At 41.8% G+C, this 250,318-nt stretch overlaps 1 protein-coding gene, 2 long non-coding RNA genes and 4 pseudogenes across 19 annotated transcripts, besides 23 other annotated features; 4 read left to right on the top strand and 3 right to left on the bottom strand.

Moving 5' to 3' along the window:
• Positions 6,638-7,138: an enhancer, noted in NCBI's record as "H3K4me1 hESC enhancer chr20:21272495-21272995 (GRCh37/hg19 assembly coordinates)". NCBI's record gives its function as "activates a minimal SCP1, AML or CMV promoter by ChIP-STARR-seq in naive H9 embryonic stem cells {active_cell/tissue: H9 hESC(naive)}" and the evidence as "EXISTENCE:reporter gene assay evidence [ECO:0000049][PMID:30033119]".
• Positions 25,997-26,046: an enhancer, noted in NCBI's record as "active region_17623". NCBI's record gives its function as "activates an Ori minimal core promoter by ATAC-STARR-seq in GM12878 lymphoblastoid cells {active_cell/tissue: GM12878}" and the evidence as "EXISTENCE:reporter gene assay evidence [ECO:0000049][PMID:35858748]".
• Positions 26,107-26,156: an enhancer, noted in NCBI's record as "active region_17622". NCBI's record gives its function as "activates an Ori minimal core promoter by ATAC-STARR-seq in GM12878 lymphoblastoid cells {active_cell/tissue: GM12878}" and the evidence as "EXISTENCE:reporter gene assay evidence [ECO:0000049][PMID:35858748]".
• Positions 26,167-26,216: an enhancer, noted in NCBI's record as "active region_17621". NCBI's record gives its function as "activates an Ori minimal core promoter by ATAC-STARR-seq in GM12878 lymphoblastoid cells {active_cell/tissue: GM12878}" and the evidence as "EXISTENCE:reporter gene assay evidence [ECO:0000049][PMID:35858748]".
• On the bottom strand, positions 32,571-32,932 carry ZNF877P (zinc finger protein 877, pseudogene; annotated as a pseudogene).
• Positions 33,378-33,427: a silencer, noted in NCBI's record as "silent region_12714". NCBI's record gives its function as "represses an Ori minimal core promoter by ATAC-STARR-seq in GM12878 lymphoblastoid cells {active_cell/tissue: GM12878}" and the evidence as "EXISTENCE:reporter gene assay evidence [ECO:0000049][PMID:35858748]".
• Positions 36,072-36,121: an enhancer, noted in NCBI's record as "active region_17620". NCBI's record gives its function as "activates an Ori minimal core promoter by ATAC-STARR-seq in GM12878 lymphoblastoid cells {active_cell/tissue: GM12878}" and the evidence as "EXISTENCE:reporter gene assay evidence [ECO:0000049][PMID:35858748]".
• Positions 52,373-173,020, bottom strand: KIZ (kizuna centrosomal protein). Of its 14 annotated transcripts, none has more exons than NM_001352436.2 (14): positions 172,791-172,913; positions 166,836-166,898; positions 162,443-162,605; positions 157,748-157,791; positions 153,341-153,430; positions 136,488-137,124; positions 135,836-136,145; positions 93,411-93,504; positions 84,295-84,460; positions 83,347-83,412; positions 69,880-69,984; positions 66,165-66,261; positions 54,707-54,750; positions 52,373-52,516 (listed from the first exon to the last, which is right to left on the bottom strand). In NM_001352436.2, the coding sequence occupies exons 5-14, from the start codon at positions 153,401-153,403 to the stop codon at positions 52,419-52,421; spliced, it is 1,680 nt and encodes a 559-aa protein (NP_001339365.1). In that variant the 5' UTR covers positions 153,404-153,430; positions 157,748-157,791; positions 162,443-162,605; positions 166,836-166,898; positions 172,791-172,913; the 3' UTR covers positions 52,373-52,418. The 14 variants fall into 14 exon arrangements, 11 of the variants coding, with proteins under 11 accessions (NP_001339365.1, XP_011527598.1, XP_011527599.1 ...); XM_011529296.4 differs by lacking the exon at positions 157,748-157,791 and adding an exon at positions 52,956-53,070; XM_011529297.4 differs by lacking the exon at positions 157,748-157,791 and adding an exon at positions 52,956-53,070 and having other exon boundaries at positions 93,465-93,504.
• Positions 62,401-64,843: an enhancer, noted in NCBI's record as "VISTA enhancer hs914". NCBI's record gives its function as "enhancer in: forebrain[9/10]" and the evidence as "EXISTENCE:transgenic organism evidence [ECO:0001131][PMID:17130149]".
• Positions 74,353-74,866: an enhancer, noted in NCBI's record as "H3K4me1 hESC enhancer chr20:21204767-21205280 (GRCh37/hg19 assembly coordinates)". NCBI's record gives its function as "activates a minimal SCP1, AML or CMV promoter by ChIP-STARR-seq in naive H9 embryonic stem cells {active_cell/tissue: H9 hESC(naive)}" and the evidence as "EXISTENCE:reporter gene assay evidence [ECO:0000049][PMID:30033119]".
• KIZ-AS1 (KIZ antisense RNA 1) lies at positions 80,706-104,591 on the top strand. The gene is made up of 8 exons (NR_109956.1): positions 80,706-80,848; positions 84,973-85,084; positions 85,403-85,459; positions 96,623-96,681; positions 101,419-101,455; positions 102,904-103,023; positions 103,477-103,557; positions 104,040-104,591. It is a non-coding gene; the product is annotated as a KIZ antisense RNA 1 (long non-coding RNA).
• Positions 107,525-108,498: an enhancer, noted in NCBI's record as "OCT4-NANOG-H3K27ac hESC enhancer chr20:21171137-21172110 (GRCh37/hg19 assembly coordinates)". NCBI's record gives its function as "activates a minimal SCP1, AML or CMV promoter by ChIP-STARR-seq in primed H9 embryonic stem cells {active_cell/tissue: H9 hESC(primed)}" and the evidence as "EXISTENCE:reporter gene assay evidence [ECO:0000049][PMID:30033119]".
• Positions 107,525-109,472: a biological region, named in NCBI's record as "hESC enhancers GRCh37_chr20:21170163-21171136 and GRCh37_chr20:21171137-21172110".
• Positions 108,492-108,786: a silencer, noted in NCBI's record as "tiled region #8283; HepG2 Repressive non-DNase unmatched - State 15:Elon". NCBI's record gives its function as "represses a minimal TATA promoter and a strong SV40 promoter by Sharpr-MPRA in HepG2 cells {active_cell/tissue: HepG2}" and the evidence as "EXISTENCE:reporter gene assay evidence [ECO:0000049][PMID:27701403]".
• Positions 108,499-109,472: an enhancer, noted in NCBI's record as "OCT4-NANOG-H3K27ac-H3K4me1 hESC enhancer chr20:21170163-21171136 (GRCh37/hg19 assembly coordinates)". NCBI's record gives its function as "activates a minimal SCP1, AML or CMV promoter by ChIP-STARR-seq in naive and primed H9 embryonic stem cells {active_cell/tissue: H9 hESC(naive and primed)}" and the evidence as "EXISTENCE:reporter gene assay evidence [ECO:0000049][PMID:30033119]".
• Positions 117,597-118,097: an enhancer, noted in NCBI's record as "H3K27ac hESC enhancer chr20:21161538-21162038 (GRCh37/hg19 assembly coordinates)". NCBI's record gives its function as "activates a minimal SCP1, AML or CMV promoter by ChIP-STARR-seq in naive and primed H9 embryonic stem cells {active_cell/tissue: H9 hESC(naive and primed)}" and the evidence as "EXISTENCE:reporter gene assay evidence [ECO:0000049][PMID:30033119]".
• On the top strand, positions 132,381-132,830 carry RPS15AP1 (ribosomal protein S15a pseudogene 1; annotated as a pseudogene).
• On the top strand, positions 159,921-160,039 carry RNA5SP477 (RNA, 5S ribosomal pseudogene 477; annotated as a pseudogene).
• Positions 162,323-162,532: an enhancer, noted in NCBI's record as "active region_17619". NCBI's record gives its function as "activates an Ori minimal core promoter by ATAC-STARR-seq in GM12878 lymphoblastoid cells {active_cell/tissue: GM12878}" and the evidence as "EXISTENCE:reporter gene assay evidence [ECO:0000049][PMID:35858748]".
• Positions 172,395-172,444: an enhancer, noted in NCBI's record as "active region_17618". NCBI's record gives its function as "activates an Ori minimal core promoter by ATAC-STARR-seq in GM12878 lymphoblastoid cells {active_cell/tissue: GM12878}" and the evidence as "EXISTENCE:reporter gene assay evidence [ECO:0000049][PMID:35858748]".
• Positions 172,605-173,184: a silencer, noted in NCBI's record as "silent region_12713". NCBI's record gives its function as "represses an Ori minimal core promoter by ATAC-STARR-seq in GM12878 lymphoblastoid cells {active_cell/tissue: GM12878}" and the evidence as "EXISTENCE:reporter gene assay evidence [ECO:0000049][PMID:35858748]".
• Positions 173,345-173,444: an enhancer, noted in NCBI's record as "active region_17617". NCBI's record gives its function as "activates an Ori minimal core promoter by ATAC-STARR-seq in GM12878 lymphoblastoid cells {active_cell/tissue: GM12878}" and the evidence as "EXISTENCE:reporter gene assay evidence [ECO:0000049][PMID:35858748]".
• Positions 180,110-181,309: an enhancer, noted in NCBI's record as "P300/CBP strongly-dependent group 1 enhancer chr20:21098327-21099526 (GRCh37/hg19 assembly coordinates)". NCBI's record gives its function as "activates an origin of replication core promoter dependent on BRD2, BRD4, P300/CBP, MED14 and CDK7 cofactors, with strong dependence on P300/CBP, by STARR-seq in HCT116 cells {active_cell/tissue: HCT116}" and the evidence as "EXISTENCE:reporter gene assay evidence [ECO:0000049][PMID:35650434]".
• RPL24P2 (RPL24 pseudogene 2) lies at positions 183,765-184,314 on the bottom strand (annotated as a pseudogene).
• LINC00237 (long intergenic non-protein coding RNA 237) lies at positions 192,637-213,419 on the top strand. 4 transcript variants are annotated; one of them, NR_190205.1, is made up of 4 exons: positions 192,637-192,724; positions 205,143-205,798; positions 210,965-211,051; positions 213,107-213,419. It is a non-coding gene; the product is annotated as a long intergenic non-protein coding RNA 237 (long non-coding RNA). The 4 variants fall into 4 exon arrangements; NR_147212.1 differs by lacking the exon at positions 213,107-213,419 and having other exon boundaries at positions 205,143-205,257; positions 210,965-211,391; NR_190203.1 differs by lacking the exons at positions 210,965-211,051; positions 213,107-213,419 and having other exon boundaries at positions 205,143-206,186.
• Positions 195,764-195,813: an enhancer, noted in NCBI's record as "active region_17616". NCBI's record gives its function as "activates an Ori minimal core promoter by ATAC-STARR-seq in GM12878 lymphoblastoid cells {active_cell/tissue: GM12878}" and the evidence as "EXISTENCE:reporter gene assay evidence [ECO:0000049][PMID:35858748]".
• Positions 197,344-198,213: an enhancer, noted in NCBI's record as "OCT4-NANOG-H3K27ac-H3K4me1 hESC enhancer chr20:21081423-21082292 (GRCh37/hg19 assembly coordinates)". NCBI's record gives its function as "activates a minimal SCP1, AML or CMV promoter by ChIP-STARR-seq in naive H9 embryonic stem cells {active_cell/tissue: H9 hESC(naive)}" and the evidence as "EXISTENCE:reporter gene assay evidence [ECO:0000049][PMID:30033119]".
• Positions 202,413-202,707: an enhancer, noted in NCBI's record as "tiled region #9877; HepG2 Activating DNase matched - State 1:Tss, and K562 Activating DNase unmatched - State 3:PromF". NCBI's record gives its function as "activates a minimal TATA promoter and a strong SV40 promoter by Sharpr-MPRA in HepG2 and K562 cells {active_cell/tissue: HepG2 | K562}" and the evidence as "EXISTENCE:reporter gene assay evidence [ECO:0000049][PMID:27701403]".
• Positions 208,515-209,066: an enhancer, noted in NCBI's record as "OCT4-NANOG-H3K4me1 hESC enhancer chr20:21070570-21071121 (GRCh37/hg19 assembly coordinates)". NCBI's record gives its function as "activates a minimal SCP1, AML or CMV promoter by ChIP-STARR-seq in primed H9 embryonic stem cells {active_cell/tissue: H9 hESC(primed)}" and the evidence as "EXISTENCE:reporter gene assay evidence [ECO:0000049][PMID:30033119]".
• Positions 245,913-246,413: an enhancer, noted in NCBI's record as "H3K4me1 hESC enhancer chr20:21033223-21033723 (GRCh37/hg19 assembly coordinates)". NCBI's record gives its function as "activates a minimal SCP1, AML or CMV promoter by ChIP-STARR-seq in naive H9 embryonic stem cells {active_cell/tissue: H9 hESC(naive)}" and the evidence as "EXISTENCE:reporter gene assay evidence [ECO:0000049][PMID:30033119]".

Genomic DNA, 250,318 nt, shown 5'->3' with positions numbered 1-250,318 from the left:
TTCAGGGAATATGTGTGAGAATGGAAATTAAAGGTGTGGGATAAAGATGGAAGAAACATAAAATTGAATCAGGCTGAATATATTGATAGGGGCCGATTGAGCAAGATTTCTGCATTTAATGTTGCAACTCAGGGAGTTAGTGCTATAACTGATGGGTTGGTTGACTGAAACATGGACCAAAAGGTAGACCACAGTGAGTGAGTGAGAAATGCCAGGCCTACTTGGGTTTAATGTAGAGAAGAGAAAGCTCAGGGCTGGTTTACAGGTGGTTCTGCATGATGTGCAGGCACCACCTGAAAGTGGACACTGCAGCACTACAGCCCCTGAGACTGACCTTCCCTGAGCAAGAATGGATTCTGCCAGCAGATGCACCTCTTCCCTGGGTCTCCAGCCTGCTGGCCTACCCCATCAGATTTTGGACTCATCAAGCCCCCACAATCGTGTGAGCCAATTTCTTCAAATAAAACCTTCTCACATCCTATTGGTCCTGTTTTTCAGGAGAATTCTGACTAATGCATTTTCAAGATGCTTCACCTCTCTAAGCTTCAGTTTCTTCATCTGTAAAATGAGGATCATAGACTTCATAGGTTTTCTGTGAAAATTCAGTGATACCATGCCCAGTGCACAGGCCAAAACTTGCTAAGAACCAGGAAGTGATCACCATTGTATGGCTATCTGTTGTGCTCCACACTGTTTGCTTTGAAGAAGCCTCACAATTTTATTAGCATGTTCCACTTATTTTGGACAATTTAATAATCTAACAGGCCTCATTTTGCCACTCCCCAGCTAGTATTAACTTTCTTTTCTTCCTTCTTTCCTTCCTTCCTTCCTTCCTCTCTCTCTCTTTCTCTTTCTCTCTCTGTTTCTTTCTTTATTTCCTTCTTTCTTTCTTTTTCTTTCTCTCGTGCGTTCATTCTTTTTTCTTTTTCAGACAGGATCTTTCTCTGTAACCCAGGTGGAAGTGTAGTGGCGCAATGCAACCTCCATCTCCCAGACTCAAGCAATCCTCCCACCTCAGCCTCTCAAGTAGCTTGGACTACAGGCATGCCACCACACTGTTACGGTGTTAACTTTCTCATATTGACTCTGTCTTCATTTTCCCTCACTTATATTTCCTGCTCATTCCCACTTTGCTGAGACTCATAGTCTTCCCACCACCTTTTTTACAACTCAAATTCTACTCATTCAAATTATCTCTTCCCCTCTTCTCCATAAAGTCTGTCCCAGCACATGAGCCCAAACTGACTCTTGCCCACTCCCATCTTCCACATCACTCCTGACTCTTTTCGTACATAGTATTGTGTCTTACATTATTTCCTATTTCATTTATGGACATTCTTTTTCCACTAATATTCCAGGATAAGGTAGGCTTTGCTGTAGTAACAAGTAATGCCTGAAACCTCATTAGCTTAGTTTATGTGGTATCAGGCTACTCTCCAGAGCGGTCTTCCATGTGATGACTTGGGCATCCTGCTGTTTTCATCCTGGGATTCTGCCAGCTCAACGTGGCCACCACAGTCACTACCAAAAGGGAAGACAGGGCAGGAGGGCCGCACTGGGTGTTTTTAAGGGTCAGGCTTCGTGGTGACTTATATTCTGCTGGCCCAAACCCAGTTACATGGCCCTAACCCAATTGCAGGAGAGACTGGGAAGGAGTCTGAGTGCTCAAGAACAGGAAAAGGAAATAGGATTGGTGAGCACATAGCTTTGTCTCTGCCACACTCAATAGTTGCAAATCAAACTACTAAATACCGGTGTAAGATCCACAGTCTTCACTACTTACCTTGAGCACCATAAGTAAAATAAGTTATTGCTCTGAAAGAGCCTACCATCAGTAGCAAGGACAAAATACAACCACAAAATATGAACTATTAATAAGTCACAGTTTGATCAATAATAAGTCTCCCTCTGTGGTGTTTGATCAAAATCCCAAATGAATTGCACAGATAATAATTGCTACAGACACTTAGGAAAAAAGTAGAGCTCTTGTCATCTAATGGGATAAAAAAATGACAAGGAGGAAGTATTATGGAATGACACTGAGTCTTGGAATATTAAGATTTGGTTGGAAATGAGGTGTGGAAGGGGACACTGCAGGTTCCTTGGAGGCGAGGACATGTCTTTGTATTTATCTTGTGGTGAGCATCCAGTAGGTTCTCAATAAATATAATACTTTTATTGAATTGAATTCTTAGAGCAGTAGTTCTCAAAGTGTGATTCAGAGACCCCAAGGGCCTCAGAGACTCTCTGAGAGGGTCTGTGAGGTCATAACTATTTTCATAATAGTAGGATGTTATTTACCCTTTTTGTTCTCATTCTTAAGTGTAACAGTGAAATTTTTCAGAGACTCTGTGACATGCAGTATCAGCAAATTGAATCAGAAGCAGATGTGACAATCCAGTTGTCTTCTACCAAACCAGACATTGAAAAGATTTCCAAAAATGTAGAACAATGCCAATATTCTCACTGATCTTTTTGCAAAAATATAGCTATTTTCACAAAAATGTTGCTTATGGTAAGATCTTATGGGTTTCTTATTTTTAAGATAATAAATTTGTATTTTTAAATTTTCCCAGGTTTGATTTCTAACATAGTAAAAGTTAATAGATATAATCCACTTAAACAAAAGCTCCTTGGGATTTTAAGAGTATAAATGAGTCCTGAGACCAAAAATTTGAGAACCTCTGTCTTAGAATGTAAAACTGGAAGTGGAATCTACGAGTTTCTCCTCCTAGAACCCACCCAAAGCTAATTTTTCACATTTCCAGGATTTTGTTATATTCAGATCTTGTCTCAAATGTTCCTTGTTACCTAAAACAGTCTGCAATCATTATCACCAAGTATAATTCACTGGTACAAATGAACATGACATTGGTGAGCAAATGTACAAAACACTTTTGTGTATATCCAGTTCTATCCTCATTGAACTTTAGAATATAGCTCAGAAGTGTACAGAAATGTAATACAGATATATAGACACAAAAATGTGCTTTTTTAGGGCCTCAATAAGTGTACTTTGATAAATGTAGAAAGATTATTTAATTCTGGCTTGGTGCCGTGGCTCATGCCTATAATCCCAGCACTTCAGGAGGCTGAGGTGGGTGGATCACTTGAGCTCAGGAGTTTGAGACCAGGCGAAACCCTGTCTCCACAAAAAATGCAAAAATTGCTGGACATGGTGGCACATGCCTGTAGTCCCAGCTACTTGGAAGGCTGAGGCAGGAGGATAGCTTGAGCCCAGGAGGTCAAGGTTGCAGTGAGCCGAGATTGTGCCACTGCACTCCAGCCTGGGCAACAGAGCAAGACCCTGCCTCAAATTTAAAAAAAAAAAAAGAAAGAAAAGATTATTTAATTCAATTCTAAACTTTCTCAATCTGTGTTAATGCCTTAAGTCACTCAAAAACATTTTTGTGAGTAGTGTATCCAAAAATACGTGAAAAGGAGGTTCTGTGGTCAAATAACTTTGAGAATTCTGGATTAAATCGAGCTAAACAGACTACATTTCTGCAACCATCTTAGAGCCTTTTTGATTGTGCATTTCTAAATTTCTCTAACCATGAAAATCCTTTTTTGCAAACCATACTTGTTATTACATGGATTTAGATGACCAATCCCATGCTCTAAACCATAACCCCAAGCAACCAAAGCCTGCTAGAACATGATTTGCTTGTAAAGCAGGTACAAGATCCTAGATCCATTACTATGGAAGGTGTCCTAGATCCATTACTATGAAAGGTCTTCCTACATTTCATTCTCTAATATGACATTTGAGAAAATTCTGGCAGATTTCTGTTTAAGGCCACAGGTTGTATTGTTCCTTAAAGGAAAAGACAGGGAGTTGACAGGAGCCATATGTTTCAAAGAGCTGAACAGTAATAATTCCCTGGAAGAAGCTGGATGGAAAAGACCTCGTTTAAAGGATAATAAAGTATAAAGCACTCTGAGAAGTGTTGAAGGTAAGACCTCAACCCTACAAGCTGATAAGCAGGCCCAGACTTTTATTTATAGTGACATGAGTGACATTTATCTGCCTTTCACCAGAACATGTAATCCACTTGTCAAGTTGTGTCTTAAACGGAGACCTGATTTCTGGTCAGAGTTGGCAGGCTTCGAATACACAAACGTGACTGCCCTGGCTGAAATTCCTGATTGGAAAAACAAAACAAACAAAAAATTGACGTATAAAATCATGGGATGGGGTAACTATATCAACTCAATTTCAGTTTGCCTCACAGAAGCCTTTGCCTGAAGAGGGTCTTGGCTTTGTGATAGAAAGTATGGTCTGTCAATTAAAGGAGGAGTGGAATGAATTACCAACGGGTTCACAAACCACAATACCTCCCTACTTAGTCCCTAGGTACAATCATAATAGAATTGTAGGTTTATCTTCCTTACCCCAAAATGTTAACCCAGTCCAGTTTTAGTAACTGAAAATTGATGAATCAAGAACATCTACAAAAGCTGCCCAGCTGCTGTAGTTAAGGAACTATGGGGAGATCCAAGGTACAGGACTCTCTTAAGGAACTTGTGTTCTAGATATTAGATAAGGCATAAGCACATTTGAAATTAGCACTAAGCAATTTGAATAGCAGTTCAAGAGAAAAGAGGCCATTTACACATAAATTAAACAGCTATTAAAGAGCTATTTACACATAAATTAAACAGAACTTACTATAAGAGTACAAAAGAGGGAAAGATGAAAAGGTTGCTGTGGGTAGGGACTCAAGCAAGAATTTGCGAAGAAAGTGGGATTTGAACAGGCCTTGATGGAAGAGTGAAATAAGTAAGACCTTCTCTAAAATGATGTATCATTCTTTAACTCCAGGCCATGGTGGACCTACTCCCTCACCTCTCTCTCTCTGTCTCTTTCTCTCTGCCTCCTTCTGTATTTCTTGTCCATAGGCTTCTTTGGCCACTTAATCCATTCTGCCACCCATTGTTCCTAAGCGCAGGGCCTTGTGCCACGGATCTGCACCTCAGCTTCGTACTAAACCATAAACACCCTAGGAAAGTCTCTTCTGTTTCCTCCCCTTGGCCTTGTGTAAAGCTATGCCCAAATATAGTTCTCTTTTTTTTATAACCAGTCAACTTTATTGTGGTATAATTTGCACATATTGAAATGCATCCATTTTAAGTGTACAGTTCAATGAGGTTTGACAAATGTATACATACTCTTGGGCAACCACCACTACAATCACAATATACAACAATTTTTTCACCCCAAAAGGTCTCTTTTGCTTCTTTGTGGTAGAAACTACCTCCCTAGCCCTAGCCTCAGGTGACCGTTGATCTGCTTTTTGTCCCTATACATTAGTTTCATTAGAGTTTCATGTAAATGAAGTCATACTACTTATAGTCTTATATCTGGCTATATTAAGTATAATGTTTTTCAGATTCACCTGTGTTGTGTGAATCAGTAGTTTTTTGGTTTTGGGGTTTTGTTTTGTTTTTGTTGTGTGGTATCTCATTGTATAGATGTAACACAATTTGTTTACCCAGTTACTCACTGATGGTTATGTGGGCTGTTGGATTTTTTGGAATAAAGCTAGTACGAATATTCATGCACAAGTCTTTTTGTGGAAATACATTTTCGTTTCTTTGGAACAAATGGGAATAAAGGATGCATAATAGTGTATATTTGACTTTGTAAAAAACTACCAAACTGTTTTCCAAAGTACTCGTGCCATTTTTCCTAAATATCTGCTTGGTGATTATAGGAGTGGCCTCCATGAGCATTATTGCCATTGTCAAAAACTGTGGAAGCCGCTGGGCACGGTGGCTCACACCTGTAATCCTAGCCCTTTGGGAGGTCGAGGCAGGCGCATCACGAGGTCAGGAGATCAAGACCATCCTGGCTAACACAGTGAAACCCCGTCTCTACTAAAAATACAAAAAATTAGCCGGGCACGGTGGCAGGCGCCCGTAGTCCCAGCTACTTGGGAGGCTGAGGCAGGAGAATGGCGTGAACCCAGTTTGTCCGGAATGGGTGGGTTCTTGGTCTCACTGACTTCAAGACTGAAGCCGCGGACCCTCACGGTGAGTGTTACAGCTCTTAAGGTGGCGCATCTGGAGTTTGTTCCTTCTGATGTTCGGATGTGTTCGGAGTTTCTTCCTTCTGGTGGGCTCGTGGTCTCGCTGGCTTCAGGAGTGAAGCTGCAGACCTTGGCGGTGAGTGTTACAGCTCATAAAAGCACGGTGGACCCAAAGAGTGAGCAGTAGCAAGATTTATTGCAAAGAGCAAAAGAACAACGCTTCCACACTGTGGAAGGGAACCCGAGTGGGTTGCCACTGCTGGCTCGCAGCCTGCTTTTATTCTCTTATCTGGCCCCACCCACGTCCTGCTGATTGGTAGAGCCCAGTGGTCTGTTTTGACAGGGCGCTGATTGGTGCGTTTACAATCCCTGAGATAGACATAAAGGTTCTCCACATCCCCATCAGATCAGTTAGATACAGAGTATAGACACAAAGGTTCTCCAAGGCCCCACCAGAGCAGCTAGATACAGAGTGTCGATTGGTGCATTCACAAACCCTGAGCTAGACACAGGGTGCTGATTGGTGTGTTTACAAACCTTGGGCTAGATACAGAGTGCCGATCGGTGTATTTACAATCCCTGAGCTAGACATAAAAGTTCTCCACCTCCCGCCAGACTCAGGAGCCCAGCTGGCTTCACCCAGTGGATCCCGCACCGGGGCTGCAGGTGGAGCTGCCTGCTAGTCCCCCAGTCCCCCGCCGTGTGCTCGCACTCCTCAGCCCTTGGGTGGTAGATGGGACTGGGTGCCCTGGAGCAGGGGGTGGCACTCGTCGGGGAGGCTCAGGCCGCACAGGAGCCCATGGAGCGGGTGGGAGGCTCAGGCATGGCGGGCTGCAGGTCCCGAGCCCTGCCCCGCGGGAAGGCAGCTAAGGCCCCATGAGAAATAGAGCGCAGCGCCGGTGGGCTGGCACTGCTGGGGGACCCAGTACACCCTCCGCAGCTGCTGGCCCGGGTGCTAAGTCCCTCATTGCCCGGGGCCAGCAGGGCCGGCCGGCTGCTCCGAGTGCGGGGCCCGCCAAGCCCACGCTCACCGGGAACTCCAGATGGCCCGCAAGCGCGCGCAGCCCCGGTTCCCGCTCGCGCCTCTCCCTCCACACCTCCCTGCAAGCTGAGGGAGTGGGCTCCGGCCTTGGCCAGCCCAGAAAGGGGCTCCCACAGTGCAGCGGTGGGCTGAAGGGCTCCTCAAGTGCCGCCAAAGTGGGAGCCCAGGCAGAGGAGGCGCCGAGAGCGAGCCAGGGCTGTGAGGACTGCCAGCACGCTGTCACCCCTCACCAGGAGGCGGAGCTTGCAGTGAGCCGAGATTGCGCCACTGCACTCCAGCCTGGGCGACAGAGCAAGACTCTGTCTCAAAAAAAAAAAAAAAAAGGAGGGATAGCATTAGGAGATATACCTAATGCTAAATGACTAGGTAATGAGTGCAGCACACCAACATGGCACATGTACACATATGTAACAAACCTGCACGTTGAGCACATGTACCCTAAAACTTAAAGTATAATAATAATAAAATTTTTAAAAAAATGTGGAAGCCTCTCTGGTTATCTGTAGGGTGGAATTCACACTCCCGAGTCTAGCATCCTTGGCTCTCCACTGTCTGCCCTTATTTCACTTTCCAGACTTGGCCTTCCACTGACCTGGTAAATGCTTGCTTCACTTGCTCACTCACCATTGAACCACTTGCTTATCCACAACTGAGCCATACATGACAGTGCTTCCAGGGCTGCAAATGGACTTAGGCTGGCCCGGTGCTGCTTTTTGCCTGGCTTTCCATGTGGCCAATGACACACAATGACCAACCAAAAGGTCAGGGTTAGGATCAACAGGATCTAGGTTAGGCATCAGCATGGATGTGTGACTCACTACCTTCTTAAGACAAATTTCACAGACATTATCCATCTTGAAATTTTATTTGTCTCTAAGGAGAGCCATACCAAACATGTTTCTAGGATTTTAGAAATCCCCCTTTTCTTTTTATTTATTTTTATTTTACTTTTTTTTTTTTTGAGACGGAGTCTCGCTCTCTCGCCCAGGCTGGCGTACAGTGTTGTGATCTCAGCTCACTGCAGCCTCCCAGGTTCAGGTGATTCTTCTGCCTCAGCCTCCCAAGTAGCTGGGATTACAGGTGTGCGCTACTACGCCCAGCTAATTTTTGTGTTTTTAGTAGAGATAGGGTTTCACCATGTTGGCCAGGCTGGTCTTGAACTCCTGACCTCAGGTGATCCACCCGCCTTGGCCTCCCAAAGTGCTAGGATTATAGATGTGAGCCACCTCGCCCAGGCAGAAATCTTGTTTTTTGAAAGGAGGGGAGTACAGAGGGCATTCTCTCTTCAAAGATTCATTCAACAAACATTTGGTGAGCATCTACTATAAGCAAAGCTTTGTAGGAGATACAAATGTACTGTCTCTGCAGGATGGCTGAGAGTCACTGCCTTTGAAAAGGGAGGAAACCAGCAGAGGCTCTTAGAGAGCCTGAAGAAACTCAGTGGACTGATGTGATTTTAACTGAAGCACAAACTGGAAAATTGGAATGTATGGTTCATGACAATTACAAAGAGAAAGAAAAAGAAAAATGCAACCCATCCCGTCTCATTATTCATTCATTGCTTAAGCAAACAACTTAAATCATCTATTTGGGTGATGCTGAATTTGAATGAAGTCTGTGCCTGTTAGTAGTATCATCATGGGCAAGATTTGGTTCCATAATGTCTCCTGGGCTCAGCTGTGGTTTCTTCAAGGTAATGCTAGTCATGAAGATTAAAACCAGATAGGAGGGGGGTGAGGGGAGAAGAATTATGCATTTTTTAAATCACCGACGGCCAATTTTGCTTAGTAAGACAATGATATCAATTTGAAGGAGAAAATACATTAGGAATTTAGTATACAACGTGTTTAAGCACCATTTCTCATTTCTTCTATTTTTTAAAAACCTGATTTGCACTGTTCTGTGAATCCCCATACTCTTTTCTGAAATGAGTCTTCCACCTGGACTAGTGTGTTTCTTTGTCCTAACACATGTTACTTAAATAGAATCAGTCAATAAACTTGAATAATAACTAAAACAGGGAATGGGACACTTGTATTATGCAAAAATGAGTCATTATCTGGCTATGGTTGACAATGTGGGAGCTGCTTATAGTGTAGAATTTAGTCCAGCACAATAGAAGAATGCCTTAAATTAATGAGTGCTCTCAGAAATGTAACAAAGGTTCCAGTGAATGGCAGGAACACGTTTCTATCTGTTTATCATGGAATCACTTGCTTAAAGAGAACCAGCTTAGAAATCACTACCTTTTACAGAGAGCACGTTAGCCTATGGTTAGAAAAAAAAAAGGGGATATTATGACACCCAAAGATGAGGAATATTTTTATGTGGCTGATCCTACCACAAAAGGTAAAACAAATGACCTAAAACTCCAAAGAAAATGCATTTTCCTTCTGTCTAGTACAAAGACAACCCTCAAAGTGTGAGCCTGACTTTTAACATCCAATTCAGAGTCAATATTGTTTCTGACATCTCATTCATTTCTACCTAACTGCACTGCCAGGCTAGGAACACTCCTTTCCTAAAAGATGCTGCACTTGACGGAGGAGGCAGCCCTGCTGCAGAAGACCGAGAGCCTGGAGCTCTTGCTAGTGACCCATGTCACATGGCCTGCCTTCTAAGCCTGCTGCTGTATGTCCTTGAACGAGCCTCTCATCTTCTTTAGATCCCACTACCCTCACCCAGAAAATGAGGAGCTAAACCGAGTCACCTCTAAGGAGCCTTCCAGCTCTCATGAGTCAGGATGAGATGCTCTCTCCCTTGTCTCAATGCCTGTGACATTGGTGATCTGCATTTAACGCACTGATAACTGTTATTTATCAATGGTCTGATTGCCACTGGTTTTCAGCTATGTAGGCTCCGCCTCCCTTCCTGGAGTTACTCCATTCATTTAATTACCTTCAACAACTCCTGACTAAGCAGCTGATGTGCATCAGATGTGTTTGTAGGTGCTGGGTGGACAGCACAAAGTGCCTGCTCATATAGATTTTACAGTCTTCTTGGGGTGGCAGGTTGGGGGAGAGAGAGACAGCAAACAGGTGGAAAAGACAATATATCATGCTGTGACGGGTTGTGATAGGTGCTACGAACTAAAATAAAACAGGGCAAAGGGACGGGGAGTGACCATAACTGGGGAGTCGAGTGCAGTTGTGCAATCACAGCTCACAGTAGCCTCAACCTCCTGGGCTCAGGCCATCCTGTAGTCCCAGCTACCGAGTAGCTGGGACTACAGGCTTGTACCACCACGCTCGACTACATTTAAAAAAATTTTTTTTTGTAGAGATGAGGTCTTGTTTTGTTGCCCAGGCCGGTCTCGAACTCCTGGGCTCAAGCAATCTTCCTGCCTTAGCCTCCCAAAGTGCTGGGATTTCAGGTATAAGTCACTGTACCTGGCCCATTTTTCTATTTTTATTTATTTATTTATTTAGAGATGGAGTCTCATGCTGTCACCCAGGCTAGAGTGCAGTGGCACAATCTCAGCTCACTGCCACCTCCACATCCCAGGGTCAAGTGATTCTCCTGCCTCAGCCTCCTGAGTAGCTGGGACTACAGGTTCCCACTACCCTGCCTGGCGAATTTTTGTATTTTTAGTAGAGATGGGGTTTCAACATGTTGGCCAAGCTGGTCTCAAACTCCTGACCTCAAGTGATTCACCTGCTTCAGCCTCCCAAACTGCTGGGATTACAGGCATGACCCACCACACCCAGCCCCATTTTTCTATTTTTTAAATTGGAGTGTAACTGACCTACCATATGATGCACAGTTAAGTGTTCAGTTGACAAGCTGTGACAATTTTACAGACCTGTGGTGGTTTTAAAACATGTCTGAAAATTCTATGACACTGTTCCCATCTTTCCCACTATTCCGATCCCGTTCCTTGATTTTATTTTATTTTTATTTTTTTGAGATGGGGTCTTGCTCTGTCACCCAGGCTGGAGTGCAGTGGCACAATCTTGGCTCACTGCAACCTCTGTCTCCCAGGTTCAAGCAATTCCCCTGCCTCAGTCTCCCGAGTAGCTGGGATTACAGGCGCACACCACCACGCCTGGCTAATTTTTTTGTATTTTTAGTAGAGATTGTGTTTCACCATATTGGTCGGGCTGGTCTTTAACTCCTGACCTCAGGTGATCTCCCCGCCTTGGCTTCCCATAGTGCTGGGATTATGGCATCAGCCACCATACCTGGCCCCATCCCTTGATTTTAGACTGGTCTTGGCAACTTTTGACAATGCATACAATGTACGTGATATGATTTCTGAGACTAGGTTAGACAAGCAAGACAGCTTCCACCTGGCACATGCTTGCCTGTGCTTCCTCTCTCTCTCTCTCTCTCTCTCTCTCTCTCCATCCACCCACCCCCCCACCCCCCCCGCCCACACCACCACCAACCTCATGCTTATCCTCAGAACCCACCCAACTGCACTGTGAGGAAGCCAAGTGGCCCTGGACAGGCCATGTGTAAGTAGGTGTTCTGGCCACAGCTGAGGTCAGCCGACAGCCAACACCAACTACCAAATATGGGAATAAATGAGCCTTTGGATAATCGCAGCTCGTAGCCTTCAAGTTTTCTAGCTGAGGCCCCAGACATCACAGAACACTCTGTCCCCACTGTGCCCTGTCCAAGTTCCTATACTGCAGAAATCCCGAGAGGTAGAAAATAATGGTTTTCTTCAACTAAATTTGGGAGCAATTTGTTACGCAGCAATAGACAACAGAAAAAAATCCGTGTAATTGCCACCCAAAATAAAATGTAGAACATTTTCATTACCCCAGAAAGTTCCCTCAGGTCCCTTCCAGGCAATTTCTCCTCCACCCAGAGACACCGCATTCTTCTCCTACTGGCATTAATTAGTTTTGCTTATTCTAGAGAGGAAAGGCCCTTTGGATGAAATGCTCTTTGATTAGACGCCTGTGGGAAGTAAGGAAGTGATTATGCGTGCCAAGGTCCATGGGATTCAGGCAGAGGAAACAGCCACTGCCAGGGCCTCCAGACAGGAATGTGAATGGTGAAGTTGGGAAACAGTGGAGACTAACGTGGACTGCATGGAGGAAGCAGGAGAGAGGGGCCAGGAGAAGGGGCAAGGGTCAGATTAAGTTGTCTAATTAGCCAGGAGAGGAGAAGCTGTTGATGAGCTCTAAGATTTATGTTTTATTTTTGTAGGTTTTTTTCTTTTCTTGAGATCAGGGTCTTGCTCTGTCGCCCAGGGTGCAGTGGAGTAGTGTGATCAGAGTTCACTGCAGTCTCAAACTCCTGGGCTCAAGTGATCCTCCTGCCTCAGTCTCCAGAGTAGCTGGCATAATAGGTGTACACCACAATGCCTGACTAATTAAAAAAAAAACTGTAGAAATGTGGTCTCACTATGTTGCCTAGGCTGGTCTCAAACTTCCAAGCTCAAACGGTCATCCCGCCTTGGCCTCCCCAAGTGCTGGGATTAGATTACAGGCATGAGCCACCACACCTGGCCAGGGATTTATGATTTTAAAAGGAAGTGTCTAGAAGTTATGTGGGGTAATGGTAGAAGCAGAGAGACCTGTGTGGTGGACTAATGATGACCACAAATTCTTTGCCTCTTTCCATTGAAAGCTGGATACTATTTCTCACTACTTAACTTTGGACAGATTCTGTGACTGCTTTGACTAAAGGAATGTGCAGAAGTGGTTCCCTAGTCTGTGATTTAAGAAATATGCAGTTTCTCTTTCAGTGCCTGGAATGTTCCCACTTAGAACCTAGCCACCATGCTATGAGGAAGCCCAAGCAGTTATGTGGAAAGGTGACACCCAGGTGGAGAAGAATCAAGGTCCCTGGCCAACAGCTATAGCTGAGCTTCCACTGGATAGTCATCCTCAAATCCCAGCCCTGAGAGTGAGGCCATACTCATCCTTCCAGCCATCCTAGTGCACCAAATGACATCACATCAAGCTGTGTAACTACCTGATCAACCCACAGAATCATGGGAAATAATAAATGAAGTGTTGTTGCTTTGAGCCACTAAATTTCAAGTTGTTACACAGAAATAGCGAACTGAAACAACCTGTGAGGAGATTGTTAGTCTGGGTGGGAGATAATGGTGGCTTGGACTAGGTTAGTAGGGGTGGAGGCAGTGAGGAAAAAGATGACAGGATTTGTAACTGTGGAATATGAAAAAAAGAAAAAGGGATGAAACCAACAATTTAGGCCTTGATACTTGGAGGAATGAAGTTGTCATTTACTAAGACGTGAAGAATGACAGAGGCACAGGCTTGGGGGAGAAATCAGGGATTCAAAATGGGACTTGTTAAATCTGATATTTAAATTAAACTTCCAAGTGGAGATGCTGAGTAGGCAGGTGGATCTGTGAATCTGAAATCCATGGGAGGAATCTGGGCTGGACACTTAAATTTGGAAGTCAGTAGCATATAGGTGGATTTAAAGCTACAAATATGGATGCAATTACTTTGGTTTCACGTTAAAAAGGAAGAGAAGAGTTCTGGAGACTGAGCCCCAAGGTACTCCAGTATTGTGAACTCTAAAGGATAAGGAGAGGCGGGGAGCGGTGGCTCACGCCTGTCATCCCAGCACTTTGGGAGGCTGAGGTGGGTGGATCACGAGGTCAAGAGATCCAGACCATCCTGGCTAACATGGTGAAACCCCATCTCTACTAAAAATACAAAAATTAGCTGCACGTGGTGGCGTGCCTGTAGTCCCAGCTACTTGGGAGGCTGAGGCAGGAGAATCACTTGAACCTGGGAGGCGGAGGTTGCAGTGAGCCGAGATCGCACCACTGCACTCCAGCCTAGAGACTCCGTCTCAGAAAAATAATGATTATTGTTATGTTTATTATTATTACAGATGAGAAAATGGAAACACAGCAGGGTCGAGTATCATACCCAAGGTCACTCAGCTGATAAATGTCAGAGCTAGTGTGGAAACCAGAAGGACTTAATTTTTATGCTCATATGCTTTCATTCTTTTGTGATCAGTTTTCCTTCCTAGATTTTAAAAAGATCTTTTTCTTGATAGTGTAAACTTTCATTGTTAGGTACCTAGGTATAGATGTTATTTTAAATTCAGATTCATTTTGATCAGTACGTGGCTCACTCTTTGAGTCTAGAGTCTTAGGTCGGGAGTTCGAGACTAGCCTGACCAACATGGAGAAACCCCGTCTCTACTAAAAATACAAAATGAGCCGGTCATGGTGGCCCATGCCTATAATCCCAGCTGCTCGGGAGGCTGAGGCAGGAGAATTGCTTGAACCTGGGAGGCAGAGGTTACAGTGAGCCGAGATCGTGCCATTGCACTCTAGCCTGGGCAAGAAGACAGAAACTCTATCTCAAAAAAAAAAAAAATGGATAAGGAGAAATCTCAGAGGAGACGAAGAAGGATAGCCTGTGAGATGGGAGGGAAATCAAGAGCGTGTCCTGGAGGCCAAGAGAAGAACATGTTTCAAGAAGAGGGTAGGCTGGGTGTGGTAGCTCATGTCTGTAATCCCAGGACTTTTGGAGGTCGAGGCAGGAGGATCACCTGAGGTCACGAGTTCAAGACCAGCCTGGGCAATATAGGGAGACCCAGTTTCTATTAAAAAAAATTAAAAATAGGCCGGGCATGGTGGCTCACACCTGTAATCCCAGCACTTTGGGAGGCCAAGGCAGGCAGATCACCTGAGGTCAGGAGTTCAAGACCAGCCTGGCCAACATGGTGAAACCCTGTCTCTACTGAAAATACAAAAAAAAAAAAAAAAAAAAAAAAAAAAAAATTAGCTGGGCGCTGTGGCACGTGCCTGTAATCCCAGCTACTTGGGAGGCTGAGGCAGGAGAATCGCTTGAAATCAGGAAACAGGTTGTGGTGAGCTGAGATTGTTCCACTGCTCTCCAGCTCAGGGGCAACAGAACAAGACTCCATCTCAAAAAATAAATACATAAATAAATAAAAATTAAAAAATAAAAATTAGCCAGGCTTCACAAAACAGGGATGCCCTCTCTCACCACTCCTATTCAACATAATATTGGAAGTTCTGGCCAGGGCAATTAGGCAGGGGAAATAAATAAAGGGTATTCAATTAGGAAAAAAGGAAGTCAAATTGTCCCTGTTTGCAGATGACATGATTGTATATTTAGAAAACCCCATCGTCTTAGCCCCAAATCTCCTTAAGCTGATAAGCAACTTCAGCACAGTCTCAGGATACAAAATCAATGTGCAAAAATCACAAGCATTCCTATACACCAATAACAGACAAACAGAGGGCCAAATCATGAGTGAATGCCCACTAACAATTGCTTCAAAGAGAAATACCTAGGAATCCAAATTACAAGGGATGTGAAGGACCTCTTCAAGGAGAACTACAAACCACTGCTCGACGAAATAAAACAGGACACAAACAAATGGAAGAACATTCCATGCTCATGGATAGGAAGAATCAATATCATGAAAATGGCTATACTGCCCAAGGTAATTTATAGATTCAATGCCATCCCCATCAAGCTACCAATGACTTTCTTCACAGAATTGGAAAAAACTACTTTAAAGTTCATATGGAACCAAAAAAGGGCTCGCATTGCCAAGACAATCCTAAGCCAAAAGAACAAAGCTGGAGGCATCATACTGCCTGACTTCGAACTATACTACAAGGCTACAGTAACCAAAACAGCATGGGACTGGTACCAAAACAGAGATATAGACCAATGGAACAGAACAGAGCCCTCAGAAATAATACCACACATCTACAACCATCTGATCTTTGACAAACCTGAGAAAAAGAACAAATGGAGAAAGGATTCCCTATTTAATGGTGATGGGAAAACTGGCTAGCCATATGTAGAAAGCTGAAACTGGATCCCTTCCTTACACCTTATACAAAAATTAATTCAAGATGGATTAAAGACTTAAATATTAGACCAAAAACCATAAAAACCCTAGAAGAAAACCTAGGCAATACCATTCAGGACATTGGCATGGGCAAGGACTTCATGTCTAAAACACCAAAAGTAAAGGCAACAAAAGCCAAAATTGACAAACGGGATCTAATTAAACTAAAGAGCTTCTGCACAGCAAAAGAAACTACCATCAGAGTGAACAGGCAACCTACAGAATGGGAGAAAATTTTTGCAATCTACCCATCTGACAAAGGGCTAATATGCAGAATCTCCAAAGAACTTAAACAAATTTACAGGAAAAAATCAAACAACCCTATCAAAAAGTGAGTGAAGGATATGAACAGACACTTCTCAAAAGAAGACATTTATGCAGCCAACAGACACATGAAAAAATGCTCATCATCACTGGCCATAAGAGAAATGCAAATCAAAACCACAATGAGATACCATCTCACACCAGTTAGAATGGCGATCATTAAAAAGTCAGGAAACAACAGGTGCTGGAGAGGATGTGGAGAAATAGGAACACTTTTACACTGCTGTTGGGACTGTAAACCAGTTCAACCATTGTGGAAGTGAGTGTGGCGATTCCTCAGGGATGTAGAACTAGAAATACCATTTGACCCAGCCATCCCATTACTGGGTATATACCCAAAGGATTATAAATCATGCTGCTATAAAGTCACATGCACACGTATGTTTATTGTGGCACTATTCACAATAGCAAAGACTTGGAACCAACCCAAATGTCCATCAGTGACAGACTGGATTAAGAAAATGTGGCACATATACACCATGGAATAGTACGCAGCCATAAAAAAGGATGAGTTCATGTCCTTTGTAGGGACATGGATGAAGCTGGAAACCATCATTCTCAGCAAACTATCGCAAGGACAGAAAACCAAACACCACATGTTCTCACTCATAGGTGGGAATTGAACAACGAGAACACTTGGACACAGGAAGGGGAACATCACACACCGGGGCCTGTTGTGGGGTGGGGGGAGGGGGGAGGGATAGCATTAGGATATATATACAATGTAAATGATGAGTTAATGGGTGCAGCACACCAACATGGCACATGTATACATATGTAACAAACTTGCATGTTGTGCACATGTACCCTAGAACTTAAAGTATAATTTAAAAAAAAATTAGCCAGGCTTGGTGGTGTGTACCTGTAATCCCAGCTACTCAGGGAGGCTGAGGTGGGAGGATCGCTTGAGCCCAGGAGTTCAAGGCTGCAGTGAGCTTTGATTGCACCACTGCACTCCAGCCTGGGCAACAGAATAAAACTCCATCTCAAAAAAAAAAAAAAAAAAAAGGAGGAATGGTCAGGTCAACATGGTATGTTAATATGGAAATACTCTAGCAATTTTTGAAAACCAAGGTAGATCTATAGATAGTAATTTTGTAATTTGTAGCACCTTTGTAACAAACCATGAAACTTTAAATTCCTAAATGTAAGCATATGTTTGTAAATGCACACCAAAACCTCTCTAAGGATACTTAGCTATTTATCATTTCAATATTGTAGAACAAGAATCTACTCATCTAACATGTGAGCATTTAAAACAAAATTTTGGTAGAGAAACTAGAAGAAAATGAAGCCAAATATTTATAGCGCCTGCTTGGAAAGGTAAGACTTTTGTGTTCATTTTCCCCTGTGTTTTTATTTTTCCACTGAGTACATTTTCAGAATGATTATCTATATGGGAGAAAAGACAGTGGTGAAATAACAATGGGTCAAGAAACAAGACCACCAAAAAAAAAAAAAAAAGATGTGCCCATTAAAGGAGATGAAATTGCGCAGTGAGAGTTCCTGAGCATGTTTTAGACTCTTCTCCTCATTAAGTATAAATCTTTCCCAGAGAGTTTGTATATGGCAGCAGGAGTGCAAAAGGATCTAGGGGGCCTCTGAAATCATTGTTCTTTGTGGACCCAGAATTGGAACAGTAGCCTAACATGGCCAGGTGGTAGGAACATCTCTATGGGACCAGTTGTCTTGATCCAGAGAGAAAACAGGTTCCACAGACAACAAACTGTGTAGTTAGGACCAGCCTTGCTTCAGTGCAAAGCTGTTGGCCACAGGGAGGACTGATCAACACCATCTCATTGTGGGTGGATGGAGTTGCACCTCCGCCCACGGCCAGGCTGCTAAGGTTTCCCTTCCTTCTCCCTCTGCTTCTACTCCTGCCTGTCTGCTCAGCAGGCAGGGTTGCTATGCAAGCCAGCGAACTGCCTGCCCCTGCACAGGGATGACATGCTCTGTCCCTCTCTGTTCCCTTCTTGTAATGCTGATCTTCTGAGATCAGGAGAAGTAAAGCCATGTCCTCCCTTGAGTGAGGGCTGCCCACTTTTTCACTAGCACTAGTTTGAGGTCCAGGCCTCCACATTCCCATCTCTAGTTTCCTCATCCTCTGGATTCTAATGGTCCTGGTTACACATTAGTTGACCAATGGCCTTGGACTCTGGTATCACTCAAAGGTGAGAGTGCAAGACTATGGGTGTGTCTGGACAGTGTAAACAGAAAGTGAGATCTGAGCATTAACACCCATTTGTTAAGACCTGGTTTCCAATCTAAGCCAAAGATCTTGGATGGGACCAAAAGAAAGAAATCCTGAATTAAAACAGAGCTTACACTCAAGGCTAGAAAGATTCAAGGTGGAAGGAGCACAAACAGTGCCCTGGGGGAAGGCAAAGAAATTGCTTTGCCGTCTGAATAAAATAGTTTGCGCATTGATTTTATCTGGGAGTGAGGAGATACTGACGGTGACCTCTGAGCACAAGAGGGTTAGTGGTGTCCCACATCAGGAAAAAAGAAAACCTGTGCTTTGAAAAACTTGTTTATTTTGAAATAATTTCAGTCTCTCAGAAAAATTGCAAGAATGGTGCACAGAATGCCCATACACTCTTTATTCAGTTTGATGACGTGTTAACACTTTGCCACATTTGTTTTGTCATTCTCTCTCTCACACACACACACACATACACATATTTTCTGAACCATTTGAGTAAAGTTAGTGCTATAGTTCAGATGTTTTTCCTCCAAACTTCATGTTAAAATTTGATCCCCAGGGTTGGAGGTGGGACTAAACAGGAGGGGTTTGGGTCATGCACGAGGGAGAATCCCTCATGAATAGATTAACGTCCTGGGAGCAGGGTGAGTGAGTCCTCACTGTTAGTTTCCACAAGCACTGATTGCTAAAAAGAGCTGGTCTCTGCCCTTCTCACTCTCTCTTGCTTCCTCTCCCGCCAGGTGATCTCTACACAGCCAGCTCCCCTTTGCCTTCTGCCATGAGTGGAAGAAGCTTGAGATTCTCCCAGAAGCTCAGCAGATGCTGATGCCATGCTTCTTCTACAGCCAGCAGAACAGAGTCAAATAAACCTTTTTTCTTTATAAATGACCCAGCCTTGGTCAGGTGCAGTAGCTCACACCTGTAATCCTAGCACTTTGGTAGGCTGACGTGGGTGATTGCTTGAGCTCAGGAGTTTGAGACCAGCCTGGGCAACATGGTAAGACTCTGTCGCTACTATAAATACAAAAAAAAAAAAAAATCAGCCCGGTGTGGTGGCACACACCTGTAGTCCCAGCTACTCAGGAGACTGAGGTGGGAGGATCACTTGAGCCCAGGAGGCAGAGGTTGCAGTGAGCCAAAATTGCACCATCCTGGGTGACAGAGTGAGACCCCATCTCAAAAAAAATTACCTGGCCTCAAATATTCCTTTATAGCAACTCTAAACAGACTAAGACAGATGGATCATGTTCCCCATTATCCCTGAGTATCTGACAGCATTTTCTAAGAACAAACAAATTCACTTACAAAACCTCTGCTCAGTTATCAAAATCAGGAAAACTACTGATACATTGTTATTACTAAACAGTCCATGTTCAATTTTTGTCCTTTGTCCCCTAATAATGTCCTTTACAGCAATGTTTCCAGTCTGGGACCTCAGGGTCACACATTTACACTGAGCTGTTGGGACTCTTTACCCTCCCTCCATCTGGGACTGTTCCTTCTTCCTTATTTGCATTTCTTGACCTTAATGTTTTTTAAAAGTGCAGAACAGTTCTTTTGTAGGCTGTTCCTCAATGTCAGCTTGTCTGATATTTCCTCATGATTCATTTTAGATCATGCATTTTGGGGAGGAACAGCACAGGAGTACACTGATCTCTATACAGTGCGTTGAAGATCGATATGTCCCATTGCTGGTGGCACCAACATTGATCTCTTGGGTAAGGTGGTGACCACCAGGTTTCTCCACTGGAAGGTATTATTTTTCTGTTCGTAATTAATAAGTAATCTGAGAGTGAATATTTTGAGAATATGTAAATGCCCTGTTCTTAATCATATGTTCATGCACTACTTTTAACATCCATTGATGATTCCTGTGTGACTCAATATCATGATGGCTGCAAAATGGTGATGTTTCTTTTCTCATTCTTTCTTCTTTCTTTCTTTCTCTCTCTTCCTTCCTTCCTCCCTCCCTCTCTCTCTCTTTCTTTCTTTCTTTCTTTCTTTCTTTCTTTCTTTCTTTCTTTCTTTCTCTCTCTCTTTCTTTCTTTCCTTTTCTTTCTCTTCCTTTCTTTCCTTTTCTTTGTCTTTCTTTTTTTTTTTTTGAGACAGAGTCTCGCTCTGTCACCCAGGCTGGAGTGCAGTGGCAAGATCTCAGCTCACTGCAACCTCCGCCTCCCAGGTTCAAGCGAGTCTCCTGCCTCAGTCTCCCAAGTAGCTGGGATTACAGGTGTGCACCACCACACCTGGCTAATTTTTGTATTTTTCAGTAGAGACGGGATTTTGCTATGTTGGCCAGACTGATCTCGAACTCCTGGCCTGAAGTGATCTGCCTGACTTGGCCTTCCAAAGTGCTGGGATTATAGGCATGAGCCACTAAACCCAGCCCCAAATGGTGATGTTTCTAACTTCATCATTCCATCTACATTTATTACTTAAATAGGAGAGAAAGGAAAGCTTTGTTTTGTTTTGTTTTGTTTTGTTTTTCTGAGACGGAATCTTGCTCTGTCGCCCAGGCTGGACTGCAGTGGTCCTATCTTGGCTCACCACAACCTCAGCCTCCCGAGTTCAAGTGATTATCCTGCCTTAACCTCCCATGTAGCTGGGATTACAGGTGTGTGCCACCACGCCTGGCTAATTTTTGTATTTTTAGTAGAGACGGGGCTTCACCATATTGGCCAGGCTGGTCTCGAACTCCTGACCTCAAGTGATCCACCTGCCTTGGCTTCCCAAAGTGCTGGAATTACAGGTTTGAGGCACTGCACCTGGCCAGAAGGGAAAGCTCTTCATAGGAGAATGCCAACTAATAATGTATAACTGCTATATACAAATACACACAAATATACATATATTCATAATATACTAAAATAACACACATGTATACCTATTCATAATATACAGATTTATAATATATTAAAATATGAATTTAGTATACCATAATATACTAAAATACATTATGTTATGTAGTATAATACTATACACACATATATAAAATACTGAAAATGTATATTTATATTTACCATTTATATATAGATTACATTATACTATGTAGTATAATGCAGTATGTTAATGTATACTACTATGCACACATAAATAATATACACAATATACTAGTAATGTATATGTATGTATACTTTATATATATTTGTTATTAGTTGCCATATACACACACACACACACACACACACACACACACACACAAAGAGTGTATGTGTGTATAATCAGGGACAGATGGATTCTTCTTTTATTTATGGGTTGTAATCCTTTGCTGTCATTGTTTATTTTGATTTTTTTTTAATTTTTTTTTTTTTTAATAGAGACAGGGTCTTGCTCTGCCATCCAGGCTGGAGTGCAGTGGCACAGTCATAGCTCACTGCAGCCTCCAACTCCTGGGCTCAAAAGATCTTCCCACGTCAGCCTCCTGAGTAGCTGGGACTATAGGCATGCACCACCATGCCCAGCTAATTAAAAAAATTTTTCTTTTGTAGAGATGGGGTCTATGTAGCCCAGGCTGTCTCAAAGTCCTGGCCTTAAGGGATCCTCCCACCTCAGCCTCTCAAAGTACTGGGATTATAGGCATGACCCACTGAGCCCGGCCTTATTTTGGCTTATGTTAATGTTCATATTGTCTCAAATGTGGTAAGTGGAAGCCCCTTCAGATTAGCTCCTGCATCCTTTCAATGTTTCCAACCTTTTTAGAATTTGCCCTTTTCTTATGGCACCATAAGATGTTCCAGGCTCATCTTGAACTTTCCCTGTGCCAGCTCTGGAATCAGCCATTTCTCCAAGTTGCCCTAGAAGTCTACATGTTCAGAAATGAACTTAGTCCCTGTCTAAAGCTCTCAAAAGTGTGCTGGCTGCTCTGGTGGGATATCCACTAAGCTCCCCAAATTACATTTTATCTCATTTAATTTTATCTTAATTATTTGTAATATGACACATTGTAAAATGATTGTTTTTTAAAAGAGAAACTTTTTTCTTTTTCTTTTTTTCTTTTTTTTTTTTTTTTTTGAGGTAGAGTCTCGCTCTGTCACCCAGGCTAGAGTGCAATAGCTCAATCTTGGCTCACTGCAACCTGAGTCTCCTGTGTTCAAGCGATTCTCCTGCCTCAGCCTCAAGAGTAGCTGGGATTACAGGCATCTACCACCATGTCCAGCTAATTTTTTGTTTTTTGTACTTTTAGTAGAGAAGGTATTTCACCATATTGGTCAGGCTGGTCACGAACTCCCGACCTCAGGTGGTCCACCTGCCTCGGCCTCCCAAAGTGCTAGGATTACAGGTGTGAGCCACCATGCCTGGCCTAGAAGGTAAACTTTTGATTTACTCTATATGTTTAAACATCTTGTGAAAGTTAGAATAAAATTTAGTTTCCTACTTTTTGTTTTTGTGCAAAATTAGGAATTGCAGCCATGTTATGGGGTGACTAAGCTTTTGTGAACTGATCTAAACATTCCATTAGCCATCACGTAGAACCCTGATTGCGTGAGATGAGTTCTGAGCATGAAACAACCAATTTATAAATGGACTTTGGGAGATGGGATATTTATAAGATGGGTTCACAGGTAGTTAAACTAGACAGTGAAGTTTAAATTCTCCTTCATTCCTAAAATTCTTTTTTTTTTTTTTTTTGGAAACATAGTCTTGCTCTGTTTTGCAGTGGTGTGATATTGGCTCACTGCAGCCTCTGCCTCCCAGGTTCAAGTGATTCTCCTGCCTCACCTTCCCAAGCAGCTGGGATTACAGGCATGCGCCACCACTCTCGGCTAGTTTTTGTATTTTTAGTAGAGATGGGTTTTCACCATGTTGGCCAGGCTGGTCCTGACCTCAAGTGATCTGCCTGCTTTGGCTTCTCAAACTGCTGGGATTATAGGTGCGAGCCACCACGCCCGGCCATAAAATTCTTTTTTTTTTTTTTTTTTTTTTGAGACGGAGTCTCGCTCTGTCATCCAGGCTGGAGTGCAGTGGCGCCATCTCAGCTCACTGCAAGCTCCGCCTCCCAGGTTTACTTACGCCATTCTCCTGCCTCAGCCTCCGGAGTAGTGGGGACTACAGGCGCCCGCCACCACACCCGGGTAATTTTTTGTATTTTTAGTAGAGACAGGGTTTCACCGTGTTAGCCAGGATGGTCTCAATCTCCTGACCTCATGATCTGCCCGCCTCGGCCTCCCAAAGTGCTGGGATTACAGGCGTGAGCCACCGCGCCCAGCCTATAAAATTATTTTGCTTCCATTCATCTATGATTACCTTTGACCAGAAACCAATTCAAAGCTCAACTACTGCGGTTGGTGGCAAGTGTTATTTTAGCATACAACTCAGCACTTGTATTCCTTTCCACGTTCCACCAGGAGTCAATTCAGAAAACACCTGTGAAATGAACTCTGGAGAGAAAAGAGTCCCATGGTTTGAGATCATAGTTTGCTCACAGTGTGAGGATGTCCTCAGAAAACAAGGAGACAGAGGGTAATTACTCGATACCGCAGAGATCTAAGCCAGTGGTTGTCAAAGTGTGGTCCCTGGTCAAGCATTAGTATTTCCTGGGAACTTGTAGGAAATATTCATATTCTCAGGCCCCAAACCTGACTTCTGGATTGGAATCTCTGGGGTGGGTCCCAGGGATCCAGGTTTTAATATGCTCTCCAGGAGATCCCAATGTCACTCAAGTTTGGGAACTGCTGCTCAAAAAATTGTGGCAGAGTCAGGGCTGCACCCTCTAACAAGCCAGCCGGCGTCCCAGCATGCAGCCAGCCAGGGATCTGGAAAGGGAAGCATCTTCTACCATGGGGACTGGGACTGTTCCTGCTTCAGGTCTTGGCCACTCCCAGGTTTGCCCAGAGCCAAGTGTTCAGGTGACCCAGGACCTGCAGGAGAAATCACCAAGAAGAGGTTATGTGCACAGAAAATTCACACTGGATGGGGCAAGCCAAGATGAGTGACTATCTGCTGTCTCCAGTGGTTCCCCATGCTACACCTGATTCTGTTTTCAGAGCCATCTTCTTGGGATATTGGTTCTTCGCCTGATTATGTCTCATCTGACAGGTGAGGAGGCAGGGAATTCAAAGCAAACAACTATGCAAAGCCCCACAGAACATCCTTTTGGGGAGAGGGTCAAGGGCTCAGGGATGGTGGGTGGGGGCAAAGAGGGAGGAGCTTCTCCTGGACCCCCACCCCACAGTGGGAATGTGGCCACCTCAGAACTTATGTTTATAACCACTAAGTTGGCCATGATCCCAAACTGCAGCTATAATAATATTTGATATCTATTTTGAAATCTCAGAACAAAGCTTTGGCTGCCCTAGAAAAGGGACTGGCTGTGTTCAGCAGATGGAGGCTGAGTTAGCATGGAGGGGTCAGGAGTGGTCACAGACAAGCCTTGTGATCAAGCTATGCAAATAGGCACCCATGTGCTATTCTGGACTCAGGGCCAACATCATTTCCCATTTTCTGAAAAGAGAGCCTTGGAATGACTTTCACCTTAGCCTCTTTAGGAAATTAAAGCCTGGAGCTGTGACGAATGCCTTTCTGACCAGGGCAGCACAGGCAGCGTAAAGATCTACGCGCTTCTTATTTAATGATGAGCTCAGGCCAAGATCAGCCTTCAAGGGGAAACCACTGCGTCTCCTTTCTGCTCACTCCAGAGCAGGGCTTGAGAGTCCTACTGGGCTGAGAGGCTCTTCAAGGATCTCAAGTTTACCCAGCAGAGATGATATTGACCTTCCGTTTTTAATCAATGGTTCGTCCCCTGAGGCCACACAGAAGATGGAGACTGCAATCTGTCCTTTCGCCTTCTTTTTTCTAAGTCCTTTCCCAGGTCTGACAATGCTGTTTCCTTGGGAAAAAATAGGTAAACATTTACATCAGACTCCCAAGGTCCTAGTTATAGCCAGTGGGGTCCCACAGCCTTCTGTTTTCTTATGGTCTCCTGGGGGAGAGCATGGAGGAGGGGAGCCATCTAAACCAAGGGTCATAGTTCCTTTCCCTCCTTAGAGGACTGGCAGAATGGGGACTCACAACATAAAAGGATTGAGATCACCGTCAACCTTTGCATATCTTTGTGAACAGTTTAACGTTTATTACAGTAAAATAATGACTTTCACACCATGTAAAGGCAGTATAAACTCACCAGTAACCTTCAGCATCCTCCCCTGCGATGTCAATAAGAAGCTTGTGAATTTACTCAGCTTGGGAGCAGATAATGCCCAAACCAAGGAGAATTAGTGTGTGTATGCCCGGTTCTTCATGCAAACAAAAAATTGATTTCAATGCCATGACTAGCGTTTCTAGACTCACATATCCTGGACTCCTCTGGGTTTCTGGAAATGTCCTACTGCCTCTTCCACCAACAGGGGCAGGAAAGGCCTGTGTTGAGTTACTATCCCTCTCTCCTGATACTGCGCTGCAAAAACTGTTTTACTTTCCTCTTCCCTTCTCCCACTCCAGGTCTCACTCCTTCTAAGCAACACCCTGCAGAGTGATGCATCTCTACCCAGAAAAGGTCCACTGAAGGAACCAGACGTTTCCACAGGAGAAAGGCACAGCATGGAATTACTATACAGAGAAATACATGAGCCATCAAGAAATAAAGTGAGAATGTGGATGAGGCCCATGAAGAAGCCAATATGCCAAACAGTGAGCACACCAGGTGTGTATGTGTGACCAGAAATGAAAACAGTTTCTGTGAAAGCACATTTTAAAATAGACAAGAACAGTTAGAATAGTGTTCGCCACAAGTAAATGACTTTTACTGAAACTTATAACCTGAGAAATAGGTAGAACAGGTGTTGTTCCCAGTTCAGAAAGGAGCAAAGAGTTGCCCAGGTAATAATCACACCATGAGACAAGGTCTGGCTCTGTCACCCCGGCTGGAGTACAGTGGCACTATCACAGCCACTGCAGCCTCAACCTCCTTGGCCCAAGCAATCCTCCCACTTCAGCCTCCTGAGTAGCTGGGATTACAGGCATATGATACCATGCCTGGCTAATTTTTGTATTTTTAGTAGAGATGAGGTTTCACTATGTTGGCCATGCTGGTCTGAAACTCCTGGGCTCAAGCAGTCCTCCCACTTCTGCCTCCTAAAGTGCTGAAATTACAGGTATGAGTCACTACTCCCAGCTGACTTCTAGTGAGGATCTTTTTTCTTTAGTGAAATAAATGCCTTTCAGGAATTCTTCACATTCATGAAAGCCAAATGCAATGAGGAAGCCTTAAGTAGCTCCTTGAGTTAAAAAAAATATGCTAGAATAGAAGATGTTTGTACAAACTGGGAAATGTGAATGGACTATATATTGGATGGCATTCTTGAGTTAGTGTCAATGGTCTTCATGCGATGATAGTGTTGTGACTAGGGAGGGGCCATCCTTGTTCTTTGGAGATGCTGGCTGGGGGACTTAGGCCATAAGGAAAGAAGTGACCACAGAGGAAAGGAGGGTGAAGGCATCAGGGGACCTAGCTGGTCTGCTCAGGACTCCACTCAGCCAGATGGAAAACGCAGTTCTGAATATCTATTGCTGTGTAATAGAGCAGCCCAGAACATGGAGCATAAAAAACAACAATTGCTTCTTTGCTCCAAGTCTGCGCTTCGGGCAGGTGCTCCTCTCTGGTCCTGTGGCATCACCTCTGGTGCTCCAGTGCTGGGGGCTGAAAGGAGTCACTTGCTGTTGCCTGGGTTCCTGGGTTCTCTCCACATGTCCTCTCCATGTGGTGAGCTTGGGCTTCCTCACAGCATGGTTGTCTCGGAGTAGTTGGCCTTCTTACGTGACAGCTGGCTTCCCCTAAAGTGCAAAAATAGAAGCTGCCAGAACTTCACAGGGCTTAGGCCTAGAACCAGTGCTATGTCACTTCTGCCACAGTCACAGAGCCAAGCCAGCTTCAAAGGAATTAGATACAAGGAGAGGCTTATGGGGGTTGGGGGTCACTAAACAGACAGCTTACCACACACAGGGATAAGGAGCTATGGTTAGTGGAAATTTACCGTAGGCCAACATCCACAGGAACAGGGTACTTGATAAGACCGTGTCTCAAAATTATTTGCTCATTGGCCACATCAAGGCACCTCAGTTGAATGCAGTGATCAAACCGTTCAATGAAAAATGGGGAAAACAAGAGTTTCCTTATTACAGGACTACTCCAAGAATTTAAGAAGCTCGCACACGTTGGGGGTATAATAAAGAAAGGACTCCCTATTCAATAAATAATGCTGGGATAACTGGCTGGCCACATGCAGAAGATGGAAACTGGATTCCTTCCTTACACCATAAACAAAAATCAACCCAAGATGGATTAAAGAGTTAAATGTAAAACCTAAATCTATAAACACTCTGGAAGATATCCTAGAAAATATCATTGTGAACATAGGCCCCGGCAAAAGTTTCCTGATGAAAATGCCAAAAGCAATTGCAACAAAAACAAAAATTGACAACTGGGACTTAATTAAACTAAAGAGCGTCTGCGCAGCCAAAAGAACTATCAACAGAGTAAACAGACAACCTACAGAATGGGAGACAGTATTTGCAAACTATGCATCCAACAAAAGCCTATTATCCATCATCTACAGGGAACTTATTAACAATCAGAAAACAAAGAACCCCATCAAAAACTGGGCAAAGGACATGAACGCTTTTCAAAAGAAGACGTACATGCAGACAACGAGCATACGAAAAAATGCTCTACACCACTAATCATTAGAGAAATTCAAATCAAAACCACAATGTGATACCATCTCACACCAGTCAAAATGACGATTATTAGAAAGTCAAAAAATGGAGAGGTTGTGGAGAAAAGGGAACACTTAGACACTGCTGGTGGAAATGTAAGTTAGTTCAGCCATGTGGAAAGCAGTGTGGCAATTTCTCAAAGAACTTAGAACTGCCATTCGACCCAGCAATCCCATTATTGGATATATACCCAAAGGAATATAAATCATTCTACCATAAAGACACATGAACACGTATGTTCATCGCAGCACTATTCACAATAGCAAAGAACGAGATCATGTCCTTTGAAGCAACATGGATGGAGCTGGAAGCCATTATCCCAAAAAAACAAATGCAGGAACAGAAAACCAAATACTGCACGTTCTCACTTATAAGTGGGAGCTAAATGTTGAGTACACATGGTAACAAAGAAGGGAACAACAGATACTAGGGCCTACGTGATGGTGGAGGGTGGGAGGAGGGAGAGGATTGAAAAACTACCTATTGGGTACTACGCTTATTACCTCGGTGACAAAATAATCTGTACGCCAAACCCCCAGGACATGCAATTTACCCATGTATTTTAATTCTAAAATAAAATATTTTAATTCTAAATTCTAAAATAAAATATCTTAATTCTAAAACAAAAGTTAAAAAAGTAAAGCACTTGCCAAACCTATCTGACTGCAGTGCACACTTTTTAAAAAAGACTATCATTTGAGACTTTAGGATTATAAAGACTCCAGTTTGGATTCTTATCCTCCAAGACATGGAGGATGAGTTTCTCATTAGATCATAGTCCTGGGTTTTCTACTGTCTGTCCTCAGTTTCAGCACGTTCCTGCTCACTGATTCTCATGATGTATGTTGATGGTCTCTCTTCTCTCTCATCCTCCCAAGGGGATTTGCTGAGGTTCAATGTTATTACAAGGTGAGAATGTGAACCTCAGGAGCCTAATATGAGCTCCCTTGGTATGAGAAAATTCTCACTGCTCACAGGTAAAAATAATATCCTGGTCACACACTTCCCTTGGCACACCCATGCCCAGAATGACTGAACCCCCAATTGTGCACGAGCTGAACTCTTGCTGGACCTTCGAGACTCAGCCCAAAGCTTACTTCCTTATCTAAGCCTAACAGGAACCACTCATAGGCAGTCTATCCGATCCAAGTGCGTTTCCATGGAATAGTAAAAACAATGCTGTCAGCTAATAACTGTTGGGTACTTACTATGTATATGACACTGTGTTGAGTACTGCGATTTGAATGTAGATTTGTCCAACTCCTGAACCAGACTGTTTAACCATTGCATGGTCTGGCCTCTCCTGAGCTGTTCCCGTCAATATTTAGCACATAGCATTGTGTGACAAAGACTGCCAGTTTTCCACCAAAATTCACATTGCTCTTCTTCCTGAGAATATGGCTGCCCAGGTGGTGAATGTTTCCTGACCTACCCCATGGCTAGGTGTGGCCAAGTAGCCAAGCATTCACCCATGGAACTGGAGAAATTCCCATGGCCCTCCTTAAAAGGACATCTCTTTCCTAGGACTTCCACACTCTCTCCCTTCTCCAGTGCCTGGAACTTGCTTGGCCATGCAGACCAGGATGGTCCCCTGGGGTTGGTGGAGGGATGAAATGGAATGAAATGGAAGGGCTTCAGAACGTGCGGAGCAGAGCCACCTGCCAAGCTGGAGGCTGTTAACGAATGAGAGCAAAATGAACTTCCCTGTTCTCTGAGCCACTGTATTTTGGGGCCTGTTTGTCACAGCAGCTGAGACATTGCCCTAAACAATTCACCTTGAGATGATCTGGTTTTTCCCTACAAGACAATGAAGTCCTTGAAGTCAGGGATCATGCCAAACTCATTTCTCCATGTATCCAGCCTGGCATGGTGGCTGGATCACAGCAAGTATTCCCCAGTGATGCTCCTGTTGAATGTGTGAATAAATAAAGTGCTACTTCTTATGTTGCTGCAAAAATCCCAATGAGAAATGTGTGTGCATTGAGACTAGATGCAGGTATATCTGAACAGAGAGAAAGACTGGTCCTCGGTGAGAATTGGGACCAGGAGGCAAGACTGACAGCATTCCCAGGGGACTGGAGGGAGAGATGCATCCGATTTCGGTTGATTTCATACAGTGGCAATGAGTGTGCTCGCAAATGCCAGGAAGGCTTGGCCAGTGGCACCCTGTGTACACCATTTCATGAACTACTGTGGTGATTAAACCGCAGGGTGCTCCAGAGAGGCTTTCTAGCTTTTTTCCCTGGCACATCCCCTCGCTTGAGTAATGCCCGGCTTTAACTTTAGGAAGGCAGAAGATGGCAGTCGGGCTGTCTGTCAGTGTCATCATGTGTCATCATCTTTGGGCTGCCAGTGGGACAGCTGGGGAAGAGCAGGATCAAGTTGACTGGCAGAGGGTTTTACATCTAATGAGTTTGTGTGTAGTAATAGTGTAATAAATAAGGCTCTGGAGGAACTCAGCTATCACTCGCATTCCAAAAGTGAGATATGGCCTTCCCAGAAGCTCACGGAACCATCTGTCACCAAATATTAGTCTGTGTCAGTGGCTGGACTGGCCTGAGGACATGGAAGATGTCAGTAGAAGGAGGCAATTGACAACACCATGTCATTCAAAAAGATTTAAAGGGAGCCGCCTTAAGGAGCTGGAGATTTCCAGGTGATTTTTGAAATACACATATGAAACTACCACCAAAAGCAGTTAGACTTGAAATCTCGGCTGCTGAATGCTAAAGAGTCTTTCCTTAGGAGGAGTTCAGTTTCTGTCACTTAGGGTGAGTTCTTGAGTCATATCATCCTTATCTGCTTGGATTTGGGGCTGGAATTAATGCGATCTTCTTTAATGTGTTTTTGCCAGTGTGATCCATCAAGATCTGATTGTCGCCGAAGAAGTCCGCTGATGACACAGCCGTTAGTGACAGGAATATCGAGAGTGGACGAATGCTTGAGTATTGGATAAAAGCTGTCAGGATTGGTAGCTGCTTGGTTTCCTTGTTTTTTTGCTGAGGAAAAGGAGGAGGAGGCTTAAAAGCTGTTACAAATAAAGAACTGGGGCCTGAATAAATCTTGTGTTGGTAACACAAGTACATGCTGAGCTATTAAAGCACATGGTAACGGGGAAAGTCAGGAGGACAGAGGGGCATGGTGACCCTTTAAAAAGGAGGCAAAATTAGGAAAAAAATTCCCTGTGCTCACTTGAGCAGCACATATAGCACATTTAGAAAAGCAATTCATCGAAATGAAAAGTTCAAGGATAGCCAAGTCCCAGTGGTAGCAAATGCAGGAGATTTTATGGGCCTTCTCTGTGTAAGGTAAGGTAAACCCACCGAGATTTGCCTTGGTGTGTTTATGCCTGCAGAAAGTGTGCTTCCCCATGTTAATGGAAGACCCTGGATTGGCCTCTGCTGGGGAGTTGAAGGGATGGGTCCCTAAGGACAGAATTCAGTGAGGTAGATTTTAGTGCTTCAAAGTCACAGAATTTACCCCTCATTCTCTGTTGAGAACAATCCTTCTCAAGTGTATTCCAGGACTAGTACTGTAGATTTCTGTGGTGGATATGGTAGAATGGTACTCCACATCCATTCCAGCCCCTTCTGGTATGTCTAGCTATACTGCAGAGCATGGAAAGCAAATCACTACGTTTCCTAGACTCCCTTGCAGCTAGGGTTCTGGTGTGCTCTAGGTAGGTCCTACTAACCAGATGTGCTTGTAAGAGATTTGGAGAGTGGGAAGCAGGCAGAGCCGTGCCACTGCTCCTGGGGCTGCAAGCTTGCTTGTGGCAGTGTCAGTGGAGGACCCAGGGCATTGAATCAGAGCACACAACATCTGTTTTGCCCTGGACAGCTGTGACAGTGATGCTCAATGGCTCACCTCGGGTCACCCTGGCACAGGAAACCCAGTAGTGTGGGCGGGACTGTGGATTTGGTTGTAGCTCTCACACACCAGGGCTTCGGACCTGAACCCTCCACTTCCCCATGTGCATCTCAAGCCTGACTTGAGACTCCGTATTCAGTCTCTCCTTTCACTGGGGCCCACATGGAGTCTTCCTTGTGCTTAGCTTGGTCCCCTCCCCAGGTTGCCTCCCCTCAACCTGGTGCCAAGCCATTCTCCCAGAACCAGCCCAGTGAGGCCTCGCCTCAGCACCCCCTCCAGGCCAATCTTGCCATCTCTCACATGCTTCAGCACTTTATCCTGTCTTGTCACCTGGTGCATTTGGTCACTTGTGTATGTTTACATGTGCGTGTATCTTGTCTCTCCAAAGACCCTGGGGGAGCCTGCCCCAGCCTTGTTCCACAGCTCCTGGCACGGAGCTAGGTTGCTGACAAAGGCTCAGCTTGCTCTTACTTGGATTCAGTGTTGGACCTGAAGCCCTGGGGCATCAACACTAGGATCTGCTCAGGAAAACCAGCTGGTGTTTCCTCCAGGCATGAGTGGTCTGGTGAAAGATGAGGTGGGAGCTCTGGCCAAAGGCCTTCCCACACTGAGCACTGGGTGCAGCGATGGGGTTTCTCCCCACCGTGCGTCCCCTGGGGCACCAGGAGGTCAGAGCTGCGGGTGAAAGCCTTGCCGCATTCAGAGCACTCACAGGGCCTCTTGCCTGTGTGGCTCCTCTGGTGCATCAGGAGGCAAGAGCTGTCTGTGGCTGAGGTCTTGCTGCACTCAGGGCACATGGATGGCTTCACGCTGTGTGCACACCTGGTGCACAGTGAGGCTGGAGTGCTGACTGAAGGCCTTGCTGCATGTGCTGCAGATGAAGGGCTCCTCCCCCGTGTGCACCCCCTGGTGCCACCTTCGGCACATGCATAGAGATTCCTGCTGCGGCGGCCAGGCTGGGGCTGTGGCGGACAACTTCCCCGAGCTCCAGACGGTTCTGGCCTCTCTCCTGGGAGACATTTCTTTTCTTTTGCTGGGGCCTGCCTGGTGTCTTTTCATTTCTCCCCATTTGCTCGCCTGTAGGCTGTTCCAACAGCTCTGCTCCTCTGTTCTCTGCTTCTCGGGCTTCCCCAAATACACAGGCCTCTGGAATCTCACCCTGGAGTCTTCAGAGAATTCTTCTTTCCAATTTGTTTATTCCAGAATCGAATCCTCCTTTTCAACTTTAGTCTCAATATCCAGCCTGGCTGAGGCCTCTCTACTCAGCCTTAGCAGAACGTCTCCAACAGTAGCCCTCAGGGCAGGGAACAGATGGGTCCCAGGCAGCAGGTGGCCTCAGAGGGCTGAAGTCAGAGGAAGCCCAGGCCCTGCTCTCATGGTGGCTTTCTCATCCACAGCTCATGCTGCTGTCACCAGACCAATTCTGAGACTTTCTGCTGTGGCACACCAAGTTCCTGTGGGAAATGCCCACACTGATTTGGTGGGGGAGCTGACCCCTTTAAGTCAACTTCATAGAGGCACAATTTACATGTCATAAAATGCTCTATGTTAAGTGTACAGTTTTGATAAATGCATACACCCATGTGATCACCACCACAATTAAGAACAGTGGTGAGGCCCGGGGCTCCTCCTTCAGGCTCACAGGGCTCTCCCCATTTGTATGCACCTCATTCACATTTGACCCCAAGCGACTGGAGAGAGGAAACCCCGATGTGTTCTATGGGATCAGCGAGTGTCACCTGAGCAAGCCTGGCAGAGCCTGAACCCCATATCCTTAGCGTCTGTTCACTGCTCTGTCCAAAAAGTCTTTAAGCCATTTTATGGCCTATTGTTGTAGAGAATCTCCAAATACAGCTCCATGATAGTTTCTGTTGTATACACATGCAACTCTACCCATTAAGAGGGGAGGTCTCATACCCCTCCCCTTGCTGGTCCCAGTGACTTGCTTGACCTGCAGAATGCAGCGGAAGTGACTTTCAATGCTCGGTCATAAGAAGCATTGCAGCTCTGGTTGGGCCTCTTGGAATTCTTGCTCTTGGAAGACTGAGCTACCACACAGAAAGTCTTGCTGCCTTGAAGCCACCATGCTTTGAGGAAGTCCAAGATGGCCATAAGGGAAGCCAACCGCAGTCAGGAGATAACTTGCCAAGCAAGAACGGAGCAACGGGAATGAGTGGGTGGCATTTCTGTGATGGCAGTGTGCATTCCTCCCCACTAAACCTAATATCCATGCCAAATGAATCTATTTTATACACTGGCTGGGAATATGGAGAAGACACATTACAAATACTTGCTTGTTAGGCTCATCTTTTTTTTTCAGCTCTTAAAGGCAGCGCGGATCCAAAGAGTGAGAAGCAACAAGATTTACCGCGAAGGGCGAAAGAACAAAGCTTCCACAGCATGGAAGGGGACCCAAGTGGGTTGCCCTAGGCTCCTCTTTTTAAAAGCCTATGCTGACTGTTCTTAAGTGTGGTGGTGATCACATGGGTGTATGCATGTATCAAAACTGTACACTTAACATGGAGCATTTTATTACATGTAAATTGTGCCTCTTTGAAGTTGCCTTAAAGTTGTCAGCTATCTCTCTGGAGGCCAAGTCATGCCACAGGTCTTGAAGGTGGTGGGGTGTGTGGTGACGTCTACAAATGTCTTTGATACTTGGCTTCATGGAGCCCAAATATTGTAAATTATCAGAGATCTTTAGGGAAAAAACATCTCTTGAGCTATAAGTGTCTAATGTATTAGGTTGGAGCAAAAGTAATTGTGGTTTTTGCCATTTTTATTGCCAAAAACCACAATTACTTTTACATTAACCTAATAACAAGTTTATATACTGTAGTCCTTGTGTGATTCATTCAATGAATCCTTTGGGAATGAAGTCAATGTATAAGTAAACTTTCTCCCTTAAGAACTGGGGGAAAACTTCATAATGCAGACCCAGCAGAGCTTGGATTTAGAATGGATAACAACTCCTATTTGTCCTATCTTGCTAAAGGTAACAGGCTCTCCTATAACAAATGATGAATGGGGAGGTTTTGTCTATTCCAGCCTTAGTCCCCTGCTTTGTCTGGTTCCTTTTCTTCCTCTAAGGTTGATGCTTCCTTCACTTCAGATATCCAAGAAACCCTAGTCTCTTCTTGGGACCCTGTCTTATTGAAGTTGAGAAAGATATAAAGTTCACTATTATATTTATGCCTTCTTCTTCTCCTTCTCCTCCTCCTTCTCCTCCTTCTCTTCTCCTCCTTCTCCTCCTTTCTCCTCCTCCTCTTCCTCCCCTTCCCCCCTCCAACCTCTCCTCCTCCTCCTCCTTCTTCTTCCTCTTCCTTTTCTTCTTCCTCTTCTTTTTTATTTTTATTTGAGACGGAGTCTTGCTCTATTGTGAAGACTGGAGTGCCATGGTTGCAGCCTTAACTTCCCAGGTCCAAGTGATCCTCCTACCTCAGCCTCCCTAGTAGCTGGGACCACCACACCCATCTAATTTATTTTTGTAGAGACAGGGTCTCACTATTTTGCCCAGGCTGATCTCAAACTCCGGGGCTCAAGTGAACCTCCCACCTCAGCCTCCCAGAGTGTTGGGATTACAGGCGTGAGCCATCGTGCCCAGCCTATTTATACTTCTTGATTCATTGTTTATATTTTAGCTTGTGTTTCAGTCCAGGAGTTTGGCAGCTATTGTTAAGTTTGCCAACTCAACTCACATTCCTGTTTCAATCCCTATAGGATTTGCCTGCCTATGTCATAGAGGTGAGAGTATGTAATATGATCTTTTCTAGACTCCTATGCAGCTATGATGCACACATGTGACCTCGAACCTCCCAATCATATGCACCCCTGTAAGCCCTGAATGTAGAAGCAAACTACAGGACGATCCCTCTGTAGAAGAACTGGGCCTTCCAGCAAGCACAGCAGCAGAGGAGTCAGGTCTTCCCAAGCAGTCAAGGCCAAGTTTGTGACATCACAGTTGGCAGGCAGTGGAGGCAGAAGCATTTTCACTAGAACAGGAACTAGGCACTTTTTTTCTGGTTTCATTGTAGTGACTATATGAACACACAGCCTAGTTGGCTAGTTCTCCTGGAGATTCTGGTGTTGTCAAATATTTTTCAATAAATCCCTTTCTGCCTAATCTAAGCTAGAGTGGACCCTTTTGTCTGCAACTAAGGACTCTGACCATTATAAGTGATGACGGTGACCAGGCAATTGTATTTTAAGTGTTATCTCTTATCATGAACCAAGAACCTTTTTATTCAGTGAAAGAAATTTCAGGCATCTGTGACAAAGGAGTAGAAAAATACAGGGGGTCAGTCTAACAGTTTTCTGCAATAACAATAGACTAGGGCTGGGCAAGGTGGCTCATGCCTGTAATCCCAGCACTTTGGGAGGCTGAGGCAGGTGGATCACTTGAGGTCAGAAGACCAGCCTGGCCAACGTGGTGAAAACTCGTCTCTACTAAAGATACAAAAATTAGCTGGGTGTGGTGGCACACACCTGTAATCCCAGCTACTTGGGAGGCTGAGCCAGGAGAATCGCTTGAACTCAGGAGGCAGAGGTAGTAGTGAGCTGAGATGGTGCCACTGCGCTCCAGCCTGGGTAACAGAGTAAGACTCTGTCTCAAAAAAAAAAAAAAAAAAAAAAAAAGAAAGAAAGAAAGAAAGAAAGAAAAAGAAAAACAAAAAATGACAACAAAAAAATAGGCTAGGTCGACTAGATATAATTTGACTATTTGGGGTGAAAAGTGAAGAATCAATTGGGAATGTATGTGGTCGTCTTTCACTAAAGAGGTAGTGAACCCCCTCCTTCTTTTCCTATGAAGGATGATAGAATTTTAAAAAATCTTTAGAGCAAATGCATACTGATGCACTGTCTCCTTTTTGCTTCAGTTTTTGACATTATCCCAAACTTCTACTTGCTGAAGTGAAATTATAACTGTTTATTCCTACCTAAATTTCAACTATTCTAATTCATTTGATATCATATTTGGATTCAAAATAATTTCTTATTTAAATATATTTTAAGTCTTACATTCTTATGTGTTCAACATTCTTTCATTTATATAAATATTTAAAAATTATCTCAGTCCATTTGACAATAGTTCATTAAATCATCCTCTCATTATAACCATTATTTAATTGAATCTAAAATGCTATTAATGGCCAGGCATGGTGGCTCATGCCTGTAATCCCAGAGCTTTGGGAGGCTGAGGTAGACAGATCACTTGAGGTCAGGAGCTCAAGACTGGCCTGGCCAACATGGTGAAACCTCATCTCTACTAAAAATACAAAAATTAGCCAGGCGTGGTAGCATGTGCCTGTAGTCCCAACTACTAGGGAGGCTGAGGCAGGAGACTTGCTTGAATCTGGGAGGTGGAGGTTGCAGCGAGCTGAGATCACGCCACTGCACTCCAGCCTGGGTGACAGAGTGAGACTCCATCTCAAAAAATAAAAAAAAATAAAATAAAATAAATAAAATAAAATAAAATAAAATGCTATTAATTGTAAGTTTTAATGTTATTTTATGTACCACTAAGAAGGAAAAAAAAAACCTTCCACTTAACCTGTGATATAATGCTTCCTTTTCTCTTAGAATATTTGTTTTATATTTGTTGAAAACACTCTTTTAGGCTTAAACATAGATTTAAAAAATCATTCCACAAAAAACCAAACATCTTGATTTAAAAAATGGGCAAAAGACTTGAATAAACATTTCTCCAAAGAGGCTATACAAATGACCAATAAGCACATGAAAAAATATTCAGTATCATTAACCATTAAGGAAATGTAAATCAAAACCACAATGAAATATCACCTCATGCCCATTAAGATAATAATATGGTTTGGTTGTGTCCCCACCCAAATCTCACCTGGAATTGTAATAATCCCCAGGTGTCAAGGGCAGGGCCAGGTGGAGATAATAGAATCATGGGGGCAGTTTCTTCCATACTGTTCTGGTGGTAGTGAATAAGTCTCACGAGATTTGATGGTTTTATAAATTGGAGTTTCCCTGCACAAGCTCTCTTGCCTGCTGCCATGTAAGACGTGACTTTATTCCCCATTCTCCTTCTGCCATGATTGTGAGGCCTCCTCAGCCATGTGGAACTGTGAGTCCATTAAACCTCTTTCCTTTATCAATTACCCACTCTCTGGTATGTCTTTATTAGCAATGTGAGAACAGACTAATACAGATGGATACTATTTTTTTAAAAAAAAGAAAAAAGTGTTGGTGAGGATATGGAGAAATTGGGATCTGTGCACTGTTGGGGGGAATGTAAAATGGCAGAGCCATAATGAAAAACAGTCTGACAGTTTCTCAAAAATTAAAAATAGATATGATTCATATGATCCTGCAATTCCACTTCTGGGTATATACCCAAAAGAATTGAAACCAGGGTCTCAAAGAGATATTTGTACACCCATATTCATAGCAGCATTATTCACAAGAGCCAAAAGGCAGAAGCAAACCCAGGTGTTTATTCATGGATAAATGGATAAGCAAAATGTGGTACATACATTCAAGTATTTTTCAGCCTTACAAAGGAAAGAAATTCTGACACATGCTACAGTGTAGATGAACCTTGAGAACATGATGCTAAGTGAAATAAGACAGGCACAGAGGAACAGGTATTGTATGATTCCACCTAACTGAGGTACCTAGAGTAGGCAAATTCATAGAGATAGAAAGTTAGGGGGCCGGGTGCAGTGGCTCATGCCTGTAATACCAGCACTTTGGGAGGCTGAGGTGGGCAGATCACACTGAGGTCAGGAGTTCGAGACCAGCCTGGCCAACATGGTGAAACCCCGTCTCTACTGAAAATATTTTTAAAAAAATTAGCCAGGTGTGGTGGTGAGTGCCTGTAATCCCAGCTACTAGCAAGGCTGAGGCAGGAGAATTGCTTGAACTCAGGAGATGAAGGTTGCAGTGAGCTGACACAGTGTCATTGCACTCCAGCCTGGGCGATAGAGTGAGTCTCTATCTCAGAGAAAAAAAAAAAAAAAAAAGGAAAGTTAGAATGTGGTTGCCAGGGACTGGAGGAAGAGGGGAATGGGCAGTTATTGCTTAATGGATGCAGAGGTTTAGTTTTACAAGATGAGAAAGATCTGGAGCTGGATGGTGGTGATGGTTACACAACAGTGTGACTACACTTAATGCCACTGAACTGTACGCTTGGTAATGGTTAAGACGGTACATTTTATGTGTATTTTACCATAATTTTAAAAAATTAAGAAAAAATTTTTCACTCTTATGCATGTATATAAAAGAAAACACAGGCCAACGAAATGAGTTAATGCTTTTCCAAAGCTCCTTCACGTATCAAACTTGCCTCTTCCAAATCACTTTTTGATTCTGAGTGGCAGATGTCACTTTCCCCACGTGATGTCATCCACGGTGCCATGAAGCACACTGGTGATGCAGCATGTCAGAGTTCCCCACTATTGTCCCCAGGACTTCTATCGAAGCAGCTGACACCCATTCTGCAATGACAACAATGCCACGACTGTTGTGTGGCCAACGAGATGCATTCCAATTCCGGAATTGTTAAAATGTGAAACAAAGTGGCCAGAAGCAATGAAATATGGTGATTTCTGTTCTTGACTTTTACTAGCTGGTGGACTTGATGGGCCTAAAATGAGACTGTCAGAATACAAATGCTCTCTCAACATGGAAATCTCATCCCCTGTTTAAAATTCTTCAATGGCTTCCAAATATTGGCCAATAGAATAAAGTTCAAATTCCTTCACATCAGTATAGCACTCTTCATGACCTGTTTCTTTTTTAAAATTATGAACTATTTTAAACCCACAAAAATTCAGAGAAAAACATAACAAATAACATGTGGCCACCACCCATATTTGACAAATATTTGATAAATGTTGATGCTTTGCCATATTTGCCTAGACCATATAGATTTTTTTTTTGCTATGTAAACATAAGTAACATTTACAACACTAGGTTTCAAAAAGTCAGGGTAAATGATAAGTAAACATATTAAAACTGTTCCAAAAAATATACATTGGAAAAAAGTCTAAAAGAAAATAAACCAAAATTACAGGGTGAATAATATATATACCATTTTACATTTTTATAGCAAGCAATCATTGGAAATTTGTTTAAAAATTAGTGGTTATCAATGATATAACTGAAGAATATCTGTCTTATGTCTTTCTACACTCACAAGTACATGAAGTTGAGAGAGTATTTGGGTTTTTGTTGTTGTTGTTGTTGTTTGTTGTTGTTGAGACAGGGTCTCATTCTATTGCCCAGGCCAGAATGTAGTGGCGCAATGTCGCCTCACTGCAACCTCTGCTTCCCAGACTCAAGTGATCCTCGCACCTCATTCTCTGGAGTAGCTGGGACTACAGGCCTGTGCCACCACGCCTGGCTAGTTTTTGTATTTTTTTTTTTTTTTTTTTTTTGTAGAGACTGGGTTTTGGCATGTTTGTCAGGCTGCTCTTGAACTCCTGGGCTCGAGGGATCTGCCTGCGTCAGCTTCCCAAAGTGCTGAGGTTACAGGTATGAGCCACTGTGCCCAACCAAGTTGCTTAAAAAAATAAGCCACTACTGATGCATTGAAGTTCTCTGTGTACCACCCACCCTAATCTTTTTTCTTCCCCAGAGCTAATCACTTTCTTGAAGCGCTCACAAATCCCTTCCATCCATGTTTTTATACTTTTATTCTATATGAGTCCTTTCCTCTCTATCTTTAAGTGACTCATTGAATTACTTTGTTTTTAATTGTACACATTATTTTTTTCTCTTTTCACTTTTACATATGTTTCATTAGCTGTATAAATCCTCTAGCGATGTGTTTCTTATCATTTTCCTGTCCGTGGGCCCAAATGCTTCCAAATTTTTCCTATTTCAAACAATCCACAATTAAATTTTGGACATGTCTTTGTGTACAATGGCCAGAATTCTCTATAGCAGCTTCGGCCAATAGAAATATAATAAAACCACAAATGCAGATCATATATGTAATTTTTAATTTTCTAGTAGCTACATTAGAAAATGCAAAAAGAGGCCAGGTGTGGTGGCTCATGTCTATAATCCCAGTACTTTGGGAGGCCGAGACGGGCGGATCACCTGAAGTCAGGAGTTCAAGACCAGCCTGACCAACATGGAGAAACCCCATTTCTACTAAAAATACAAAATTAGCTGGTGTGGTGGCGCATGCCTGTAATCCCAGCTACTTGGGAGGCTGAGGCAGGAGAATCGCTTGAACCCAGGAGGCGTAGGTCGCAGTGAGCTGAGATGGCGCCATTGCACCCCAGCCTGAGCAACAAGAGTGAAACTCTTTCTCAAAAAAAAAAAAAAAAAGCAAAAAGAAACTGGTAAAAAAAGAAACTGTTGAAATTAATTTTGATGCTATATTTAACCCAATATATCTAATATATCTATTTCAAGATATGAACAATATAAAAATTAATAAAATAGTTTACATTATTTCTTGCAGACCAAGTCTTCAAATCCAGTGTGTGTCTCATAATTTGGACTGGCCATGTTTCAAGTGCTCAAGTTCTATGTGGCTGGTGTTGACTGTGCTGGGAAGCGTGGCTCTAGAGTATACATTTAGAAATGGAGTTGCTGAGTCAGGACATGCCCGTCTATAACTTCACTTGATGTTGCAAACGGGCTTTTCACACTGTGTCAAAGTCCCTCTTCCCTGAAGTCCTTCCCAATTATCAGTGTGATCTGCCTCTCACTCTCTGCCAGTCTGTTGGGTATGGAATGGCACCTTATCCTCTGTCACTTTCACAGTTTATGCTAGTGAGTTCAAGAACCTTTTACATTTACTGATCATCCGGATTTCATTTTCTACTAACTTCTCATTCTGATCCTTTGTGTTTTTCTACTGAGTTGTATTTTTCTCAATATGTATTTCTTTTTTTTTTTTTTTTAAGACAGAGTCTTGCTCTGTCACCCAGGCTGAAGTGCAGTGGTGCAATCTCGGCTCACTGCAAGCTCCGCCTCCTGGGTTCACGCCATTCTCCTGCCTAAGCCTCCCGAGTAGCTGGGACTACAGGTGCCCGCCACCACACCCAGCTAATTTTTTGTATTTTTAGTACAGACGGGGTTTCACCATGTTAGCCAGGGTGGTCTCGATCTCCTGACCTTGTGATCCGCCAGCCTCAGTGTCCCAAAGTGCTGGGATTACAGGCGTGAGTCACGGCCTGGCCCTCAATATATGTTTCTTTATGTATTCCAGATACAGGTCTTTGATGGATATATATCCTAGAAATGTCACCTTCCAGCCAATGATTTGTCTTTTTTTGTTGGTATTTTTGTCATTTAAAAACTTACTTTCTTTTTCTTTCTTTCTTTTTCTTTCTTTTTTCTTTCTCTTTCTTTCTCTCTTCTTTCTTTCTTCTTTCCTTCCTTTCTCTCTTTCTTTCTTTTTTCTTTTCTTTTTTCCCCTCCCTCCCTCCCTCCCTTCCTTCCTTCCTTCCTTCCCTCGTTCCTTCTTTCCTTCATTCTCTCTCTCTCTCTTTTTTTTTGTCACCCAGGATGGCAGACAGTGATCTCACTTCACTGCAGCCTTGACCTCCCAGGCTCAATCGATCCTCCCACCTCAGACTCCCTAGTAGCTGGGACTGCAGGAGCACACCACCATGCCTGACTAATTTTTCTATTTTTGGTAGAGACGGGTTTTCGCCATGTTGCCTAGGCTAGTGTCAAACTCCTGGGCTCAAGCCATCTACCTGCCTCAGCCTCCCGAAGTGCTGGGATTATAGGCATAAGCCACTGTGCTCAGCCACAGAAGTTTTAAATTTTAATGTTGTGATATTCATCAATATTTTTATGAGTTTTTGCTTCTTCTGTCTTGGCTGAGAAATTCTTCCTTGCTTCAAAGTCATAAAGATACTTATTTTTTTCTTTAAAAGTTTTAAAGTTTTCTTTTTCATATTTAGTTCTTTATTCCAGCACGAATTTCTTTCGTGTTAGGGATGAAGTCGAAATTTAATTTTCTATTTTGCCATGTGGCTTGCCAGTTGGTCCAGCCCTGATTGGGAAGGTGGTGATCACCTCACTGATTTCTAATACTACATCGGTCCCACACTCAGTTCTCATGCCTGGGAATATTTCTAGAGCCTGTATTCTGCTCCATGTTTCTATCCCTGAGCCAACACCACATGGCCTAATTACTGCTCTTTATAATAAATCTTGATTTCTGCTATAGCAAGACCCCTTCTCTTTATTCTTCAAAATTGCCTTCAACATTTTGGCCTTTTAAATTCCTTCTGAGTTTTATGACCAGCTTGTTAAGTACCTGGAAGACCTGTTGGGATTTTGACTGAAATCGCATTGGCTTTTGGATCAATTAGGAGGTAACTATGATTCTTTTTTTTTTTTTTTTTGAGATGGAGTCTTGCTCTGTCGCCCAGGCTGGAGTGCAGTGGCGCAATTTCGGCTCACTGCAAGCTCCACCTCCCGGGTTCAAGCGATTCTCCTGCCTCAGCCTCCCGAGTAGCTGGGATTACTTACAGGCAACTACCATTACAAAACCACCCTGTTATTGGTGTATAAGAATGCTTGTGATTTTTGTACATTGATTTCGTATCCTGAGACTTTGCTGAAGTTGCTTATCAGCTTAAGGAGATTTTGGGCGGAGACAATGGGGTTTTCTAGATATATAATCATGTCATCTGCAAACAGGGACAATTTGACTTCCTCTTTTCCTAATTGAATACCCTTTATTTCCTTCTCCTGCCTAATTGCCCTGGCCAGAACTTCCAACACTATGTTGAATAGGAGTGGTGAGAGAGGGCATCCCTGTCTTGTGCTAGTTTTCAAAGGGAATGCTTCCAGTTTCTGCCCATTCAGTATGATATTGGCTGTGGGTTTGTCATAGATAGCTCTTATTATTTTGAGATACGTCCCATCAATACCTAATTTATTGAGAGTTTTTAGCATGAAGGTTGTTGAATTTTGTCAAAGGCCTTTTCTGCATCTATTGAGATAATCAAACAATAGAGCCAAATCATGAGTGAACTCCCATTCACAATTGCTTCAAAGAGAATAAAATACCTAGGAATCCAACTTACAAGGGACGTGAAGGACCTCTTCAAGGAGAACTACAAACCACTGCTCAGTGAAATAAAAGAGGATACAAACAAATGGAAGAACATTCCACGCTCATGGGTAGGAAGAATCAATATCGTGAAAATGGCCATACTGCCCAAGGTAATTTATAGATTCAGTGCCATCCCCATCAAGCTACCAATGACTTTCTTCACAGAATTGGAAAAAACTACTTTAAAGTTCATATGCAACCAAAAAAGACCCCACATCGCCAAGTCAATCCTAAGCCAAAAGAACAAAGCTGGAGGCATCACACTACCTGACTTCAAACTATACTACAAGGCTACAGTAACCAAAACAGCATGGTACTGGTACCAAAACAGAGATATAGATCAATGGAACAGAACAGAGCCCTCAGAAATAACGCCACATATCTACAACTATCTGATCTTTGACAAACCTGAGAAAAATAAGCAATGGAGAAAGGATTCCCTATTTAATAAATGGTGCTGGGAAAACTGGCTAGCCATATGTAGAAAGCTGAAACTGGATCCCTTCCTTACACCTTATGCAAAAATTAATTCAAGATGGATTAAAGACTTACATGTTAGACCTAAAACCATAAAAACCCTAGAAGAAAACCTAGGCAATACCATTCAGGACATAGGCATGGGCAAGGACTTCATGTCTAAAACACCAAAAGCAATGGCAACAAAAGCCAAAATTGACAAATGGGATCTAATTAAACTAAAGAGCTTCTGCACAGCAAAAGAAACTACCATCAGAGTGAACAGGCAACCTACAAAATGGGAGAAAATTTTCGCAACCTACTCATCTGACAAAGGGCTAATATCCAGAATCTACAATGAACTCAAACAAATTTACAAGAAAAAAACAAACAACCCCATCAAAAAGTGGGCAAAGGATATGAACAGACACTTCTCAAAAGAAGACATTTATGCAGCCAAAAAACACATGAAAAAATGCTCACCATCACTGGCCATCAGAGAAATGCAAATCCAGACCACAGTGAGATAGCATCTCACACCAGTTAGAATGGCGATCATTAAAAAGTCAGGAAACAACAGGTGCTGGAGAGGATGTGGAGAAATAGGAACACGTTTACACTGTTGGTGGGACTGTAAACTAGTTCAACGATTGTGGAAGTGAGTGTGGCGATTCCTCAGGGATCTAGAACTAGAAATACCATTTGACCCAGCCATCCCATTACTAGGTATATACCCAAAGGACTATAAATCATGCTGCTATAAAGACACATGCACACGTATGTTTATTGCGGCATTATTCACAATAGCAAAGACTTGGAACCAACCCAAATGTCCATCAATGATAGACTGGATTAAGAAAATGTGGCATATATACACCACGGAATACTATGCAGCCATAAAAAAATGAGTCATGTCCTTTGCAGGGACATGGATGAGGCTGGAAACCATCATTCTCAGCAAACTAACACAGGAACAGAAAACCAAACACCTCATGTTTTCATTCAAAAGTGGCAGTTGAACAATGGGAACACATGGACACAGGGAGGGGAACATCACACAACGGGGCCTGTTGGGGGGTGGGGGACTAGGGGAGGGAGAGCATTAGGAGAAATACCTAATGTAGATGACAGGTTGATGGGTGCAGCAAACCATCATGGCACGTGTATATCTATGTAACAAAACTGCACGTTCTGCACATGTACCCCAGAACCTAAAGTATAATTAAAAAACAAAACAAAATAAAACAAAAATCTCCTTTAATTGGCGGTGGGGGGTGGGGGAGGACTGCAGAATGACCAAATAATAAAGCTGTATCTGAACTTCAGTAGGGAGTTGGTGGGGAGTGGCTACCCCAGATCTAGAGCTGAGTCCTAAACTCTGTGAGTTGTGGTGCTTGGTTTCACCAGTTCACAGGATCCACATGTTAATCAAACTCACAAAAGTTTGATTTATAAATGGGAAGATCGGGTTATTAACTTATGCTGTGATAGTGATAGTGCTTTCACCTGGGAAACAGGACTAGCCATGGGCTCCATGTGTGACCTCCCCATGAAGCCTGATCCTCTGGAAACCCCAAAATACATCAGAGAGGTATTTAGTGAGGGTAACAGAGCAACTTTCCCCTCCTTCCACTTGGCCGTGCCCTCCTAGCACTTGTTCTATTTTTTTTTAAGCTTATTTTTGAAGGTCAACTTTCTTTTTCCCTAAAATGTATTTTAAAAGGGAACTTTATATCACTGCTATCCATTTTATTTTATTTATTTTTATTTTGTCAGGGCCTTATTCTGTTGCTTAGGCTGGAGTGCAGTGTCATGATCATGGCTCACTGCAGCCTCGACCTCCCTGGACTCAGTGATCCTTCCACCTCAGCATCCTACGTAGCTGGAATTACACACACGAGCCACTGTGCCTGGCCACTTCTGTACATTTTAAACCAGAGCCATTTGAGATAAATAGAAAGTAACTAAAAAGAAAAAAGAAAGGTTAAATTGTAGCTGGAAAATTTTGCTTGCTACTAGTGTGGGGTCCTAGGCCTACTCTATTGCTACAAAGTAAGAAAATGGTTAGCAAAGTTTTAAAGACTAGCAGCAAACCTAGGCTTTCTTCTGGACTATCATCAGTGCAGCATGTGATCTGTAGGTAAAAGATGTTAAGATGTAGGACTCTGTATACCCCATCAGCATTGCTGACAAATAGCAAGTTAGTGCCCTGGTTGAAGGCCTGTTTTGTTTTCTTAGTGGGTATCAATCTTTTAAGCCTGGTAACATTGAGATTAAAAATAGAAACGTTTAAGAGAATGAAAAAGCATATGTGCACAGAAAAAGTGTGAAAGGGTATCACCCAAGTGTCAATAACATTTATTGATGGAGGTTAGTTTATGTGGAATAATTTTAGATTTGTTGCAAAGATAATGCAGAGTTCTTATATACCCCTAGCCCAGTTTCAGTTGCCCTTAATATTATCATCTTACATTGCTGTGGCACATTTGTCAAAACTAAGAAACCAACATGGTACATTAATATTAAACTCCAGACTTTACTCACATTTCACCAGATTTTCCGTGAATGTCCTTTTTTTGGTTCGAGGATCCCACCAGGGCCCCACAATGCATTTTAGTTGTCATGTCTCTTTCTCCTCTGGTCTGTGAAAGTTTCTTAGTCTTTCCTTGGTTTTCATGACACTGTCTGTTTTGAGGAGTAATGGCTGGGTGTTTTGTCAAATGTCCCAAGGTTATCTGATATTTTTCATGATTAAGCTGTGGTTAAGATTTTTCAGAAAGAACACTATAGAGGAGAAGTGCCCGTCTCCCGGCAGCATGTCAGGGTTCCAGATATCCACACGAGTCATGACTCATGGGTGTTAACCTTCATCACGTAAGGTGGTGTCAGGCAGGTTTCTCCACTGTACCATTACTATTTCCCCCTTTCCATCTCTATTCTGTGGAAGTGAGTCACTAAGTCCAGCCCACATTAGAAATGGGGGGAGGAGGGAGAATTCAGTTCTACCTCTTGGGTCAGATGGTTGGAGGAACCCAGTTCATTTGCTACTTTCCAGTGGAGATACATACAAATACCCAGGGAAATGCTCCAGATGCTGTGCCTGCTTTCCAGAAACCACAGAGGGCTTCCCCGCAGGCTGTGGTTTCTGGAGGTTTTCCTGTCAACAGACTCCCGTTTATTGACTACCACAGCTCAGTTCTAAAAATGTCCCCCAATCCCTGCCCCAAGGTGTGCAACTTGTTCCTCACCTTCTGCAACTGTAATTGTTACCACTTCATTTAGAAATAGTCTAACCACAGATACTTGAGGTTCTTAACTGGAAAAAGGAAAAAATATGTTCTTTATTCAGAATCAAATTTTCTTTAAAAAAATCTCAAAGGTGTAATGTTTATTCAGTGAGCATTTAGGAAACCTTGCAAGTCTCACCACTCCAAAATTAAATTACACGTGGCCTAATCAGAATATACATAAATAGCTGGGCGTGGTGGCTCATGCCTGTAATTCCAGCATTTTGGGACGCAGAGGCGGGCAGATCACTTGAGGTCAGGAGTTCGAGAATAGCTTGGCCAACATGGTGAAACCCTCTCTACTAAAAATATATAAATTAGGCATGGTGGCGCATGCCTGTGATCCCAGCTACTCGGGAGGCTGAGGCGGGAGAATCACTTGGGAGGTGGAGGTTGCAGTGAGCTGAGACCCTGCCACTGCACTCCAGCCTGGGCCACTGAGTGAGACTCTGTCTCAAAAAAAAAAAAAAAAAAAAAAGAGTATACGTAAATGGAAGAATAGTATATTGGTCAGGATAGACCAGAATTTTCCTGTGGTAACAACCTGCCAATTCCAGTGGTGCAAACATGATTAGCAGGGGAGGTCTGCTCTTCCTAGTCACTGATGCAGCCAGGCTGATGGAGGCTCCACTTGTCCCATGCTGCCATGGCTGCTGATGCAGGAAAGAGGAGAGAATCACACATAGCACTAAAGCTTCTAACCAAAAGTGGCATTGGTTACTTGTGTTCACATTGCATTGGCCAATGCAAGCCACATTTTTCCATTTAACTTCAATCCTTGCCAGGCACGCTTCTCTTTGTCTTCTTAGTGTCTACTGACAAGTTAGTATCTATATTGCTCTTCACTTAGCTGCCATATTTATGTATCACTTTTGACCAAGTTTTCTAAAATGAGAAGTTTTGATGAATAATGTCCTTTTTGACTCTAAAATTCAAAGACCATGTGATCTCTAAAAGCTTTTCCAGTCCTAAAATAGCGTGATTCTAAATCTTTCCATCGTGTGCTTTGAGCCATAAAGTACCCCCTTTATTTATGTGGAGAATTACCATTAGAGTCAACTCCCATTATTTAATAATTGTGGATAGGGAAGAGAGAATATAGAAAAATAACGCTGTAGTATAAAGCTTAAAAGTTTTAAAAACCAAAGAATGAAATATTTTATTAGAACAACTAAGCCAGAACAACATAATGAAGAAAAACAAAAAACAAAACAAAACAAACAACAACAACAAAAAACCAAACAGCCAACATTCCTTGCCTCCCATCAAATGGATAAAAACATGGATTTCAGAGTTGGATTTATTTCCTCATAGTAGATAGCTGTCTTTCTAGAACAGTGATTCCCACAGGAATCACTAAAAATGCAGATTCCTAGTCTCTACATCAGCTTTGAGTTGGTTTCTATGCTGAGCAAGCAAAGTGTCTGGGTTATAATAGGGTGCTCAATAAATAGCAGCTATTTTATTATTAGCAAATTAATAATACCCAAGTTATACCTTTTTAAGAAGAAAGAAAAAGGAAACCCATGGCAGGATTTTTCTTAGTTGCCAAGGGCAATATCAAGACACCTGCTGCAGAAACTCAGGTGTGAAGGCTCAGATGGGGATGGTGATGATGGCAGGGAAGAGATAGGAAAGGCCTTGGTAATTTGAGTGGAAAGAAGGGAGAATAAAGGAGTGAATCAAAGACATCTCCCAAGTTCTTGAGTAGGTAAGTGACAAGCAGGAGGTGATTTAAAAACAAAATACACACAATGCTTTAAAAATCATTTCAATTTCAGAGATTCTGAGGGCTCAAAGGAAGCCAGAGTAGTCACATGACCCACCATGAGTCCCAGGCTCCTGAGTTGCACAATTAACTTCTGACATTGACTAAAGTGACCATTTAAAAGTGAGAAAGTGTTGCACCAAGAGTTGCCTGTAGTCACTACACCCCAAGATGTATGAATTACCAATTTCCTTTTTCTAAACAGTATTGACATGTAATTTACAGAGCATATAATTCACCTATTTAAAGTGTACACTTCAATGGTTTTCAGTGTATCCACAGAATTATACAATCATCAGCACAATGAATTTTAGGACATTTTCATTATCCCTGCCAAAATCCCTCATATCAGTAGTCACTCCTCTCCCGACCCCAGGCCTAGACAACTACTCATTTGTCTATGGATTTTCCTGTCCTAGACACTGCACAGAAATGAATCTGACATTATGTGGTCTTTTGTGAGTGACTTCTTTCACTTAGAATAATGTTTTCAAGGTTCACCCATGTTGTAGCATGGATTAGTACTCCATGCCTTTTTATTGAGGAATGATATTCTACTGTATGGATATTCTGTTTATCCATTTATAAGTGATGGACATTTGGGTTGTTTCTACTCTTTGGCTCTTATGAATAATTCTTCTATAAATATTCCTGTACAAGTTTTTGTGTGGATATGTTTTTGTTTCTCTTGGAGTAGAATCATTAGGTCATAATCCCTCTATGTTTAACCTTTTCAGGAACTACTAGAGTGTTTATCAAAGCTGCTGCACCATTTCACATCCCTGCCAGCGATTTCTCCACCTCCTCACTACTTCTGTTACCTGACTTTTTGATTCCAGTCATGCTAGAGGGCATGAAGGGGTACCTCACTGTGGTTTTGATTTGCATTTCCTTGAAGACCAATGATGCCATGCATCTTATTGGCCATTTGTATATCTTCTTTGGAGAAATATCTATTCAGATCCTTTGCCCATTTTCAAAATCGGGGTTTTTTAAATTATTGAGTCATAAGAGTTATTTATGTATTTCTGGATACAAGTCCATTTTTAGATGTATAATTTGCAAATACTTTCCTCATTCTATAGATTGTCTTTTCACTCTTTTTTTTTTTTTTTGAAATGGGAGTCTCACTCTGTCACCCAGGCTGGAGTGCAGTGGTGCTCTCTTGGCTCACTGCAACCTCCGCCTCCTGGGTTCAAGTGATTCTCCTGCCTCAGACTCCTGAGTTGCTGGGACTACAGGTGCGTGCCACCACGCCTGGCTTTATATATTTTTAGTACAGATGGGGTTTCACCATGTTGGCCAAGCTGGTCTCGAACTCCTGATCTCAAATGATCCACCCACCTTGACCACCCAAAGTGCTGGGATTACAGGCATGAGCCACTGCACCTGGCCTTAACTTTCCTGGTGGTATCTTTTGCAACCACATCTAAGGCTTTGCGGTCATATCTAAGAAACTGTTGCCTAATCCAAGGTGAGAGAAACTTACACCTATGTTTACTTTTTTTTGAGACCAAGTCTCGTTCTTGTCGCCCAGGTTGGAGTGCAATGGTGCAATCTTGACTCACCACAACCTCCGTCTCCTGGGTTCGCCCAGGTTGGAGTGCAATGGTGCAATCTTGGCTCACTACAACCTCCGTCTCCCAGGTTCAACCAATTCTCCTGCCTCAGCCTCTCAAGTAGCTGGAATTACAGGTGCCTGCCACCATGCCTGGCTAATTTTTGTATTTTTAGTAGAGACAGCATTTCACCACGTTGGCCAGGCTGGTCTCAAACTCCTGACCTCAGGCAATCTGCCTGCCTCAGCCTCCCAAAGTGCTGGGATTACAGGCATGAGCCACCATGCCTGGCCACCTATGTTTACTTCTAACACAGTTTTGTAGTTTTAGCTCTTACATTTAGGTTCTTGATCCATTTTGGTTAATTTTTGTATACAGTGTGAGGTAGGGATCCAAGATCATTCTTTGGCCATGTGGCTATCCATTTGTCCCAGCATCATTTGTTGAAATGGCTATTCTTTATCCCATTGAGTAGCAGAAATTGTTACCCTTGTCAAAAATTAATTGACTAAATGTGACAGTGTTTTTGTATTCTCAATTCTAGATACATATGAATCAACAGAGTCAATATTCCATTGATTTCTGTTTATCTAGTACCACAGTATCTCAATTACTGTAGCTTTTCAGTAAGTTTTGAAATAAGGAAATGTGAGAAATCTAACTCTATTTTTTTTTTTTTTTTTTTTTTTTTTGAGAAGGAGTCTTGCTCTGTCACCCAGGATGGAGTGCTGTGGCGTGATCTCGGCTCATTGCAACCTCTGCCTCCCAGGTTCAGGCAATTCTCCTGCCTCAGCCTCCAGAGCAGCTGTGATTATAGGTGCATGCTACCACGCCCAGCTAATTTTTGTATTTTTAGTAGAGATGGGGTTTCACCATGTTGGCCAGGCTGGTCTTGAACTCCTGACCTCAAGTGATCCACCCGCCTCGGCCTCCCAACTGTATTTCTTTTGCAAGATTGTTTTGGCTATTCTGGGCCTCTTGAATTTCCATATGAATTTAAGATCAGCTGGCTAATTTCTAACATAGAAACCACCTTGAATTTTGATGGGCATTGCATTCATCACTTTGCTTCATGATGAACTTAAAAATGAATATGCAAGTTCATATTTATGTCATAAAATTTCACTTGAATAGCAATGTAGTCCTAAGTTTTCCCATAAAACAGTGAGAAAACTTAAAAGAACATATTTATTTTGGACATCACATATTAACACAGGATTTTAGTTTGTTTAAAGACTTTATTTGAAACCAATGTCACAGCACGTTAGTCATAAAAATCATCAGAATCATCGGTGTTATGGTTTCTGGGGCGTAAAGCAGCCTCAATTTCTGAGTTACTGTCATCAGACTCATCCCAGAGGGCTGGAAAATAAAACCAGACAGTTATTTAACATTTTTGCATTCTGGTTAAGAGCTTACAAAACAGCACAGCACGGAAGGACTGGTTAAGCAGAGTGTCAGTCTGCAAAATGCATAACAGGGACACCACATGATGTACCTGACCAGACACACCCAAATGCATGTCATACTGCACAAATTACACATTGCAAAGTGTGTCCTCTGCACTGTTATGGAAAACAATTTGCAGAATACTTCCTTTTCCCTTCTGTTGTGCCCAACTCTTTATTATAGGATAGGGATTTAAGGTCAGGGTTACATGGAAGCAGGGTTCCCTGGGGTGTTGTATCAGCCTGATGCCGCCCCACCTCAGCTGCCCCTCCACTTTCATCTCCCATTCTTCTTTATGAGAGCAGAGAGGAGAAGGGAAAGACGTGGCAGAGGAATAAGCAGAGATGGTTACCCTGAGACAGGACTTTGGTCCACATCATTTACTTGAGAGGTGATCCCAGGAACCATGGGGACAGTGACACAAGGAAGACAGGAAGCCAATGAAGGGTATGATGACGAGTGGGTGCCTGGCAGTGAGTGGACAGGCAAGGCTCAGCCTGCTGGGGCCCCCTGAGAGACTGCAGAACTCTCCCCAGATTGTCCCAGTGAAGAGCAAGGGAGTGGGGTTACTGATCCACCAACTTGCCTCTGTTGGTTGAGGGTTGCTCTCAACCCAGGGCATCAACTCCCTGGTACTTTGGGCTGCCTTGTGAGGGCTGAGCACGCTCCTGCAGCCAGAGAAAGCCCTCAGGCAGAGAGACACAGCTGCTTGGTGCAGGAAGCTGTAGGCGCGTCTGTGAATTGGAGCTGAGGTGCCCTGCAGGTGGTCTGGCAAGGTGTAGTGGAGCGGACCACGTCTACTACATCAACAATCCCTTAACTCTGCTGACACCTGCATGGCACCACCTGCCAGCTCTGTGCTGACTTCTCATACACAACCCCATCTCATCCTCGCACCAGCCTGGCAAGGTAAGTATTAATGTTTCCATTTCACTGTGCAAACAAACGGACGCTGAAGGGGGTTAAGAAATTGGCCACAATCACAATGCCAGTGAGTGGCCAAGCTGGGAGTCCCATCCAAGTCATCTGACTCAAGCCCATACTCTCCATCACAACCCACTGGGTACTTGTCTCCCCCACAGTAGGTAGCTGTCCTTCTAGAAGAGTGATTCACAGTGGGGTGCTTGCTAAAAAGGCAGATTCCTAGGCCTAGGTTCTACAGCAGCTCTGAATCAGTTTCCATACTGGGTTAGCAAAGTGGGACATACTGGGGCTAAATAAACAGCGAATATTTTTGTTATTGTCAGTAAAACTATTAATCAAATTATACCTTTAATTTAAGGTATAAGGGGTTTAAGGAGACAGGAGGTGAGAGAGCCCAAGCTGGGCAGGGGATATGCCACAGTGTTATGGTAGGAGGGCTAGATTTTTCCCGTGAGTTGGGTGTTGAAGGATGAATAGGAGCTCACTGGGCTGAGGAAAAGGAAAAGGAACTCCCTACAGAAGGAACAACATGGGCAAAGGTACAGAGGCATAGGTGTGCTACAGCTGAAAAAAGCTGACTGTGGCTTGACCCAAAGAGGCGACCTTGGGAGGAATAAGCTGGAGAGCAGGGCTGGGGCCTCCCAGGAATGGAGAAAGCTCAGACTCTACCCTGAAGGTACGGGGAGGCATTGGCCGTCCTTACACAGGAAGGTCGGGGGAAGCCAGGGTTTGGAGGCTGGTGGCCAGGTGGAGGAGCTGGGAGTTCCCAGGAGCTGGGAGGAACTGGGTATGAGGAAACCAGTTAGAGTTACTCCAAGAGCCTGTCCGGTCATGAGCAATGGGTGCTTCTGAGGATGAGGAGAGAGGCAAGAAACATTTCATTGGTAAAATACAGGGTGCTGATAATTAATTAGACATGGAGGCCAGGATCCCCTGCAAATTCATACTTGCAAATTACAATGCTCTGCCCCTGTGGTCCATGGCACCCGTGTGGTCCTGTCTGTGAAGAACTGAGCCTCCAGAAGCCCTCAGGTTCCACCCCAGGGACAGCTGCAATGGCAGTCCCTGTGAGCATGCCCGCTTCAGGACTCACATGAGGGTGCAAACAACAAATGCATGTCACAGAGTTTTTTGGTTAAAACAGAAAAAGAAAATCTAGTGTCCGATTATCTCTCTCACCATTAGATTTTAAATTGATCACGGGTTTCTTTTTGTTTTCATGCCTGCAAAATAAAGAAACAGTCTAAGTTCTGAAAAAGAAAAGACAATGAGACTAATATTTTCATAATGAACGCATTAGAGAAGAAGCACTTTGATTCACTGGAGGCCAGAACTTTACACTTACTTCCCAGAGTTTAAAAGTAAAGGGAAAATATCGGGATGCAGCGTGGCCTTGTCGGGAGGGTCGCTACTCAACAGCATTGCTCCCGTCCTGCGTGTGTCCCCTCGGCAGGTCTGCATGGCCCACCCCGCCCTGCTGAGCTGTGCCTGTGTGGGGCCACGTGTTCTTGGGGGAGGATGATCGCATGTTCCCCTGAGGCAGGGGACCGGTTTCCCTCAACAGTCTTCTGGAAGACAGTGATGCATCAAACTTCAGTGCTTTCAGGCAAGCTAAAAATGAAACACTTGCAGTAGGGAATTCAAGATGTTGGTAAGGAAGTTAAAATACTTAGTCAAACCAGTGGCAGCAATACTAACAGTTAAGAAAGGAGTTCAAAACAAACACCTGGTAGAGGGCCCTGCAAGTGTCACATAAATGCTAGTGTTCGTGGCGTCCAGGACCGTCTCGACTGAGGCCAATATGACAAGAAAACTGGCTCCACGGGATATGATTTCTCTGTGTGCCTTTTCAGGAGCTTTTGCAATTTTAATGAATTTAAAAGTCTCCTCAGGGAGTGTCACTCGAATGTTTTATGATGCTGAGATTCTTTCAGAATTGCCTGAATGGTCACAGGAGATGTTGGGAGAGAAACCATTCTTGGTGCATGGCTCGACACTTTGCCCTACCCCACGCACCACCACCGCCCTTCTCACAGCCAGGGCCTTGTTCTTCTGGACACAGGAAACCCTGCAAATATATCTTTTCCTTCCCTTTGGGCCAAGTGTGGTTGACTTTTGGCTTAAAAATCTACGTTTTGCTATAATTTACTTTTTTTTTTCAGAAAAACATGCTCCACTAAGGTATCATTTTCTAGGCTACCTTTCAGTGTTCCCTTTAAATTTAGTGCCTGTTTCTTTAATTGCCATGACTGAGTAGTGCTCACAGCCATTTCTCCATGAAGCATGGAAGACCCCTACGAGCATCTGGAAAGGCCAGCAGCTGACTGACAGTCCTGGAGCTGCCAGGATTGTGGGGACCTGTCAGTGAGGTGAGCCTGCAAGAACCCATTTTACAGAAAGTGACACACACATCACACACACACTAAATGCAACTGCAGGGATGTCTATTATTTCCCCACCTCCCCCTACCTGAGGACACTGGGCTAGGTGCTGCAGGGGAGGGTGGATTATAAAAATGCTAGGAGGGGTGGAAAGAGGCTAATTTGCCAGCCGCGGTCCATACAAGAAGAGCCACAGGGGGAGCAGGAGAGATCTCTGCCAGCTGGGTGGATGGAGAGCACTGTGGCAGGTGATTGGGGGAGCTGCAGGACCACAGAGGAAGCCCGGCACCTCCAAAGGCAGAGGCCTTCACAGGACAGGACTGGGGAACAAGGTGTGGCGGGGTGGGGCAGCAGGGAGCCCCTGACACAGGAGAAAGGACACAGTGGCAGGTGAGCTCAGCTCCTCCCGTCTCAGCAAATGGCACCCCTGACCCACTAGTCTCCCCAAGCCCCTCTCCAGTCTCCACTCCTCTTTCCTTCACATCCAGTCTGGCCCTCGGTCCTGCCAATTCCACCCCCACCCCTCTCGACCCCCCTGCAATACTTCCTGCAGTCCTCACCAGTTCCCTGGGCACTGCCAGTACACTGGTCAACAAAACTATCAGCTCTTGCTTCTCTCTCTGCAACAACCTCCTAACTGGTGACACACACTCATCTTGTCCCCTACTATCCATTTTCCACTAGGCAATGAGAGTGAGCTTTCTGAAATGCAAATCTGGTCGCTCCACTTCCTCGCTTAAAATTCTTCAATGCCTTTCCATTGATTTCTGCACAAAGACCTAAATCCCAAGCAGTGCCTCCAAGGTGGATCCCCCAGGAGTGTCGTGCTGTCCTGCTGGAGCCTTCCCACTTCTGACTCCCTATCTTTACCACTGAGTCCTCGTCAAGTTGCTGTTTCACATCCACTTGTGCAGCCAACTGACGTGCCAGTCCTCCCCCTCTGAACTGCAAGATCCATGCGGGTAGTGACCACACCTGTTTCAGCTCACCTGGGTAAGGCGGTGCACAGCACTTAACAGGTGCTTAATGAGTATGTTCACTTGGAATGAACAAGCGAACTTCACTAAGCATAGGGCCCTGCTTAAAGGCATTTGATCAATATTCAATTATATAATACTTGATTTACATATTTCTATTCAATATTGCACTTCAGAATCAAGTTTCTTTGGCTTCCCTGCTGGCAAAGAAAAAAAAATAAAAACCCAGAAAAGCTGAAGCAGAAAAAAAAAGGAAAAAGTCATGCACAAGGCTGTAAACACAGACACATGAGAACATCTATGCGAGTGTGTGTTAGTCGTCACTTAACTCATCAAAAGCAATCAGCCAGCAATGCTGAGTCCCACCACGGAGGTGACCCACTGAGCATTTCAGGGACCTCACTTCCGCATGTGGCACTCTAGGAAAAAATGATTTCCTGAAGCCATGTCTCTATGAGGCCACTTGAACTTGCTTTTTCTGTTTGTCCTGTGGTTACACAGTGTAGCTTTGAGAACATTTAAGCCACAGGGAGCCAGTAAACATCCCAGTGAAATGTGAATTAATTGTGTAATGCAGGGAGCCAGTAAACATCCTAGTGAAATGTGAATTAATTGTGTAATCGTTCTTAATTGTCTGTGTGATTGGTTTTCTCACAGGAAACATGTTTCAGAGCTAAATGTGCGTGGTGCGTGGCCTACCCACGGAGAAGGGCAGAGCGTACTTTCCAGTGTTTTGTTCTCCACTCTCGTATCTAAGGAGCAATTATTTTTCCTTTTGGGAAAATCTCTGAAAGTAAATGTGACCCTGCAATTCATAGTTGATTTTTTATTATACAGAATTCTTGGGGCCAACATTTTTTTCTCTAGGTCATACCTAATATGTAAAGCTAAGGCAAGGCTGATGGAGAAGCCTGAGAACTTTCTATTGTGTGCTGGATAGAGCCAACTACTTTGGCTACTAGAGTAGATGAAAGAAAAACAAAACTGCATTTCAGAAAGTAAAAGAAATCAAAGAGTTAAGGTTGTAGGCCATGAGATATGGTCACCATGTGGTCTTATGTGCTCAGAATCTAACTGTGTAATGTTTGCTGAGAGTGTAGAAGTAATGTTTCCATCTTGTAAGGCAGACGTTGGCAAAGGTTTTCTGTAAAGAACCAGGGAGTAAATAGTTCAGGCTTTGTGGGCCATATGGTCTGCCGCAACTACTCAACTGTGTTTGTAGCACAAAAACAGCCATGGACAATTTGTAAACTAAAAGATGTGGCTGTATTCCAATTAAACTTCACGTATAGACACGGAAATTTGAATTTCATATACCTTTCAGGTGTCACGAAACATTATTCTTTGAATTTTCTTCCAACCATTTAAAAATGTGAAAACCACTCTTAGCTTGCGGGCCGTATGGACTGAGGCAGTGGCCTGGGCACGGCCCAAGGGCCACCATTGTTGTAAAGAACTGCCTCACATGAGGCCCATGCTGCAAGCCAGAGAGCCTGCCTTTCCCCCGCACCATGGCTCAGGAGCGACTCTTGGAACCCCAGAGGGCAGACTTGGTATTTTTTCCCTAGAAGTTTACAACTGGACTGGAGGTCCTACTTCAAAATAAGCCATTTTCAGGCAAGACACTGCAGATGATTAACTGAGTAAATTAAAATATAACCATGTTCCGCCGGTCTCATTTGAATGGGACAATCGGCTGGGTGTGGTGGCATAAGCCCAGCACTTTGGGAGGCTGAGGCGGGTGATCACCTGAGGTCAGGAGTTCGAGATCAGCCTGGCCAACATGGTGAAACCCTGTCTCTACTAATAATACAAAAATTAGCCAGGCATGGTGCTATGTGCCTGTAATCCCAGCTACTTGGGAGGCTGAGGCAGAAGAATCGCTTGAACCTTGGAGGCAGAGGTTACAGTGAGCTGACATTGCACCACTGCACTCCAGCCTGGGTGACAGAGCGAGACACCGTCTCAAAAAAAAAATAGTTAATTAATTAGTTTTAATTAATTAAAAAGTAATGGGACAATTATCTCTGCAGAATTTCCCAGTAGCTTTGGTCATTTTTTCTCCCAGCTCTACCAGGAATGTCCCATTCCCATTAGGGAGATGCTCACTTGTTACCATTCTGCTGTACTGACTTCATCACATCTCTCCCCTCTGCCTAGCCATTAAGCCATCTTATTTTGGATGCATTTTGGTAACTGCTTATAAATTCCCCTGCTACTGATAAACCAGATTAGGACAATGCTAATCAAAGTCACTTGTGTTCTCAACCTTGTTAAACTTAAAAAGTTAGGGCCAGCCAGGACTTCAACAGAATAGGTTTTATCCGAGAGCAGCCCTGGCACACAGTGAACACTCTATACGTGGAGTCAGGATGACACAGTGCACTATGGAAAACAGTAACAATTACGTGTCAGTTGTTCATTTTATATGAACAAAAGGCTAACGTAGCTAGAATTGGTCTACACAGTCAACATCAATATAAAGTTAGTAAGAATTACTGACAATAGGTTTTGCTTTGTGGAGCCAACAAGTAAAGACAAAAATGAGACACAGAATACCCAAGGCCAAGAAACCCACTATTTAATTAGAACACAGCATTCACAGATTATCAATCCAGAGCCTTCACTGTGCAGTGGTTGAGCCCAGAGAGGTTAAGAGATGTGTCCTAAGACACACAGAGCGAGCCAGCAGTAGAGCAAAAGTGGAACAAAATGCTCCTCCTGGGACACTCCTACAAATGTACACGTTGTAGACACCCGCCCCACAGGGCCTCCTGAGAAGCAGTAAAACAGTAGGGCAGGGAGAACCCTGCCACAGCATGTGCCTGGCTATGTGAGCTGCTTTCAGAAGCTGAGACAGAATCAGCTCTGGGGCCAGAAAGACTCTGCTCACTGCATGATCCTGGGCAAGTTCCCTACCTCTCCAAGCACCAGTTTTCTTGTCTGTAGAATGGGGACAGTAATGCCTTCCTGGAAGTGTTCTGATAAATTTACAGACAATCCTGTGTGACAGCCTGCAGACAGCAGACTTCAGTAAGCAGTGCCACTGCACTGTCAGCACATTTGGATCAACAAAAGCATGTACTCAGTTTGCTGATGTGCAGCCGTGGGTTCTAAGTGGAAGTGATGAGTACTTAGGCACAGGGGTCAAGGAATGGGAGGTTTGGGGACAGATGGAGGGAAGGCAGGCCTGAGATGCGTGAAGTTTCTTCCTCGAGGAACCTGATGAGTGGGTGCCCTTGAAATGGGAAGAGACAGGGAAACTGCCTCAGCCAGGCCTTCCAAGAGCAGGGGCAGAGCAAGGCATCGGACTCTGTGCTGGGGCTGCAGCAGCAAACAAGACAGACTCGCTCGATGCCCTTGAGGTGCCCACGCTCCGGTGAGGAGACTGACACCAGAATAAACACCATGAAATTGGCTGAAAAGGCAACAGTGGGGTTGGCTGAGAACTGATGACAGTGGAACTGTGGGATGACATTCCAGGCCTCCAGCATGTGCCAAGAGCTCTCATCAAGGTCAGGGCCCGAAGCCAGACACCTTTCCATCAGCAGACAAGACAGCAGCCAGGAAAGAACCCCAGTGAGGCTCTCTGCAAGTGTGTTCACCCAGGTCCTGCTTCCTGAAACTGGGGATGCATGAGCAGAGGGCATATTCACAGTCATTACCAGTCTCCCTTTGAAAATGTATGTGTCCACACACACATTCACACACACACACACTCTCTCACACACTCACACCCTCTCACACACACACACACTCTCTCTCTCTCTCTCTCACACCCTTATGCAGATAACTGTACGAAATGCATGATTCCCTGCAGCTCAAGTACATGATGCCATACAGAAGTGAGGGAACTTGTACAAACTGACTTTTATTTAAAAAAAAAAAAAACAAACTAGAGTGAATGGTGGAGCTATATATCCATGCTTACTCACTCAGGAAGCACAATGACTATCCAGCACTGGTGATTAAGAAACCTGCCGCTGGGCATGGTGGCTCGCCTATAATCCCAGCACTTTGGGAGGCCGAGGAGAGTGGATCACCTGAGCTCAGGAGTTCAAGACCAGCCTGGGCAACATGGCGAAACATCATCTCTACCAAAACCACAAAAAATTAGCCAGGCATGGTGGCATGTGCCTGTGGTCTCAGCTACTTGGGAGGCTGAGGTGGGAGGGTTGCTTGAGCCTGGGAGGCAAAGGTTGCAGTGAGCGGAGATCGTGTCACTGTACTCCAGCCTGGGTGACAGAGCGAGACCCTGTCTCTAAATAAATAAATAAATGAAACGAAGCCTGCCCCACTGCGGGAGGGAGGGTACTGGGAAATGGCTTCTAGCCCTGACTACAGATGATAACAGAAATAGCTAGGGGGACCACAGGAAGGGCATGCTGTGCAGCCAGGTCTCCGCTTAGGAAACGTTCAGAAGGTTAAGCCTTGAAAAATCTAGAAGGCCTTAACCAGGTAAAAGAGTGGGGCAAGAGCATTCCAATAAAATCCAGGGACATGAAATAGTGGGTCATACGCGGGCATGACATGCGGTCTGGTTGTTAACTGTTCTTCAGCAGGGGGACAAGGGGAGCTGGCTGGGAAGGGTGTGCAGTGTGCAGACTACCCGTGCTTGACAGAGGTGCAGGCAACAAGGGTCTCCTGAGAGGTGTGTGGCAGCAGAGGTGGGTGTCAGATACTCATTCCTGGCCCAGGGCGGGAGCAGGGGGTGGAATTTGGAGGAAAGAACAGAGGGAAAACCTAATGTTAGTAACACATTGACTCGATTTCATGGTCAATATCTATTTTTTTTTTTTTTTTTTTTTGAGACGGAGTTTTGTTCTGTCACCCAGGCTGGAGTGTAGTGGCACGATCTCGATGCACTGCAACCTCTGCCTCCTGGGTTCAAACGATTCTCCTGCCTCAGCCTCCCGAGTGGCTGGGATTATAGGCGCCTGCCACCATGTCTAGCTAATTTTTGTACTTTTAATAGAGATAGGGTTTTGCCATGTTGGCCATGCTGGTCTCGAACTCCTGACTGCAGGCGGTCCACCCACCTTGGCCTCCCAAAGTACTGGGATTACAGGTGTGAGCCACCGCACCCAGCCATCATTTTTTTTTTTTTTTTTTTAAACAGAGTCTTGCTCCATTGCCCAGATGAGTGCATTGGTGCAATTTCAGCTCACTGCAAGTTCTGCCTCCCAGGTTTATGCGATTCTCCTGCCTCATCCTCCCAAGTAGCTGGGATTACAGGTGCACACCACCACACCTGGCTAATTTTTTTTGTATTTTTAGTAAAGATAGGGATATTCACCATGTTGGCCAGGCTGGTCTTGAACTCCTGACCTCAAGTGATCTGCCTGCCTCGGCCTCCCAAAGTGCTGGGATTACAGGCATGAGCCACTGCGCCTGGCCTGTCATATCATTTTTTTAAAAAAAGAAAAAATAGCCATGGCCCATTAACAAATATACCCAAGTTATTGTGACTCTGAGGCCTCACCAATTGAGTGTGGCAATGAGACTCAGAGGGTCCTGCCAGGAGCACTGTCTATGATGTCCAGGATAAGGAGGAATGGCTCCCGGCAGCAGGAAGTATCCTTCCAGTTCTGGAGTCTTATTAGAAGGCTGAAAATAGCTAATTTATTATAAGACATAGTCTTTAGACTCCAAATTCTAAAATTTGTAATAATTTTTGACTGCTAGTGGAAATCAGTATTACAATTTCTAAAGGAGCAATTTCAGCTTGAACGTTCCTCAAAACAGACATATGTTTCTGAAAAACAGAAGGCAAAAAATAATCCAGAAAGAAAAAAATCCCAATGACTATGCCAACAAATCTCTGTAAACACTAATTTTAGGTTTTAAAGGCCTACCAGTAATTTAACAAAGTCTGAGCGCCCCCTGATGGTTAATCGGGGTTCCTACAGAAGATGCCACTTTCAGCTGCCTGAGGTCAACTTAACTTTTTCTCTTCAAATAATCAAGCGATTGTTCTTATTTGCTTTGTGCAGAAAAAACAACGTATGTAGGCTTGTGATAAGAAACGTGACATATTTAGGAAGCTGCTAATTCAGTGGAATTTAAGAATGGAGATGTGCCAAACCCAAGACAGAGAAGAGTGCTTTTATATAAGAACCTAAAGGACTTTCAGGAAAAACTCATTTTTATTTCACTGGACTATTGGTTCCTTATAATCTTTATGTTATCCTGGGGAAAATGGCACAGTGACCAGGCAAAGACAGAAAATGCCACCGCCATCAGAGCATCAGCTGCAGGCTGGCGCCCTCCACTGGCCGCTCTGGTGGCTGCAAGGCTGGCACAGAATGCCACCCACGGTGGCCCTGCCAGGGTACAGTGGCGGGGTGACTTCTGCTACCTTTCCCCCAGGCAATTATGTTGCAAGCACACACCCTTTCCTTTTGGTAAAACATTATCTGGTCCAACCAGTAAGCTGAAGTTACAAGGCAGGAACCAGTAAGCTAAGGGCAGGCTTTTAAAATATACTCTCCATTGAACAAATGGATCCGGGAGAGTGAAAACCGCTTGCTGGGGAAGGTAAAGCGAGACAATGTTTGCAGAGGAGAGGAAGCTCTGGCATGCACCCCTGAACAAAAGGGAACAAGTGGTCTTTACTTGGAGAACGGCTTCCTATTAGGACTCACTCCTTCGTACATTATGCTTTTCATCCCCACTCAACCACAAAATGATTTTGCTGAAGCAAATACAATGGTAGAAAAAGATTTACACTGAAAGAATCTTTAATAATAAACTGTTGCCAATCTGCCTACTTGCCCGTGATTTATAATACAATAAACATCGGATTCTATTACGGCTCATGCACTGAAGCTGCTGCTCTGAAAAACGGAATATGAAAGCACCCGAACCCCACCACCATCACAATGAAATGAGCATGTATAAATGTGCTAAGAGTATCTCTTTGCATCTTTTATAGCTTGTGTGTATTAATCTGTAACGCTTATTAAGAAAGTCATTGCTATGCAAAGCAGCACCCAATCCCTTTCTCTGGCTTTTCAACAGGAGTGCACTGTTTAGCCAATAGGACGGACCCTCTGGCCCTCATTCTGCATTCATCACAGGCAACATTTGCACAATGTATCTCTCAAAGGCGGCTGAAAAGAAGGCCTTAATACTCATGTAAACAACTGCAAACCAATTACTTAATGAATCAGGCCCACACATAATGAGGTGCAGACAAAGAGCTATAAATGCATTTTTGCGCCCAAGCCGCTGCTTTAAAGTAAAATCCCTCAGCTGTAGTTTGGGCTTAACTAGCACATCATAATTATTGTCTCTAGGACATCAGAGGAAGCCATTTTTTTTTTTTTTTTTTTTTAGGTCCAGTGGGTTTTTTTTTTTTCTTTTTTTGAGGTTGCTCATCAGCTCACTGACAAAATAGAGCAAAGAAGAATTTTAAAAGTGCTACAGCAGCACTGCACTGTTATGTTTATTCTCAAGTACCGGGTTTCGAGACCACTTGTAAAAGCAATAAAGCACAAGGAGTGACTGCAGTAAGTGGGATCCTTAAATGTAAGCCTCTAAGAAATTTCAGTGAATCCAGCACAAACAGCAAAACTGGAGCTCTCCAAAGCCCAGGGTGGCATATGAACAACACCAAGCCCAGCACAAGAACCAAACCGTGACAAACAGCACGCCAAACCCACGCACTCTGGACCCAGACCTTTTCATCACTGGATTATTATCAAGTGCCTAGAACCAAGAGTTCCTTCAAGGCCTTTTTGTGTGGTTTTTTTTTTTGTTTTCTTAAAGGGGATGATGAGATTACTTGTAATTTATTAGGAAATTAATTTCATACGGAAACGATACTAATAACAAAATACCTCTGTCTCAATTTGAAGGAGGAAAATGCTTGATTTTAGTTTAGTAAAATATAGACAAGATGTGAAATTATTAGACTGAGAAATGTTTTACAAAATCCAATTGCTTTCTCAATGTCTTTAAAAATTTCCCAAAGAACCTACGTAAAGACTGTTTAGGAAGAAGTGAGTTTTTTAGTGCCTCTATATATTATTAAGCCAAATGGTAACATTCGGCCCTGAAAATTATCTGTAGAATTTACTGTCTTTTAAACTTTCTTTTAGGAGACCTAGAACTTGAATTTATAATACAATCATAATAACATAATACTTTAACACTCTTCCTGTCCCATTTACCTCCCACTTCCTTCAAAAATATGGACGAAAACTCAGGCATTAAAAATAATAACTTCTGAAAATTAAATGAGTTATTTCTCTAAAACTTAACTTGTCAAGTTTCTAAAACTTATAATTTTAGAAATTCAATCTCATTTTAATATACTCCAGGTTCTAAAAACATTGTATTGTTTATAAAATATGAATAAAAATAGGATTTTTTTCATTTAAAAAATTCAGCATTTCTGGTTCAAATCATTTTCTCTTATGGAACATTATATGTTATACTAGAAATGTAAAGTTCCTGTTCTAAAATTTCATCAGAGACAAGCAGTTAATTCAAATGTAATATAATCATCTGAAGGACACCTTTTTACTGAGCAATGCTGTTCCAAAAGGAAAGTTGCTATGCCATTTTAAACAATATTTAGCTCAAAGCAAAAGAGTAGGGTATTTCATCAGGTGATGGCTTATATTCCCATCTATAAATTCTAAGTGACCTGAAGCTACTGTGATTAGTATTTTATGTTAATGACAAATTCAGCACACAACTCTCTTATCACAGCTCAAAAAACCTACAAGAAGCGAGTGCTACAGTTTGACAAATGTGAAAAGATAAATTTTGTTCTTTATGGAAAATAAGCAAGAAAGTATTAGAAAAGGAAAGAATAACCTAGCCTAAACACTTGGTTAAAAAAAAAGAGGAAAATAAAAATGAATATCCAGCAATTACTAGTTTATATATTAGCCATCACAAAAAGAAGAAACATGCCACTTTATTTCTTTTAAGGCCTGATGTTTTCTCTCTGCCCTTTTTCTGACAACCTCCATTGTGTGGTCTCTAAGCAGTCCTACTGCGAGCAGCTGTAGACGCTAATTTGTGGTTCACTGAGGTGTCAATTGAGTCTTAAACCAAGGAAACAACAGCTGCAAAACAATACTTGGCTCTGGTGCAAATATTTTCAAAGGTAGACTAAAGTTTCAACTGTTATTTTAGATAAACAAAAACCCAAACCATAACCCTCCAAGTCATACAACAAAATAATACGCAGCCAGAGTTTAATTCATTGCGCTGTGACATTTCTCATCTTGTTGCTGCTATTCAGAAAGGCTTTCACAACTTTACCTTGACAAAGGACTTCCTTCACTAGATGAAAAACTAGCTTCCGAAGCAATTTTGTTAGCTGTCTTTGTCTCGAATGCACCGCTGCCAATATTCAAACCTGTGATAAGCGTAAACATGGAGAGTGAGGGTTAGCTGTCATGCAGCCATGGGACAAAATGAATAAAGTGGCCTCACAGTAAGTTTGGTGAAACAAACGCCAACAGAGGAAGATGCTGTTCAAGCCACAGAAGGCAAGGGAGCTTCTGAGGCAGAGAATGAAATGCTGGTAGAATACCGAAAGGGAGTGAGGCACTTTCCTGTGATACCGAAACACAAGCCACAAAAAGTGAAAACTGAAATCATCCAAAGAGTTCAATTTTAAATGACTAAGATGCACATGTAGGCATATGGATCTCTACTGTGTCACAAAGCACTGGATAATTCCCATTGTTATAACACACGGGCAGCAAACCAGGGCTCAGAAATAATTGAGACCCATGGATAACAGTCACCCACCTTATCCACTCTTAAGCCCCTCTGTAAAATCCTCTATTTTCCATCCCACAGAGGAGAAAGAATCTCCACTGAAAATCATCAAGGCCACTCTTTACCAGCCTCTAAAGGTTGAGGAGGAGGATGCACACTCCACCTCTTTCTTTGGAGCCAGAGACTTGGATATTCCCACAATGCCCCCAGTTTGCAGGGCAATCCCTGATCTTTGCCTCTTGGGAGTTCTCAGCCTTGGATGTTTCTGCTACAGGTCTGCTTCTTAACTGGCAGTCAAAATCACAGATACAGCATGCATGGGCATCTTTGCAAAAAGCATTTGCTGAGTTTCTAACCTGTAACCTGCCTGCTTGCATGTACACTCTGCAGCAAAGTGATTATTTTAAAAATGTGTCCACATTCAGCCCAAAGAGGGTGTCCACATGCTTACCAGGAGGAGGTCTTTTCAGACATGAAAACTAAGCCTCAAGGTTTATTTAAGTGGCTTTCCTTCAGGTCCAAAGACTCAGAAGTAAGTGAAACATGCACTGCTTCTTCATTAGTTAGATGTGGGGTGGGCTTCTTGAGTGCAGAGTACACCACCACCTCCCATCCCTGCTACTTCTAACAACACTGTGAAGCTGCCCTACACCCTCCCAGCCCACTTTCTGCTTTTCTTTGGGGCTCAGATAAGTCCTTAGGATCAGAATGAGAGTAAGGGTAAAAGACAAAACACAGCCAAAGGATCTGACTACAATGACAGTGACAGCAAACATAGGCAGGAGCACTTCCATGATTCTACTGCCAGAAAATTTGGAATCTTGCAAAACATGTAGTGTAATTTTGAGTATGGGGCAAGGGAAATGAATTTAGGGGTGCTTGACTACACAACCTAGAGTGTCATTTCACTTATGAATAAATTAATAAAAATGCATTAAGTACAAGGTTATTAATAGTACCATAATCCATAATTTCTGATACACATCGAAGGGACTAGAACTTATATGTCAAATTTACTCATCTTTTTGTTTGTTTGTTTTTTGAGACAGGGTCTGGCCCTGTCACCCAGGCTGGAGTGCAGTGGTGTGATCTCAGCTCACTGCAACCTCTGCCTCCTGGGTTCAAGCCATTCTCCTGCCTCAGCCTCCTGAGTAGCTGAGGCGCCTGTCACCATGTCTGGCTAATTTTTGTATTTTTAGTAGACAGGATTTCACCATGTTGGCCAGGCTGGTCTTAAACTCCTGACCTCAGGTGATCCGCCTCCCTTGGCTTCCCAAAGTGCTGGGATTACAGGTGTGAGCCACAGTGCCCAGCCAAATTTACTCATCTTTTGCATTTGTCCAATTAACTACTGAAAATAACACTTACCAGAAACAGACGTGTGGAGTCACTTGCCAAAGTGTGTGTGTCAGCTATCCAGCTGAAAGGCTCTGAGCACGGTGTTACTCTCCTGGGGCCTCATTTGTAAAATGGGAGTGTTGAATACATTCTTTCTAATATCCCTCTGGATTCAAATTCCATGACTCAAATGTGAAGAAGGTCATGGAAAGCAAACAGTTAAGAGTTTGCAAGTGACGACAACCTCCATCAGGACAGAGGCCCTGTTTTATAACTCAATAAACTACAATGTCTTATGTTTGCTGAGTTCAAATCACCACTAACACCACAATGGCCGGCTCTCCCAGGGGGCTTTTCACTATTAGGCACTGTGCTGGGCACTTAATGTGCATTGGTCACCAAATCCTCAATACCACCAAAATAACTGAATTTTGCCGCAACTGACTTTAACCACTAATATTATCTAGGAATCAGCTCTCCAAACACAGCTAAGTCTGATGTACTGTAAGTATGTCCCTTGAAAATATCTGTCTGAAAAAGACATTTTTTGTTTTCCTTTTTAGATAGGGTCTTGCTCTGTTGCCCAGTGCAGTGGTGTGATCATAGCTTGCTGCAGCCTCAAACTTCTGGGCTCAAGTGATCCTCCCACCTTAGCCTCTTAAATAGCTGGTAGTATAGGAAGATGCTAACACGTGTGGCTAATTTTTAAATTTTTTGTAAAAACAGTGTCTTGCTATATTGCCCAGGCTGGTCTCGCACTCCTGGCCTCAAGCAGCTCTCTCACCTTGGCCTCCCAAAATGCTGGGATTACAGGCATGAGCCACTGTGCCTGGTTGAAGAAGACATCCTTGAGACAACTGGGAAATCTGAATATGGACTGGGAATTACATGCTATTTAGAAATCACTGTTCATTCTGCTAGATGAAATTATGGCATGGTGGCTAAGAAAGTCATTAATGTGGATTTCCTTCTGTATTAATCCATTTACTCTCACAAAGGAAACTGAGGTAACTTATACTCTAAAAACTGGTGTAATGAAAGGAAAACCACTGAAAATAATAGACATACAAATAACAAAGTATAAAAAAATTACAATTAAAACAAAATCTTAAATTGAAGGAACTATAATTAAGCTTAAAATTTAGCTTTCCTCACTGGGCATGGTGGCTCACACCTGTAATCCCAACACTTTGGGAGACCAAGGCAGGTGGATCGCTTGAGTCCAGGAGTTTGAGACCAGCCTGAGCAACATGGCAAAACCCTACCTCTACAAAAAAATACAAAAATTAGCCGAGTGTGGTGGTGCGCACCTGTAGTCCCAGCTACTTGGGAGGCTGAGGAGGGAAGATTGCTTGAGATTGGTAGGTTGAGGCTTCAGTAAGCCATCATGCCATTGCACTCCAGCCTGGGAGACAGAGCAAGACCCTGTCTCACAATAAAATAAAATGAAATAAAATAAAATAAAATAAAATAATAAAATTTAGCATTCCTGGGATTTATAATCCTTTCAGTAAAAGAACTCAAAATCCCCCAACATTCTGGTGAGGGAAAGCAGCCCAGTACAACACTGCCCACTGAATGACTAAGACACTAGTAGCTGTGGGGAAGAGAAGGAATTTGGGTGTGTCTTCTCAGGGTCACTGGTGACAAGTCACTATCATGACATGCTTGGCAGAATCCAGGGCCTGGAAGGGCCATTGCCATGCTGGCCAGCACATGTCTAGGACACAACAAAAGGGCTTTTCCACATGTCCATTTGCTAAGGATAAAAAAGTACTAGCTCATTCTGTCCTGGTGACAGCTCGTTACAGAGCAAACTCCAGAAACCTTCATAAAGAATAACCACCCTTCCCCGAACACAGCCCTGCCTGCCACTCTGGGCCCCTGGACACTGCCATCTGCTCTTACTTACCTGACAAGTGTGACACAGAAGCATCTGTCTTTTGAAACCTGTTTTCAGTTTGATTTGTATTATCCTGAAGGGTGGCCTTCTTCAGCAACTGATAGGCTTCTGTTTCTGTTGATTAAAGAAAAACACAGAAATATTACATTTTTTACTGGCCAGAAAGAAGCTTTTTAAATTCTTCCTATGAGATTAACACTTCTTAAATGCATGCAAATTATTATTTTTTGAACTGTCACTTTTTAGACATTCTGAAAACAAACAAAAAACAATTTAGTTGAACCCGGGTTTCAAGACTCAAAGACAAGCTGTATGAGTTTATTTGAGGCAGCCAAATCACAGTCATTATTTTGAGTGGGTCTGTGGATAGGTTCCCCATCACAGCAAAACAGTTTCACTTCCCTCGGGGCCTTGTAGAGACAGCTACGGGAATGAACCAGAAGAGAAAGCAAGTCTTCCTAGGTGGTCAGGTCACTTAGAAACTCTCTTTGCTCTGGCTCTTGGGCTCTCACACTCAAGTGCAGGGGCTCTGGGACAGGGCTGGGGGAATGGGGAGAGGGTCAGGAAGGGTGGTGACAGCTGGATGAGCTCAGAGTCCCAAAGCTGAGGAAATCTAACCAAGTCTTGCCATGGGGAAGGAGCGAGAACGGGTTTGTAGAGAGCAAAGCCAGGTGTCCACAGGGATCAGTGGCAGCCTGCACCTGCTCATGTTCATAGGATGCTCTTGGCCATGCAGGGCTTCTAATGGCATCTGCTATAAGTGAAATTGGGGAAGACTGTTGGGAAAAACAGTAAACAAAAATACGTAAAGAACCTGAGTGACACAACCTTCCCCATTACTCTAAGTTTCAAGGGCACCCAGATGAAATGCAGGATGAAGAATCAGAGTTTCAGCACAGACATAACAAAACAGCATCCATGTCTGCATCTTCAATGTAACACAAAAGGAGTCCCACTGTCAATGCTAGGGGCTGGCAACAGGTTGGATTCCTGCTTTTGCTGGCTTCATTTAAGAACTTAACCATGAGACCCTATTACTGGATTAAAACTACCATCACACTGAAGAATAAAAATACAACTTACCTTGCCCTACTGAAAATCAGTCAAGATAAAAATGAGTATTTAAAATGAACATTATACTTTGGAATATTAAATAGTATATAATTAAAATATATACAGATCAGGGATTCTTTGCTCTGAATATAATAAATTCTAAGGCAACACTTTTTTAACATTGCTGGATTGTGAAATCAGTTTAGGTCGCTGAAACTAGTATTTTGAAAAATCTGATAAAGAAAACATCAGACACAGTGCATACAGAGGGGAAAGTACTGTTTTGTGTAATGTGTGTATGTGTGGGGGTCGCTGGGACGAAAGTGTTTCCTGATGAGGCTGGTCGCATTGTCCTAGGATGGCTCCAATGGGATGGTGTTGTGATGACCTCCGGCTAATCCTAACATCCATGTTACTTCAAATATACTGTAAGGTAACTGTGAAAGAGGGATAATATTAATAAAATCAAAGACAGAGTGTCTGAATTCTAAAGGTAAGGAGTCAGTGTAAAAGAGGTAAAAATGCCCTGTTTTGTTTTTATTTTATAAAAATCAACCAAAAAGTTTTTCAGCTCTCAAGATACAAGTCCAGATCTTAATGACCACGTTATTTCTACATTCAATTAAACTTATTTCGTCAAGGAAAAGATAGCAAAGATGGAAATTTGAAAAAAAAGGAGCAGCTTCTTGATAAACAAAGCCTCCTGGCCACTGGAAGCTGGAGCGGCATGCTGCAAATTCATTTCTCCATTGTCTGAAGGTAAATCACTTGACTCCAGTGAGACGGCTCTCCTGCTTCTCAGAAACCAGGAAAACGTGTCACTGGCAATCAGAAGGGGATTTCTGTGAGAAATATCAAGCTAGTAGTCCTGAGGTAATTTCAGATTTGGGGGGGATTAAGCATTCTGCCCAAACAGGAGAAGGGCTGATAGTATTACTGGTTTGAAGTTAGCAAGGGAGGAAATTACCAATGTGAAGTGAGATCACTTCTAGCAACAAGGGACCATTTTGATACTCTGGAAAAGATGAGCCCTTTCTATGCTCCACACTTTCCATTCTGGTCCCCCTCCCTTCCTTCCTGAAGAGTGTGGGCTCAGGAGCTTTTGGCTAACCACCCATCCTGAGATGGCTCACTCTCCTGCCCCACGCAACCAGAGCCCACCACTTCCCAATCACCTCACTGGTGTTTCATCCTTAAGCCTCTGTGGCCCTTCTCCAAGGAGAGTCACCGAGGCCCACCTGGGCAGTTTTTATTTGGGATGCAGCTGCCCTGACCTGAGTCCTAAAGGGCTGGCGAGATCAGGCTGAGGACTGCTGGGCACATCACTCACCCCCAATCCCAGTGTGATTCCCTCCAATGGTCTAAAGGCAAAGTGAAGTTTAAAAGGTACAAAGATGAAGTGCATTCACCCAGAGGAATGACACTCACTGAGGCAGGACCACAGACGTCAAAGTTGCGGGAGAGGGCAGAGCGCCTAGCACTGCTGCCGCCCAACTGTGGATCAGATGCATGGGAGATGGAGTCGCTCTCCCTATGCATCACCCCCCTATTTAGTCAGAATTGTTGCACAAACTATTTATGAAAGACTGAGAGATGATCTACACAGGAAAAACAAAATTAATAAGGGTTGGCTAAAACAAATTAGAAGTGATTAAAGAATACATAGTCTGCATAGAACAAGGTTGGAGAAGGGAAGGAAAGTTCAGATATTGCAAACAGACTGGACAGGGTGGGCATTGTGGATCCAGATGCCTCTAGGGCCAACCAAGCAAGTACCTCCAATAAGTGACTATGGCCAGGCAGGAGCAGCAGGAAGGGCCTGCCCTGTAGCAGGCAAGGAGGCACATGACTTGTCTATAGAGCACAGCTGCTCCTTGGCTTCAGCCAATTGCTGCCTGGTGGGAAAGTGGTCCTGGTCTTGCCAGACTTCTGCCTTTTCTTTCTTCTTTTTAAAAATAAAACACTGCACAGACAAAACAGAACATATTTGTAGCCTCCAAACTAGATGGTAGTGAGCAACTTTTTGTGTTCACTGAAAGTGGTACAAGAACACTTAGGGAAAAACTGCAGCCAAAGAATACAAGCTAGATGTTAGGAAAAGCTTTCTTGTTGAAAGGGTTGTTGGAACATGTTACCCAGGGAGGATGCATCAGCTGTATGAAGATTTTTAAGGGGCTGTCTGTATCAAACAGACCAGGTTTCAGACTGGAGGCAAGAGTGTACTTTTTCTAGGAGTTCTCAAACAAATCAGACATCCTCCTGAAACAGCCCAGAAGACTTGGCCAGGATGCTAGTTTCATGAAGCAAGAGTGTAAAGTTATGGACATGAGGTGTGTGGCAATTCAGGCCCAGGATTTTTTTAGAAGGAAGAAAGACAGTGATGAACCAATCAGTTAAAAGCTCCACTTTGTTGCTGCTCTGCAAATTCATAGTTATTAAATGAATGAACAAATAAAGGAGCAAAAGTAATGACTCTAGAAGTTCAAGTTAGTCTGTTACAAACAAGGTAGGGACAAAGTCGATATATTTCCAAGGTGAAAAGAATTTAGTTTTCTCAGCTGCAAGTAAACTGTAAGTCTGAAAATTTGAGGATTGGGTGGTTGCTTTAAAGGTTTCACTTTCTAGCCTGACTTAGAAATCCAGGGAAACACTTCCCCCCATTAGTAAAGTTAAACTCTCAGAAAATACTGAGTAGTGAAAATGTTTAGATAAAACAAGCATTTCTAAAGAATACAATCATTTTCGGTTGGAATGTTCTGATACACACAGAAACAAACACACACGCATGCTCAAGGTTTCGGTTCTGAATCTTTCGTTCAAGCATTGATTATATACTCAAATCTGCGTCAAGATTTAGTTTAAAAAGTAGAAAATATTGTAGTTTAAAATGTAAGGCAAGGCAAGGGGGGCCATCTCATGCAGTCTACAGCTCCAGAAGGTGAAAATCTATCCTTGTCTATTCACTCCTGACTGATGACATGAGATAAATGTATTTTCCCTTACTTTGTTACATAAGCTGCCTGAACCCAATCATCTATCTTTCTGCAAAGTGCTGAAGGATTGCTGAGACTGTTTTTTTTTCTTTTTGATATGCGTTTTGTGTATAGAAAATAGAAACAGCTACAGAAAGAAAGTGAAAACATGCTGAATAAAGAGGTGGGAGAGAGATGATGTTAAGGAGAGGAGAAAGAAAAAGCCTCAACTTCTTATCTTTTTTCTCTTTTATATGCAAATGTACACCTGCTAAAATACTTCTAAATCTACAAATAAAAAGAAAATATCTGATGAACAAGTGCTTTTAACACCCCATTACAAGAGCCAGACAAACACGTGGTTCACCAGTCTCTAAGGGGTGTCTTGGAGGCAGGGAATCTGCCCATTGCTTTTGCAGAAATCCTTAATGAAAAAAAGAAGAGTTGGGCTCAGAAAAAAACAACAAAGGGAGATGCAAACAATACTATCACTACAGCTAAAAAACCGACCTTGAACCAACAGAGAACTGGGTATGTTTGAGTAAGGAAGGATAACTGCTATTTCTATATGAAGTTAAAATGAAATCTGAAAAATATTCTCTGTCCACTGAATTTCTCAGCATTGTTACTTTTCACATATTTCTACACCTAAGTGCTTTTTCAAATTGTACTAGGTGTGTTGCTGACACTGCAAACTTGGTCATTTTTGCAAAATAAAATAAAAATTGTGAGATATATTTCTTAAGTTACTTCAAAAGATAAATATTATCACTGAGAATCCAGAAATCATTTGCCTAGTAATCTGCTTAAATAAAAATAAGGGCCGGGCGGGGTGGCTCAAGCCTGTAATCCCAGCACTTAGGGAGGCTGAGGCGGGCAGATCACCTGAGGTCGGGAGTTCAAGACCAGCCTGACCAAAATGGAGAAACGCTGTTATCTGCACCACTGCATGGTGGCGCGTGCCTGTAGTCCCAGCTACACGGGAGGTTGAGGCAGGAGAACTGCTTGAACCTGGGAGGCGGAGGTTGCGGTGACCCGAGATCGCGCCATTGCACTCCAGCCTGGGCAACAAGAATAAAACTCCATCTCAAAAAAATAAATAAATAAAAAATAAGGAAATAAGGCCGGGTGCAGTGGCTCACGCCTGTAATCCCAGCACTCTGGGAGGCTAAGGTGGGTGGATCACTTGAGGTCAGGAGTTCAAGACCAGCCTGACCAACATGGTGAAACCCCGTCTCTACTATAAATACAAAAATACAAAAATTAGCTGGGCATGGTGGCGGGCGCCTGTAATCCTAGCTACTCAGGAGGCTGAGGCATGAGAATCACTTGAACCTGGGAAGTGGAGACTGCAGTTAGCCGAGATCACATCACTGCACTCCAGCCTGGGTGAGAGAGCAAGACTCCATCTCTGAAAAAAAAAAAAAAAAAAAAGAGAGAGAGAGAAAATAGGATATGGCTGCTTTTGCAATTCTGAAAATACAGAAAAGTCATCAAATATATTTAGGAATTTTTTTTTAAAAAGGCAGGAAGATACACAAGTTTGGGTCCGTAACCAGAATCACTTTTCACATCCAGACTTTCTGCAATAAACTCCACTCCACCTGTAGACCTGGGCCTGCAAATTCCATTGTCAAGGTTGCTCTCTGCACTCTCAGGAAGACGGCTGATGCACGAGAAGAGACCCGCCTAATTCAGATGAGTTGTCTGGGGCTGCTTCAGAAAATAGAAATTTATATCATAGTCTTAACTTCTATGGGGCAACTCAACAATTAAACCTGAAAACAAATTCCAGGCTTGAAACTGACCTTTAACCAACATTCCCAAAACGAGCTGAAACACTTTTGCGTCTTGCCATTTAACACTGTTCAGTCGTGAGAGGTGGATTTTCAACTCTCAACCTCAGGAAACCTTTAACTTTTCAAAACTTGAGTAATCTTCATCAGAAAGCTGTATTTTATTGATTTAAATAGCTTTTTAAAAAACAGTATATTTTAGCCATTTGTACTCAATGATTTATTTAATGAGAGAAATTAGAAATGGCAATCTTATCTTTACCATTATTTATAGTAGGTTCAGGAATAATTACTGTAGAAGATGAACTGGATGCTAAAAATGTAAAATATGAAGAAGTCCTTCCTCATTCCCTGTAGTTGGTTGAATAATGTTGTTCCCCTCAACCCGACAAACTCATGTCCTCCCAGAACCTCAGAACGTGACCTTATTTGGAAATAGGTTCTTTACAGATATATTAGTTAAGGTTCCCTAGATGAAATCATTCTGCATTTACAGTGGCCCCTAAATCCAATTTCTGATGTTCTTCTAAGAAGAAGAGCAGACACAGAGACACAGAAGAGAAGGCCAAGTGAAGACAGAGGCAGAGACAGGGCTTATACTCCCACAAGCCAGGAGCCACTGGCTAGCACCTTCAGAGGCAAGGGCCCTGCTGACGCCTGGATTTCAGACTTCTAGCTCTCAGAACTGTGAGAGAATGCATTTCTGTTGTTTTAAGTTTGTGATACTTTGTTACAACAGCCCTAGGAAAATAATACACTCCAACCCCTCATTTTATTAAAATATTTAAAGCCTGATTTTGTCTCTGAGTCTCCTGTGTAAAATGAGGGTGCTTCAAAACAGGACCTACAAGGGCTCTTTTGAACTGAGACCCCTGCTCCACAGTTCTCAAACCTAAGAAGTTATCTGGATGTGTTATAAAGTACTTATGCCTGGGTGCCACTCCCAGAGGTTCAGAAATAATTGCACAAGGGTGTGGCTGGGGCATGGGTATGTTCTAAAACTCTACATGGGATTCTACCATGAACCGCTGGGGAGAATTTCTCTTGGCATTTATGAGTTCATCTCTCTGAATATAGAAGCATCCAGTCCAGAAGACCCTTCAGAAAAGTACCTTTTATCCTTTAATGACCATGTTAAATAAACAGCACTGCCCTGCAATATAATGAGGACTGTTTTGCTACCGCAAGTAGCAGGCAGCAGGCTCCATGGGTGAAGCCCCAGCAGGCTGACCCCTGGCACAGAGACAGGGCCACGTGGACTTTCAATGGACAATCCAGCAACACACAGTGGTTCCCCTGGTTTTGCACAAGCTGGGGGTTTCCCGTTCCAGGCACAACAGGTAATATGTCTTGACTGAGTCTTGTCAGGAAAATGCTTTGGGATAGGACAGGTGAAGCACATTCTCGGTAAAACCTCAGTACTAGTGGTGTTATGCCACTGTGCTTTGGGAGCCCAAAGTCATCACTACAGTCTTTCCTCCCAGGATAAATCCAGTCACCAGTGACAACCTAGCCACTATATCTTTCCAGCCCTTTTCCAAATTGATGTAAAACTCAAGCAATCATGTTTTGGGAAGCACTGCCTAGAACTCCAAGTGGCACCCTCCAAATCTATACTGACCTCCTGGAAAGACTCTAAATGGATGTCTTAGTATTACCCTGCATATTTCAGCTTGCCAAAGAATATCCACGAGGAATGGCACAGTCAGGCAACCACTTTCAACACAGCTTGACCAAGAGAATTGGTGTCAAAAGAATGAGAGTCTGAATGGACATTCTTAGAGGCTTAATCCTCTTGAGATAAAAGCTGAGAGCCCTTTTCACATGGAGCTTAAGGAGACTAGTTTTGCCAGGATGGGCACGTGGGGTGGGAAAAGTATTGGTGGAGTGCATGACTGAAAGAGATAGTATTCTATCCTGAATCATCAAGCATTTAAGAAAATTCCTTAATATCCCCATTTTTATTCATTTGACAAATTAAGTGCCCACTCTGTGCCAGATACTGTGCTAGGTGCTGTATTTTTATGACATTTAGCATAGCTGCATCATCTGCTAAAGCTAAAACTCACTTAATGCTGAAAGGTAAATTTAGTGTGAATACAAATAAAATTGTCAATGTGGGAAATTTTCACTTTGCGGATGTAAGTAGTTCAAAAGGCAGACTTTCTCTCCCAATCTAGATAAGCATCACTTTCCTCATGGCCTGAGTGTTTCAGGCAAACTGACCTACATAGTAGGTCAGGAAGTGTTTCAGGGAAACCGACCTCCCAGCAGCCCAGCTGGGCTCAGGTTTGCCCCACTTTATAAAAGGCCTGCCTCTCGGGATGAGCTGCATTTGAAAATCCTTGCATGCTGCCCACCTCTCCAGGCCTAACCCAAGAGAAAGGAAAGGCAAGCTTTGTTTATCATTGCTCTCAGAAGCAGCCTTGCAAAGCCCATCTTCTGTTATGATGTACACTGATGTTTAATTGATCCGGACATCCTGATGCAGTTGTCTTTTTGGTAAAATAAAAAAGGCAGGGTAGGCCGGGCGTGGCGGCTCACGCCTGTAATCCCAGCACTTTGGGAGGCCAAGGTGGGTGGGTATCTTTAGGCCAGGATGCGAGTACAGCCTGGCAAACGGGGCAAAACCGTCTCTATTAAGAATACAAAATTAGCCAGGCTTGGTGGAACATGCCTGTAATCCCAGCTACTCAGGAGGCTGTGGCACGAGAATCGCTTGAACCCGGGAGGCAGAGGTTGCACTGAGCCAAGATCGTGCCACCGCACTCCAGCCTGGGTGATGGAGTGAGACTCTGTCTCAAAAATAAATAAATAAATAATAAAAAAACAAAATAAATAAAAGAGGCAGGGCAGTGAAATGGAAGGAGTTCAAGAGCCCAAATCCTAAAGTCTGAGTTCAATTCAAGATCAAACACACCAGCTACATGGCCTTGAGCAGGATACCTTTCTAAGTTTCTGTCTGACCACTTGTAGGGTGAGTACTAATGTTTACCCTATAGGACTGTTGTAAAGGTTAGAGATGAGGGAGGCTTAGTGAGGGCAGGGATACCATCTTTTGTGGTTTCTGGTATCCCAGGATTCAGCCCACGTAAAAATATTAATTTTATTAACTAATATAATTAAGGATTTTATATATAATCATCTATAATGATATATGATATATAATATATAACTAATATATATTGTATCAATACATCTAATTATATACTACTTATTATATACAGAAAACCATACATTTATAGATATAAAAATTCATCTTTGATTTCCACCTGGATTCTTTAGTGAACAACAACTAGACTAATAAAAGGGGTAGATTATATTCACAACAACAGATCATACAGGCTATGGAATACTGACTCTGTGTTTGTGGGTGGGGCATCAGTGTGTGCCCAGGAGGGTTTCTATGTAAATCTAAACACAGAAAACTCGCATGCTCCATAATAACGATTAGCAAAGCAGATGCCTTCAAAGTGATAGCAGACTCTTTAAGGAGGAGCCCCAGCCAAGAAGACCTCCGTTTTGTGGTGATAAGCAAATGAGAAAGGGAAATGAAGAGATGAGAATGCTGGCACACTGGATTCCATTAGCATAGAGGAAGAAGCACAGTCCCTTGGCATTAGAAGGAATGTCAGGGGTCACAGAAGCAATAATTCCTTCCACAATGCTCTTTTAAAGAGCCACAGGGCCAGGCAAGGTGGCTCATGCCTATAATCCCAGAACTCTGGGAGGCCAAAGTGGGCAGACTGCTTGAGGTCGGGAGTTGGAGACCAGCCTGGGCAACATGGTGAAACCCCATCTCTATAACAAATACAAAAATTAGCCAGGCATGGTGGTGCATGCCTGTAGTCCCAGCTACTTGGGAGGCTGAGGAAGGAAGATCACTTGAGCCCAGGAGATAGAGGCTGCAAAAAGCTGTGATCACAACAATGCACTCCAGCCTGGGTGACAGAGCAAGACCCTGACCCTGTTTCAAAAGAAAAAAAAAAAGTCATGGTTCCTGCCATGGTTCAAGCACTCACCCCTGGAAGATACTGAACTTGGTTTTGCTGAAATGAAGAGCTAGAAAGTTGTTTTGTTACTGAGCTACGCTCTATAATTAAGCTCGATAAATATTCTACCTGGTATATGGCAGCTCCTCAAATATTTAAAGAGCTACTGTGCCCTTCTCAGGTTAAACATCCCCAGGACCCCCTCATTCTGATAAAGGTATGACTTCACAGCTTCCCACCCCCAACCTCTTGTGACTTCCCAGATTTCACCTCAGCCACGTCTTCTCTTATACTTCTTCTGAAATGGCTGAAAAGCAAATAAAGACGCACAGAAGGATCCCACACTGAAGAATAGCACTTCTGGGCGCCTAAAATTACTATTGTAACCTTACTGTCAATTCAAGGAACAGCTGTAACAAGCAGCTGTCAGTCATAACATCTGGGTGTAGTTACACTAAGGTAGCCCAAAATCTCATTATAAAGCAATCTCACGCACAAGGGAGCTCCCCACAAAATGAAATCACAGAAAAATGCTGAAGATAATTTTAGCATATTGAGGAAACTGGTGCCCACATTGGACTCACTGCTTTAAAAGTGTTCCACATACATGTGTGTATGTTTCACAAAGTATGTTCCACAGAACATTAATTCTGTTGGCTATTAACAGAAAGAATTCCATTTTCAAATAAATGATAAGTTATCTGAAACTCTAGGCTCACATTTTTAAACAATTCCTTTGCTGAAAGTCTTTTCCAAGTCTTCACTATGCTTCTATGCATTATGCATACTGCAGAGAGAGAGAAGGATCACACAGGGCTGGGCAACAAAATATGTATTAATTGATGTATTTTCTGGGTGGAGCATTGCAAATAACACATTTTGGAAAATGCTGCATTAGCTCATCAATACTTGTGGGGCAGCACACACATCAGGGGAGGTCTGCTGCCTGGTAATCAGGTACCCTGCAACATCATCCATTGTGAGCACATAGGGTTACTAAGGGCACATAGGCACCCCGAGACAGAGATGTCTGGGCCTTGACCAATGAGATCTTCAGGAGTACTTCAGCAGCTGTTTCGGATTTTTCTCTGTGGATGTCCTCATGGGACTAAGTGGAAATTGGAAAAGTATCATCAAACTCTTCTTGAGATTCCTTTTTGATAAGGTAACTATCCTGGATTTGAATCTCAATTGTGTTCTCAAGTGGCAATTTCTTGCAGAAACTAACATAGCAGTACTATTGGGAAGCACTGTCTTGCAGGTATTGCAGCAGTACTGTGCTTGTGTGGGTCTTGGTCCCAAGTGGCCACCACAACTCAAGGAAGGTATGCAGGTCCACCAGAACAGACTGAAAGTGTCCACTCTTCCAGGGGCTCGTCTCACAATGGCACTTTCTGTGATGCTGCATCCTCATTCTCTCTACTTATGTTCTTCTTTGAGTTTGCTTTGTGAGGCTCCTCATAGCTGGTTTGGAAATGCTGGGGACTGTGGGGGCCCACACAGAAGACCAGGAACACTAATAATGTTCACATGAATATTATTATACTTCACAGATAAAATTGAGTGTCTAGTATCTGCTTGGCACTTTCACAAATGATTTCATTTAAACTTTAAGACAATCCTATTGGGCAGTATGTCTGCTTTCCCAATACAGAGGCTCAGAGAGGGTAGAGAAACAGAGCAAGGAGTAAAAGAGCTGACACTGATGGCTGGTTGCAAAGCCCCAGCCCAACTGCTACATTTCCTCAACCTTCAGGGGACAGCCTCTGGAATATTTTCTTTGGAATATTCTAGAAGGAATGCAGCCCACACAAACACAACCAGCATGCACCCACACAAACAGGACACCCCAACAGAACTATTATAAAGAGGCAGACAGACTCTGTCTTAAATTAAACTACATACTTGCTTTACTCTACCAAAAGTGAAATCTCCAAATAGTTATGCCAAAGTCACAAACATTTAATAAAGGGATGATGGTCAAGAACTTAGAGATCAAAGTAGCTGCAATGATGGACAAAGCAACAGTATTAGTAGTGCCAAGGTGCGTGAAGCTCTCAAACATGAATTTCATGGGAGGTCCCTGGGTGGGGATAGTACACTGGCAAGGACAGAACAGTAACACCTTAACAATGTGTATGGCTTTGCTAAGTTTTTAAAAAATTTCCAAAGTACTTTTTTTAATGTCTAATATTCTGGCACAAGGCATTTTTTTTAACTGCCAACTATTGATGGATCAATGGCAGGTTGCTGGAATTACAATTTCTTTTAAAATCTTAATGGCAAACAGCCCAAGTTGCTTCTAGCCATATTGCACTTCTGCATGAGAAGGGATTTGAAACCCTGGTACTTAATTATCCGTTTTCTTATAAAGAAAGTATATGAGAAAATACATTTGCATTAACTTTGGGGAGAGTCAACTACTCCCAGCAAGGGATGATTGTAAAGAATACTGAAAAGAGAAGAATGAATGAACAAGGTCATTTCCTGGTTTCTCCTCAATAATCCTTTGTAATTTTAATTGAAATAAATTCAGAGGCCATTAGATACTTCTGCATCCAAAAGTAAATGCAAGAGAAAAGTATCCAAATGACTTCATGGTTATCTGTAGTTTGGGATCATCTACATTTCTATTAATAAAAATAGCAGGGAGCCATACCAGAGTTTGCAGAAAATGCAGACTAAAAACACAATAAACATATCATTGGTGAAAATGTTTAAAATAAAAAAACTCTGCATTTTAGAGTGAAATATTATCTGAATGCATAATATATACAATAACTGCTCTACCATAAACTGCTTTTTCAAAACCAGAGTTCATCACAGAAACATGAGTTTAAAAAATTAATCATGCCAGGAACTGCACTGCCATAAAAGCAAGCCATTCTTTTCTGCTTATAAACAACAAAACTACCACATATGCAGATGCATGCCTCAGTACCTTGGTGCAATGGTGTATTTACTTGTGTAAATATTTAAAGTCAGACCTTTGAATTTATAATGAAGTAGTACACCACTTCACAAAATAAGGTACTAGTAAATTCAGATGTATGACAAGTAGAACTCTGTACAGAATACTAATTGCTGCTGTTCTTATTCTAAAAAGAAAAAAATAATGATATCGTTCAGATTCCACCTAAACAAGCCTAATACATGTGCAGAAATCTTAATAGGTCTTGATGAAGCCCGATTGGTACAATTTTTAAATTATCAGACAGGCTTTGTAACTGAGGCAAACGCAAGCTTCCTATCTGACATTTTTTTATTATCTGCTTATTTTAATATACATATGCAATTACTACAGGAAAGAAAACAGTAAAATCAGAAACATCTATAGTTTGCTGTGTAATGACCGGGTGTTCCCCAGGGAGATGGACCTTTTTACAGAGACGCAGGTGCTGAAAGGGCACATGATGGAGGATGTTACAGGTGTAAATATATAACATGGTGATGAAGAATTCAATAGACACGGTGATTTTCCACCTTAGTTTATGTTAACATAAGTATATATGTTCTGCTCTTAGGATTAATCTCCTGCTCCAGCATGCAGTAGCTGAATACATGTGCTCTTAGTGGGGTCCACAAACCACTGACCCAAAATGTTCCGCTTATATAATAATGCTAAATCTTGTGTCTGAAACTCTTAGGCAACCATAGCTTTACCTGTGATTGGGATATCTGCAGCCACATTTTCTTTCTTGCTCTTGTCTCCACAGCCACTTGAAACTTCTAAAAATTGAATGCATAATAAAAAAAAAGTATTTCAAAGTTAAGGAATAGATCCTTTGGGTGTTTGTCCTTCCCTTTATGTTCACTTTTTTTTTTTTTGGTTAATGTATTTCTTGTCTGAAACAATACTGTTCCTAAAAGGAAACCTATTCTAAAATTAAGGTATCTCATAGACAAAAATTTAAAAATAAAATTGAATTAAGGTACCACTATGCTGCTTTCACGCAAAATAACTGGGCCTGACATCTATCAAATTTAGGTGGGACATAAAATAAGTGAGTCTCACATCCTGCACATGTACATCAACTCGAGCAATTCCTGAGGAATTCATAGCTGTCTTGGAAAACCATTAAAGCAGTTAAATGGCATGTCTTAGCAGTAATGCTTAAATAATCACAGTTTCTGGGTGCTCAAAATGGGTTATTAAATTTGGGGAGCATAAATTCATTGATTCTTAATCAACTGTTTAGACACTGATAAGGTTCTATTATAATTAAAAGTAATGTTTACAATTATGAGAAAATTCTATTAGGTGATATCAAAAACTTCACAGTACTTTATGGAATCATCTTCATCTTTGAGGGATCAAAATTATCTACTGCCAAGCGATTAGTTTTGTTAAGATTTCGTAACTTCTTCATACTTATTTTATTAGAAATAAATTCACTAGAACTACAGACTTACAGTTAGATTTCCCATTCCTGTTAGACTAAAGGAGAACATATATATTTATTGGAAGGTGGTATAAAACAAATACTATATTATGCATATTAAAATCAGAGGTATTCACTAGTCAGTGATATTCTATAGGTGTACCTTGAGAAAGATGATGATGACCCTGAATGCCTTTTTGCTGTGGACACACACTTTAACAATAGTTACCTTGTTCCCTTGTAGGAACACTGTTGAGCCATACAGCAGGTTTGGCTTCCTTTATTCCACTATTGTCATTCAGAATAGATGGCAAGCTGCAAGATGATTCACTACTGTGAATAGCTGACCTACGGCCACACTCTTCTGTAAGGGCTTTTCTCAATAATGCTGTTGCCTACAGTGTTTCAAAAAAAGCACAAAGAAATAAAAACAAACTGTAGCCACATTCCTCTTGGTCTCAAAGATAGCCTTCAAATATAATTTTAAGTTAAGCTTTACTTAGGATTTAATCTGTTTCCCACATTTAAATGAAATTAAAATGTCAAGAAAAAAAACACCTGGTTATTTTCTACTATAATCTAATTCTTTACAAGTTACCCTCACAATAATACACTTTTTGAGGGCTGAATCTTATGTAATGCAGAAATATTCTTCTGCTTGTTAAGTATGTATATGAAACGTGACCACCTCTGTTAATCTGGGCAGGTTTATCCTCCCTTCGATATATACAAAAGGTAGAGCCTCAGACCTCCTTTCTGAAGGAAAAATTTATTCTTTGATTACATGAATCCTATTTTCTAGGCATGTCAGACAGAATTACTTTCAACTGAGAAAAAGATCCGGAAAGATGTGACCTTGCCATATCCCCACCCTCCTAAAAATGACCCATGAATTTCCCCTAAACAGGAAGATTGCAGAAAAATTTGTGGCTGAAGAGGATGCACTGAGAAGAAAGATAACTGCCCTTATTCTAAATCCCAATCTTCAATCAAGTACTAAGATGGTCTGCACTTTGCCTGTAAGTCGTCTGGGGATCTGGGGAAACTCACCCACCACACTGCCTATCTTTTTTCAAAGGCATTGTCTTACTTAAATGCCTCATGTGTCCTGAGCAAGGAGGAGGACACAGGTTTTTATCAGAGCCAACCTTAGAGGTGGAGAAAAAGGGGCAATTCACAGGACTGGGGTTAGTAGCCAAGTCTTTTGATTTTCAGGTCAGTACTTTCCCCTAAGAAATACAAATATGCTGGTAATAAGAGTTAAACTTTTAGTAGATAACCATTGGTCACATTATCCCGCTGCCAGAGTGTATGTTTCTCTCATTTCCTATTGACAGGTGGCGATTTCCTTAGGTAGCTGGAGAGGAAACCTCGGTGGTGGTGGTGACCCACAGGTAGCTGACAATGACAGTAAATACTGGGTAGTGTTCAACCCAATTGTGGGAAAATGCACATGACAGTTTAAAATTAATATAAAGAGCAGAAGTGGACAAATGTTCACAGGTCATCATTAGCCAAGAGTGAAGTGTTAACAATGTAACTATCCAGTGAACAAGGTGGAAAAAACAACCTTCCTTGTGATTAACATGAAACAAGGTGAAGACACTCCGACAGGGAGAGTCAGAGCATGGAAGGTCCGGTCGGAAGGCCCGGACGGAAGGCCCGGTAAGAAGGCCCGGACAGAAGGTCTGGATGGAAGGTCTGGTCTTGCATGTTTGGCATTTCAGACGCTTCAAGGCAACTGCCTTTAGTCCTGACTTCCCTGCAGAGTTCTTGCCTTCTTCCCTCCCTAGTACTGGCTGACCTGGACCCATGGCCTACCTGAGGAGCTGGAGTAGCTGATTGGGGGATTTAAGGAGTTCTAGTCCCCTTGGCCAAAGAACTTGGTGTCAAGTTAGCCTTGCAGCCAGGACCTTTCTGTGGTGCAGTTCTAGTGACCAGGGGCTTTTCCTCTATTTCTAGAAACTAGTCCCTAGATTTCACTCCACTGTGATAACTCTGTTGGGATGACTTGCTCAGTATTCCCATTTCTGCAGTCTAGGGGTAGGGTCCTGCCCTTGAAGGCCAGGCCAAGGCTGGTTCCCATCACTGCCCCCATCCCAACTGCCTACACAGACCACTGCACTGCACCTGCTTCTGGAATCTACTACAAACACCTTTCTAATGAGTCCTTGTAGGCTTGACAAGAATACTGCCATTGCCAACAGTTCTGCACTGAGCCCTCTTTTCCACGGTGAGGTAAATAATGTGGTGGGCATACTGCACTGCTAGTTCAATTTACTTTGTACACAGACGCTCCTTCAATTTATGAAGGGAGTTACATCCAATAAACCCACAAATTGAAAAAATTGTAAGTCAGAAATGTATTTAACACACCTAACCTACTGAACATCATAGTTAAGCTTTGCCTACCTTAAACTGCTCAGAACACTTACATTAGCTTACAAATGAGTAAAATCATTTAACACTAAGCCTATTTTATAATAAAATGTTGATTTTCACATGTAATTTATTGGATACTGTACTACTTGTAGTATGGTTTCCACTGAATGCCTAACACTTTCACACCACTGTAAAATCAAAAAATTGTAAGTTGAACCATTGTAAGTTGGAAGTCAGGGACTATCTGTATTTTATCCCATTTATCTTCACTACTCAATACTTATCTCCAGGATTTCTGTTACTTTTTTGATAGAAATGTTTATAAAAGAACACATCTTTTAAGATAATTCCACAGATAATTTCTCAAAGATGATAAGCAGGGACGAAGACAAAAGTTAGTCTCAGACAAGGATAGACAAGAACAGGTCACAGATTTCTAGTCAAAAACAACTTCTTTTTGAGACAGAGTCTCTCTCTCTTGCCCAAGCTGGAGTGCAGTGGCGGGATCTTGGCTCATTGTAACCTCCACCTCCCAGGTTCAAGTGATTCTCATGCCTCAGCCTCCCAAGTAGCTGGGATTACAGGCGTGTGTCACCAAACCAGGCTAATTTTTGTATTTTTAGTAGAGACGGGGTTTCACCATGTTGGCCAGGCTGGTCTCGAACTCCTGTCCTCACGTGATCTGCGTTCCTGGGCCTCCCAAAGTGCCGGGATTATAGGCGTGAGCCACTGTGCCTTGCAAAAACAACTTCTGCAGTCAGGAAAACGTCTGTAACACATTCTCAAGATGTACTGTTTGCAGATGTTCCAGAAAAGTGTATTTCTAAGGAAACCTCCAATCTGAAGGAGTTTGCAGTCTGAGACTGATGACACTAACACAGAGAGAAGCTCAGAGAACAGTTAACAGGTTGCTTTATTACATCTCATGCTGGGACTAAATGGGTTCTGCAAATTGGAGCTAATTCTCTGAAAAAAATGCCATTAGACAACAATTTTACCACAGGCTTTCTGATAGTGCTTATGATTGAACTATGCTTGGGTTTCAACTTACCTGTTATTAATAAAGGCTCTCTTTTCGGAGGCCAGAAGAGAAAACTAGAGATTGTTCCATTGGTCTCAGCAGTCTGAAGGCTAAGTCAGTACGAACAAACCACCCCCTCACTTTTCAGCCTCCCCAGGAGCCAGGAGAAAGGACTTGGAAATTAAATGCCAGGGCACAAACTATTTGTGGAATGACTGATGTTGACACCTCCATATTTCAGACATTATGGCAGATAAATCGTTCTATGAGTTACACCTACAGTACTATTCCTTTATTAGCCCAGTTCTACTAGAATTTTCCTCCATGTTCAGTTTAAATATTAATCTTGCTCTATCTAGAACCCCAAGAATCATCTAAGCTGACTCTTAAATTATATCCAAAAACTTACGGTTGTGATATTCAAATGTATAAACAGACAGATGTAAGACATTAATAGAAAAGACATTGTATCCAAAACACCATTAAGAAAATTAAAAGACAAAAATTAAACTGCTAAAAAGATTGCAACAAAATGTCCAAATTTATATTTAAAAAGTTTTTGCAAGTCAATAAGAAATAATATTACTAACCTAATACAAAAATGAGCAAAGAACATGAGCTGGCAAATTATGAAAAAAGAAATACAAATAGCTAATAAATAGGTAGAGAAAAGTTTGACCTCAATTGTAATAAAAAGGTCAAATTAACAAAAAAAATTGGATGTCATTTTCATCTCTCAAATTGCTGCCCCTAAAAAAAAAAAAGCTGATAGTATCTAGTTTCATAAAGAACTCAGAGAAATGTTATTTTCATCCATTACTGGTAACTCTGATGACCCTTCCAGAGTGAGATCTGGCCATGCATAGCAAAAGCCTGAAAGATATACCCACCTTTTGACCTACTAATTCTATATCTAGGAATTCGTTCTAAGAAAATATTACAGATATTTGTAAAATCTGAATTGCACAGATATTCTTTGAAACTTTTTTACTAGAGGAAAAATTAGAAACAAATGTTGAACAACAGGTAAATGACTGAAGTGACAGTGGACAGGGGACCTCTGTAAAGCCATTTGAAATGATGTAAATAGAACATGTAATGGTATGAAAGAGTTCACTTTGCAGCAAATGGGGGTAAAAAAAAAACAAGGTTATGTATTTATGTATACAAATAATGCAACCTATGTTTTTCAATATATTAGTCATTATTATTATTATTAAAGACGGAGTCTCGCTCTGTCACCCAGGCTGGAGTGCAGTGGCGCGATCGAAGCTCACTGCAACCTCTGCCTCCCAGGTTCAAGCAATTCTTGTGCCTCAGCCTCCCAAGTAGCTGGGATTACAGGTGCATGCCATTACACCTGGCTAATTTTTCTATTTTTAGTAAAGACAGGGTTTTACCACATTGGCCAGACTGGTCTTGAACTACTGACCTCAGGTGATCCACCAACCTCGGCCTCTCATATCAATATATTAAATATTTAAAAAAACATACACCATAATGTTAACAGGGTTATATATAAATAGTAGAATAGTAGGAAAATGGCCAGTTTTCTTTTTATCTTACTATTTCAAGATTTTTAATGCTTGTTTTTAAAAGAAAACATATGCTCGCTCTAAAGAAATCCAATTTCTGCTATCAGTGGTACCAATACAGAGAGAAAATGAATGTAAATGCATCTGATAAAATTAAATTCCCTTCTATATGCAAACCAGTGCTACTAACACAGACACAGAAAAGCAAGAGAATTAAAAATAATGGATGTGGACAGCAGATGATATTTTCCCCTAATATGCAGATTTAACTGACTCTTCCTCAAGGTTCAAGAGTATTCCTCTTGGACACTGGAAGTAATTTCTTGGTGTTTAAAGAGAAATGCAAGCATCAACACTTAAGTTCTACGTTAAAGGGAATGAAGGGATTTTACCTGTGTAGCAATTTTTTTTTTAAATGAGAAGATATTCATATGACCCAGCAAATGAGTATTCAGGAGATAAGAACAAGAAAACAGTCCAGCATTTGGGGAAAGCATCTTCCTGGTGAATAAAACTGGTCTGTGTGTATGGTGGGGGCAGGACCCCGATCTACTCTATGAGTGTCACCAGCATATTGCTCTGCTGTGATAAAGTTCTCCAGGGCAGAAACAGGTATCACTTGGGAGAAAAGTAATATTAAGGCATCTTGTATTTTAATGAAGCACCCAACTCATTTTTTTTCCACAAAAAGTAATTACAAATTTTTCCAATTTAAAAGCAGGCAGCTCAATTATGTAATTGCCTAATAGGTTATGTGGGCACTGCAGACCTTATCTGGTCTCCAGGGAACATAATCTGAGTTTCTGCGGCTTTGATGATGTATTTACTCAAGAGAAGGGATTGACTCGGGCTGACAGCACAGGGACTCACAGGGAAACATCATTTACATGCGGCTTTTTAATTAGCCATTTACCCAAGAGATCAAAGTAAATATTTCTGAGCTTCATTAGACTCTTAACCAAGTAGTTTCTAGTAGAGCTTTTTTAAATTTTGAAAATCACTTACTTTGAAGATTTTATCTAAAGAGAAAGATTTAACCCGTAGTATTTACCAAATGTGTAGATGGTTTCAATACACAGAAACAACTCAAAGACACTTGATTTCACTAATCGGAAAAGTATGACATGCAAACCAAAACAGTTCTAGGACTCACAAAAGCATTTTGTCCTTCAGTTCACAAGGCTTGCCCCGCCTGCATCATTTTGGTAATATTCTTTGGGGCTGTGCATTTCTTCAGTCACAACCTAACTGGATGAGAAATTACCTGTTTATTCCATTTTTTTTTTTTTTGAGATGGAGTCTCGCTCTGTCCCCCAGGCTGGAGTGCAGTGGCGCAATCTCGGTCACCGCAAGCTCCGCCTCCTGGGTTCAGGCCATTCTCCTGCCTCAGCCTCCTAAGTAGCTGGGACTACAGGCGCCCGCCAGCACACCCGGCTAATTTTTTGTATTTTTAGTAGAGACGGGGTTTCACCGTGTTAGCCAAGATGGTCTCGATCTCCTGACCTTGTGATCCGCCCACCTCGGCCTCCCAAAGTGCTGGGATTACAGGCGTAAGCCACCGCGTCCAGCCTATTTCCATTTTTAAGGATAGATTTTGTCATTAATCTATTGGTACTTTTTATGATTGTCACTAAAATGAGATCAGAATGATTTAAAAAGGAACAAAGATCTATTAGGGGAAACAGAATATAATTTGATTCATTAGATATTAGCTGGACAGCACCCCCTCCCATTATTGGAAAAATTGAGTAGATTGGTTGTTTGGGACTTGGACCATGTTTTCTAATATAAACAATATCATTTAAAAAAATATTAGATAGCAAAGGACAGTCGATCAACACTTATTTCACCCTTAAAATGCCTGAATGTGATGTACTTGCAGTGAACAAGCATGGGAAATAATGTTGTTACAAGACAGTGCTAACTCAAAGGGACAATAAAACCCAAACAGTATCTTTCTTAAGATCTACGTTCATCGGCTGGGCGTGGTGGCTCATATCTGCAATCCCAGAACTTTGGGAGGCTGATGGGGGCGCGGATCACCCGAGGTCAGGAGTTTGAGATCAGCCTGGCCAACACGGTGAAACCCTGTCTCTACTAAAAATACAAAAAAATCAGCCGGGCATGGTGGCACATGCCTGTAGTCCCAGCTACTTGGGAGGCTGAGGCAGGAGAATTGCTTGAACCCAGGAGGCAGTGAGCCCTGGTGGCAGCGAGCCGAGATTGCACCACTGCACTCCAGCCTGAGCAACAGAACAAGACTCCGTCTCGAAAAAACAAACAAAAAAGATCTACATTCATCAGCAAAGAAGGAATAGATCTAGGTTATCTTTGAAAAGGGGCATGAAATCTGTGAAAGGCATACGGGGGGCTGTATCTATGTTTGTAATAATTTATTTCTTCCCTCTAAGGGAAAGGGGGGAGGGAAGGAAGTTTGAGGAGAAGAGGGAAAAGAGAGAAAGAGCAGAAGAGAGAGAAGGTGGGTGAAGTGGGGGGAGGAAAGAAGGAGAGGGAAGGGAGGGGGGTACGAAGATGGGGGAAAGGAGGAAGATGAGGAGGAGGGGGTCTGAAACAAATATGGTGCAATGGTAACAACATATGTGAATTTGGGTTGTGGGCATGGGATTAGTGGGTCCGTCCTATCACTGAATATATGTATGTTTGAAATGTTATAAAAAAAAAGTCCTGCTACTCTCTTAATTAGAGCAGCAAGGAAAGAGGGGTCTGAGGAGGACTAAAGGTGCTCTGGAAGGCTGGAGGGGCAAAGCCAGAGTCTCTAGATGGCACAGCCACTTGGGCATGTGACTTCAAGACACAGGCAAGGCTTGATTCCAGAAGGTGCAGATATACAATCCTTGAACTATGAGCATGGTAACAATAATTTTAGAAACACCTTAAAAAGAATCAAAGCCAGAAAATCCTGTATTATATATAAAGATGAAAAAACATGCTTTGAAACAAGACACATTCCCAAGATGTTCAACCTAGGAGAAGAAAGGCTGTTTCCCTGAATGTGGCTTTTCTAGGGAATGAGGAAGGAATATGCCAATGGACATGCTCTAAAGTTGGGCTTCCGGTTCCTCCCCTCATGATTTCCTTGGGAACTTGCTCCATCCATTTCCATTTTCTGTTTAGCATCTTCGAATTCTCTCTTGGCACCAGCTCCCAAATCAGGCCCCTCCCTCCTCTTGCCTGAACCAGGGCAGGGCTCCCTCCTTCAATGTCTCAGTCCCAAACCAAACATGAAATTCCCTAAGGCACTGCAGAAATCCTATCACAGCTCTGTTCAAAAAGCTCCAGTGGCTTTTCAAAAGGTACAAAACTAAACACATTCTCCCTGGCCTGGCATCGGATGCTGCACACTATGGCCAGCAACTACTTCTTGTGCTCCTTCTCACCATCCCCAGACTTGAGCCCATGCTTCAGCCTCAGGATGGCTCTGTTGCCTGAACATGTGTTGGGTTTCCCAGTGTGCTCTTTGGCTCATAGCAGCCATTTCTTGTCACCTCTGCCCCCACCCCCAACTCGTACCATCAAAAGCCTATCTTTTAAAGATCACCTCTCATGCCACTGTACTCCCTCCATCATGACCTCCGCCTTCCTTGCTTCTCCAGGAGTCTTGGCTTGGCTCTCTTTCCTGAAAGCCCACATTTTTGACATTTTCTTATTACATGCATCCCATGATGTCACACCCCAGAAGGAGGGGGTCACATTTTATTTGTCTCTTTCCCTCCAACGGATCTGGGCTGATATCTGTGTACAGTAATGGACCGATAGGCATTTGCTGAATTGACATGAATGACTATAAAGTATTTCTAAAGTACGGAGTGGAGACGGAAAACTAGAGTGTTATAAGATGCTTTGAAATTTCTTGGAAAATAAATTCCTACATAAAACATTATGCAAAAGGCCCAAGGTCAGAAAGTTAAAAACCAACCAACCACAAAACCTCACTTACTACTTTTCTTATCGTTATTTTTTTCAAATACATAACATTTCCTCAAATGAATAATCTGCACATCTTGAGACTTTTTTTTTTTTTGAGATGGTGTCACCAGGCTGGAGTGCAGTGGCGTGATCTCGGCTCACTGCAACCTCTGCATCCTGGGTTCAAGCAATTCTCCTGCCTCGGCCTCCCAAGTAGCTGGGACTACAGGTGCGCACCACCACATCCAGCTAATTTTTGTACTTTTAATAGAGACGGGGTTTCATCATGTTGGCCAGAATGGTCTCGATCTCTTGACCGCGTGATCCACCTGCCTCAGCATCCAAAAGTGCTGGGATTACAGGCGTGAGCCACGGCGCCTGGCCAAAACTTTTTTTTTTTTTTTTTAAATAAAAATTACTAACCTTACCCTGTGGTCCACATTTGTGATTGGGAAAACTTCAGACAGTTTAGCTACCTACCTCTTCTTTGACAGAATTATCATGTTCTTTCAAGGTGGCAACATGCTGACCCACCTGTGCCCTCGGTACGTCTGAGTCTGGTGTTTGTCCAGGTCTATAAAACAGAAACAGGACACTCACTATAGATTTGTAATATTATAAGATTCCCACATTTTTAAAGGCCTCAATTACGTTAGTAGAAGATGGTTTATCCAGAAGTCTGGAACTCAACATATTCTGGTCTAAGGGAGTTTTGAGTCCAAGTATCCTTTTTTTTAAACTTTTAAAAACTTTGGTTATTTCATTGCTAAATGAGCATTCTCAACTTTTGCTGCACACAGAACAACCTGGGGAGCTCTGCACAATCTGGGTGCCTGGGGCCACCTCTACAGAGTCCAGGAAAAATGGTCTGGGGTATGGCTTGGCCAGTGGACTTTTTAAACATTTTACTTTAAAATTTTAATCTATTTATTTATTTAGTCTCATTGGATCATGAGACTGGCTTTCATCATGTTGCCCAGGCTGGTCGTAAACTCTGGGGCTTAAATAATCCACCTGCCTCGGCCTCCTGAAGTGCTGAGATTACAGGGGTGAGCCACCACGCCTGGTCTGGTCAGTGGGATTTTTAAGGCTCACAGAGTGATTCTAAAGCACAACAATGGTTTTGAATCACTGCATAGATGGTCAGTCTCCCACATGTAGTGAAGAGAAAAAGATCACATTTTCATCTCAACAGCAGATGTTTTGTTGTTGTTGTTTTGTTACACTCTTACCATGGTCTACTTACAGTTTTTTAAAAATTAAGATATTAGGAAAGAGTTAAAAAATAAGCCTATATTGCTGCTCAGGCTGTGGTATTTATGTACTAAAAGGAACCAAAGTTCATTAAAGAAATGCCCTATTCAGGTCTGGGGCAGGAAACGCACAAGATGAACCTGAAACATCTTGTTGTACCAGAAAGTAAGGAAGCTCTCAAAGTTGTATCAAAAGAACTGAAGGTGGGGAGGGGATATCTTAGGAAGCTCCCACTGTCAAAGATGGGACAATTTAAGCACCTAAAGGATACTGACTGCAATGGACTGAAACACAGGGAATACATGAAAATCCTTGAGTTCATCTAAAAATAAATAAATTAATAAAATTTAAAAAATAAAAATATAAACCTTTGGATTCAGCCTTAAAAGGAAGGAAATCCTGTCACATACTACAACATAGATGAATCTTGCACTTTGGGAGGCCGAGGCGGGCGGATCACGAGGTCAGGAGATCGAGACCATCCCGGCTAAAACGGTGAAACCCCGTCTCTACTAAAAATACAAAAAATTAGCCGGGCGTAGTGGCGGGCGCCTGTAGTCCCAGCTACTTGGGAGGCTGAGGCAGGAGAATGGCGTGAACCTGGGAGGCGGAGCTTGCAGTGAGCCGAGATCCCGCCACTGCACTCCAGCCTGGGCGACAGAGAGAGACTCCGTCTCAAAAAAAAAAAAAAAAAAAAAAAAAAAACATAGATGACTCTTAAGGGGATTGTGCTGCTAAGTGAAATAAGCCAGTCAGAAAAGGACAAATACTGTATGATCCCACTTAAATGAGGTACCTAAAACAGTCAAATTCATAAAGATAGAAGTTGAATGGTGGGTGCTGGGGCCTGGGGGGAAGGGAAAATGGAGAGTTGTTTAATGGGTATAGATTTTCCATTTTGTAAGATGAAAATGTTCCAGAGATCTGTTGTACAACAAAGTAAAGATATTTAACACTACTGAACTGCACAGTTCAAAATGGTTAAGATGGCTAATTTTATGTTTTTTTTTAAACCACAGTAAAGACAAAATAGAAATAAATTTTAAAACCTTTGGAGGCTGGTAGGGCAACAATTCATTATTCTGCAAATTGGTAAATAAAGAAATAGAATAAAGCATTTATCCTGCTTTTGTGGTCAAAAAATACATTTCAGAGTCACCAAGTAGCTGACAAGGAAAAGTTCTTCCAATAAATGCAGAAGAAATGATCAAATTAGAAAAGTCACCATTTTGTAAGTCCAAATTAATGATGTATCTAGGAAATGGTCATAATTTTGTGAAAATTACATAATAGTAAACTTCTGTCCTGAAGTCATCAACCTTTCGACATTTGAACCCACAGATCGGTCTTAGTATCACTAACCATGGGGTAACAAAACATTATGTGCTGCCCGGTTTTAAATATCAGCACCACCCATGACATTTTCTTGCTAAAATAACTGGCCTGGAACTTAATCACATATTTGGATCTAACCACCAGTTTACAGGTAATAAAGAGTAAAGAGGAACTGGTTAAACATACCAACCAAATAGAGCATGTAAATTCTCCAGGGTAAGTGACCCAATTCCTCCAACAAATCAATAGCATAAAAAAAGGAGGGAGGGAATGTCACAAAATTAAAAGAGGTTTCAGAGACATAGCCAATTGTAATATGTGGACCTTATTTGAACTCTGATTCAAACAAAACAAACGCAGAAAAACAATTTTTCAGATAAGCAAGGCAAACTGACAAGGACTAGGTATTAGATAAACTGAAGAATTTTGTTGATTATGTTAAATGATAGTATTTTAAATCCTTATATGTTAGATGTATAAGTATTTGTGAGTGAAATGATATGTTGTCTGTTTTAAACTACTCAAGAAAAAAAGCGTTAGGGAGAGAGATAAAACAAGACTGATGAAATGTGAGCAGTTGGTGGATCTGAGTAGTGGGTATATGAGACTTCGAATGTTTAAAAATGTCAAAGTAAAAAGTTAAATGTATATTAGTGTCTGCAACTTACTTAGAAAAGTATAAAAATAAAGGATTGATGGAAGGATGGATAAACAAATATGAGAGGGCAATAAAATGTCAGGAGTACAATCTGGGCGGTGTGTATATGGATGTCCACCCTATGATTCCTTTTACTTTTCTGTATGTTTGAAAAATTTCATAATAAAATCTCTGGAAAAGAAAGTAAGTCTAGGTACAGTTCAGAACCTTCCTCAATAAATCTTAATTGTTATTACTTGTGCCTGACCTAACCCTATTTTTTTCCAGGACTTGAATAAAGTGAGATGAGTCATTGGAATCCTTTGATTCTAAGGCCTCTGACTAGTTTGATAGAAAGACCTTTCAGCAACTTGCCTTTCTTGGTTGCCACCGTACCGCAATGATGTCATTAAACTACCCAATTCCTTTGTTTTGACCTTTGCATCTATATTTGGTTTCTTAACAGACTGCCCTGCTGGGAAAATGCACTGACCAGTCATCAGCAAATTCTAGCCCATTCAGCAGGTACATTTCTTATAATAAGTAAGTCAACTATGCTTTTGGCTTGAAAGCAAGTTTAATTTGGATGAATTAAATTAGTTAAATAGCTAAGTGAGTGAAATTATCAAAGAACAGTCCCTCTGGTGGCTAATACACAAGATTTTCTGCAGAAGCAAAATGAAGGCAAGACTCTTGTTACTAATACACCACCCAATTGCATCTATCCTTTGGGTCCTAGCATGAAAAACTAGCTAAGGTTTCCTATAATTATTATATTTATTTCCCACAAAAGGATAAAATTGATTAATTGACTTGCCCAAGTCAAACGGAAAATGAGCTGTTGAAGGAGGTACAGCACCTAGGGTTTGTGACTTCTGAACAACTAAGGCAACCCTTAAAGCACAAAAGGAAGCTGACTTGCAGATTTCTTTTGGGATAGATCAGGCAAGAAGTGCAACAGCCATGGCTTCCCTAAATGGAGCTTCGCCCATGGCTCTACAAAAACATACCACATCAGAAAATGTGCAAAGTGGTACAAAGGATTTAAAGGAGATTTTTCTGTTTTGTCTAATTTACGTTGGAAAATTTATAACATTGATGACACATAAAAAAACAAAGTTTAATGTCAGGTAATTCTTTAATTAAAAATGTAATAAAGGAATATAGTTTGAATTGTCTATAATTAATTTCATGTACTTGAAAGGGCTTTCAATCAGAAAGGTGAAATTTAAACAAATGTATCCGTATTTCCTAACTTTAAATGCAGAGTAATAAATACCCTGAATTTAATTCTGAACACAGGCAGACTAAAATAGAGATTTTCATATACTATAATCCAAACAATACAAAGCCGACTCAATTTTTCAGTATGAGCATAAGAACACAATTGGGAAACGTATCTGAAAGTAGCCACTAATATAGAGAATTAGTTGCACCTGGAAAAAAATAAATGGATAGTCTCATTATGTTTCTCATAAAATACTTATTAATCATTTTTATATTAAAATGTTTTCCAGAAGACAATAATGAGCAATTTTTAAATCAATTTCTCTAAATCACATGAATCATATTTTTATAATTCATAGTTGTCAAAAACAATAGCTTGGTCTTCCACATGATAATAGTAAACTTTGCATATGACTTTTTGTTATTTTTTTTTGAGACAGCATCTTGCTGTGTCACCCAGGCTGGAGTGCAGTGGCACAATCACAGCTCACTGCAGCCTTAACATCCTGAACTCAAGCAGTCCTCCTGCCTCAGCCTCCTAACTGACACTATAGGTGTGCGCCACCACACTTTGCTAATTTTTTTGTATTTTTTTGTAGAGATGGGGTTTCGCCATGTTGCCCAGGCTGGTCTCGAACTCCTGAGCTCAAGCAATCCACCTGCCTCAGCCTCCCAAAGTGCTGGTATTACAGGCGTTAGCCACCTGGCCCATATGAAGGTCTTAATCCTTGATATAACATAAATCAATAATGATGACAAGCGTGGTTTGTTCTTTTTTTCTCTTAAGATGCTTTATTTTGTGAGCAGGAATTCAGAAATCTTCACATTATCTTCTAGAGCAGGGGTCCCAATGCCTGGGCCAAGGACTGGTACTGATACGTGGTCTGCTAGGAACTGGGCCACAAAGCAGGAGGTGAGTGGCAGGAGGGCGGAGCATTAGCTCCACCTGAGCTCCGCCTCCTGTCAGATCAGGGGGAGCATTAGATTCTTATAGGAGCATGAACCCTATTGTGAACTGTGCATGCAAGGGAGCTAGGTTGCATGTTCCTTATGAGAATCTAACGCCTGATGATCTGTCATTGTCTCCCATCACTCCCAAACGGGACCATCTAGTTGCAGGAAAACAAGCTCAAGGCTCCCACTAATTTTCCATTATGGTGAATTGTATAATTATTTTATTATACATTAAAATGTAATAATAATAGAAATAAAGTGCACAATAAATGTAATGTACTTGAATCATCCTGAAACCATGCCCCTGCCCACACCTCCCTAAACCCGCTCCATGGAAAAACTGTCTTAAACAAAACTGGTCCCTGGTGCCAAAAAGGTTAGGGACTGCTGCTCTAGAGTATGCTATGGGGGCAGGTGTCTCATTTTACAGATCAAGATTAAAGAGACAGATGTGAGCTGCTGCTACACCAAACAATCCTTTAAGGATTTTGTAACCAGTCAAAGCCTTTCCTGCCTGGATTAGAATTCTATGACACTAGGCCAGTGTGATGGCTCATGCCTGTAATCCCAGCACTTTGGGAGGCAGAGGTGGGCAGATCACTTGAGGCCAGGAGTTCAAGACTAGCCTGGCCAACACGGTAAAACCCCATCTTCTGCCAAAAATACAAAAAATTAGCAGGTTGTGGAAGTGCACACCTGTAGTCCCAGCTACTCAGGAGGCTGAGGCACAAGAATCTCTTGAGCTCAGGAGGCAGAGGTTGCAGTGAGCCAAGATCACTCCACAGCACTCCAGCCTGGGCGACAGAGCAAGATTCTGTCTTAAAAAAAGAAAAAAATAATTCTATGACACCAGAGTTATTAACCATTAAAGAACAAGAATAAATCATTCTCTCCAAACCAGTGTTTCTGCAATGGTTGATCAAACTGGCCAGGTGATGATCACAAAGCAGATAGGTCTATTTCACTTAGATTTGGAGTTCCCAGCAGGGACTTCTGGGTGCTAAGGGGCACAAGAGGAAGCTAGAGCAAGGAGGGCAGCGGGGCAGCCTGGTGACTAAAATCCATTAGGAAGAATCTGTGTTTAAAGACCTGACTGCTGTCTCTCAAAGGTCACAAACACTTGGCACTTTTTTCAAGGCTAGAGAGTGAACCAGTGATAATCAGTGTGTGTTAAACAGCATACCCAGTCACAATGTATACAGCAATTCTAGCTGTAGCAGAACATAATGCTGACAGCAGAGAACATTCTTGACTTCTTTATCTGGCTCTAAAAAATGACTGTGGTAAAGAAACAGTTTTGAAGACTCCAGATATTAATTTTAAAATTTGTGGTGGTCATAAAGAAGGATCATTTCTTATGGAAGACTGATTTACACATAACTGTAGATCAATAGTCATGTAAAACACAACCTTTCATAATGGAAATCAATGCTCTATTATGAATGCTGAGAAACTCTAACAATCGTTAGTCTAGTAGGTGCAGACATCATGGCTTATCACCCATAATCACAGTTGGGCAGCCTAGATTAAGAGAGTCACAAAATGAATCATTTAGTTTAACAACTCAGTTTGCGCAGAGAATTATAAATGCATATATCCTTCCCATGCTATACACCACAACTGTGGTTTATGCCAAATAGTATACAAACAGATATAAAAGGCAGTGAGAAAGAAACGGGAGATTAAAGAGCCTTCTAACACACAATCACCAAATGACCTAGAGAGCGCAGAAGGACTCCTCCCAAACCAGCTTCTTCCACTACGTTGTAAAGGATTATTTTAAGACCGTGGTTTTTATTCTGCAGGATAAAAACTGAAAGAGGGTTTTCTGGCATTGCCCTTTACTGCCTTAGGTTGAAAAGCTACTGACCAGGAAGGTCATTTCCAGCATTTCCCATAGCTTCAAGATTACTAGTACAGACGCAGAAGGTAATGTAAAACAAAGCCACTTAATCCGGTGAAGTTTTCTTGTGACAGGGTCCCTTTAAAGACTATTATCCTGATTTCCATCCACCCTTTGATAGAATCAATGTGTACTAGATTTAAGCAGAATCCTGTAAATATCCTCCCTATTTATATCTTTAACATAAAACAGCCTAAGTGGCACATGACAGGTGAGGAGAACAGCACTATGTTGTAGGCTAAGCAGACCCAAAGCCACTCACTCACTCACTCAGCCAGCCAAACAAGGTCCCTTCAGAGGGGCTTTCACAGACATGCATCTACTGACCACTCCTGAGTAATAATCTATTCTCTGCTAGTAAACAGTGCAGATGTATTTTAATAAGAGGATTGCGGCCTGGCACGCTGGCTCATGCCTGTAATTCCAGCACTTTGGGAGGCCGAGGCAGGCGGATCACGAGGTCAGGAGATCGAGACCATCCTGGCTAACACAGTGAAACCCCGTCTCTACTAAAAATACAAAAAATTAGCTGGGCATGGTGGCAGGCGCCTGTAGCCCCAGCTACTCGAGAGGCTGAGGCAGAAGAATGGCCTGAACCCAGGAGGCGGAGCTTGCAGTGAGCTGAGATCACGCCACTGCACTCCAGCCTGGGCAACAGAGCAAGACTCTGTCTCAAAATAAAATAAAATAAAATAAAAAATTAATAAGAGGATTGCAACTTTGTGATCTTTTTGATTTTGGAGCATTCGGAAACAAGAATGGCCATCCCACCACGACAGCAATGTCAAGCCAGTAAGCCCTGACTTGCTTTTCATAGCTGCCACCCCCAGGTAGGAGTCCTGGGAGCTGGTGAAGGACAGCTGCTCTGTGAGCTTCAAGGTCTTCTTTCAGAATGCCATTGTGATTACAGAGCCTATAAAATAAAAAAGATGCTGCAGGAGATGCTTATTTAAGCACAGATCACCAGCTTCTAGAATCTATGATGGTTCTTCATGGTTTACTGAAATATATCTGTAATATAATCTGGACATTAAAATGCAGCAACTATACTGTCTCTCAACAAAGACATAAAATGGGGCAGTTTGAAAAACTTGTTTGCGTGTATGCGGCAATTTTAAATCCATCAGAGGAAGTAACTTTTAACCCTTTGTTGACTTTAATGATGTTCAAATCCACAGCTGGGCAATCTCGTTCCACATTCCACCTGAATGACAGGTATGCTAGATAATCTTAACAGCAGAAAAGGCTAATTTTATATTGTCAATCATAACAAAGTTAGATCCCCACAACTCGTATGAAATTTACTTAAATTGTCACTGCTAAGAAATTGAAAACTTCTGGCTGAAGTATAGGTTACATCCTCTATTTCTGAATGTAGAAAAATGACTATTAGTTTTCCATTCAGATCCTATTGCAGTCAAATTTTCTTTATTCTTAATCAGAATAGGAAGGCATGGAAAGAGGGATTTATCTTTTATTATCTATATCCAGTCTACTGAGTAAGTGATAAGAGTCTAAAAATTTGGTCACTGTTTTAGGTTAGGTCTGTCGTTGTATCACAGTAGCCTTCAAATAGATTAGTTACCATCTTTTAAAAAATGACTATTTTGAGGGATGCATGATTCTAAAAAGCTATAGGAGAAGACAAAACAGTGTTTCTACTTTAAAGGAGCTGTTCACATTTGTAGTTGGGAATATTCAACACACACCCCAAAAAGAAAATGAAGATTAGTTACAAAGCAACTTATAAAGCAATATGTTAATTTGCAAGGTACTAATTTGTAAATAGCACTACAGTTGGTGAAGTTACTGGACCTAGTTGATGGCTATGTGCCTGATGTGATAAGGATGAAGGAGATGTGGTCCATCTATTGGAGGGTGAGTGACAACTGCAGACTCAGGCTTAGCCCTACTCTGAAGTGTACCTTTATGCTGGGAAGGAATAATAACAGGCACACAAGATTCAAGTGCTATTCCTGACCCTTATCCACACTGTTGGTGCTCCAGCTCCTTGCCAATTCCCAGGCTTCTGTCTAAACTCTAAGCCTGGATTCTCAGTTCTTGTAGGTCAGACCCCGAGTTGGGTCCTTCACTCCTGGGTTCTGCTGCCCCAAAGCTTCCAGACTTCAGGCCTATCTGACTTATAGTACCTATGAATACCTCTTATTGCCTAGGCAAAATCTGGATCCTAATTCTTCCTGGAAGCCTTTATCTTGTCATCACTCAATTTCCAGAATAACAGCTGCCCTTAAGAGGTCCCACCAATGGTGAGCCAATTTCAGAGTAGTAAAAGAGAGCCTGTAATCAACGGTGAGAGGTATAGGGCAGGCCATCAGACAATCAGGAATTATGAAGCGGTAAAGACACAGAGAGATCACTGGAGTCTCAGGGGCTTCACTAAGGAGGAGGAACGTGAGCCAGGCAGGTTTTAGAGAGAAGGGGAGATGACATTTGAAACTAAGGAGAGACACAGGCAAAGGTGATGGGAAATGACAGGGTAAGAGTGGTGTGGGGACCAGCAAGGGAGACAAGTTTGGCTGGGTAGGGGTTGCTGTTGGTCATAGTAGGATAGCAATGGAAAATTAAATTCAATATGAAACTCTGGAAAGAATACAGCAATAAGCTTGTGGATTTCTGAGCCATTGCTGGTTTCTCGAAAGCAGTGTTTTTCAGAGGGTTAGCCTGGCAGCCTTGCAAGGATGGAGTTGGTGAGGAGAGAGACCTGAGGCCCAGAGACCAGTCAGGAGACTGACTTTGTGCTGTAGGTGGCAGAGGAAGAGCAGGTAAGTGGGTGAGGCAAGGGAGGAAGAAACAGTCCTTCATCGCTCACCTGGGGAGCACTCAGCTGACTACAGGGAAGGTAACGGAGACCATGCTGGCTGCTGGTGGGGTGGGGCTGTGGAGAGCTGGGGCCAGTGCCTCCATCAAAAGCTCCCCCTGAGGAGTGTGTGTCCCAGTGAACCTAGATCTTCTCAGTTTTTAAGAGAAGCTGGAAGTTTATAATTGCAAGTTTTGTTTTTATTTAACAGCTCCCAATTTTTAAAATGTGGTGACTAATTCAAAAGGTTGCCTACCCACTGACAGGACAAAGAGAACCTATCTGCAGCCCAAGGTAGGCCTGCAGGCCACCAGCTTATGATCTCCAAGCTTAGATTCCCTTTAGTCCCACTTCCCAAACCAGGATGCAAACCTGGAGCAAGGACCATGGCTTAATGTTTTTGGATATCTTCTAAAAGGTTAGTACTGTGCAGTACTGGAAACTGGCTGACACTCCATGGTGCTGGTGGATGCTGCAGTGGGAGCAGGTTCCCTCCATGGTAAGGTGTATTTTATCTTTGCCATCCTTAGGAATGGTGACAACAGAAGGCAGACTGACTTTTAGTGGTCTCGTTATTGTTTTTAAATTCTTCCATAGAATGCACCTACTTATTACCTGCATCTGCACTCCTCCGACATCCCCTCACTACCACCATGGCATGCATGCCAGTGCTCAGTAATGCTTGATTGTCCTGCCAGGACAAATCCCAGATAACCTTTCTTCTTTGCCGATCTTATCAATATAAGTGTCAGGCTTACTTAGACTAGCTCATCTCATCACCCTCTAGAAGCTTCCCTGACTACCTTACTCATAGGGATCTTTCTTACCCCTGAATTCTTTAGCACAAAAGAGACACCATCTTACCTCTTACCTTGTGCTATTCCATAGTTAAGTCACCTCTGCCGAGTCTTCTCAACAAGAGCAAAAGCCTGGTGAGAATAGCAACTGCACTTCTAAATTTTTTACTTTTATTTCTCATAGCATTCGGCACAATGCTGAGCATACAACTTAATGATACTACATGTCAAATGACAAGCTGAAACTTAAACCCAGATGAAAGAAATTCATATGACACACTTATCTTTACAGTATTTTTTTTTTTTTAATAAAAATGAGATGGGGTCTTGCTTTGTTGCCCAGGCTGGTCTCAAACTCTTGAGCTCAAGCAATCCTCCCACCTTGGCCTCCCAAAGTTCTGCGATTACAGACATGAGCCACCACACCTGGCTGACAGTATTTTTATAATGGTTGTTGTTACACCAGTCCAGGGTTTCCCCCTTGGTACTGGGTGATCAATCAGCTGGCCACAAGCACTATGCACAGAGCTTATGATCTACTCTAACTCAGAACTTTCTCGGACTAAAAGATGAGCTGGTTTATGCTGAGGATTTCTAACAGTGCTCTTCCCAGATAGCAGACTTTAGTTTATAAAATATTCATCAGTTCTTTTGCTCAAAAGAACTCAACTAAAGAATTCAAACGCTGTATGGAATTAAATATTAAAGACTATGTGTTATAGAAACACTGTAACTATTTTAGAACTCAAGACCTCAATTCCTTTTTCTATGTGCGTTCCTGCCAAAATCATTCCAGCTAGAAGGGCACTGGCCTGAGGAACCTGTGTCCAGTCTCTGGCACCAACATGCTAGCCCTACCATCACCTTGTTCTCTGTGAGGTCTGGCAGGTGGAGGAACCTGCTGAATGACAAGTAACTTGTGGACACAAATGGCACTTTAAAGATGCATAGCTTATCTTATCCAACGACAGTTAAAGCACATAATAAATGTAAAAAATTTGGCCAAATTAAAAATAATTGCTTTCTAGCTTCATTTTCAGTCACACAGGATTTAGGAGACAACTCCACTCCAGGCTATTGGGAACACTGAAATTAAGGTACAGGGATTTTTTTTGTTTGTCTAATTTTATTATTATTATACTTTAAGTTTTAGGGTACATGTGCACAACGTGCAGGTTTGTTACATATGTGTACACGTGCCATGCTGGTGTGCTGCACCCATTAACTCGTCATTTAGCATTAGGTATATCTCCTAATGCTATCCCTCCCCCCTCCCCCCACCCCACAACAGTCCCCAGTGTGTGATGTTCCCCTTCCTGGGTCCATGTGTTCTCATTGTTCAATTCCCACCTATGAGTGAGAACATGCGGTGTTTGGTTTTTTGTCCTTGCGATAGTTTGCTGAGAATGATGGTTTCCAGTTTCATCCATGTCCCTACAAAGGACATGAACTCATCATTTTTTATGTCTGCATAGTATTCCATGGTGTATATGTGCCACATTTTCATAATCCAGTCTATCATTGTTGGACATTTAGGTTGGTTCTAAGTCTTTGCTATTGTGAATAGTGCCGCTATAAACATAGGTGTCCATGTGTCTTTATAGCAGCATGACTTACAATCCTTTGGGTATATACCCAGTAATGGGATGGCTGGGTCAAATGGTATTTCTAGATCTAGATCCCAAGGTACAGGGATTTTTAAAGTGAGTAAGAGAGAAAAAGTGCTGGGCTCAGAATTGCAAACTGAGAATTACTTCTTGGCAAAAATGACCCTGTATGAGGGCTACAGAAAATAAACTTTTCCTTAACCCTATCAGATAACTTTTACATATTCCTGCCAGTGTTATCTTTTTGGTGAGTTAAATTTTTGTGTTTCAGTTGCGGCACAATAGGCTTGATTTGCAGATTTTATTTTCTCCAAGGAATAGCAATCTCAAAATGGTGTGATCTCTGATCATAAATAGTAACAAATTTGCCAACATTGGGGCTCAGAAGCTGATATCCCAAAATACAGCATTTTGAAATGCTGGGCTGAAGCAGAGATGCAAGGTCTCTCTGACCTTCCCTCCCCCACCTCCCTCCTGTCTCTCAAAGCACAGGATGCAATTGTTCTCTGAAGTTCCTTTATCTGCCTAAAGTCTGGACCTGCTGGAAGAAGAAAACAATCACCTATGGTCCCTTCTCTGAATTTTTATTAACTCAACTTACACTGCAGAAAGAAGGACTAAGGCTGTCAACACATCTGGACAGATTTCCTCACAAACCACTGTCTACTCTGCAGGCCACACAGACTTTGTCCCAGGCCACTGTATGTTCTTCAAGTCCATTCATTTTCCCCTAAAAATCATTTACTATGCCCCAAATTGCCAGCTTTCCCCATCTCCCCTCCCCTATGAAGAAGGGTAAAAAAGTATCCATACCCCAATGGGTTACTGGATAATCATTCTTCTGCAATTTCCCTGTGCTGTGCATATCAAAACAAATTTTGCAAGTCTTTTCTCCTATTAATCTGCCTTTTGTCAGTTCATTTTTCAGGGAAACTTACACTTACATAATTTACATATTACTTTTTAGAAGTTTTATAAAATGTTGTCACTATATTTTTAGTGAGACTGAAGGTCACAGAGCACTGTAGTTGATCACATCCAGAATAAAATTTTAGGGAAGGAAATTGTATTTCAAAAGAAGCAAGCCAGGCACGGTGGCTCCAGCCTGCAGTCCCAGCTACTCAGAAGGGTGAGGCAGGAGGATCGCTAGAGCCCAGGAGTTGGAGTCTAGCCTGGGCAACATAGTATAACCCAGTCGCTAATAATCAAACAAAATAACACCCTCCCCCGCAAAAAAAAAAAAAAAAAAAAAATCCAGAAATGAACAACAAAATGGTATCATTTGGAGAGGTGGTCCCTAAGTGATGAACATGTAATTCAGAAATACCTTGTATTCAGAAAGGTGGGAAGAGGCAAGGCAGCCAACCTTTGTTTCAAATTCCAATTGTTTTCCAGTGACACAGAAAAACTGGCTAGGAAACTCAACTTCTGTCTTTTCATGGGGTTGGCCCTACCTTCCGTCCTGATCCTGCTCCTTGGAGCCCTGGTTTCCCTTCTTCCAATCCCAGTGTACCCCTCCCCGCCGGCAGAAGCTGGGGTTGGACAGTTCCCAACAAAGAGGGTTTGTGAGTAGAAGAAACTAAAACATTCTCGATAAGGGAGCTCCGGGCTGCTTTACTGCCTTCTCTCACTAAACTCCTTTTACTGTTACACTGGTAGAGTTTGGGGCTGCTTTTTTTTTTTTTCTTTCTTTTAAACAAGCCCTACCTCCTCTCCAAAAAACAAAACAAACTTGTTGGTTAACCTCATATACTAAAAATTCTTCTCAGGTACAAATCAACTAAGGTGTAAGTTCCTTTCTGGATGCTTCCCCCCCTGTTCTCTTTTAGCATGTGTACAAAGATACATTAAAGCAAAATGAACAGGCTTCCTTATTTCAGTTATTTTAATTTTTAAACCATGACGATTTCTTTAGCCTCTGTGAGGATCAATGAGCATCCAGTCACTGCCTCAAAATTTTCCAAAGTTAAAAAACAAAAAATAATTTAGTTGTGGTTGCTTTCTTGGAATACCAAAGCCTTTGCTGTGGCTCACCTCCCCAGGAATGGCTGGCCTGGCTTTCGCCATAGACTCAAAACAACCTTTCCTGGGGAGTTCCCCAAAAGCCCTTCCACCCAGTGCATTCAATTTCTTTAATGTTTCTTAAAAGGGCAATATTTATTTATAAGCAGTTGTGTCTGCTTTCCTTCTGCCTGGCATGTCTATTACATGGAAAACTTGCAGGCTGCAAAGTCTGTTTAAATTATATTTACCATCCTGACTACTCTCAGCAACCAAGACAATTCTTTTTACTCCACGTGCAATAATCACTAAATTCAGTGGCTAACACTATGCATGAGATGGATACCTAGTAACTATTTGTTGAATAAATGAACAAATGCTTTATGAGGGAAAAATGGTGGAAGTGGTGATAAGGTGGTCATTAAAATGTCCCAAGCTTTGTTTTCATTCCAACCAAGCATTCCAAACTCCCTCAATTTTCATCCATTTAATGTAGTTTAATACCCTCTCTTCCTGCCATGCTCCTGACCTGCTAGTTTCCCTCCCTGTCCACCTCCCTCCTCCTCCATCTTACAATTAGAATTCACTCAGGCCTAGGCTGAGCATCTGAAACTGATGTGTAGTTCCAGCTTTACATTATGAAAAGACAATTTCATCTATTGTCTATTGACAGGGCAATTCTAAACATAAAAAGGCTTTGATCTTTAAAAACATATGGTCTGGATAGAAAAAGATTACTTTTAAAACTATCACGTTCTGTTTTTTGTTTTGCATATAATTCCCAAGGAAATTTGCTACTTACAAATAACAACATTTAAAATCCTCCTAAGACCCATGAAAATTTTTACTTGAAACAGATGTAGAAGAATGCATCCAAGTACCAAATACTCAAGGACCACAACTGCTATAAAATATAACTAATGAACCAAAGCAGACTATTGTCTGTCAGTTGGAACCTGAGAGGCTAATTCAATATTTGTGGCATACCGGTTATCCCGAGGCAATTTAGCACCTTCATCAATAAGAGAAATCTCTAGTGACTCTCCCATCCACAGGTACACAAATTCAACTGGGAACCAGAGAGGTCTGTAGAAGCTCTACCCCCATAGTGATGCAAATTAAGATTTAAACAGTGTAACAATTGGCTAGCGCTAATCCTTTTACAGAGGTGTAAATGGCTATTGAGAACTGAATTCCGGGCTGCTAGCTTTTGTTAAGCAGCATTACAGGCAAATTTCACCCAGGAGCAATGCCCAGCCGTCAACTGTGAGGACTACTGATAAAATAGTTTAATAAAGCCAGCGCAATTTGCTTGTTTTGATATCACATTTCTTGGCCATAAATCTAAGCATGTAACTAGAAACTACATCAAGAATTAGTGTCCTGGGAAAATAAACTGGAAGCGACTATCTCAAGCCTGACACCCGATGGCTGGAACAGCTGTATGTGAGGCCACAGTGAAGTTTGTATACAGGGTTTTGTTTGCCACACAAAACAGTTGTAGAAAGGACAAACACATACATAGTTAAACAGTATTTTTCTTTTAAAGGGCTGTCTTACAAAACCTGTGTTTTTGTGGCTACCTCAATCTCCATTGTGCAGCCCCCTGGGTGGTCCCTTCCAGGGGGCCACTTGAAGGGAGCACAATGCCAAAAAGGAGGGAAGGAGGGGACAGCAACACAAAGGCCAGCACAGCGAGGCGACCACGGCAGGCTGTGGACCAGGGGTCAGCAAACAACGCTCCTTCTCTTTACCCAGGAAACAAGGGCTCCTTCTCTTTACCTGGAAACAGTGTGATGAAGCTGACAGCTTGAATTATGGGCTACATTTGGTAGGGCACCATCCGTCTGTACTAAGGTCCTCTTCATTGTAGCACAGGCTGCACAAGCAAAACCCTTGCCTTTTCCCCACTTTGGCCTCTGAATAGACCTCATCATTCTGTTCCATTTTAATTTTCAGAACGAACCCTCTCCCATATGACTTTTTAAAAAAGTTTCTTAATGAAGAGCTGGAAGGCTTGGGAGAATTTTTAATAGGTATTTCCATCCACCCTTAAAGAGAGAACCCATCACGCATTTGTTCCTCCACCCTTAAACCGCCTGAACCAATCACCCATTTTTAATAGCCAAGGATCATTTGTAATGGTGGCAGACATCCTTTATGAAATGAATAGCATTCTCTCTTTGGTAATTCTATGGATCCCAAACTTAACCCCTTTAACCGAATAGGGGTTCTGTTTTTTTCAGGTTGAAAAAATCCTCCTGACTGGACAGGTAAAGATTGGGAAAATTTACTCTTGCTTCCCTGGGTTTCTTCCAAATCAGCAGCCATAGAAGGGTGAAGTCATTAGGGTGCTGGCTGAGTTCTCCAACTGAGATGCATAAACAGCATGCAGGATGGTGGCTCATACCTCTAATCCCAGCACTTTGGGAAGCCAATGTGGGAGGACTGCTTGAACCTAGGAGTTTGAGACCAGCCTGGGCAACATAGCAAGACTCCGTCTCTTAAAATAAAATACAAAACAGGCTGGGCGGGGTGGCTCACACCTGTAATCCCAGCACTTTGGGAGGCCGAGGCAGGTGGATCATGAGGTCAGGAGATCGAGACCATCCTGGCTGACACGGTGAAACCCCGTCTCTACCAAAAAAACACACACACACAAAAATTAGCTGGGCGTGGTGGCAGGCGCCTGTAGTCTCAGCTACTTGGGAGGCTGAGGCAGGAGAATGGCGTGAACCCAGGAGGCAGAGCTTGCAGTGAGCCCAGATCGTGCCACTGCACTCCAGCCTGGGTGACAGGGCAAGACTCCGTCTCAAAAATAAATAAATAAATAAATAAATAAATAAATAAATAAAATAAAATGCAAAACAGATCTCCAGGGCTTATTATGGAGCCAGCTACCTAAAGTGACCGCTTTAAATATCTACTAAAAAAAAAAAATGTGGAGGGTGTAGGGTCAGAAGGGGTGATCCCTTTCCTCCTCATCATAAGGGTCACAGTCAACACCCTTATAACAAACAGGTTAACAGAAGAAAACAAAACAAATTTTATTTGATCATTGTTTTCTGTGACATGGCAGCCTTCAGATTGAAGACCTAAGGATATTGGGAAAACTTTCCATTTTTATGCTGAAGTTCAGTGAAGAACAGACAACCATGTAGAACTGTGCTTGGCCAAGAAGGTAAGTATGATTGAATGCTAACAGACTGAGTGGGGAAACTCTGCCAGGCCTGTCTGTTCATTCTTCTTGGCGTCTCTGTGCAGTGTTCCTTCCTCCCTGGTATGGGGCAGGACCCTTTCTGAAATGGGGAGTCTTACGACTCACAATCAAACAGGGTAGGTTAGAGAATTTCTTTACGGCCAACTCTGCCACAGAAATACAGGAGGGAAATTCGAGTAATATTTTTAGGTTTTATGGCTGGCTTTGGGGAAAATGGGTTCAGGTTTTTATGATTCACTTTGAGGAAAAGGAATTCTAGTTTCTAAAGCTTACCTCTGAGAAAATGAGGCTGAGGTACAGGAGAGTGGGAGAAGATCAGAGAGAAACTTACTTCTGGGGCCTTCCCTTTGGGGTGTCATTTTCTGAGGCCCAACGAGGGTAAATGTCTTATTATCATACAACTTTATGCCTTCCCCAAATTTAATACAATTAGGCTCTGTATTTTCAAAAAGTTTTAAAATACTACAAACATATCATAAAGAATTTACTAGACATTATAATCAGTTCTATCATTAAACTCTAGAGGTTAAATGATGATGATGAAAAGGTATCTGGTGTTGTCAAGGTAGAATTATCTTTGTGAGGATTAACGGCTGACGCAGGACCATAAAACAAAACATCAGACTCTGCTGTGTTGTTCCATGTCTGTCTGTCTGTTTCTATCCATATATACACGTGTGTTTAAGAGAGGAGACGAGGAGGCTCAGACTGGGCTGGTGAGGGTTACACTAGGTGAGCGGATTCAGGGAGAAGGGAAACAAGAAGGCATGATGGCACGGTGGATAGGCTTACTGAATTTCGGCTCAGGCAATGCTGAGACCCTGAAATAAGCTGCCATGTCACTTCTCTAGGATAAGTGAGTCTCCACAGAGGCCAATTTAGTCTGATGAATGGGAATGGGTCTAGTACAGAGTTATCCTCCACTGAGGGGGCACTCAGATGAGTAGGGCAGGTCCCATCCTGGGTTCTGACTTTGCTCGGGGTCTACTTCCATGATAACAGTGAAATGCCTGGCTTATGAATATCATGCCTCCTGCTCCCTGAGCATGGTAGACACCAAATATAGGATGGCTGAAAGGATTGGGCTGGTTTGCTGTTGAACCCTTAGAGGATCAATATAGGTTGAGTATCCTTTATCTGAAATGGTTGGGAATTTGGATTTTGAATTTTTTCAGATTTTGAATTGTGTTTTTTTTTAATTTTTATTTTTTGATTTTGGAATATAAGTATCCCAAATCTGAAATGCTCCAATAAACATTCATCATGTTGGCACTCAAAAAGTTTCAGATTTTGGAGCATTTCGGACTTTGGATTTGGGGATTTGGGATGCTCAACCTGCCCTGTATTAAACTGAAGATGCTGAATCAATTTATTATTCAAGTGCTTGTTTGTCTAAGAAGCTGCTAAGAGGAAGCCAAAGACAAAAAGAAGAAATAAGAAAAATGAAAGTGGACAAGAACAAGTATTATGAATGGATAAATGGATTAAGTGTGGAAGAAGGGAAGGCGGGATGTAAGCAAGAAAACAACAAAAGCTAACTGGCTCTCCTAGGACAGCCTGTTAGATTTGAGTTTGTTTTCTTTACTGTAGTGATTCTCAGATATATTTTAGTAGAATTATTCTACATTTGAGTAAAGTGGTCTTTTCTAAGTTCTTAGGAAAATTACTCTTTATAATTTTGAGAACCTTCCCAAAATTGGTTTACTAAAGCTTTGGCATCTGCTATCTAGTTTGCCTACTAGAAGATAATAAAATGAATGAGAGTACCGAATGAAAAATAATGGAAAGTATGGAAGTAGCTGGGAACCAGATGCAATGACCTCTTTTGTCAGTGTCAGAGTTTAGGGGATGTCAGACAAGTCCCAATTCCGGGTAAGTGGACTTTTCGAAACGGAAGAAACGGATTCCAAGTGTACTCATGATTACAGATGCCAGTCATGCTCCTAAAACAACCATGCCCAGTCCAGTCCATCACATGGACATCATATGTCCATGTGATGTGTGACACAGCTGATCAGTAAGGATAATCAGTCTCATGACCAGAAATTCTTTTAGGGATTTGGCTATCCTGGAAAGCAGTGCTTTTCAACGTTTAAGGTGGCAGAACACCTGAAATTCACAAAAATTTTTGCCATGAAGTATTGATATATTCCATTTATCACATAAATTAGAACATTTTTTACTAGTAAACAATAAATATATGTACACAATATAAAAATCAAACCATTAACACATACGTCCATGATTTAAGAATCTGTCGAGATCAGCAACTTCCATACTTTCCATTATTTTTCATTTGGTACTCTCATTCATTTTATTATCTTCTAGTAGGCAAACTATATAGCAGGTGCCCAAGTTTTAGTAAACCAATTTTGAGACGGTTCTCAAAATTCAAAGATTAATTTTCCTATGAACTTAGAATGTAGAATAATTCCAGCAGGGCATGGTGGCACACGTCTGTAGTCCCAGTTACTCGGGAGGCTGAGGCAGGAGAACTGCTTGAACCTGGGAGGTTGAGGCTGTGGTGAGCCAGGATGGCGTCACTGCACTCCAGCCTGGGCAACAGAGCAAGACTCTGTTTAAAAAAAAAAAAAAAAGTAGGGTTGGGCGTGGTGGCTCACGCTTGTAATCCCAGCACTTTGGGAGGCTAAGGTGGGTGGATCACTTGAGGCCAGGAGTTCGAGACCCTGTTGGGCAACAATGGTAAAACCCTGTCTCTACTAAAAGTACAAAAATTAGCCGGGTGTGGTGGTGGCTGCCTGTAATCCCAGCTACTCGGGAGGCTGAGGCAGGAGAATCGCTTGAACCCAGGAGGCAGAGGTTACAGTGAGCCGCGATCATGCCACTGCATTCCAGCCTGGGTGACAGAGTGAGAATCCGTCTCAAAAAAAAAAAAAAAAAAAAGGTAGAATAATTTTACTAAAATATATCTGAGAATCACTACAGTAAAGAAAACAAATTTGAAACTAGTACTGTTTTCAGATTTAAAAACACATTTCCAGTCCATCAAAATAACAAGCAAATCAAAATGAATTTACACTGACAAAGGAAAACCGTCAGAAAAAAAGTGAGAAAAATAGTTGAAAGCCATAAAAGATAGGGGACTCAGAACTATTCCTCACATCTCTCTTGTAGGTTAAGGTAATATTCTAAAGCTTCCAACCCAAATTCAAAATAGATTCAGTATAAAAGTACAGAAAGCACGTGCACGTGCATACACACACGTACACACAGACACACACACACACAATTATTTTTTTCCTTTCCTTGAGACAGGGTCTTGCTCTGTTGCCTGGGCTGGAATGCAGTGATGCAATCATAGCTCACTGTATTTCCCAACTCCTGGGCTCAAGCAAGCCTCCCACCTCAGTTTCCTGAGTAGCTAGGATTACAGGTGTGTACCATCATGCCTGACTAACTTATTTTTATTTTTATAGAGCCAAGGTCTTGCTATGTTGCTCAGGCTGGTCTCAATCTCCTGGCCTCAAGTAATCCTCCCACCTCGGCCTCCCAAAGTGCTGGGATAAAAGGCATGCCACGACACGAGGCCCCAGGAAACATTAAAGTCTTATTTCCTGCTTAACTTTCAAGTTTTAGGGTGTCTCATTCACCTGGCCTACCTGCAGACACTTTTCCCTCACTGAAGGGAAGCTTTCCCACTCAGTTATCAAGCTTGAAGGTTCTTTGTCAAATCCCACCTTAAAACAAACTTGGTTTTTCCAAAAGTCTGTCACTAGAAGCTCAACTGCTATTCTTCAAAGGTGAGAACTATAAGTTAAAGATAATTAAAGGGAAAGTATGCCACATAGAACTAAAGAAGGAAGAATGAAATGGGCAACAACAGGCAGTAATGAAGTCAGGGGACCGGGCGTGGTGGCTCACGCCTGTAATCCCAGCCCTTTGGGAGGCCGAGCAGGTGGATCGCCTGAGGTCAGGAGTTCGAGACCAGCCTGGCTAACACAGTGAAACCCCGTCTCTACTAAAAATACAAAAAATTAGCTGGGTGTGGTGGTGGGCACCTGTAATCCCAGCTCTACTTGGGAGGCTGAGGCAGGAGAATCACTTGTACCCAGGAGGCAGAGGTTGCAGTGATCTGAGATCGCACCATTGCACTCTAGCCTGGGCAACAACAGCGAGACTCTGACTCAAAAAAAAAAAAAAAAAAGATGTCAGGGATGCAGAGAAGGAAAGTGTTGGGTCTGCCACCTGGCAACCATTAACAGAACCCAGTTTTATTCTGACGAACCACTACTCCCCTATCCTAACCCATACAGCTTGAGTGAAGCATGAGATCCAGGTAAAAGCCAATGGACTCTGCCCTTGCTTCAGTGATTGTGTAGGGGATGGGCATATGATGTGGTCAGAGCCAATGACAGCCTCTGATTCAGCATGCCAGGGAAAAATTCTCCAGCTGCAGGGCCTAAGAACTGAGTTGATCCAGACGGAGTAGATCAGAGGGAAACAGAGAAGTCAGAGCCCACTGGTACCATCTGAGGCTTGGGCAAAGCCAGCCTGAAGACTGTCTACCACTGGGCTGCATTGACATATGCAGTGAATGAGTCCTACTGCATAAAAAGAGAAAATACACTTTAAAAAGGGTTAAAAGGGACAAAAAAAAATCCTGTAATTTACTGTTTCTGTATCAGTTTTATTTTTATTGTAAGCATGCTAATTCTTTGATTATAAAATGTAAAATATTTTGCATGGCCTGAAAAATATTTAGCACATATGTAAAAAGAAATGGTCATTAAAAGCATTCCCATTATGGGAAGATTTCCAAGGCCATCCGTGAAAGCCGTGAAGCTAGCCACACAGCCAAAGGCGCCCTTGCCTCTAAACAGCAAGCACCACAGAGCTGCGGTCCATGGTTTTTAAGCTTTGGAATTCAAGAGATTCTTTTTTTAACTGCTCTACTGAGATATGACTCACATGTCATAAAATTCACTAACTTAAAATGTACACGTCAATGGTTTTTATTAGTATACTCAGAGTTGTGCAACCATCACACAATCGAATTTTAGAACATTTCTGAAAGATGGTCTTAATTTTTTTTCTGATTATGAAAGCAATACCTATTCATCACAAACAACTTGCCTGTTGCATTCCCATTTTAACCCACCAGTCACAGGACAAACACCTTGCTGGGGTAGAGTTGTCTCCAGATTCAGTCCCTTTGGCTGTTCTCTGCATCTACTAACCTTTCTTTGGACCAAATTTAGCAATCGTGCAGTTGCCTACTCAGTGTCCATCTCCCTTCTTCCTTTTCATGGGACCCCAATTTTGTTTAGTAATCAACCTCTCCCTTGTATAACTCATGGGGCAATAACCCCTTGCCTCATTCCAGAGTAGACTGTGATTAATCTAAGCCAGGAGTGACCAAATCCAGCCACAGCCTGCTGTTGTATAGCTCTTGAGCACATATTTAAAGAGATAAAGAGCAGAGAGAGGGAGGGGAGAGGAGAAAAGAAGTCTAAAATATTTACTATTTGGTCTTTTTTTTTTTTTTTTTTTGGTGGGGGGACAGTCTCATTCCGTTGCCCAGGCTGGAGTGCAGTGGCACAATCTCGGCTCACTGCAACCTCTGCCTCCCGGGTTCAAGTGATTCTCATGCCTCAGCCTCCCGAGTAGCTGAGATTACAGATGCACACCAACACGCCCAGCTAATTATTGGTATTTTTAGTAGAGATAGGGTTTCGCCATGTTGCCTAGGTTGGTCTTGAACTCCTGAACTCAGGCAATCCGCCCACCTTGGCTTCCCAAAGTGCTAGGATTACAGGGCTGAGCCACTGCGCCTGGCCTTACTATTTGGTCTTCCATAGAAAAGGCTTCCTTAGTCTAGAACAATTATAATAACCCTTGCCAGTAATTAGCTTAGGAATGGGTCTGTGAACAAATTTTAGTCAACAAGATGCAAGGGGAAGTCTATTGAATACTTTCCTTGCTTCTAACAGAGACTCAAGAAGAGAGTCTCTTTCTGTCTTTGGAAGCTATATAAGGCTGTGGTGTCTAGATGGGGTCCTTGGTATTTATCCACCTTCTGACTCCTCACTGTGTCCTCAGACGGTGGGGGCGAGACAGAGCTCTCTTGTGTCTCTTCTTATAAGTGCATTTAATTCTATCATGACAGCCCTACCTTCCTGACCTCATCTAACCCAAAGTACCTCCCAAAGGTCCCTTCTCCAAATATCACACTGAGGGTTACAGCTTTAACATATGAATTTTAGAGGGACACAAACATTTAGTCCATAATAGCACTGCTGCTGCCACTTTGCTCCTGGCTGTAGGAAGAGGTCAACACTGAGGATGTCAGAGCAGGGAAATGGAAAGGATCTGGGTCTTTGACAACAAAAGTGATGGGCAGTACCAACCAACTCCATGGCCTGCTCTACCTCTGGACTTCCAGAAATGAGACAGAACAAATGCACTTCTTGTTTAAGCATCTGTGTTTCAGACAGTGTTCCTGTTATTGGCAACCAACAGCATCCTGATATATCAAGATAATAGCTGAATGTTCAACAATGCCAGAAAACTAAGTTTTAAAAAAGAACTCAGAAGCCAGGTGCAGTGGCTCACATCTGTAATCCCAGCACTTTGGGAGGCCGAGGAGGGTGGCTCACTTGAGGTCAGAAGTTCAAGACCAGCCTGGGCAACATGGTAAAACCACATCCCTACTAAAAATACAAAAATTAGCCAGGCATGGTGGCGCATGCCTGTGATCCCAGCTACAAGGGAAGCTGAGGCATGAGAAACGCTTGAACCTGGGAGGTGGAGGTTGCAGTGAGCCAAGATCACGCCACTGCACTCTGGTATGGGTGACAGAGTGAGACCCTGTCTAAAAAAAAAAAAAAACTTGGATAGATGGCTTTTCAGTAATTCAAATTTGTGTTTCATTGAAAAGAATTTAAGGAGATATTTTAAAATGACAAATGTGCATCCTGCCCCTAACATGTCTCCTCTTTGTCCTTTTAAAAAATCTGAGTTAACAATAGAACCCTTGCCATTGGTGTGGCTGGGCCAGCATGAGGCAAGACCAGGTGGCTGCTCTTGTGTGCGGACTGGAGAGGTGAGGAAAAGACACTTTGCAGACCCTGACTGCATCCCCTGGGCCTACAGTGGTGCTGTTTGCTGGCATGTGAGCCACTCCTTCAGTTGGAGAAACAATAGTTCCCAGATACGGGCCATGCTTGCTTATCTCCAGGCCTCTGTTCATACTGCAGCCCTCAAAATCTGGAATGATGAATCTCCTTCAACTAGCCAAACCAGTCATCATGGTTATTCCGGTTACCTACTGCTGTATAATAAAATACTACCCAAATTTAGTGGTATAAAACAACAACCAACAACTTTTTATAATCCTCATGGCTTCTGTGGTTCAGTAATCTGGACATGGGTAGGGCTTGTCTGTGCTCCATGATGTCTGGGGCCTCAGCTTGAACATCTGAGGGTGACTTGGAATAAAGGGACTGGAATTATTTGGTGATTCCTAAACTCACATCTGGAGCTTGGGCTAGAACTACTGGGCTCAGCTGGGACTACTGACTGGAGTACCTATACCTGGCCTGTCACTGAGGCTTGAATGCTATTGGGCTCATTTTCTTGGAAACCTGCCTATGTCCTGCTTTCTCCTGCCTTATTTGGGTCTTGAACAACCAGGGCTTGACTCTCAGAGTCTCCTCTCTAACTTCTGAAACCATGGGTAAGCCTGCTCCACCAGAATAAACTACTCTTAGATCTCAAATTCGTATTGAAAGAAGTTGAGTTTTGCTACACCCGTAGTAGGATTTGGCTTGACTGCTGGTTCCCTTCCCAACAGAGGCTGAAGTCGGCTCTATGCTCTCAGTAGCCTTCCTGACTTTTCCTCCCCTTGCACCCGTCCCTCGCCCCACCCCCTACCACTTATTTGGCTCCAAGAGAGTGGGGGTAGGGCACCTTAACACTTACTTGGGAGACTGCCCCAAAATGTCATAATTTACTTAAATATAAAATGGTGAAAAAAATTCTAGGAAAAGAGTTGTCATCGTCATCATCTTTTTAAAAAACTGCCTGAATTTCCTTATTAAAAAAAAAAAAAAAGGAGCAAAGAGCAAACCAAAAACTCACAGATTTTTGAGTTTGAAAATGAGGAGAAATACATAGCAATATAATACTGGTGGGAGACTTCAGTATTCCATTTTCAATAATAAATAGAACAACCAGACAAAATCAACAAAGAAACAACAAACTTGAATAACAGTACTGGTCAAATGGACCTAACAAACATATACAGAACACTCCACCCAAACGCAATAGCATTCTTCTCAAGTGCTGGCAAAACATTCTCTAGAACAGATCACGTGTTAGCTTACAAAACAAGTCTTACAAATTTAAAAAGACTGAATCATACCAAGTATTTTCTCTGATGAAATGGAATGAAATCAGAAATCAATAGCAGAAGCAAAATTGTAAAATTCACAAACATGTGGAAATTAAACAACACACTAACAACTAATGGATCACAAAATAAATCAACAGGGACATTAGAAAACATCTGAGACAAATGAAAACAAAAATACAACATACCGAAACTTAGAAGATGCAGCAAGACCAGTATAAGAGAGAAGTTTATAGCAGTAAAAACTTACATTTAAAAAGAAGAAAAGCTTAAATCAACAACCTAACTTCACACCTTAAGTAGAAAAACAGAACAAACCAAGCACAAAGTTAGTAGATAGAAGGAAATAATAATGATCAGAGATAAATGAAAAAGAGAATACAAAAAATAGGAAAAAAAATCAATAAAACTAAGACTTTTTTGAAAAAATAAACAAAATTGACAAACCGTTAGCTAGACTACTTAAGAAAAAAGAGAGAAAACCCAAATACATAAAATCAGAAATGAAAGAGGAAACACTGCAATTGATATCACAGAGATTAAAAAAGATCACAAGAAACTATATAAACTATTACAAACCAACAAACTGGATAACCTGGAAGAAATAAATAAATTCCTAAAAACATACACATACCAAGACTAATTAATAAAGAAATAGTCTGAACAGACCTAAAACTAGTAAGGAGACTGAATCAGTAATCAAAAACCTCCCATCAAAAAAAAAAAAAAAACAAAAAAACCCCAGGACCAGATAGCTTCACTGGTGAATTCTACCAGACATTTAAAGAATTAATGCCAATACTTCTCAAACTCTTCCAAAAAAACTGAAAAAAAGGGAATACTTCCAAACTTATTTTATTAGGCCCGCATTACCCTGATGCCAAACCCAGGCAAAGATACCACAAAAAAGAAAACTACAGACCAATATGCCTAATGAATATAGACACAAATATTGTCAACAAAATACTAACAAACCAAATTCAGCAGTACATTAAAAGAATCATAAATCATAACTAAGTGAGATGTTTATCCCTGGGATGCAAGAATGAATCAACATATAAAAATCAATGTGATACACCACAGTAACAGAATGAAAGATAAAAATCACATGACCATCTTAATAGACACAGAATAACTGTTTGACAAAATTCAACACCCCTTCCCAATAAAAACCTCTCAATAAACTAGACATAGGATGAAATTACCTCAGCTTAATAAAGGTCACATATATAAAGTTCACAGCTAATATCATACTCAATGGTGAAAGCTGAAAGCTTTTCCTTTGAGATCACGAACAAGACAAGGATGCCCACTCTTGCCACTTCTGTTTAATACAGTACTGAAAGCCCTAGCCAGAATAATTAGGCAAGGAAAAGAAATAAAAGCTATTCAAATCCAAGTAAAATTGTCCCTGTTGCAGATGACATGATATATAGAAAACTCTAAAGATCACATACACACACAGATGCATACTGTTAGAATTAATAAATGAATTCAGTAAAGTTGTAGGATACAAAATCAACATACAAAAATCAGTTGTGTTTCTATACACTAACAACAAACTGTCTGAATATGAAATTAGAAAAATATTTCCATTTACAATAGCACCAATAAGAATAAAATACTTAGAAATAAACTTAATTAAGGAGGTACAAGACTTCCATGCTAAAAACTACAAAACATTGATGACAGAAATTAAAGAAGATACAAGCAAATGGAAAGAATTCCATGTTCATGGATTATAAGATTTAATATTGTTAAAGTGTCCATACTACCAAAGCAATCTCCAGATTCTATGAAATTGCTATCAAAATTTCAATGGCATTTTTTTTCAGAAATAAAAAAACAAGACTAAAATTCATGTGGAATCACAAAAGACCCTGAACAGCCAAGACAATCTTGAGAAAGAAGAAAAAGCTGGAGGCATCACACGTCCTGATTTCAAAATATATTACAAAGCTACCATAATCAAAACAGTATGGTATTGGCATAAAGACAGACATATAGACCAATGGAACATTCAGAATAGAGAGCCCATAAATCAATCCATGCATATGCAGTCAACTGATCTTTGACAAGGGTATCAAGAATATATGATGAGGAAAGGACAGTCTTTTAACATACGGTATTGGGAGAAACTGGAAATCCATATGCAAAAGAATGAAACTGGACTCTCATACCACACAGAAAAATCAACTCAAAATGAATTAAGGATTTAAATATAAGACCTGAAGTTTTAAAACTCCTAGAAGAAAACATAGGGGAAAAGCTTCATAACATTGGCCTTGGCAAAGATTTCATGGATACGACACCAAAAGCACAGGCAACAAAAGCAAAAATAGACAAGTGGGACTACATCAAACTAAAAAGTTTCTGCATAGCAAAGGAAACAACTAACAGAGCAAAAAGGCAATCTACTGAATGAGAGAAAATATTTGCAAAACACATATAAGGGGTTAATTTCCCAAACATGTAAGGAACTCCAACAGTTCAACAGCAAAAAAACTAATAACCTGATTAAAATACGGGCTAAAGACCTGAATAAACATTTCTTCAACGTCTCCATAAAACATATAAATGGCCAAGAGGTATATGAAAAGATGCTCATCACTAATCATCAGGGAAATGCAAATCAAAACCATAGAAAAATTTCAGTTCATACGACTATTCACAAAAAGAACAAAAGATAACAAGCACTGGCAAAGATGTAGAGAAACTGGAACTCTAGTACACTGTTGGTGGGAGTGTAAAATAGAAAACAGTACAGAGATTCCTCAAAAAATTAAAACTAGAATTACCATTTGATCCAATAATCTCACTTTTGGGTATTTATCCAAAATAATTGAAATAAGGATCTCAAAGAAGTATTAGCACTCCAGTGTTCATCACAGCACTATTCGCAATAGCGAAGATCTAGAAACCACCAAAATGTTCATCAATGGATGAATGGACAAAGAAAATACACGTACAATGAAATATTATTCTGCCTTAAAAAGGAAGGAAATTTTGACACACATCTTGACATGGATGAATTCTGAAGACAACATGCTAAGTGAAATAAGCTAGACATAATTTCTCTACCAAGTCCAATCTACTGATAAGCCCACCAAAGGCATTCTTTATTTCTGTTACAGAGTTTAATTCTAGCATTACTTTTTTATTCTTTATTATAATTTCCATCTTTCTGTTTACATTACCTATCCTTTCTTGCACGTTGTCCTCTTTTTCCTTTAGAGCTCTAGAGCCCTAGAGCCCTAGCATATTAATCAGTTATTTTAAATTCCTAGTCTGAAAAATCCAACATCTGCCATATCTGAGTCTGGCTCTGATGCTTGCTCTGTCTATTCAAACTGTATTTTTTTTTTTTTTTTGCCTTTTTTGTGCCTTGTAATGTTTTTTGTTGAAAGCCAGGCATGATGTACTAGGTAAATAGTCCTTTAGGGTGAACAGGTACACAGGCCTTCAAGCTGAGGTTTTATGTTCATCTGGTTAGAAGTTAGGCTGTGTTTATTGTCTGTTGCAGCTGCAAATGTAGGTATCAGAGGCTAAACTTTCCTTGGGTGTCCTTGTTTTTGTCTCCTTCCCTTGTCTTCAGCTTTCCGGATTGATTGATTGATTGATTGACTGATTTGAGACAGAGTCTCACTCTCTCACTGAGGATAGGGTGCAGTGGTGCGATCTTGGCTCACTGCAACCTCTGCCTCCCAGGTTCAGGCAATTCTTGTGCCTCAGCCTCTCAAGTAGCTGGAATTACAGGCACCCGCCACCACACCCAGCTAATTTTTGTATTTTTAGTAGAGACAGGGTTTTGCACTGTTGGCCAGGCTGGTCTTGAACTCCTGACCTCAGGTGATCCACTTGTCTTGGCCTCCCAAAGTGCTGAGATTATAGGCGTGAGCCACCGTGCCCAGCCTCCATTTTTTTTCAGACAGGGTCTCACTCCGTTGCTCAGGCTGGAGTGCAGTGGCACCATCTCAGCTCACAGCAACCTCCACCTCCTGCATTTAAGTGATTCTCCCAACTCAGCCTCCTGAGTAGCTGGGAATACAGGCGTGTGCCACCATGACTGGCTAATTTTTGTATTTTTTGGTAGAGACCAGCTTTCACCATATTGGTCAGGCTGGTCTCAAACTCCTGACCACAAGTGATATGCCTGCCTCAGCCTCCCAAAGTGTTGGGGATTATAGGCATGAGTGAGCCACCATGCCTGGCCTCCTAGAGACTTAACTAAGGTCTGAGACATGTGGTTCATTCAGTTGTATAATTGTTTCCTGCTACTATACAGGATCCCTATTGATGTGGTGGCAAGGTATGGGGGAGGGGAAGCCTTTTATGGTACTTGGATTAGGTTTCAGTCTTCTGGTGACCTGGGCTGTGACCTTCACCAAGTGCTTCTCAGTTCCTATCTAACTCCTGCCTTTGCTCCATGTCACTCATGTTCTTCTGACTGAGGCTAGAATCCCATATGGTGAGATGGCTGGCAAAGGATGGAGACCTGGGTTCATTCCTGTTGGCCAATGGAGACTTCTTTTAATATCTCCTATACACCAAGTGACAATGGCTGTGACTACGATTATTGCCTACTTTGCTGAGGATCAGGTCTCAGGACTATTCCCTTCTTAGTAGGTTTGGATTTTTACAAATTTAGACCAAAATAAGGATAATGAAAGTCTTAGATTTTTCAGAAACTAGGTGAGCTAACAGGAAAAGCAAAGGCAAGATTAGAATGAAGTGACAGGTAGAAAACAAAGGGAATACCCTGACGGCCACATCTACTGCCACTGGGTTATTTTTCCAGAAGTATAATGCATAGCCTTACTTTGGGAACAAAGGACAGAATCTGTGTGGTGGCAAGAAAAGGCTCAGGGGCCACCAGTATTGAGGTGCCAAAGGTCATGTTCAAGAGAAACAGGCAACTGTGCTGATGAAAACAGACAGCTGAGAACAGACATCTGAAGGCATCATCACATCTGAAGGAATGCTGAATTTCTAAATATGCTTCCAGCTCCTTATAAAGTGAATTCAGGGTAAATTCTAAATGAACATAGTTCAAACCTATTATTCCAGGCACATGACTTTCAGCAACAAATTTTTCTCAGATGCAATAACTTATTTCCTACACTTAACTTTGAAGAGGAGCTAAATTAAAATCACTGGATGGGATTCAATCTGTGTGATCACATTTTTATGACCTTGAGAAACCAAGGCTTTCATGTGACTTAGTTTAAAAGGCAGCATTACATTCTGTTTTCAGTCACACTCCAGGAGGAGACAGAACAAAGCAACTTTGCAAGTACTTTGTTCAAGCCTGAATAAAGGCACATAGCACTTCATTGGCCTATTTGAGGTTGGAAAGCACAAAAATCAATATGGACGGAGTAAGAGGTCAAATTGCCACTGCTTAGTTTTCTTTTCTTTTTTCTTTTTCTAATTAAAGAATTTAATTTGCTTTTTGAGCTTCCTATTTAACCTTATAAAATATTATCTTTGATGATACTCCAACTATCCAGGTAGTAAAGATTCACTGGGAGACAGCATAGGGTACCAGTTAACTCTGGTCACAGAGGGCCAGTTTGGAGCACACACAGCTGTTTTATGACTTTCAATATGTTACATAACTCCCTGTGCCTCAGTTTTCTCATCTGTAAAATGATGATGATAATAGGATTAAATGATTATAAATAAAGGTGTTAAAACAGTGCCTGGCACGGAGTCAGTACTAACAACCATTTTGGTTGTGATTTGGGTGGTGGAAAACAGAAATTAAGAGCATGCATTCTGGCATCAGACTGTTAGTTTAGACCCTAGCTGCACCTCTGTGACCTGAGCAGGTTATTTAAGCTTTCTAAACCTCATGTGAAACATTCTACTTGGCACCTGCAGCACAACACCCTCCTGGTTCTCCTCGTTCTTCCCTGCAGCGTCTTCTGAGACTCCTTTGCTGGTTCCTTCTGATCTTCCTGACCCTGAATGTGGAGTCATGCCCTGGGCCACTTTCCTATTTACATTCACTCTCTAGTGTTCTTCTTAGGCCCATGGCTTTAAAATGTATTTATACCCTGATGATTTACAAATGTATTTATCTAGCCCTGACCTCTCTCTGAATTCCAAGTTCATGAAATCCATCTGCCTACTCAGCATCTCCCTGTGAACGTCAAAAAGGCATCTCAAATCTAACATACCCAAAACTTCTGTCTTGATTTTCTTTCCTTCAAGTCTGTGCCTCCTACATGTTCCTTATCTCAATAAATAACTCACTCTGTCCCCAAACCCTTGAGTCATCCTTCTACTCCCTTTCTCTTATAACCCACACCCAATCCATAAAGAATCCAGCTGGTTCTTTCTTTTTTTTTTTTTTTTTTTGAGACGGCATCTCCCTCTGTTGCCCAGGCTGGAGTCCAGTGGCACAATCTTGGCTCACTGCAACCTCCACTTCCCAGGTTCAAGCAATTCTCCTGGCTCAGCCTCCCAAGTAGCTGGGATTACAGGCACCCGCCACCACACCCAGCTAATTTTTATATTTTTAGTAGAGATGGGGTTTCACCATGTTGGCCAGGCTGGTCTTGAACTCCTGACCTCAAGTGATCAACCCATCTTGGCCTCCCAAAGTGTTGGGATTACAGGCATGAGCCACCACACCCAGCCCTCCAGCTGGTTCTTTTATATAAAAATATATCCAGAATCTGACCACTTCTTACCACCCTACTGCTGCCACCACAGTCCAAAGCAACAGCACCTCTCTGCAGGATCTCTGCTATATTATCCAAACAGCACTCCCTGCTGCCACTCTTTCCCCAACTTGATTTTCCATAAGTGGCCAGAGTGATTCTTCATTTCAATTGAAGTTCAACCCAAAGTCCTTCCTTCAGCCTACTGACCCTTCACAACGTGGCACACTGATACTCTCTCACTCCAGCTTCTCCCGTCTCCCCAACACCTGTTCGGATTCAGGTGCACCAGCCACTTTGCTGTTCCAGGAAACACTCAGTATGCCCCCACTGCATGGCCTCTGTACTGTGGTTCCCTTTGCCTAGCATGCTCTTTCTCAAGACATATCCCATCCCTCTCCCATCTCTCTCCCAGAGGAGAGAAGAAGTATAAACTAAGAGACAAACACATAAACCAGTCTAAAAGATGACAAAGAACAGATGAGGTTAAGTGGATAGAGAAGGCATGGGCACAGCTGAATGTGGCTTACCAACTCTCCCACTTCAGGTCCTACTCAACTACCATCTTACCATAGAGACCTTTCCCCACTATCTTATATCTTGTATTAAACTGCACCCATGCCTTCTCTATCTACTTAACCTGCTTATTCTTCATCATAATACTTTTTTTTTTTGAGACAGAGTCTCTCTTTGTCACCCAGGCTGGAGTGCAGTGGCACAATCTCAGCCCACTGCAGTCTCAACCTCCTGGGTTTAAGTGATCCTCCTGCCTCACCCTCCCCAAATAGCTCAAGCGTGCGCCACCACACCTGGCTAATTTTTTTGCATCTTTTGTAGAGACGAGGTTTCACCACGTTGCCCAGGCTGGTCTCGAACTCCTAAGCGCAAACAATCCATTCGCCTCAGCCTCCTAAAGTGCTAGGATTACACGTTAGTCACCGTGCCTGGCCCTTTGTCATAATACTTTTCACACAGATTGTTTACTGGTTTATATTTCCTTCCTCTTCTCCACATGCATGATCATAAGTACCATAAAGCAAGAACAATACCCGGCACAGAGCAGGTGTTCCATATTTAATGTTAAATGAATGTACCCCTTTTCTCGTTATCTATAGACTAATAAAAAACTACCTCAAAACTTAGTAGCTTAAAACAACCACCAAGTCATTACATCTCATGCTTTTGTGGATTAGGAAAGCAGGCAAGGAGTGGCTGGGTGATTCTTCTGTTTCACATATTATCAAGAGAGGGCATTTAGTGATATTTAGCCTCTGGATGGATTTGTCTGGAGAGTCCAAGAAGGCTTCACCTATATGTCCAGCACCTTGGTGGGGACGACTGGAAGGATAAGGCTCAGCAAGGACTATGGACTGGGGCACCTACACATAATTTCTTCAGCACAGCTGCCTAGAATGATCAGACTTTCAATATGGTGGCTTGTGGTTCCCATAGTGAGAGTTCCAGCTAATAGGGTAGACACTGCAAGGCCTTTTATGTATAACTCAACCTCGAAAGTCATATAGCAAAAGGTCGGGCATGGTGGCTCATGCCTGTAATCCCAGCACTTTGGGAGGCCAAGGTGGGTGGATCACCTAAGGACAGGACTCTGAGACTGGCCTGGCCAACATGGTGAAACCCTATCTCTACTAAAAATACAAAATTAGCTGGGTGTGGTGGCACGCGCCTGTAATCCCAGCTACTCAAGAGGGTGAGGTGGCAGGATCACCTGAGCTTGGGGAGGTCGAGGCTGCAGTGGGCCATGATCACACCACTGCATTCCAGCCTGGGCAACAGAGTGTGACCCTGTCACAAACAAACAAACAAAATACATTTAAAAAATAAAATTTAAAACTTCTGCTCTGTAAAAGACACTGTTCAAAGGAAAAGACAAACCATAGATTGGGCGAAAATATCTGCAAGACACACTATCCCCCTGATAAAGGACTGATATCCAAAATGTAGAAAGAGCTATTAAAACTCAACAATAAGAAAACTAACTGAAATAAAAATGGGTGACAGATCTGAACAGACATCTCATCAAAGAAGATACACAGGTGGCAGATAAGCATATGAAAAGATGTTCAACATCATATGTCATTAGAGAACTGCAAATTAAAACAATTGCATACCACTAAACACCTTTTAGAATGGCTAAAATTTTAAAATGACAATACCAAATGCTGACAAGATGTAGAACAAGAACTCTCATTCATTGCTAGTGATAATGCAAAATGGCACAGCCACTTTGGAAGACGATGGTTCAGCAGTTTCTTACAAAGGTAACCATAGACTTACCTATTTAGCCATAGAAAAGAATGAGATCCTGTCATTTACAACAACATAGATGGAACTGGAGGTCATTACGTTAAGTGATTTAAGCCAGGCACAGAAAGACAAACTTTGCATGTTCTCATTTATTTGGGGGAGCTAAAAATTAAAACAATTGAACTCATGGAGACAGAGAGTAGAAAGATAGTTACCAGAGGCTGGGAAGTGTAGTGGAGTTCGGGGGCGGAGAGAAGTGGGGATGGTTAACGGATACAAAAAGATAAGTTAGAAAGAACGAATAAGATCTAGTATTTGATGGCCGGGCGTGGTGGCTCACGCCTGTAATCCCAGCACTTTGGGAGGCTGAGGCGGGCAGATCACGAGGTCAGGAGATCGAGATTATCCTGGCTAACACGGTGAAACCCCATCTCTACTAAAAATACAAAAAATTAGCCAGGCATGGTGGCGTGTGCCTGTAGTCCCAGCTACTCGGGAGGCTGAGGCAGGAGAATGGCGTGAACCCAGGAAGGGGAGCTTGCAGTGAGCTGAGATCGTGCCACTGCACTCCAGCCTGGGCGACAGAGAGAGACTCCGTCTCAAAAAAAAAAAAAAAGATCTAGTATTTGGTATTTGATAGCACAAAAGGATGACTATAGTAAATAATAATTTAATTGTACATTTAAAAATAACCAAAAGAGTATAACTGGATTGTTTATAACACAAAGGATAAATGCTTGAGGAGATGGATATCCCATTTACCATGAAGTGATTATTATACATTGCATGCTTGTATTAAAATATTTCATGTACCCTATAAATAGATACATATACCTACTATGTATCTACAAAAATTTAAAATTTAAAAACTAAATAACCCCATACCAAAAACAGACTTACACATGATCCATCAATGACACTCCTTGGTATTTACCCAAATAAGTTGAAAACATGTCCACACAAAAACCTGCACAGAGATATTTATGGCAGCTTTATTCACAATTGGCAAAACCCAGAAGCCACCAAGATGTTCTTCAGTAGGTGAATGGATAAACTCTGGTACCTCCAGACAATGGAGTATTATTCAGTGCTAAAAATAAATAAGCTATGAAGCCATAAAAAGACATGGAATAACCTTAAATATACATTACTAAGTGAAAAAAGCCAACCTGATAATACTACTTGTTATGTAATTCCCACTACTTGACATTCTGGAAAAGACAAGACACTAAAAAGATCAGTACTTGCAAGGGGTTCAGGTGGGGTTAAAGGAAGAGGGGTGAGTAGATGGAGCACAGGTCATTTTCAAGTAGAGAAACTATTTTTTTGGGTTGGTTCCAAGTCTTTGCTGTTATGAATAGTGCCGCAACAAACATACGTCTGCATGTGTCTTTATAGCAGCATGATTTATAATCCTTTGGGTATATACCCAGTAATGGGATAGCTGGGTCAAATGGTATTTCTAGTTCTAGATCCCTGAGGAATCGCCACACTGACTTCCACAATGGTTGAACTAGTTTACACTCCCATCAATAGTGTAAAAGTGTTCCTATTTCTCCACATCCTCTCCAGCACCTGTTGTTTCCTGACTTTTTAATGATCGCCATTCTAACTGGTGTGAGATGGTATCTCATTGTGGTTTTGATTTGCATTTCTCTGATGGCCAGTGATGATGAACATTTTTTCATGTGTCTTTTGGCTGCATAAATGTCTTCTTTTGAGAAGTGTCTGTTCATATCCTTTGCCCACTTTTTGATGGGGTTTTTTTTTCTTGTAAATTTGTTGGAGTTCATTGTAGATTCTGGATATTAGCCCTTTGTCAGATGAGTAGGTTGCAAAAATTTTCTCCCATGCTGTAGGTTGCCTGTTCACTCTGATGGTTGTTTCTTTTGCTGTGCAGAAGCTCTTTAGTTTAATTAGATCCCATTTGTCAATTTTGGCTTTTGTTGCCATTGCTTTTGGTGTTTTAGACATGAAGTCCTTGCCCATGCCTATGGCCTGAATGGTATTGCCTAGGTTTTCTTCTAGGGTTTTTATGGTTTTAGGTCTAATGTTTAAGTCTTTAATCCATCTTGAATTAATTTTTGTATAAGGTGTAAGGAAGGCATCCAGTTTCAGCTTTCTACCTATGACTAGCCAGTTTTCCCAGCACCATTTATTAAATAGGGGATCCTTTCCCCATTGCTTGTTTTTGTCAGGTTTGTCAAAGATCAGATGGTTGTAGATATGCAGCATCATTTCTGAGGGCTCTTTTCTGTTCCATTGGTCTATATCTCTGTTTTGGTACCAGTACCATGCTGTTTTGGTTACTGTAGCCTTGTAGTATAGTTTGAAGTCAGGTAGCGTGATGCCTCCAGCTTTGTTCTTTTGGCTTAGGATTGACTTGGCGATGCGGGCTCTCTTTTGGTTCTATATGAACTTTAAAGTAGTTTTTTCCAATTCTGTGAAGAAAGTCATTGGTAGCTTGATGGGGATGGCATTGAATCTATAAATTACCCTGGGCAGTATGGCCATTTTCACGATATTGATTCTTCCTACCCATGAGCATGGAATGTTCTTCCATTTGTTTGTATCCTCTTTTATTTCACTGAGCAGTGGTTTGTAGTTCTCCTTGAAGAGGTCCTTCACATCTCTTGTAAGTTGGAACCAATCCAAATGTAACTTGGAACCAACCCAAATGTCCAACAATGACAGACTGGATTAAGAAAATGTGGCACATATACACCATGGAATACTATGCAGCCATAAAAAATGATGAGTTCATGTCCTTTGTAGGGACATGGATGAAACTGCAAACCATCATTCTCAGCAAATTATCGCAAGGACAAAAAACCAAACACCGCATGTTCTCACTCATAGGTGGGAATTGAACAATGAGAACACATGGACACAGGAAGGGGAGCATCACACACCGGGGCCTGTTGTGGGGTAGGGGAGTGGGGAGGGATAGCATTTGGAGATATACCTAATGTTAAATGACGAGTTACTGGGTGAAGCACAACAACATGGCACATGTATACATATGTAACTAACCTGCATGTTGTGCACATGTACCCTAAAACTTAAAGTATAATAATAAAAAAAAGAAACTATTTTTTAATGGTACTTTAAAGGTGGATACATATCATTATGCATTGATATATAAAACAAAGTAGGCCAGGCGCAGTGGCTCACGTCTGTAATCCCAGCACTTTGAAGGCAGGCAAATCTCCTGAGGTTAGGAGTTTGAGAACAGCCTGGCCAACATGGTAAAACCCCATCTCTATTAAAAATACAAAATTAGTTGGATGTGCTGGCACATGCCTGTAATCCCAGCTACTTGGGAGACTGAGGCATGAGACTAGCTTGCACCCGGGAGGTGGAGGTTGCAGTGAGCCGAGATCGTGCCATTGTACTCCAGCCTGGGCGACAAGAGTGAAACTCCATCTCAAAAAAAAAAAAAAAAAAAGCGAAACAAACAAAAAACCCACTAGCATGAGAAACTGCTTGTTGGTTAATGTAGATAGCCACAACCACTTTTAGAGTCCCTAGCAGTCTATAATGTTCCACTACTGCTTACCTGAGTGTGAAAATGCACTTGCTCAGATGGTGAAGGTATAAGGGGAGGGGAAGCACAGGTTACCTTGGCTGCTGAATCACTCACTCAGCTACTTTGTTACCATGTGTTCCCACAAGGAACCCTGAACATGTCCAATTCAGCCTGTTCCCAGTCATTATGGGTAGACACTTCTATCCATGCAATCCTTGCTTCCAATTCTTCAACTGAGTTGTATGAATTTTCTTATTGCTGTATCACAAATTGCCACAAATTTATGATTTCATAGTTCCCATGAGACAGAAGTCTGGATCTGGGTTAGTGGGGTCATCTGCTCAAGGTCTCACCAGGCTGAAATTAAGGTGTCTGCTGGAGATGCAGTCTCATCTAAGGCTCAGGGACTTCTTCCACACTCACTGGTTATTGGCAGAATCAATTTCCTTGTGGCTGTAGGACTGAGGCCCTTAGCCCCTAGAGGCTGCATGCCATTTCCTGTCATGTGGTCTTTCCCACAAGATGACAGTTTGCTTCTTCAGGAAACAAGAGAGTATCTTAGCTGCTTTAAATCTCTCTGGCTTCAGGCTGGGCGTGGTGGCTCACGCCTCTAATCCCAGCACTTTGGGAGGACAAGGTGGGCAAATCACTTGAGGTCAGCAGTTCAAGACCAGCCTGGCCAACATAGTGAAACCGGGTCTCTACTAAAAATACAAAAATTGGCCAGGTGCGGTGGCTCACGCTTGTAATCCCAACACTTTGGGAAGCTGAGGCAGGCAGATCACCTGAGGTAGGGAGTACAAGACCAGCCTGACCAACATGGAGAAACCAAGTCTCTCCAAAAAAAAAAAAAAATACAAAAGCTCTTTCCGCACCGCCACAATGGTGCGCATGAATGTCCTGGCAGATGCTCTCAAGACCATCAACAATGCCGAAAAGAGAGGCAAACGCCAGGTGCTTATTAGGCCGTGCTCCAAAGTCATCGTCCGGTTTCTCATTGTGATGATGAAGCATGGTTACACTGGCGAATTTGAAATCATTGATGACCACAGAGCTGGGAAATTGTTGTGAACCTCACAGGCAGGCTAAACAAGTGTGGAGTGATCAGCTCCAGATTTGACGTGCAACTCAAAGACCTGGAAAAATGGCAGAATAATCTGCTTCCATCCTGCCAGTTGGTTTCATTGTACTGACAACCTCAGCTGGCATCATGGACCATGAAGAAGCAAGACGAAAACACACAGGAGGGAAAATCCTGGAATTCTTTTTCTAGGGATGTAATACATATATTTACAAATAAAATGCCTCATGGACAAAAAAAAAAAAAAAATACAAAATACAAAAATTAGCCAAGCATGGCGGCACATGCCTGTAATCCCAGCTACTCAGGAGGCTGAGGCAGGAGAATTGCTTGAACCCAGGAGGTGGAGGTTGCAGTGAGCCGAGGTTGCGCCATTGCACTCCAGCCTGGGCAACAAGAGCAAAACTCCATCTCAAAACAAAAACAAAAACAAAATTAGCCAGGCCTGATGGCGGGCACCTGTAGTCCCAGCTATTTGTAAGGCTGAGGCAGAATAGCTTGAACCCAGGAGGCAAAGGTTGCAGCGAGCTGAGGTTGTGCCACTGGCTTCAGTAAGGGCCAGTCTCTTTTAAAGTCTCATCTGATTAGGTCAGGTCCACCTTGGATAATTTTCATTTGACTAGCTGAAGGGCAACTGATTTGGGACCTTCATTATATCTGCAAAATCCTTCATCTTTGTCACATGACAGCTTCATCACAGGAGTAAAATCCATCAGACTCCCAGTCCTGCCCACTCTCAAGGCAAGGGAATGGACAACAGGGAGCGGGAATCTCAGGGCCATCTACACTTCTGCCTACCACATGGATGATTAATCCTAATGAACTAATGCTGTCAGGTTAATCCTCCTAAATCAAGCCTCATCACACTGTCCTTCTCCTAAAATAACCTTCAACAGCTCTACAAAGCATAGAGTGAACTCTAAATTCATTAACCTGATATTCCAGGCCTTTCTCAACCTCACCCTAGGTGACATTTTGAACCTTAACTCCAAAAGGCCCTCCTCACCCATGGGGTCCTTTGCTCTGCCCCTCCCATGTCCTCTGTGTTCTCTGCTCCGCATTCCTTCTTGCATTTTCCTCCAGACCCTATTTGCTCTTTCCCTCCTCTTTCTCCTTCAAAGCCTATACAGACTTCAGGATGTTGCGCAGATTTTACATTCTGGATCATATGCTCCTATGTGTCCTCCTTTGTCCCATTTATGCATCTTTGCTAATTAAATTCATTCAAGTGATTTTTCTCCAGGCCCCCAACAGACCCTAAAGTCAATTGAAATATTGAACTGTTTAGGTTATAGTGCTAGCTCTATAAATATGATGCTATGCTATGGTCTCAGACCAATAACCCTCAGAGCAAAGGAGAAGAGCGCCAGTTAAACAATAAATTAAGAAAATGTGGGGCCTCAAATGCAGTGGTGATGTCAGCAAGTTAACTAGCATCATTTAAAACCACCTTCAACCTATTCCTGGAGAATATTTTTACCCAGAAAATCAGTAGGCTCAAATTTGATAATACAGACACAGAAACAACCACTGCTGACTGACATTTTCATTCTGGGGGCATTTTATTAAGAGAAATACTCAAAATTCCCCACATGCCCATATTTTCCAATAAATACTGGAAAACTATATGCCAAAACTCCAAGGAGCTTGACTTTATGCCTCCAAGATCATTAAAAAAAAAAAAGTCATTCGAATGGAGACAGGATGAACATTCTTGACTCTTAGAGAAATGTTTAGTAGGAATTCATACACATACTCAATTTTTTTCACCTCAGAAAAAGACTGAGTCCTGGGTAAGTGTATTAGTCCCCTTGTTAGCCTACCAAAGTACTAACTTGTCCACCATGCCATAAAAATAAGCCCACAAACACAAAACTAGAGATAGATAACATTCTACCTCCAGTAATAAAGTTTCTGATGATGTAATATGTATTACCTGTGCCTCTTTGATGAGAGAAGTATTATTACTAGAAAAATCCATTTGGCTTGCCTCTCCAATAAATCAAATTTCCCAATGACAGGAACCATGTCGGTTCTTCCATCCATAGTGCAAGAACTCTGTACTTGGATATGCTCTTAATAAATATTTCCTGAACATCAGTTTGGATACAATCTATCAATTAAAGCCTATTCATAAACTTTTCACCATAAGTAGACAATGAATGGTAAGAGGCAATATATTAAAAGGTACAATGGTGTTCTAAAGAGAACATATGCCGTACAAAAAGGCCCACTTGGCTTTTCACTGCTGCCAGCTTTGTGGAAATGAAAGGGTGACCAGCATTACGGTGTAACAGAAAATTCTGGGGGTGGGGCAGTGGTGTGACATTCAGGCAGACAGGCTGTGGGGTGTTCTGCCCCAGCAGATCCAGTAGACCTACGTGACACCACTCTGCCCCGGCCTTCGTTTCCTCATTTGTAAAAGGTGAGATCTACCTTAGGTTGTTTACTTAGGTTCCTTCTACCCCTAAAAGAGATTTGATGTTATTAATGCCATTTTTCAGCACAAAATCACTTTTCAACAGTTAACAAGTTTTCTACATAGTAGATACACAAGAACTTTCTACAAAGTTTTCTTCTAGCGTCTCCAATCAGTAGCACAAAAACATATACAAATTTTTATCAGTCGGATAATATAAGTTCTCAAATGTATAATGCTGATGTTCCCATTTAACATTAGAGATTCTAATGTTTCCTATTTAGATTCAAAAAAGGAAATCTGGCTTACATATACAATTAGAAGAACTTATTAACTCATATTTAATCAGATGACAAAAATGATAATATGGCAAGGAATATAAGGATTAAGCAAATTAATTAGACATAAAGTTCTCAGACTCTAATGCTGCATTCCTAGTAAGTTTAACTGTCACCTTCTGTGGTACCAAAACTTCAAAACAGATTTATTTTCTGAAAGCCTGGAGAGTAGGGGGTTGGGGAATGACTTATAAGTTAACCAGGGATTATGTGTATATAATTATAAGCTGCAATCACCATGATTCAATGATATTCAAACTTTTAAAGTTTTTTTGTCAAAGAAAGAAGGAAGGGAGGAAGGAAAGAAAGAAGAAAGAAGGACAGAAAGAAAATTAGGTCTTGCCTACAAGATTACTTATGAGACTTAAGGAATTTACACATTCATGGCTGAGTGCTCGATAATACATTCCCAGTGGAATGGTCTCTAGAAATGTCTACAATTAAAAACAGAACAGTAGAAAAAAAAAATTGAATGGCTTACTCTCTTGTTGGTGCGTTAGTGGAGGATTCCTTTTCTGAATCAGGAGAGCTTAGGGTTTGCAAAATACAATTTTTTTCAGTGGATAGGGCAACTCTTTCTTGCTCAGCATGGATTAATTTTAAGGCCTCTATTCCATCTTCTCCCTCCATCTTGCCACCTGGATTTGGCTGTGGTTCTGGGCTCTCTAAAATCAGATCATCTTCACTTATTGAAATGGTAAGGTCACTGCTGGTGCTCCAACTTTCCTCCTCCTCTTCCTGCATTTTTCTGAAGGGCTTTTGTGACTTTGGTTCCCTGTGAGCAAGATGATCTGCAAGTGGCGACATGAACTGATTACCAATCACTGACTTCAGGAGGAAGCAAGGTAACACACAGCAGAATTACTCATCAGTTAAAAACATGGAGAAGCAACCCACACACAATTCATTACGGAACTTAAAAGCTTAAACACGTTTTCAAATGTTTAAAAAAATCACAGTGGGTTTAAAAATCAGCAAATTCACTCCCATGTACATATTTAAGAGTTCATTAGAATGGAATTTGTTGGCAAAGATACTATTTTATGAAAGAGAGATAATTAGTATATTTTGTCCTTACATAAGATCACTACCACCCAGAAAAATCAGCAACCAAACTCAGCCTCTCATCCCACCTGAAACACCTTCCCAAGGAGAATGCTTCTCTTGAGACCACTTATTTTCAGATTCACAGTATTCTGAAACTGGTATCGGAGAGACTGGCGGGCTGGCTCTTTTTTCCTCAACTTCAATATGTTCCCGTGTCAGTATTTCTCCCTCTGATCCGCTGGAACTGTCACACTTTAAATCAGTGGTTCTGTTCTCTGGACTTAATCTTTCCCGTAACGGGGAATTGAGTTCAGCAGACTTTTTGCCTTCAGATAAATTACTCTTGCCATGACGTGTGTTACTTCCTATCTCCAAGCAATGAGTTTGTTCCTCCTCAGACAATACACTGGCTGTGACTGGCATTTTCTCACCAATCTGAAGAGATGCCTTTCCATCTATGTTGTCAGACTTATTTAAGCACTGTGTGTCATTACTAGTTTGTACTACACAGCTGTCTGTCACATTACTGCTCTGGGCTGTCTGTCGGTGTGAATGTGGGTCAGGAATTGAAAAGTTCTTTGTGGGCTGGGGAGATTTGTGCTCTGTACTGAAATCTCTCATGCTTAAGATGGCTGACATTTGGCGGCCCATAAAGATTGTTGCTGGTTGATACAATCCTCTTGACATGGCTGTTCCTGAGTTAATCCCCTCGTGCACTGCAACCTGCAACACCAAAAGAGATGTGAGTTAAACATACTGTGTATAAACAATTAGGTGGGGTTTTTTTTTTTTTCCAGAAATGAAAGGAGGTCAAACAAAGCATGATTATTGAAATCAGCACCTACCATGTATTATTAAACTCATGGCTTCCTACATAATGAATGAGCAAAAAGCAGTAAAGTCCATAGGATTTAATTTTAATAACAATGATAGTTCACAAAACAAATATAGTAAAGAAAGTAAGCCGGGTGTGGTGGCTCATGCCTGTAATCCCAGCACTTTGGGAGGCCAAGGTGGGCAGATCATCTGAGGTCAGGAGTTCGAGACCAGCCTGGCTGACATGGTGAAACCCCGTCTCTGCTAAAAATACAAAAATTAGCCGGGCACGGTGGCAGGTGCCTGTGATCCTAGCTATTCAGGAAGCTGAGGCAGGAGAATCACTTGAACCCGGGCAGCAGAGGCTGCAGTCAGCCGAGATCATGCCACTGCACTCCAGCCTGGAGACTCCATCTCAAAAAAAAGAAAGTATAGAATATGTTTTTGAAAAAAGAAATACATGCTTTGAAAAGACGTCATCAGGAAAGTGAAAATATAACCCACATAATGGGAGAAAATATTGTAAATTATGTATCTGATAAGGGTCTAGTACCCAAAATACATAAAGAAGTCATATAACTACATAATAAAAAGACAAACAGCCCTTAAAAGTGGGAAAAGGATTTGGATAGACATTTCTCCAAAGAAGATATATGAATGGCCAATAAACACATAAAATGATGCTTAATATCATTATTCATTAGAGAAACATAATTCAAAAGCACAATAAGATATCACTTTACCCACTATGATGGCTGTCTTGGTCTGTTCAGGCTGCTATAACAATACCATAAACAGTGCATAAATAACAGAAATTTGTTTCTGATAGTTCTGGAGGCTGGGAAGTCCAAGATCAAGGCAGGCGCCAGCAGACTCTGGGTCTGGTAAGGAACTGCTTTCTCTCAGACAGCATCTTTCTGCTGTGTGCTCGCAGGGTGGAAGGGGCAGGCAAATTTCCACGGGCCTCTTTTATAAAGAAACTAATCCCACCCATGAAGGCTCTGCCCCCTTGATTTAATCACTTCCCAAAGTCCTCACCCTCAAAAACCATCACCTTGGGGATTAGAATTTCAATATATGAACTTTGGGGGGGACACAAATATTCAGCCCATATCAATGGCTATACTAAGAATGACAGGTGTCTTAATTTAGGATTTTTAAGATGGAGAGTACCCCTCCAATAATTAGGAGAAATATGAGATGGAAATAAAGACATTATCACTTACAGGTTCTGGGGAGTACATGGCACACCTGGAGGCCACACACACAAACATCAGGGAGCGCAGGCAGAGAGAGAGAGAAAAGGGACCCGTGTCCTTACATGGTAGAAGCAGGGGTTGAGGGGAAGGACACATGAGCCAATGTCTTTACTGAGTCGCAGGTGTTATCCAAACAGGTTTCCCACAGGCAGCCTGGGGAGTTTTAACTGGTGAGTTTAAAGCAAGGAGGCATGAGTTCTGGGAGGTTACCCAGTGACTGAGAGGTGGTCACTGTGGCATATGGTCCATGGGGGATGCGAAGGTCAGAAGGGCCTGTCAAGCAGGCTGCATCCAGCTGTCCCATAGGGAAGTGGTCACCAGAGAGCAGCTGTGTAAGGCAGGTTATCTGGACCGACCACACTGAGGAACTGCGAAGGAGGGTGGAACTGCCAACTGTGTCAGGGGTGACTGAGTCCTGCTTCTGGTATGAGAAGGTTCAACTTAGATTTAAAATGGATGCTGAGGCAACATAAAATTATAAGAATTCACTACAACAGGCAATAACGAGTGTAGTCCAGGATGTGGAGAAATTAGAATCATACACTGCTGATGGGAATATAAAACGGTGCACCCACTTTAGAAGAGTTTGGCAGCTCCTGAAAAAGTTAAACAGAGTTACCATCTAACCAGCAATTCCATATCTAGGCAGAAGTACGGAGAGTGTAAACATATGACTACACAAAATCTTGTAAAAGGATGTGCATAGCAACATTATTTATGATAGCCAAAAGTGGAGATAACTCCAATGGCCAACATTAGATGACTAGATAAAATGTAATACATTCATACAAGAGAATAATTTTCAGCCATGAAAAGAGATGAATTACTGATACCTGTTACATCATGGATGAACTTTGAAAATATCATGCTAAATGAGAAGCCAGTCATAAAAGACCATATACTGTAAGATCTCATTTATAGAAAATGTTCAGAATAGGCAAATTTTTAGAGACAGGAAGTAGTTAACTGTTTGCCCCAGGCTGGGGACCGAAGGGCTGGGGTGGGTGGTGGGGAGTAGAAGGAATCGGGGGGAGGTAAACAGTGATTCCCAACAGGTATGGGGTTTCTTTTTCAGGAATGAAAGTATGCTAACATTGATTGTGATTATGGCTGCGCAACTCTGAATATAATAAAAACTATAAAGCTATCACAAAAAAAGAAAATGAACAAATGAATAAAAAATCCTTAGAAAAGAAATTAAGTTATGCAGCTAATCTGAGATTAGGAAGAGTTCCCGGCCCTGAGGCTGAGATGGGAGGATTGCTTGAGCCCAGGAACTTGAGACCAGCCTTGGCAACATAGTGAGACTCCATCTCTACAAAATTAAAAATTAAAAAAAATTTTTTTAATTAAAAAATATTTGGGCACCTGTAATCCCAGCTACTCAGGGGGCTGAGGCAGGAGAATCGCTTGAACCCAGGAGGCAGAGGTTGCAGTGAGCCGAGATCTTGCCACTGCACTCCAGCCTGGGTGACAAGAGCAAAACTCCATAAAAAAAAATAATAATAATAGTAATAATAAATAAATAAATAAATATATGTGTATATATATGTATTTTACTAGCTGGGCATGGTGGCACACACCTGTGGTCCCAGCTACTTAGAGACTGAGGCAGGAGAACTGCTTGGGCCCAGGAAGTCAAAGCTGCAGTGAGCTATGATCGCACCACTGCACTCCAGCCTGGGCTACAGAGTGAGGCCCTGTCTCAAAAAAAAATTAGGAAAAGTACATCTCTCCCATCTCTCCCCACAGAGGGAGGAGAAGCAGGAAGATCCAGGAGGATAGAAAAGTATAGAGGAAAAAGGAAGTTCCACCTCCATGATCCTTTAGTCCTCTAGCTGTTCTCCCCAGAGAAAGCAACTCTAAGTTTCTTGCAGAAAGGACCTGGATACACTAGTAGGTATGTGCGTAAAGGGTGACATACTTTGCATTATATAATTATAGTTTTTATTATATCCAATTTTAACAGCTGCATATTATCCTATTCTATAGATGTACCATAATTTATGTAAACAGTCTGCTATTGAAGGACATTGGTTTGTTTCCCACCATCTTCCACTCCAAATCATGCTGCAGTGATTATCCCTGAGTGTATGTCTCTCTGCACACAGGCAAGTTTATCAGTAGGATACTTTTCTAGAACTGAAATTGCTGGGTCAAGCCTGCCTTACAGAATACTGTCATTTCACCATCCAAAGAGGCCATTATGTCATTTTAAAGAATTTTCCATTATACCATATGGTTTAAACAGCAAAATGATATTAATCAACATTCTGACTCACCAATATGAATAGTATTCATAATATACTGTGTCTTCTATTCCTTTTGTAATAAAAAAGCTGATATATATTACACTGATATAATAACAAAGACAAATTTTAAAACAGGAAAAATTACCTATTACCACTACTGTAATCTAACAACTACTTTCATTTTTCCTGTTATAAAAAAACTAGTTGTGTAAATAGATGGCTCTAAGGGATGGGCTACTATGGAGACTTTAGCAGGGCTAAAAGGGCTGAGGCCTCAGAGTGGCTGTGCAATAGCAGTTACTTGGTGGAGACATGAAGCAAATCAGTGATCAGACTTAGGAGTCTGAGAAGCCTTTAATTTTTCATTTTCAAGACCAGTTTATGAAGTGTTAATGCACCAACACCAGAGCAACGACTAACCCAGCACAGGGAGGACATGGCAGGCCTAAGCACCTTCCTCTTTTGATCCGCTAAAGGCCAAGCCAAAGCACAAAAGAAGGCACATTTCAGATATGAGAAAGACACCTGAGGAGGGCCAAAGGAAGTGCCCCTGAGTTACTGCTCTCAACTAGTAATTCTCAAATGTCTCCAACCCCCTAAGATAGGCAAAACTGAACAACGAATCCAGAGCCAAGAACTGGAGAGAAACAACAGATTGGTAATCTGCATAGTCAGGAAAAGTAGCAGGGAACCATGATGTACTTATAGTAAATGCTTCAGAACTACAGAAAGTGAAAATAAGGCCAATTCAAGAGACAACACTGTTAGCAGAGGTTTATTTCCCAAAAAGAGGAGTATTTACCACTCTCTGTGACAGCAAGTAGTTATTAACTGTTTTGCAATTTTGCCAAGCATTGCCAGACTTCTTGGAATACTGAACTCTGGGTCCTCAACAAACTCTAGTAATATACTAATTAATAAGTACATGGCATGTTAGTGGCCTGTAACAAATTAACAATTATAAAAAAGTGGCCCTTAATTATGTGTAAAAATAAAAGTCTGTGGACGATGCATCATTCATCCAAGGGCCCAAAAAAGGCAACGTGTACTTGAGGATCTGCTTCAACTCAATAGGAAGGTTGTCTTCCCGCACTATTTCTAGTTGTTGCCAGTATTATTTATAGGAACCAGTAACTTTTTATTTTGACATAATTTAAACAATTTTTTTTTTATTTATAGAGATGTGGTCTATGTTGCCCAGGGTGGACTCGAACTCCTGGACTCAAGTGACCCTCCTGCCTCAGTCTCCCAAGTAGCTGGGACTGCAGGTGTGCATCAGCATGCGTGGCTTTACTTTGATATAATTTTACACTTACAGAAACATTGCAAAAATAATACAAAACACTCCCTTAACAGTGTTTAGCCAGATTTACCAAATGTTTACATTTTATCCCATTTATCATTTTCTCTCCCTCTACATATATGTGTTTGTCTCTGTATGTGTGTATACCTAAATATAAGCTATGATTTTTTTCTGAACCATTTGAGGGTAAGTTGGGACACCCTGCCTATCTACCACTAAGCACTTCAGTGAGCATTTCCAAAAGCACAGAGACACGCTCTTTCTTGAGCACAGTTCATGATCAGAATCAGAAAATTTAACATTGATATTATCTTGTTTTCTATTCCACAACCCATAATCCAATTTTGTCAATTGGGCCAATAATAAGCCAGTAACAAAGTCATTTATTATTATTATCACCAAGTATTATATACTATACATAATTGTTTCTGCTATACTTTCATACAACTGGCAGCACACTAGGTTTGTTGACACCAGCATCACCACAAACATGTCAGGAATGCATTACACTACAATGTTAAGTCATTAGGCAACAGGAATTTTTTCAGCTCCATTATAACCCTACGTCTAAGACTGATAACAATGTAATACCATTCTATAAACATTATATTGAATTTTTAAAAATTAAAATTATAACAATCCTGGATTGGGTCCTGGAACAGCAAAAAAAGAAGACATTAATGGAAAAACTGGCAATATCTGAATCAAGTCTAGAGTTCAGTTAACAGTAATGTATCTGTGTTGGTTTCCTAGATTTGCCAAGTGTGGCATGGTAATGTAAGATGGTAACAATGGTGGAAACTAGGTGAGGGATCCAAGGGAACACTTTGTACTATCTCTGCAACTTTTCTGCAAATCTAAAATTATTGTAAAATAAAGATGATTTTTAAAAATTATAACCCCCCAGTACTGAGGAAGGTTAGGTGAAATAGAAGCTGTCACACCGCTGGTGGCTGAATACATGGGCAGAATCCTCGTAGGAAAGAATCTGGCATCAAAAGTCCTAACCATGCTTGTTGCTTTGATTCAGTAATTCTATATGGAAATCCATCATAATAAGGAAATAAAGCTAATAGAAAAAGCAGCTATGTGGACAAACAAGTTCACGTAGAGCATTATTTCAAATCATAAAAAGTTGGAAGCAACTTATATGACTATAAAATAGGGAAAGGTCATGAAGTCATAAAAATGAGGCAAATAAAGACTATGTCATAACAAAAATACTTAGATACGGTAAATTTAAACTTTTGAAAACCATTTTACTGAGATATAATTCACATACCATAAAACTTATCCTTTTAAAAGCATACAATTCAGTGGGTTTTTAGTATATTCGCAGAGTTGTGCGACCATCACCACAATCAATTTTGGAACATTTTTTTCATCACTCCAACAAGAAACCCCATACCTTTTAGCGTAACTCCCCATCCTCCCCAGTCAGTCCCCAGCCCTAGGCAGCCATTAATCTACTTTCTGTTTGTAAAAATCCGCTTATTCTGCACATTTTATGAATATGTAAGTGGAATCGTATAATATGTTGTCTTTTTTGATTGGTTTCTTTCACTTAGCACAATGTTTTCAAGGTTTATCCATTTTGTGGCATTTATCAGTATTTTATTCCTTTTCATGGCTGAATAATATTCTATTTTAAGGATATACTGTAGTTTGTTTATCCATTCATCAGATGAGAACATGTAAATTGTGTCCACTTTTTGGCTACTATGAATAATGCTGCTATAAACTTTTGTCCACTTTTGGTGTCCAATCTTGTACACAGCAAGCTGCTATGCTTGAATGCTATGCTATGAATGAAACTGTTGCCTCGTACGGTAACTATATGTTTAACTTTTTCAGGAACTGCCAAACTGTTTTCCAAAGTGTTTGCACCATTTTACATTCCCACCGGCAATTATATAAACTTTTATAACAAAAAATGAGAAACTTGCAAAAATTAACTGCTGCTCACTATAAGACAATGCTGCATTTGAACTAGCTCCACACTTGCAACGTAAAATACTGGCTCCAGTGAAATGTAAGCTGAGTTTCTGTAGGCTGGCAGGTTTCCCATTTGCTGAGATCAGGCTCTAAGACAGGTGTCTCTTCTTTTTTAAAAGTCTGTCATTTTATTAGCTTAGCAACAGGAAACAGAGTACTCTTTAATCTTAAATTCTGAACACTATTATGTGTCTTCTCAAAGCAGTTTCTGAGCCAGGGAAGCTGAAAACAGAATGCCATGTTTCACATTATTGTTGACACAGGAATAATATTAGGAATTCAAAAGTTTTTGAGAGACAGATGTTATTGCCAAAAGCAGCAGCATGTATCAGTATTTAAGGATCTGACATAATGACCAACTTTTCCACACCTTCCTATTACTTTCTGTAGTTGAGTGCTAGAGATAAATCTATAATCCAAGATTTTAGTTCAGTTTTCTTCTCTTCTTGTCACAGTTATTCATCTGCAGTCTTGAAAAATGTTAGGAGTTGTGGGAAGCAATAGCAAAGCACATGAACATGACTGAAAATATTTATTAGTGAACAGAAGATAACTTTTAAAAATCAGGAATTCATCTTTACTGGGGGAAAGAAGAGGAGTGAGCATAAGAAGAGATCAACAAGTTTAGAACTGTAATGATGTCTTAATCATTATGAACTACAGCATTTAAAGGCAGACCTCAACCACTAGTATACTTTGAAAAAAAAGTTACACTTCATGTTTTGCAAAATGCTAAGGAAATCTTTATTTTTCTTCTTCTTATTATCTTCACAGACAAGGGAATGAGAAGCAGCAAGTTAAATGCAGAACAGAAATGAAGCTGTTAGACCAAATTTTCAGCTTCTCACATGGTACAATTATTGTTTTTAATTTCTATGTAAGCAAGTTCTTAAGTCACATTGAGAAGATTTTTAAAAATCCATTAACAATAATTTACATCCAACAATCCTGAAGTTATATGTTTATTATAAAATTATTATACATATTTTACATGATACACGTATCACACACTGAATTGTGTCCAATTCATATGTTGAAGTCCCAATCCCCACTGTGGCTTAAAGGATAGGGCCTTAAAGGAGGTAATGAAGGTTAAATTATGTCATAATGGTGGGACCTTAATCCAATAGAATTGGTGTCCTTATAAGAGGAAGAGATACCAATGATCTCTCAGTTCATGCACAGAGAGAAAAGGCACATGAGGACACAGTGAGAAGGCCCCTTCTATGACTCAAGGAGAAAGGCCTCACCAGAAAGCGACCCTGTTGGCACCTTGATCTTGGACTTCCAGCCTCCAGAACTTCAAAAAACACATTTCTGTTGTTTAAGCCACCCAGTTTGTGGTATTTTGTTATGGCAGCCCTAGCAAACTAATACAGTATGCCATTGTGATTTTTAAGTCTTCTTCTTACATGTTGCCACCATGACAAATGTAGTCATCACCAAAATCTCACAACTTAGACCATCGAGAGATATCTCTGGCCATGAAATTCAACAGTTATTGGAACTATCTAAATTTAAGATATATCTGTTAAATTAGGCTTTAATGGTGTATTCTGTAAATTATCTTGCACAAAATCAATCTTTACGAATTGTCACCATCAAGTGCTATTACCTCCTATTTCTTCAATTCATAGGTAGTCTCCCTACCCCCACACCAACCTCTTCACTATCTTAAATAAGTGGCAAGAATCCAGGATCAAAGTAAGGCTACCCTAGTGGAGAACAACAATGGTAATGATGGTGGTGACGGTGGCATCAAGAGCAGGGAACATTTATCAAGCATGTACGAGGTGACAAGGAGGAGCTAAGAGATTTATATTATGAAAACAATCATTATTATTAGCCCTACTCTTATGAGACTTAGCCAGGTTGAGCAACTTGTCCATGTTCACAGAGCCAGGATTTAAACTCAGATACCAGGACTCCAATGCAAACCTCTTATGCTACAATATTCAAAACTGAGTCAGTCAAACTCAAATTGCATTACTGAACCACAGCTTTTAAAAACAAACATAAAAATCCCTAATAGTGAATCTGAAGCCTGTGCCTAATTTCTAACTTCAAATAACTCAAAATCTGATCTCACTAAGATAGACCCTGAATAGAACTTGTATATGATAAATAAAACCTAGTCTATGTGGGGTAAATGGAAGAGTAAGAGAAAAGCAGGTATGAGCTTCAAGAGAAATTCGGCATTCCAAAATAGTGACAGCAGGTAACTTTCACAAAATAAACAGAACACCCCAAAACCACTGTTTCACATCCGTAGGCCTAAGCAATTGTCTTGGTCAAAGTAATACAAAGTTAAGTTATGGTTTTCAAGTAACACTTCCTAAGAGGCTTAACAAATACCTAAAACTGTCAAGGTAACAGCCCTTTCTTTTTATAATACAATTCAATATCCCCTGTATATGCTCCACCATCCCCAAATAGGGTAACTCAGGATAAAACTCTCTTAGAGATCTCCATTCACAAAAGAAATATGCAGAACTACATCAGAGGGATAGAAAGGCACCTCCAATTTTCTATAATTCTGAGGGATTTGAGTAAGGACGTAAGCAACTCACACTCCCCCACAATTAAAAGAACAGTCTCAACCACAAGCAGGCTCCTTCTTCCTAAAATGAACTAACCACCTGCTCATCCCTTCTTCATAGGTTTAATTTTTAAAATCGTATAAAAATTATTAAATTATAGAAATGAGACATAAGGCAAAGGGATGTAAAGAACAAGTTACTTATTTTCCCCAGCTCATTGCCTCCCTCTCCCCTCCATGAAGTAACTGAAGCAAACCAGTTAGGATGCCTATTCACACCTTCCTTCAAACCCAGGACAACTAATTCCTTGCTGGTAAGGTTTGGCCACTTGTACAAAGTGAGAGCATGTTGTAAGCAACTCTCCGCAACCTGCTTTGCTCTCTTAATAATATTCCTTGGACGCTGCCCAGATCATGAGGAATGCACTGGATTCTGGGCGCCATATGCAGAATACTTGATCATGAGGGTGCTCTCTCTCCCTAGCTCAGCCTCTCCTCTGCAGCTGCTCATTCAGGCTGCTTCTGTGTTTTTGCTGCTACAAATAATGTTGCAACACGCAGACTATATTTTTGCCGTTTTGAACAAAAGATTTTCTTTCTAGGGCACAGATTACCAAAAGTGGGACTGCTGGCACAAAGCATATGTGTGTATTCATCGTGACTGTTACTACCAGATTCTTTTCCAAGAAAGTTCTAGGCACTAACTTTTTTTTTAAGACTGCATGAAGTATATCTTTTTCTAATAATACAGTATTTCATGGACTATATGAATTTGGAAAGTCTTCTAAAGAACAAGAACTCAATACTCGTTCTCCTATGGAGCTTCTATAAATCCTTTTCTACTATCAAAAGGAGAAAAGAAACAGTGTTTCCCCACAAAAATTTATCTTTTTCTTGTTAAATTGACTTACGTTTCTTTTCCCCTTCTCATCCACTTTTTTTCTCTTCCCCCTCATTCCACTACACGATAGGCACCTCTATCTGTGAATACGATTTTCTCACTTGTTAGAGCCTCTGTCACATAATACACTTGCCACAGAATACTGCCACAGAGAAGAGCAAAGGAAGACAGCTGGCTAGCCAAATGTCCCCACAATGGGTAAGTTATAAAAATACTGTCTTTCCTTCTTGACTATGAGAGAGTAGCTAATACCTTTAAAAAAGGCCCTCTCCCACCATTTTCCTAAGTAAATCCTTTCTTCCAGTAACTGAAAAGCAGACTGATGTATTTATTAAGACTCCAGACCAGTATGCCACTTACTAGCTGTGTGACTAAGAAATTAAGTTACTTATTTGAGCTCCCATTTCTTAATCTGTAAAATGGGTATTAAAATAGTTCTTATTTTGTAAGGTTGCTGTAACCAATGTGTATTTCTATACGCCTATATTATATAAAATCCTTAGAATAGTGCCTGAAAGACCCATGGGGGAGCTGTCCATCAGAGCCACACTCCCCACCAGCTCCTTGGAAGGCACCCCCAAAAGCAGGAGTGGAGAGTCCAAATGTCATCTGCCCTCGAACACCACATGAAATGGGGAGTACCCTTCACTCAGAGAGCAGCCCACCCCTCTTCCTCCTTTCAGGTCAGCAGGTTATCATCACTCACCAGGTGCAGGGTGCTGTGGGGTGGTGTGGCAGGCAAGAAGGGGCTGGGCCCTGCCATGTGGAAGCTTACTGTCAAGTGAGCTGGGAGAGAAGAGCATGTTCTACCCTCTCTTGAAAAAAAGGTCTGCAGATCTGCAGATGTAGTTTTAGGGCCAGGGCTTGAAATACAATTTGTGTAATTCGGGTTAATTTCTAATTGTTTTCTGAATACAAACACATATAAATAAGAAATCAGTTAATATAAAAAGGTCCAGCTGAACACAGAGAGGCTACTTTTTGACTTGTCATGGCTCTGTCTAAATCAAGTACAGCCATAACTTTGAGAATGGCAGAACCGAGGGCCACGTTCCCCGTGAAGGCAACTGCTCAGAGCCCCCGTCTAGGGAGATTTTTGTGTTGTTTATAGTTGAGCAGTGATTCAAGGAGGCTGCTGGTGAAGGTGGCACTGTGGGCTAATAAGGATAAGAAATCGGGCTTATACAGAGAACTCAAAGGAATAACCTCTACCTCCTCCACCCACTGTTATTTCCCTTAGCAGGTGTGAGAGGGCGGGCCCATATCCCTGGGCCCTCATCATTCCAGTACCTGCCCAGTGTCCTCCTCTAAGCACCTGTGCCTCTTGGCCCAAGCGTTTCTCTCAGCTGCTGTGCAGCACCAGAAGAGGAGCCAGGCGTGGCACTCTGGTAGTGACAGACCTGGAGGGGAAAAACCTCCCTTTCCTACTCCTTGAATGGGATATCCCTGAGGCATGCCCTACACAGTCATCCAAGGTTCCCCAATGGGACTGAGCACCAGGTGCTATGAGTGATAACCCACTCAATCACACACTCTTACAGCCCGCTTTCCCTTCCCCATGCCATCTTCCTCTCTTTTCTATCTGTGCTTCCTGGGACCACCTCCCATATAAACTACTTACACTCAAATCCTTGTGTTAGGGTCCTTCCCAGGGGATTCCAACCTAAGTCACTTGCTCTTTCAGTATAGTTTTAGGATTCCTTTCTCCCTTGCTGCAATATTTATTTCAATCAAGTTTCCCCCACACAAGGTATCTGGTCCCTTTACTCCTTGGAGATGAGCCAGGTCCTACAGTGGCTGCCTTGGTCTTATGAATGGTGCTCAGATCCTGGGAACACATCTGGAATGGAAGAACCCTTTCCATCATCTCATACTGGGGTGCTGTCTTCTCTGACGTGTGCCTCTCCTGCAGTGGCACTGCTCCTGGGAGCACCTCGGACACATGCTCAGATCCGTGGCTAAAGCCACTGCAGAGCTCATCCCTGCATACCAGGCACACAGCTGCCTCCTGTGGCCGTGCAGGCTTTCTCCCTTCAAGTTCTTCTTCAGTCGAGTTGTAAGGCATTTCTTCTGCCCAACAAAGCCAACCGAAACGGACGCTTCTTTTATTGCAAACATGGGCAGTTTAGGGGGCGGGTCCTCAGCTTGCCATGGCTCACCTGATTCAGCTCAAATACTACAGCACCAAGGAAGACCATTTCCTCCCTCAAGTCTAGGTAAAAATGCAGTATTTAAAGTTGTTTTTATTTCACCAGGAATTTCTCCAACTTTTGAAGAGCTACCCATACTATCTTTTACCCATACTACCTTAGAGGGCATTGCTGCAAGGTGGTTAACAGCATGGATGCTGAAGTCCAGTGGTCTGGGTTTGAATATTGGTTCTGCCTGGTTGTGTAGTTTTCGGCAAGTTAACTAAATTTTCTGAGCCTTACTATAAAATGGGGACAACAATATCCTCTACTTCCAGGGTTGTTGAGAAGATTAAATGAGTTGATACACATAAAGTGTTAACGCAGCACCTAGCAAAGTAAAAGTGCAGTGATTATTACCCATTGTTACTACCAGTATTAAAAGTGGGAATAACACCTTTATAACCATTCTCCCACCTGATCCTTGCAGGGAGGGTTACCACAGTGGAAGTGAAGCTCCTCAACAAGCCTTCAGCTCTGTGATGAAATTCCCTGGTCCTCCACACCTATCCATCCCTGACAGAGTATGATCAGTTTGCTTCTATTTCTAGTAGAATATATTTCACAGCATAATAGTTCAAAGAAACCTTACAACCCTATCCCCAAATGTATACTGTCATTCAAAAACGCCATCTCAATCTTTCTTGAGGACATACATTTTTATGTGTTTTTATGTATATTCTCTAGTCACCGTTCTTCAACCAGAAGAACATGTCTGGAAACAGAGTTTGCCCCCAAAATAAAAAATAACAATATATATAATAGAGGTGAAGAATTACTATAGTAAAATTTGTGAGGATCTGAGTGGGGCTTGAAATGTGCCTTTTTGGTAAGACACATTTTTTGTAAGCTGACTAAGTAAATTAATAGTGGAAACAAGCATGGCAGATGAACAGACTAACTATTAATCCTTCTAAGCGAATGTATGATTCTAAAGAGCAACTACTGGATGCAAGCAAATAATAGATGTCCTACACCAAAACTGAGCCAGAGTTTTTATATTTAAAAAATGGACACACACCACTTGATGACTTTTCTTGGCATCCAAGTTACTGCCTATGGTTGAAAGCTGTATAGCCACTTAAAAAATACCTTTTTATAATTCAGAATGATCACCAATTTGATAGATCCTCTCCCCTTTGTTAGTGTTTTCCACCTCAATGGCCATCCCCAATACAGGTCCTCCATTCTGTTAATTCCTCCTGTCTGAATGGAGCCTGATTTCCTCAGTTCCACGTACTCCTCCCCAGGCTCATCCTGCACAGCACTGCCAGCCTCATCTTCCCGCAGCTGCACACATGGGATGTGACTGCTCTGCTCACAAGTCCTTCCTTCATCTGCTGCCACACACACACACACACACACACACACACACACAAATTCCAGGAGGAAATCTCAGTTCTTAGCCTGGGACCATAGTTCCAGGTACCAAATCCCACAAGGTAGCTTTCCAAGCTCATTTTCTACCACTGACTGGCATCCTGCACATCCTTCTATGCCAGCTCACACACCACCTCCTCCACCAGGGCTGGGATTACTCAATTCACAGGAAGCAGAATCTTCTTTCTTCTCATTGCTCATGTTTGTCCCACGTGACTGGCACTTTATCACACACTATTCTGTGCCTTAGAAAGAACATTGCTTTCTGAGAAGCACTCTGAAGGTAAGAAAATTGTGGCCTTCATAGAGGGGCCTACTGTTGCTTCTCAAAGAGAACTGATGCTTAACAACTATTTATTGATTCAACCAGTGACTGTACTATGCTTCAGGAAAGGCCCTGGAGGTCAATGACCAAGACCAATTCATATGACTGCCCAAAGAAGAGAAGCTTGGATTTCCACTAAACAATAAGCTATAACTCATATGATAAGGAATGGTTCAGGAATTAGTATAAGGATTAACTAAAACATGATTTTGCTGAAATGTATTTACCTTTTAATTGGTTGAACATCAATGGAAAATTAGAAAATGCAAAATATAAATTTCTCAAAGTGTTACCTAATCGATTCTTATACAGCCAATAGTCAAAGCTTTTAAGGAAATGACACCTTTCCATATAAATGAAAAGACTTCTAATTATTATATGTAACATTTTAAGGGGTTGTCAACTGTATGTCTCTTGCCCTAATTTTAAATATGTCCTAAAAGGAGACTCCACAACTACATGCAAGGTAAAGAATCAGTGGGTAAATAAAGAAAAAAAAAGCTTCCGTTTTCCTGAAGTACCATTGACACTGCCGTGCTAAGAATATGTCTATCAAGAATGGCATAGAAAGAACTAACTGGCTTCTAGATTAAAACACATCAATTATTTCATGACCGAATATCAAATAGAAAAACTGCCTGAATGCTCTAAAATTCTATCACATCATACCACATTTGGCCTACATCGAATGGCATATACGTCATTTATCATTAAAGCCTTTTTATATAGGTCAAGGTTGCTGGGGCTTGGTGTTTTGTATCTTACAGTTTAAAGAATGCTCTAAGTTCTAGGGTTTTTTTTTTAATTTTTTAATCTATGAGGAAGGAAAACGAAAACTTCCTATAAACTCAGATTAATGCCTGCTAATGCACGGAAGAAAGAAAAACTAAAACCTTCCTCCTACTATAAAAACAAAATAGTGTGGCCTCTGTTTCTTTTCTGATAAGAGTCTTAAATACCCAACAGTTAACTGCATAATAACATTTACTGGCAGCCAGGCAGCCTGCTTAGCAGATATATAAAGCAGGTAAAAGGAGAAAAAGTTAATTTCTTGGCTGAATGATTCCATCGGTAGCTATAGGGCAAACCTGAAAGTCTTTTAGTAAAGTAGCAGTTGATTCTTCTATCAATCTGTAGCACACACACTCTTCCAAGGAAAGCATTAAATATGAAAATCATATCCCGTTATCATCTGTTTCCAGCTTTCAGCCCAGTAAGCTTTTCTTAATGAATGCTGCAGCCTAAGGAACAAGCACGCTGTTGGCTTTTCTGAATAATGGAGTGATGCTACCATTTTTGCTTATTACAATATCGACTGGCTGAGGGGGTTTCACACATAGTCACAAGTGACTACTCTTGCCAGCATGCTCCAAGTTATTACAAGATGTTTTTAGACATTTCATCTAAAAGAGCTTTACTGCTTTTAGTGAAGAAAACATCTACGGTCTTGAACAGAATCATTTATATGGAGATAGGCAGGAGGATTAGAAGCCTGCATTATAGCAGATACATAGCAGAATTTATTTAAGTATTCCTTGTCGATCTTTTTGTCTATTGCTTAGATATGCAATCTTTTCTTTCCACGTTTTCTGTGCAAAGGTTAAAATGTACAAAATTATGTATATTCGCACAAATAAAAGAATCAAAATGCCATATTTTGTTTACTTTTCATTTAAAACACTTCTCAAACTAAGAAAAGAGCAGCTACAAGGCATGATTTAGAAAAACAATTTTACCTACTGACAACACTGAGGTTTTCTTTAGAGTCTATCCTTTCTTCACAAAGTAACACCCTTTCAGCAAACTTAATTAAATTAGACATTAAAGCAATATTCTGTAAGCAAAAATCTTTAAATAATCACGTAAGGTTTAATCAAAGGGATCTTCCTAATAAGATGATTTTATTTAAAACAATATCTCAAGATATAAACACTCCAGAATTCCTCTGTTAACAGAAAGGTTACCAATTTAGTTTATTACCTTTTCTCTGTCTTCATCTGTCAGTTCCTCTTTTAGTCCCAGGCTATCTTTTGAGCATAGCATCTTCTTAATTTGAGTCTCATATTCGAGCTAAATATAAAGAAAGTTTGATTTTGTGATAAATATTTTTACAACTAGCACCTGTCTGTATACTGCGGTCTTTACAACATACAGGGAGCATTGAAGTAGAAAGTAAAAGCTGATGTTGCCAAGAAATTCACCTTATCTTAGAAAATGAACAATTTTGCAAATGACACATATCAAAAGTTGAATTTTACAAAATGCTACAATTTTTAAATAAAATAAGATTTGATGGATTTTTACTTTCATCAACTTAGGAAATAAAATCTTTATATATATACACATGTATATGTGTATATATATGTATACAGTTTGATACTTTATCACAAAAATACAATTCCTTTATTATGAAAGTAGCACATTAGACAGTGTTTCCTTTTAGAAGTTTTGCCCCAAACAAACAAAAAAAATCAATCCTACTGATTTCTTATCTATATGATATCTACAAAATATCATGATTCTGATCGTCACAGCAATTGAGCATACTTGCTAGATCATCAACTTAAAACAAATTCCATTTTCTATGAATAAAAATATACTGCAGACATCAATGATCAGAAACCAATTTGCTCTGGCACTAATAACTACATAAAGATGTCTGCATCATCACCACACTATAATTGGTGAAAGTGATTCAATCTTAAAATGGCTTTTTCTTAAAAGCAAGGCATAAAAAAGCACTTTGATTCAGTACGCTAGTAATTAAAGCCTTAAAAAAGTCATGGATTGTGGTCCATCAAAGATAAGTATCAGAACATTTTCTAAATTAGGCAGGTATGCACTGTAATTAGAAACACACCTATGAGATGAAATGAGAAAGCTGTTTCCTTAGTTCTCTGAACATAAAATAGGCCTGAGCTTTGTTTTGACATACGAAAAACAAATGGGCAATAATAACCAAACTGATTTGTTTCCCTCAAAATATTTTGAAAGGTAATATATGCTGTCTCATTTTTAGTAACAGTTAGGTATGGATTTTTTTTTCTCCAGCAGAGTACTATATGATAGATGGCAGTAATTCTCTAAATAGATACCCAATTAAATGAAAATTTTATCAGGCCAGTACAAATGATAAAATAATAAACTAGGAATAGATAAAGCAATAACAAAGATACAATTTACATCTCTCTGTTCCATATCTATTCCTCTGAACTTAGAGATGTTTACATTTTAGCCCCAAGAGCTTTAAACAGGCATCCTTTACAGATTCCAAGGGATAGTATCTCAAAAAGAAATGGGGGATGAATTACAATATAAACATATAATTACAGGTTAAATAAAAATTCTTTTTTCTTGTGACTACAAATGTTTTCTTACGCTCTTTGAGATCAATGAGCATTGTACCTGATTTCCTCATTATAGGATCATTTCAGAGCCATACCTTCCAAAGACAGAGCACTTTCTCATAGAAATATGAGAGTTTTATTCAATTCATTTTGCTGAAGGAAAAAGGAAGTGATAACTGCATAAAGTCTTCCTAAAGAACAGAAAGAAGTATCTTTAAAAGCCCAATTTAGACTGCTCTCAATGCAACTGAAAAAGTCACTCAACTGTAGATACTCTTTAGCTAAATTAATAATGCAAACAGAAATCGCACAATGAAGTCAGAGAGATACAATGATAAATTAATGATACAGAATGTAAGTCTATATCCCCTGGGACCATGGATTTCCATCAAAAAATACTTTGTTCTCTTTTTCTTTTTTATTTTTGCATACAACACCTGGTTATTATCCATGTCCGGAACACTGGAGAGCAGGAGTTTTCCACAGCGCTCTCCAGAGCCTACTCATGCCCCAGTAACATCTCCTGGTCTGGAGCCCCTCTAGGGATAAATAATTCCCTTATCTCCCCTGCCCCAACCCAAGAAATCTGTTTTAATAAACCCAAGAGCACTGAGTTAATCCATCAGGTAACTTGTTCTGTCTGTCACTGTATTGCTTCACAGCACTGGCTTGATGCTGCCCACCTAAATTTAGCAGAACCTTTCCATTTACTTCCTCAGTATGCACATGTAATTTATTTCAGCTGAATTAATGAAATCTGTTAACAACGATTAACAGATTGATGGAGGATTGATGGAGGTTCTGGCAGAAGTTTCAGGTCTCTGGGATTTCTCTCCATGCTCACAAACGTTTTCCATTATGATACTTTCTGCATTCTCACTTCCGTCAATTTCCCCTCCATCACTTTACTGTTTGCCTGAAAGTGCCACCACTATCTTTTTTTGCTACAGATTTCCTTTTTCATTGTTTTTCAGGGTTGCACAGCTAATTCTCAAGTTACAGAATAAGTGAATAATTGAACTGAATCGACGTTTAAAATCTGCTGGCCCTGTCTCCTCACATTAGAGTTGAGGAAATGGGTACAGAGAGTTACATAATGGGCTGATTTGATCCTCAAGTCAGTATGAGAGATGCAACTAAGCTTCACAGTCTTTTGTTTTCTCTTCTCCTATTTTTTTCCAATATCTGTGCTTCCTCTTAGATCGTGAACTTTTACCAAAGATATGGGGGAACGTTCATTTGTTCAACTAATGCATATTAACAGGCAAGACACTTTGGTTGATAAAAAGTGGTATTTGCTACACACTTTGCCCTCCAGGGGCATGAAGGTTGTGCCCTGCTCACAATGTCTGTCACAATCCTCAGCAGAAACCAAATCAGAGTTCAAAAGACTTGTTCTCAAATATTAGCCCCTTATAGGCATACATAACCTAATGACTGAATTTTCAAGGAGAAACACATCTATTTTACTTTATTTATTTATTTATTTATTTATTTGAGACAAGGGCTTGCTCTGTCACCCAGGCTGGAGTGCAGTGGCATGATCACAACTCACTGCCCTTCAACCTCCCAGGCTTAATCTATCCTCCTACCTCAGCCTCGCAAATAGCTGGGACTAGAGCACATGCCACCACATCCAGCTAATTTTTTCTATTTTTTTGTAGAGACAGGTTCTCATCATGTTGTCCAGGCCTGGAGAATCACATCTTTAAATAATGACATTATATATTCAGAATACCTCTGCTATTAAACAGAAATGCTAACTGGGAAGGTATAATAAAGAGTATCATCAATACCACATTAGTTCTCACATAGTAGTAGTTCATGGTCCATAACAGAATGAGACAAAAAATATGGAAGAATTAATTTCAGTCAAGGGGGAAGTCTCAATGCTTACTGAGTGCTTATTATGTGCCATATTATGGGTCAGATACTGAGAGCATTGAAATAATAAGACAAGGAGCTCACAGTGAAGTGGGAAAACAGACATGTAAACAATTATAATACCATGAAGGAAGTGCTTACTGAGATAATTATGACACAGACCTAAGGCAGGGCAGGGGGAAAAAGGCCTTCTAATTGAAGGAGGTATGAGATAATGTGGTGCTTTCAAGGAAATGCAAATTGTCCAGCATGCTTAAAGCACCGCGGGTGCATGTAAGAGTGTGTATGTGTGTATGTGTGAGAGAGAGTGTGTGTGTACGTGTGCGGGAGATAAAGATGTAGAGAGACAGTGGGAAGATATGGGGGTGGAAGAGTTAGAGGATCTGGAGAAGACAGATTTGGGGGCAAGAAGAGGCAAGGAGACAGGAATAGGAGACAGGGGAGAGATAAGAGGGAGAAATGGGGATGGCAGGAGAAGGTGGAGGGGGGAAATTAGGGAGAGATGAGGAGAAAAAATGTGCACGTCTGTGTATTTGTGTGAGAGAGACAAACACAGAGAGAGAGAGAGAGAGAGAGAGAGTGTGTGTGTGTGTGTGTGTGTGTGTTGGGAGGAGTAATAAGGGTGAGGCTGCTCTGTGCAGGCAGAGACCAGCACCTGGGCTTTGTCCTCAAAAGCCTGGGCCAGCATTTCAGGCCAAGGAGAGACCTAACCAGATGAAGACTCTTGTGCCTGCCATGGGGATCCTCCCTGAATGCCCTGACATGTAGACCCCATGCCTGGCAATATTGCCATGAGGTAGGCTAAGGCAGATGCTGGCAACGTTCTACACACATCCCTAGGACCTTTCTGGGCACTCCTAACTTCTGGAATCTGGGGCTCCGTGCCTAAGGCTTCTCAGAACCTGGGAAGGCTGCTCTGGAGAGTGTTTGGTTAATTCCCTACCACCTACAACCTTGCTCAGCAGTCCTCAATCAATGCTGCTTAGGAGCTGCTGGACACATATCCCGAATGTGCAAACCACTTACCAGAAGTTCCCTGTAGGATTTGGCGCCAGGCTGACTATGGTAGCTAGCTTAATAATACACCCAGTGCCCTCCCTGCCTCCCTTCCCCCATTTCCTACTGATATTCCTTATTTCCCAAATCAACCACTTACCGTCAAATCCCTGTTCTCCAGGTCTGCTTCAGGGAGAACCCAACCTGAGACAAGGATAATGGGGACCTGAGTGAAACTGCTTTAAGTTAGGACCAACTGGGGCCCCCTCTACAAAAGCAGCTAATACAGGGAGTAGGGGGGCAGAATGAGGGAGAGGAGGGCAGACTCCTCACAGCATTAATACTAATATTTACATTCTTGGGTTTTTTTAATTTACTTTATTATTATTAATTTTTTTTGGAGAGCCAGGGTCTTGCTCTGTCGCCAGGGCTAGACTGCAGTGTCACCATCATAGCTCACTATAACCTCAACCTCCTGGGCTCAAATGATCCCCCCCCATCTCAGATTCCTGAGCAGCTGAGACTACTGGTGCACACTCCTACAGCTGGCTAATTTTAAATTTAATTTTTAAATTTTATTTTTAAATTTTTTGTACAGATGGGGTCTCACTATGTTGCCCAGGCTGGTCTCGAATTCCTGGCCTCAAGTGATCCTCCCACCTCAGCCTCCTAAAGCACTGGGATTACAGGCATGAACCACCATGCCCAGACCTAATATTTATATTTTTGAACTGTGTTTATTCAGCCCCTTTATCCAACTGACAAGTAGCAGCATAGATATAACACTGTATTTTCAAAACTACATAACACGTCAATATCCTTTAAAAGCCCTGAAAATTATTATAGGCCTCCAAATAAAGTATTATGAGTCATAAAATCAGTTGACAGTGTTTTCAGTATTTAGCTCATTTTAGGAGATTTTAGCATTATATAGTGAACTGGGCCCAGCCCACCTCTACAAAGTGGGAGAAAGTCACTTGGTATCAGTTTGGGCAAAACCCCCACTTCTCTCACACTGCTTCACTTGGTTGCACTTTCTGGAATTCTACCAATTTGAAGTTCATTTGTATTAACTGTAGTCTGTTCAAGGTGCAATACCTGTGGCATTTTGGGGTGTGTGGGCAATGCACTGTGAACACCTTTCTCCCAAGACTTATGTGAGGTCAGTCAAGAAAGGAGGTAAACATCTGATACCTGGATGGCAGCATTAAGAGGAGACAAGTGGTTCTGGCATACCTGGGCCACCTCTGGACTCTGGCCCAAAAGGAAGAAGCAGAAAGAAATGGGAAAACACCAGAGACAAACATCCCCTATGTTGAACCTCAGCTCACTGCACAGCCTGCTGAAGAAGATGGGATCACTGGAGGGGTCGCTGACATTGCTGTCTGGGTTCGTAGGCACACAACAAACATTCATTGGCTTTGGACCTAGGGTGATGGCCAAAGTCCAGTTCTCCATGGAACTCACATCCTTCCTGAGTGTAGTGCCATGATTTGGTCTTTTACGCTACTAGAAGAATTTTTTTAAAGGCATTCCTTATCCAAAATTCAAATAAGGAACACCTACATAATTTTTGAACCATGTTTATTAATAAAGCTTTTCATATTCCTATCTAGTTTGTCATGTTAAAATGGTCCCCCATGTTGATAGTCTTAAGCAGCTCATACAAGGTTTTTTTAATAACATATCCTATTTTATATAATGAATGCTCTCAATATAAAAAATTACAAAAGATGATTCTTCCCTTCAAATTCCTTCCTCTCAAATTTGGTTATAATAAGAAATCAACTATTAAATGAAGCCTCAATATGAAGATAAGCAGAAATGTTCTATTATTTCCTTTATTTTATTGGGAAGACAAAATTCCCTCCTTTGCCCATCACTTTCATTTTCTCCATGAAATCTTTGAAAAGTGGTTTACAACATTGATAATGACAACTTTTTTTGAACTTTAAACATTTTTCATGAATACTAAAAGAAAAAATTGGGAAGCTAAAACTTGCTATTGCTTGAACACATTTAACCATATATCTTGGTTTCTAAATACCCCTCTCCATTAAAAAGAACCACAGCTCCTTGGATAGGAGGTTAATTCCATATCTGAGGGAGAAAAAATGTGAGGTAAACCTGGAATATCTTGTTATGCCCCAGATCAAAGAAGGCTCAGAATTAACGGGGTTATGTCAAAAGGACACAGGAGCCAATCTGGAGAGACTCCAATTGGCCAAATATAAGACGATAAAACAACAAAAAGAATAATTACTGTAATTGATAACATACTAGTAAATAGAAATTCACAAGTCCATCATAACATTAAAAAAAAAAAAAAAAGGTCCTACGGCCATACCACCCTGAACACGCTTGCTCTCATCTGATCTTGAAGGCTAAGCAGGGTTGGGCCGGTTTCATACTTGGATGGGAGACTTCCTGGGAATACCAGGTGCTGTTGTAGGCTTTAAAAAAAAAAAAAAAAAAAAAAAAGAGGTTGAAAGAAAGAAAAGGGGGAAAACATTCTTCGTTATAGAGGAAAGTCAGCTAACAGAAGATACAATAAAACAGAAAATCACCACTTTTCATAACCTCCACTAGAAATAACTGGTTCAGGCAAGGCTCAGATCTATAGGTTCTAAAACCATTAGGTAAAAGGATACTAAGGAACACAATATTCCCATGATGCCAACCCATCACTCTATAGATGAGTTACTAATATGCAAAAGGGGAAAAAAATGTACCTTACAATAGAGACATCTAGAGATCATCATCTTAACCAAGGGGTCAAAGTCAGCCTCACCCAGGGGCCACCTGACATCATGGGCCTCCTGATGGGATGCAGTTGGAAGTATAACCTCAGGTGTAACTATTTAAATTAAAATTAATTAAAATTGACAAAATTAAAAATACAGTCTTCAGTGTCACAAGCCACATTTTAAGTGCTCAACAGCCATATATGAGCAGTAGCTGTATTAGATAGCATCAGCATAGATACAGAACATTGTCATCACTGCAGAAAATTCTACTGGACAGTGCTTGTTTAGACCACATTTCCAGTTCACAGGAAATACAGGGGATGCTGTGCAAGTTAAATGATGCCTTAGATTCAGAATGCGGATCACTCTACAAGCAGATGGACTGCCTTTTTCAAAATAGCCAATGACATGGGGAAAAAAAAGGAGGAATGGTAGGAGACTAAATTAGATTAAAAGAGACAAAAAAGGCACAATAATCAATAACATAGAAAACAATACATGAGCCCTAGTTGGCTCCTAGTCTGGAAAAATAAGTTACTTTTTGGGAGAAGTGGGGAAATCTGAATACGAGCTGAAAATTAAATATTATGTCTGGGTGCAGTGGCTCAAACCCATAATTCCAGCACTCTGGGAGGCCAAGTTAGGATAATTTCTTGAGACTGGGAGTTCGAGACCAGCCTGGGCAACATAGTGAGACCTCATCTCTACAAAAAAATAAAAAATTAGCCAGGCATGGTGGTGCATGCCTATAGTCCCAGCTTGAGGCTGAGGAGGGAGGCTCGCTTGAGCCCAGAAGGTTGAGGCTACCATAAGCCATGATCACGCCATTGCACTTCAGCCTGGATGACATGGTAAGGCCCTGTCTCAAAAAGCAAATTGTGGAATCATTTTTAATCTTCTTAGACGTGATAATGGTATGATTATGTAGGAGACTGTCCCTGCATTTAGGAGATCCACGCTCAAGTGCTTAGGAAAGAAGTGTCATGATGCCTGCAGCAGACTTTCAATGGCTCAGAGAAAAAAAAAAATACACATACAAAGCAAATATAACAAGATATTTACAACTACTGCATCTAAGTGGAGAATTATGAGTGTTCATCATAATAATTATGCTAACTCTTCTGTGTATTTGAAAATTTTACAATAAAAGGCTGAAGAAAAACTGCAGGGCAAAAAAAAAAAAAAAGGTAGGGGGGCTCAGTAGCAGGCTAGCAGGCAGAATACTGAATCCAACTCCTCCTGTGACCAGTGTTAAGATGGGTTACATTGGACAACACCTGACCAGTGCAAATGGTGAGGATAAAGGCCTAGCTCCTGGCCCTCCACACTTGGCATAATTTGTGGAGCAGCAGGAAGCCAAGCAGCAGCAGGCAGCCAAGCACCTGCACTTCAAGGGGAAAAAGGTGCCAGAACCAGAGAGAGCTGCAAGGGCAGTCACTCTGGGTCACACAGACCAGGAGCATAAAGGCAAACTCCTCGGGGACAGTTCTACCCTTACTACTCTCCCAATGCACTGTTTGCCAGAGAAGAGGGGCCCAGACCACAGAAAAAGAACCCTTTCAAGACAGAATCAGTTTCTAGAGAGAACCCCAATGCTGCTCAAATTCAGTCATTCAGCCAACAAATACCATGTGTTACACCGTGCCAGGTACTGGCTAGTGATCTTGCCTGTGTTAGAGATATCCCATTGATTCCTTAACTAAAGAAGAATCTTGGAAAATGCAGTTTCAAGTTCCCTGATAAAATTCAGCCACATGGTAATTCACAGAAAAAGCTGATACTTAATCCTAATTATGAACAACAAAACATTAGTGACTACCACTGATCTGAAACTTAGTACTCATTATTTCTCATTTTAGCAAAAAAAAGATTAAAAACAAAACATAAACCTGGGGTGTGCATCTGTAATCCCAGCTACTCGGGAGGTACACAGCTACATGGGGTGTGCACCTGTAATCCCAGCTACTCAGGAGGCTAAGACAGGAGGACTGCTTGAGCCCAGGTGTTCAAGTCTAGCCTGGGTAACACAGTGAGGTCTCATCTTGAAGAAAAAAAAAAAAACACACAACAACAAATAAAATAAAACACAGTAAAAAACAGGAAGTCACCTTCAGTTTTTGAAGCTTCTCTGTATTTGTGGTGAAGTGTACAACATGAGCTTGGACACGCTCAAATCGCTTTAAATATTCTTGGTTTCGAGTATGAGCCTTCTTTTCAGATTCACATATTTCCTTCAGATAATTCTTTAGTTTTACATATTTCAGCTTAACTCTAGAAAATTAAAAGCAGTTTTAAAACAATGGACTAGACTTGGACGAATCTAAGAAAGGGAATTTTCTTCATCAAAATTGTTAATGAGACAATGTATTCTAAGGTATTTTACCCAAACCACCGAAACCCAAACAACAAAATGTATATACACATTTTTGGAGAGAGAAAGTTAATGCAGCACCACTGAGGTATCATATCGGTTTCCTCTAAGCATAACTCCCCTGAGAAATATATATAAGACCACATTCTAACATTCACACAGTAAAGATTTCTATGGATTTATTTCTCAAAATTAAATGTGATTTCAAGAGTAGTGTCTATGTGGACATGTTCGACGAATGGCTCACTAACATTCTTACATATGACAATTTCAAAAATAACTGCTCATATGGAATTAAATCAAACTACAAATCACAACCCATAAAATTAAGAAATTAAAAAGAAATTTAAAAATGTAAAATACCAAAAGCTCTCATTTAGATAATATAAACATACTTGTTAGAAATTGCTACAATATAATTCACTATTAAAATATTTTATAATATATGGACTATAATTACTCCAACTGTGAAAAAAACTTTCAGACTCTTATCCAAAGTATAATAGCAAAAACATATTCTGCATTCCAATTTTTCTGTACATAAAAAAACATACTGGATAGTTCAAGTTGTGTAGTCGACTTTTCTCATGGCACCAACGCTGTTAATCCTAACTCTTCTTCCCTGTTATACAGCATTTCAATTGTTGGCTCAATAAATTATTCAACATTCTTTCATCAAACAAAAATAAAATTTAAAATGACAAAAATATTCACCCTCAAAACAAAGATTTGCAAAGATGCTGGAGATGTCCAAAGTTGTTTAACAACAGATCTTAAACTTCCAATCCTAGGCCAACAATTTTCAAGAAAGTCTTTATCGTGTTAATAATTCTGCGCTTTGACCATGGTTGGCTGTCTTCATTTTTCTTTCTGAATAAAAACTGAAGGCTGGTCTTATTGCTGCCCATGTCTCTGCATTTTTGACGCAAGTAACTGTAACAGAGGTAGAACCTAACATACTGTCGTTCACACTCAGGCACTCAGTAAAGCTGCTGCTGGTGGTGTCTACCCGGAGTGGGTACAATTGTACTATGCCTTCTCCATCCAAATTCTAGTTCCATTCCAGCTACCACATTAACCTTCAAAGCTGACCACATGAGTGAGTAACTCATCTACCCATGCAATTATCCATATATTCAGCACTCTAAAGATCAAAGTCTTTCAGCTAAGGTCAACAAAGAAAACAATGAAATAAGTAAATACGTGATGAATGCTATGAGGGAAACTAAAAAGGACTTCTACACACCGGGCAACCTGACCTAGCTGAAAAGGCCAGGGAGGCCTTCCCAGTGGAAATAACTTTCAGCTAAGACCTGAAAGATGGGTCGGGCATGGGGGTTCATGGCTGTAATCCCAGCATTTTGGGAGGCCGAGGTGGGTGGATCACCTGAGGTCCGGAGTTCCAGACCAGCCTGGCCAGAATGGTGAAACACCGCCTCTACTAAAAATACAAAAATTAGCCGGGTGTGGTGGTATGTGTCCGTAATCCCAGCTACTCAGGAGGCTGAGGCAGGAGAATTGCTTGAACCCGGGAGGCAGAGGCTGCAGTGAGCCGAGATCACACCACTGCACTCCAGCCTAGGCAACAGAGCAAGACCCTGTCTTGGGGAAAAAAAAAAAAAAAAAAAACCTGAAAGATGAATGAGAGTTAATCAAAATTGATGAAGCCAAAAATGAAAAGATGAGGGGAAAACATTCCAGGTGGGGGAACAGCATGTCAGAAAGCTCGACGGCAAAAAATAGGAAAAAGAATGTTGATAAAATTGTAATAAATAATAATTGGCTCTAGGTCAGACACTGCTTTAAGGGTTTGTATGAATCTTAGTGAGTTCTCACAGCTGTCATTGTTCCCATTTGACAGAAGAAGAAATGGAGGCACCGAATGTTGGAGTAATTGCCCCAAGGTCACCGGCTCAGAGCTGGTGAGGCTCAGATGGAAGTGAAGCACCTAACCACAGAGCCTAGAAGTTTATACCACATTACAAAACATCCCGTCATGCTTAAGAGCCTGACGTTTCAGTCAGTGTCGAATCTTAGGGAGAGGCTGGAGAGAGATGGTGATAATGTAAATTAAAAAGGGTGCAGATAATGGCGTGTCTGGTGGGCTGCTGGATGAGACACCCTTTGTGCCCACCTCACGCCTCCTGGCCCGACCTTTTTTCTACCATCCACAGTCGCCACAGTCGCCACAGCCGCCACAGCCTGCTGCATGTGGTATAACCTGAGAGCGTCTGCCTCTGCCTCTGCCTCAGCTGCACTTGGCATTTCAGGGCTGCCGTTCTGAGTTTGCAGCATGGAAAAGCCTAGATGTGTAAAGGAGTTAACTCCACCTGGGGCTGCCCTTACCAGTGGGGGTCAGAAACCGGTAGGAATACAGCCCCATCTCCTTTCGCAGGATTAGACACTGTGCGGAGCAGAAGGGTAGTCTACACTGCTCCTCTGAAGGCTCCTCTGAAGGTCTGGAGGGACTGAGCCCCAGGTGCTCACTGCAGTGAACAGCTCTTATTTCGGTCAGCCCAGCCCTGCTCTCCAATTTTAGGTGACCACCTTGTCAAATAAATTACCACTTATACACAGACCCTCGTCTCAGACTCTGCCTTCTGGCAGGTACTAGGTGGAGGCAGCCTTGTTTGGATTTTCTTCTACAGGCAATCTAAGCAAGCCTATTTTTAGCAAATCATATCCTCTGTCTTCCAGGAAACAGTAAGAGGCTGGGAGAGAAGCAGCAGCTCAGTGAACTGACGGCTTGGTAAAAGTGCCCATCCTTTTCTCACACTTGCCCCTCCCACCACCAGAAGGCCAGGAGCCTTCCCAAGAACAGACTGCATGAAACGTCTACACACAATCTTCTGCCCTTTAGCCATGGGCTAGAAAAATGGCAGCTGCCAAGGATCCCCTCAGACTTGGGCCCACTCTTGAGGCCACAGCATCCACAATGCTGGCTATTTCTTCCACACACAAAACAACTGATTTCTTGTCTCTTTCAGAGTTACTAGAGTCATACGGCTGTCTACCTCAACTGGAAGCTTTGGAAGTACACTAAATCTTAAAACCAAAGAATAATTTTGAAGACAAGGGAAAGAACTGACCTAATAGGTAATTTGACTTTAAAGGATTCTTGGCCTCTCTCTCTTCTGGATGAGATCTTTTCATTTCTCACTCATAGTGTGACATGGATAAATTACAAACTTAATGCTATCAAAGCCAGAAGTTCTTCATATGAATAATATAAGAGGTAATGCCATACTTTTGGCTTAAGGATAAAGTTCAGTTTTTATAAAATAGAAATTAAAATATTTAAGATCTGCTCTTAATAGTGGAGGAAGAAACCTAAAAAGGATAATGCGTACAATATATTATTCACTGCTTATAATTTTAATAGTCATTCTCATATATCCATGAACAAATGAGATACCAGGTAATCCTGCCTACAGTAGTACCTTGAAAGATCAACTACAGTAATTATGTCTTAATCATCACACAAGCTCAATGTGTTTAAATTGCAACCAAAAAGATAAGGCTATGTCTTATTTTAAGATTTTTAAGCAAAACAGATTCTTGAAATAAAACAAATATGAAATAATGAAAATAACATATTTTGATCTCATACCGATTTTAACCAAATTTGATAGTAATTATATTAAACTGCACTGTTTATTTCAAATTATTACACACTAAAAATAAGAGAATGGTAAGAGTACTCCAACTAGGCTGGGCACAGTGGCTCACTGCTGTAATCCCAGCATTTTGGGAGACAGAAGCGTGGGGATCACTTGAGGTCAGGAGTTCGAGACCAGCCTGGCCAGCATGGTGAAACCCAGTCTCTACTAAAAATAGAAAAATTAGCCAGCATGGTGGCACATACCTGTAATCTCAGGTATCCCAGCTACTTGTGAGGCTAAGGCAGGAGAATTGCTTGAACCTGGGAGGCAGAGGTTACAATGAGCCAAGATCACACCACTGCACTCCAGCCTGAGCGAAAGAGCAAGACTCCATCTCAAAAAAACTAAACAAAACAAAACCAAAAACCCAGTACTCTAACTACAATATTTATGACATAACATTAGGGTTACATTTTTGATTAATATATGGAACCTGGCTTGAAAACTGTTCCCACTGTCGTCTCTTACCTGCATGTATCAGACTGATTATATTCATAAAGTTTCTTTTCCAGGTCCAATCTCTTCTTTTCACTATAATAAAAAACATTTTATAAGTAATTACATGATAAGTAACAGGGAGTTGGATTTAGACCATGCTCTTCTTTGAAATAATGGCTTTGTTGCAAGGTGTTGATTAGAGGTCAAAAAAAGCCCAAATACCAAATCACACCTTTGTGAAAATGCTTCTCTGGTCTAAGAAGCAGAAAATGCCAGACGCATCTAAAACAAAAGGCACAAAAGTATGCAGCAGTCGCCAGGGAAATCTAAAAAACAAAACGAACACCAATAGGAGACAAAAGAATAAAATCCACAAAGTAAATGGGGAAATGCAATAGGAAAAGTCTGAGAAGCAGGTGCCTTCATTTAGCAAGTATTTCCTGAGTGCCTATGATGACCCAGGCACTGTTCTAGGCCTGGAGACTAATATGGCGAACTAGCCAGCCAAGACTCCTGCCCTCAAAGAGTTGACATTCTAGGGAGAAGGACAGACAATAATAAACAAGATAAGTATATAAAATGTAACGTGGCCAGACTTCTCTGAGTCGCTGGCATTTCGGTGATGGGGTCCCATCAGATCTTGTGTACAGATTGAAGACTGGTGGCTTGCTCTGTTTTCAACCAGACAAGCCTGGGCACAGCCAAGTGGATGAGATAGAGAAAGACCTCTGAAAAGTAAACCTGGCCTCACTTACATCTGATGAAGACCAGGCCTTCTAAGACCATCATTTCAAATTTGGAGGGATTTCTTTTTATAACTCTGTAATGGTGTCATTATTTGTCACAGGTTGCTGTTTTCCTGGAGCTACTACCAGTAAAGACTGAACCTGTGCTGTTCAGGTGAGTGCTAGCAGTAAGCTAAGGAGAAAACCTGTCTTACCCCACAACCAGCCTGGGCAAGGACGAGGGGGAACTGGGCAGCAGAGGAAGCAGAGGCAGCCAAAACCAGGGGGCTGGGGGATAAAACTGATGAAGCCATTCAGTCCCAAGAAGAGTGCCTGGGAGGATTAGCCACAGAGGGTTCCATCTGAGCACCACTATTTGTTTCAATCCCACCTAATTGAAGCTAAATTGCTCATCTAAGTTAACATTAAGTAAAGGCCAAAAAAGAAACCACATAATATTCTATCCAAGCAAAGAATCCTAAACAAAAGGCTGTGAAATAAAGATAAGGACTCCAACAGAGGTGATCTCAGGTTGGCTTCCTGAGGGAAAGGGGCTGGCCCCATGCTCCATTTGTGAGCTCTTAATTATCAGTTTCTATATATCTTCAGAATAGTTCTTTTCCTTTAAAAAAAAGATCATCCCAAAAGTCACTGTTAGCTACATTACAGGTTACATAACTTTCTTTCCTTTGCATAATGTTAAATGGAAACTACTATTTAACCAAAATTCATTTAATGGGAATATGGGGTCCAAAATCCAGACACAGAATCTTCACTTGGGGAACACAACCCATGGGTTGCAGTATGCCTATGTTAAAAAGAAAAAAAAAAGATTAAAAGGAAAAAAATTACAAAAACACACATTTTTAACTAATAGCATCACAAATCTTTACCTTCTCACTAGTAAGAGTGAACTTAGAATAGAAGTGAAGGAAACATAGCATAATTGCTTCCACATTAGAAATTTTTATTAGTTACCATTCCCCCCCTAGAGTTTCATGATCAATTGGGTACTTGGTTCATGCAGAATGAATGACTGGATAGTGTGAGCAACTTGTCATTAAATTACAAAGAAAGGAAGACCTCTGAATACATCTATGACCCCATGCCCTGAGGTAGTGCTTCATTTCTGTTGTATTCCTAAGAAAGCACGACTGCAGTCTGGTAATGAGACACCATCAGATAGACTCAGCTTGAGGGTCACCCTCTAGAATGAAAGCTGTACTCTATGAACTTGTCAGGAACATGAAAGACAGGGAAAGACTGAGGAATCGTTCCAGATGTAGGGAGACTGAAGAGACATGCCAGCCAAATGCAACCGCGGTTTGCAGGTGAGCCACTGGACCAGGGGGAAAAAAAAGGGAGCATCGTTAAGATAGCTGGTGAAATCTGATGCAGTCTGCGGACTGGTTTCACCACTAGGAGGGCTGTATGGTGTGATCATGTACAAGAACATCCTTGGCTTTTGGAAACACACATTGAAGATTTTAGGAGTGATGAGGCATCATATATGCACTTCTCAAACAGATCAGAAAAGGCTAATGGTTTTAGATAGACAGATTTAAATAGATACCCAACTGATATCTCAGTGTCAAAAATCTAATAAAATGTTAATAGTTGAGGGATCTGGGTGACAGGAACACTGGAGGTCTTTGTCCTATATTCGCAACTTTTTTGTAAGCTAGAATTTACTTTAAAAAATATATATATATATACACACATTTTTTTTTTTTGAGATGGAGTCTCACTCTGTTGCCCAAGCTGGAGTACAATGGCACAATCTCAGCTCACTGCAACCTCTCCCTCCTGGGTTTAAGGGATTCTGTTTCAGTTTCCCAAGTAGCTAGGATTACAGGCATGCGCCACCACACCCAATTAATTTTTGTATTTTTAGTAGAGACGGGGTTTTGCCATGTTGGCCAGGCTGGTCTCAAACTCCTCACCTCAGGTGATCCACCCGCCTCTGCCTCTCAAAGTGCCGGGATTATAGGTGTGAGCCACCACGCCCAGCCACTTTAAAATAATTTCTAAAATTCACCTATGACTTCTAGTGAAAAAGGACCACAGTCACTTTGGAAATCCACCACCTCCCAAGCAGCAAGTTCTTCTTAGTAATGAATGTAAAATTTATTTGTAAAACATCTTCAGCAGATGCAGACATCTGCTGCTCACACTTCTCTATCATAACACTTCATACCCTGATAATCAAACTCCTCTTGGCTTTCTCTCCCAGGCAAAACGGTGGTAATCTTGTTAACTCTTCTTCACAGGCCTATTTTCTAGCCCCTCATCCACACTGCAGCACCTCAGAATGCTGAGCCCTCCATGTCTTTTTAAAATTTAATACTAAAAACCAGATATTTGCCTCAATGAAAAGCCTTTCCATGGCTTGCAATTCTTACATATTAAATCTCTATTCAGAATCTTTGAAATACCCATCCCTGGGATGCTTACCCATAGTTCATGTTTTCAGTCACCCCTCACTTGGACCTTTCAGTTTTACACAGCTAAGTGGTCCTTATCTTGCTGAGTTTTCTACTTTTAAGCCACTTGTTATTCTGTTTTTGTCTCGATACCACAATTCTATACCATCTTCAGCTTACTCTACTAATATCTCAGTGTCAGTTTCTAGACTATTATGATATCTTACTCTGAATCAATATAGGCACTGAAAAAACCGCGGCTGGCTAATGGGCCCTTTTAAAAGGATGTTTTTGTATAACCGTAAGAGCCAATTCCACTTATAAGTTTCTACCATGCTTGTGGGTGCTATACACACTGTAACAAGTCACTCCATTAGACTCTTTTAGATTCAATTATTGACTTTCACCACAATGCAGAAAAAACACTGTACACACATAGGAAAACATTCAGACGATAAAATTACATCTACGTGTAACTACAGCTAACATGACTTGGGCTGGAAATATGCTGGTTATTTGACCAGCTAACATTGCAATGACCACCTCTAAAAGGGCTGAGAAAGAGGGAGTTTTTTTTTGTCTCCCACTTCCCAGAAGTTTCTGGATTGATAAAGCAGCTGTGACTACCCAGGGTTGCTCCCTATGAAATGACTCAGGAATTTTAGGAGACAGTGGTATCTGTGATCAGTGGGATGCTTTGTGTTTCTTTGTTTAAAAAGGTACAACCAAGGCCGGGTGCAGTGGCTCACACCTGTAATCCCAACACTTTGGAAGGCAGAGGCAGGCAGATCACCTGAGGTCAGGGGTTCGAGATCAGCCTGGCCAACATGGTGAAACCCCATCTCCACTAAAAATACAAAAATTAGCTGGGGTTGGTGGTGGGCGCCTGTAATCCCAGCTACTAGGGAGGCTGAGGCAGGACAATCGCTTGAACCTGGGAGGTGGGGGTTGCAGTGAGCTGAGATCATGCCATTGCACTCCAGCCTGGGTGACAGAGTGAGACTATGTTTCAAACAAATAAACAAACAAACAAAAAGGTACATCCAAACACTCAAATTGGATACAGACAATAATATTCTTTACACATTGCTTTGCAAAACTACAGCTTTCAGCTTTTTTTTCTTTTTTTACTTTAAGGCCCATTATTCTAGCAAAGAGAGAAAGAAAAAAATCTGTGGCCTTACTTTGCATATTAGTCAAGCCCCCTCATTCCTGGTAAAGAACCAAGGTTCAGAGAGGTGGAACAACCTGCTCAAGGTCACACAATTGTTCGTGGACTAGAATCCAGGTTTTGATATTTCTACTGCAGCCTTTTCTGTATCTAGAATTATTTGCCTCTATAACTGTGTCCAGTGTGCATTAATTTGAGTTAGTTATAAATTCTTAAAATGAAAAATGAACACACACAGCAACAGATTTGTACTGACTTAAAAATAAAACAAATCTCGAAATGCAGAACCGTGAACAGGCTATAAAATTTGATTCACATTCCTTATATATTTTCAACAGCCTCACCTTGTTTAATAATTAAATAAGTGTTAATCATAAAGTACATAATTATTATACAGTTATTGTGCCATAAGGACTATAAACAGCCAGGTGTTCCTAGCACAGGAAACAAAAATAACTTACAATTAATAGTTCAAAAAGAATGCCATTTATGAGTGCTGTAAGAATGCCAAGAGTCACAAAAGTTAGGGAATGGGTTGAAACAGGGAAGGCTCTACAGGAAGAGATTTCTTTTTAAAGTCAGAAATTAAGAGGTCACTGATATGGGTGAGCGGTGACATGTCAGAAAGAAAATAGGACGTAGAAAAGGAGTACAAGGTAAAAAAAATGCTAACGACAATTAAGGAAGCCTGTTGTAGATGCTCTATAAATATCTGACAAGAATTAAATCTAGCGTAAGATAAATGTAATTCCTTTTCAAAATCGCTCACTTCTGCCTTTATTTTCCATGTAATTATTGTTATCATTTTAGCACTGTCACGCACACAGCTCTCCTGTTCACTAGAATGATTTTGTAACTTTTAACACTCATTAAATGTTTTGTTTATCAAGAGATCCAAAAATGTATTTCCTTTCTTGTCAACTAATGAGAGTTACAACTCCAATTAACTTAGCAGCTAAATAAGAGGTCCAGCAATTTATCTTTTACGTGGTTATTCATAGTACATTGCGGTATAATTTTCTCTCTATATGCACTCTTAGATCTAGCTGTTTTCAGTGGTTCCCATCTTTCATATCTTAATCAAAGGCATCATGAACCCTCTGGAAGCTGGACTTCTCTAGCTGGAAATTTCATCCCTTCGCTGGAAATCTAGCCAGCCCTCGCTACCCCTAAAAGTCTCCTGAGTTTAAACGGGGGCACATGTTTGACACACACACACACAACCGTCTGCGTTCCAGGACTTGTCATCATTGATGCAGTGCAGCTGTCACGGCGGGATGGCAATTTGAAGAGAGTGGGGAGGGGGCGTGTAAAAGGGGACAAGAGAAACTCACAAGGCTTGATGGAGAGTGACAGGCAGAAGAACTCCCACCTTCACTTCTGGGCAAATTCTGTGACGCGGCCGCATCCTCAAACCGTAGACCAGGCTTTAGCTGCTATTGACGGGGCGGGGGCGGTCTCTCACCTCTCTCCGCTCCCACCCCCAATACAGGGGGTGGCTCTAGTAAACACTGTCCTCCAGGCCCCACTGGGAGCCTGGGGGGCGTTGCGCGCGGGCCTGGGCCCCGGGGAACCTCGGACGGGGGAGCGGGAAGGAAAATGGGGCAGGGCACGCGGAAGACCCCCGGCGCGGGCCGACTCCCCACCCCCGCCCCAGTGCCCTTACCTGTCCCGCAGCCCGTGCTGGAGTTGGCCCAGCCTCTCGTAGTAGTCGGGACTCGACAGGGGCACGGCCGATGCGAGGGTCCGGCTCATGCTGCTGCCGCTGCGCCAGCTCAGCACAGCCTCTGGGTGGCCGTTCGGCCGGGGTTGCCGAAGGAGACCGCCCCACCATGCACCGCGGGTAAACACCGCGCCGGGCCGCCTGCAGGAGGCGGGGCAAGACGCCGTGGGGGCGGGGCGCCGCTGAGGGACGGGGCGGAAGCCGGCTTTGTGGGGGGCGGGACGAAGACCTGCATGGGGCGGGGAAGAGGCGTGGCAGAGGCGGGGCGTCGTGAGGCCGGGGCGGACCACGTCGGAGGGGCGGGCGCTCGGTGCCCTCTCCTCTCTCCCTTGACGCGGTGTCTCCTTTCCCCTCACCTTCCAGGATTCGCACAAGCTACGTTAATGTTACAAGGCGCATTCCCTCCCTTTCTTTCGTCTCTCGCTTGCTTCTTTTCCTCGATCTCCTTTCTTGCCAGGATTTGTTGAGTGCCAGGCACTGTACTAAGCTTGTTCTATTATATCAGCACTCAAAAGCGACACAAAACACCAAGTAAAAAAAGACAAACCCTCAAATGCTAAACAGCCGTGCTCAGCCCCGACAGTGGACCAACCCCTTACTCGAAAATCCGTGCTGAATCTAAGGATTGTTCCAGGTGCCAGTATCGTTGGCGAGAGGGAAAAGTTGATAACTAGTTGCTTGGGAAGCAGACGTTTGTGCAGACAGCTCTAAGGGACAATGCTCCTAATGTCCTGTAGGATCCTCTAGCAGGAGCCCGGGAGCCAGACTGCCTGGGTGTACATTCCCTATCCACGTCCCAGCTGCCAAGCCGTGTGCAAGTCACCCCAGGTTTCCTCATATGTAAAGTGGGAGGCTGTTAACACAGGATTAGTTTAGGATTCGATTGTTAATATGTGTTAGTGTTTATAAGTGGGCCCAGCACATAGAAAGCATCAGGTTTTATTATCATCACCAACGTCGGGAAAAAGCTTCCTGAAGGAAGCCAACCATATTTCAAAACCCACTGGGCAGAAAAATTAAGCCTTAGCCTGCTTCTCTGCCTTCCTTTCCTTTTTTTTTTTTTTTTTTTTGAGACAGAGTCTCACTCTGTTGCCCAGGCTGGAGTGCAGTGGCGTGATCTCGGCTCACTGCAAGCTCTGCCTCCCGGGTTCAAAAGATTCTCGTGCCTCAGCCTCCTGAATAACTGGGATTACAGGTGTGCGCTACCACACCCAGATAATTTTTGTTTTTTTTGGTATTTTTTATATTTTAAGGAGAGACGGGGTTTCACCATGTTGGCCAGGCTGGTCTTGAACTCCCAACCTCAGGTGATCCACCCACCTTGGCCTCCCAAAGTGTTAGGATTACTTGCATGAGCCACCATGCCCGGCCTGTAGAGTTTCTTTAGTCTCTTATTGTTCACTTCTTTTGGTTTCTTTCCTATGCCATTAATTTTACTTACACATACAAGGTGCAAGGTGTGACAAACTAAAATTGTAAGAGAGATGGAACACTCAAAGGCCAACAACACAAAACTATGATTTTACTCAGCCTTCCATTCACATTTGCCAGTTCCAGGGCAAGAGTGTGAATGGAGGCCCTCATACCATCCGCCTAAATATTGAATTATAATTCAAGATAACAAACTTAGGTAAAATACGTGTTCTCCTCTCCACTTTGACCAATATGCCTTCTTAAGAACCTGGACAACCAGGGTGGAATTTAGTTTGCCTGCTTCTCCAGCTCCCCCCAACTCCATTTCCCACCCCAGGCTCAGTCTTGCTTTGTGAGGGGGTCTCATACACTAGCAGGGATGTGTGTGCCCTGCCTCTTCTCCTCCTCTTCTCCAGCCAGCAAGTCCCAACTCTGCCTACATCCCCACCTCAGCCTCCTCTTGGCCGGGCAGTGAGCATGCCAGTGATGGTCACCCTTGCAGGAAAGACCCAGCCAAGAGGCCTTTTAAAGCCTTAGAAAGCAGCTTGGGCCCCTTTGAGCAGGGAAGGTAAGGGTGTTGGGTACTTAGAACGTGTTCTAGAAGAGCATGTGTGTGTATGTGTGTGAGCACCCCAGGTGGGCCTGTCATCTGGCCCTGGGACCTCCTTGCCTTGCGTGGAGCAGCATGGGCAGAGAAGGGCTAGAACAGAACCTCTAATACACAGAAGCCAGGGCAGAGGCCTTCTTGCCCTGGTCCAAGGGTAGCACTGATGTGACTTTTATTTAGTTTTTATTCAGATTATATCCAATTGATTCAGTGGTAATGTGCAAAGGTTTATTTTAATGAGTTTAGTGTAACTAACATTTTACTACAACCCTGGCAAAGAAAAGAAAAGCATTAAATTTTTAGGATATTTTATTTAGGACCATGCCCCCAGGGTTAGTTTTTTTTTTTAAGAAAAAGAATCCCCAAACAATTAATATAACTAATTTTAGCAAGTAGCACAGAGTAAGCAGATGAGGCAGTCATTTAGCACCCAAAATTTTTATTAGGCCATTTTAGGAGAATCTAAAATTAAATGTAATTAAACAGTAAATAGATAATTCAAAATAATTATAATTTACATCCTATGGTTGATTCATTAATGACGTATGACAAATCTAGATGTAGGATCTCCTTTATTAACAATAACACATAGCAAACAAAAGGAATATTTCTAGAGTATTTATGCTAAAATTATGCATTTTAAATGGTGACAGGCTTTCAATAAATTCTGAGTTCTTCACTTTGAATATTTAATTTGCCAGAGCCCTCTATTTTAATATTTTTCTTCAAACTCTTTATTTAGCTGAGCTGATTTCTGTAAGCAGCCCTGCTTTTAGCTCACTGGACCAAGGGTCATCAAGTCTGCCTAGATCAAGGCTTCCTCTAAGTCCTAGAATGTCTTAGCTAGAACTTAGAGGGAGTCTAGCCCCACCCCCTTGTTTTACAGGGGAAAAAGGGTTCAGGGCAGATAAGGGGCTTGGCCAAAGTCACCTAGCTGGAAATCTATGTAATATTAACGAGTCTAGTTCAAAATATGGATCCCTAGTGGTCCCATTAAGCAAACAGCAAGGGAAGCCAGTGTCTCGGCCCAGAAGTCACATGAATCTTTGGGTGAACCAAATGAAATTGTTGTTTTTGTAGCTCAAAAACAAAATTGATTCTGGAAAATATATTGAAATTAGAATTGTACATATATTCTAATATTGGGAAATTCTAATTTCAACATATTTCCATATATATGTATATATACATTACATTTACCAGTTTATTATAAGAATATCACAAAAGATACAGATGAAAAGATTCATAAGGTGAGGTCTGGGGGAAGGGGTGTAGAGGTTCCATGCCCTCCACGGGCACACCACCCTCCAGGAACCTCCTCCACATGTTCAGCCAGCTCAGAAGCTTCCTGAACCCTGTCCCCTTGGGTCTTTTATGGGGACTTTATTGGATAGGCATGATCGACAGTCGTGTAGAAGCGTGATTGGACAAAGGGGACATGATCTAACACTAATTGAGTGGGAAACCCAACAAGTCCTGTTCTGATTCATCTCGGCCTCTCAATGCAGCAGAAATTTTTTTTTTTTTTGAGACGGAATTTCACTCTTGTTGCCCAGGCTGGAGTGCAATAGCATGATCTCAGCTCACCGCAACCACTGCCTCCCTGGTTCAAGCGATTCTACTGCCTCAGCCTCCTGAGTAGCTGGGATTACAGGCATATGCCACCACGCCTGGCTAATTTTGTATTTTTAGTAGAGACAGGGTTTCTCCATGTTGGTCAGGCTGGTCTCGAACTCCCAACCTCAGGTGATCCACCTGCCTTGGCCTCCCAAAGTGCTGGAATTACAGGCGTGAGCCACTGTGTCTGGCCTGCAGTAGCATTTTATATTTTAAAATGTACACACTATGCTGCTTTTAATTAAATCATGTATATTTAGTCAATAACTGCTTGGATATTATATTAATTTGCTAGGGCTGCTGTAAGAAAGCTCCACAAACTAGGTGTCTTAAACAACATGATTTATTGTGTTTCAGGTCTGGAGGCTAGAAATTGAAGATCAAGATATCTGCATGGCTCGTTCTTTCTGAGGGCTGTGGGGAAGAATCTGCCGCATGCCTCTCTCCTGGCTGCTGGTGGTTTGCAGGCTATCTTTGGTGTTCCTTGGCTTCTAGACACATCATCTTGACCTCTGCTTTCATGTTCACATGGTGTTCTACCTGTGTATGTGTCTCCAAATTCTGCCTTTTTATGAAGGCACCAATCATATTGGATTAGACGCCCACCCTTCCCCAGTATGATCTCATCTTAACTAATTACATCTGCATTGACCCTGTTTCCAAAGAAGACTGCATTTTGAGGTACTGAGAGTTAGAACGTCAACATATGTATTGTGCAGGGGACACATTTCAATCCATGATAGATATGAAAGTAGGACAAGATTTCATTTTGCAGTCATTATGCAGACATATCCAATCTGGTAGCCATTAGCCATGGCTATTGGGCAATTGAATATGGCTAGTGCAACTGAGAAATTGAATTTTTAATTTAATTTTTATTTATTTATTTATTTTGAGATGGAGTCTCACTCTGTTGCCAAGGCTGGAGTGCAGTTGTGCAATCTCAGCTCACTGCAACCTCTGCCTCCTGGGTTCAAGCAATTCTCCTGCCTCAGCACCCTCTAACAACTGGGATTACAGGCACACACTACCACACCTGGCTAATTTTTGTATTTTTAGTAGAGACAGGGTTTTGCCATGTTGACCAGGCTGGTCTCGAACTCCTGACCTTAGGTGATCCACCCTCCTCAGCCTCCCAAAGTCCTGGGATTACAGGTGTGAGCCACTGGGCCCAGCCAAATTTAATTTTATTTTAATAATTAAAATTAAAATTTAAGAGGCTACATGTAGCTAGTAGCCACTTTGTTGAACCATGCAGATCTAAAGATGAAGTAGAAAGATGGATAAACATGGAACAGGGAGAGGGAGGACATAAATCACTGGGAAGTGGAAAGATAAGAATAGAAGGTAAGATGCCATCCTTGCTGGGAGGTTGATATGGTTTTGTTCTGTGTCCCCACCCAAATCTTGAATTGTAATACCCCTGTGTCGAGGAAAGGACCTGGTGGGAGGTAATTGCTGTTCTTGTGGTAGTGAGGAAGTTCTTATGAGACCTGGTTGTTTGGTAAGTGTCTGCCAGTTTCCACTGAGAGCTTGCTCTCTCTCTGTCTCTCTCTCTCTGTCTCTCTCTCTCGCCTGCTGCCATGTAAGACATGCCTTGCTTCCCCTTCCGCTATGATTGCAAGTTTCCTGAGGCTTCCCCAGCCATGCAGCAATTAAACATCTTTTGTTTATAAATTACCCAGTCTCAGGTAGTATCTTTATAACAGTGTGAAATGGACTAATATAGAGGTGATGGTCATCAAGAGGAGAGGTGTGATTGTGAATTTATTTTATGTGTCAACTTGGCTAGGCCATGGTGGTCAGTTGCTTTATCAAACACCAGTCTAGACATGACTGTGAAGACTTTTTTTTTAGATGTTGTTAATATTTGAAGCAGTAGGCTTTGAGGAAAGTAGACTGCTCTCCAAAATGTGGATGGGCCTCATCCAGTCAGTTGAAGGCCTTAGGAGAAAAGAATGAAGTCCCTCACAATCTCATGAACCACTTCCTAAAAATAAATCTCTCTCTCTCCATATAAATATATATATATATAAATATATATATATAAATATATATATATATAAATATATATATATAAATATATATATATATAAATATATATATATATAAATATATATATATAAATATATATATATAAATATATATATATATAAATATATATATATAAATATATATATATAAATATATATATATATAAATATATATATATATATACATACACACATATATATACACACACGTGTGTGTGTGTGCGTGTGTGTGTGTCCTACTGGTTCTGTTTCTCTGAAGAACCCTGATGAATACAGGAAGACATGAGGTTACTAACAGCACTTTGCTCAAAGGCATTTGTTTTTTAAATTAAATTAATTTGATTTTAAGACAAAGTCTCAGTCTGTCACCAGGCTGGAGTGCAGTGGCATGATCATGGCTCACTGCAGCCTTGAATTCCTGGGCTCAAGTGATCCTCCTGCCTCAGTCTCCCAAGTAGCTGGGACAACAGGCACATGCCACCATGCCTGGCTAACAAAGACATTTGTAATAGCTAATTTAAAATAATAAGAATTGGGTGCAGATTCCAATAAATAAAATAAAAACATAGATTTCCTCATTTTATTTCATATCATATAAACCAACCATTAATATGTGGGTCCTGGCTGGGCGCGGTGGCTCACCCCTGTAATCCTAGCACTTTGGGAGGTGGAGGCTGGAGGATTACCTGAGCTCAGGATTTAAGACCAGCCTGGACAACATGGTGAAACGCTGTCTGTACGAAAAATACAAAAAATGAACTGGGCGTGGTGGCACATGCCTGTAAGCCCAGCTACTCAGGAGGCTGAGGCAAGAGAATCGCTTGAACCCAGGAGGTGAAGTTTCATGCTGAGATGACGCCACTGCACTCCAGCCTGAGTGACAGAGTAAGACCCTGTCTAAAAAAAAAAAAAAAAAAAAAAAAAAAAAGTGAGTCTCTAAAATACTTGAGTTCTAGAAAAGCTAAATAACAGCCAAAAAATGGAATAATAGAGTAGTTAACTGCCTCTAGCTAGAGACTCACTACTTAAACGAGATGGGCTCACTCTGTCTCACAGCTCTTATATGCCTATGATTTCCACTGAAGTCCTTGAATTGGGCTTCCATGAGGTCTCCAGGATTATCCCTTTGTAGACAAAGAGGAATCCTCAGAGGAGAGAGACTTGAAACACCAAATCTTTGCACTCTTTTCTCCCTGCAGGACTGGCCTGTGGCGTGGTGTACCAGGCAGGAGCAGCTCTGCAGCCCTGCAGCCCTGGGTGCATGAGTGACAGGCTGTGCTGATGTCACATGTGAACAATCTTTGAATGCCAAGATTCTCCTCAAAAATCATTTGGTGAATTTCTTAATTGTTTGCCACTTGGATGCACTTCTCATCAGGGTTCAACAAGTACTCCTAACTACAAGGGTTGGAAACAAAGGGACGCTCTAGGACTGTTCTTACAATTCGCAGGCAGGTTAAAACCAAAGGGTTTGCATAATAAGTACCATTTATTTGATGACTATGTATTTATGTTTACAAGGTGACAGGGCACCTCATGTAGAATGTTCCACTTCTCATTGCCTGCAATTATTCACAGTCTTTGTAAAAATGTTGGCTTCATTCATTGCTGGGGCACACCTCAATGATGACTGCTACACAAAATAACCTCCCTTCACTTAATCATCAAACATTTGCCATTGTGTCCTCAAGAAGCAGTCAGATACAAGAGTTGGGAATTTGGGCTCAGGTGCCTCCTCTGCATAGTATACTATCACTTCTCTTACAACCTGTGTGACCCTGGGCAGATTACTTACCCTTGATGTGCCTCCAATTCCTCATCTGTGAAATGGTGATCGTAAGAGTGCCTTCCTCTCAGGGTCATTGAGAGCCTTAAATGTGGTGATCTGTGTGATGCACTTGGAATCATGCCTGGTAGAATTATCCCTCAACCAACACAAGCTAGCATTGCTTCTTAGGAAGACAAGAAAAATATCCCTTTGGGAGGTGAAGCAAGTCGTCAGAGGTAATGGCCCAAATTCTGCATTTTATGACTTATCTCTGTCTCTCAGAGGCATTTCCTGAGCTTCCTCTCTGTCCTTTTCATCAATTCTACTGGTTCTGCAGTCACCTGCCCACGCAGGGTCAGGTTCTGGTCACCTGAATTCATCACTGATGACTCAGTAGGTGACATTAAGTTGGGAACCTCAACCTGGGATTCCGTTTTACTCCTTTTGTGTCAACCCTGGCAGTTGAGGAGATCTCAGCCCATCAGCCTCAGGGGTAGAAGTCAATGACACGCAGGCAGCACCATGTTGTCTAAAGATCATGTGCTTCAGAATCAGTAGACTTGAGTTCCAGTCCCAGCTCCGCCTCTTAGTGACTGTGTGGCTCTGAGCACATCTCAACATTTTGAATGTCTCATTTTCCTCATTTCTAAAATGAGGGCAATAACATTTTTATTTATCAAGTAATTGCAAGGAGTAAATGAAATAAATATTTAAGACGTCCTTAGCACAGGCCTGGCCCGTAGAAAACACTCAATAAACAAATGGTTCCAACTCTCCCTGAGGACAAGGAAGCATTCTGAATTTCCTAGGACTTCTAAATGTAACCAAAGAGGAATGGAAATGGGTTCATTTTGTTAGAGATTGTACGTGTGTGGTCACATGCATGTGTGTCAGTAAATAGTATCCGATAGCTAATATGATGGAGCTTCACTTTGTGCCTGGCTCTTCACATGTATTGGCCCCGTTTTCCAGATGAGGAATTTGGAGCATGTTGAGGTTAAGCCACTCCACCAAAGCCACATGGCTCGTCAGAGGAGGGGTGGAGTTATAACCCATAAAATGTAGTACCAGAGACCTAATTCTCAACCACTATGTTCTGCTACTTCTCACAATGGCAGGTGTTTGTTGGAGCAGTGAAACTGAGGCACAAGAGGCTGTGTCATATCCAAGGTGGGCCACTGCTGCAGGAGTGGAAGCTGGGGTGGGCCTGTGGAGGTGTTATGCGGGCATTGCTTCTTCCCAGTGGTGGACTTTTTGGGAATGAATTTAAACTGGAATCTTTTTGCAAGTATTTTAATGCCATGTTCTATGACCGCAACTTGATTATAGGCCATCTTCAGGAATAAAGGCTGCCATATATTTCTTCAGCATTCCTCAGCTGAGTTCTGGGACCAGAACCCAGGCCAGAAGACCACCCCAAAGATACTGGATGATGGTCGGGTGTAGCAATAAGAAGCCAACAAGATGTTTTTAAAAATTGAGATATAGTTCACATTTGATGAAATCCATCCTTTGAAAGAGTAAAATTTAGTGATTTTTAGCATATTCACAAAGTTGTACAACCATCAACACTATTAATTCTAGAACATTTCATTGCCCCAAAAAGAAACCCTATACCTCTTAGCAGTCATTCCCCATTCCTCTGTACCCCCAGTCCCTGGCTACCACTAACCTACTTTCTATGTGGGTTTATCTATCCAGGAAATTTCATATAAATAGAATTGTACAATAAGTGGCTTTGTATCTGAAGAAGCCATTATTTTTAATGCAATAAGGTGGTCAATATAGAAGCCAGCTTCCATCATGGCCCCTGTATTAGTTTGTAGGGCTACCATAATAAAGTACCACAAATTGAAAGGTGTAAACCACAGAAATAAATTTTCTCACAGTTCTGGAAGGTAGAAGTCTGCAATCAAGGTGTCAGCAGGGTTGATTTCTTCTGAGGCCTCTCTCTTTTGCTTATAGATGGTCGTCTTCTCCCTGTGTCTACATGATGTCCCTCTGTGTCTGTGTCCCAATCTCCTCTTATAAGAACACAGGTCATATTGGGTTAGGGCTCACCCCGATGACCTCATTTAGCCTTTGACATGATTTGGATCTGTGCCCTCACCCCCCAAATCTCATGTTAAGATGTAATCCCCAATATTGGAGGTGGAGTCTGCTGGGAGATGATTGGATCACAGGGGCAGATCCCTTATGGCTTGGGGCTGGGTGCTGTCTTCACAACAGGAATGAGTTCTCACAAAATGTGGTTGTTTAAAAGTATATGGCACCTCCCTACCCTCTCTCTTGTTCCCATTCTGGCCACATGCCATCCTGCTCCCTCTTTGCCTCCCATGTGATTGTAAGTTTCCTGAGGCCTCCCGAGAAGTTGAGCATATGCTCATGCTTCCTGTACAGCCTACAGAACCATAAGCCAGTTAAACCTCTTTTCCTTAAAATTACCCAGCCATAGGTATTTCTTTGTAGCAATGTAAGAATGGCTAATACAATCTTAATTACCACTGTAGAGAGCCTATCTCCAAACATAGTCACATTCCGAGGTACTGGGAGTTAGGACTTCAACATGAATTTTGAGGGGATACGACTCAGCCCATAATAGTCCTCCAATATTCCTTCCCCTGGAATTCATGCCCTTGTGTAGTCCCCTCCTGCACTGTATCAGGGCCAACCTGTGTGATGTTGTACCAGCCATGTGAGTGCTGATAAGTCGGCAATTAGACTTAGCTGGAGTTAAACCCTCCAGCTCTGTCTAATTTTCAGAGGACTACAGCTCTAGGCAAAATCTGACTGCATCATCACAAGGGATCTCAAGAGAGAACTGAACAGCCAAGCTGCTCTTGAATTCTGACCCTAGAAACCATGAGATAACAAATTATCATATTCTTTTAAGTCATTAAGCTTGGGTATGATTTGGTAGGCAGCATTAGGTAACTGATACAGTTGGGGTGGGATGGTGGTGGTTCAAAAAGTCGATGATTATTGTATACCCACTCTCTTTCAGCCATAGAATCATGTGTGGGAGTCTACTTCTTCAAGCCTCACAAGAGCTCTGCAAAATGTGTGTTATTATCCCTGTTTCATTGAGGCTCGGGGGGTTAAGGAACTTGCTGACTATTTAAATCTAGTCCAGCCTTTCTCCAAGATCTGTGGGTTTTCTACTGTATCATTGGGTCCCTATCATAGGAGACCACCACTCAGGGATGGTGGTGTGTACACAGTTAACTACCTGCTACCACTTAGCAGCAACAAGGGTCACCCAAAATATGTCTCATACTTAACGTTAGAATTCTACTTTGGAAAAGTCACGATTTTGTATTCAATTTTTTCTTCTCTTTTTCTCTCCTATTTTTCTTTCCTTTCTTTCTTCATGGGTGCATGTAGGTGTTAGTGTCTTTAAACCAAAATGACTTATTATATCACATGAATCTGTGGGCCGACTGAGCTCATTTGGATGGCCTGGTTCACATTTTTTTTTAAATCCAATCTATTTAAAAATAGAATCTGCCAGCTTAGCGTTTTCCACCAACTTGGGGAGCTGAAACTTTCACAACCTTCACAGTCTTTTGCTTAGGTGCTGCCTTTGTAGGTGCCTTAGCAGCAGCCATTGCAGTCTTTTTAGATGCTTGCTTAGCCTTTTTTTGCTTCCTTAGCAGCCCTGATAGCTTGTTCTCTTTGAGCCTTTCTAACTTCAGGTTTCTGATCCCTCTTGGCCATTATATCAGCAAGAGATGCACCAGTAATGGCCCTCTGGAATTTGACTGCTCGACGGGTTCTTTTCTTCTGAATTTCTTCTGACTGTCCCTTTTTGTGCTTCGTTCTGTAGAGGACAGTCCAGCTTATCTGCCGAAGATTACTCTTGGAAAGGAATGCCTACTCGCATTTTGAATTAAGAAACCGGAAAACCTTCCCTTCGGTCCTGGCGTAGCGCCTCCTGTGTCCGGAGTAGATCTTGTATCCGCTGAAACTGCACAGCTCGACTTTCATGGTGGCGGCTCCACGGGAGGAGAAAAAAGATGGTAAAGAGAACGGTTCACATATTAAGCACATTCAACCAGGAACTTTGCTGAGGCTGCAATGTCCAGGATGGCTTCACTCTTGTACTGCAGCCTTGGTATAGATGTTGGCTGGGCCTTTCTTTCCACATTATCCCGTGTCAGTCAGTGGTCTTGTTTCTTTCTCTGGTGGCTGGCTTCCAGGACAGCTCTCAAATATTTTTTCATTATTATAATATTTTTGAAACAATACATCATAGGAAATTCAACTGTGAAAAAGACAGCAAAAAATGTCCCTCTCCTTCCTGCCACAAGCCTTCCAGTTTCCTTTTCCGGAGGCAATGAGTTACCAGTATCTTACTTGGCCTTCCTGAGTTATTCTAAGCACATCTTTGTCTATCTGAGCACCTCTACATTTCTGAACCCAGCTCCTATAGCATTTAAAATATGTAAATAGCAGCACTCTTTACACACCGTTCTGCATCTTGTGTTTTTGCTGAACATATCTTGGCGATCCTACTGTATCAGGATATGGAAAGCTATAGATCTGCCTCATCCTTTTAAACAGTTATGTAGAGTTTTGTTTTGTGGATCTTACATGATGCAATTTATCTAGTCCTGTTTTGATGAGACTGTTTTCATTTCATATACTATGATATTGACAGTGATGGCATTTAATATAGTAACTTGTATTTAACTTTTAAAATTGACATAAAATGTCATGGGGTAGGCATCTTTCTAGTACATCACAGCAGCGCCACACTATAGCACTACTAATAAGTCATTTGTCAAATGTGTACATGTGCCTTGCTTATGGAAACACGTGGTCTAGTAAATGCTGCTGACCAGTACCTCTGGGCTTTTAAAAACTTGCATCATTAAGTCATACTTAGAGCTGTGCACCACTACTGTAGGCTCCCTTCCCCCCATGAGATTTTAAAATATCCCATATCACTACTATTTCATTATCTTTAAAAAATTATCCCTTCTTGGCTTCAGTGACCCGCACCTCAGTCGCCACTTCATTTGCTGATTATGTTGCTACTTGAACCCACTCAGAAGAGTAATTCCTAATACCAGCCTTAGGATACAAGCATGGCATGAGGAGCCAGTGCTGGGCTATTAGTGTCCAATTACACACTGCTGGATGCTGTGTTATCATTGTTTCAAGTGCATTACTCCCACATCTGGTAAAACTAAAGAACATAGTCTAGAACCAGAAGACCTGGGTTCTAATTCTAGTTCTGCTACTAACTACCTTGATCATTTGTCAAATGACCTATCTTATTTTTGATTCCCCAAAGCAGATCCCACGACAAGGTTGGAGGGCACAACTAGTTTATTTTGGAGGTTATCCCAGAAAGTGGTTGAGAGACAGGGACCATTAGACAGAGAAAGGAAGGAAGCAGATTTAAGAGGCCTTAATGAGCAGGTTACCACTGAGGACAGCTGTGACTCAATTCAGCTGGGGACCTCTAAGGGACTATGGAAGGATAGAACAGAATCATCTTGACTGAGGGATGAGAAAGTAGGCTTTTGAATCTATCCACTCCCACCACTCATTGATGGAGGGTTGCTCCTTAGATTAACTCCTGCTATGGTCTGAATGTTTGCAATACTCCAAAATTCATATGTTGAAATTGAATACCCAGTGTTTTTTGTTTTTTGTTTTTTTTTTTTTTTTGAGACGGAGTCTTGCTCTGTTGCCCAGGCTGGAGTGCAGTGATGTGATCTCAGCTCACTGCAACCTCTGCCTCCCGGGTTCAAGTGAATCTCCTGCCTCAGCCTCTCGAATAGCTGGGATTACAGGCATGCACCACCACACCCAGCTAATTTCTCTATTTTTAGTAGAGACGGAGTTTCACCATGTTGGCCAGGCTAGTCTTGAACTCCTGACCTCAAGTGATCCACCCGCCTCAGCCTCCCAAAGTGCTGCGATTACAGATGTGAGCTACCACACCTGGTCCCCAGTGTTTTGATATTAAGAAGTGGTGCTTTTGGGAGGCAGAGCCCTCATGAATGGGATTAGTGCTCTTGTAAAAGAGGCCTGAGGGAGGCTGTTTGCCCCTTTTGCCTTTCCACCATGTGAGGATGTAGCAAGAAGATGCCATCAGTGAAGTAGTGAGTCCTTGCCAGACACCCAGTCTGCTGGTACGTCAATCTTGAACTTCCCAGCCTCCAGAATTGCGAGCACTCTACTTTCCTGTTGTTTATAAGTTACCCAGTCTAACATATTTTGTTACAGCAACTTGAACTAAGACAACTCTAGTATTTCCAGTCTTGCTTGCAATCTCCCAAGAAGTCCCAGCACCAGAGAACACCCTCAAACAGAGAGGTGGAGGATGTCCTGGACTGTACAGACACTATGTAACCTGCAGGGTAAGAAAGGAGAAATGAACTCTAACAGCATCAGCTATTTAGAAACAGCATGTGCATTAACTAAAAACATAGTTTTTAGTTCCTTAATGGAGCATATCATGATAGGCCAACAAGTGAGGATGCTTTGAACACTTGGACCTAAAGGGTATTTAGCACTTGGGAGCACAAAAGAAGTTTCCATGGAGAACTTAGAATATTAATCAAAGGACACTGACATATACTGAGTGCTATGATTCAGGCCTTGGCTGGGCTTTCAACATGTAGGTTCTTATTACTCCTAACTATAGCACGGCAAGGTGAGCATTATTATCCTGAGGCTTGGAGAGGTTGCTTCTCCTGTTCAAAGCCTGGCAGAAGACAGAGAAGTAGAGGGCAACCTATGGTCATCTGCATGACAAATGTCCTCTTAGGATAATGGGGAGGAGGGAAACCAGGCTGTGTCATTCTGGTTTCTACTGCCTTGCAGAGAACTAATAAGTGAGTTTAGCAAGGTTGTAGGATAAAAGATCAATATATAAAACTCAATTGTATTTCTATATACCAGCAACAAACAATAGGAAACTGAAAAATTTTAAATACCATTTACAATAGCATCGAAAACCATGAAATATTTAGGGACAAATCTGACAAAAAATGTGACAGAACTGCACACTGAAAACTGCAAATATTGCTAAGAGAAATGAAAGAAGATCTAAATCAATGGAGAGAAATATGAGTGAGGACACTCAATATTGTTATGACGTCAATTCTCTCCAAATTGATTGATAAATTCTACAAATTCCCTATCAAAATCCCAGCAGGTTTTTTTTTTTTAAAGAAATTGACAAGCTGTTTCTAACAGCCAAAACAACTCTATAAAGAAGAATTGTGGAAAGAATGTTGGAGGACTAAGACTGATTTCAAGCCCTATTATAGGACTACTAGAATATACTACCTTGCTTAAAGGGGAACTGTTCAACTTCCTCTCCATGCTCCAGATTTGCACTGAAGAACTCGGTGGATACACTCAGAAGCTGTCAGATGGAGGGCTTCGGGCATGCACAGGAAGTCTCACCCTGAGCCTAAGTCTTGGGCCAGTTGGTTACCTTGTGATATTAGTACTCTGGTGCCTTCAACAACAGACATACTTACTGGCTTTCTGGCCTTTGTTGCTGTAAGATGAGAGCAATGCTCTTTCCAGCTCTCTTTTATCCCCAAGCAGAACCTGAAGTCAGTGGGATGAATTTTAAATAGAAGGTAGAGGGGCCAGGTGCAGTGGCCTGTGCCTATAGTCTCAGCTACCTGGGAGAATTGCAGAGCCCAGGAGTTCAGTGCTGCAGTGTGCTATGATAGTGCCTGTGAACAGCCCCTGCACTTCAGCCTGGCCAACATAGTGAGACCCTGTCTCTTAAAAACAGAACAAACAAAAAAAAATAGAGGGAATGAAATTGTGGTCTAGAAGTGACAATATGAAATGAAGTGAGAGCCTCAGGCCAACTGGATATTGCAAGGTGTGTACAGCAACGAAGATAGCAATAAGTTGGAATTTTCTACCACTTCACACTCTAACACTCCATGGGATTCCTTCTCCAACATTCTTTTCCCTGTTTTAAGTTTCCTTGAATATTTCAGAGCTGAATTTCTCTATAGAAATAAATTTCTAATAAACATGTTGAAATTGTGACATCATTATCTTTGGGCAATAAAAAAAAAACAGAAAGAAAAGAGTTATCGGCTATGGGCAAGGAAAAGAAATACAAAGATTCCCATGACCCCTCAAGTCTCAGAAAATGCACCTGGGCATTCCAAGAGTAGGAAAATAATTGGACCTCATGTTTTTTTCTCTATTATGATATTCAACCTGATTTCTAGAATATTTTGGTGACATCATTGATGAGAAGTGTTACCTCTTGTTCTGTAGAAAGCCCATAGCCAAGGTCATTGCCATTATTTCACAAAAGCGCCAATAAAAACTCTCATCATAAAACCACAGAAATATTTCAGGGTTATTTAAGCAACTTAATAAAGAAGAATAAAACCACTTTTTCCTTAACCTACCGACTATTTAATTAACTTTATAACCTCTTCAGTGCCACAATTTTTATAATTTAGTAATCTGTCCATCTTATCGTATTTAAATCTTTATTCATTTGATTTTCAGCTTGGTGTTAAAATATGCATTGTCAATTTAATGACAGCAGAATAGTCCATCTCATTGATGAGTCTTGGGAATTTGAGAGCAAGAAAGTTCGAAAGAGCTAAAATGTCAATCTAGGACAAGATATTCACTACAGAGATGATGAAACTGAGGTACAGAGAAGCAGAGTGGACAATGTCACTTCCTGTTCTGATTATTCTCATTATCTATTGCTGTGTGATAAACAATGGCTTTTTATTACTTTTATGGTTCTGTGGGTTTACTGGGCTCACCTGGGTGGTTCTTGGCTTGGATCCTTTTCAGCCAGAGTTCTCCAGAGAAAAAGAACCAATTATAGACATAGGTATATATATATATGTATATGTGTGTGTGTGTGTGTGTGTGTGTATACATATACCCTGTATATAGATATACCATATATATATACTTAAAGGAATTGGATCATGTAATTGTAGGGATTGGCAAATCTGAAATCTGTAGCACAGGCTGGCAGGCTGGAGATGCAGGCAGGAGTTGATGCGGCAGTCTTGAGGCAGAATTTCTTCTCCAGGAAACTTCCGTTTTTGCTCTTAAGGCCTTCGACTGATCAGATGAGGCCCATTCACATTACTGAGGATAATTTCTAACACTTAAAGTCAACTGATTTTAGTTGTTACCTACATATATAAAATACCTTCACAGCAAGTTACTGGGTACCATAGCCTAGCCAAGTTGATACATAAACTAACCATCACAGGATCTCTTATGTGTTTTTAAGTCAGATGTGAGAGCTGCAGTCTTCTGAAGCCTCCACTGGGCTGGACATCCAAGATGACTCATTCTCATGGTCATTGCTCACTCCACATTGGTGGCTAATGCTGGCAGTCAGCTGGGAGCTTAGCTAGGGCTGTTGAACGGCACGCTTACCTGATCTGTCTCCAGCATGGTGGCTGGGTTCTAAGAGGGAGTGTCCCAAGAGCCAGCATTCCAATAAACAAGAAATGGAAGCTGCTTGGCCAGTTAACACCCACACTGGAATTAGTACAATGTCATTTTCACTGTTCTATTGGTCAAAACAGTCACAGGGCCCATCCAGATTCAAAGGGTGGAAAACTAAGTCCCACTTCTTGATGGGAGAGTGGCACAGTCAATTGCAAAAGAACACGTGGGCTGGGAGATACAGACACAGCTGTTTTTGGAAAACACAATGGGACTCACCATTTCCATGCACATCGGCCCACCCTCCAACTGCCAGCATCTATGACCCTTTACCTAGGGTCTTTCTTTGGCCAATGTCTTCTTCACCTCCTGTAAGGCAACTCTACAGTGTGGGCAAATAATGCCCACCCCAGAAGTCCTCAACCAATAATAGGATGGTACAATTCCCTTGTCCCTCAAGCAGGCGTCTACACTGCCTCCCAGGGTTTCTCTAGTAGTATTAAGTTCCAGTTGCAATAAAATGGTAACTTGCTTGGTAATTCACTCTGTATTGCTCCCTCCCCTTCCCTGTTTCTTTTCCCTACTTCCCCTACTGTGTTGCTTCCTGAGATCACCTCCTGAAAAATATATTTGCACTCATCTTTGGCTCAGGGCTGACTTCTAGGGGAACCCAACTAAAATAAGAGAGTGACTTGTTCAAGGTCACAGAGCTATAACTAAGGGCTGAACTGACCCCTAGTCAAGAGTGCTTTCCAAATTTGCTACATTCTGACAAAGCTTCAGAGAATTAAAGTGTTCAATCTTATTTAGTGATAGGGAGGGCCTATGAAAAAGAACAAATTAAATGTTTGTGTTAGCTATTATTTGGAGAGAGGACTGGACTAGGAGTCAGGAAATGTGGGTTCTTGCTTTTGCTCTAGTGGTGAACAAGTTCCATAACTTGAGCCTCAGGAGTGGAGATAAATTCTCATCTCGAATTCACACTTTTAGCATTTCAGTGAGCATCAAATGGGTGATCATGCAAAAACAGTACAATGAAGAAAATAGGCAAATGAGTGAAAGGAATTATTTTTTCCCATTTTTGGTGACTCTACTCAATAAAACCTTATGTTTTAATTTTTTTCAAAAGCTTCTCATGTAATCTTGAAGTACACGATTGCCAAGTTCACCAAACCATGTTGTCTGGATAATTCAGGTTATGTTCAAAATCTCCAGTTTTAAAACAAAGTCTTCAGATACAATTTTTTAGCCAATGGCCCACTTTTACCAGAAAAAGCTCCTGGCATTGAAAGCCATCTCTCAGTCCCTGACAACAAATGTCCTTGTCACTGCAGAGCATACGTAGGCATGAACTGCCTGGATAAAGATAGTCAATATATTTTTCACCGTTGGCTTATGAAAAAATATCACATCCATATTATGGCATTTCCCCCTCTGCACTAGCTTCTTTAGGATGTATGAATTTCACCTAGCAGTATGTGTGTGTGTTGAGTTTTGATACCCATCTCTTTGTGTGTTAGTGGACAGAGTAGAAAAATGCAGACAACAGATTAACAGAAGAGAAAATAACTCATGAGCGGTCTTGGACACATTTAATATTATCAATGATATTCTGCGATAAAACATAAGCGGGGGTAGTATTTATGTACTTATTGGCTTACTAAATTGATCACATTTTCTGGTGGAAAAGTTAAATGCAATTTAGCTGCAGAGGATTTGGAACATGCCCCAGTTTGGTATTTGTTTATACTTTATATTTTAAAAAGGGAAAACAACTTGATTTAATCTCTGATTTGTGTAGAAAACTTGGCTTGCCAACTTATTGAAATTCACAGCTCTTGCCCAGAGGAACTGGTCTTCCGCTAAAAACTAGCCTTGGTTTATGCTAAGGTGGCAAAAGACTTAATTTGGGAATTACATTTCTTCCAAAGACTAATTTCAAACTAGGTATATATATTTTTAAGTTGGTTTGCAGATTCACATCTACACCACCTCTTCCAGAGTTGGGGGATGTTTTCCCTCTTGTTTATCGTTTTGCTGGTGTGAATGCTGAGAATTAATTACTCTCCTTTGTAACACTAAGACAACTTTTAATGATCATTTGTTTCTTCTATTGTATGGAATGAAATCATAAGAAGTTTCATTTAATTGGTTTATTCATTTAAAGAGATTCCTTTAATTGAAATAGAGAAAAGGAAAAATAAAACCCTAGAAAATAAAACCAGGTTCTAACCACTCCAGGGCGAAACGCGTAAATCATTTTAAAAATGAATACCCCAAATTAAGAATTTAATTTTTAAAACTCTTTATGTCTCTCTCTCCACATTTGTAGTATGTGAAAGGCAAGAGAGACCCTTTGAATCAGGGAAAAGTTATTCTTTGAAATGACATCGGTGATCTGATTCCCTCTGTATTTCAACCGCATTAACTTCACACCGTCCACACTGGGCAATGAAGATGCTCAGAGTCAGGTCAAATTCACCCTCCTGAAAAACTGCAAATTAAGATGCTGTTGATTACACATCACCGGCTGTCTTAATCATCGTGATCAAAATCCAAATATTAAGGAAAGTGGCCTGGGAGGGTTACGTTTGGGCTTTTGACAGACCCTCAACCAAACTCTGACGCCCAGCCTGCGCGTTTCCACATCTTTTTCCAGGCAAGAGGCTCCACCAGCCCGCGTGGGGCTCGCAGTGTTTCTCTAGAGTGGCTAGACATCCCCCAGCCCCCAAACCCAGACACACCCCGACCCCCGCGAATGGTTCTGGGCTGTCAAAACACGCGGCGGCGTGTTCAGTCCCAATAACTCGCGTGATGATTAATGAGCAGCTTGATAATTTAATATCGCGTGTGATTAAATTATAAGGCGTGGGGGAGGGGAGCTCTGCGCCACCTCGGCAGCCCCGCCGACGCCGACCAGCTAACCGGACTGGGCTGCGCGCGGAGCCCCCTCTTCCCGTGCACAGTGCGGGGCGAGGCTTGGCGAGCGGTGGGTCTGCGCCTTCCCAAGGTCAGTGGGTCTGGAGAGGGGAGGACGGCGGGACTGGGGGTGGCGGAAGGGATGTCTTGCAGAGAGGAGGAGAGGTGTGGGCTCAGGGTAGCTCTGGTCTGAGCCGATGAGCAGGGCGAGTCATCGACTCTTTCCCCGGCAAAGGCGCGTGGAAGGCTGGAAAATGGCCTCAGGCAAGGGAAGATTTGTTTTTAAAAATTCCTCTTTTCTCTGCCACGGGGGCTTAGAGAGTCCCTAGGATTCGGAGACCCCTGGGGGGAAGGGGCGCCCCTCTGAGTCTCTCTCTGGATCCCATCCCCCCGACCCCGCCCCGCGCCTTGACTTTGTGGGGTTTCCCCGCAGGCCGGGCCGAGGTGGCGGTCGGGTTGGGCCACCCCAAGCCCCTTCTTTTCCCCAGCCCGCAGAGCCCGGCCTTGCCTAGTGCTCGGCGGGGTTCAGGCAGGTCCGGGGGAAGAGGGAGTGGATGAAGCCTGCGAGAGCCGGAAGCTGCGGGGAGGCAGAGAGACGCCCGCAAAACTCTAGGCGCAGAGTCTCCGGGGTTTCCAGCCGGATTCCTAGGGGAGGCGCGAAAACCCGATCTAAACTGAGGTTACTGGAGGGACTCCTGGCCGGCACTCTTTTCTCCTGAAGAGGTCGTTTAGGGGGGCTCAGGCGTGGCCACTCCTTCCCCTGGAAGAAGTGTGAGCGCAGGGCCCTCGCCGGGTGAGGGGGCCGGCGGCGCTCACACTGTCCCTGCCGCCGCGGCACAGTCCTGCCCCGGCCCAGGTAGGCGGTTGCTTTTGCTGCTATGCAGAGCCAGGTCTGCTCCGGGGGCTGCAGCCTCAGAGGGGTACCTCGAGAAACCACTTGCGGGACACAGGGAGAGTCGCCTCTTATTCCATGGCTCTGTCGAAGGGCTGAACTTTTAGCCCGAGGAGGGCAGGCCCTCGACAGGTAGGGATGTCCCCAGAAGACCCTAGGAAACAACACCTTGGGGTGGGGGGCGGGGGACGGGGGGGTTGTTCAGACCCAGAGCGGGAGGGTGAAAATTAAAGCGTCCTGACCAGGGCTCCAGAGGGCTCGGCGTCCAGGCTGTGCTGGCTGGATTTTCAGCTGGGAAATGGCATTCGAAAGGGGACCCGGTGGGCTGAACCCAGGCTGCCCGCTTTCCTTCACCCAGAGAGGCCCTGCAGAGCGCCAGAACGGCGCGCCTGGTGTCCGGTGCTTCGGGCTCCAGGTGCAGTGGCCGAACCTTCCTCCTAGACAAAGATGGAAGCTTCCTAGGTTGGGCTCCTTGGATATGCAGCCATGACCATTTCTCTCCCAGCTTCTCCAGATATTTGGAGGTAACACCAAGGAAGGGGAAAATCATGAACAACCAAATGGGCTTGTAAACAGAGGTCACAGTATAGAAAAAATATATGAGTGTGTGTGTACGCGCCTGTGTGTCTGTGTGTCTGTCTGTGTGTGTCCTCTCAAAACACCCAGAGAGAATATGTAAACAAAACCTGCCTAGCTAGAGCAGAAACAAGCCACAAATTGGTTCTAGGAGGCTCAGCCTGAAATGCCCCAAATTAGCAGAGGATGTAGGTTGTGACTGCAATTCCAGGATATTTGGAACACACAAAACCCTTCTTAGGAAAAAAAACAGTAAGTCAGGGGTTGGAGGGTGGGGGGCAGAGGAGAAGTGCTCCGAAGCTGCCCCGCGTCCTGGGCCCCCAGCGGCTGCAGACCTGGTTGCATCTTTCTCCAGGGGCCGCACCTCTCTGTCCTGGCCCAAAGGCCCTGAGAGGAGGCCACTCCCCTCAAGGTGAGTTAGTGGTAACTAAAGAGGATTTATGGACAAGGCTGTTGCTTGCGGCCGCCTCTGCAGCCGGAGTCATTTTAAGGAGAAGCAGCCTCTGATATTACTGCTGACGCTCCACCTCGGGGTACTGACCTGACCAAAGGCCAACGCTCTGGTTCCCGCATGCCGCTTTTGTCCTTGTTATGAAAATCATTCCTTAAATTTGCTCCTCATCTGTGCTGCTCTCAGACACAAACTGACCCCCTTATATCTGGTGCCACCAAAAATAGTGGCTGGGCCCAAGGAGAACAATTTAAAAGCCCAGGACTAACCTGTTTCTCCCAAAGGTACCACACCTAATTACAGCATTAATAGTGTGCGCCTGGTGGACGCATTATATTTCCCAGGAATTACATTTGTTTTCCAGAAGCTGGACTGGGAAGGTCCTAGACAGAAGTGAGTCCTTGGAAGAAAGGACTGAGCGTCTCAGTAATGACATGGAGGTGGGGAGGGGGTGGGATAAGGGACTCCAAACTGGGTTGTATTTCCCAGATTATCGTCAGTCTGCTGCGTGACTGATGCCAGGAGACTAACAATTCCCAAAGTTGCGAAAGGAAAAACAGTTAGTCTTATACCCCCGTCCACAAGATCACTCAAGTCTAATGATTTCGGACACCTGCAAGATGAGTCGATCAGTGACGCGTGGGGTGGCATTGTTCGCTCGACGTGCCAGGACGCCAGCGGTGCTACCTTTTCCTGTCTCCAGAGCGCGAGTTGGCGCACATTGATTTCACCCCTCGCTCTCCGCCCCGCTGCCGAACACCATTTAGGCCAAGATCGGGTATAATGGGAAACACCATCAGCAGACAATTACCCTTTCAGAGGATTCACTTCTCCTCACAGACACTGTTATTTGAGAAATAGGATCATTTGATTTCATATTGCACTAAATAACACCCAGCCGGTTCAAATTGCCAGCTTCTTAAAAACCGCCCATTGGAATAAATTGCATCGGCCTCTTTTGCTTTTCAGGGCAATATGATGGGCACCGGGCAGAACTTGGAAAAATAACTACAAAGCCAGCCCCGAGCCGTGGCTATTGGTAGGGACAGCCCTGCCACCCCGCAGGCAAAGGCATCCAGCCATCTAGTTCCCTGCCACCGCCCCCTCCACCCGCCAACTTTGAGATGGTTCAACCTCTTGACTTTGGAATTAAAATGCACAGCCCCAGCCACCCCAAGGAAGCGCTTAGAGCCACAAGGCGCTTTCGTGTTGAGCAGGGAAAGATGGGCAGGTGTGCGAGACACGCATTTCGGTGTGCCCTGCCACATTGCTTGCAGCGTTGGCGCGTTTGGACAGCGCCTCCGGTTTGGGGCTCTGAGGCCGGGGAGTGCGCCCTCCAGCTTCGCGGGTCTGGGGTTCCCAGGGCCAGACCAGCCGCTACACTCTGCACACCAATGCGCCCTCCAGGCCTGCCGGTCGCGACGTCCTTCTCCGCTCTCAGCACAGGCGCCAAGCCGGGAGTCAGGGCTTCCGGGTCCAGCTGCTGACAGAAGGAGGAGCGAGCTGCACTGGGGCTTCAGCACCGAGTCCAGAGGGAGAGAGAGGCGAGCGGGGTGAGCGGCCACCGGCGAGCTGGGGTTCGCTGCACACCCATCACCACAGACATTTCAAAAAGAATCAAGCCTTTTGAAGTCTGCCAGAGCTGCGGTTTGTTAATTGACACTGTTCAACTGAGTGACAATTGTTCCGCTCAGTGGGGGCCATCCACTCCCTTCCTCTCTCCCCCTCCTTTTTTTTTTTTTTTTTCTTATAAAATAGGAATTAACTCCTTGGTTCTCCGTTCTTCTGTGCCAAGGGGCAGGATTTATTTAAGACGGCAAGGGCTTTGGCGATTCTGTGCGTTGAAGTCTTTCTCACATTTGCGTGAATGTACTTCAGGAAGGCCGTGTTAAATTCTCTCTCTCCAGATCCCAGAGGGTCGCCGCTGCACCCCTGTTCCGGGCATGAGCTGGAAAGGCCCTCTTAGTGGGTCCTGTGACCTGGAGCGAGTTAGTCTGAGACTTTGGGGACAGGGTGGGAGTCTTTCTCCTTCCTTGACACTGGGAGGAGCCAGGGAGCAGGGGGTTGTGGGTATGCGGCTAGAGGGAAGGTTCCAGACACGTCGAGAGTGGGAAACTTAAATTCCCCTCTCTGGTGTAGGCGCAGGCTTTAGCTCCAGGATCTTTTCTGGGTAAGGAGTCGGTGCCCGCTTAAGATGGCATGATAGGTAGCAGGGGGCCTCAGCGTGTCCTCACTCTCCACTTGGCCTTGAAGTGGGGACGCGGAGCCGCGCCGCTCCTCGGCGATTCGCCAGGTCTCTGTTCGCAAACAGCTGAGTTGCGAGGCCCAAGTATACTTAAAGCAAAACCTCGGCCGCGGGCCTTCAGCACTGCCCTCCAGGCCTGGGGAAGATACCGCGATGCCCAACTGGCCACGCCACCAGGTCTGGCCTTGCGTATCCGCCTCCAAGGATCCAAAGCCGGCCTGGGGCTGTCCAATCGAGTCCGTGGAGAGCCCGGAGCTACTCCATCGCCGCCCCTGCCCCAAGGCGGTCGCGCCCTCACCCCTCGCCGCACTCCGCCCCCAACCACCCCCGCGTGCCCCCGCCAGCCTCTGGCCCCTGCACTCAGCTAGGGGGCTGTGTTCCAACTCCCACCTCCATCCCCACGGTGGCGCAGCCGAGGAAACCTTTCTTGACCAAGGCCAAGCCCAAGCCCAAGCCCAATCGTGACAGCTTTTCCAGGAGGCAGGCACTGGGCGGTTAAATTCGAAGGAGCGGGAAAACACGTCTTGCCCGGCTCCAAAGTTAGCTGCCTGAGCAAAAGGAAGGGCGGAGCTACCCGGTGGAACGGCCTAGCCGCTAGCGTGGCTACTCCAACCTGGGGCCCGAGCCCCTGGAGCTGGCGGCCGCGGACTGCGTCCCTGGGGACACTGGAGGGGACTCCAGGGACAGCGTGGGTGGGCCTTTCCCCCGCACGCGCCTCTGTCACTCTCTTTCCGGGCCAGAGCCGGGGCAGCGCTCTAAATTAAGGTCGACCTCCAGCGCTGGGTGAAGTCTTGAGTCCGCCCGGGAGCCCTAGGTGAGGGTGGTCGCGGTTTGGCGGGGGCTAGCGGGTCAGCCCCTATTTCTGCCCCCACCCCGATTGCCTCTCGATGTCGGCCCCCGCGCTCCCTCCCTCGCCGGCGCTCCCTCCCTCGCTCGCGCTCCCTGTACGTCGCCGCGTTTACCAGCGCGTTTTGTTCCCCTGTCGGATTCCCGGCCGAGGGGCTGTAACCGTGTTCTCCTCCGATGGACGCTAATCAAGTAATTTCCCCATCCCAGCCCCATCAAATTGCTCTTTAGCTGTTGAACCGCGGAGTTTTGCTCGCCTTTTCACATGCTAATCACGCCCATTCAGCGGCTCTCGGTGGGGCTGTTTGTCGCGGGATAAATCTCCTTGTTTGCCCGCTGCATGATTAATTGATATTGTTGTCTGGCTTTTGTGGGGACTGCGAGGAGCTGAAAGGCGGCGCGTCGTGGCTGCGCCGGGGCCGCTAGCGACATCATCGGGCTGCCGAGGTCCCGGCGAGGTCGGGCCGGGGCTGATGACATTATGGGCCCGATTTGGTTTTCCTTGTTAGAAACATGATGAAAGACTTGGAAACCTCCTGTCTTACAACCCACCAACTGGGTGCAGAAACCGCCCGGCGTTTAAGCCACAAGCTCAGACAAAGCCCTGGTGTTTGCTCAATTCAGGGGAAAAAGTGGGTGTCACTTCTCCACGCAGGAGACAATTAAATCTTATTTCGGCCCACCCGGGATTTCAACAGAGTTGAACATGAACGCACAGCATAGTGGTTTGGTTTTACAAAGAACAAAAAGAAAAAAAAAATGTTTTTGGGGTTAGCGGTTGTAAAAGCAGGAACCAAAGGTTAAAACTCCTAAAAAATAAGTAAACGGAAGCCAGAGCCTCCCTTGTAGGCAGCGGTGGAGGAAAGTTGCGCAGAGGCGCTTCCACGCCGGGCCCCTAGCGATGCAGTTTGCGGAAACGCCACTCCCTTCGAATCGCCGGCTTCGGTGAAACCCCGGGCTAACGCTGGGCTCGCGCGATTCCCAAGGCCCGCGTCCGTCTACAAGCCAATGTTTTATTTGACATTACTGGTCCCGGCTCGTGGCTGTATTTTGCCGCCGCCCGCAGGTGTACAGTCAAACCAACAGATTCCTCCGCCCCCTGTACCCCTCCCACCCTCTCCGCTGAGCACTGGGGTTTTATCCTCTACGGGCATCCCTAAAAACTTGAAGATTCAATTAAATAATTCCAGCTACGAAGTGCTACTACCGCCTGCTTATTGCAAATATTTCCTTTTTCGAGTTCTTAAAAAAGAAAAAAAAGCGAAGAGAAGAAACTGTCGCTTTCGCTTTCACTGCGGGCGGGGTAATTGATAGGCGCCATCGGAGGTCAGAATTTGCATAAGAATTAAGAGCAGTAAATTAATTTAATATTCCATGCACATCTCCAATTATTCCTGGAGACCTTTGTCTCCGCGGCTGCCAGAGAGGGGATTCAGCTGCTCTTCAGCCAAACAACATCTGTGCGGTTAATAATTTGATAAACAGCTCATACAGATAGTTTCTGAATTATCTGGCAGCCCAATGACTATTCAGTTTGGAAACGTTTTGGCAGTGTCTCCCGGAGTCCTCTGAGAGCCTCAAGCACCCGCCCTGACAAATGTCTTCTTATCTTTTAAACATCAGCAGACGACAACGTGTAAAATAAGTAATTATCATTAAGTAATAACTCTAACCCTTATATATATAAAAAAAGAAGGGCGCCTGGGTCATCAGGGTGTCAGCAGGTCGTCTGTCAGGTACCCCAAGATGAAGAAATATGTTGGGGAGTGGGGCTGGGTGAAGAATGACCTGAAGGGGAAGAGAAGACCTGGGTGCTGGGAGGGGCTGGATGGGGATAGGGAGCTGTGTTTTTAAAGATCATGGATTGAAATTGAGTGACAATTCGCGCATGGAAATATCTGCAAGGAAGGCTCACAGTTGCCACTTGAAAGGAACCAAGGTAGGTGGGCTACAGGGAGACCAACTTTCCACTGTGCTGTTTCTTGAATCTTTCACTTTTCTCCCCACGTGCGCAGGTGTTGTTTATTTCAAATATAAATACATAAAAATAAATTGCGTTTACCAGAAAGCAGGGTAAATTATTTTGGCTGGATATTGTCCTGCCTGGCTCGGGGCTATCCTCCTCCTGACCACTGTCCTTCCTATCTTCACCTTCAGCCAGTGCACTCGCATCCTGAAAGCAACTTCCCAGAAAGCACAGGTTTATCCAAAACCATGGAGAGGGCACACATCCTTTCACAGATTTAGCCAAAGCACTGAGTTGGCCCAAACTGGAAAGGAGGCACTTGTAGAATGAGGCTGCTGTGTTGTTAAAACAGGCCTGAATTTAAACACTTACCCCTTGCTCTTCTTGTCTCTACACTAAAGATTTCATGGCTGCGATTATGTTCTTTTATCTTTCTGTTACCCAGAGCAGAACCTGTTCCTGATAAAAAGCCTAGAAAGGAACCATTTGATCTTGAATGAGACTCGGGATGCTCTAATTCGTGCAACCTGCACATTGCAGCTCTGTTTACTCCAAGCCTGTGTTTACCCTGGAATTGTTCTGCACCCTCTGCAATATAATAGGATGTTCGAGGAGGATCTTTATCTCTCTGTCTATACATTCCCACATGTTTGATGTATACACCTCACCCATTCAATATTCTACTTTCTATTTCCTATACTGCTGACAATCTAAGTACTTGAAGCCACTGAAAACTACCTAGAAGTTCTGAGGAGTGTCAAAGCAGTAACATGCTAGAGCTTTGTCCTGGTACTCTAATGAGCCCAGGTAGCATTGAGCTTTAAATACAGGCAAGCCCTTCAGACTACAGGTTTAAATATACAACTTTACAATGAATACAATGCTTGCCTGGGCTCAATTGAAGAATTACTTTTCCAGAAAAGAAGTCATTGTGTCACAAGAGTATGACAATAGCATTTCTACCGGGCACATTCATTTCTATTTTCAACATTTTCTTCTTGCATTTCATTAGTTTTTTTCCCCATAGAGCTATAGACACTGCTGGGCCATGCAGGCTTTTATACATATAAAAATGATCTCTGCTATTTATGATTGGGGGTCTCTGTCTGCATCCTATTATTAATTTCTGACTTTGATTCAGACTCCTCTAGTCAGCAGAGTGATTTGAAAACATTTCTTTTCTTAAATGGAACATTTTCAATCCTTTGGGGAACCATGCTAATTTTAAACACCAACATATTCAGTTTCTTAATCTGCAGCCACTGGTGTTGCTCATTTTTATATACAGAACCTATCCCCTTTGGCGCTAGTTCATTTATGCTTGATATTTATCTTCTTTACATTTGTTTGACTATTTTTCAAGGCAGTATATGGGCAGGAAATGGCTACTAAACAAGAAGGCAGGGAGCTTGTATTATATTTTTGACTATGTCAGTAAAGCTACAGAACATGGAAATGTTGAGAATTTTTTTTTAAACTAATGAGCCCTCTCCAGAAAAGCCGTCTGGATACCATTAAAGTTGATGAGTTTGGAAGGCTTATCCTGATAAATGCTTGGCTTTTTTGGTGATTAGACACATATTTTCAACACAGTCTACTAACTGAGACTGAGGTTTGCATTTGGAGAGAGGTTTGTTGAGCATAACAGGAAATTGTTGGGGGGAAAAATCCAAAGTACCACTTTACTGTATAGGGTTCAAATCAGAGGTAACTGCTACTCTTGTTCACTTGCACAAAAATATTAGAAATATAATAATGAGTTGTGTCCAATAACTTAAATGAAATAAACCTTGGTAATTTTCAACCTACATGTAAAAAAATATACACCTTATATCTTGGGAAAAGTTAAAGAATGGTTAAGGCAGAATAACGATTTTAAAATTTAGTACAATCTCTATGGAGCATAAAGGATTTTTTTTTTAAATTGACATAAAAGAACAGTGCAGAGCCATTTAACAAATTTTTCCAATAAACAATTCATTTGCTTTCATTGCCCCCTTTTTTTAATGACCATTTGTACATTGGCCAACTTAACCCCAAATCCAGTCAAAAAGTGAATTTGAAAAATTCAGGTTAGCATGTAAAAGTTATGAATAGGATCCGCTTAGATAAACCTGTCACCTTTCATTTTCTTCTATTTTAATGTATAAATGAGCTGTGCTGGGTGGGCTTAACCTTCTAGCATTTCCATCTGTGATACAGAGTTCCAAAAGAAACAGCTTTGTCGGCCTGTGGATAATTGGAAGCTACAGAAGCAAGTTCAGGTTCTTCAGAGATGACTGCAAAATATCTCTGATATCCATAGATTTCAGCTAGCCCCGTGGTTCTTTCCTCTCCCTCTCCTGGCTAGGATTCCAATCCGACAGGTTGAGTGTCACATAGGGGTGCCCTTCCCATCATTGTTGATTTGTGTGGTTTGTATGGTTTCTAAGACATTGTTTTGGTGTTTGTCAGTAAAGTAACAGGTGCATCTAAAAATCTGTACCACGGGGCTACATGGGCTAGCAGTGAGGCTGGCTGGCTCTGTTTGAAAGCATAGGGCCTTATGCTATTTGCTTTGGCCACAAAGTCCAATCTAGCAACCTCATGTAGGCTGAGCCTGAGAGGGCCTCCAACGGCTTATTCTGCTTTGCTGCTTCTGTGATGAGGGGAGATGAACCTTGCAGAATACCAGACTCTTCAGCATGACATTTGAGCCCTGTTGCAGTCTGGCTGGAATCCAAGTGAGGGGAGTAAGGAAAAAAATAGTGTGCAGAAAGGCTTATAGTTCCACTTGTCCACTAACTAGCTATAGGCACTTTGGCAACAAACTAATCTTCCAGGGTCGGAGACTCCTGTCTGCCACTCGTCATCATTTATTCTATTCTCACTGGGCACACGGCTGACCAGCTGAACTACATTTCCCAGCCTCCCTTGCAGCGACACGAGGACCATGTGACTAAACATTCGCCAGTGGCATGCAAGTAGAAGTGATGTGCGTAATTGTCATCTCATACTTGCACCTCCCTGTTCCTTCTTGCTGGCTGGGAATTACACTAATGAGAGTCATGTACTGAGGAAGGCAACGGTTCCCCAATGGCTGGGTCCTGAGATGACTTCCAGGAGCAGAATCTGCCCTCCCATCCTGGACTGCTTATATGGCGATAATAAATTTCTGTTTTGTTTGAAGAACTGCAAATTTTGGTTCATTTTGTTATAGCACCCGTTCAAAGTAATCCCCGTCCTGGCTTTATTTTTCTTAACTGCAAAATGAAAGCATCTTAGTTTGGGTTTCTCCAAAAGCAAGCAATGTATTACCGAAAGGTGATCTCTGGAAACACCAGTAAGGGAATGAAGTTGAGAGACAGAGAAGGGAAGGCAACCATCAAGGTGTATTATAAAGCAGGTTACCATTGTGGGCACCTGGAATTTAATTCTACTGTGAGCTCTGGGAAACGATGTAGCACATACTTGAGCTGGAATATGTATAGACCAATTCCATCAGTCACTGGCTGAGGGCTACTCTGCTGGCATTATTTCCTCAGCACTTCTGGCCTGTTGCATAAGCAGAGTGAGCTTCAGGGGCCAAGAAAAAGTTCCCAGGCAATGAAACACAGGTGCTGGTGGTTGGTCATTGAGCTGGTACACGCTGATGTAGACAGGTAAGGAGCTATCAACACTGACAGCATCTCCTATGGAGGGCATCACATGGACTGCCTTAAAGATCTCCTTCCCACAATAAAGCTATTTGGGCCAGATTTATTGATCTATATTCTTCTAGTTGCTAACCTGAAATGCTTGCTCTAGCCAGGTTGGTTTATCCAATTTAGGGCTCCCTAATACCATATGTGCTCATTCTCATTTTATTTATGCCACCTTCTCATGTGGAAAGCAGCTCATCACGTGTGTACTCCTCTTTATCCTACTGTTTCACTTATCTGTTGCTGCTTAATGAATCACCCCAAAACTTAGTGACTTACAACAACAACAGTTTATTTTTTTTCACAATTCCATTGGTCAGAATTTCTAGCAGGGCTTGTTGGGCACTTTTCTAAGAAAGGTCAGCTGGGCTTATTTATGTGGAAAGTCCAAGACACTCTCTCACCTCCCAGGGCCTGTCTCCACATGACCTCTAATCATTCTGTACCCTAGCATGGGTTTCTCTTCTGCATGGCAGCTGGGCTCCAAGCGGGAGGCAGTGGAAGCTGCTAGTCCTTTTAAGGCCTATGCAACCAGAAGTCCCAGACTGTTACTCCCATCTCATTCTACTGGTCAAAGCAAGCCACAATGTGCAGCCAGATTCAAGGGGAAGGGAAAAAGGCTCCTCCTCTTTTTATTTACTTATTTATTTATTTTTGAGACAGAGTCTCACTCCATCACCCAGGCTGGAGTGCAGTGGCGTGATCTCTGCTCACTGCAACCTCACCTCCTGGGTTCAAGCGATGCTCCTGCCTCAGCCTCCTGAGTAACTGGAATTACAGGCACGCACCACCATGCCCAGCTAATTTTTTGTATTTTTAGTACAGATGGGGTTTTGCCACATTGGCCAGGCTGGTCTCAAACTCCTGACGTCAAGTGATCGGCCCACCTTGGCCTCCCAAAGTGCTGGGAATACAGGTGTAAGCCATTGTGCCCAGACTATTTATTTTTTTAACAGACAGGATCTGGCCATGTGGCCCAGGCTGGCATGCAGTAGTGAGATCATAGCTCACTTCAGCCTCCAATTAGGACTACGGTGTGAGCCGCCACTCTTCCTATTGATGGGAAGAGCTACATGGAATGGGAAAAACTGAGGGTGGTTATATTCGGATACTATCATGCTTACCCACCCCTCTTTCCACTTATTCAAATCTCCAAGACACACTCTTATCCTATTTCATGTAGAAAGTCTTTCCCATCATGCTAGTCCACGGGGGTCTTCCATGCTCACCCCTCAACTCCTAGGGCACTTCTTATTATACACACTTGTTATTTTGTCTTTAATCATTTACTGTCTTGTGACACTTTTTGTTGCCTCTTATTGTTGGCTCTTCAAGGGCAGAAAATGCAAGTTAGAGCTCCAAGAACACTCTGTACAGTTTGAGTACATAGTGGAGTCTCAACACGAGTGTCTGTGCAAAGCTGAAAGAAAGACCCAGAAGGGCTGGGTGGAGAGAGTGACCAGCATATATCTGCCCTTGGGTTAAGATTAGATCAGTAGAACTCATTTCTAGTAGATTTCTCTACAGTCTTCAACTGCTGATTCTGAAAATTAAATAATTCTGAAATCCTCCCAGCATAAGTGAGGCTTAGGTGATGTAAACATCTACTTCAGGAATGGCCAAATTTGTTCTCACTGGAATGTATCACCTGGAAGGCTTCCCCTTCCCAAATACCACACCTCTCCTCCATCCCCATCATGACACACCATTCCTTTGGGTCAAGCATTGCCCTCTTTTATGATACAAGTACTGCCTGTTGGAGATGGAAAGGGAAGGATAGGGTATACATTTGAATCTCTGGTGTCTTAGTGCAAATGAACTGATAAGAGCAAGTGTTTCTCTTTCTCTTACAGAAGAGACTGGGGCAGCATGAATGTGCTGGAAGATTAGAGGCTGCTGATGCTGAAGGAAGGAGAAACGAGGAGGAAGTGTCCCTGTGGACAAGTCATCTCCCTTCATTTAAGCCAGGCCAGTAGTCCGGGAGACATTCTGAATGATGCATTATCCTAGGCACCAGAAAGTATCTAACATTCTCATGGACAGCAGGGAAAAATGAGCACATGAGACAGGGGAAGATTCCAGCACCTGTGAACATGTTTGTGCAGGTTTCCAGTCAGTACATGGATATCCCTCAAGCCTTTGAATCCAGTCTCCTGTGTTGTGATTGGACCGTTTGTCATTAGGTTTCCAGTGGCAGAGTAATGCTGTGGGAGAACTGGCTACGATGGCCGCAGGAGGTGAATTAAGTATTGTTGTGTTTTTAGTAGAACCACTAAAGGAAGATCTGCAGGCAAGTTGGATGAGTATAAGAGCCAAAGATTGACAAGACTTCCTCAGATGCTCCTACTGACCAGTGGGGGCACTTCTACAGCTCCCCGAATATGTTCTCCCTGCAACCCCCACCACTTTTTAATTAAATGGCCAGAACTGCCTTTTTGTATCAAAACTTATTTTAGTCTATCAATCAAAGGCTTCTATAGCCCACCTCATGGCAAAGGATATCAGAGAGGTAAAAGATAATTGTTTTGACATATTTATTATCACAACTAGCGACTCTTTCTGCATTCACATTGGCTGGTATGCAGAAAAGGGTGCTTTACAGGATTCTTGGAAATGTGTAGTGGATGCTGGCTCTAGGGGAGGCAGAATAGAGTGTGGGTTCTGCCATGGGTCACATCCGGGTTTTAATTCTGCCTCTGCCACATGACCTTGAGCACACTGGAAAACCCTATTAGATGTGCAAGAAGGCTTCCCCATCTGTAAAGGTGGGTGACTTAGCAACTTTAGCAATGCTTAAGTCACCCGGTTGTTGTGAGTAATACATAAGTTAATGTATGCTAACTTTCTAGAAAGTTTCCTGGCACAAAGTTGTATTTAATAAATGATTTTTAAAACAAGCTCTTTTTTGGGGGTTAGTTGCCATCTGATCATCTAATCACACCACTGTTCTTGTAGACTGTGTGTATGCATTTTCTATTCAGCATCAGAAAATATACATAGAAGCCTGCAACTCCTAAAGATCGGGAAGAAATCCAGAGGATCTAGGAAGACTGGCCATTCTGTTAATTGAAAAGAATCTTTTGGTGCCAATTTGAGGGATTCATAAAGAAGATGAGCCATTTAAGCCATAACAGAGAGGAATTATCTTTAATCATTGAAATAACAGATGATCTGGTTATAACAATTGGCAGAAGCTCCTGGATGTGGCTCTCCCTTCTACCTAGGGCATTCAACCTCAAAGTGCCTACCGCCTGGGCATTCCCACTGCTGCATCATTACAATTTCTTGTAAATTTGTAAAGAAGCCCCTTTCCTTTTGGATGACTCCTAGTTATTGAAAGTTACCCTTTTTGTCCTTCTCTGAGTTCCAACCACACTGAGACTTGATCGTCAGATACGAATGTTGGTAAACACTCCTTTTTGTTCCATCTTTATCCCTTGATCAAGCTTCTCGTGCAATAGTACCCCCCGAAATAAACCAAGAGTAATCCTTCCAATCACCTCTTTCTCTTCCAAAGGGTATTTATTGGTTGATAATAGTACAGAATAGTACAGAATTAGCAGAGTCCTTGAACACTGGGTGGAGTAAACATCTCCTGATGGACTCTTTAATTGAGTTGAAGCACCCTGACGAGGGGGTCTTAATCAGCCTTTTCCAGTTATTAATAGTGATTTGTCAGAAAGCCAAAACTAAGGGATTTTGGAAAGAACCAAAAGAACTCAGTATCTTTACAAAACTCCTCTCTCAAAATTGGAAAGAGAAAAAAAATACCTGGAAAAAATTAAAGAAAGACAAATACCAAAGAAATCTGGGAAATTGCTGGAAATGAATGTGCATACAGATGTCACTTTTCTGAAGGCAGTTAGATTCTTGAGTTTCAGTTCACTCATCATATTAATATGTGCCCATTGCCAAGGATATATGCTTCCAAGAAAATAAAGGCAAGTTTCTTGGCATCTGTGTCTCTACATCCTGCTGCGGAAAACTCATTAAAGAGCCATTCTTGATGGCAACAGGAAATGTAAATGAAATGGACCCCTTTTTAGTATTTGGTTGAGACGGTCCTAATGTTTGGTGGAGTCGTTAAACCTTCTCCAAGCAATATTCACAAAAATTAATAGAAGTTGTCAATTCTCAGCATCATTAAATTTATGTCAGTAGTCACCATTGGAGGGAAATGGAAGTCACATTTGCATTGCAGAGTGGCGTCAGTAAGAAACTAAGGCTGTGGCTCCACTTTTCAGGGATGGGAGGGTTTGCACAATCTCTTTACTAAGTTTTTAATCAAGTTGCTAGTCCACTCTTTCTTTTATGGAGCCATAGAAGTGTCTGTAATGAAAGATTAAAATGGTCCTGTGCAGTGGTTTGCAGTAGCTATGCCCAAATAAAATATGACGGCTCTCTCGTCGGGCCTATATGTAAGCAGAGGGAGCTGCTAACAAGCTGCATTATGCTCTCTGTTGTGCATACTGATTGCAAATTGTGTGGGTTACCCTGGATGCCATAAAAAAAGGTGTGTGTGTGTGAGTGTGAGTGAGAATTTCTTTCCCCCAAATGATTATGCACCTCATGAATAGCAAGCAATGGAGCATCGATGCTCAGATTTCCTGTAGCAGAGGTAACACACACACACACACACACACACGCACACACACACACGCACATTTACACACTGACAGGCTAATGGCTACTTTCCCAAAGAGTGGTTAGAAAGAAGTAGTAAATGGGACTGTGTTGATGCCAGGAGAAGACCCGGGCAAAGATCAAGATACCCAGCAACATATCGGATAACACATAATTGGCGGGTCACAGCCAAATGAGTGTAGTCATGCATCTCCGGGCAGGCCTTTGCTGGCGATAAAGACACTTGTAAACAATTCAGTCCCAGAACATGGCAATAATATGTTGATCCGGCGTGTAATGAGGTGTTCCTGGAATCAATAAGCAGTCATGGAGAGCAGGGAGCAAGGGCAGCGGCTGTCTTTTTGATGACCTTTCCTCACCACCAAGGACCTCATCTCCCCTGAAGAGGACTTTTCTCATTTTGCAGCAAGCTCCGAGTGTCAGAACTTCCATCCGCAGCCGGCAAATGAACAGCCAGGCCCTGCATGCTAATGAAGTCCAAGCTATTTTGCACCTTTTCATCCGCACATTATGCTCTTGACTCTGGAGAAGGTGGGAATTAGGCCGGACCCCGGTGTCAGACTGCCTGATGGCTCGGCTCCGGAAAACTGGTAATTGAAGCTGATGACTGATGCGAGGGAGGCCTGAATTTGGAAATAAACAGTTTCAAGCACTGCATGTCATTTCTAGAGAAGACTGCTGAGAGAATGGAAATGAGCTTCGTTTCTTGAATCTAATGCAGTTTCTCAGCAGGAAAAACACCGTCTTTTAGACAACAATGCCAGTCATTAAGATTTAAATGTTCTGGCGATAATAGAAGAACTGGCCTTCCTGTTCACAAACAGCACTTATGTAAATGTCTTTCAACACCCAGATCTTCATTTAATCCACGCCCAAGAAGATAACTGTGTCGGAAAGCGGAACCAAATGCAATTCGGAGTCTATAAATATCGTTCATAAGAAGAGAGAGGAAAACAGTAAAATTGTTTGCCAACATATCACATAGCATTGCCTGTCAGCGCAGGAGAAAACAGCAGCTCTCTGCTGAAACAATGGAAAGACATTCAGACGTCTACATAAAAACACACTGAAGCTGCACTTTGACTGATTATTTTTGTATTGCTGTATTTCATTACAAATAATATGCTACCCTTTTAATGTGGAAATGGCATAAATATTTCCTACCTTATATGCGGAACCCATATTTGGACAGTGAATCCTCATGTTTAATGTTGCAGGAGAAGCCCAAATCTAGACGCCTTCGCTTGTAATCTTTTCAAATAAGCTATTTTATCGAGTATTTAATTTTCTCTTAACATCACTAGGTTGTCACAAAACCACAGACTAAACATTGCAAATTGTTTTAGTCCCATCTCCCCAGTCGGCTGAGATTAATTGGACATTGTTTGCTGTATGCAAAAAGAATGACTCATAACCCAAACATAGGCTTTTGCGTTTTAAGAGGCTTTAAAAATCATTTTTACTAGACATCCCTCCAGCCCAATTCTTCCTGTGCAGGTAAAACACCTTCAGGGAGAGAATTACGAGCCCAGCGAAGAGAAGAAAGAGGCCACTGTTATTTATCATGGCAGGCCCGGGGTGATTCATGAATAACCATCGGTTTGCTTTTTTCTCGTTTCCCTTCCCTACCAGAAGTGAGGTTTTGATATTTCAAGCCTTTTTCAATTTAATGGTGACATACAGGATTCTCACAGGCAGTCTCTGGTTTGTTAGAGACATCAAGGATATCAGCACAACTTGAGAGAAACCGAAGGGTGTTATTGTCACTTCAGTTTAAAGGTAGCAAACCTATCTTGCAAAGGATCAACACTGAATTATTTCAACCTTTCAAAAATATAGATAAATAATACATTTCTAATAGCATACTTGTGGATACTAGATACATCAATGAATATTCAGCAATCCTTTGCATGAAATATATGAAACTCAATGAGAAAAAGGTTAAATCTTACACACATGCACACACATACACGGGCACACCTACTCCTCACTGTGACAATGTTGCTCCATTCTGACATTATTCCTGTGTCTCATGGGGTCTCCTATTACTTAATGGCTAAAAAAGAGGAAGAAAATTGGGGTCGCTACAATCTGATAATAATAACCACAGGGTTCTCTGTGCATGGGTTACACATACACTAGGAATGCAGTATTCGTATAGTGATTCCTTCCAGGTTCAGAGCACCGAACATGTTGATTTTTTTTTTGGAAAAGCTTTTATGTATATTTCATCATTGGACTCTCATCACAAGCCCATGGCTCAAAGATCTATTTTATTAACATTGTAAGAAAAGGGAAACAGATAGAAACTGTTATTTTTCTAAGGTCAATAGCAAATACAACAGTGAGGCCAGAATCAGAACTTTCTGTTTGTAATCATTTGACATGTTGTTCTTTTCTATAAATCCACATTTCCCTGTGTAGATACTATCAATAAAGAAAGTTATGCTGTGTTAGGCTATTTCTACTTTTATCTTTCACAAGCACTACCTTTTCTATTGCTGTTATGAGGTTGAAATTATTCCTACTTCCAAGACTTGCAACTCCAATTGTCCTGAGAAAGAATAGCTGGAGCAAGATTTCTCCAGTCTTTATTGGCCACAGATGGTGACTTCTGTAGTAATAGTATAGCGTTTGTGTGGAGAGTGTTACCTGGATGAGAAGGAATGACTCAGCATAGCTTTGGTTCAAATCCTGGCTCCATCACTGTATCAGTAATAACAGAAATGCAGAGTGGGTTTGCTCACGTAACCAGAATTCTAGACGTAGGTAGACTAGGGTGGAGGAGAACAGGCCCCATGATGCTATCAATGTCCCGGGTTCTTTTTATCTTTCTACGCCACCTTTATTCACGGTCCTATAGTGACTGCGGCAGTTTCAGTCATCTCATCTGAAGGAGGAAGGAGGAGGAAGGGAAAGGCAAAAGAACTACTCCTACTTTCAAGGAGCCTTTTGGGAAACAGCTCCACCCTCAACTTGCAGCTGTAATGCATTGGTAACAATGTAATCACATGACCATTTCTACCTACAGGGAAGGCTGGGAGGTATGAATTTGAAGCTGGACACGTTGCTGCTCCCCTTAAAGTTTGGATTATTTTACTAAAGAAGAAGAGAACAGGTACTGTGTAATTAATTGGCAGGAGGAGTTTGCTGCCATAAACACTTGATGTGTGAATCCACGCTAGTTCCCTAGCTTCTAAGCCTCAGTTTACTCATCTGTCACCTGGGAAAAAATATTTGCTCGTTCCTCACTATTATATCAGGAATGAATTGTGAAGATAAAATGAAATAGTTCACGTAAAGTGCCCATTATAGTTCTGGGCACATAAATGTTAAGAAATGGTAATTTAAGAATTAAGGCATGAAAATATGTTCAGCTTTACTAGAGACTGGGGGAATGCAAACTAAAATGCCAACAAGATGTAATTTTTCTTTCCTTTCCAAATGACAAAAATTAAAGTGAACAACAATGTTTCATTTTGGCAAGGTCATGGGGAAATGGCACTTTCATAAGCTACCATTGAGATGTAACTGGGATGATGTTTTTGGAGGGTAAATTTGACAGCAGTCCTTCTTCTTTGTCCTTCCTCAAGCCACTCTAAGTAGATATTTGCACAAATTTATAGAGACCTGTCTGACAATGGTCTCTGAAGCACTGTTTGCAATAAGAGAAAGAAAAAACTGAACCCATTCAAAAGGGGAATGTTTAATTAAACCATGGCACATCCATGCCATGGCTCTCTAGGCAGCAGATTAGAAGAAGGGAGATCTGTTGGCATATAGTGGCAAGGAAAGAAGGAAAAGAAAAATGCCAAGATCCTGTTAAGCGAAAACAAGTTGCAAAATGACATGAAGAGAATGATGTCAAATTTTTAATTCATAATCCATACTGCCCCCAAATAACTTCTTTCTGTCTCTATCTCTATGTCTGTCTCTCTGTCTCTATCTCTGTTTCTGTCTCTCTCTCTACATATATAGTGTGTGGGTGTGGGTGTGTATATATATGTATACTATATATGTACTCTATATACTATATAGAGTACATATATACTATATATGTACTATATATGTACTATAGTACATATAGAGTGTATATATATACTATAGTACATATATACTATATATAGTACATATATAGTGTATATATACTATATATGTACTATATATAGTACATATATACTATATAGTGTATACTATATACATATATAGTGTATACTATACATATATAGTATACACTATATATGTATACTATACATATATATAGTATATGTATATATAGTACATGTATAGTATAGTATATGTATATATATAGTACATGTATAGTATAGTATACTATATATAGTATATATGTATATATAGTATACTACATATGTATATGTAGTATACTATATATAGTATACTATACATATATAGTATACTATATATAGTATACTATATATAGTATACTATATATACATATATATACTAGTGTATACTATATATACACTATATATGTACTATATATATAGTACATATATAGGTATCCATATATAGATATGTATCTATATAGATATGTATCTCTCTCTATATATATAGATACATATCTATACGTATATAGATATAGATACTTGTGATTGTATAGCTAATAGTCTGGAAAGGTATGCACCAAACAAGCCATGATCACCTCTGGGACTTGGAGAAGTGGAATATCAAACGAAGTTCCTTTTGGCCTTGTCTGTAATGATTTACCTAAATGACTTTGTAAATGTACATTTTGATTGCAATATTGTTGAGAGGCAGTTCTCTATAGATCTCTCATGTTTCTGCAAGTCTTGTGAACAAAGGCACTAACAGGTTTTGTTCTAGACTATCTTTTCAAATATGTTCATATAGTGAATAGCCTTGGAAGTTAGAGATGGGTCTCTGTCTGAGGAGGGGCAGATTTGTTTGCTGTGCAGTATAATAAAAATAATGTCTCCTTCTGAGACAAAGTTTAAGCAGCGTTTGCTTAGAGTCCCTTTACGAGACTGATGTTTCCTAGGCTAAGATTGTCTGATGCAAATGCACTGCGTGTGCAGCTTCCACCAGGGCTAATCTCCACGTCACCCCTGTGGGTCTTGAGGGTTAAAGGGAGCTGATACAAACAGAAGCTTATGATTCCTGTGAATAATAAAGTCCTTTGTCTCTGACCTAGGATCTTGTGTCTTCTACCAGTATCCATGAGATTGTGGCAGGCTAAAATCACAGACTCTTCAGAGTTTTCATAATGATAAAGTAAATATTGCAAAGTACACATACAATAAGTGTACAATTGATGAATCCTACAAAGTGAACTCACTCATGTAACCAGCACCAGATGAAGAAAAAAACATCAGCAGCATCACAGAAGCCCCCCAAATGTCCCCTTCAGTCAATAGCCTCCCAAAGATAACCACACTCCTATCTAGCAGTGTGGGTTAATTTTTCCTGTTTTTGAACTTTGCATATATTAAATCATACAACATGTACTCTTTTGCGTCTGAGTTTTTTGGTGCAACAATATAAGATTCACTTGTATTATCTCATGTAGTTATGGTTTGTCATAATCATTGCTGTATAGTATTCCATCATGTCGATAAATTTATTGATGGACATTTGCATTGTTTCTAGTTTTTTACTATGCAATTATTTATTTTTTAAAGGTGAGTGTATTTACATTTTACTTATATAATTTTTATTGTGGAATTTTCAATCATGAACATAAATAATAAGAATGGTATAATGATTCCCTGGACAACCATGGCCCAGCTTCAAGTATTAACTTCTGACTTTTTGTATGATGAAATTGTAATTACAGTTTCATAATATTTAAAAAAGAATAAGCCAACTTTACTCTCCCCTGAATTACTTTTAAGATGAAAGTTTTTCACTCTTTCCTCTATCTTGAAATCTCTATGATGAAAGAATAACACCAACTCACTCTCTTGGTGACCTTAACCTGTCTCGTAGCTTTAAATTCCATCTACATCTGGTTGACATCCAAGTGTATTTTTCTAGCTGAAACAGCTGTCATGAGCTTGACATGTCTGCTTGGACATCATTTTGGATCTGGTTCCTCAGCAGCTGACCTTAGACGAGGGTTTGTGTACATGTGATCCATTAGGAGCTACTCTTAGGAGACTAGCATGGGGGTGTGTGAAGCAGGACAGGACAGAGAAGGTGAGGAAACAAAGCAAAGTGTGATCTCAGGCAAAGTTCCGTGGAGCGTGGCTTTAACCTTATCCACAGGGCTGTTCACACCACAAGGTTGGTAGTTTGCCCCAGTGCAAAAAAAATGGGAGCTGGGCTATTATATTCCTGCATTTATCAGTCATTCTTCAGGCACTGCTCTGGGAAAACATAAACTCCTAGGCATCTCTAGTTTGGCAGCAGAGCACCAGCAGTCTGCTACAGAGTCTATTAGACATCGCAAACTTAACATGTCCTAAACTTCTGGACTCCTTCCCTCACTCCCACTGCTCTCCCAAACCCATCCACTTACACTAGCTAGATGCTACATAAATGGTTATACCTTGGAGTGATCCATGAGTCCTGTATTTTTATCACACCCTTGTCAATACATCAGGGAATCAGGTTGCCTTCACCTTTAAAATGTATCTAGGATCTTCTCATCACCTCCACTGCCACCCCCTGACTTGAGCCACATCATCTCTTACTTGAATTATTGCCGGAGTCTCCTGGCAGGGAGAATAGTCCTCTCAACATAGAAGTGATCATATTAGTCTGATCAAAATCTTTCAATAGCTGCCCATATTCTTCAGAGTAAAAGTCAAGATCTTTACACAATGGCCTTCAAGGCCACGTGTAGTCTGCCCCTCCTCTCTGCCCCACCACCCTTCCCTCTTGACCTTCTCTCCTTCTGTACTTCCTGTCACTCCCTCCCTCCAGCTACACTGGTCTCCTTGCTGTCCCTCAAACATGCCAGGTCTGAGCCCGTTTTACCACCCCTGCATTACTGGTTCCCTCTGCTGGTATTCTTTCCTCCCACATAATTGCATGCTTCCTCCTTCAAGTCATCTTCTCAAAGAGATCTACCTGGACAACCCATTTTAAAGTTGCAGCCATCCACCATTCCTCAGTGCCCCTCATCTTTCTTATCTGTGCTCTTTTTCTTTTCATAGCATACCATATAATTTACTTTCTTTCTTTTCTTTTTTTTTTTGAGATGGAGTCTCACTGTCACCCAGGCTGGAGTACAAGTGGGTGTGGTCTTGGCTCACTGCAACCTCTGCCTCCTAGGTTTGAGTGACTCTCATGCCTCAGCCTCCTGAGTAGCTGGAATTACAGGTGCCCGCCCACCACAGCCGGCTAATTTTTGTATTTTTAGTAGAGACAAGGTTTCACCATGTTGGCCAGGCTGGTCTCGAACTTCTGACCTCAAGTAATCCACCTGCCTTGGCCTCCCAAAGTGCTGGGATTACAGGCGTGAACCACTGCGCCGGCCATAATTTACTTTATTATGTATATTGTTTACTATATCTCTTCCCACTAGAATGTAAACTCCAGAAGGGCAGGAATTCTTGTGTTTAGTTCACTGATATATATCAAGCTCCTGAAATAGTTTAGACCCGTAGTCTATGCTTAATATTTGCTAAATGAATGAGCTTCTGTATATCTCAGTGCATTGATACTGTCTCAAAGGAATATGCTTAGATTTGTAGTCCAGCAGCCTTTCACGTTGTACCCTTGCAGTGAGTGATCATTGGATGTACATTGTCCTCAAAGAGGGGCTGAAGCTTGGGCCAGGCAGCTGCCATCAGCTAAGAGCTGTTTCTGGAGAGGGACCCAAAAGTAAGTCCTAAGGAGGCAAAATGCAGTCCACCCATGCAGTGCATGCACCCGTCCTGAAGCAGGAATCTGGGTAGTGTCCTAGCGTCCTCTATAGAATGGGGTTTGTGCCTCTCAGTTCTGCTTGCTGCATGTAAATTCAGCCTTCCATGTTTCTCAATGTTTTTTCCTGGGGAAACTTACAAGAGGAAAGTTAGTGGGATGAACTATAGCTCCTAGTAATGTAGCTAACTTAGGACTGAAGCTGATACTCATCTTTTCCTTCCCCCATTCTTCATTCTAGATTTCCCTCAGACTCAGCCAGTACCTGTCCTGGTCTAGGAAACTTCCTTGTTGGGGTGACCCAGATCTTTGTCCCTGAGGAGTCTGAGCCTCTGGTCTCCATGCCCTTCTGTGACTGTGGCTGCTATGCTTGTCCATTTACCATTACAACTGGGCAAGGGAACGCCTAGAGGCACTCAGTGGATGCAGCACACATTCCTCCCGGCCCTCACTGCTTACCAGCAGCCCTGTCTGTTCATGATGATCAGGGTTAATTGATGCTTTCCAAAATGGTGACTCCAGTCCTTGCTTGCTGGTCTCTTGACATGAGGAGCCCACAGTTGGCATTCACAGCTATAAAGTTTAATGATATACTTACATCCTCTGGTGGAAGTGTTCCCCTTCTGGGTAGCAGAATGTCTACACCCACGGAAACTAGGTTTGAAGACATGAGAAGCACGTATTTCTAAACAAATCACTGGAAGTGATGATATGTGAGGCTACTTCTATATTCAGCCCTTGGTCCCAAAATCTATTTATTTCATCTAGTGGGGACACAGTACCATATAAGGGTCATTGACTTAGGCTGTGTGCCATATTCTGGAAAACAGCCTCATCCTGGTAAGATGTTTATCTCTCAGCCCGCACATTGGCTTTGCCTTGAGCAGGTGATATAACTCATTGATCAGGCTGGCAGCTTCCTCTTGGTGTTGAATGCAGCAGGACTCGTAGACCCCCTGGGCATGAAACTACTGCTGCATCATTTTTGCTGTAAAGTGGGCTGTCTTAGTCCATTTTTGTGTTGCTATAACAGAAAATCTAAGACTGGGTAATTTATAAATGAAAAATATTTATTTAGCTCATGATTCTGGGGTTGGGAAATCCAATATTGGGTGGCCACATCTGGTCAGTGTCTGCTGAGAGCCATGTGCCGCATCATAACGTGGTGGAGAAGTGGAAACAGAAGTGTGTGCATGCAAAGAGGACAAAACATCAGAGGCAACCACACTTATTTTTATTTTCTTCTTATTGTTTTTTGAGTGGAGTTTTGCTCTGTCACCCAGGCTGTAGTTCAGTGATGTGATCATGGCTCACTGCAGCCTCAAACTCCTGGGCTCAAGTGATCCTCCTGCTTCCCCGTCCTGAATAGCTGGGACCAAAGGCATGCACCACCATGCCTGGCTAATTTTATTTTATTTTATAGGAACTACCTCTCACAATGTTGCCCAGGCTGGTCTCGAACTCCTGGGCTCAAGCGATTCTCCTGCCTTGGTCTCCCAAACTGCTGGGATTACAGGCATGAGCCACCATGCCCGACAACCTCACTTTTAACAACTTGCTCTTGCTGCCACCAATCCAGTCCCATGAGAGTGAAAACTCATTCACTCCTGAGACGCTACATTTATCCCTTCATGAAGGTGGATTCCTCATGACCCAAATACCTTAACGTTCCATCATCTCTCAATACGGTTACAACCATCACCACCATCCCTCTCCAGCACTCATTTTATCTTGCAAAATTGAAACCCTGCATCCACAAAAAATAACTGCCCATTTCCCTCTCCCCCCGGGTCCTGGCAACCACCATTGTACTTCCTGTCTCTATGAATTTGACTACTGTGGGTACCTCATATAAGAGTAATCATACAGTATTTGTCTTTTGTGTGAATGGTTTATTTCACTTAGCATAATGTCCTCAAGATTCATTCATATTGTGGTATGTATCAGAATTTTCAGCATCTCAAGTGATGTTATTGTGGTCTTTAGTTACATTTCCCTGATGAGTAATTGTATTGAACACCTATTCATATATTTATTATCCATTTGGATATATTATTTTGCAAGTACCTGTTCAAGTCTTTTGTCCATTTTAAGAATTGGGTTGTTTGACTTTCTCTTCTTGATTTACAGGAGTTTTTGTAAATTACGTATGTGAATCTTTTGTTAGAAACACAGGTTGAGAGTATTTTTTCCCAGTGAGTGGCTTGCCTTTTCACTATATTAATAGTGTTTTGTTTTTTTTTTCTCTCCAGGCAGAGTCTCACTGTTTTCCAGTCTGGCCTCAAACTCCTGGGCTCTAGAGATCCTCCCACCTCAGTCTCCTGAGTAGTTGAAACTACTGGTGTGCACCACTGCACCTGGCTAATGGTGTTTTTTTTTTTTTATGAGTAAAATTTTACATTTTCATGAAGTCTAATTTATTAGATGTTTTCTCTAATGGTCTTTAAAGTTTTGTGCCTTAAAAAATATTTCTCTACTCTAAGATCATGAAGATAGTCTCCTATATATTTTTAGGAACTTTATATGTTAACTTTCACATTTAGGTTTATGATTTATCTTAATTTTTTTTGTGTGAATGGTGTGAGGTAGGAGGTCAAGTTTCATTTTTAAGATATAAATTCAAATTTCTCCATACTATTTATTGAAAATGTTTTTCTTTTCCCTTTGAGTTGTTGAGCATCTTCATTGAAAATCAATTGAAGGCTGGGTGTGGTGGCTCACACCTGTAATCCCAGCACTTTGGGAGACCGAGTCAGGTGGATCACCTGAGGTCAGGAGTTCGAGACCAGCCTGATCAACATGGAGAAACCAAGTCTCTCCAAAAAAAAAAAAAACGAAAATACAAAAATTAGCCGGGCATGGTGGCACATGCCTGTAATCCCAGCTACTCAGGAGGCTGAGGCATGAGAATCGCTTGAACCCAGGAGGCGGAGGTTGCAGTGAGCCGAGATTGCACCATTATACTCCAGCCTGGGCAACAAGAGCAAAACTCTGTCTCAAAAAAAAAAATTAATTGACTTTATGGGTCTATTTTTTGCCTCTAGTCTATTACTTTGATCTATCTATATGTCTTTGCACAGATACACTGCTTTGTTTTGTTTTTTCTTGGCATAGATGTGCTGTTTTAATTCATGCAGCTTTGTAATAAGTCTTAAACTCTGCTAGTAGTATAAGTCCTCCTGCTTTGTTTTTTTTCTCATGATTGTCTTTGCTAATCTAGTGCCTTTGCATTTCCACATCAACTTGTTGATTTCTAAAATAAGGCTTGCTAGGGTTTTGATTAGAATCATGGTGATTTAATAGCTCAGTTTGGGGGTGAATTGCTATCTACAATATTGAGTTTGCCACTCCATGAAAATAGTATATCTCTCCATTTATTTAGATCTTTAGATTTTTTAGTAGTACTTTATAGTAGTGTAAATGTCTTGCACATATTTTGTTACATTCATTCCCAGGCATTTAATGTTTTTGATACTATTATAAATGGCATTTACAAATTATTTTCCACCTGTTTGTTGCTGATATACAGAATAAAATTAATTTTACATATTCACCTTGTATCCAACTGCTTTATTCTATTTATTCATTAGTTCTAGTAAATTTTTGTAGACTTTTTTGATTTTTAACGTATACGATCATATCATTTGTGAATGAAGACAAACATTTCTTTTCTTCAGGTGTTTGTTCTTTTGCTTCTTGAATTTGCCTCTTCTGTTTTATGGTTTTTATTTTTCTTAAATGCATGGTACTTCTTGAATGTCTTCTTTTTTACAGGTTTCCTATCTGTGAGTCCTATATGTTTTAATGAGTTTGTCTCCAGTGTTTCATGAGTGAGATGCATAAATCTAGGATAACTCTCTAGTCTTTGGCTTAGGTAACAGGGTAGGACCTATTTACCAAAACAGCAAATGTAGAGTGAGAGCAGATTGGAGAAGAAAAGATGGAGACTTGAGATTTGGACAGATTGAGTTTGAAGGGCCAATCCTATCATCTGTAATGTTCACCAGGCTGTTGGTAGATAACTAATACTATGGAGAAGACAGACTGGTTTAGTAGCCATCAACATAGATGTAAGGTTACATACATGGGTAAGGATGATATTGCTCATGGAGAGTGAATAGAATGAAAAGAGAAAAGGAGAGAGGATAGGGCCTTGAGGAACACACTTGAATAGTGTCCCTTGGATTTGCTAATTAAGAGGTCATTCGAGACAGCAGATTGAGTGACGTTATGAAAGTCTTCTGGTGGTTTGCAAGGGAAGCATGGTGGGATGGAAAGAGGAAAAGAAAGAGGATGGGTGTTTTAGGCAAGGGGAGGGTAATGGGTTGGGGAATGTGAGGCAGATGACAGTGGGTGAGAAGTAAATGAGAGATGTAAATGCAGAGTTCAGATTGTTATTTCTCAAATGGAAAGATATTCTGAAAATAATACTTGTGTATGTATTAAAGAAAACCAAAGAGTGCCAAAGGTCATCCAATGAAAAGCAAAATCCCTTCAACAACTTTAAACTTTCTTTGATTCTCTGTTTTCCAGTAGTTGCCTCCATAACTCTAATTAACATGGCCTCCCACTAGTTCTTGATTTTGTTTCTTTCCACATTTTCTACGGAACTTGTTATATCAGATGAGGACTTTATTCGTGTACACCCTTTCTTCATCTTCCCCTCCCAAGTTTTGGTAAGTAAATCTTTCATATCTGTCTGCTGGCTATGTTTACCAACCTTTTTTTCTCTTGTATTTTCTAATGTAAGGCACTCTGCAATGTATTACTTCTACTGCACACACTGAAAAACATTTGCTTTATCTATAGGAAACCACACTCTTACATGTTACTTTTCTGGCTGTAAATATTTTTTCCTTTTTTGGGTCTGAATGCATTTGTCATGTTTGATTCAATCTGCATAACTTCAATTAAAGGACAAAAAGAAATAAAACCCACATGGGAATCTTTGTGAGTGTGAAATAGAAGCCTTATCAAATATTAAAACACACACACACACACACACACACACACAAAACCAAACTCAACACCTGAGTCTTCCTTTTATCTGAGTAACAAGGGAGAGAGAATCTTTGAAATCCTCCCTGGATTCCATGTAAATGACCAAGACAGTTAGGTAGCAAATGATCTTCAAAGTAGGCATCTCCCAACAAATGTTTGCATTGATTTCGTTATTCTAAAGGCTGACTGATGCCAGAAAGAACAAAGTGATAAGGCAAAAACTGTCTCTTTGATCGTTCCCCTTGTCCTATATTTTAGAGTGATGACGTGACACTAGACTGATTCTCTGGTCATTTAGGGAATTTTAGATATTCCCTATCAGAGGCTAAGGGGGACTGACAGGAGGGTAATAATGAACTGTGTCATGGGGTCAGGTGTCCAGAAGTTCCGTCTGCTGTTTGTTAGTTGTTCTTTATGACATTTGGGGATTAAGCTGCTTAAGAAAGGGTTAGAGAAAACCAACCAATTATTCTGATCTTGAATCTTTTACCTTGTTTGAATGTTTAACTTTTAATTCTTTACTTTTTAATGCTGTAATGTTAAGTAGAGTGATTTACAAAAATCACCCTCAAAGTCTTTTACAAAACCTTAGAATTCAATTCCTACAGCCCTTCAAAACCCCCACTGTCCCACCACTGACCGTGTCAGGCCTATCTAAAAGTTGTACCATAACTATAGACTCCATGGGCTTTCTTTGCTCTTCTATGCTGCAGATGAAGAAATTAGAGTGAGTTTTCAGCCTGTGTTAAATAGAAGAAAGAAAGGATATTAGATGCTTTTATTTATTTATTTGGAAACAGGGTCTGGTTCTATCGCCCAGGCTGGAGCGCAGTGGTACAATCACAGCTTACTGCGGCCTCTAACTCATGGGCTCAAGTTATCCTCCTGCCTCAGCCTCTTGAGTAGACACCGTGCTTGGCTAATTATTAATTTTTTTTAATTTTTCTTAGAAACAGGGTCTTGCTTTGTTGCCCAGGCTGGTCTTGAATTCCTGGCTTCAAGTGATCCTCCCTACTTGGCCTCCCAAAGTGCTAGGATTACAGGTGTGAGCCGCCGGACCTCATCAGACGTCAGATGCTTTGCTTAGGAATTTCCTAGCAACTGAGGCAGGAGGACAGAAAAACAAATGGCAAGTAGGATGGGAAGACAAATTAAGCCAGGGCATTTTGGGAAAAAAAAAAAAAAAAAAAGAAACCAGGGCACCAGCATAGAAGGATTGATTTATAAGAAAGAATCATTTCATTACATGGAAAATTATTTCTGATTCTTATATATAGGTATCTTTAACAAGATTTTAATGTTGAAAATATTATTGAGAAAACTTACAAATATGGCAAGTAATGGGAGATTTAATAATATATTAGTATCCAAGAATAAATGGTTGGTTTCAGTTATCTTAATCTTTGTACAGAGGACACAAAAGAACCTGGAACTTTAATCTTTTTGGCAAAAGGAATGCATATTTTAGGGTATTTGCTGACCCACTTTTGGTGAGCAATGAGCTAAAGCTCTAACCCAATGTTGTTCAAGAGGAATATAGTGCAAACCAGACCTGTCATTTAAAATTATCCAGTAGCCACATTATTAAAAAAAGAAAAGAAACTGGTGAAATTGAGTTTATTAATATATTTAATTTAGCTCAACACATTAAAAGTATTTTCATTTCAACATATAATCAATATACAAATTATTAAATATTTCACTTTTTTCATTCTAAGTCTTTGAATTCCAGTGTGTATTTTACATTTTTATCACATCTCTATCCAGACACTAAATTTGTAATGATTGCAATTAAATGTGTTTCTACCAACCCAATAAAGCTGTCTTCAGCAGAAAAATAGTTTTACCCTTCTTTAGTTTTTAAGTTTAAATTAGTTAAAATTCGGTTTCTCACCACATGTCAGTGTTCAACAGTCACATTGGCTATTGAACATGGTAGCCACACATAGCTGTTGGCTACCATTTTGGACAGTGTAGGTCCCCACCAAAGGACACCCTTAAGATGTTCATGTAGTCAAGCCCGTTGTCAGTCTTCCAGCAAGAACGTCTTGGGTTAGAATATTTGTAGTTTGTAAACATTCTGCTGTTGTAGGCTGATTTGTGTTCTCCCAAAATTCATAGGTCAAAGCCCAAGTCCCAGTACCTCGGAGTGTGACTGTATTTGGAAATAGCTCCTTTAAAGAGGTAATTAAGGCCAGGCGCAGTGGCTCAGACCTGTAGTCCCAGCACTTTGTGAGACCAAGGCGGGCGGATCGCTTGAAGCCAGGAGTTCGAGACCTGCCAGGCCAACAAGGCAAAACCCTGTCTCTACTAAAAATATAAAAATCAGCTGGGCATGGTGGCATGTGCCTGTAATCCCAGCTTCTCAGGAGGCTGAGGCAGGAGAACCGCTTGAACCTGGGAGGCAGAGATTGCAGTGAGCCGAGATTGCGCCATTGCACTCCAGCCTGGGCGACAGAGCAAAATCCTGTCTCAGAAATAAATAAATAAATAGGTAATTAAGATAAAGTGAGTCATATGGGTGAGCCCTAATTCAATCTGACTATATCCTGATAAGAAAAGGAAACCCACACACACAGAGAGACATCAGGGATGCCTTCGCACAGAGAAAAAGCCATGTGGAGACGCAGCAAGAAGACAGCCACCTGCAAGCCAAGGAGAGAGGAGGCCTCAGGAGAAGCCAAACTTGCCTCTGACTTTCAGCCTGTGGATTGTGAGAAATAAACTTCTATTGTTTAGGCCATCCAAACTGTGATATTTTATTACGGCAGCACTGGCAAACTAATATAGTGGCCCAACATACAGAGGGTTAAATAAAATTCAGATAATCTCTCTACCATTTCAGAGGTGTTTCTCCTATTTAGTCACCAGCTATATATTTAAATGTCCCACAATTCTTAAAGCTTGGCTCTCTGAAAACCGATTTAAGAAAAATACAAATCCACAGTTATTTTTTTTTTAAACTGGACTTGTGTGCAAGTTATTTATTGGCTGAGTGGCCAAGATGTTGCGTGCAGTTTCCATTCAGAAGGTGAGGAGTGAGTGAGTCATACCAGAAAACCACAAACACAGTGCTCATGTTCAAAATGAAGTGTCTGTGCCCATCAAGCGGAGCCTCTTGCCTTTGTCCATCACAGGCATCGAGCCTCTTCATGGTCGCCAAAGTTCGTTAATAACGTTTGTGTCTATGCTAATACAATCAGAAAATTATGCAGACCGTCTATTTCTTCCCAGAGAGAACAGGGTGATCAGCCATTAGTGATTCACACTGATGAGCCTCCACTAATTGCACAGAATGTAATTAGTGATTATATAATATTTGAGCTCTTGCAACTGTCATTAATGTCCACGATTCACCAGAGATGGGCCCTGCTGAATGGAGTATGATTGCCACATGCGAAATCTAGTTAATCCGAGGCATGTTAATCAGCACAGGATGCTCTTTAGGCAGTGGTTAAAAGCACTGGTGACCTCAGGAAAAAAACCCTTGCCATCCACCGAAGTCTGAATTGCATACAATACAGATCCCTTTCACAAGGGAAATTTAATAATTAAATGGCCTGGAAAACTTGAGGGCAGAGTTATCAGATGGTTTTAACACATTTAGATTTTTCTGTAACAGATATGGTGATCAAAATGTTGTATTGGTGCTGGCATTAATTTATGATACATTAGACTACTGGCTCAGGGTATATGATGTGTCAAAGTTATGATGGACTTGTCATGTGGATAAGGAGAACTGGATTAAAAAGTAGTTCTTTCTAAGAGGAAAGATGATTATATATAATTGTCCAGAGACCTATTAGATAGAGCATAGTTTTCAAGGTTCATTTCATGGAAAAAAGTTTTAGAAGTAATAACGTTCCAAGGTATTCTGCTTCCTGTAATAAAAGTTGGGTTCTAAAATGGATTCACATAATCATACATTTCACCATGTTCTGAGTCACAGTACATTTTAAAAACATTTGTAGCAGATGCTACAAATTATATATATTTTTTGAGACAAGGTCTCACTCTGTCACCTAGGCTGGAGTACAGTGGTGCAATCATGGCTCACTGCAGCCTTGCCCTCCTGGGCTCAAGCAATTCTCCCATCTCAGCCTCCCAAGTTGCTGGGACTACAGTGACGACAGGTGCATGCCACCACCTCAGCTAATTATTTGTTTGTTCGTTTTGTAGAAATGGGGTCCCACTATGTTGCCCAGTTGGTCTTGAACTCCTGGGTTCAAGTGATCTTACCGCCTTGGCCTCTCGAAGTGCTGGGATTACAGGTGTGAGCCGCTGCACCTGGCACCTTCCCTTCTTATCCTCCATCCTACCCAGCCCCTGTCATCATAAGAGACGGTAACCAGCTGCCGGGACTTCCGGCAGCCTCTTTATATGTGTGGCAAGCCCTGAGTAGTTCTCTCCTAGATATGTGGTTTTTACCCGTAAATTTATGTGAATTAAAATCTTTTACAATAACCATAATTTGTGTTTTAAGTGACAGTACATATAAACGGCTGTTTCCAATGCGGAATTGTACACGTTTACAAATTTCCGAGGCCTGAGTAATTTAATATGGTCCAGTTTTTCATAAAATAATATGGTTGTTGTAGATTCTAAGGGAAATAGCAGCTTGTGATTTATGTGATTTCCTCCTGTTTATGTATTTTATATAAATAGTAAATACATGGGCATCTTTGTTTCTTAAGGTGCTTTCTAGTGGTTGTTTAAGCAGCTCAAAGTCCTTTAGGTCTTGTTTGCCAGACACTGAGGAAAGTTCTGCTAAATAATAGGGGCCAACCAAGGTGGCTCACATTGGTAATCCCAGCACTTTGGGGGGCAGAGGCAGGAGAATTGCTTGAGGCAAACAGTTCAAGACCAGCCTGGGCAACATAGTGAGACCCGGTTTCTACAAAAAGTAAAAATAAAAATTAGCTGGGTATGGTGGTGTGCGCCTGTAGTCCTAGCTATTTGGGGAGGCTGAAGCATGAGGATGGCTTGAGCCCAGGAATCTGAGAATGCAGTGAGCTGTGATTTCTCTACTTCACTCCAGCCAGGCCACAGAGTGAGACCCTGTCTCTAAGCAACAACAACAACAACAACAACACAATAGTAATAATGACAGGAACTTGTGTGGCCACTTACTCTATGCCAGGCACTAAGCCAAGCTTTCTGCTATAAGAACTAGTGTCATCTCCAGTTATAGATGAGGAAAATGTGGCTTAAAACAACAGGCAGATCACTTGAGGTGAGGAGTTCGAGACCAGCATGGCCAACACGGTGAAATCCCGCTTCTGCTAAAAATACAAAAATTAGCCGGGTGTGGTGGCGGGCGCTTGTAATCCCAGCTACTTGGGAGGCTGAGGCAGGAGAATTGCTTGAACTCGTGAGGCAGAGGTTGCAGTGAGCCAAGATTGTGCCACTGCACTCCAGCCTGGGCGACGAAGTGAGACTCAGTCTGAAAAAACAAAACAAAACAAAACAAAACAAAACAAAACAAAACAAAACAGTTAACTGATGTCCTGCCTATGATGTCATGATCTATACATGGTAGACAAGCGTCTGCATAGAGGTGCCTTGCTTTAAAGCCCATCACTGTTCTAAGGCTGAAAATGGAAGACATTAGAGAACTTCCTTCAAATTCCTGATTCTCCTTCATTTGCTCAGACTGAGTTAGGAGCCAGGACACTGCAACAGACAAGGTTATGTCAGCCAGGGCATTCCCATACATATTAGCTCCCCAAAGCCATTGCCTGCATCTCTCTGTCCACAGTCTGCCTTTAGGGTTCTTCACCTTTGATGCTCACCAGAAGTGCCTGGAATTTATGTCTCCTTAGGGGTCCCCCTTAACAATGCCAGATGGAGCAGGGCTATAAACACTGTAGTGTGCTTGCCCTGGTCTGGGCACAGTGAGGAAAGACCCGTGTTGGGTGGACTGAAGCAAAGTCACTTTCCCTGGTGATGAGCTTGAAACTGCACCTGGCTTGGCCTCCTTCCTGGTTCTGCTCCCCACTCTCCCACCAGGTTTTCCTGGGGTTGGGTCCTAGTAAGCCACATTCACATGAACCTTATCTCAGGGCCCGCTTCTGGAGAATCCAACCTAAGACAGAGCCTGTGAGAGGGCCATCAATGCTTGGAGTCAGAGGCATCCAGAAAGACAAACCTGCAAGATGAGCTGGGATTAGAAACTGTGAACAAGGGGCCGGGTGCGGTGGTTCACGCTTGTAATCCCAGCACTGTGGGAGGCCAAGGCGGGCAGATCACAAGGTCAGGAGGTCGAGACCATCTTGGCTAACATGGTGAAACCCCGTCTCTACTAAAAATACAAAAATTAGCCGGGCGTGGTGGCGGGCACCTGTAGTCCCAGCTACTAGGGAGGCTGAGACAAGAGAATCGCTTGAACCCGGGAGGTGGAGGTTGCGGTGAGCCGAGATCGTGCCACTGCACTCCAGCCTGGGCAACAGGGTGAAACTCCATCTCAAAAGAAAGAAAAAAAAGAAACTATGAACAAGGTTCTTCACTGTTTGAACTAGAATATGATTGTATGATTGGAATACAGTTGGAAGCAACTTGAATGTCCATCAGTAGTGGATTCATTAAATAAATTATGGAAAATTCACACAATGGAATAATATACAGTCATAAAAAGGAGTGGGGAAACTGTATTCTAAGTCAGCAGAAGTAAACTCAATCTATTTGATTGGAAGACAAAAAAAGGAAAGATAAGAAGGTAGACTAATTTCTAATATATTAGTAATTATAGTAAATGTATTGGATTTAAAAATTCTATAATATATTGTACACAAGAGACACTCGTGAAATGGAAAGGTAAAGGAAGTTTGGAAATAAGATGAAAAAAGCTATAACAGGCAAATATCAACCCAAAGAAAGTTGGTGTAGCAACCTTAATTTTCAAAAAAAAATAAAATAACAGGCAAAAATTCACTTACAACAAAACAAAATGCTATATAACTGCAAAAAGAACAATAGAACAAAAATATATATCTAACATAACTATATATGGCCTTTATATATCAAGCAACAACGGATAGCACTGCAAGAGAATTACATAAAACTTCAGTTGTTTTTGAGGATTTTAACACAGCCTTTTCAGAACTATTAGATCAAGTAGATTAAAAATAAGCAGAGATACAAAAATTTGAACAGTATAATACCTGCTCGAGGTCATAGAACGTATATAGAACTGAAAGAGAGAAAGAGAGAGAGAGAAACAGAGAAAGAGACAGAGACAGAGACAGCGTCTTCTTAATCACACACACAGAACATTTACGGAAATCAACAATGGGCCAGGTGTGGTGGCTCATGCCTGTAATCCCAGCATTTTGCAGGGCTGAGGCAGGAGGATTGCTTGAGGCCAGCCATTTGAGACTAGCCTGAGCAACATGGCAAAACTCTGTCAATTAAAAAAAAAAAAAAAAAAAAGGACAAAAAATTAGCTGGGTGTGGTGATGTGTGCCTGTAGCCCCAGCTACCTGGGAGGCTGAGGTGGGAGGATCACCTGAGCCTGGGAGATTGAGGCTGCAGTGAGCTGCGGTTGCCCCACTGCACTCCAGCCTGGGGAACACAGTGACATCTTGTCTCAAAAAAATAAAGGAAAATAAAAGAAAATTAACAATGTATTAGCCATAAAGGCAGTGTCAATACATTCCAAATAGCCAATAGCTATATTTTCCCTTTATGGCTACTTTCTCTGCCATAATGCAATCAGTAGAAATTAATAACAAATGAAAGTGAAAGAGTCAATGTATTTGTAAATTAAAAATATATTACTAATTGAACCAAGTTCAAAAAGAAATCAATCAATAAGTGAAAGAATATTTAGGACTGAATGATAATGAAATCCTACTTTTCAAAAGTTGAAAGTAGTGATTCATTATAAACATAGCACTTACAAGGATTTTCTTTAGCTTTTAAATACAATAATAAGGAAACCAGAAAGGTTAATAATAAATATAGTGAATGTTCAACTCACAACTTTTGAAAAGGCACAATAGGGAAAGTCCAAAAAAAATGAATAAAGGGCAGATGTTCATGACATAGAGAAAAAATTAAATATGAGTTTTCAAACAAAAAACTAGTTCTTTGAAAAAAATTAGTAATGTAGGCTGACATCTGATCTCTGCAAATGAAGAATGAGAAAGAGCAAATAACCACAGACACTCTAGGAATATAAATAAAGTAAAATAATAATATTATATATGTATGCCAGTAGAGGAAAACTCTCACAGAAGTAATTAAGTTCCTAGAAAAATATATAATATCCCCAAATTAGTGCAAGGACAAAGAGATAACTTGAAAGACCAACAGATATCAAATAAATTAAAACTGGGCAAAGACTTATTTTTTCCCAAACCTCATGATGTGGTTTGGTTGTGTCCCCACCCAAATCTCATCTTGAATTGTAGTTCCCATAATCCCCACGTGTCATAGGAGGGACCCGGTGGGAGGAATTGAATCATGGGGGCAGTTTCCCCCCTGCTATTCTCGTGATAGCAGGTAAGTTCTCATGAGAGCTGGTGGCTTTATAAGGGGCTTCCCCCTGCTCTGGGTTCCAATTCTTCTCCTTGCTGCTGCCATCTGAAGAAGGATATGTTTGCTTCCCCTTCCACCATGATTGTAAGTTTTCTGAGGCCTCCCGAGCCATGCTGAACTGTGAGTCAATTAAACCATTTTTTTTTTCTTTTTTTGAAACAGAGTCTCACTCTGTTGCCCAGGATGGAGTGAGTGGCGCGATCGCGGCTCACTGCAACCTCTGCCTCCCGGGTTCAAGGGATTCTCCTGCCTCAGCTCCCCTGAGTAGCTGGGATTACAGGCGCGCCACCACGCCAGGCTAATTTTTGTACTTTTTAGTGGAGAGGGGGTTTCACCATGTTGGCCAGGCTGGTCTCAAACTCCTGTTCTCGTGATCCACCCACCTCGGCCTCCCAAAGGGCTAGGATTACAGGCCTGAGTCACAGCACTGGCCAATTAAACCTCTTTTCCTTTGTAAATTACTCAGTTTTGTATATGTCTTTATTAGCAGTGTGAGAACGGACTAATAACCTCACATGCCTAGATGGTTAACGTGAATTCTAAAAATAAAATTCCAAGGAGCAGCTAATTCCTCTTTTATACAAGGTGTTCCAGAAAATAGTGGAAAGAAAAAAGACTGCCCGATTCATTTTATATCATCATTTTGGCTACACAACTTGACTGAGGACAATACAAAGAAAGATCATAGGCCCATTTCACTAATGAACATAGATTCAGAAATCCAAAAACAAAAACAAAAGCAAAACCAGTCAACTGAATCCAACAGTATATAAAATATTTCAGACTCATGTAGGGTTTATTCCAGGAAAGTAAGGATGGTAGATTTGCCATAATAATAAAATAGAGAAAATCATGTGATTTCTTGATGCAGAAAAAGCACTTGTTAAGTCTCAATACCCATTTATGATAACTTCAGGAAGTTAAGAACAGAAGAGAACATCTATTGGCTGATAAAAGTTTTATACCCAAAGTTGCAGCAATCATTATACTTAGCAGAGATATTTTAAACTCATTACCTTTAATATAAAGATATTGTGGAATAAGTAAAACAGGGGGTTATTAGACTGGAAGATGCCAGCTGCAATTAATACAATAATACCATAATGAACACACCAGGATTAATCTACCAAATGCTTAGATGAATGCTACATGCTGAGATTCTCGTTCTTTTGAAGCCTCTCAGAAAGCTAGAAGTCAAATCTTCACCCTCCAGGTAGAAGACTGGAAGACGCCATTCCTGGAAATCTGAGCAGCACGAAAAGAAAAACCCAAAGATGCATATATGGAAGGTTTGTCAACAGGGAACCTACCCCGATCACTTAGGAGTGAGGCTGAAAGTCAGCAAGCTCCATATCAAAACACCAAGGATATACAGGACACAGTGAACAATTCTGAGCATATGAATTTAGAGAGGAAGAGAAAAGAATGGAGCAGAGCCAATATTTGAAGAGATTGTGACTAAGAATAGTCCAAAGCTGATCAATGATATTGAGCCACAGATTTAAAAAGCGCTATAAACCTCAGACAGGATGAATATAAAGAAACCATACCTAAGGATAGCATGCTGAAACCGATGAAAACTGAAGACCAAGAGAAAATCTTGAAACTAGCTGAGGAGGATGCTGGTGGTGGTGGATTAACAGTTTCATAATTTCTGTTGAAAAATTAACTATAAGTCTAATTGTTGCTTTTTTGAAGGTAAAGCACTGAAAGGAAATAACCGCAAATCAGAATTCTATACCTAATGAAAATATCCTTAAGAATGAACATGAAAAGACAATGTTTTAAGGCACATTTCACTGTTATTCGGTTCATAGTATTTTCCAATGCCTATTGTGATTTCTTCTTTAAATTATGGGTTATTTAGAAGAACAAGAAGAACACTGCTTAATTTCCAATAGAGATTTTCCTAATTATCTTCTGTTATTGATTTTTAGCTTAGTTTCACTGAAGTCAGAGAATATGCTCCCTATGTTTTTAATATTGTGAAATAAAACTTGATTTATGACCCTAACTTACCATCATTTTTGTTAAATGTTACATATAATATACCTGAAAAGTATGTCTATCTCCAATTTTTGTTTGAAATATTCTACATATGTTATTAAGGCCATGTTGGTTGTCCAAATCTAGAATTTTACTGATTTTTCTTTCTCTTTGTTCTATCATTACTGAGAGAGTTTTTAAAATTTTGTAACTATGATTATGATGTCATTTTTTTGTTCTATCACTTTACATAGTTTGAAACTGGATTATTAACTACATACAAATTTAGGATTATTATGTCTTCCTGTTGGATTAAACATTTTATCATTGTGGAAGTTTCCCCTTTATCTCGAATAATTCTTCCTCCTTGAAGTCTTGTGACTGTGTGTTTTGTCTAGTATTAACACAGCTGGATCAAATGGTATTTCTGGTTCTGAATCTTTGAGGAATCACCACACTGTCTTCCACAAGGGTTGAACTAATTTACACTCCCACCAAGAGTGTGTAAAAGCATTCCCTTTTCTCTGCAACCTCACCAGCATCTGTTGTTTCTTGACTTTTTAATAATCACCATTCTGATTGGCATAAGATGCCATCACATCCTGTACATGTACCCCAGAACTTAAAATAAATAAAAATTATGTTAATTTAAGTTAATTAAAAAATATAGCTATACCACCTCTCTTTTTGTTAGTGTTTGCATGGTATATTTTTCAGACTTTTATTTTCAGACTTTCTGTGCCCTAATATTACAGCTGTGTCTTATTTAAGCAGCACAGCACTGAATTTTTGGTGCACTATGAGAATATTGATTTTTAATTAAAACATTTAGTCTGTTTGTATTTAATGTATACACTAATATATTTGGGTTTAAGGCCAGCATATTACTATTTGCTTTCTATCCATCCTACCTATTGTTTATTTCTTTTGTCTTTTTTGTTGTCTTCTTTTGGATTAACCCAGTTAATGGAAAATTATTCCATTAAATGGAATTCCCCAAAATTAAAATTATTCCATTTTTACCCTCTATTAATAAGTTATACCTTCTTTCATTATTTGTTGTTTGACCTACAGATTACAACATGCACCTTGATAGATCCTGATAAATCTACAGGATCAAAATGCTATAAACTAGTATCGTACAATTTTCAGACAATTAAAGAATTTTAGATCACTAACTCCATTTACTCTCTCTGACCTCTTGTGCTATTGTTGGCTTTTAATTAAGTATTTTAACCTCACAAGACAATATTATTTTTGGTATTTTATACATTCAATATTCACTTAGATCAAGGTTTCTCAAACCTGGCACTGTTGACATTTTAGGCCAGATACTTCTTTGTGTAGGAGCTGCCTTAGGCACTGTAAGATGTTTATCAGCATCCCCAGTCTCCACCCTCTAGATGCCAGTAGCATCCTCCCCACCCTAGGTTATGGGCCTCAAAATGCCTCCAGTCAGTGCCAGTGTCCCCCAGTAAGCAAAACTGACTTCAGATGAGAACTACTAATTTAGACTTTCCACACATATTTACCATTTCTTATCCTTTGTTTCTTCTACCTTTCATTTCTTCCTTCATTTCTGTGCTTTTCTCTGAAGTAATTTTCCTCCTGCTTTCATGGGTGTTAATCGTCTGAAAATTGTATGATACTAATTTATAGCATTTTGATCCTGTAGATTTATCAGGATCTATCAAGGGGCATGTTGTAATCTGTAGGTCAAACAACAAATAATGAAAGAAGGTATAACTTATTAATAGAGGGTGAAAATGGAATAATTTTAATTTTGGGGAATTCCATTTAATGGAATAATTTTCCATTAACTGGGTTAATCCAAAAGAAGACAACAAAAAAGACAAAAGAAATAAACAATAGGTAGGACGGATAGAAAACAAATAGTAATATGCTGGCCTTAAACCCAAATATATTAGTGTATACATTAAATACAAACAGACTAAATATTTTAATTAAAAATCAATATTCTCATAGTGCATCAAAAATTCAGTGCTGTGCTGCTTAAATAAGACATAGCTGTAATATTAGGACACAGAAAGTCTGAAAATAAAAGTCTGAAAAATATACCGTGCAAACACTAACAAAAAGAGAGGTGGTATAGCTATATTTTTTAATTAACTTAAATTAACATAATTTTTATTTATTTTAAGTTCCGGGGTACATGTACAGGATGTGATGGCATCTTATGCCAATCAGAATGGTGATTATTAAAAAGTCAAGAAACAACAGATGCTGGTGAGGTTGCAGAGAAAAGGGAATGCTTTTACACACTCTTGGTGGGAGTGTAAATTAGTTCAACCCTTGTGGAAGACAGTGTGGTGATTCCTCAAAGATTCAGAACCAGAAATGCCATTTGATCCAGCTGTGTTAATACTAGACAAACACAGAGTCACAAGACTTCAAGGAGGAAGAATTATTCAAGATAAAGGGGAAACTTCCACAATGATAAAATGTGTAATCCAACAGGAAGACATAACAATCCTAAATTTCTATGTAGTTAATAATCCAGTTTCAAACTATGTAAAGTGATAGAACAAAAAAATGACATCATAATCATAGTTACAAAATTTTTAAAACTCTCAGTAATGGTAGAACAAAGAGAAAGAATAATCAGTAAAATCCTAGATTTGGACAACCAATATGTACTTAATAACATATGTAGAATATTTCAAACAAAAATTGGAGATAGACATTGTTTTCAGGTATATTATATGTAACATTTAACAAAAATGATGGTAAGTTAGGGTCATAAATCAAGTTTTATTTCACAATATTAAAAACATAGGGAGCATATTCTCTGACTTCAGTGGAACTAAGCTAAAAATCAATAACAAAAGATAATTAGGAACATCTCTACTGGAAATTAAGCAGTGTTCTTCTTGTTCTTCTAAATAACCCATAGTTTAAAGGAGAAATCACAACAGGCATTGGAAAATACTATGAACGGAATAACAGTGAAATGTGGCACATGAAACTCATGAAAGGTAGCTAAAGCTGTTCTTGGAGGGAAATTTGTAGCTCCTGATGCATAATTTATAAAAGACAATTTATGACCTAATTCTGTCTCTCCTGAAGTTAAGAAAAACATTGAATTACACCTAAAGAAAATGGATGGAAAGAAAGAAGAAAGATAACATCAGAAATTAATTAAAGAGAAAACAGGCATAACAGAGAAAATCAACCCAGGAAAAAGTTAGCTCAATGAAAAAACTTAAGAAAATAATTAAATTTATAATAAGACTTAATCAGAAGAGAAAAGCCACAAATTACTACTTTTCAACAATGAAAAAGAGACCATCACTACAGATCTTTCATATATTAGAAAGATCATAAAAGAGCATTTTGAACAACTCATGCCAATAAGTTTGGAATTCAGATGAATTATACAATTCATCTAATTTTTCAATTTCCTTGAGAAATACAAATTACCAAACATGAAGTAAACATGATGAAATAGAAATCTGAATACTTCTCTTAGATTTATTGAAGAAATTGAATTTGTAATTTGAAAACTTTCCAATAAAATGCCAAGACAGATGGCGTCACTGTTGAAATATTTCAAATGTGTAAGGATGATATAACACTAAACTTACATAAACTCTCTCAGAGAAGAGAAAAAGGTGAGACACTTCCTAACTTGTTTTATGATGCCAGAATAACCTTGATATAAAAATATAACAAGAGGAAGGGAAAATAGGACAATATCTATCATAAATATTGATGAAAGATCCCAAATTATTAGCAATTCAAATTCAGCTATATATATCTATATATAGAGAGAGATATATACATATCTATATATATAAGATAATCATGATTACATTGGGTTGATGTCAGAAATTCAAGCTTGGTTGAATATTTGAAAATCAACTGATGTCATTTAATATGTTAACAGAGATAAATGAGAAAAATATCAAAAGATTATCTCAATAAAAGCAAAAAAAGCAGCATTAATTTAAATTCATCATCAAATAATTCACAGCATACTAGGAATATATGAGAATGCAGAAGGACAGGTCCCTGGACGACCTTGGCCAACTGAGTTTATCCCCCTCTTGCGTGCAATTCTTAGGCAGAATGAACTGAAAATGCAACATCTTGAGATAAGGAGGAGGTGTCCACAGCAGTCCGGGCTATGTCATGATTCCTCCTAGAATAGGGTGTCCTGCAATGCTTGTGCTCAGTGAGCCAAGTGGTGCCCAGGGTGTGGAAACTCAGGGCGGAGCGCTTGCGGTTTCCTTCAGTTGCAGTGCAATGTGGGTTATGTGCGGAGGAGACTCCATCCATCCTGGGCAGCTTTCCTGAGCCTTAGAGAACTGGCTGGCCATGGAGCCTAGGCTTCTGTTTGCTCTTGCTGTCTATCTGAGTAATAACACTGTTCTGCCTGGCTTGTCCTGGGAGTGTTTTGTCTGTATTCATGAAATTGGTAGAGAACCTTTACAGAGAACTTCTAATCTAATATTATGTATTTGTATAAGCCCCACAGAAAACATCACAGTTAATGGTGAATTATTAAAAGCTTTCCCCTGGTGATTGAGGGAAAAAGAAGGATGCTGCTACCATCCCATTTATGCAACATAATACTGGTGGTTCTGGTCAGTGAAAATTGGGAAGAAAAAGAAAGAAAACTTATGAATGCTGAGAAGGAAGAGAGGAAGAAAAAAAGGAAGAAATAAAAACAGATGACATGTACATAAAAAAGTTAAAGTAATCTACAGATAAATAAGTAGGATAAATAAATGGACTTAGCAAGGCTGCAGAATATAATAACAAAATAGCAAAATCAGTCTAATTTCTGTATGTTAGCAATAATTAGAATATCAAATTTTATAAAACAGTGATTTCTGATAGCATTAAAAATGAAATATTTAGGAATATGGATGTGCAAGAGATTGACACAGAGAGCTACACAATGTTACTGAAATATATTAATGAATTGAAAGGCTTAACATTATACAGCTGCTATTTTTAAAAAATTAATCAATAGAGTCAACGCAATCATAATAAAAACCAGCAGGGTTTTTTTGTGTGTCTGCAAATCTTTAAGTTGATTCTAAAATGCATATGAAAATGCAAAGGACCAGAAATAGCCAAGGCACTTGTGAAGAAGAACCAAGATGATGGATTCATTTAATTACTGGTGCTTTATAAGAAGACAGTATGGAACAGATGCAAGAGAGACAAATAAACCAGTGAAATCAAGGGTCTAGAAGCAAATTCATAAACATTCAGTCTCTTAATTGTATTGCAAAAGTGCCACGAGAGCACAGTAGGGGAAGGGTGGTTTTTTCAATAAATGATTCTACTTACATCATATACAAAAACAAATTCCAAGGGGGTTGTGCATGTAAATATTAAAGGTAAATACATTTAGAAGGTAACAGCAAAATACCTTCATGGCCTTTGGAAGGCTAACGTTTCTTTTTTTTTTTTTTGAGATGGAGTGTGGCTCAGCCACCCAGGCTGGAGTGCAGTGGCACAATCTCGGCTCACTGCAACCTCCACTTCCCAGGTTCAAGCGATTCTCCTACCTCAGCCTCCCGAGTAGCTGGGATTACAAGCATGGGCCACCACGCCTGGCTAATTTTTGTATTTTTAGTGGAGACAGTTTCACCATGTTGCCCAGGCTGGTCTCGAACTCGAGCTCAAAGTGATCTGCCCACCTCGGCCTCCCAAAGTGCTGGGATTACGGGTGTGAAGTCACCACACCCGGCCTAATATTTCTTAAATGGATGCAATAATCACTAACCATAAAAGAATAAAGTGAAAAGTCAAGCCACGGAGTGGGAGAAGATATTTGTAGTAATATGTATTACTGGATAATGATACACTGAAAATGAAAAATATTCTACAAGTCAGTTAGAAAAGACCACACAATTCGAAAAAATGGATAAAAGGCTTTTAAAGACGTGAAGAGCTTCTCGACTTCATTAAATGGCAGGGAAATGCGAATTAAAATCTCAGTGAATTACCATTACATACCTACCAGATGCCTACAAGTTAAAAAAGAAAAAGGATAATACCAAGCATGGTTGAGGATGTAGAGCAATTGGAACTCTTTCTGTTCTTTTCTTTTTTTTTTTTTTTTTGAGTGGAGTTTTACTCTTTTTGCCCAGGCTGGAGTGCAATGGCATGATCTTGGCTCACTGCAACCTCCACCTCCCGGGTTCAAGTGATTCTCCTGCCTCAGCCTCCTGAGTGGCTGGGATTACAGGCATGCACCACCACACCCAGCTAATTTTGTATTTTTACTGGAGATGGATGGGGTTTCACTATGTTGGCCAGGCTGGTCTCGAACTCCTGACCTCAGGTGAGCCACCTGCCTCGGCCTCCCAAAGTGCTGGGATTACAAGCATGAGCCACTGTGCTTGGCCTACAATTGGAACTCTTATATACTGATTATGGGAGTGTAAATTTTTACCACCAGTTTTGAAATCCATGTTAACATCTACTATAGAGGAATATACACATACCATATTGAGGTAGGAGGTGGACTTGACTCCAGAGGCAAGGCTTGGACTCTGGACCAAATTGAGGACTAGCTGAAACAGGAATGTGGCTGGAGCACTATAAAACATGCCTACCAGTGTGCCATGCTGGTTTACCATTGCCATGGCAACACCAGAAAGTTACTGCCCCTTTTCCATGGCAGTGAACTGATGACCTGGAAGTTACCACCCTTTTCTGGAAATTTTCTACATAATCCACGTGTACATAAACAAGTTAAAGCAATCTACAGATAAATAAGTAGGATAAATTTATACCCATTTTCAAAATGGGTATAAATATGACTGCAAAACTGCCTTTGAGCTGCTACTCTTAGCGCGCAATGCCTATGGGGTGGCCCTGCTCCGCAGGAAGAGTCATGGAGCTGTAACATTGCTGTCAGGCCTCTGAGCCCAAGCCAAGCCATCACATCCCCTGTGACTTGCATGTATACACCCAGATGGCCTGAAGTAACTGATGATCCACAAAAGAAGTAAAAATAGCCTTAACTGATGACATTCCACCATTGTGATTTGTTCCTGCCCCACCCTAACTGATCAATGTACTTTGTAATCTCCCCCACCCTTAAGAAGGTTCTCTGTAATTCTCCCCACCCTTGAGAATGCACTTTGTGAGATCCACCCCTGCCCACAAAACATTGCTCTTAACTTCACTGCCTAACCCAAAACCTATAAGAACTAATGATAATCCATCTCCCTTCGCTGACTCTCTTTTCGAACTCAGCCCACCTGCACCCAGGTGAAATAAACAGCCATGTTGCTCACACAAAGCCTGTTTGGTGGTCTCTTCACACGGACACGCATGAAAATTGCCATCTCAATACAGCTGTTTTCTTCTACCACTGGCTCGCTCTTGAATTCTTTCCTGAGCAAAGACAAGAACCTTCCTGGGCTAAGCCCCAATTTGGGTCTTGCCTGCCCTGCCATCATGACCTAAGAGTTCCACTCCTATATAGACAACAAAAATGTGTGCCCATGTGCTCAAAAGGCTTGTACAAGATTGCTGATAGCCGCATTATTCAAATATTTCAAACTAGAAATAACTCAACAGTCTATTAACAATAGAAGGAGTAAGTAAATTTTGGCATAATAATATACTGGGATGCAGCAATAAAAATATTTATGAAATTAAAAATAAAATTCAATAAGATACAGCAATAAAATGCTGAAACTATTTCTATATGCAAAAACATAGATAAATCTCACCAACGAATGTTGAACAAAAGAAGCCAGACATAAAGGGATGTATCGTCTATTGTATGTTTCTATTTCTATAAAGTTCATAAACAGGCAAAACTAATCAACGGTGATAAAGGATACAATAGTGATTATCTTTGTTGAGGGTCAAATATGGGGAGGAGGAAAATTTCTTGGTTTTGTTAAGTTACTATTTCCTCACTTGTGTGGTAGTTAGTTAGGCAAGCGTATTTAATTTTTAAAAATTTATTGGCCAGGTGTGGTGGCTCATGCCTGTAATCCCAGCACTTTGGGAGGCTGAATGGGGAGACTGCTTGAGCTCATTAGTTGGAGACCAGCTTGGGCAACATGACGAAACCCCATCTCTACAAAAAATACAAAAATTAGCTCAGGCATAGTGGCACATGCCTGCAGTCCCAGCTACTTGGGAGGCTGAGGTGGGAAGATGACTTGAGCCCAGGAGGTGGAGGTTGCCGTGAGCAGAGATGGTGCCACTGTACTCCAGCCTGGGTGATAAAGCCAGACGTTGTCTCAAAAAAAAAAAAAAAATTTAAACTATATATACAATTTGTGCAAATTTTTATATGATGTTCTTTTTCAATAAAAAGCTTTCTTAGAAAAGAATCTTTGGAAAATTTCAAACATTAAATATATGATAGCAGAAATAAAAATAGAAGGCTTAGAAAATAAAGTTGAGGAAATATTCTTGATCCCAGAGCAAGGAAATGGAGAACAGTAGAAAACGAAAATTAGAGGACCAGTTCAGAGATTCAACATCCAAATAATACAATTCTAGAAATCAAGGGAAGGAAAAAAATTGAAACAATTTAAGAAAAAAAATAACAGAGGGAAGAAGTTACCAGATTGAATGTTCCCACCAATTATTAGTGCAGGGGAATTTCATCATTGTGAAATACCAGGGATGATGAGAAGCTACTAGAGAATAAAAACCAGGTGTTATACAAATGAATGGGAATAAAAATGACAATGGAGTAATGCTTTTGACATTAAAACAAAGAGCTTTTCAACCTAAAACTCTTTAACAGTGAAACTATCAAATAAGCATGAAGGTAGAATAAAGACATATTAAGAAAGGAAATTTACATTCCAAATAACTTTTCTCAGAAAAGCTATTAGAGGGTGTGCTCCACCAAAATTAGGGAGTAAACAAAGAAAGAAGACATGGATGCTGAAAACATGGATGCTGAAAACATGGATGCTAGCTTCTTTTGTTCAACATTAGTTGGTGAGATTTATCTATGTTTTTGCATGTAGAAATAGTTTCTTCATTTTATTGCTGTATCTTATTGAATTTTATTTTTATTTTTATTGCTGCATCCCACTATATTATAAGAGGACCATCATAAGAGGAATTCTCCAGAAGGATGGAGAACAAGGATCCCAGGGTGATGGCTGTGTGCCAAACACAGAGAGTAACTAGTACAGATAGCTCAGAATGACTCGAGTCAACTTGTAACAGAATATCAAGATAGTCACTGCCATTGTATAATTTGTATTTTAATGTGAAGACAGAACATCTAGGTGAGCCTAGCCCAAATTTTGATAAGCCTTTGGTTCACACTGATCATGTACTGAAGAAGTTCCTGCCCTGCAGCCTTGTAGCCTGGACTGAGAGCACTCATTTCAGCTCACAGAGTCTTCTGCTTGGACCTACGCCTGAAAGACCAAGGAAGGGCATGGTGAACTTAGAAATAGAAAATATAAAGTGACCCATGCTCATTGACCATATTCTGGGAAGGCATTCAATACTGATCCCATTGAATTCCTTCCAGACAGCCTCATTGTACAAAGCTTCAAGTTTTCTAGGTTTTTATTCAAAGTCTTGCCCTCTGATTTTTTTCAAAAGGGACTCTTATAAACTGCATGGATAGCTGATGACAAACTATATCCCAGAAGATCTCTTCAGTTTATTTCCTCTAGAAGCCTTCATTTCACAGTGATAATAGTGTCCTTCCTTCACACAGAGAAACGTGTACTTCCTACCTAGTTAAAAAATGTGGCAATATATTGTTTAGGAATACAGACTCAGGTGTTAGATGTATTTAAGTGAAAAATCAAAAAATAACTAATACAGAAGTTCTGTTGTTTGTCTCTGGGGAGAGACGAGAAAGGGAAGCTAAGAAGATATGAACTGTACACAGTTTATTCAATTTCTTAATCTGGGTAGTAGGTATGTGGATGTTTATTTTTCTTTGAACTGTATGTTTTAAACTTTCTGTTTATATCACACATTTTATAATAACATATTATTTTGAAAGATATCTGTCAATACCTGTTATGACCAAAAGGATGAGAACCAGACATTATGTGCTTCCTGGTGGAAATACCCACTCTACTATAAAGTAGTTTTACCAAGAAAAAAAAATAGAGCAACTTGTATATGCAATTATAATTTTTTTCCCCAGGAAATACAGAGGACTGAGGAACTTTATAGACTATACGATGGAGATGAATCCAGCAAAATCCAGCTTATATGAAGTAATATGGGCCAATCAACCTACTTTCTTCAACAAATAAATGACAAAGAAAGGAGAGATGTGAGTGGAAGTCCTACAAAATAAAATAGATCTGACAGAACAATCGAATACATCTCATGGCTTTATTTAAATAAACACACTTTAAAGAAACAAACTAAAAAATTATGACATTTATGAAACAATTGGAAACTTGGAACATCAATGGTTATTTGATATTAAGGGATAATTGATCTCTGTGAGTAAGATGGTAAATTTGAAGGTCAGATTCTAAGTTCAATTTATTTCAGTTCTTGCTTTTAATGTCTCAAAAAAATAAACCTCACAGTTTTATATATCCAAATGGAAGAAGTGCATCAATGGCTGGGCTAAGTGACAAAACACATTTGTAATCACATCTTTCAATTTTCAAAAATTTTTATTCGAATTTGGCTAAGTAAACTATAGCTTTCTTGATATCAGTCTAACAAAATGATTGAAAAGTATTGCATTTTTATATTTTCAAAAATCTGCTCAGAATGAAGAAAAATTCTTTGTTTAGAAGACCTTATAACAAGTTAAAAATTCTGTTTGTGAGGGTGCAAATATGGGAGTTTTGGGTAATAAGTATATTTGTGTGACAATGGAAATGTTTCCGAACACACACTGTTCAAAATGCGTCATTATGGGATATATTTTCTTTTAAAAGCAGCTACTTTTCACTCCTTGGTAAATAAAGAGAACTTCCTTTCTCTTTTACACTATAGTAATAGATTGTGTGCTTGCTTACTTGAAAAATATGTGTGAGGTCACATAGTAGTGACAGCTACTTGTCATCACAGAGAAGTCCAGAAATCCGGAACCCTTTTAGTTTCCCTGTTCTTTTAGGTACATTGTCCAAAGGACAGTCTGTGTGGTCCAAAGATTTCTTAGGGTCATTTCTATTCTCATTATAAAATGTGTTAAAGATTCAATCATATTTGGCAAGTCTCGTTTTTATAAATTTAACCTCATAGGTGACATCTGTTGTTTTCTTCATCTTGCTTCACTATTTGCTAAGAACGACACAGTAAATGGATTTGATGGTTGTGCTTTCTTTGTTAACTTTACTGTAATTTTTTTCTTAAAAAACAAACAATAATTCAGCCATTCCACCACTAGTGATTACACTTAACAGATTTCCACCCTGAACACTTTTTCAGTCATTTACTACTGAGACTGTAACGGTTTAGTGGCTCATAAAAAAATGGCCTTTGGTGTATTTCACTATTGAAATGGAATCTAGCAAACAGCACAAAGCGAGACATGTTGGAAATATCTGTACTTTCATTCAATGCTCTGGCAAACCTTGGTAAAGCATAATTTGTTCTAATGTGTGTATCTTTAAATCTTCAGCATTGTTTGCTATGCATTTCCAACCGCGTTGCTAATAAAGGCAGGCATTTTAACTTGCCGCCTTATTGTCGTTTCTGTATTATTGCAGCCATTTTTACTGGGGCATAAAGAGAAGGGTTTACTCAATGGTAGGTAGCTTTTTTATTTTTCTTTATTTAAAAACTTCAATATTTTTCAGTAATCTGTGTGAAACTTTGATAAAATACTGAACTGAGTATCTCACAATTGTAAACATTGCTTAGAAGTCTCAGATATTTGCTTCTGCACACCAAATGCTTACTATTTGTAGGTCTTGGTTATCACTGTGACTTTCCATCACCTTCACCTCAAATCTTCAAACCACCACACACATGTGGAATTCATTCTCCATAACAATGGTTGGATATGCTCATTATCAGTAGTCTTCATTATAAGTTCAATATTTTAGGCTGAATTCTTCTCATACTAATTAGATTATTATAATTTTTACCTTGTAATGAGGCTAATGGGAGGTATTGGGAATGCAAGGGTCAGTTCTACCATTTATTTTCATCTTTCTGCTTGTGATATTAGGATTATCTTCAATCCATTGTTTCTTGTCTACAATATTTTTAAGCCACTTTCCCAGGTTGAGAAAGTTATTTAGTTAAAGCTGGATTCATATAATCTGTGCGTTCATTTAATGAGGCTCACAGAAGACACCAAGTGGGCGTGCCACTCTCAGCTGGAGTAGTGGAATTCCCATATTCCCTCAGGGGGACCTCTGGTACCAATTCTGCAAGACTCTGACACACAGACCCAGGAAGGGCACTATTGTCAATCATTATAATGTATTTCAGTAAAACTTAATCACTTTGCCATTTTTACATAAAACTTACAAATAGATGTCCTAATATTTTCTTTTTTACCCAATGGATTGTCATGCACCCCCCCATGTGGAGACCCTGGCTTAAGGTTGTATGTGTTTGTATTGTGTGTGTAGCTGTCTAGTAAGAGAAGTTAATTAATATTTACAGACTATCTTCTAGTGCCAAATACTGTATTATGTGAGTTCCTTAATAATATAATAGCAGGTCACACCTGATTATCATGGGTGCCACCAGGCTTTGCACACATACTCTGTGGCAACCCTATGAGTTAGGTATCATTACTTAGCTATTGTTCAGGTGAGAGGCCAGGTATTTCCTTGGTTCATTTGGAGACCCGCTATGGGGAAGGGATGTCTTTCAACACCTGGAAACACACAACCTTGCTCACTCCTCAGACTCCTTCAACATCTTTGCTTTTGATCCTTCTGATTTTTAACTATTAAAATCCTTTCAGTTTTTAACTAAAATTTTTTTGTCGTTGTTTGTTTTTTGTAGAGACAGGGTCTAGCTTTGTAGGTCAGTCTCAAACTCCTGGTTTCAAGTGATCCTCCTGCCTTGGCCTCCCAAAGTGTTGGGATTACAGGCATGAACGATTGTGTTAGTCAACTAATATCTTTAAAAAAATAGTAGTCATCCATGCACAATATGAAGTCTCTCACCTATCCCCTGTGGCCAAGATTGGTAACCTCAAGGGCGCAGGAGCCCAGCTGCTGTCTTTAGCACCGTTACACCATTAGTGTCTAGAAGAGTGCCTAGCAAAGTAATCATGCAAATCTTTGTTGAACAAATGTGTGACTTGAAAGTTTTACTTCCGAAAGACAGTAAACATAAAAGTCTATCTAAAATATGGGATAACTTTTGTTTTTCACTATATCTCTTTTATAAGCATCCTTTAAATGTTTTCTCAATTAAAAAATATCTTCATGTGATCTTGAAAATGATAGTATCCTTCTCTGTATTTGACTAATTTTATTTGATGTTGTCTTGAGGGAGGCTTCTCTTCATAACTTCGCAATTTCCAAATAGGGGATTACAATACTAGCTGAAGCACCAGGCTTTGCATCCTGGAAAAATTAAATCTCAGCTTTAGGATATGTATTAATCATATAGACGTGAGCAAACAGTTGGTTAACATTGGGAAACCTGGATATTTTTCTGAGCATTCATTTAGGATTTTAAATGGACTTCTCGCTTGTGTTTATGAGAGGCTTTGCAAAAATGCCCCCAATCTTTTCTGAACTGAGGCTCAGCTTATTTTTCTTTCTTCACTATAAATGCAATGCCATTGGGTCTTTTCTAGTTTCTCTACCTGTTAGCTGGAGAGGCTGTTAATTTCAGCAATGTTGCATGATTTTCTACCAAATTGAGTTGGCTTAACTGACTCAAATTCACTCAAGAAGTTTTATGGGTAAAGTTCTTAAGGGGTTCCTTTCAAAGTGAGCTGAGACTAGAAGTATCACTTTGTGGCATACACACACTCTTGTTCCTTAAGTTCTCCTTGTCTTCGGAAGAGATCCTGTGTGAAGCCTCCCTGTAGAATCACAGAGGGCTCCATTCCACAACCCCCACAGCTGCAGCACTTGTTTATTTATAAATCAGATGGATCCCTGGGGAGAGTGTTTTCCCCTCAGCTGGCCTAGGTTTTTACCACATACGAGCTATAGCTGAATCTAAAACTATGAATAAACTGATAACAAGCAGAAAGATATATTTTTGGCGTAGCATTTTCAAGAATGGAGGAATGCCGTGTAACATGGGAATGAATGTGTTAAAATCCTTCCTACTAGATGAGGGTCTCCTGGCCAGGGAGCTCTGCCAGCGAGAATCTTTCCTTTGTCTCAGCATGCCCCCAGCTGGCAGACGGGGCTCACAATTTGCTTTCCAATATCTCAGCCTGGATATAGGATCTGGTGTTTAAAAGGAAAAGGGGTACATGAAGATTTCCCCAGCCTGCAACGCTCTGGGCAAATAATAGCCTTTGCAGGGTGATCTTGGGCTGTTGCAACACGCGAGGATTAACTATTCAAATAAAGTTCCTTCTCTGCTAGAGAACAAGCCATTCATTCAAGCACGGTTTATCTGCTCCAGGCCATGGGTTTTTGCATTTTTGCAACAACATTTTCCCACTCTCTCTACCCCTCCCCCAACATCTGGGGTGACAGAGGAGGGAACATAAATAATGGTCAGGGTCTCACTGGCTGCTCTATTCTAATCTGTATGGTTTAGTCAGTGGGCCTACTGGGGGCAGGGGAAACTCTTAACTTTGGGCCTAGGGAATGTAGCAGGTGCTGTCGGTATCCTGCCACCACTCACTTAACCCACTGAGGAGGTGTCCTGCTGACACTCCCTCCCAGGTCAGTTTCCTGTGTCTCTCTGTCTGAGGGTGTTGTCTGTGGACTGTGCTCATCCATGGGGCAAACCAGAAGCACCCGGGAGTTAACACCCTGGGAGTGACCCTCCATCAATGAAGGGTGGGAATTAATGGAAAAACATGCAGCGTCCTCACTACTCAGAGGGACAATTCCCTACAGCCTCCCCGAGGCGTCCCTACAGCTACAGCGTCCTGGGGATTTTGTCCTGGGCGCCCACTGCAGTCACCCACTCACTTACCCACACTGGGTTCCCTCCTGCCTGACTCTCCCCACTTCCTCACAGGGCTTCCTGGGGGTCAGCCCCCAAACAAACCACCGGAACGCAAATCTTCATCTCAGGCCCTGCTTTGGGGGAACCCATGCTAAGTCAGGCACCCCTGGGAGATGCAACTGGGCAGGCCAGCTAGGCCTGCCTAAAGCACCCAGCCCAGTGCTGGGGTGGGCTATAGCTTTCCTCCTAATTTTGATGTGGTTCTTGTCTCTTGTTGGCTGTCAGCACAGTCACAGCAGGACAATCTCTGGCAGGCTCCTGAGAACACGCATGCGGTGCCCACTCATGAGAGTGACCAGTGGAGGCTGATGCCTGGCCCTGCCCGGCCTGTCCACCACACCCTGAGCCAGGCATGGGGCTCAGTCAGCAGAGGAAGGGGAGCTTTTTGTGAATTGGTCCATCACAGGGGGCACCGGTCATCTCCCCAGAGTGGTGACTTTTGTGATTTGCCCACAGGTGCTTTCAATGCAGCGGCCTTGGCCAATGGAGGCTCACCAGTTGAGTTGCTGCTTGTGACCTCTTCTCTGCTTTCTGTCTTCTTGAGTAAGGTGTTAGATCCTGCTCTGGCTGACCTCCCAAGTCAACCTGAGGCCCTTTTCCCAGAGGACTCTGCCTCCCAGAGATCACCACCTCCACGGAACTTGTTGATCAGAAAGTCACAGAAAAACTTTGTGAGAGCAAGGCCACCACCACTCACCATGAAAACATAAGAACAGTTGCAATTCAGGACAACTGATGACATTCAGGTGTGCAATTGGTTTTGATTAAATTGATTTGTATAAACTCATATCCACATGTTACTAAAAATAAATCGTGTATAAACTATTATGCAGTTTCTACTGAAATTAAATATATGCATACCAGCAATTTCACTCCCAGGCATAGATTCAAGAGAAATGATTGAATGTGTCTACAAAAAGACATGTTAAAACATGTTAACACTCATTTCAACATTCCAAAACTTACTAGAAAGCAACAGTAATCAAAACAGTGCAGTACTGGCAAAAGGATAGACATGTAAACAATGGAATAGAATTGAGAGTCCAGATATAAAATCACGTGCCCATGGCCAACTGATTTTCAACAAGGGTGCCAAGACCATTCAGTGGAGAATAGTCTTTTCAGCAAATGGTGCAGGGACAACTGGATAACCATACCCATAAGACCGAAGTTGGACCTTACCTCATACCGTATACAAAAATTAACCCAAAATAGACCAAAAACCCAAATGTAAGAGCTAAAATGATAAAACTATTAGAAGAAAACGTAAAGGTAAATTTTTATGACCTCAGATATTGCAATATATTTTTAGATATAACACCAAAAGCACAAACACCGCAATGATTCGTCAGTGCAGGGCATAAAGTCAGCTCCCTTGTTCCAACAGCTTGGAGGTCCTGATGGGATCACCTGATACCTTGAGACCTCATTCCAGTCCAGAGTCCAGCCTCAATCTGCTTCATTCACACCTCACAGGTGTTGATACCAAGAGCATTGCCTAAAAAAACTCAGCTTCTGCCTCCTGGGGAAATTGACCTGTAATAATGAAGTTCAAGCTCAAGCAAAACTACTTGGTGATGGCATTCAGAATAGCGATTTCCTCAGGATTGGGGGCAGGGGTGTGTGGCTATTGTCTGGATCTGGACTTCCTGCCCCATCATCTTTGCTCCTCATGGGGCTGCACTACCTGGTCTGTTCATGGTCCACTCTGAGCTGCAGCTGTGTAGGCAATAGCCTTTACATTCCCAGGGCTGGCGGGGCCACAGTACTGTGCTCACACTGCAGACAGCTCCCAGCCACGAGTCCATGAGCCCTGCTCCAAATGTGAATCACTCACCTGTAAAATGAGGGAGTCAAATGGGATGTTTTCTTCTTTGATATGGCTTTTTTTTTTTTTTTTTTGCAAAAAGTTGTATAGTTTTATGAAAAAAGTTAAACTGTTCAGGAAAGCATAATGAAGAGAAAGAATCCTCCTTCTCAGGGATGACTGTCGTCAACAGTTTGGTAAATATCCTTCCTGACACTTCTCTATGTGGATTGTATACCTCCTGTGCCCTCTTCATAGCCCCTTGACCCATCTTTTAACTCCAGTTGTTGCCATGGCCACCAGCTGTGCAGGTATAACTCCACCTCCCCTGCCTATCTCTTGCTGTATGCCTCAGGGCACCCCTGCCACTGCAGGATGGAGCACTCACCACCATTCCAGTGCAGGTGATCGCTGGAAGGGAAAAGGAATGAACACCTCATAGGGCAACTCTTGACCAATGGGGCCTATATCTAGTGGATAAAAATGCCCCTGTCCTGTTCCTCAAGCGAATGATTCTAAGGCTGTCTACATAGTGCTCCAGAGAGTCCCAAATAGGCCTAGGCCCAGATGTTCACAGTAGTGATGATCCCTCTTTCTCTGTCTCTTTCTTCTCTAGCCTCCCTCTCCCGTTTCTGTGGTCTCTTTCCAAAATACACTGACCATGTACATGTAAGCCCTTGTCTCAGCCTGATCTGGGAAGAACCACAATCACTAAGACACTGTGTATGTGTGTGTGTGTATGTGTGTGTAAGTAAATCAATCAATCAATGTAAAATAAAGGGGCCATGCTATTCACATGGCTCTACAGCCTGAATTTGTACTTCCTATGCCAGGAGATATCTACATCTATATCCAGATTTCCACCATCTGTGTAGTACTTTATTGTTGTATGTGGATGCTTTACCTAACTTATTGGGTGGTTTCTAGGTTTTTAGTGCCTCACACAGGATTCCACCCTTGATGAAAATGGGTTGGCTAATTTCTAAAGTATTGTCTAGTTGGAACTAACCAGCCTATGGAGAGTAGGCCTCAAAAACCCCTCCCTGCTGGGTAACTGGAAATGTCATTTCTACTTCATCAGTTAATGCTATGCAAAGCTATGATCTGTGCCTGGGATTTAGCTCCAGCCCCCTGGGGAGCTCTGGAGTGTGAATTGCACTGTGGAGTTCATGCCCCTTGAGGCATCTATGAGCCCTGTAAGGTGTGGTCACTGGGCTCTGGCCGCGCATGGGATGGGCTCATAACCTCCTGGGTAAGTAGCTTCCCTTTTGGCCTGAGGACAATTCTGCAGTGAGGGAGGCAGCTGAGATCCCTAGCAGCCAACACTCCCAGCAGCTGGTAAGGGGCTCTGGGCCAAGCTCTATAGCTCCCGTGCCGGGCAGTACCTTAGTGAGAATTACATAGCACGTTCTCTTTACACTATGTGTGGATTACCAGTTTTCAGCCCACACTTTTGCTATACACTCAGTGGGGCTGCCTTGCCCGTTCCATTTCCAAATGTTCTGATGAAGATGTATTGGGATAAATTTCAATTAAGTGACAGCAAAATCAGCCCTTAAGACGGCATGCACCATTACGCTTATCAGAGTAACTAATAGTCCTTAATGAGCCACAGTCTCTCAAAGTTCCAGAAAAACCAGGTCCCAAAGACACAGGAGGTCCCTGAGGACTCTCATACCTCACCTGGACCATGGCAATTTTCCTCACTTCCCAGTCCCCTCTGGCCACTGTACCAGCATCCATTCTCCCTCCACCCTCCCAGTGCCTTTTGTGCCAGCCTCATTCCCCTCTGCTCACTTCTGCCCTCTAGTGGGCGCTCTGATGGGCTCTGATGGGCCCGCCCTCCGGGAAGCTCACAGGGTATCCCTAACCTGGAACTCTTGAGCTCTTCTGGGGCCTCTGGGAACTAGTGAAGGAAACATCTTCTCTGCTTTCACCTCTGGGCATTCTAAGGACTGCTGTTGCCGTCCTCTGAGCAACCTACCTCTCCTGCCTGTTTTTCCTCCCCATCGTGATCCGAGCTGCTTTGCACCTTTATGAGTTGAGGAGAGACCCAATGAGAGCAGTCTATTAAGAGAAACAGCTGCAGACCCTCCCAGTTCCATTCCTCTTTGCCTCTCTGAGATAACT

Source organism: Homo sapiens, chromosome 20 (genome assembly GCF_000001405.40).
Source record: "Homo sapiens chromosome 20, GRCh38.p14 Primary Assembly".
In the NCBI taxonomy this organism is placed as follows: domain Eukaryota; kingdom Metazoa; phylum Chordata; class Mammalia; order Primates; family Hominidae; genus Homo; species Homo sapiens.
Note: the sequence above shows the minus strand (reverse complement) of the source record. Positions and strands in the feature narration are given on the sequence as shown.

What these genes read in the sequence shown, in the direction of transcription:
- KIZ (XM_011529296.4), bottom strand. Translation starts at nt 172,879, where the DNA reads ATGAGCCGGACCCTCGCATCGGCCGTGCCCCTGTCGAGTCCCGACTAC. An exon ending in AGAAGCTTCAAAAACTGAAG is followed by an intron (nt 153,431 to 162,442) that starts GTGACTTCCTGT and finishes CTTTATATTTAG; the next exon opens with CTCGAATATGAGACTCAAAT. An exon ending in GAAGGAAGTCCTTTGTCAAG is followed by an intron (nt 54,751 to 66,164) that starts GTAAAGTTGTGA and finishes TTTATTTTGCAG; the next exon opens with GCATGAAAACAAAAAGAAAC.